This window comes from Rattus norvegicus, chromosome 12 (genome assembly GCF_021556685.1).
Source record: "Rattus norvegicus strain SHRSP/BbbUtx chromosome 12, alternate assembly SHRSP_T2T, whole genome shotgun sequence".
NCBI classification, from domain to species: Eukaryota; Metazoa; Chordata; class Mammalia; order Rodentia; family Muridae; genus Rattus; species Rattus norvegicus.
In genome coordinates this window covers 23,772,959-24,043,127 of record NC_141545.1, presented here as the reverse complement: position 1 = coordinate 24,043,127, position 270,169 = coordinate 23,772,959, and the positions used below count along the sequence as shown (strand labels likewise).

The window sequence follows — 270,169 nt, the reverse complement described above, 5'->3', positions numbered from 1 at the left end:
GTACTTCTGAGTATCCTGGTACCTAGCAGGAGAATCTTCTTGAGTTCAAAATTCAAATGTTGTGAATTTAAAAATCCAGATCTTACAGCCTTAGGTTTAAATCTTTAACACTTAATGACCTATGTTAACTAAGTGGACTTTGTTGTTTCTCTAGTTTAGTGCTTGCCTTTGGTCTGACAAATGATCAGACTCTGGCAAGGGAGTTAGAAGAGGCTCACGAGATCCTGTCCTCTGTGACAGGCTTTATCTTACACACTATTTGGAAAATCTACTTTATCATTAGGAGTCAATGGTTCTCAAATCAGCTCAACATCTGAAACTACAGCCTGTCCGGGGCCTCCCCTGCTGCAGGTATGTAGAGGTCTGTGCTAGAGCACACTGCAGGCAAGCACACTGCCTCTCCCTAACTAGAAGACTGCAGGGCACAATTCCAGGCAGGCTCCAGGAAAACACTACTGTGTCATGCCTGGAATTTGGCTTTGTCAAGAGCTCTTTATGCATTTTCTTTCTAGGATTCCCATTGAAAGGACTGTGTCAGCACAGGATGCACCAAGACCACATTCTCCCACAAAAGAGATTTATTCACCCTGGAGGGACAAAGGACAGGGAATAAGAGACAAAGACAGGACAGAGAGGACAAGGGAAAAGAGGAAGGGAACAAAGGATAGGGGTCAGGGTTATTTATCCCCAGGATAAAGAACTGCCTCTGGTTGGAGAGGAGACAGTTGTGGCCCATAGGCAAAGGTGGACTGTAAAGAAAAACGGGGAAGCTGTGTGAGGGTGATCTGGTTTGTTTTGATTGGGCGTGTCAATTAGGACAGCCAAAGGGGGATTTTGATTGTTGGAGGTCCATATTTAGATTGCTGGATCTTGGTAATAAGCCCCAAGGGCAGAAAGTGACCAAATAAGAGAATAGACTCTGGTTGCTATCTTTAGGGATGAAATCTAATGGCTTTTAGCAAGGCGGAAAAGGGTAAGAGGCAAAACCACTCGGTGCCATCTTTGCCCTGCTTGGTTCTGTAAGAGCTCTTCCCCCATTACCACTAAAATCTGATGATGGCCCTGCTCATAGTAAGTGCTTTAACGAAGATTTTGCAGTTTGCGGATATTAGTCATGTTACCAAAATCCCTTGTTATCCACAGGATCACACTACTGTGAGACAACACTTTTAAACACTGAGTGGGCTGATTTTAAAAAAGGAAGGCAGTACCCATACCCATGAGGAAGAGTAAATGGAAAACTTAGGGAGACATCAAAACTTTAAGACATCAGGCAGAAACTTTGGAGAAACAGGTCACTATACTACTGTGCACCAAATGATGCTTTTGGGGTCACAGACTGGACTGCCTCTTAATTCTCAGGTTATCAATGCTGAACACAAAAGGCTTTTGTCTTGGAGTATAAAAGGAAGCCATCTACCAGGAGACAGCATCATGTTATCTTGCCATGCTAAGGACTTATTTTATCCTTTAGGACATGATTGCTGGATGAAAGATGGTATGCAGATATTTAGCCACATGGATGTGAGATAATTTGGTTGGAGTAATATAAAGAAGCAGTACAAGAGCAATAATACAGATATAAGTATATTGTAGTGCATTTCAGGAAGCCCTGATAGTATGATAATGTGTTGTCTCCGTCTCCATCCCACAGAAAGGAGTGACACCACGACGTTCTTCTCAAAGCAGTTTATTCAGGAACCATTCTTTCTGCATGCAAGCAGCAATCTCCTACCCCCAAGCACACTCCCTACTAAAAAACCCGTAACCACACCCCATCAGTCCAGTCTAAGTAGTCTCAGTTCATAGGTCCACGCCAAATGGCCTGATATTGTGTCACGGTGCGCCTGTGCAGCTCTCACGATGGGAGTGGCTTACTTTTGGGTGTATGAGGAAGTCAGGTGTTAGTCATAAGACTTGGCAGCAGTCCCGGGCGCCATCTTGGGATTGCCGCCACACCCGCTCCCCACATCTCCCCATTCTTTATATTTGGCAGAGAGAATGCCTGTCTTAGGTTGCCTCCTGCAGCAATGCCCCTTACCCGTCATTGGGAGACAAACAGCTTAGGTTTGATCCCTGTCTTAGGTTGGTGACACACCCAGGGAGTCTTATCCATCCTTGACTACTTCTCTAGCACGCCAAGCCACACTTGAGGAGACTGCCCTTCTCCACTGCTGCAATCATTAAGGTTTGAGTTCTGCGTTGATGAAACCGCATATGGCAAATGCACCAAAAGGCCAGGACGCTCGTAAGAATCAGGCACAGGGCGAGTCCAGCGAGTCCTGCCCATTCTTTCAGCTGAGAGGCAACTGTGGTGATCCAATTGGCCAGTCCTCCAGCTAAAGACACATCCACATGGGTGGAGTTGATATGGACGATGGATTGTCTAAGCTCCCGAACTAGTCCATCAAAATGTTAAGACCAATTTCCTGTAATATACTGAGATAAGTTGTGGGATAAATCCAAAGCTTCTGCAACACCTGCGGATAAACTATTCACAGCGGCAGCAGTCTGTACTACCGAGGTAAGGGATACGGCCGCAGCTGTGGCTGCAGCGGCAGAGATTGCTATAGCAGAAACAATGGCTGCGGTGATGCCAAAATCCCTTTTCTGCCTAAACAAAGTCATAGCAGAAGGAGCCTGAACAGGCCCGGGTACAAAATGAGGCATCCTAGTCACAACAGCTAAAGAATATGCAGATACATTCCAACACATACTATAGAAACAACTACCACTACTACAATTAACAACATTATCATCATAACTCCCATTATAGACAATAAACACATAAGGAGGCCACATGCAGACAGGCGTAGCCTTAAAGGAAACATTAAGCCCATAAGCAAATTGAGAAACAGAGGTTTCAAACCCTATAGATCCATTCCAATGAAAGCTTACATTACCCCAACCCCCTCCCACTAACATGCTCAGAGGAGAGATATCTGTGCAACTACCATTCACTCCACACAACAACCACACATTGAAAGGATTACTAGCTACTGCCTGAGCAGGATTCTGATAGGTCCAATTATATCCTGAAAATGAGCCATTATGGACTGTGCTAATATAAGGAGAAAAGGTAAAATACTTCGTTACAGCCCATGCTGCCTTTCTAGCCTGACACCCAGTCCATGGTGGAAGTGACTCATGGGTACCCTTGCAAAAGGGAGCCCATATAGGTTGGGAAGGTATGGTATCATTGCCTTTGGAAATACTGGCAGGCCACACCCCTCAAATACATGTGGCATTAGCTTTAGTAGAACTATTGATAGGCATGTCAAACCATGCAGCTGGTTGATTATACATTTGAATGCAATCACTATTCTGAGAAATATTTTGAATCATCTGAAAGCATAGCAATCCCTTCAGCTGAAGCTGCAATAGCATTGAGAGGCGCTATTTCTCCATCGCATGGCAAAGAGGGGTAACTGTAACGAAGCATTAGAGAGAAAAACCGGGGAAACACTTGTGCTGAATGCGTCAATGGCAGGGGTTTAGGAAATACAGATAAAAGTCCTCAGCGTAGGTCTTCAGCCATCACCCCAGGAAGCATCGGCAACAACAGGAACATCCATAGTATCCTCCTTCCGTTCATCTTGGACCACTCTGGTCAGCCTCTCCGGGACCCACAGCGGCTGCCGATGATCCTGGGGAAACACACAAACAGACCCTCTCGCCCAAACCAACACTGGGTCAGGGTCCTGCCAAGTACCAGTTAGGACGTCCTTCCACATCAACATGCCTTTTGAAGAAGCATCAGGGTTGACGTGACGCTCGGCTGCAACCTGACCCTGCTTATCTTCATTTAAAAAATTCAAGGTAAAGAGAGCAATGGCTAATCTTTCCCTAGGGGTGGAGCCAGCAGATGCAATTCCCCCCTTTTGTTTAATTAAGTGTTCCTTTAGGGTGCGGTGGGCTCGTTCAATAATGCCCTGCCCCTGAGGGTTGTAGGGCAATCCACGAGTCAATCGAACACCCATCATTTTACAAAAGGACACAAAAGAAGCAGAAGTATAGGTCGGCCCATTATCAGTTTTCAATTCTTTAGGCTGCCCCCAGGCACCCCAAGCTTCAAAGCAATGTGCAATCACATGACGTGCCTTCTCTCCTGCATATAGAGAGGCAAAAACAACTCCAGAAGCTGTATCGATGGAAACATGAAGATACTTTAACTTTCCAAGTTCTGGAAAGTGGGTAACATCCATTTGTCATAGGTGTAGAGGGCACAACCCACATGGATTGACCCCAACCCCAATCTGAGGCAATGATGGGGCACATTTTTGGCACATTTTTGGCACATTTTTACAATATCTTTCACTTCTGCATGAGAAATTTTAAATCGGGAGGACAAGGTCTTGGAGTTAACATGAAAACATGAATGAAAATCTCGAGCCAATGCAACAGGTGAAGTAATGAAAAAGGTCACACATGCCCTAGAGGCTTTATCTACAATATCATTCCCCTCAGCCAGGGGTCCAGGCAACCCGGTATGAGCACGGATATGTTGTGCAAAAAAAGGTGAAGACCTATGCAAAATTAAGTCTTGTAATGCTAGAACCAATTTTCCAATGGTAGATTTTAAATTAACTTTGCCCACCACCTCCAAACATTGTAACATATTAACAACATATTGGCTATCAGAGATCAAATTAAAAGGGCCTAGAAATAATTCAAACACCTTAATCACAATTTGTAACTCAATAACTTGGGGTGATGCAGGGGGGAATTGTATATAGTAAGTGGTGCTGCTCCTGCAACTACATGTACTCCACAACCCATCTTGGAACCATCTGTAAAGATAAGCAGAGCATCCGTTAAGGGATGTTTAGAAGTAATATGAGGAAAAATCACAGGATGAGCTATAATCAATTGTAATATTGGATCCTTGGGAAAGTGATTATCAATGTTACCTTGAAAACTGCACCTCACAATAGCCCAATCATCTATTGAGGCTGACAACACTTCCAACTACTTTACATTATAGGGAACTATCGAATCCTTTGGCGGGATGCCAAAGTACTGTATACATTGCTGAATGCCAAGCAAGGCTAACTGAGCCACTGAGGTGGGATAATGAACAAGTGTTTTGGGTGGGGATATCTTTGGATGTATCCAGAGCAAGGGAGCCCCTTGCCATAAGACCCCCGTTGGCTGTTTTGTTGGCAGGATACACAATGCAATAGGCTGTGACTCATCTCTGTGCTTCAAAGCAGCAACTTGAATGCCCTGCTCCACCAAACTCAAAGCTGCTCTGGCAGCATCGTTAAGGCATCTGGGAGAATTCAAATTGGTATCGCATGGTAAGAGGTCATATAGTGGCTGTAGTTGTTTATTGGTTAAAGACGAAGAAGGGCGGACCCACTGAATGTCTCCCAATAATTTTTGAAAATCATTTAATGTACATAATTTATCAGTACGAATGTGGATCTTTTGAGGGGACACCGAGTTTGTAGTTATTTTTGTCCCTAAATAATTTACTACCAGGTCCTTTTGAACCTTTTCTGGGGCCACAACCAAGTTCCTTTCCCTTAACTGTGCAGCCACGCAGCTATATGCCTCATCAAGCAACTCCTCTCTGGGAGCTGCAATAAGGATGTCATCCATGTAATGATAACATTTCACCTTAGGAAACCTCTGTCTAACCTCTTTTAAAGCTGTATCAACATATAGTTGACTCATAGTAGGACTATTTGCCATACCCTGTGGCAGAACCGTCCACTCAAACCTTTTATCAGGCTCTTCATTATTTTGAGAAGGAACAGTGAAGGCAAACCTAACCATATCATTCTGATGCAAAGGAATTGAGAAAAAACAATCTTTAATATCTAAAACTATTATAGGACAATTTTTGGGCAAAGCAGACAGCAATGGCAGCCCTCTCTGAAGCAAGCCCATCAAAACCATTTGTCTATTTATTTCTCTCAAGTCATGTAAAAGTCTCCATCTCCCTGATTTTTTCTTTATAACAAATATAGGAGTATTCCAGGGGGAAGTAGAAGGGTGCATATGGCCCAATTCTAGCTGTTCTTGTACCAATTCCTGGGCAGCATTCAACTTTTCTGAGGGAAGTGGCCACTGAGGAACCCACAGCAGATCCTCAGTTTTCCATGTAATGGGTAAAGCTCCCTCAGTGGCCCCTATGAAAAACCCAGCCCACCACGATCAGTCTTTTTGCGGACCATCACAGGGGAGGCTTTGCCCTATAAAGAGCGGCCTAGCCCCCTTCCAGGGACATAGCCCATTCCCATCATCATATCCCGGGCCTGCGTGTTGTAGCGCCCTTCATTAGTTAAAATAAAGCTCATTTCTTTCATCAGGTCACGACCCCAGAAGGACACTGGAACGGCCAATACATATGGTTGAAACTCACCAGAATGTCCCTCATCATCCGTCCAATGTAGGATACGAGAGCTCATTTCCGGCATTTGAGCATATCCTAGTCCTCTCAGTGTTTGCTCTGACTGTTGTCTTGGCCACGCAGTGGGCCAATCCTTGATGCTGATGATACTACAATCAGCACCAGTATTTAGGAGGCCGGATATGGATTTCCCTTCCATAGACATTTTTAACAGTGGCCAGGTGTGAAGGTCCAAGGAACAAAGGATGTTAGAGACCCCAGTTGAGCCAAAGCCCTTACTTCCTCATTCCAAATCTTTAGCAGGAAATTTAGAGTGATACCTAGGTAAAAGGAGCAGTTGAGCTATCCTATCCCCAGGAGATATTGCAACGATGCCTCTAGGGGAAGACACCATTATTTTAACCTGCCCGGCAAAATCCGGATCAATCACCCCGGGATGAACTATTAACCCTTGCATGGTAGCAGAGATTCTTCTTAAAATCAATCCCACTGTATCAGCAGGTAAAGGGCCCTTAGAATCTGTATCCACTAATTGAGTTCCCATTCGGGGGGTTAATATGAGTCTGGTGGTGGAACTGAGGTTAAGTTCTGCACTTCCTTTTGTTGCTCTCAGGGGCGGCCCCAGTGCATCGGAGGATTCAGGTTGGGCCATCCTTCCGACACCACCCCATATATTTGCAGGTCCTGGGGTTGGGGGCTCCTCTCAAGTTTTTTGGCCGGGCACCGGTATTAAGTGGCTGCCCGTGAATGTCCTTAACCGACTGGCACTCATTGGCCCAGTGATTACCTTTTCTGCATCTGGGGCATAGTCCAGACATCTTAGGCCCTTGATCCCCTGTTCCTTTTAGCTGTGGGCATTGGCGCCTCATATGGCCAGGCTGCCCATATTTAAAGCAGTTATTATTCTTTTGGCCATTCCGTCCTTGGGACATCTGCATGACGGCAGCAGCCAACCCTGAATTAGACAAAGCCCCTCCCCCCAAGTCCCTGCAGAGCTATATCCACACCTCTAAGCCTTTTCCCTTATACAGAGTAATAGCTTGTCTGCACTCTTTAGTACACTGCTCAAAGATAAGCTGTTTCAACAGTGGCATGGCGGTATCAGGATCCCCAAAGACCCGGCCTCCCGCCTCCACCATACAAGCAATGTAATCTGCAAAGGGCTCGGTGGGTCCTTGGATGATCTTAGTCAAGTTTCCGATCACCTCTTCTCTATTAGGAAGGGATTTCCATGCCCTGGTCCCTGTGGTGTTGAAGAGGATAATTGATCTGAGCTGCCCCAAATCTCCCTTGTCCTAGCAACATGTCCTGATCCCAAACTTGCTGCCCGTTACGAGCGTTGACCACAGCCTGCTCGGCAGCAAACTCAATAAAGTATGCCTTCCAGTCCAAATACTGGCCTGATGTCAGACAGGCACAAGCCAGATTCTGCCAATCGCTAGGAGTCATACAAAAGAGATGTAAGGATTCTAACTGCACCACTACATAAGCAGCGGTAACACCGTATGCGCGAACTCCTTCGGCCAGTCTTTGGACAATCTTCCAATCTAGCGGCTCATGTGTGCGATTGCCCTGCGCATCCTGAAATACAGGGAAGCATTGGGCTCGAAGTTCCCTCCAGGTTTCTGGGTGTAGACAACAACCCTCTGCCCCGCCCGGATCGTACGGCAGTGGATGAGGCAGCCCCAGAGCTGATGGCTCTACCTTCAGTTTCACTTTCTCTAAGCTGTCTGCAATGCTCTCCAGATCGTCTTGGGACATATCTCCCTGTCTAGAAGTTCCCTTGGTCTCCGATTTTTGGGAGCTTTCCTGTCTAACCTGACTTATCGCCTCATTGCCCTTTTTTAGCTCTGCACCACATCTTTCCTCATCTCCTATGCAATTTTTCACTAATTTCCATACTGGCATTACTCTTTTTGATAAAACCCCCTGCTCCTCGGCAAACCTCAAGTCTTTCCCTAATTTTTCCCAATTGGGCATAGTCAGGTGTCTGTCCTGTTACAGGAAACCATGGAGCACCTTGGTCCACTGCTTTTAAAAAATTCTCCACTGTGTCTTTCTTTAGCCCGATTCCTTTCGCTTTCAACAAATCCTTGAGGGCCTGGGGAACTGTCTGAGCGGAGGTCGAGTTCCCCATTGCGCTTGGTGCAACTTGTCCCAAAACTGGGAACCTTATAGTCTGAACCCGAGAGCTTAGCTCGTCCCACTTACCTGGGAACTTACCGTCTAGCCACCCTGACTGCGATGAGTTCTGAACAAACTTCCCCATCCAGGCCACCACTTGTCATCTCCGTCTCTGTCCCACAGAAAGGAGTGACACCATGAAGTTCTTCTCGAAGCAATTTATTCAGGAACCTTTCTTTCTGCATGCAAGCAGCAATCTCCTACCCCCAAGCACACTCCCTACTGAAAAACCCGTAACCACGCCCCATCAGTCCAGTCTAAGTAGTCTCAGTTCATAGGTCCACGCCAAATGGCCTGATCTTGTGTCACGGTGCGCATGGGAAGCTCTCACAATGGGTGTGGCTTACTTTTGTGTGTATGAGGAAGTCAGGAGCTAGTCATAAGACGTGGCAGCAGTCCCGGGTGCCATCTTGGGACTGCCGCCACACCCGCTCCCCACAATAATGGAATGGAGATTATCTGAAATATTGCTTACTGAAGTTGATATTGTATTTTCCATAATGCTATCTGTTGCTGATGGTTTAGATAAGAACTTGCAGCTTCATTTGGTACTGTAACAAGAACAGTCTTTTTGCAACAGAGGAGAGCCGTCTCCTCTTGGGCACTTTGGTTGCTCCTGTGCACTAAGAACCACACTTGTATCCACAGGGCTCCCCCTGATATTTCTGTCAATGCTGTTTTTCTATCACATAGATTATGCTTCCATGTACTTCCATCCCTCCTGCTAGAAATCCCATCTCTAATCATCCCCTTCCCTTTCTTCAACAACTGCCTTTGGGATGGACCTTTTTATGGATGTGCTATGCGTACTGCCTTCCTTTCCTGCATGGTAGAAAGGTTAAGGCAGGATAGGCCCCAGTATACCCATTTATCAGTAACTCTTTGCCCTTGGTCAATAGAAGGAAAAGAACGCTCCTGCAAAACTGTGATGAATCCTTGCTCGTATTGGACCCTGTAATGTTTGCAGCCACAATGGCTCTTTCTTTGTCTATCCCAGGAATACAAAGTGGAATACAGAGGAAGGTCTCTAAGATGTATTCTGCTTCCTTGTACACATGGGATGGTGTTACACTAGGAAACCCAAATTATACTGGACTTAAATGTGCCTAAAATTTACTGCCTAGTGCCAGACTCCATGAGATTGAAGCAACACCAGATACTAAGTCTTGTTAAACAGGATTTCCTAGATAGAGCAGGATAACCCAAGATGTCCTCTGGCCTTTGTGTGCACAGAGGGCAAGCAATCTGTACATATATGTGTACACACACCACGCACAACCCCTTACACTCAAAAAGAGAAAACAATGCAAATCATTTCTATTGAACTAGATTTATCCACGTGGCGCACAGAGAGAAGTATGAAATACGGACCCACAGTGTCATAGTGGGTGAGCCAGGGTAGCTTCAGCTTTCCATCACAGAAGTTCATTTGAGACGGCCGCACCCAGGCTCTCTCTCAATCCATTCAGCCTCAGATCCCTCAGGAGCACTCAGGTGGGACAGATGAAGGACAGAAATAATTCCACTTCATTGCGGACAATAAGCTTCCTTGGGTGGATGTCATCTGGCACAGCCAAGCTGGAGGTCATTTCCCACGCATCCACAAAGGCCACGCGGAGACCAACAAAGGCAGCGCGGAGGAAGCGGTTCATCTGGAGTGTGAGCCAGTCACTGCCATACACCGATTTGTAGCCAGTGTTGGCCAGTTTGATGACGACCAGAGTACTGGGTTCCCGGTCCAGCAGGGCCTTCACAGCTGCCCGAATCCCTGCCAGTCTTCGAGCAAAGATGGAGGGAGGGAACGTGGTAAAGTGGGCTCCCATACCCAGCACCACCACTGTGTAGGGTCCCCCGGCCAGGCCATGTAGTTCTCTGGCCACAGAGTGCAGGGAGGCCACTGGGGTGAGACGAGAGCGCAGGGGCCAGCTGTGTGCCCTCCAGTGCAACACGGTCCCCCGAGTTGTCTCCACGGCCATCAGGGGACCTACTTGATAAGTGGCGTGTAGATCAACTGGCTTCAGGGCTGTAAAGAGGGTGAGAAACAGGTTTTTAACATAGGGAACCAAGCAAGATGACTCAGCCAGGAAGGGCTCTCGCTGCCAGCACACATTACTAGGGATTAATTCCCTGAGATTCATATAGTAGTAGCAGAGACTCAGCTCTTGCACATGGTCCTCTGATATTCTCACACACTAGAGTATGTGAGTGTACACACACACACACACACAGAGAGAGAGAGAGAGAGAGAGACACACACACACAGACACACAGACACACATATTAATTAATTAATGTAATAAAATTTAATAATGAATTAACATAGAAACATGAACCATTCCCTTTTGCAAACATAGCTTTGTTTGTTTATTTGCTTGTTTTTGGACACAGGGTCTAACTATGTAGCCCTGGGTAGCTTGAAACTCATTATACAAAAAAGACTGTCTTCAAAATCACGAATCTGCTTGTGTCTGTTTCCCTACCGCTGAGATTAAAGCTATGGGTCACTGCACTGTCTCAAAAAATATTTTTGAAACAGGTTCTCAAAGCCTGAAACAGGTTCGATCAGGCCATAGCCTCAACTTCACAAAGAGATAACAACCCTCTTTACCTTCCAGATCCTGAGAGATGGGAGACACCACACTCAGATGGTTTTATTTCTCAATTATGTGTATGCTTATGTGTGTCTCTGTGTGAACACTTGCAAGTGAGGGCTAGTGTCTGCAGATGCTATAAAGGGGGTGGGGATGGAATTCCCTGGAGATGGAGTTATAGGTTGTGGGAGGTCCCTGCAAACATTACAGCCAGAAGGGAAACGATCCAGGTGAGGTAAGAAGGAAACTAGTTTCAGCTGGACTTAGTCAACCGGTACAGGGCCAAACTGCTGAAGTCTGACACCAGATAACTGCTTTAGCCATAATGAAACACAACACAATTTTGAAAAAGAGTGTTGGCCCCATGGTTCACAGGTACCCCTAAGTTCACAGGTGATACAAACACTTTTGCTTTGATAACTGGCCTAAGAGGGACCTGCCAGGATACCACAGGGCTCGGGAACCTCACAGCAACTGGGGACAGGATCCTTCCGGTCTCCATCTGCACCCTGGAGTTAACCCTGTGACACAGCTCTCCAGACACAAATCCTGCCCCAAAAAAGATGGTTTCCCAGGAGAAGGAGCACTGTCACTCTAAGTTCACAGACCCACAGGCCCAAAGGCTCACAGGCTCACTGGAGGGAGAGGCTCCAGCCAGAGAGAGCAATAACAACTAACACCAAAAATAACCAGATGACAAGAGGCAAGGACAAGAACATAAGCGACAGAAAACAAGGCTTCTTGGCATCATTAGAACCCAGTTCTCTCACCACAGCGAGCCCTGGAACCCCAACACACCAGAAAAGCATGATTTGGATTTAAAAATCACATCTTGTATATAAGTACACTGTAGCTGTCTTCAGATACACCAGAAGAGGGCATCGGATCTCTTTTACACATGGTTGTGAGCCACCATGTGGTTGCTGGGAATTGAACTCATGACCTCTGGAAGAACAGTCGGGTGTTCTTAACCACTGAGCCATCTCTTGGTTTTCTGGCCCCTGGATCTCACAGAACACAAATTCAGATGTTATTTAAATATGTATAATTCCAAAAGATGCCCCAACATATAAAAAAGACACGTGCTCCACTATGTTCATAGCAGCCTTATTTATAATAGCCAGAAGCTGGAAAGAACCCAGATGCCCTTCAACAGAGGAATGGATACAGAAAATGTGGTACATCTACACAATGGAATATTACTCAGCTATCAAAAACAACGGCTTTATGAAATTCATAGGCAAATGGTTGGAACTGGAAAATATCATCCTGAGTGAGCTAACCCAATCACAGAAAGACATACATGGTATGCACTCACTGATAAGTGGCTATTAGCCCAAATGCTTGAATTACCCTAGATGCCTAGAACAAATGAAACTCAAGACGGATGATCAAAATGCCAATGCTTCACTCCTTCTCTAAAAGGGGAACAAGAATACCCTTGGCAGGGAAGAGAGAGGCAAAGATTAAAACAGAGACTGAAGGAACACCCATTCAGAGCCTGCCCCACATGTGGCCCATACATATACAGCCAACCAATTAGACAAGATGGATGAAGCAAAGAAGTGCAGACCGACAGGAGCCGGATGTAGATTGCTCCTGAGAGACACAGCCAGAATACAGCAAATACAGAGGCGAATGCCAGCAGCAAACCACTGAACTGAGAATAGGACTCCCATTGAAGGAATCAGAGAAAGAACTGGAAGAGCTTGAAGGGGCTCGAGACCCCATATATACAAAAATGCCATGCAACCAGAGCTTCCAGGGACTAAGCCACTACCTAAAGACTATACATGGACTGACCCTGGACTCTGACCTCATAGGTAGCAATGAATATCCTAGTAAGATCACCAGTGGAAGGGGAAGCCCTGGGTCCTGCTAAGACTGAACCCCCAGTGAACTAGACTGTTGGGGAGAGGGCGGCAATGGGGGGAGGGTTGGGAGGGGAACACCCATAAGGAAGGGGAGGAGAGAGGGGGGTGTTTGCCCGGATACCGGGAAAGGGAATAACACTCAATACTCAAGTTAATAATAATAATAATAATAATAATAATAATAATAATAATAATAATAAAAGAATGCGCAGATGTGCACAGGCAAGCTAACTGGGCATGAATGGAAGGAGAGTGGAATGTCTGAAGCGCAGGGCTGGGACTCTGGAAGGTGAGTTCTAGAGATCTAATGGTCTAATTATACATTTTGACAAGATGACCTGTGTGGGGGAGAATGACCAACTATATTTGGATAGTCATAACTACTATTAGGAAGATGTAAACAAAATTTTCCTGTTTTCTGGGGCTCTAGTATAGGACCTTGTGTATTTTAGGCCAGCACTCTACTACTGAGCTGTATTCCCAGTATTTGTGTTTTGTTTGGTTTTGTTGCAGAATCTCAAACTTATGGTTTAAGCTGGCCTCAAACTTAACTGTAAACCTGCCTGGACCCCAACTCAGGACCTTCCTGCGGTGGGAATTTTAGAGTTTTGACACCATGCTCAGCTCACGATTTCTTATTTTTAACCTTGTAATGTTTGACTTGCAGTAGGATAAAAATGGTTTTATAATATAGAGCTCTTTCTCTTTATAACGTAATATGATTATAAGTAAATACTTAAAATGTAGGGTAAAAAGCCATATATTTAGTCAAAAGTGTTGGCTATATTTATATGTAAAATTGAAAAATAGTTTTGTTTTGTGCTTTGAAAGATTATGAAAGCCTGTATTATATGTCTTAAGTCTCACTGGTCCTGTGAGGTACAAAACAAGCTAAATGATGCAGGTTCTGTGAGTGGTACCATGTCCACTGTGGTAGGACAGCTGCAGGAGCTTCTGATGGTTGTAGGGGATGTGCACAATACTTGATATTTTAAAGAGTTGTCATGGCTGTCCTTGTGATAATATATTGGTACCTCTTCTTTAAGGTTCACTCAGATATATTGATTAAATTATTAAATTAATAAAAAAATCACATCTTGTGATTATATTAGAGGACTTTAAGAAGGATATAAGTAACATCCTTATATAAATACAGGACAACATAGAAAAACAGTAGAAGCCCTTAAGAGGAAACAGAAAAATCCCTAAAAGAGTTACAGGAAAACACAACCAAACGAGTGAAGGAATTGAGCAAAACCACCAAAATCTAAAATATGGATATAGAAAAAATAAATAAATCACAAAGGGAGACAACCCTGGAGATAGAAAACCTAGGGAAGAGATCAGGGGTCATAGGTGAAAGCATCACCAACAGAATAAAGAGATATAAGAGAGAATCTCAGGGGCAGAAGATACCATAGAAAATATTGACACAACAGTCAAAGAAAATGCAAAATGTAAAAAGATCCTTACCCAACACTTCCAGGAAATCCAGGACACAATGAGAAGACAAAACCTAAGGATGATAGGTATAGAAGAGAGCTAAGATTCCCAAGAGCCAGTAAATATCTTCAACAAAATTATAGGAGAAAAATTCCCGAAGCAAAAGTAAGAGATGCCCATGAATGATACAAAAAGCATATAGAACTCCAAGTAGACTAGACCAGAAAACAAATTCCTCTCATCACATAATAGTCAAAACACCAAATGCACAAAACTAAGAAAGAATATTAAAAGCAGCAAGGGGAAAAGGTCAAGTAACATATAAAGGCAGAACTATCAGAATTACACTAGTCTTCTCAACAGAGACTATAAAACCTGGAAGATCCTAGGAGGATGTCATATAAACCCTAAGAAAACACAAATGCCAGCCCAGGCTACTATATCCAACTAGATTCTCAATTACCATAGATGGAGAAACCAAGATATTCCATGACAAAACAATTTACACAGTATCTTTCCACAAATGCAGTACTGCAAAGGATAATAAAGAGAAAACTCCAACAAAAGGAGGAAAACTACACCCTGGAGAAAGCATGAAAGTAATCTTGCAACAAGCCCAAAAGAAGATACCCACACAAACATAATTCCACCTCTAACAATAAAAGTAACAGGAAACAACAATCACTACTCTTTAATATCTTAACATCAATGGATTAATTCACCAATAAAAAGACATAGACTAACAGACTGAATATATAAACAGGACCCAGCATTTTGCTGCATCCAGGAAACACACCTCAGTGACAAAGACAGACACTACTTAAGAGTGAAAGGCTGGGAAATATTTTTCAAGCAAATGGTCCCAAGAAACAAGCTGGAGTAGTCATTCTAATATCGAATAAAATCGACTTTCAAACAAAGTTTTTTAAAAAAGATAAAGACACTTCATACTCATCAAAGGAAAAATCCACCAAGATGAACTCTCAGTTCTGAACATCTATGCTCCAAATGCATGGGCATTCACATTCATAAAAGAAATGTTATTAAATTTCAAAGCACACATTGCACCTCACACAATGATAGTGGGAGACTTCAACACCCCACTCTCATCAATGGACAGATCATGGAAACAGAAGTTAAACAGAGGCACAATGAAACTAACAGAAGTTATGAATCAAATGGATTTAACAGATATCTATAGAACATTTCATCCTAAAACAAAAGAATATACCTTCTTCTCAACACCTCATGGTATCTTCTCCAAAACTGATCATATAATTGGTCACAAAACAGGACTCAAAATATACTAGAAGACTGATCCTATCAATATATCATGATAAAAAAAACCCACTTGGCATTGGTACAGAGACAGGCAGCTAGATCAATGGAGTAGAAGTGAAGACTCAGAAGTGAACCCACACAGCCATGGTCACTTATCTTTGACAAAGGAGCTACAACCATCCAGTGGAGAAAAGACAACATTTTCAACAAATGGTGATGGTTCAACTGGTGGTCAGCAGGTAGAAGAATATAAATCAATCCTTCAGTCTTATGTCCTTGTACAAAGCTCAAGTCCAAGTGGATCAAGGACCTTCACATAAAACAAGATACACAGAAACTAATAGAAAAGAATATACATGCAGTCACCAAATGCAGACAACATTGCTGATGCCAAGAAGTGCATGCTGACAGGAGCCTGACACAGCTGTCTCCTGAGAGGCTCTGCCAGAGCATGACAAATACAGAGGCTGATGCTCACAGCCAACCATTGAAGTGAGAATGGGGTCCCCAATGGAGGAATTAAAGAAAGGACTGAAGTAGCTGAAGGTTGCAATCCAATCTATAGGAAGAACAACAATATCAACCAACCAGACCCCCCAGACCTCTCAGGGACTAAACCACCACTCACAGGGAACTGTGTCGCGCAGATACTCCCACCACTGCCGGAGTGTGGAATCCCCCATCATGTAGACAATGCGTCCAGCCAGGCAGTTCAGGATGCTGTCCACAGTGAGGAAAGAGCGGCTAGAACAGAATGTCGAATACCATCTGTCTTGGTGGTAGAAGCCAGAGGGTTTTGGAGATAGGTGGCCAGGGTGACATGGGGGCCTTGAGGGCAGGGCTACGGGAGAGAGAAAAATAGAGCAGATTAAAAAGAAAAGCACAGAAACGCCATCTGGAACCCTGGTGCACGGAAGCTCCCGGAAAGGGCGGCGCAGGTCCTCCTGGTTGCTACCCTGAGGAGAGCTCATAAGCAACACCCCACGAGCAAACTTGAGCCTTGGGACCACAGATAAGACCAATCTTCCTGCTCCAAGCGACCTGCCTGGTGAATTCAGGACAAGGCCCACAGGAACAGCTGAAGACCTGTAGATAGGAAAAACTACACGCCCGAAAGCAGAACACTCTGTTCCCATAACTGGCTGAAAGAAAACAGGAAAACAGGTCTACAGCACTCCTGACACACAGGCTTATAGGACAGTCTAGCCACTGTCAGAAATAGCAGAACAAAGTAACACTAGAGATAATCTGATGGCGAGAGGCAAGCGCAGGAACCCATGCAACAGAAGCCAAGACTACATGGCAACATCGGAGCCCAATTCTCCCACCAAAGCAAACACCGAATATCCAAATACACCAGAAAAGCAAGATCTAGATTCAAAATCATATTTGATCATGATGCTGGAGGACTTCAAGAAAGACACGAAGAACTCCCTTAGAGAAACACAGGAAAACATAAATAAACAAGTAGAAGCCTACATAGAGGAATCACAAAAATCCCTGAAAGAATTCCAGGAAACACAATCAAACAGTTGAAGGAATTAAAAATGGAAATAGAAGCAATCAAGAAAGAACACATGGAAACAACCCTAGATATAGAAAACCAAAGGAAGAGACAAGGAACCGTAGATACAAGCATCACCAACAGAATACAAGAGATAGAAGAGAGAATCTCAGGAGCAGAAGATTTCATAGAAATCATCAACTCAACTGTCAAAGATAATGTAAAGTGGAAAAAGCTACTGGTCCAAAACATACAGGAAATCCAGGACTCAATGAGAAGATAAAACCTAAAGATAATAGGTATAGAAGAGAGTGAAGACTCCCAGCTCAAAGGACCAGTAAATATCTTCAAGGAAATCATAGAAGAAAACTTCCCTAACCTAAAGAAAGAGATACCCATAAGCATATAAGAAGCCTACAGAACTCCAAATAGATTGGACTAGAAAAGAAACTTCTCCCGTCACATAATAGTCAAAACACCAAACGCACAAAATAAAGAAAGAATATTAAAAGCAGTAAGGGAAAAAGGTCAAGTAACATATAAAGGCAGGCCTATCAGAATCACACCAGACTTTTCGCCAGAAACTATGAAAGCCAGAAGATCCTGGACAGATGGCATACAGACCCTAAGAGAACACAAATGCCAGCCCAGGTTACTGTATCCTGCAAAACTCTCAATTAACATAGATGGAGAAACCAAGATATCCCATGACAAAACCAAATTTACACAATGTCTATCTACAAATCCAGCGCTACAAAGGGTAATAAATGGTAAAGCCCAACATAAGGAGGCAAGCTACACCCTAGAAAAAGCAAGAAACTAATCGTCTTGGCAACAAAACAAAGAGAAGAAAAGCACACAAACTTACCTCACATCCAAATATGAATATAACAGGAAGCAATAATAACTATTCCTTAATAGCTCTCAACATCAATTGTCTCAACTACCCAATAAAAAGACATAGATTAACAAACTGGATACACAACGAGGACCCTGCATTCTGCTGCCTACAGGAAACACACCTCAGAGACAAAGACAGACACTACCTCAGAGTGAAAGGCTGGAAAACAACTTTCCAAGTAAATGGTCGGAAGAAGCAAGCTGGAGTAGCCATTCTAAAATCACATAAAATCAATTTTCAACTAAAAGTCATCAAAAAAGATAAGGAAGGACACTTCATATTCATCAAAGGAAAAATCCACCAAGATGAACTCTCAATCCTAAATATCTATGCCCCAAATACAAGGGCACCTACATACGTAAAAGAAACCTTACTAAAGCTCAAAACACACATTGCACCTCACACAATAATAGTAGGAGATTTCAACACCCGACTCTCATCAATGCACAGATCACGGAAACAGAAATTAAACAGAGAGGTAGACAGACTAAGAGAAGTCATGAACCAAATGGACTTAACAGATATTTATAGAACATTCTATCCTAAAGCAAAAGGATATACATTCTTCTCAGTTCCTCATGGTACTTTCTCCAAAATTGACCATATAATTGGTCAAAAAACGGGCCTCAACAGGTACAGAAAGATAGAAATAATCCCATGCGTACTATCAGAGCACCACGGCCTAAAACTGGTCTTCAATAACAGTAAGGGAAGAATGCCCACATATACGTGGAAGTTGAACAATGCTCTACTCAACGATAAACTGGTCAAGGAAGAAATAAAGAAAGAAATTAAAGACTTCTTAGAATTTAATGAAAATGAAAGTACAACATACCCAAACTTATGGGACACAATGAAAGCTGTGCTAAGAGGAAAATTCAAATCTCTGAATGCCTGCAGAAAGAAACAGGAAAGAGCATATATCAGCAGCTTGACAGCACACTTAAGCTCTAGAACAAAAAGAAGCAAATACACCCAGGAGGAGTAGAAGGCATGACATAATCAAACTCAGAGCTGAAATCAACCAAGTAGAAACAAAAAGGACCATAGAAAGAATCAACAGAACCAAAAGTTGGTTCTTTGAGAAAATCAACAAGATAGATAAACACTTAGCCAGACTAATGAGAGGACACAGAGAGTGTGTCCAAATTAAAAAAATCAGAAATGAAAAGGGAGACATAACTACAGACTCAGAGGAAATTCAACAAATCATCAAATCTTACTATAAAAGCCTATATTCAACAAAACTTGAAAATCTGCAGGAAATGGACAATTTCCTAGACAGATACCATGTACCGAAGTTAAATCAGGAACAGATAAACCACTTAAACAACCCCATAACTCCTAAGGAAATAGAAGCAGTCATTAAAGGTCTCCCAACCAAAAAGAGCCCAGGTCCAGAAGGGTTTAGTGCAGAATTCTATCAGACCTTCATAGAAGACCTCATATCAATACTATCTAAACTATTCCACAAAATTGAAACAGATGGAGCACTACCGAATTCCTTCTATGAAGCCACAATTACTCTTATACCTAAACCACACAAAGACCCAACAAAGAAAGAGAACTTCACACCAATTTCCCTTATGAACATCGACGCAAAAATACTCAATAAAATTCTGGCAAACCGAATCCAAGAGCACATCAAAACAATCATCCACCATGATCAAGTAGGCTTCATCCCAGGCATGCAGGGATAGTTTAATATACGGAAAACCATCAACATGATCCATTATATAAACAAACTGAAAGAACAAAACCACATGATCATTTCATTAGATGCTGAGAAAGCATTTGAAAAATTCAACACCCCTTCATGATAAAAGTCCTGGAAAGAATAGGAATTCAAGGCCCATACCTAAACATAGTAAAAGCCATATACAGCAAACCAGTTGCTAACATTAAACTAAATGGAGGGAAACTTGAAGCAATCCCACTAAAATCAGGGACTAGACAAGGCTGCCCACTCTCTCCCTACTTATTCAATATAGTTCTTGAAGTACTAGCCAGAGCAATCAGACAAAAGGAGATCAAGGGGATACAGATTGGAAAAGAAGAAGTCAAAATATCACTATTTGCAGATGATATGATAGTATATTTAAGTGATCCCAAAAGTTCCACCAGAGAACTACTAAAGCTGATAAACAACTTCAGCAAAGTGGCTGGGTATAAAATTAACTCAAATAAATCAGTAGCCTTCCTCTACCCAAAAGAGAAACGAGCCGAGAAAGAAATTAGGGAAACGACATCCTTCATAATAGACCCAAATAATATAAAGTACCTCGGTGTGACTTTAACCAAGCAAGTAAAAGATCTGTACAACAAGAAATTCAAGACTCTGAAGAAAAAAATTGAAGAAGACCCCAGAAGATGGAAAGATCTCCCATGCTCATGGATTGGCAGGATTAATGTAGTAAAAATGGCCATTTTACCAAAAGCGATCTACAGATTCAATGCAATCCCCATCAAAATACCATTCCAATTCTTCAAAGAGTTAGACAGAACAATTTGCAAATTCATCTGGAATAACAAAAAACCCAGGATAGCTAAAACTATCCTCAACAATGAAAGGACTTCAGGGGGAATCATTATCCCTGAACTCACGCAGTATTACAGAGCAATAGTGATACAAACTGTATGGTATTGGTACAGAGACAGACAGATAGACCAATGGAACAGAATTGAAGACCCAGAAATGAACCCACGCATCTATGTGCACATGATTTTTGACAAAGGAGCCAAAACCATCCAATGGAAAAAAGATAGCATTTTCAGCAAATAGTGCTGGTTCAACTGGAGGTCAACATGTAGAAGAATGCAGATCGATCCAAGCTTATCACCCTGTACAAAGCTTAAGTCCAAGTGGATCAAGGACCTCCACATCAAACCAGATACACTCAAAATAATAGAAGAAAAACTAGGGCAGCATCTCGAACACATGGGCACTGGAGAAAATTTCCTGAACAAAACACCAATGGCTTATGCTTTAAGATCAAGAATCGACAAATGGGATCTCATAAAACTGCAAAGCTTCTGTAAGGCAAAGGACACTGTGGTTAGGACAAAACGGCAACCAACAGATTGGGAAAAGATCTTAACCAATCCTACAACAGATAGAGGGCTTATAGCCAAACTATACAAAGAACTCAAGAAGTTAGACCACAGGGAAACAAATAACCCTATTAAAAAATGGGGTTCAGAGCTAAACAAAGAATTCACAGCTGAGGAATGCCGAATGGCTGAGAAAAACCTAAAGAAATGTTCAACATCTTTAGTCATAAGGGAAATGCAAATCAAACCAACCCTGAGATTTCACCTCATACCAGTGAGAATGGCTAAGATCAAAAACTCAGGTGACAGCAAATGCTGGCGAGGATGTGGAGAAAGAGGAACACTCCTCCATTGTTGGTGGGATTGCAGACTGGTACAACCATTCTGAAAATCAGTCTGAAGGTTCCTCAGAAAATTGGACATTGAACTACCTGAGGATCCAGCTATACCTCTCTTGGGCATATACCCAAAAGATGCCCCAACATATAAAAAAGACACATGCTCCACTATGTTCATAGCAGCCTTATTTATAATAGCCAGAAGCTGGAAAGAACCCAGATGCCCTTCACAGAGGAATGGATACAGAAAATGTGGTACATCTACACAATGGAATATTACTCAGCTATCAAAAACAATGCCTTTATGAAATTCATAGGCAAATGGGTGGAACTGGAAAATATCATCCTGAGTGAGGTAACCCAATCACAGAAAAACACACATGGTATGCACTCATTGATAAGTGGCTAGTAGCCCCAATGCTTGAATTACCGTAGATGCATAGAACACATGAAACTCAAGACGGATGATCAAAATGCCAATGCTTCACTCCTTCTTTAGAAGGGGAACAAGAATACCCTTGGCAGGGAAGAGAGAGGCAAAGATTAAAACAGAGACTGAAGGAACACCCATTCAGAGCCTGCCCCACCTGTGGCCCATACATATACAGCCACCCAATTAGACAAGATGGATGAAGCAAAGAAGTGCAGGCAGACAGGAGCCGGATGTAGATCTCTCCTGAGAGACACAGCCAGAATACAGCAAATACAGGGGCGAATGCCAGCATCAAACCACTGAACTGAGAATAGGACTCCCATTGAAGGAATCAGAGAAAGGACTGGAAGAGCTTGAAGGGGCTCGAGACCCCATATGTACAACAATGTCAAGCAACCAGAGCTTCCAGGGACTAAGCCACTACCTAAAGACTATACATGGACTGACCCTGGACTCTGACCTCATAGGTAGCAATGAATAGGCTAGTAAGAGCACCAGTGGAAGGGGAAGTCCTTGGTCCTGCTAAGACTGAACCCCCAGTGAACGTGATTGTTGGGGGGAGGGCGGCAATGGGGGGAGGATGGGGAGGGGAACACCCATAAAGAGGCGGAGGGAAGGGGTTAGCGGGATGTTGGCCAGGAAACCAGGAAAGGGAATAACACTCGAAATGTAAGTAAGAAATACTCAAGTTAATGAAAAAAATTAAAAAAAAAGAAAAGCACAACATGGAGTGCTATAAAATGACTGTGTTCTTTACATTTATTGTGAATGAATTTTTTAAATGAATAGTTTTTACATTTGCTTGTGTGTGTGTGTGTGTGTGTGTGTGTGTGTGTCCCAGCACACATGGTACCCTGAAGACAGCCTTTGGGAGTCAGTTCTTTTCCCAGGGTTTGAAGGCCTTGGCAGCAAGCACCTTTTCCTAATGAGCCATGTGGATAGCATTCTTCTACATTCTTTATATGTAGCACATCAATGTACTCTTACAGAGCCTGTGAAGTGTGTGTGTGTGTGTGTGTGTGTGTGTGTGTGTGTGTGTGTGTGTGTGTGTGGCCTGCATGTCTGTGAATGTTTGAAACCATCGCATGTACCTCATATACTTCCCATGTAGGTGAGAATGGCCCTGACTTCCTAATGCTGCTGCCTTCCCCTAGCGAGCGCTGGGACTCCAGGTTGGATCTCCACGCTCTGGAGGTAGCACTCTTCACATTTCCACTTGTAGATGGGGACACTGAGGACCTGGAATATTAAGTAATTTATTGTCACCAACAGCAGTGATAGGGATGGCATTCTGTGCCCGTCCAACTAGGCAAGTACTCTACTATTAAGTCCTATCGCCAGCCTATAAAGTGGGCTTTTCAAAAGAACGTCAAAGGTAGGGACAGCATTTGAACCCTGGAAGTGTGCTGTCACAACCCAGTACTAACCACTGTACTACACTACCCTGGCAGGACAGAGGCTAAAGATCTGGAATAAAACCCAGTGAGTGCTGGGAGATGCTCAGTGGGTTATACAATGGTGAGGGCCTAACTTTACCCCCTAGAATATGTATAAAAAGCTGGGTGTGGTATACTTGGAACCCCAGCAAAGGGGCAGGTAGTGATGGCTTCCCCAGTCGCTCACTAACCAGCCAGGCTGAACAGTAAGCTCCAGGCTCAGTGACAGACTTTGTATCCAAAACAAAATATGACCTTTATATGTTCCAAGGTTTACTGTCCCAGAACTGACATGGCACTTGGAGCCTTTCCTCTATCTTGAGGCTGATGGCTGGTGGCCATAGACACACCTTTCCTGGTAGAAGTGGTTGCCCACATGTAGGAAAAACTCTAGGACTTCCCTCAGTGCCCATGCATTTGGGGCTTAGAGGATCCTAGGGGTTGGAGTGGTTGAACTTCAGCCCAGAACTTTCAAGAGGCTGGACACAGGCAACCCAAGGCCACAGGGCTAAGCACTTGGATCCTTGTACCTGAGGTGCTAGACTTAACCTGCCCTCCCCTAGGGGCACTGTATCAGTATATTCAGGGAAAGTTTGAAGCAACTGGTACATTCAACCCTGTGCCCATGTCCTTTAGTTGTTGAGCAGTTTCTACAAAGTTTTCATGTGTGCATGTGTGCACTTTCATGTGGACTCTCACGGTCTAACCTGATTCCAGTTCTGTCAGTTGCTGGGAAGGTTCCTCTAGCTCTTTTCTGCCTCCCACTTCAGTCTCACCTTTGGGACTCAGGGGTTTATTACTTCTTGGAGGGAGGCACCAATGACATTAATTTCTTCTTTATTCAGGGAGCACTGAGAGAGAGAAAGAGAGAGAGAGAGAGAGAGAGAGAGAGAGAGAGAGAGAGAGAGAGAGAGAGAGAGAGAGAGCTGGAACCTTTGACTATGGATACTTGATTAGTCAAGGTCCCCCCAGTTGGTCACTTTGCAAACATTGCATTTGGAGGTCTATGGGCAGTAATATGTGCACTGGACCTGGGTCCTACCTCACTCCTTCTTTTCTGACTGTGGCCTGAAAAGAGCAGAATTAGCTCTTCTTCAAGTTTGAGTTCTGTACACCAACTACCCAGCCACCCTTGCTCTGGCAGGATCTCATCTGTTTTCGCTCTGATTACTACTGATTTTCAAACCACTGAAGCCCATTCCCTTGAGGGGGAATCAGAAAGCAACAACAACAACAAAACCAAACAAAAATAAAAATCTACCATAGGAGCCAGTGAGATGGCTTTGCAAGTAAAGGTGCCTGTTCCGAAGCCTGATGACCTGAGTTCAACTCCTGGAACTCACACTGTAAAGAGAGAGTACTAATTTCTGCATGTTGTCCTCTGACTTCCACATGTCTGACATGGCACATATGTTCTCATACAAATACATGCCAGAGTACACAAAATAGGATATTGAAATTGTAACACAACTTAAAGTAAAATAAAATAAGATACAGAAAAATTGGGGGAAACATTTTGATATTAGCCTGTTCTCCATATACTTCTTCTACACAGGAAAGTGAACCCCACCCACACAACACACGGAGTATACACACACAAACACACACACACACACACACACACACACACACACACACACACAGAGCCCATCTAAGCTGAGGCCCATCCCCAACCCCATGTCCCAGTCTTACTCACCCATGTTACTCATGTTTCCCCAGGCTGCTGGTAGGACAAGGATTGGAGGTATGCCTGAAGGGAGTTTCTGGTCAGTCACATTCCTGAAGAAACACTGAGTGTGAGCGGTGAGGGAGGCTGACCAGATGAAATTACATGAAAAAAGAGAAGACCATGACTGACTGGTTATTTATCCTCGGTGTAAATTGGGGTCACTACACTAAAGTGGGCACACTAACATGTGGTGAGTATAGTGGTTAGGAGGAATATACAAGGGAGGGTCTTATCAGTACACTAATAGTTAAGATAAAAGAAGGGTCACCTAGTTCTATTTTGTAATCAACAGATCTCCACAACATGTGAGAAATTGCAATTTTCCTGCGACTATAGTCTAGAAAGCACTATAAATTGTTACTATTGTTACACAAACATGCAGTCACTGGGGAACGTAGCACCCTGCCCCTGCGTTTTTGACACAGGGTCTCATGCTCTTGCTCCCAAGATCAATATGCATTGACTCTGTGTGGTGGTTTGAGTATGCCTAGCCAAGGGAGTGGCAACATTTGGAGGTGTGGCCTTGTCGGGTTAGTTGTGCCACTGTGGGCTTGGCCTTTAAAACCCTTATTCTAGCTGCCTGGAAGCTAGTCTACTCCTAGCTGCCTCCAGATGAAGATGTAGAACTCTCAGCTCCTCCTGCACCATGCCTGCCTGGATGCTGCCATGTTCCTGCCTTGATGACAATGGACTGAAACTCTGAACCTGGAAGCCGCCCCAATTAAATGTTGTCCTTATGAGAGTTGCATTGGTCACGGTGACTGCTTGCAGCAGTAGGACCCTAACTAAGACACTATGCAACCAAGGATAATCTTGAAATCTTGCTTTCTATGCCTCAATCACACAAGAAATTCAAGTTCACACTGAGCTGTAGGAATCTCTAGGTGATGGTGGTGGTGGTGGTGGTGGTGGTGGTGGTCATGGTGATGAAGATGATGACCACCATGTTCTTGTTGCCAAAACCAACAGGCTTCATTTGATACTTGGGCCCCTCATGGTGGAAGGAGAGAACTGACCTCCTCCAGTTGTGTTCTCACCTCCACATGCCTGTGGTTAAGACTGGGACTCATTTAAGATTCTAGATTTCTTACCCAGCCAGCAGGTCTTGATCATGTGGCGTGGTCACCTTCAGATAACTTCCACTCGAGTGACCCACTAAAGCATTGCAAGGCAAAGTACGGGGTTGAGCACAGAACCAGATCTCCCCAGAAACCACATCCTTGTAATGGCAGGTAGTCCCTTTGGCTCCAGTTGACTGGGGGTCCACATTACAGATGACAGTCTCTTGAATGCCATTTGTTCCTCGGAAATGCCCTCTAAAATCAACAGTGGCTCGTTTTCCTCTCCAGATTCTTTGCAGGACCCCAACTGCCTCACTGGAGTGGATCAGTCGCACTTGCACCTGGGCCCATCCAGCCCAGAGCAGGGGGAAGGACAAGAGGTAAGTGCCATTCTCCAGATCCTTCACATCCCCTTGGACTCCTGCTCTCAATTCTGGACCCAGCAGCTGTGCCCGAAACAGATCTCCACCATGAGCTTTGGGCCTACCCCAGTGATCCCGAGCCACAAGGATGGCCTCTAGGTTACTTCCCAGAGTATAGTTGGCCTGGGCAGGTCCTTTCAAGTGGTAGGTAGAGGTTCTGGGGCTGGTAGAGGCCAGAAAGTCATCCCTGTCTCTACCAGGTGGAGGCCAGTATAGAAGGTTGGTCAAGTTGAAGAGTTCTTGAGGGACAGAGTCACTGTCGATGGTCTCTGAGACATCTTCAGAGACAGGATGGGGTGGTGGGAGCAACCAGATTATGGGCTCATGCCAAGTGGTCATGAGCCAGAACGCCTGTGGGTACAGAAAGGGGATTGATTATACTAGTGTGCTGTGTGTGTCCCATTGTCTTCCTATTGGCTGAGTAGTACCTAGGTGTCCTACCTACCTGCCTGTGTCTTTCTGTCTGTCCTTCATTAGCCAGGATTTTGAGTCACCATGACATTTATGTGAAAGAAACATCGCAAGGCTGGGGCAATACTGTTAGTAGAACTTCTCAGGAGTCCCAATTGAGTTACCATATGTTACCAAAAAATCAGGGGGTACCTGATGAGGTTCTTCCTATTTTTTAAAACTTGTATATATATGATTGATTTGCATCCATCTATATGTGCACTACATGCCTGGTGCCCATGGAGATAAGAAGTGAACATTGGATCACCTGGACCTAGAGTTACAAATGGTTGTGATCTGACCTGCGGGTGCTGGGAACTAAACCCAGGTACTCTGAACAGCAGTGAATGCCTCTTGGTTTTTTATTAAAACTCTGTGTGTGTTTGTGTGTGTGTGTGTGTGTGTGTGTGTGTGTGTGTGTGTGTTGTCTGATACATTGGAGAACAGTAGCTCAATATTTGGTTTTAAACTTATATAACAAAAAGCTTATCATTAAAATCTATACATAAGTATACATGTGAATCAATTCTTGTTTAGAGCATAAGTTTTTATATATGGAACTCTGTGTATATGGAACTTAGATTTAGCTCTGTGTGTATATGTGCATATAATTTAGATGGAACTCTCCTTTAAACATATATACCTGGAGAAACAAAAATGTATTTAAATATAGCAGTCATATGAGCTCCATGGGAATTCACCATCATAATATGACCCCATGGCATAAAGAAACGATTATAAAACTTCTTAGTTCTAATGAACCTTCTGTGTATTACTGTGTCCCCTTTAAGACTAAGAAAAAGTAACAAGTCCCACGTTGTAAATTGGTATGATTTTTTATATGATGATAGAAATTCAGTTATATTTTTTGCAACATTCTGTATATATGTGATTCACCCCTGGTTTAAAATATTCTTTGCATGATGAAGAAATTTTAAGACTATAAAGGTCTGTTTAGATGAACTAAAGCTAATTTAAAACGTATGCTTAACTATTGATGTATTTGCTGGTATGAGGGCCCTCCATGCTTGTTTCTGACTGGTTCTGAATTGTGAATAGATGGTATTTTTTTCTCCTGCTATCACCACCTGGCTCAAATGTCCTCTTGGTTTTCTGGCCACTGGATCTCACAGAACACAAATTCAGATGTTATTTAAATATGTATAATTCCAAAAGATGCCCCAACATATAAAAAAGACACGTGCTCCACTATGTTCATCGCAGCCTTATTTATAATAGCCAGAAGCTGGAAAGAACCCAGATGCCCTTCAACAGAGGAATGGATACAGGAAATGTGGTACATCTACACAATGGAATATTACTCAGCTATCAAAAACAACGGCTTTATGAAATTTGTAGGCAAATGGTTGGAACTGGAAAATATCATCCTGAGTGAGCTAACCCAATCACAGAAAGACATACATGGTATGCACTCACTGATAAGTGGCTATTAGCCCAAATGCTTGAATTACCCTAGATGCCTAGAACAAATGAAACTCAAGACGGATGATCAAAATGTGAATGCTTCACTCCTTCTCTAAAAGGGGAACAAGAATACCCTTGGCAGGGAAGAGAGAGGCAAAGATTAAAACAGAGACTGAAGGAACACCCATTCAGAGCCTGCCCCACATGTGGCCCATACATATACAGCCAACCAATTAGACAAGATGGCTGAAGCAAAGAAGTGCAGACCGACAGGAGCCGGATGTAGATCGCTCCTGAGAGACACAGCCAGAATACAGCAAATACAGAGGCGAAGGCCAGCAGCAAACCACTGAACTGAGAATAGGACCCCCGTTGAAGGAATCAGAGAAAGAACTGGAAGAGCTTGAAGGGGCTCGAGACCCCATATGTACAACAATGCCAAGCAACCAGAGCTTCCAGGGACTAAGCCACTACCTAAAGACTATACATGGACTGACTCTGGACTCTGACCTCATAGGTAGCAATGAATATCCTAGTAAGAGCACCAGTGGAAGGGGAAGCCCTGGGTCCTGCTAAGACTGAACCCCCAGTGAACTAGACTGTTGGGGGGAGGGCGGCAATGGGGGCAGGGTTGGGAGGGGAATACTCATAAGGAAGGGGAGGGGGGAGGGGGATGTTTGCCCGGAAACCAAAGAATTATTATTAAGTATTAAATAAATTAAAAAAAATAAATATGTATAATTACGAACTTGTTTTATACAGTTCTCCTTTATTGCTGGTGGAAATTAGGTTATGCTTTTAAGACCCAGGCAAGTTTTTAAAGTCCAGGGTCAAAACCAGGAATATTGACCTATAAGTTATTGGTTATGCTTACATCTCATAACTTGGGGTTAGTAATAAAAAGTTTGCACCTAGTTAATTTTAAACTATGTGACATGATTCTATTCTGGTATATAAGCAACACGTGGCTGCTTGCCTTCTTAACTATGAGAAAAAGAAGGTGGAGCTGTGGCTTCCCTGCCATCTTGATTAATGGCAGACACATGACTGGCAGCCATCTCTGTTACTGGAAGTCATGACTTCACTGACGTCTAGATTAAGGGCAGCAACATGTGACATGAGCTGATCAGAGAAGCACGTTTCCAAAGCAGCTTTTAAATAAGGACAGACAGGTTGATCAATGGAATTGAATTGAAGACCCAGAAATAAACCCTGTGGACACTTGATTTTTGAGAAAGGAGCCACAAAACCATACAATTGAAAAGGGAGAACATCTTCAACAAATGGTGCTGGTCTAACTGGATGTCTGTGTGTAGAAGAATGCAAATAGATTCATCTTTATCACCATGCACAAAACTAAACTCCAAGTGGATAAAAGACCTTAACATAAAGCCATATATACTAAATAGGATAGTAAGTGGGAAATATCTTTGAATTCATTGATATAGGAGAGTGCTTTCTGAACAGAATACCAATAACTTAGGCACAAAGATCAACAATTAATAAATGAGACCTCATAAAACTGAAAAGCTTCTGTAAGTCACAGTACACCATCACTTTTTAGTTCTATCCATTTGCCTGCAAATTTCATGATATTTTTGTTTTTGAATGATTTCAGGAGTGGTTGTGGGAGTTTGCACAGCCATCAGCAATGGAGGAGTATTTCACCTTGCTTCACATCTTCTCTAGCATGTGCTGTCCCTTGATTCTTGATCTTAGCCATTAAGATATGTGAGGCAGAATATTAAGAGTTGTTTTGATATGCATTTCCCTGATGACTAATGGAGTTGAACATTTCTTTATGAGTTCTTAGACATTTGAGATTCCTCTCTTGAGAATTTGTAAGCAAATGGATGGAACCATCATCATCCCGGGTGAGGTACTCATGGTATGTACTCACTTATAAGTGGATATTGACTATAAAGTACAGGATAACCACTCTACAAGCCACAGACCCAAAGAACTCAAATAACAAGGAGAGACCAGGGGATGCTGGTTGAAGGCTGGCCCTTTCTCAGAAGGGGAAATAAAATAGATGTCATAGGTGGATGGAGGGAGGAAACTGGGTAGGAGAATGGATTGGGAGTGGAGTAGGTCGGGGAGGGGATCGCATGTATGGAAATCAGGGGAGAAAGAACAGAAATCAGAGGTGATTGGGGAAGGGCATCTCTAGGACGTGCCAGAGACCTGGAATAAGCAGAGGGTTAGGGTGTCTAAGGGGGTGACTCTACCTGAAACTCCTAGCAGTAGGGGATAAGGAAACTGGCTGCTTTCTTTAGTCAGGCAGGACACCCAGTGGAGGGATAAGGCCAACACCCAAAACACAAAACTCTTGACCTAAAAATGTGTCCTGCTTACATTATGTGCAGGGACAAAGATAGAGCAGAGACAGAGGTAATGGCCAACCATTGACTGGCCCAAATTGAGACTCATCCTATGGGCAAGCACCAATCTCAGACACTATGAAGGATACTCTGTTATACTTGCAGACAGGATCCTAGCACAACTGTCCTTTGAGAGCCTCCACCCAACAGTTGACCAAAGCAAATGCGGAAACCAACAGCTAAACATTAGATGGAGCTCAGGGAATCTTGTGGAAGCATCGGGGGAAGGACTAAGGGACCTGAAGAGGACAGGGACTCCACAGGAAGACCCTCAGAGTTAACTAATCTGGACCATTGGGGTCTCTATGAGACTGAACCACCAACCAAAGAATGAGCATGGCTGGACCTAGGATCCCCACATGCATTTACCAGATGTGCTGTTTGGTCTTCATGTGGGTCCCCAACAACAAGAGCAGGATCTGTCTCTGACTCTGTTGCTTGTCTGGGGAACCCATTTCCCTAAACGGCCCTTCTTGTCTGGTCTCAGTGAGGGAGGATATGCCTAATCCTGCAGTGACTGCGTACATGCATGTGTGTGCCTGTGTGTATGTGTAACACCTGGAGGCACCACCGTCTCAGAAGAGAAGAGGAGGTAAACCGTGTTGGGGTCAATAAATAGTCTGTTTCCCAACTATCAAGGCCTATTCCAGAGGGTGGGATTCCTCCCTCATTACCTGGTTTGGGGACTCCCCTCCCTGCAACTAACAGGACCATGGGTCTAAAAGTTTCAATATACACCTAAGAAAAAAATTTCCCCCTAACATACTCATCTCCTCTCCCTAAGGTATACGTGTGTGCTCCAGTATCCTGTCAAGTCCAGGTACTCATTCCAGATGTGCATCCAGGAAGGATCCAGAGCAGCTACCCACAGTGCTCCAGGCTAGCCCTACAGACTGCTTCAGCTGGGCCTGTAGTTTCCGAACTACAGATATGTGCCAGTCGTGAAACAGCCAGGTCTGCCAGGACTTGGCCAGCATCCCAGTGTTCTTAGGGTCCCAAGTCAGCTGAAAAATTTCTAAAGAACACAATACTTACTTCTGCCCTACCATCACCCCTTCCTAGTTCCTCATGTTTAAGTAAACAAAAATGGAGAAATGTTAGCTTACAGGTCAGTACATTAGGCTCCTCCCAGGGACCTAACAATGGCTTATGTCATTGGCTTATGTCATAGCTGCTGCTGTCCCCTCTAGATGCACCAGGTGTAGGCTGCATATACAGATATGCTCCCCTGCATTCTCTCTCCCCCGCCTGTTCTGTCCTTCTCTTCAGCTCTCTTCCCAATCCTCATTGAAGTCCCTAAGCAGTTTGCAGCAAAATCCAGCAAAGGAGTGCAGCTGCGAGCCAGTCCTTCCTTCCTCACCTGTGCCCCCAAGGAGCTGTCAAAATGGAGGCATCAGGTTGCTCCCTAGCCTGCAGCCATCACAGAAGCTATCCACAGTGGCTCATCCCATCCTGCAGGAGCTACCTACAGTGGCAGCCCCTCTTTTCTAACCTCCCTGAACAGTTCCATAGACCTGATGCCTCAGCTGAGGCAACCTGGAACGACTCTGATTTCCCACTCTGAGCCCTGGGACTGATGCAGGGAAAGGGGAGTAGAGGTGGAACAAAAGCCACCAATCCCTGATGGGAAAACCCATCAATCCCTAAACAAGAAAACCCACCAATCTTTGAGCACCCCAAGATCAGGACTTGAAATCCCCAAATCTTCAATCTGGAAATCTCTTTCCTAAAAAGCTCTTCTCACTAAGAAATCCTATATAACCACTACCATTTGTCCAATTCCCACTGCTGGGAGCAGAGGGCAGCCGGCCACCCCTGAGTTTGTACTTTCTCTCCATGGACGCTCCAACAAATCTCTTTTATGAGATTTGCTGCCTGGTGTGAGTCTCATCAGAAGAAGCCAAGAAGCAATGAAGAGAAGAAAGGAAGAAGGGAAGAGAAAGAGGGGGCTGAGGCTCCTGAGTCCTCAGTGTAGATGGGGATACCCTTCCTGGGAGCTACCACGCATCTGCTGAGCAGGGTTCCTCTCAGGGGTGTGCGGTTCCTGAGCTTCCGAGTCTCAGGATGCCTTTTCACTCAGATAGCTTCTCTACTCAGAGCTGTCCTGGGTTTCCAAGTCCCAGTTCCAAGAGCCAGGAACACTCCTGGCAATTTTACCGTCTGTCTGCCTGCCTGTGTACATGTCTACCTGTCTGCCTCTGCCCCTTCCTCGGACCCTTATTCCTCTCCCCTCCCCAAGTAAACCCCCTGACACCGGACCTGATGCATGGTGTATACTGAGGAGCACACCATGGTCTGGACACACTAGGTACCCTCCACCCCAACCTGCTCCGTTGTATTTCATGAGAGCCTCCCCCAGTTCACTCTCCAAGATTACAGAAGTTAACCAATCTACCCATGGGAGAAGTGGTAAGGAAGCCATCGAGAGGCAGGGAAAGTACTTACCAAAAGCAGAAAGACCAAGCCCACGGTCAGAATCTTGTAGCCCTTGAACTGCCCCATGAACAGATCCACACAGACTCTTGTTGAATTATAAATATGAATCCAAGTAGCTCACACAGCGTTATAAATTTAAGAAGCCCTCCCTCCATAAAGGAGAGGAATCAGTGTGTTGGCGTCCAATTTCCGTTAACACTGTCACGTGATATACATACATATTGTCAAACAGAGGAATATGGTAATAGATGTAGCTTGGACCACTGGTGCGGAGGTCCAGCTGCCCCTATTATAAAGGGGTTGAGAGAGGGAGGGTTCAGGTTAGCAAAACAGGACCTTTATTCACAGTTCTATGTGGGAATACCTCTGGGGGTGCGGGAATGTTTACTGGGAACACAGAAGTCCTTGGGCTCAAGCCACCCTGAGACCCTTTCCGCTCGCAAGTGAGTGGCGCACACAAAGGCACTGGAGCAAGGCTGGAGTTCCAAGGAAGAGCTGCAGTTGGTGAGAGTAGAGGGGGGTGGGCCGTGGGATGGAGTGTGGGTAAGGGAGGGTCTCCTCTGCTGCTTGCCCACGGATCGGCTGCTCCAGAGCTTAGTTATTGTTTCTTTGTTGTTTGTCTCCCCTCACAGATAGAATAACACAGTACAGATTGATCAAATGTCACTTAAAGGAAAAAAATGAGTGGACCGACTTCTTATAGGGGAATAACTGCAACTCGGACATAAAGAGCTTAAACCCGAGCCGATGCAATCTCTCCTCTCCTACTTGTCTAATCAATACTGAGATGAGTGTTTAACATTCACTTTAAATAAACTGAAAGAGCAAAACGTCCACGTAGCTCCAGATGTAATACAAATCAACCTATTACTCAACAACAAATTGCCCACCATCCTCTCAGCCTCAACCTTCCCACACAGTGCCCCCTCAATGACTTACAACAAGTTTAGAGCCAAGTCAGTAGGGCATGTCCCTATCTGCCGACAGCTACTGAGGGTTTGGCTCTGCTCAGTGGCCTTCTGGAGACTCTCAGATAAATTCTTTAAGCAAAATAACACCCAATGCAGAGCGGTTTATTAGCTTACTAAATGATGCTTCTCCTGAAGTGGTAGCTCGTAGAATTAATTTCATATTTCCTTATCAATTATTTATCCTTCTTCTACCTCTTCACCTACTGGAATTATATACAAATAAGGTACAGAAAAATACACATCATAACTCTGCAATAATTTATAACTTATTGTTTTATAAAAATTATAGATGTAGTAACAATGAGAGATACAGGTGTTAAACAACTTACCAGTAAGAGCCTACAGACATCATCATCATCATCATCATCATCATCATTATTATTATTATTAGATTATTCGTTCAATATCGATGATAATGGCCAGGCACATTAGTAAGTTCCTCAAGATTTACAGATATTCATCACAACAAGGATTCCCCTTTCAGATGGACATTGCATAAAATTACATCTAAATATCATATACAGAATTTTTTATGATTTTACAGATGGCTCATCAAAAGGTCAAGGAGCATATATTTTATATACAAATCCCACATGCTCCACAAAAGGTCGTACAAATCAACAGTCTAAACTCGACCCAGTCCATCAGCCTTGATCAGGTGTTTCTCAGTCATTGGATATTTGAAGTGATGTCATGTAGGAACTGCCACATGAAGGGTAGAGGTGCATGGAGAATGGAAACTGGCCAAACTTGAGAGAGCAGGAATGTTGCAAAAGAGCTGTGAGCGCAGAGAGGGTAACAGACGCTGCAAACCTTTGGAAGGAGGTCTTTGAGGACGGAGTCCAGTGAACAGAAGTTGGAATAGATGGGTCATGAGTAGCTTGAGACAGAAACGGAAGAGAGGTGCAGTGCACTCCCTCCTACAACTGAGTCTCCTTGCCTTGAAAAGCAAATGTAAGTAAATTAAAAACCCACAAATCCAGCTGTATTGACACAGGACCGTGAGACAAAACTGCTGCCACCTCTGTCTGTAGAACAAAAGCAGGAAGGGTGTGCCAACAGGAAAGCCAAGAGGGGCCGTGCCTAACAATAAAGCCAGGAGCAGCCGTGCTGGCTGTTACAGGGAGTTGTGTGTTACTGAGAGTACACACAGAAGCTTTCCCTGCTGATGCCTGCTCAAATTATGGGTCCATCCAATGGTGTGCTCGCAGCTTTAGGAACAGAAGGAGCTGCTCCCTGTCCTTTACATCCAACAGTGTGGGAGACATTCTCATTTCTGACTTTTGAGGCACGGAGGACCCAAACCACCCATATTACTTTGATTTGATGACGACTGGACTTCAACTTTTAAAAGGTGCACTTTTGTATTTTTTTTGTAAATAGATACATGGTAAATATTTGTACAGAGCAAATATTTAAAAATAAATATGTGAAGCGGCCTTATAGATTTATAGAGGAAATTACCAGGAAATCAGAATCAGAAAAGTTTTTTCCTGGAATATCTAAACAGGGGTAAAGAAATGCAAACACAATTACATGTTTCTCAAGTCCACTTGGAGACCAAAGGGGGTTAAAAGAAAACTGTAGCCAATAGGAGTTCGATTCCTTTGAAGTTTTCACCTAACAGGACTTTGGATATGACCTGAAAAGGTAATGCATCAGGATGCCTACAAAATGTAGGAAAAACTAGAGCTCCTGGTAAGTCTTTCTGTGGAAATGTTCTGCTGTAATGTCTGCCACGTTTGTATTTCATTTACAGCATCAGTAGGATATATACAGTTACGTTTACATGGACCTCCACTGCTTCCTTTTTCTGTAAAGTTTCATTTATTTCTTATGTATACAGTATTCTACCTACATGTATACCTGCATGCCAGAAGAGGGCATTAGATCTCATTACAGATGGTTGTGACCCACCATGTGGTTGCTGGGAATTGAACTCCAGACCTCAGGAAGAGCAACCTCTGGAACTCTTAACCTCTGAGACATTTCTCCAGAGCCCCTCCATTGCTTTCTCCTTCTGTCTTTTCTGTGATTACTGCTCAGGTACTTCTGAGTATCCTGGTACCTAGCAGGAGAATCTTCTTGAGTTCAAAATTCAAATGCTGTGAATTTAAAAATCCAGATCTTACAGCCTTAGGTTTAAATCTTTAACACTTAATGACCTATGTTAACTAAGTGGACTTTGTTGTTTCTCTAGTTTAGTGCTTGCCTTTGGTCTGACAAATGATCAGACTCTGGCAAGGGAGTTAGAAGAGGCTCACGAGATCCTGTCCTCTGTGACAGGCTTTATCTTACACACTATTTGGAAAATCTACTTTATCATTAGGAGTCAATGGTTCTCAAATCAGCTCAACATCTGAAACTACAGCCTGTCCGGGGCCTCCCCTGCTGCAGGTATGTAGAGGTCTGTGCTAGAGCACACTGCAGGCAAGCACACTGCCTCTCCCTAACTAGAAGACTGCAGGGCACAATTCCAGGCAGGCTCCAGGAAAACACTACTGTGTCATGCCTGGAATTTGGCTTGGTCAAGAGCTCTTTATGCATTTTCTTTCTAGGATTCCCATTGAAAGGACCTGTATCAGCACAGGATGCACCAAGACCACATTCTCCCACAAAAGAGATTTATTCACCCTGGAGGGACAAAGAACAGGGAATAAGAGACAAAGACAGGACAGAGAGGACAAGGGAAAAGAGGAAGGGAACAAAGGATAGGGGTCAGGGTTATTTATCCCCAGGATAAAGAACTGCCTCTGGTTGGAGAGGAGACAGTTGTGGCCCATAGGCAAAGGTGGACTGTAAAGAAAAAGGGGGAAGCTGTGTGAGGGTGATCTGGTTTGTTTTGATTGGGCATGTCAATTAGGACAGCCAAAGGGGGAATTGATTGTTGGAGGTCCATATTTAGATTGCTGGATCTTGGTAATCAGCCCCAAGGGCAGAAAGTGACCAAATAAGAGAATAGACCCTGGTTGCTATCTTTAGGGATGAAATCTAATGGCTTTTAGCAAGGGGGAAAAGGGTAAGAGGCAAAACAACTGGGTGCCATGTTTGCCCTGCTTGGTTCTGTAAGAGCTCTTCCCCCATTACCACTAAAATCTGATGATGGCCCTGCTCATAGTAAGTGCTTTAACGAAGATTTTGCAGTTTGCGGATATTAGTCATGTTACCAAAATCCCTTGTTATCCACAGGATCACACTACTGTGAGACAACACTTTTAAACACTGAGTGGGCTGATTTTAAAAAAGGAAGGCAGTACCCATACCCATGAGGAAGAGTAAATGGAAAACTTAGGGAGACATCAAAACATTAAGACATCAGGCAGAAACTTTGGAGAAACAGGTCACTATACTACTGTGCACCAAATGATGCTTTTGGGGTCACAGACTGGACTGCCTCTTAATTCTCAGGTTATCAATGCTGAACACAAAAGGCTTTTGTCTTGGAGTATAAAAGGAAGCCGTCTACCAGGAGACAGCATCATGTTATCTTGCCATGCTAAGGACTTATTTTATCCTTTAGGACACGATTGCTGGATGAAAGATGGTATGCAAATATTTAGCCACATGGATGTGAGATAATTTGGTTGGAGTAATATAAAGAAGCAGTACAAGAGCAATAATACAGATATAAGTATATTGTAGTGCATTTCAGGAAGCCCTGATAGTATGATAATGTGTTGTCTCCGTCTCCATCCCACAGAAAGGAGTGACACCAGGACGTTCTTCTCAAAGCAGTTTATTCAGGAATGTTTCTTTCTGCATGCAAGCAGCAATCTCTCTCCCCCAAGCACACTCCCTACTGAAAAACCCATAACCACGCCCCATCAGTCCAGTCTACCTAGTCTCAGTTCATAGGTCCACGCCAAATGGCCTGATATTGTGTCACGGTGCGCCTGTGCAGCTCTCACGATGGGAGTGGCTTACTTTTGGGTGTATGAGGAAGTCAGGTGTTAGTCATAAGACTTGGCAGCAGTCCCGGGCGCCATCTTGGGATTGCCGCCACACCCGCTCCCCACATCTCCCCATTCTTTATATTTGGCAGAGAGAATGCCTGTCTTAGGTTGCCTCCTGCAGCAATGCCCCTTACCCGTCATTGGGAGACAAACAGCTTAGGTTTGATCCCTGTCTTAGGTTGGTGACACACCCAGGGAGTCTTATCCATCCTTGACTACTTCTCTAGCACGCCAAGCCACACTTGAGGAGACTGCCCTTCTCCACTGCTGCAATCATTAAGGTTTGAGTTCTGCGTTGATGAAACCGCATATGGCAAATGCACCAAAAGGCCAGGACGCTCGTAAGAATCAGGCACAGGGCGAGTCCAGCGAGTCCTGCCCATTCTTTCAGCTGAGAGGCAACTGTGGTGATCCAATTGGCCAGTCCTCCAGCTAAAGACACATCCACATGGGTGGAGTTGATATGGACGATGGATTGTCTAAGCTCCCGAACTAGTCCATCAAAATGTTAAGACCAATTTCCTGTAATATACTGAGATAAGTTGTGGGATAAATCCAAAGCTTCTGCAACACCTGCGGATAAACTATTCACAGCGGCAGCAGTCTGTACTACCGAGGTAAGGGATACGGCCGCAGCTGTGGCTGCAGCGGCAGAGATTGCTATAGCAGAAACAATGGCTGCGGTGATGCCAAAATCCCTTTTCTGCCTAAACAAAGTCATAGCAGAAGGAGCCTGAACAGGCCCGGGTACAAAATGAGGCATCCTAGTCACAACAGCTAAAGAATATGCAGATACATTCCAACACATACTATAGAAACAACTACCACTACTACAATTAACAACATTATCATCATAACTCCCATTATAGACAATAAACACATAAGGAGGCCACATGCAGACAGGCGTAGCCTTAAAGGAAACATTAAGCCCATAAGCAAATTGAGAAACAGAGGTTTCAAACCCTATAGATCCATTCCAATGAAAGCTTACATTACCCCAACCCCCTCCCACTAACATGCTCAGAGGAGAGATATCTGTGCAACTACCATTCACTCCACACAACAACCACACATTGAAAGGATTACTAGCTACTGCCTGAGCAGGATTCTGATAGGTCCAATTATATCCTGAAAATGAGCCATTATGGACTGTGCTAATATAAGGAGAAAAGGTAAAATACTTCGTTACAGCCCGTGCTGCCTTTCTAGCCTGACACCCAGTCCATGGTGGAAGTGACTCATGGGTACCCTTGCAAAAGGGAGCCCATCTAGGTTGGGAAGGTATGGTATCATTGCCTTTGGAAATACTGGCAGGCCACACCCCTCAAATACATGTGGCATTAGCTTTAGTAGAACTATTGATAGGCATGTCAAACCATGCAGCTGGTTGATTATACATTTGAATGCAATCACTATTCTGAGAAATATTTTGAATCATCTGAAAGCATAGCAATCCCTTCAGCTGAAGCTGCAATATCATTGAGAGGCGCTATTTCTCCATCGCATGGCAAAGAGGGGTAACTGTAACGAAGCATTAGAGAGAAAAACCGGGGAAACACTTGTGCTGAATGCGTCAATGGCAGGGGTTTAGGAAATACAGATAAAAGTCCTCAGCGTAGGTCTTCAGCCATCACCCCAGGAAGCATCGGCAACAACAGGAACATCCATACTATCCTCCTTCCGTTCATCTTGGACCACTCTGGTCAGCCTCTCCGGGACCCACAGTGGCTGCCGATGATCCTGGGGAAACACACAAACAGACCCTCTCGCCCAAACCAACACTGGGTCAGGGTCCTGCCAAGTACCAGTTAGGACGTCCTTCCACATCAACATGCCTTTTGAAGAAGCATCAGGGTTGACGTGATGCTCGGCTGCAACCTGACCCTGCTTATCTTCATTTAAAAAATTCAAGGTAAAGAGAGCAATGGCTAATCTTTCCCTAGGGGTGGAGCCAGCAGATGCAATTCCCCCCTTTTGTTTAATTAAGTGTTCCTTTAGGGTGCGGTGGGCTCGTTCAATAATGCCCTGCCCCTGAGGGTTGTAGGGCAATCCACGAGTCAATCGAACACCCATCATTTTACAAAAGGACACAAAAGAAGCAGAAGTATAGGCCGGCCCATTATCAGTTTTCAATTCTTTAGGCTGCCCCCAGGCACCCCAAGCTTCAAAGCAATGTGCAATCACATGACGTGCCTTCTCTCCTGCATATAGAGAGGCAAAAACAACTCCAGAAGCTGTATCGATGGAAACATGAAGATACTTTAACTTTCCAAGTTCTGGAAAGTGGGTAACATCCATTTGTCATAGGTGTAGAGGGCACAACCCACATGGATTGACCCCAACCCCAATCTGAGGCAATGATGGGGCACATTTTTGGCACATTTTTACAATATCTTTCGCTTCTGCATGAGAAATTTTAAATCGGGAGGACAAGGTCTTGGAGTTAACATGAAAACATGAATGAAAATCTCGAGCCAATGCAACAGGTGAAGTAATGAAAAAGGTCACACATGCCCTAGAGGCTTTATCTACAATATCATTCCCCTCAGCCAGGGGTCCAGGCAACCCGGTATGAGCACGGATATGTTGTGCAAAAAAAGGTGAAGACCTATGCAAAATTAAGTCTTGTAATGCTAGAACCAATTTTCCAATGGTAGATTTTAAATTAACTTTGCCCACCACCTCCAAACATTGTAACATATTAACAACATATTGGCTATCAGAGATCAAATTAAAAGGGCCTAGAAATAATTCAAACACCTTAATCACAATTTGTAACTCAATAACTTGGGGTGATGCAGGGGGGAATTGTATATAGTAAGTGGTGCTGCTCCTGCAACTACATGTACTCCACAACCCATCTTGGAACCATCTGTAAAGATAAGCAGAGCATCCGTTAAGGGATGTTTAGAAGTAATATGAGGAAAAATCACAGGATGAGCTGTAATCAATTGCAATATTGGATCCTTGGGAAAGTGATTATCAATGTTACCTTGAAAACTGCACCTCACAATAGCCCAATCATCTATTGAGGCTGACAACACTTCCAGCTACTTTACATTATAGGGAACTATCGAATCCTTTGGCAGGATGCCAAAGTACTGTATACATTGCTGAATGCCAAGCAAGGCTAACTGAGCCACTGAGGTGGGATAATGAACAAGTGTTTTGGGTGGGGATATCTTTGGATGTATCCAGAGCAAGGGAGCCCCTTGCCATAAGACCCCCGTTGGCTGTTTTGTTGGCAGGATACACAATGCAATAGGCTGTGACTCATCTCTGTGCTTCAAAGCAGCAACTTGAATGCCCTGCTCCACCAAACTCAAAGCTGCTCTGGCAGCATCGTTAAGGCATCTGGGAGAATTCAAATTGGTATCGCATGGTAAGAGGTCATATAGTGGCTGTAGTTGTTTATTGGTTAAAGACGAAGAAGGGCGGACCCACTGAATGTCTCCCAATAATTTTTGAAAATCATTTAATGTACATAATTTATCAGTACGAATGTGGATCTTTTGAGGGGACACCGAGTTTGTAGTTATTTTTGTCCCTAAATAATTTACTACCAGGTCCTTTTGAACCTTTTCTGGGGCCACAACCAAGTTCCTTTCCCTTAACTGTGCAGCCACGCAGCTATATGCCTCATCAAGCAACTCCTCTCTGGGAGCTGCAATAAGGATGTCATCCATGTAATGATAACATTTCACCTTAGGAAACCTCTGTCTAACCTCTTTTAAAGCTGTATCAACATATAGTTGACTCATAGTAGGACTATTTGCCATACCCTGTGGCAGAACCGTCCACTCAAACCTTTTATCAGGCTCTTCATTATTTTGAGAAGGAACAGTGAAGGCAAACCTAACCATATCATTCTGATGCAAAGGAATTGAGAAAAAACAATCTTTAATATCTAAAACTATTATAGGACAATTTTTGGGCAAACCACACAGCAATGGCAGCCCTCTCTGAAGCAAGCCCATCAAAACCATTTGTCTATTTATTTCTCTCAAGTCATGTAAAAGTCTCCATCTCCCTGATTTTTTCTTTATAACAAATATAGGAGTATTCCAGGGGGAAGTAGAAGGGTGCATATGGCCCAATTCTAGCTGTTCTTGTACCAATTCCTGGGCAGCATTCAACTTTTCTGAGGGAAGTGGCCACTGAGTAACCCACACCAGATCCTCAGTTTTCCATGTAATGGGTAAAGCTCCCTCAGTGGCCCCTATGAAAAACCCAGCCCACCACGATCAGTCTTTTTGCGGACCATCACAGGGGAGGCTTTGCCCTGTAAAGAGCGGCCTAGCCCCCTTCCAGGGACATAGCCCATTCCCATCATCATATCCCGGGCCTGCGTGTTGTAGCGCCCTTCATTAGTTAAAATAAAGCCCATTTCTTTCATCAGGTCACGACCCCAGAAGGACACTGGAACGGCCAATACATATGGTTGAAACTCACCAGAATGTCCCTCATCATCCGTCCAATGTAGGATACGAGAGCTCATTTCCGGCATTTGAGCATATCCTAGTCCTCTCAGTGTTTGCTCTGACTGTTGTCTTGGCCACGCAGTGGGCCAATCCTTGATGCTGATGATACTACGATCAGCACCAGTATTTAGGAGGCCGGATATGGATTTCCCTTCCATAGACAGTTTTAACAGTGGCCAGGTGTCAAGGTCCAAGGAACAAAGGATGTTAGAGACCCCAGTTGAGCCAAAGCCCTTACTTCCTCATTCCAAATCTTTAGCAGGAAATTTAGAGTGATACCTAGTTAAAAGGAGCAGTTGAGCTATCCTATCCCCAGGAGATATTGCAACGATGCCTCTAGGGGAAGACACCATTATTTTAACCTGCCCGGCAAAATCCGGATCAATCACCCCGGGATGAACTATTAACCCTTGCATGGTAGCAGAGCTTCTTCTTAAAATCAATCCCACTGTATCAGCAGGTAAAGGGCCCTTAGAATCTGTATCCACTAATTGAGTTCCCATTCGGGGGGTTAATATGAGTCTGGTGGTGGAACTGAGGTTAAGTTCTGCACTTCCTTTTGTTGCTCTCAGGGGCGGCCCCAGTGCATCGGAGGATTCAGGTTGGGCCATCCTTCCGACACCACCCCATATATTTGCAGGTCCTGTGGTTGGGGGCTCCTCTCAAGTTTTTTTGGCCGGGCACCGGTATTAAGTGGCTGCCCGTGAATGTCCTTAACCGACTGGCACTCATTGGCCCAGTGATTACCTTTTCTGCATCTGGGGCATAGTCCAGACATCTTAGGCCCTTGATCCCCTGTTCCTTTTAGCTGTGGGCATTGGCGCCTCATATGGCCAGACTGCCCATATTTAAAGCAGTTATTATTCTTTTGGCCATTCCGTCCTTGGGACATCTGCATGACGGCAGCAGCCAACCCTGAATTAGACAAAGCCCCTCCCCCCAAGTCCCTGCAGAGCTATATCCACACCTCTAAGCCTTTTCCCTTATACGGAGTAACAGCTTGTCTGCACTCTTTAGTACACTGCTCAAAGATAAGCTGTTTCAACAGTGGCATGGCGGTATCAGGATCCCCAAAGACCCGGCCTCCCGCCTCCACCATACAAGCAATGTAATCTGCAAAGGGCTCGGTGGGTCCTTGGATGATCTTAGTCAAGTTTCCGATCACCTCTTCTCTATTAGGAAGGGATTTCCATGCCCTGGTCCCTGTGGTGTTGAAGAGGATAATTGACCTGAGCTGCCCCAAATCTCCCTTGTCCTAGCAACATGTCCTGATCCCAAACTTGCTGCCCGTTACGAGCGTTGACCACAGCCTGCTCGGCAGCAAACTCAATAAAGTATGCCTTCCAGTCCAAATACTGGCCTGATGTCAGACAGGCACAAGCCAGATTCTGCCAATCGCTAGGAGTCATACAAAAGAGATGTAAGGATTCTAACTGCACCACTACATAAGCAGCGGTAACACCGTATGCGCGAACTCCTTCGGCCAGTCTTTGGACAATCTTCCAATCTAGCGGCTCATGTGTGCGATTGCCCTGCGCATCCTGAAATACAGGGAAGCATTGGGCTCGAAGTTCCCTCCAGGTTTCTGGGTGTAGACAACAACCCTCTGCCCTGCCCGGATCGTACGGCAGTGGATGAGGCAGCCCCAGAGCTGATGGCTCTACCTTCAGTTTCACTTTCTCTAAGCTGTCTGCAATGCTCTCCAGATCGTCTTGGGACATATCTCCCTGTCTAGAAGTTCCCTTGGTCTCCGATTTTTGGGAGCTTTCCTGTCTAACCTGACTTATTGCCTCATTGCCCTTTTTTAGCTCTGCACCACATCTTTCCTCATCTCCTATGCAATTTTTCACTAATTTCCATACTGGCATTACTCTTTTTGATAAAACCCCCTGCTCCTTGGCAAACCTCAAGTCTTTCCCTAATTTTTCCCAATTGGGCATAGTCAGGTGTCTGTCCTGTTACAGGAAACCATGGAGCACCTTGGTCCACTGCTTTTAAAAAATTCTCCACTGTGTCTTTCTTTAGCCCGATTCCTTTCGCTTTCAACAAATCCTTGAGGGCCTGGGGAACTGTCTGAGCGGAGGTCGAGTTCCCCATTGCGCTTGGTGCAACTTGTCCCAAAACTGGGAACCTTATAGTCTGAACCCGAGAGCTTAGCTCGTCCCACTTACCTGGGAACTTACCGTCTAGCCACCCTGACTGCGATGAGTTCTGAACAAACTTCCCCATCCAGGCCACCACTTGTCATCTCCGTCTCTGTCCCACAGAAAGGAGTGACACCATGAAGTTCTTCTCGAAGCAATTTATTCAGGAACCTTTCTTTCTGCATGCAAGCAGCAATCTCCTACCCCCAAGCACACTCCCTACTGAAAAACCCGTAACCACGCCCCATCAGTCCAGTCTAAGTAGTCTCAGTTAATAGGTCCACGCCAAATGGCCTGATCTTGTGTCACGGTGCACCTGCGCAGTTCGCACAATGGGTGTGGCTTACTTTTGTGTGTATGAGGAAGTCAGGAGCCAGTCATAAGACGTGGCAGCAGTCCCGGGTGCCATCTTGGGACTGCCACCACAACCACTCCCCACAAAAATGGAATGGAGATTATCTGAAATATTGCTTACTGAAGTTGATATTGTATTTTCCATAATGCTATCTGTTGCTGATGGTTTAGATAATAACTTGCAGCTTCATTTGGTACTGTAACAAGAGCAGTCTTTTTGCAACAGAGGAGAGCCGTCTCCTCTTGGGCACTTTGGTTGCTCCTGTGCACTAAGAACCACACTTGTATCCACAGGGCTCCCCCTGATATTTCTGTCAATGCTGTTTTTCTATCACATAGATTATGCTTCCATATACCTCCATCCCTCCCGCTAGAAATCCCATCTCTAATCATCCCCTTCCCTTTCTTCAACAACTGCCTTTGGGATGGACCTTTTTATGGATGTGCTATGCATACTGCCTTCCTTTCCTGCATGGTAGAAAGGTTAAGGCAGGAGAGGCCCCAGTATACCCATTTATCAGTAACTCTTTGCCCTTGGTCAATAGAAGGAAAAGAACGCTCCTGCAAAACTGTGATGAATCCTTGCTCGTATTGGACCCTGTAATGTTTGCAGCCACAATGGCTCTTTCTTTGTCTATCCCAGGAATACAAAGTGGAATACAGAGGAAGGTCTCTAAGATGTATTCTGCTTCCTTGTACACATGGGATGGTGTTACACTAGGAAACCCAAATTATACTGGACTTAAATGTGCCTAAAATTTACTGCCTAGTGCCAGACTCCATGAGATTGAAGCAACACCAGATACTAAGTCTTGTTAAACAGGATTTCCTAGATAGAGCAGGATAACCCAAGATGTCCTCTGGCCTTTGTGTGCACAGAGGGCAAGCAATCTGTACATATATGTGTACACACACCACCCACAACCCCTTACATTCAAAAAGAGAAAACGATGCAAATCATTTGTATTGAACTAGATTTCTCCACGTGACTCACAGAGAGAAGTATGAAATACGGACCCACAGTGTCATAGTGGGTGAGCCAGGGTAGCTTCAGGTTTCCATCACAGAAGTTCATTTGAGACGGCCACACCCAGGCTCTCTCTAGATCCATTCAGCCTCAGATCCCTCAGGAGCACTCAGGTGGGACAGATGAAGGACAGAAATAATTCCACTTCATTGCGGACAATAAGCTTCCTTGGGTGGATGTCGTCTGGCACAGCCAAGCTGGAGGTCATTTCCCACGCATCCACAAAGGCCACGCGGAGACCAACAAAGGCAGCGCGGAGGAAGCGGTTCATCTGGAGTGTGAGCCAGTCACTGCCATACACCGATTTGTAGCCAGTGTTGGCCAGTTTGATGACGACCAGAGTACTGGGTTCCCGGTCCAGCAGGGCCTTCACAGCTGCCCGAATCCCTGCCAGTCTTCGAGCAAAGATGGAGGGAGGGAACGTGGTAAAGTGGGCTCCCATACCCAGCACCACCACTGTGTAGGGTCCCCCGGCCAGGCCATGTAGTTCTCTGGCCACAGAGTGCAGGGAGGCCACTGGGGTGAGACGAGAGCGCAGGGGCCAGCTGTGTGCCCTCCAGTGCAACACGGTCCCCCGAGTTGTCTCCACGGCCATCAGGGGACCTACTTGATAAGTGGCGTGTAGATCAACTGGCTTCAGGGCTGTAAAGAGGAGGAGAAACAGGTTTTTAACATAGGGAACCAAGCAAGATGACTCAGCCAGGAAGGGCTCTCGCTGCCAGCACACATTACTAGGGATTAATTCCCTGAGATTCATATAGTAGTAGCAGAGACTCAGCTCTTGCACATGGTCCTCTGATATTCTCACACACTAGAGTATGTGAGTGTACACACACACACACACAGAGAGAGAGAGAGAGACACACACACACAGACACACAGACACACATATTAATTAATTAATGTAATAAAATTTAATAATGAATTAACATAGAAACATGAACCATTCCCTTTTGCAAACATAGCTTTGTTTGTTTATTTGCTTGTTTTTTGACACAGGGTCTAACTATGTAGCCCTGGGTAGCTTGAAACTCATTATACAAAAAAGACTGTCTTCAAAATCACGAATCTGCTTGTGTCTGTTTCCCTACCGCTGAGATTAAAGCTATGGGTCACTGCACTGTCTCAAAAAATATTTTTGAAACAGGTTCTCAAAGCCTGAAACAGGTTCGATCAGGCCCTAGCCTCAACTTCACAAAGAGATAACAACCCTCTTTACCTTCCAGATCCTGAGAGATGGGAGACACCACACTCAGATGGTTTTATTTCTCAATTATGTGTATGCTTATGTGTGTCTCTGTGTGAATACTTGCAAGTGAGGGCTAGTGTCTGCAGATGCTATAAAGTGGGTGGGGATGGAATTCCCTGGAGATGGAGTTATAGGTTGTGGGAGGTCCCTGCAAACATTACAGCCAGAAGGGAAACAATCCAGGTGAGGTAAGAAGGAAACTAGTTTCAGCTGGACTTAGTCAACCGGTACAGGGCCAAACTGCTGAAGTCTGACACCAGATAACTGCTTTAGCCATAATGAAACACAACACAATTTTGAAAAAGAGTGTTGGCCCCATGGTTCACAGGTACCCCTAAGTTCACAGGTGATACAAACACTTTTGCTTTGATAACTGGCCTAAGAGGGACCTGCCAGGAGACCACAGGGCTCGGGAACCTCACAGCAACTGGGGACAGGATCCTTCCGGTCTCCATCTGCACCCTGGAGTTAACCCTGTGACACAGCTCTCCAGACACAAATCCTGCCCCAAAAAAGATGGTTTCCCAGGAGAAGGAGCACTGTCACTCTAAGTTCACAGACCCACAGGCCCAAAGGCTCACAGGCTCACTGGAGGGAGAGGCTCCAGCCAGAGAGAGCAATAACAACTAACACCAAAAATAACCAGATGACAAGAGGCAAGGACAAGAACATAAGCGACAGAAAACAAGGCTTCTTGGCATCATTAGAACCCAGTTCTCTCACCACAGCGAGCCCTGGAACCCCAACACACCAGAAAAGCATGATTTGGATTTAAAAATCACATCTTGTATATAAGTACACTGTAGCTGTCTTCAGATACACCAGAAGAGGGCATCGGATCTCTTTTACAGATGGTTGTGAGCCACCATGTGGTTGCTGGGAATTGAACTCATGACCTCTGGAAGAACAGTCGGGTGTTCTTAACCACTGAGCCATCTCTTGGTTTTCTGGCCCCTGGATCTCACAGAACACAAATTCAGATGTTATTTAAATATGTATAATTCCAAAAGATGCCCCAACATATAAAAAAGACACGTGCTCCACTATGTTCATAGCAGCCTTATTTATAATAGCCAGAAGCTGGAAAGAACCCAGATGCCCTTCAACAGAGGAATGGATACAGAAAATGTGGTACATCTACACAATGGAATATTACTCAGCTATCAAAAACAACGGCTTTATGAAATTCGTAGGCAAATGGTTGGAACTGGAAAATATCATCCTGAGTGAGCTAACCATATCACAGAAAGACATACATGGTATGCACTCACTGATAAGTGGCTATTAGCCCAAATGCTTGAATTACCCTAGATGCCTAGAACAAATGAAACTCAAGACGGATGATCAAAATGCCAATGCTTCACTCCTTCTCTAAAAGGGGAACAAGAATACCCTTGGCAGGGAAGAGAGAGGCAAAGATTAAAACAGAGACTGAAGGAACACCCATTCAGAGCCTGCCCCACATGTGGCCCATACATATACAGCCAACCAATTAGACAAGATGGATGAAGCAAAGAAGTGCAGACCGACAGGAGCCGGATGTAGATTGCTCCTGAGAGACACAGCCAGAATACAGCAAATACAGAGGCGAATGCCAGCAGCAAACCACTGAACTGAGAATAGGACTCCCATTGAAGGAATCAGAGAAAGAACTGGAAGAGCTTGAAGGGGCTCGAGACCCCATATATACAAAAATGCCATGCAACCAGAGCTTCCAGGGACTAAGCCACTACCTAAAGACTATACATGGACTGACCCTGGACTCTGACCTCATAGGTAGCAATGAATATCCTAGTAAGATCACCAGTGGAAGGGGAAGCCCTGGGTCCTGCTAAGACTGAACCCCCAGTGAACTAGACTGTTGGGGAGAGGGCGGCAATGGGGGGAGGGTTGGGAGGGGAACACCCATAAGGAAGGGGAGGAGAGAGGGGGATGTTTGCCCGGATACCGGGAAAGGGAATAACACTCAATACTCAAGTTAATAATAATAATAATTATAATAATTATAATAATAATAATAATAATAAAAGAATGCGCAGATGTGCACAGGCAAGCTAACTGGGCATGAATGGAAGGAGAGTGGAATGTCTGAAGCACAGGGCTGGGACTCTGGAAGGTGAGTTCTAGAGATCTAATGGTCTAATTATACATTTTGACAAGATGACCTGTGTGGGGGAGAATGACCAACTATATTTGGATAGTCATAACTACTATTAGGAAGATGTAAACAAAATTTTCCTGTTTTCTGGGGCTCTAGTATAGGACCTTGTGTATTTTAGGCCAGCACTCTACTACTGAGCTGTATTCCCAGTATTTGTGTTTTGTTTGGTTTTGTTGCAGAATCTCAAACTTATGGTTTAAGCTGGCCTCAAACTTAACTGTAAACCTGCCTGGACCCCAACTCAGGACCTTCCTGCGGTGGGAATTTTAGAGTTTTGACACCATGCTCAGCTCACGATTTCTTATTTTTAACCTTGTAATGTTTGACTTGCAGTAGGATAAAAATGGTTTTATAATATAGAGCTCTTTCTCTTTATAACGTAATATGATTATAAGTAAATACTTAAAATGTAGGGTAAAAAGCCATATATTTAGTCAAAAGTGTTGGCTATATTTATATGTAAAATTGAAAAATAGTTTTGTTTTGTGCTTTGAAAGATTATGAAAGCCTGTATTATATGTCTTAAGTCTCACTGGTCCTGTGAGGTACAAAACAAGCTGAATGATGCAGGTTCTGTGAGTGGTACCATGTCCACTGTGGTAGGACAGCTGCAGGAGCTTCTGATGGTTGTAGGGGATGTGCACAATACTTGATATTTTAAAGAGCTGTCATGGCTGTCCTTGTGATAATATATTGGTACCTCTTCTTTAAGGTTCACTCAGATATATTGATTAAATTATTAAATTAATAAAAAAATCACATCTTGTGATTATATTAGAGGACTTTAAGAAGGATATAAGTAACATCCTTATATAAATACAGGACAACATAGAAAAACAGTAGAAGCCCTTAAGAGGAAACAGAAAAATCCCTAAAAGAGTTACAGGAAAACACAACCAAACGAGTGAAGGAATTGAGCAAAACCACCAAAATCTAAAATATGGATATAGAAAAAATAAATAAATCACAAAGGGAGACAACCCTGGAGATAGAAAACCTAGGGAAGAGATCAGGGGTCATAGGTGAAAGCATCACCAACAGAATAAAGAGATAGAAGAGAGAATCTCAGGGGCAGAAGATACCATAGAAAATATTGACACAACAGTCAAAGAAAATGCAAAATGTAAAAAGATCCTTACCCAACACTTCCAGGAAATCCAGGACACAATGAGAAGACAAAACCTAAGGATGATAGGTATAGAAGAGAGCTAAGATTCCCAAGAGCCAGTAAATATCTTCAACAAAATTATAGGAGAAAAATTCCCGAAGCAAAAGTAAGAGATGCCCATGAATGATACAAAAAGCATATAGAACTCCAAGTAGACTAGACCAGAAAACAAATTCCTCTCATCACATAATAGTCAAAACACCAAATGCACAAAACTAAGAAAGAATATTAAAAGCAGCAAGGGGAAAAGGTCAAGTAACATATAAAGGCAGAACTATCAGAATTACACTAGTCTTCTCAACAGAGACTATAAAACCTGGAAGATCCTAGGAGGATGTCATATAAACCCTAAGAAAACACAAATGCCAGCCCAGGCTACTATATCCAACTAGATTCTCAATTACCATAGATGGAGAAACCAAGATATTCCATGACAAAACAATTTACACAGTATCTTTCCACAAATGCAGTACTGCAAAGGATAATAAAGAGAAAACTCCAACAAAAGGAGGAAAACTACACCCTGGAGAAAGCATGAAAGTAATCTTGCAACAAGCCCAAAAGAAGATACCCACACAAACATAATTCCACCTCTAACAATAAAAGTAACAGGAAACAACAATCACTACTCTTTAATATCTTAACATCAATGGACTTAATTCACCAATAAAAAGACATAGACTAACAGACTGAATATATAAACAGGACCCAGCATTTTGCTGCATCCAGGAAACACACCTCAGTGACAAAGACAGACACTACTTAAGAGTGAAAGGCTGGGAAAATTTTTTCAAGCAAATGGTCCCAAGAAACAAGCTGGAGTAGTCATTCTAATATCGAATAAAATCGACTTTCAAACAAAGTTTTTTAAAAAAGATAAAGACACTTCATACTCATCAAAGGAAAAATCCACCAAGATGAACTCTCAGTTCTGAACATCTATGCTCCAAATGCATGGGCATTCACATTCATAAAAGAAATTTTATTAAATTTCAAAGCACACATTGCACCTCACACAATGATAGTGGGAGACTTCAACACCCCACTCTCATCAATGGACAGATCATGGAAACAGAAGTTAAACAGAGGCACAATGAAACTAACAGAAGTTATGAATCAAATGGATTTAACAGATATCTATAGAACATTTCATCCTAAAACAAAAGAATATACCTTCTTCTCAACACCTCATGGTATCTTCTCCAAAACTGATCATATAATTGGTCACAAAACAGGACTCAAAATATACTAGAAGACTGATCCTATCAATATATCATGATAAAAAAACCCACTTGGCATTGGTACAGAGACAGGCAGCTAGATCAATGGAGTAGAAGTGAAGACTCAGAAGTGAACCCACACAGCCATGGTCACTTATCTTTGACAAAGGAGCTACAACCATCCAGTGGAGAAAAGACAACATTTTCAACAAATGGTGATGGTTCAACTGGTGGTCAGCAGGTAGAAGAATATAAATCAATCCTTCAGTCTTATGTCCTTGTACAAAGCTCAAGTCCAAGTGGATCAAGGACCTTCACATAAAACAAGATACACAGAAACTAATAGAAAAGAATATACATGCAGTCACCAAATGCAGACAACATTGCTGATGCCAAGAAGTGCATGCTGACAGGAGCCTGACACAGCTGTCTCCTGAGAGGCTCTGCCAGAGCATGACAAATACAGAGGCTGATGCTCACAGCCAACCATTGAAGTGAGAATGGTGTCCCCAATGGAGGAATTAAAGAAAGGACTGAAGTAGCTGAAGGTTGCAATCCAATCTATAGGAAGAACAACAATATCAACCAACCAGACCCCCCAGACCTCTCAGGGACTAAACCACCACTCACAGGGAACTGTGTCGCGCAGATACTCCCACCACTGCCGGAGTGTGGAATCCCCCATCATGTAGACAATGCGTCCAGCCAGGCAGTTCAGGATGCTGTCCACAGTGAGGAAAGAGCGGCTAGAACAGAATGTCGAATACCATCTGTCTTGGTGGTAGAAGCCAGAGGGTTTTGGAGATAGGTGGCCAGGGTGACATGGGGGCCTTGAGGGCAGGGCTACGGGAGAGAGAAAAATAGAGCAGATTAAAAAGAAAAGCACAGACACCATCTGGAACCCTGGTGCACGGAAGCTCCCGGAAAGGGCGGCGCAGGTCCTCCTGGTTGCTACCCCCGAGGAGAGCTCATAAGCAACACCCCACGAGCAAACTTGAGCCTTGGGACCACAGGTAAGACCAATCTTCCTGCTCCAAGCGACCTGCCTGGTGAATTCAGGACAAGGCCCACAGGAACAGCTGAAGACCTGTAGATAGGAAAAACTACACGCCCGAAAGCAGAACACTCTGTTCCCATAACTGGCTGAAAGAAAACAGGAAAACAGGTCTACAGCACTCCTGACACACAGGCTTATAGGACAGTCTAGCCACTGTCAGAAATAGCAGAACAAAGTAACACTAGAGATAATCTGATGGCGAGAGGCAAGCGCAGGAACCCAAGCAACAGAAGCCAAGACTACATGGCAACATCGGAGCCCAATTCTCCCACCAAAGCAAACACCGAATATCCAAATACACCAGAAAAGCAAGATCTAGATTCAAAATCATATTTGATCATGATGCTGGAGGACTTCAAGAAAGACACGAAGAACTCCCTTAGAGAAACACAGGAAAACATAAATAAACAAGTAGAAGCCTACAGAGAGGAATCACAAAAATCCCTGAAAGAATTCCAGGAAAACACAATCAAACAGTTGAAGGAATTAAAAATGGAAATAGAAGCAATCAAGAAAGAACACATGGAAACAACCCTAGATATAGAAAACCAAAGGAAGAGACAAGGAACCGTAGATACAAGCATCACCAACAGAATACAAGAGATAGAAGAGAGAATCTCAGGAGCAGAAGATTTCATAGAAATCATCAACTCAACTGTCAAAGATAATGTAAAGTGGAAAAAGCTACTGGTCCAAAACATACAGGAAATCCAGGACCCAATGAGAAGATAAAACCTAAAGATAATAGGTATAGAAGAGAGTGAAGACTCCCAGCTCAAAGGACCAGTAAATATCTTCAAGGAAATCATAGAAGAAAACTTCCCTAACCTAAAGAAAGAGATACCCATAAGCATATAAGAAGCCTACAGACCTCCAAATAGATTGGACTAGAAAAGAAACTTCTCCCGTCACATAATAATCAAAACACCAAACGCACAAAATAAAGAAAGAATATTAAAAGCAGTAAGGGAAAAAGGTCAAGTAACATATAAAGGCAGGCCTATCAGAATCACACCAGACTTTTCGCCAGAAACTATGAAAGCCAGAAGATCCTGGACAGATGGCATACAGTCCCTAAGAGAACACAAATGCCAGCCCAGGTTACTGTATCCTGCAAAACTCTCAATTAACATAGATGGAGAAACCAAGATATCCCATGACAAAACCAAATTTACACAATGTCTATCTACAAATCCAGCGCTACAAAGGGTAATAAATGGTAAAGCCCAACATAAGGAGGCAAACTACACCCTAGAAAAAGCAAGAAACTAATCGTCTTGGCAACAAAACAAAGAGAAGAAAAGCACACAAACTTACCTCACATCCAAATATGAATATAATGGGAAGCAATAATCACTATTCCTTAATATCTCTCAACATCAATGGTCTCAACTACCCAATAAAAAGACATAGATTAACAAACTGGATACACAACGAGGACCCTGCATTCTGCTGCCTACAGGAAACACACCTCAGAGACAAAGACAGACACTACCTCAGAGTGAAAGGCTGGAAAACAACTTTCCAAGTAAATGGTCGGAAGAAGCAAGCTGGAGTAGCCATTCTAAAATCACATAAAATCAATTTTCAACTAAAAGTCATCAAAAAAGATAAGGAAGGACACTTCATATTCATCAAAGGAAAAATCCACCAAGATGAACTCTCAATCCTAAATATCTATGCCCCAAATACAAGGGCACCTACATACATAAAAGAAACCTTACTAAAGCGCAAAACACATATTGCACCTCACACAATAATAGTAGGAGATTTCAACACCCGACTCTCATCAATGCACAGATCACGGAAACAGAAATTAAACAGAGAGGTAGACAGACTAAGAGAAGTCATGAACCAAATGGACTTAACAGATACTTATAGAACGTTCTATCCTAAAGCAAAAGGATATACATTCTTCTCAGCTCCTCATGGAACTTTCTCCAAAATTGACCATATAATTGGTCAAAAAACGGGCCTCAACAGGTACAGAAAGATAGAAATAATCCCATGCGTACTATCAGAGCACCACGGCCTAAAACTGGTCTTCAATAACAGTAAGGGAAGAATGCCCACATATACGTGGAAGTTGAACAATGCTCTACTCAACGATAAACTGGTCAAGGAAGAAATAAAGAAAGAAATTAAAGACTTCTTAGAATTTAATGAAAATGAAAGTACAGCATACCCAAACTTATGGGACACAATGAAAGCTGTACTAAGAGGAAAATTCAAATCTCTGAATGCCTGCAGAAAGAAACAGGAGAGAGCATATATCAGCAGCTTGACAGCACACTTAAGCTCTAGAACAAAAAGAAGCAAATACACCCAGGAGGAGTAGAAGGCAGGAAATAATCAAACTCAGAGCTGAAATCAACCAAGTAGAAACAAAAAGGACCATAGAAAGAATCAACAGAACCAAAAGTTGGTTCTTTGAGAAAATCAACAAGATAGATAAACCCTTAGCCAGACTAACGAGAGGACACAGAGAGTGTGTCCAAATTAAAAAAATCAGAAATGAAAAGGGAGACATAACTACAGACTCAGAGGAAATTCAACAAATCATCAAATCTTACTATAAAAGCCTATATTCAACAAAACTTGAAAATCTGCAGGAAATGGACAATTTCCTAGACAGATACCAGGTACCGAAGTTAAATCAGGAACAGATAAACCACTTAAACAACCCCATAACTCCTAAGGAAATAGAAGCAGTCATTAAAGATCTCCCAACCAAAAAGAGCCCAGGTCCAGAAGGGTTTAGTGCAGAATTCTATCAGACCTTCATAGAAGACCTCATATCAATACTATCTAAACTATTCCACAAAATTGAGAGGGATGGAGCACTACCGAATTCCTTCTATGAAGCCACAATTACTCTTATACCTAAACCACACAAAGACCCAACAAAGAAAGAGAACTTCAGACCAATTTCCCTTATGAACATCGACGCAAAAATACTCAATACAATTCTGGCAAACCGAATCCAAGAGCACATCAAAACAATCATCCACCATGATCAAGTAGGCTTCATCCCAGGCATGCAGGGATAGTTTAATATACGGAAAACCATCAACATGATCCATTATATAAACAAACTGAAAGAACAAAACCACATGATCATTTCATTAGATGCTGAGAAAGCATTTGAAAAATTCAACACCCCATCATGATAAAAGTCCTGGAAAGAATAGGAATTCAAGGCCCATACCTAAACATAGTAAAAGCCATATACAGCAAACCAGTTGCTAACATTAAACTAAATGGAGGGAAACTTGAAGCAATCCCACTAAAATCAGGGACTAGACAAGGCTGCCCACTCTCTCCCTACTTATTCAATATAGTTCTTGAAGTACTAGCCAGAGCAATCAGACAAAAGGAGATCAAGGGGATACAGATTGGAAAAGAAGAAGTCAAAATATCACTATTTGCAGATGATATGATAGTATATTTAAGTGATCCCAAAAGTTCCACCAGAGAACTACTAAAGCTGATAAACAACTTCAGCAAAGTGGCTGGGTATAAAATTAACTCAAATAAATCAGTAGCCTTCCTCTACCCAAAAGAGAAACAAGCCGAGAAAGAAATTAGGGAAACGACATCCTTCATAATAGACCCAAATAATATAAAGTACCTCGGTGTGACTTTAACCAAGCAAGTAAAAGATCTGTACAACAAGAAATTCAAGACTCTGAAGAAAAAAATTGAAGAAGACCCCAGAAGATGGAAAGATCTCCCATGCTCATGGATTGGCAGGATTAATGTAGTAAAAATGGCCATTTTACCAAAAGCGATCTACAGATTCAATGCAATCCCCATCAAAATACCATTCCAATTCTTCAAAGAGTTAGACAGAACAATTTGCAAATTCATCTGGAATAACAAAAAACCCAGGATAGCTAAAACTATCCTCAACAATGAAAGGACTTCAGGGGGAATCATTATCCCTGAACTCACGCAGTATTACAGAGCAATAGTGATACCAACTGTATGGTATTGGTACAGAGACAGACAGATAGACCAATGGAACAGAATTGAAGACCCAGAAATGAACCCACGCATCTATGTGCACATGATTTTTGACAAAGGAGCCAAAACCATCCAATGGAAAAAAGATAGCATTTTCAGCAAATAGTGCTGGTTCAACTGGAGGTCAACATGTAGAAGAATGCAGATCGATCCAAGCTTATCACCCTGTACAAAGCTTAAGTCCAAGTGGATCAAGGACCTCCACATCAAACCAGATACACTCAAAATAATAGAAGAAAAACTAGGGCAGCATCTCGAACACATGGGCACTGGAGAAAATTTCCTGAACAAAACACCAATGGCTTATGCTTTAAGATCAAGAATCGACAAATGGGATCTTATAAAACTGCAAAGCTTCTGTAAGGCAAAGGACACTGTGGTTAGGACAAAACGGCAACCAACAGATTGGGAAAAGATCTTTACCAATCCTACAACAGATAGAGGGCTTATAGCCAAACTATACAAAGAACTCAAGAAGTTAAACCGCAGGGAGACAAACAACCCTATTAAAAAATGGGGTTCAGAGCTAAACAAAGAATTCACAGCTGAGGAATGCCGAATGGCTGAGAAACACCTAAAGAAATGTTCAACATCTTTAGTCATAAGGGAAATGCAAATCAAAACAACCCTGAGATTTCACCTCATACCAGTGAGAATGGCTAAGATCAAAAACTCAGGTGACAGCAAATGCTGGCGAGGATGTGGAGAAAGAGGAACACTCCTCCATTGTTGGTGGGATTGCAGACTGGTACAACCATTCTGAAAATCAGTCTGGAGGTTCCTCAGAAAATTGGACATTGAACTACCTGAGGATCCAGCTATAACTCTTTTGGGCATATACCCAAAAGATGCCCCAACATATAAAAAAGACACATGCTCCACTATGTTCATAGCAGCCTTATTTATAATAGCCAGAAGCTGGAAAGAACCCAGATGCCCTTCACAGAGGAATGGATACAGAAAATGTGGTACATCTACACAATGGAATATTACTCAGCTATCAAAAACAATGCCTTTATGAAATTCATAGGCAAATGGGTGGAACTGGAAAATATCATCCTGAGTGAGGTAACCCAATCACAGAAAAACACACATGGTATGCACTCATTGATAAGTGGCTAGTAGCCCGAATGCTTGAATTACCGTAGATGCATAGAACACATGAAACTCAAGACGGATGATCAAAATGCCAATGCTTCACTCCTTCTTTAGAAGGGGAACAAGAATACCCTTGGCAGGGAAGAGAGAGGCAAAGATTAAAACAGAGACTGAAGGAACACCCATTCAGAGCCTGCCCCACATGTGGCCCATACATATACAGCCACCCAATTAGACAAGATGGATGAAGCAAAGAAGTGCAGGCAGACAGGAGCCGGATGTAGATCTCTCCTGAGAGACACAGCCAGAATACAGCAAATACAGGGGCGAATGCCAGCATCAAACCACTGAACTGAGAACAGGACTCCCATTGAAGGAATCAGAGAAAGAACTGGAAGAGCTTGAAGGGGCTCGAGACCCCATATGTACAACAATGTCAAGCAACCAGAGCTTCCAGGGACTAAGCCACTACCCAAAGACTATACATGGACTGACCCTGGACTCTGACCTCATAGGTAGCAATGAATATCCTAGTAAGAGCACCAGTGGAAGGGGAAGCCCTGGGTCCTGCTAAGACTGAACCCCCAGTGAACGTGATTGTTGGGGGGAGGGCGGCAATGGCGGGAGGATGGGGAGGGGAACACCGATAAAGAGGGGGAGGGAAGGGGTTAGCAGGATGTTGGCCAGGAAACCAGGAAAGGGAATAACACTCGAAATGTAAGTAAGAAATACTCAAGTTAATGAAAAAAATTAAAAAAAAAGAAAAGCACAACATGGAGTGCTATAAAATGACTGTGTTCTTTACATTTATTGTGAATGAATTTTTTAAATGAATAGTTTTTACATTTGCTTGTGTGTGTGTGTGTGTGTGTGAGTGTGTGTGTGTGTGTGAGTGTATGTGTGTGTGTGTGAGTGTGTGTGTGTGTGTGAGTGTGTGTGTGTGTGTGTGAGTGTATGTGTGTGTGTGTGTGTGAGTGTGTGTGTGTGAGTGTGTGTGTGAGTGTATGTGTGTGTGTGTGTGTGTGTGTCTGTGTGTGTGTGTGTGTGTATGTGTGTGTGTGAGTGTATGTGTGTGTGTGTGTGTGAGTGTGTGTGTGTGTGTGTGTCTGTGTGTGTGTGTGTGTGTGTCTGTGTGTGTGTGTGAGTGTATGTGTGTGTGTGTTTGTGTGTGTGTGTGTGTGTGAGTGTGTGTGTGTGTGTGTGTGTGTGTGTGTGGCCTGCGTGTCTGTGAATGTTTGAAACCATCGCATGTACCTCATATACTTCCCATGTAGGTGAGAATGGCCCTGACTTCCTAATGCTGCTGCCCTCCCCTAGCGAGCGCTGGGACTCCAGGTTGGATCTCCACGCTCTGGAGGTAGCACTCTTCACATTTCCACTTGTAGATGGGGATACTGAGGACCTGGAATATTAAGTAATTTATTGTCACCAACAGCAGTGATAGGGATGGCATTCTGTGCCCGTCCAACTAGGCAAGTACTCTACTATTAAGTCCTATCGCCAGCCTATAAAGTGGGCTTTTCAAAAGAATGTCAAAGGTAGGAATAGCATTTGAACCCTGGAAGTGTGCTGTCACAACCCAGTACTAACCACTGTACTACACTACCCTGGCAGGACAGAGGCTAAAGATCTGGGTTATACAATGGTGAAGACCTCGGTTTGACCCGTAGAATATGTGCAAAAAAATGGATGTGATATGCTTGAAACCCCAGCAAGGGGGGAGGTTGAGATGGCCTCCCCAGTGGCTCACTGACCAGCCAGCCAGGCTGAACAGTAAGCTCCAGGCTCAGTGACAGACTTTGTATCCAAAACAAAATATGACCTTTATGTGTTCAAGGTTTACTTTCCCAGAACTGACATGGCACTTGGAGCATTTCCTCTATCTTGAGGCTGATGGCTGGTGGCCATAGACGCACCTTTCCTGGTAGAAGTGGTTGCCCACATGTAGGAAAAACTCTAGGACTTCCCTCAGTGCACATGCATTTGGGGCTTAGAGGATGCTAGGGGTTGGGAGTGGTTGAACTTCAGCCCAGAACTTTCAAGAGGCTGGACACAGGCAACCCAAGGCCACAGGGCTAAGCACTTGGATCCTTGTACCTGAGGTGCTAGACTTAACCTGCCCTCCCCTAGGGGCACTGTATCAGTATATTCAGGGAAAGTTTGAAGCAACTGGTACATTCAACCCTGTGCCCATGTCCTTTAGTTGTTGAGCAGTTTCTACAAAGTTTTCATGTGTGCATGTGTGCACTTTCATGTGGACTCTCACGGTCTAACCTGATTCCAGTTCTGTCAGTTGCTGGGAAGGTTCCTCTAGCTCTTTTCTGCCTCCAACTTCAGTCTCACCTTTGGGACTCAGGGGTTTATTACTTCTTGGAGGGAGGCACCAATGACATTAATTTCTTCTTTATTCAGGGAGCACTGAGAGAGAGAAAGAGAGAGAGAGAGAGAGAGAGAGAGAGAGAGAGAGAGAGAGAGAGAGAGAGAGAGAGAGAGGCTGGAACCTTTGACTATGGATACTTGATTAGTCAAGGTCCCCCCAGTTGGTCACTTTGCAAACATTGCATTTGGAGATCATGGGCAGTAATATGTGCACTGGACCTGGGTCCTACCTCACTCCTTCTTTTCTGACTGTGGCCTGAAAAGAGCAGAATTAGCTCTTCTTCAAGTTTGAGTTCTGTACACCAACTACCCAGCCACCCTTGCTCTGGCAGGATCTCATCTGTTTTCGCTCTGATTACTACTGATTTTCAAACCACTGAAGCCCATTCCCTTGAGGGGGAATCAGAAAGCAACAACAACAACAAAACCAAACAAAAATAAAAATCTACCATAGGAGCCAGTGAGATGGCTTTGCAAGTAAAGGTGCCTGTTCCGAAGCCTGATGACCTGAGTTCAACTCCTGGAACTCACACTGTAAAGAGAGAGTACTAATTTCTGCATGTTGTCCTCTGACTTCCACATGTCTGACATGGCACATATGTTCTCATACAAATACATGCCAGAGTACACAAAATAGGATATTGAAATTGTAACACAACTTAAAGTAAAATAAAATAAGATACAAAAAATTGGGGGAAACATTTTGATATTAGCCTGTTCTCCATATACTTCTTCTACACAGGAAAGTGAACCCCACCCACACAACAAACGGAGTATACACACACAAACACACACACACACACACACACACACACACACAGAGCCCATCTAAGCTGAGGCCCATCCCCAACCCCATGTCCCAGTCTTACTCACCCATGTTACTCATGTTTCCCCAGGCTGCTGGTAGGACAAGGATTGGAGGTATGCCTGAAGGGAGTTTCTGGTCAGTCACATTCCTGAAGAAACACTGAGTGTGAGCGATGAGGGAGGCTGACCAGATGAAATTACATGAAAAAAGAGAAGACCATGACTGACTGGTTATTTATCCTCGGTGTAAATTGGGGTCACTACACTAAAGTGGGCACACTAACATGTGGTGAGTATAGTGGTTAGGAGGAATATACAAGGGAGGGTCTTATCAGTACACTAATAGTTAAGATAAAAGAAGGGTCACCTAGTTCTATTTTATAATCAACAGATCTCCACAACATGTGAGAAATTGCAATTTTCCTGCCACTATAGTCTAGAAAGCACTATAAATTGTTACTATTGTTACACAAACATGCAGCCACTGGGGAACGTAGCACCCTGCCCCTGCGTTTTTGACACAGGGTCTCATGCTCTTGCTCCCAAGATCAATATGCATTCACTCTGTGTGAGGTTTGAGTATGCCTAGCCAAGGGAGTGGCACCATTTGGAGGTGTGGCCTTGTCGGGTTAGTTGTGCCACTGTGGGCTTGGCCTTTAAAACCCTTATTCTAGCTGCCTGGAAGCTAGTCTACTCCTAGCTGCCTCCAGATGAAGATGTAGAACTCTCAGCTCCTCCTGCACCATGCCTGCCTGGATGCTGCCATGTTCCTGCCTTGATGACAATGGACTGAAGCTCTGAACCTGGAAGCCAGCCCCAATTAAATGTTGTCCTTATGAGAGTTGCATTGGTCACGGTGACTGCTTGCAGCAGTAGGACCCTAACTAAGACACTATGCAACCAAGGATAATCTTGAAATCTTGATTTCTATGCCTCAATCACACAAGAAATTCAAGTTCACACTGAGCTGTAGGAATCTCTAGGTGATGGTGGTGGTGGTGGTGGTGGTGGTGGTGGTGGTGGTGGTGGTCATGGTGATGAAGATGATGACCACCATGTTCTTGTTGCCAAAACCAACAGGCTTCATTTGATACCTGGGCCCCTCATGGTGGAAGGAGAGAACTGACCTCCTCCAGTTGTCTTCTCACCTCCACATGCCTGTGGTTAAGACTGGGACTCATTTAAGATTCTAGATTTCTTACCCAGCCAGCAGGTCTTGATCATGTGGCGTGGTCACCTTCAGATAACTTCCACTCGAGTGACCCACTAAAGCATTGCAAGGCAAAGTACGGGGTTGAGCACAGAACCAGATCTCCCCAGAAACCACATCCTTGTAATGGCAGGTAGACCCTTTGGCTCCAGTTGACTGGGGGTCCACATTACAGATGACAGTCTCTTGAATGCCATTTGTTCCTCGGAAATGCCCTCTAAAATCAACAGTGGCTCGTTTTCCTCTCCAGACTCTTTGCAGGACCCCAACTGCCTCACTGGAGTGGATCAGTCGCACTTGCACCTGGGCCCATCCAGCCCAGAGCAGGGGGAAGGACAAGAGGTAAGTGCCATTCTCCAGATCCTTCACATCCCCTGGGACTCCTGCTCTCAATTCTGGACCCAGCAGCTGTGCCCGAAACAGATCTCCACCATGAGCTTTGGGCCTACCCCAGTGATCCCGAGCCACAAGGATGGCCTCTAGGTTACTTCCCAGAGTATAGTTGGCCTGGGCAGGTCCTTTCAAGTGGTAGGTAGAGGTTCTGGGGCTGGTAGAGGCCAGAAAGTCATCCCTGTCTCTACCAGTTGGAGGCCAGTATAGAAGGTTGGTCAAGTTGAAGAGTTCTTGAGGGACAGAGTCCCTGTCGATGGTCTCTGAGACATCTTCAGAGACAGGATGGGGTGGTGGGAGCAACCGGATTATGGGCTCATGCCAAGTGGTCATGAGCCAGAACGCCTGTGGGTACAGAAAGGGGATTGATTATACTAGTGTGCTGTGTGTGTCCCATTGTCTTCCTATTGGCTGAGTAGTACCTAGGTGTCCTACCTACCTGCCTGTGTCTTTCTGTCTGTCCTTCATTAGCCAGGATTTTGAGTCACCATGACATTTATGTGAAAGAAACATCGCAAGGCTGGGGCAATACTGTTAGTAGAACTTCTCAGGAGTCCCAATTGAGTTACCATATGTTACCAAAAAATCAGGGGGTACCTGATGAGGTTCTTCCTATTTTTTAAAACGTGTATATATATGATTGATTTGCATCCATCTATATGTGCACTACATGCCTGGTGCCCATGGAGATAAGAAGTGAACATTGGATCACCTGGACCTAGAGTTACAAATGGTTGTGATCTGACCTACGGGTGCTGGGAACTAAACCCAGGTACTCTGAACAGCAGTGAATGCCTCTTGGTTTTTTATTAAAACTCTGTGTGTGTTTGTGTGTGTGTGTGTGTGTGTGTGTGTGTGTGTGTGTGTGTGTTGTCTGATACATTGGAGAACAGTAGCTCAATATTTGGTTTTAAACTTATATTACAAAAAGCTTATCATTAAAATCTATACATAAGTATACATGTGAATCAATTCTTGTTTAGAGCATAAGTTTTTATATATGGAACTCTGTGTATATGGAACTTAGATTTAGCTCTGTGTGTATATGTGCATATAATTTAGATGGAACTCTCCTTTAAACATATATACCTGGAGAAACAAAAATTTATTTAAATAGCAGTCATATGAGCTCCATGGGAATTCACCATCATAATATGACCCCATGGCATAAAGCAACGATTATAAAACTTCTTAGTTCTAATGAACCTTCTGTGTATTACTGTGTCCCCTTTAAGACTAAGAAAAAGTAACAAGTCCCACGTTGTAAATTGGTATGATTTTTTATATGATGATAGAAATTCAGTTATATTTTTGCAACATTCTGTATATATGTGATTCACCCCTGGTTTAAAATATTCTTTGCATGATGAAGAAATTTTAAGACTATAAAGGTCTGTTTAGATGAACTAAAGCTAATTTAAAACGTATGCTTAACTATTGATGTATTTGCTGGTATGAGGGCCCTCCATGCTTGTTTCTGACTGGTTCTGAATTGTGAATAGATGGTATTTTTTTCTCCTGCCATCACCACCTGGCTCAAATGTCCTCTTGGTTTTCTGGCCACTGGATCTCACAGAACACAAATTCAGATGTTATTTAAATATGTATAATTCCAAAAGATGCCCCAACATATAAAAAAGACACGTGCTCCACTATGTTCATCGCAGCCTTATTTATAATAGCCAGAAGCTGGAAAGAACCCAGATGCCCTTCAACAGAGGAGTGGATACAGGAAATGTGGTACATCTACACAATGGAATATTACTCAGCTATCAAAAACAACGGCTTTATGAAATTTGTAGGCAAATGGTTGGAACTGGAAAATATCATCCAGAGTGAGCTAACCAAATCACAGAAAGACATACATGGTATGCACTCACTGATAAGTGGCTATTAGCCCAAATGCTTGAATTACCCTAGATGCCTAGAACAAATGAAACTCAAGACGGATGATCAAAATGTGAATGCTTCACTCCTTCTCTAAAAGGGGAACAAGAATACCCTTGGCAGGGAAGAGAGAGGCAAAGATTAAAACAGAGACTGAAGGAACACCCATTCAGAGCCTGCCCCACATGTGGCCCATACATATACAGCCAACCAATTAGACAAGATGGCTGAAGCAAAGAAGTGCAGACCGACAGGAGCCGGATGTAGATCGCTCCTGAGAGACACAGCCAGAATACAGCAAATACAGAGGCGAATGCCAGCAGCAAACCACTGAACTGAGAATAGGACCCCCGTTGAAGGAATCAGAGAAAGAACTGGAAGAGCTTGAAGGGGCTCGAGACCCCATATGTACAACAATGCCAAGCAACCAGAGCTTCCAGGGACTAAGCCACTACCTAAAGACTATACATGGACTGACTCTGGACTCTGACCTCATAGGTAGCAATGAATATCCTAGTAAGAGCACCAGTGGAAGAGGAAGCCCTGGGTCCTGCTAAGACTGAACCCCCAGTGAACTAGACTGTTGGGGGGAGGGCGGCAATGGGGGCAGGGTTAGGAGGGGAATACTCATAAGGAAGGGGAGGGGGGAGGGGGATGTTTGCCCGGAAACCAAAGAATTATTATTAAGTATTAAATAAATTAAAAAAAATAAATATGTATAATTACGAACTTGTTTTATACAGTTCTCCTTTATTGCTGGTGGAAATTAGGTTATGCTTTTAAGACCCAGGCAAGTTTTTAAGTCCAGGGTCAAAACCAGGAATATTGACCTATAAGTTATTGGTTATGCTTACATCTCATAACTTGGGGTTAGTAATAAAAAGTTTGCACCTAGTTAATTTTAAACTATGTGACATGATTCTATTCTGGTATATAAGCAACACGTGGCTGCTTGCCTTCTTAACTATGAGAAAAAGAAGGTGGAGCTGTGGCTTCCCTGCCATCTTGATTAATGGCAGACACATGACTGGCAGCCATCTCTGTTACTGGAAGTCATGACTTCACTGATGTCTAGATTAAGGGCAGCAACATGTGACATGAGCTGATCAGAGAAGCACGTTTCCAAAGCAGCTTTTAAATAAGGACAGACAGGTTGATCAATGGAATTGAATTGAAGACCCAGAAATAAACCCTGTGGACACTTGATTTTTGAGAAAGGAGCCACAAAACCATACAATTGAAAAGGGAGAACATCTTCAACAAATGGTGCTGGTCTAACTGGATGTCTGTGTGTAGAAGAATGCAAATAGATTCATCTTTATCACCATGCACAAAACTAAACTCCAAGTGGATAAAAGACCTTAACATAAAGCCATATATACTAAATAGGATAGTAAGTGGGAAATATCTTTGAATTCATTGATATAGGAGAGTGCTTTCTGAACAGAATACCAATAACTTAGGCACAAAGATCAACAATTAATAAATGAGACCTCATAAAACTGAAAAGTTTCTGTAAGTCACAGTACACCATCACTTTTTAGTTCTATCCATTTGCCTGCAAATTTCATGATATTTTTGTTTTTGAATGATTTCAGGAGTGGTTGTGGGAGTTTGCACAGCCATCAGCAATGGAGGAGTATTTCACCTTGCTTCACATCTTCTCTAGCATGTGCTGTCCCTTGATTCTTGATCTTAGCCATTAAGATATGTGAGGCAGAATATTAAGAGTTGTTTTGATATGCATTTCCCTGATGACTAATGGAGTTGAACATTTCTTTATGAGTTCTTAGACATTTGAGATTCCTCTCTTGAGAATTTGTAAGCAAATGGATGGAACCATCATCATCCCGGGTGAGGTACTCATGGTATGTACTCACTTAAGTGGATAACCACTCTACAAGCCACAGACCCAAAGAACTCAAATAACAAGGAGAGACCAGGGGATGCTGGTTGAAGGCTGGCCCTTTCTCAGAAGGGGAAATAAAATAGATGTCATAGGTGGATGGAGGGAGGAAACTGGGTAGGAGAATGGATTGGGAGTGGAGCAGGTCGGGGAGGGGATCGCATGTATGGAAATCAGGGGAGAAAGAACAGAAATCAGAGGTGATTGGGGAAGGGCATCTCTAGGACGTGCCAGAGACCTGGAATAAGCAGAGGGTTAGGGTGTCTAAGGGGGTGACTCTACCTGAAACTCCTAGCAGTAGGGGATAAGGAAACTGGCTGCTTTCTTTAGTCAGGCAGGACACCCAGTGGAGGGATAAGGCCAACATCCAACACACAAAACTTTTGACCTAAAATGTGTCCTGCTTACATTATGTGCAGGGACAAAGATAGAGCAGAGACAGAGGGAATGGCCACCCATTGACTGGCCCAAATTGAGACTCATCCTATGGGCAAGCACCAATCTCAGACACTATGAAGGATACTCTGTTATACTTGCAGACAGGATCCTAGCACAACTGTCCTTTGAGAGCCTCCACCCAACAGTTGACCAAAACAAATGCAGAAACCAACAGCTCAACATTAGATGGAGCTCAGGGAATCTTGTGGAAGCATCGGGGGAAGGACTAAGGGACCTGAAGAGGACAGGGACTCCACAGGAAGACCCTCAGAGTTAACTAATCTGGACCCTTGGGGTCTCTATGAGACTGAACCACCAACCAAAGAATGAGCATGGCTGGACCTAGGATCCCCACATGCATTTACCATATGTGCTGTTTGGTCTTCATGTGGGTCCCCAACAACAAGAGCAGGGTCTGTCTCTGACTCTGTTGCTTGTCTGGGGAACCCATTTCCCTAAACGGGCCTTCTTGTCTGGTCTCAGTGAGGGAGGATATGCCTAATCCTGCAGTGACTGCGTACATGCATGTGTGTGCCTGTGTGTATGTGTAACACCTGGAGGCCACCACCGTCTCAGAAGAGAAGAGGAGGTAAACCGTGTGGGGGTCAATCAATAGTCTGTTTCCCAACTATCAAGGCCTATTCCAGAGGGTGGGATTCCTCCCTCATTACCTGGTTTGGGGACTCCCCTCCCTGCAACTAACAGGACCATGGGTCTAAAAGTTTCAATATACACCTAAGAAAAAAATTTCCCCCCAACATACTCATCTCCTCTCCCTAAGGTATACGTGTGTGCTCCAGTATCCTGTCAAGTCCAGGTGCTCATTCCAGATGTGCATCCAGGAAGGATCCAGAGCAGCTACCCACAGTGCTCCAGGCTAGCCCTACAGACTGCTTCAGCTGGGCCTGTAGTTTCCGAACTACAGATATGTGCCAGTCGTGAAACAGCCAGGTCTGCCAGGACTTGGCCAGCATCCCAGTGTTCTTAGGGTCCCAAGTCAGCTGAAAAATTTCTAAAGAACACAATACTTACTTCTGCCCTACCATCACCCCTTCCTAGTTCCTCATGTTTAAGTAAACAAAAATGGAGAAATGTTAGCTTACAGGTCAGTACATTAGGCTCCTCCCAGGGACCTAACAATGGCTTATGTCATAGCTGCTGCTGTCCCCTCTAGATGCACCAGGTGTAGGCTGCATATACAGATATGCTCCCCTGCATTCTCTCTCCCCCGCCTGTTCTGTCCTTCTCTTCAGCTCTCTTCCCAATCCTCATTGAAGTCCCTAAGCAGTTTGCAGCAAAATCCAGCAAAGGAGTGCAGCTGCGGGCCAGTCCTTCCTGCCTCACCTGTGCCCCCACAAGAGCTATCAAAATGGAGGCATCAGGTTGCTCCCTAGCCTGCAGCCATCACAGAAGCTATCCACAGTGGCTCATCCCATCCTGCAGGAGCTACCTACAGTGGCAGCCCCTCTTTTCTAACCTCCCTGAACAGTTCCATAGACCTGATGCCTCAGCTGAGGCAACCTGGAACGACTCTGATTTCCACTCTGAGCCCTGGGACTGATGCAGGGAAAGGGGAGTAGAGGTGGAACAAAAGCCACCAATCCCTGATGGGAAAACCCATCAATCCCTAAACAAGAAAACCCACCAATCTTTGAGCACCCCAAGATCAGGACTTGAAATCCCCAAATCTTCAATCTGGAAATCTCTTTCCTAAAAAGCTCTTCTCACTAAGAAATCCTATATAACCGCTACCATTTGTCCAATTCCCACTGCTGGGAGCAGAGGGCAGCCGGCCACCCCTGAGTTTGTACTTTCTCTCCATTGACGCTCCAACAAATCTCTTTTATGAGATTTGCTGCCTGGTGTGAGTCTCATCGGAAGAAGCCAAGAAGCAATGAAGAGAAGAAAGGAAGAAGGGAAGAGAAAGAGGGGGCTGAGGCTCCTGAGTCCTCAGTGTAGATGGGGATACCCTTCCTGGGAGCTACCACGCATCTGCTGAGCAGGCTTCCTCTCAGGGGTGTGCGGTTCCTGAGCTTCCGCGTCTCAGGATGCCTTTTCACTCAGATAGCTTCTCTACTCAGAGCTGTCCTGGGTTTCCAAGTCCCAGTTCCAAGAGCCAGGAACACTCCTGGCAATTTTACCGTCTGTCTGCATGCCTGTGTACATGTCTACCTGTCTGCCTCTGCCCCTTCCTCGGACCCTTATTCCTCTCCCCTCCCCAAGTAAACCCCCTGACACCGGACCTGATGCATGGTGTATACTGAGGAGCACACCATGGTCTGGACACACTAGGTACCCTCCACCCCAACCTGCTCCGTTGTATTTTATGAGAGCCTCCCCCAGTTCACTCTCCAAGATTACAGAAGTTAACCAATCTACCCATGGGAGAAGTGGTAAGGAAGCCATCGAGAGGCAGGGAAAGTACTTACCAAAAGCAGAAAGACCAAGCCCATGGTCAGAATCTTGTAGCCCTTGAACTGCCCCATGAACAGATCCACACAGACTCTTGTTGAATTATAAATATGAATCCAAGTAGCTCACACAGCGTTATAAATTTAAGAAGCCCTCCCTCCATAAAGGAGAGGAATCAGTGTGTTGGCGTCCAATTTCCGTTAACACTGTCACGTGATATACATACATATTGTCAAACAGAGGAATATGGTAATAGATGTAGCTTGGACCACTGGTGCGGAGGTCCAGCTGCCCCTATTATAAAGGGGTTGAGAGAGGGAGGGTTCAGGTTAGCAAAACAGGACCTTTATTCACAGTTCTATGTGGGAATACCTCTGGGGGTGCGGGAATGTTTACTGGGAACACAGAAGTCCTTGGGCTCAAGCCACCCTGAGACCCTTTCCGCTCGCAAGTGAGTGGCGCACACAAAGGCACTGGAGCAAGGCTGGAGTTCCAAGGAAGAGCTGCAGTTGGTGAGAGTAGAGGGGGGTGGGCCGTGGGATGGAGTGTGGGTAAGGGAGGGTCTCCTCTGCTGCTTGCCCACGGATCGGCTGCTCCAGAGCTTAGTTATTGTTTCTTTGTTGTTTGTCTCCCCTCACAGATAGAATAACACAGTACAGATTGATCAAATGTCACTTAAAGGAAAAAAATGAGTGGGCCGACTTCTTATAGGGGAATAACTGCAACTCGGACATAAAGGGCTTAAACCCGAGCCGATGCAATCTCTCCTCTCCTACTTGTCTAATCAATACTGAGATGAGTGTTTAACATTCACTTTAAATAAACTGAAAGAGCAAAACGTCCACGTAGCTCCAGATGTAATACAAATCAACCTATTACTCAACAACAAATTGCCCACCATCCTCTCAGCCTCAACCTTCCCACACAGTGCCCCCTCAATGACTTACAACAAGTTTAGGGCCAAGTCAGTAGGGCATGTCCCTATCTGCCGACAGCTACTGAGGGTTTGGCTCTGCTCAGTGGCCTTCTGGAGACTCTCAGATAAATTCTTTAAGCAAAATAACACCCAATGCAGAGCGGTTTATTAGCTTACTAAATGATGCTTCTCCTGAAGTGGTAGCTCGTAGAATTATTTCATATTTCCTTATCAATTATTTATCCTTCTTCTACCTCTTCACCTACTGGAATTATATACAAATAAGGTACAGAAAAATACACATCATAATTCTGCAATAATTTATAACTTATTGTTTTATAAAAATTATAGATGTAGTAACAATGAGAGATACAGGTGTTAAACAACTTACCAGTAAGAGCCTACAGACATCATCATCATCATCATCATCATCATTATTATTATTAGATTATTCGTTCCATATCGATGATAATGGCCAGGCACATTAGTAAGTTCCTCAAGATTTACAGATATTCATCACAACAAGGATTCCCCTTTCAGATGGACATTGCATAAAATTACATCTAAATATCATATACAGAATTTTTTATGATTTTACAGATGGCTCATCAAAAGGTCAAGGAGCATATATTTTATATACAAATCCCACATGCTCCACAAAAGGTCGTACAAATCAACAGTCTAAACTCGACCCAGTCCATCAGCCTTGATCAGGTGTTTCTCAGTCATTGGATATTTGAAGTGATGTCATGTAGGAACTGCCACATGAAGGGTAGAGGTGCATGGAGAATGGAAACTGGCCAAACTTGAGAGAGCAGGAATGTTGCAAAAGAGCTGTGAGCGCAGAGAGGGTAACAGACGCTGCAAACCTTTGGAAGGAGGTCTTTGAGGACGGAGTCCAGTGAACAGAAGTTGGAATAGATGGGTCATGAGTAGCTTGAGACAGAAACGGAAGAGAGGTGCAGTGCACTCCCTCCTACAACTGAGTCTCCTTGCCTTGAAAAGCAAATGTAAGTAAATTAAAAACCCACAAATCCAGCTGTATTGACACAGGACCGTGAGACAAAACTGCTGCCACCTCTGTCTGTAGAACAAAAGCAGGAAGGGTGTGCCAACAGGAAAGCCAAGAGGGGCCGTGCCTAACAATAAAGCCAGGAGCAGCCGTGCTGGCTGTTACAGGGAGTTGTGTGTTACTGAGAGTACACACAGAAGCTTTCCCTGCTGATGCCTGCTCAAATTATGGGTCCATCCAATGGTGTGCTCGCAGCTTTAGGAACAGAAGGAGCTGCTCCCTGTCCTTTACATCCAACAGTGTGGGAGACATTCTCATTTCTGACTTTTGAGGCACGGAGGACCCAAACCACCCATATTACTTTGATTTGATGACGACTGGACTTCAACTTTTAAAAGGTGCACTTTTGTATTTTTTTTGTAAATAGATACATGGTAAATATTTGTACAGAGCAAATATTTAAAAATAAATATGTGAAGTGGCCTTATAGATTTATAGAGGAAATTACCAGGAAATCAGAATCAGAAAAGTTTTTTCCTGGAATATCTAAACAGGGGTAAAGAAATGCAAACACAATTACATGTTTCTCAAGTCCACTTGGAGACCAAAGGGGGTTAAAAGAAAACTAGCCAATAGGAGTTCGATTCCTTTGAAGTTTTCACCTAACAGGACTTTGGATATGACCTGAAAAGGTAATGCATCAGGATGCCTACAAAATGTAGGAAAAACTAGAGCTCCTGGTAAGTCTTTCTGTGGAAATGTTCTGCTGTAATGTCTGCCACGTTTGTATTTCATTTACAGCATCAGTAGGATATATACAGTTACGTTTACATGGACCTCCGCTGCTTCCTTTTTCTGTAAAGTTTCATTTATTTCTTATGTATACAGTATTCTACCTACATGTATACCTGCATGCCAGAAGAGGGCATTAGATCTCATTACAGATGGTTGTGACCCACCATGTGGTTGCTGGGAATTGAACTCCAGACCTCAGGAAGAGCAACCTCTGGAACTCTTAACCTCTGAGACATTTCTCCAGAGCCCCTCCATTGCTTTCTCCTTCTGTCTTTTCTGTGATTACTGCTCAGGTACTTCTGAGTATCCTGGTACCTAGCAGGAGAATCTTCTTGAGTTCAAAATTCAAATGCTGTGAATTTAAAAATCCAGATCTTACAGCCTTAGGTTTAAATCTTTAACACTTAATGACCTATGTTAACTAAGTGGAATTTGTTGTTTCTCTAGTTTAGTGCTTGCCTTTGGTCTGACAAATGATCAGACTCTGGCAAGGGAGTTAGAAGAGGCTCACGAGATCCTGTCCTCTGTGACAGGCTTTATCTTACACACTATTTGGAAAATCTACTTTATCATTAGGAGTCAATGGTTCTCAAATCAGCTCAACATCTGAAACTACAGCCTGTCCGGGGCCTCCCCTGCTGCAGGTATGTAGAGGTCTGTGCTAGAGCACACTGCAGGCAAGCACACTGCCTCTCCCTAACTAGAAGACTGCAGGGCACAATTCCAGGCAGGCTCCAGGAAAACACTACTGTGTCATGCCTGGAATTTGGCTTTGTCAAGAGCTCTTTATGCATTTTCTTTCTAGGATTCCCATTGAAAGGACCTGTGTCAGCACAGGATGCACCAAGACCACATTCTCCCACAAAAGAGATTTATTCACCCTGGAGGGACAAAGGACAGGGAATAAGAGACAAAGACAGGACAGAGAGGACAAGGGAAAAGAGGAAGGGAACAAAGGATAGGGGTCAGGGTTATTTATCCCCAGGATAAAGAACTGCCTCTGGTTGGAGAGGAGACAGTTGTGGCCCATAGGCAAAGGTGGACTGTAAAGAAAAAGGGGGAAGCTGTGTGAGGGTGATCTGGTTTGTTTTGATTGGGCGTGTCAATTAGGACAGCCAAAGGGGGAATTGATTGTTGGAGGTCCATATTTAGATTGCTGGATCTTGGTAATCAGCCCCAAGGGCAGAAAGTGACCAAATAAGAGAATAGACCCTGGTTGCTATCTTTAGGGATGAAATCTAATGGCTTTTAGCAAGGGGGAAAAGGGTAAGAGGCAAAACCACTGGGTGCCATGTTTGCCCTGCTTGGTTCTGTAAGAGCTCTTCCCCCATTACCACTAAAATCTGATGATGGCCCTGCTCATAGTAAGTGCTTTAACGAAGATTTTGCAGTTTGCGGATATTAGTCATGTTACCAAAATCCCTTGTTATCCACAGGATCACACTACTGTGAGACAACACTTTTAAACACTGAGTGGGCTGATTTTAAAAAAGGAAGGCAGTACCCATACCCATGAGGAAGAGTAAATGGAAAACTTAGGGAGACATCAAAACATTAAGACATCAGGCAGAAACTTTGGAGAAACAGGTCACTATACTACTGTGCACCAAATGATGCTTTTGGGGTTACAGACTGGACTGCCTCTTAATTCTCAGGTTATCAATGCTGAACACAAAAGGCTTTTGTCTTGGAGTATAAAAGGAAGCCGTCTACCAGGAGACAGCATCATGTTATCTTGCCATGCTAAGGACTTATTTTATCCTTTAGGACACGATTGCTGGATGAAAGATGGTATGCAAATATTTAGCCACATGGATGTGAGATAATTTGGTTGGAGTAATATAAAGAAGCAGTACAAGAGCAATAATACAGATATAAGTATATTGTAGTGCATTTCAGGAAGCCCTGATAGTATGATAATGTGTTGTCTCCGTCTCCATCCCACAGAAAGGAGTGACACCACGACGTTCTTCTCAAAGCAGTTTATTCAGGAATGTTTCTTTCTGCATGCAAGCAGCAATCTCTCTCCCCCAAGCACACTCCCTACTGAAAAACCCATAACCACGCCCCATCAGTCCAGTCTACCTAGTCTCAGTTCATAGGTCCACGCCAAATGGCCTGATATTGTGTCACGGTGCGCCTGTGCAGCTCTCACGATGGGAGTGGCTTACTTTTGGGTGTATGAGGAAGTCAGGTGTTAGTCATAAGACTTGGCAGCAGTCCCGGGCGCCATCTTGGGATTGCCGCCACACCCGCTCCCCACATCTCCCCATTCTTTATATTTGGCAGAGAGAATGCCTGTCTTAGGTTGCCTCCTGCAGCAATGCCCCTTACCCGTCATTGGGAGACAAACAGCTTAGGTTTGATCCCTGTCTTAGGTTGGTGACACACCCAGGGAGTCTTATCCATCCTTGACTACTTCTCTAGCACGCCAAGCCACACTTGAGGAGACTGCCCTTCTCCACTGCTGCAATCATTAAGGTTTGAGTTCTGCGTTGATGAAACCGCATATGGCAAATGCACCAAAAGGCCAGGACGCTCGTAAGAATCAGGCACAGGGCGAGTCCAGCGAGTCCTGCCCATTCTTTCAGCTGAGAGGCAACTGTGGTGATCCAATTGGCCAGTCCTCCAGCTAAAGACACATCCACATGGGTGGAGTTGATATGGACGATGGATTGTCTAAGCTCCCGAACTAGTCCATCAAAATGTTAAGACCAATTTCCTGTAATATACTGAGATAAGTTGTGGGATAAATCCAAAGCTTCTGCAACACCTGCGGATAAACTATTCACAGCGGCAGCAGTCTGTACTACCGAGGTAAGGGATACGGCCGCAGCTGTGGCTGCAGCGGCAGAGATTGCTATAGCAGAAACAATGGCTGCGGTGATGCCAAAATCCCTTTTCTGCCTAAACAAAGTCATAGCAGAAGGAGCCTGAACAGGCCCGGGTACAAAATGAGGCATCCTAGTCACAACAGCTAAAGAATATGCAGATACATTCCAACACATACTATAGAAACAACTACCACTACTACAATTAACAACATTATCATCATAACTCCCATTATAGACAATAAACACATAAGGAGGCCACATGCAGACAGGCGTAGCCTTAAAGGAAACATTAAGCCCATAAGCAAATTGAGAAACAGAGGTTTCAAACCCTATAGATCCATTCCAATGAAAGCTTACATTACCCCAACCCCCTCCCACTAACATGCTCAGAGGAGAGATATCTGTGCAACTACCATTCACTCCACACAACAACCACACATTGAAAGGATTACTAGCTACTGCCTGAGCAGGATTCTGATAGGTCCAATTATATCCTGAAAATGAGCCATTATGGACTGTGCTAATATAAGGAGAAAAGGTAAAATACTTCTTTACAGCCCATGCTGCCTTTCTAGCCTGACACCCAGTCCATGGTGGAAGTGACTCACGGGTACCCTTGCAAAAGGGAGCCCATCTAGGTTGGGAAGGTATGGTATCATTGCCTTTGGAAATACTGGCAGGCCACACCCCTCAAATACATGTGGCATTAGCTTTAGTAGAACTATTGATAGGCATGTCAAACCATGCAGCTGGTTGATTATACATTTGAATGCAATCACTATTCTGAGAAATATTTTGAATCATCTGAAAGCATAGCAATCCCTTCAGCTGAAGCTGCAATATCATTGAGAGGCGCTATTTCTCCATCGCATGGCAAAGAGGGGTAACTGTAACGAAGCATTAGAGAGAAAAACCGGGGAAACACTTGTGCTGAATGCGTCAATGGCAGGGGTTTAGGAAATACAGATAAAAGTCCTCAGCGTAGGTCTTCAGCCATCACCCCAGGAAGCATCGGCAACAACAGGAACATCCATAGTATCCTCCTTCCGTTCATCTTGGACCACTCTGGTCAGCCTCTCCGGGACCCACAGCGGCTGCCGATGATCCTGGGGAAACACACAAACAGACCCTCTCGCCCAAACCAACACTGGGTCAGGGTCCTGCCAAGTACCAGTTAGGACGTCCTTCCACATCAACATGCCTTTTGAAGAAGCATCAGGGTTGACATGACGCTCGCTCGGCTGCAACCTGACCCTGCTTATCTTCATTTAAAAAATTCAAGGTAAAGAGAGCAATGGCTAATCTTTCCCTAGGGGTGGAGCCAGCAGATGCAATTCCCCCCTTTTGTTTAATTAAGTGTTCCTTTAGGGTGCGGTGGGCTCGTTCAATAATGCCCTGCCCCTGAGGGTTGTAGGGCAATCCACGAGTCAATCGAACACCCATCATTTTACAAAAGGACACAAAAGAAGCAGAAGTATAGGCCGGCCCATTATCAGTTTTCAATTCTTTAGGCTGCCCCCAGGCACCCCAAGCTTCAAAGCAATGTGCAATCACATGACGTGCCTTCTCTCCTGCATATAGAGAGGCAAAAACAACTCCAGAAGCTGTATCGATGGAAACATGAAGATACTTTAACTTTCCAAGTTCTGGAAAGTGGGTAACATCCATTTGTCATAGGTGTAGAGGGCACAACCCACATGGATTGACCCCAACCCCAATCTGAGGCAATGATGGGGCACATTTTTGGCACATTTTTACAATATCTTTCACTTCTGCATGAGAAATTTTAAATCGGGAGGACAAGGTCTTGGAGTTAACATGAAAACATGAATGAAAATCTCGAGCCAATGCAACAGGTGAAGTAATGAAAAAGGTCACACATGCCCTAGAGGCTTTATCTACAATATCATTCCCCTCAGCCAGGGGTCCAGGCAACCCGGTATGAGCACGGATATGTTGTGCAAAAAAAGGTGAAGACCTATGCAAAATTAAGTCTTGTAATGCTAGAACCAATTTTCCAATGGTAGATTTTAAATTAACTTTGCCCACCACCTCCAAACATTGTAACATATTAACAACATATTGGCTATCAGAGATCAAATTAAAAGGGCCTAGAAATAATTCAAACACCTTAATCACAATTTGTAACTCAATAACTTGGGGTGATGCATGGGGGAATTGTATATAGTAAGTGGTGCTGCTCCTGCAACTACATGTACTCCACAACCCATCTTGGAACCATCTGTAAAGATAAGCAGAGCATCCGTTAAGGGATGTTTAGAAGTAATATGAGGAAAAATCACAGGATGAGCTGTAATCAATTGCAATATTGGATCCTTGGGAAAGTGATTATCAATGTTACCTTGAAAACTGCACCTCACAATAGCCCAATCATCTATTGAGGCTGACAACACTTCCAGCTACTTTACATTATAGGGAACTATCGAATCCTTTGGCAGGATGCCAAAGTACTGTATACATTGCTGAATGCCAAGCAAGGCTAACTGAGCCACTGAGGTGGGATAATGAACAAGTGTTTTGGGTGGGGATATCTTTGGATGTATCCAGAGCAAGGGAGCCCCTTGCCATAAGACCCCCGTTGGCTGTTTTGTTGGCAGGATACACAATGCAATAGGCTGTGACTCATCTCTGTGCTTCAAAGCAGCAACTTGAATGCCCTGCTCCACCAAACTCAAAGCTGCTCTGGCAGCATCGTTAAGGCATCTGGGAGAATTCAAATTGGTATCGCATGGTAAGAGGTCATATAGTGGCTGTAGTTGTTTATTGGTTAAAGACGAAGAAGGGCGGACCCACTGAATGTCTCCCAATAATTTTTGAAAATCATTTAATGTACATAATTTATCAGTACGAATGTGGATCTTTTGAGGGGACACCGAGTTTGTAGTTATTTTTGTCCCTAAATAATTTACTACCAGGTCCTTTTGAACCTTTTCTGGGGCCACAACCAAGTTCCTTTCCCTTAATTGTGCAGCCACGCAGCTATATGCCTCATCAAGCAACTCCTCTCTGGGAGCTGCAATAAGGATGTCATCCATGTAATGATAACATTTCACCTTAGGAAACCTCTGTCTAACCTCTTTTAAAGCTGTATCAACATATAGTTGACTCATAGTAGGACTATTTGCCATACCCTGTGGCAGAACCGTCCACTCAAACCTTTTATCAGGCTCTTCATTATTTTGAGAAGGAACAGTGAAGGCAAACCTAACCATATCATTCTGATGCAAAGGAATTGAGAAAAAACAATCTTTAATATCTAAAACTATTATAGGACAATTTTTGGGCAAAGCAGACAGCAATGGCAGCCCTCTCTGAAGCAAGCCCATCAAAACCATTTGTCTATTTATTTCTCTCAAGTCATGTAAAAGTCTCCATCTCCCTGATTTTTTCTTTATAACAAATATAGGAGTATTCCAGGGGGAAGTAGAAGGGTGCATATGGCCCAATTCTAGCTGTTCTTGTACCAATTCCTGGGCAGCATTCAACTTTTCTGAGGGAAGTGGCCACTGAGGAACCCACACCAGATCCTCAGTTTTCCATGTAATGGGTAAAGCTCCCTCAGTGGCCCCTATGAAAAACCCAGCCCACCACGATCAGTCTTTTTGCGGACCATCACAGGGGAGGCTTTGCCCTGTAAAGAGCAGCCTAGCCCCCTTCCAGGGACATAGCCCATTCCCATCATCATATCCCGGGCCTGCGTGTTGTAGCGCCCTTCATTAGTTAAAATAAAGCCCATTTCTTTCATCAGGTCACGACCCCAGAAGGACACTGGAACGGCCAATACATATGGTTGAAACTCACCAGAATGTCCCTCATCATCCGTCCAATGTAGGATACGAGAGCTCATTTCCGGCATTTGAGCATATCCTAGTCCTCTCAGTGTTTGCTCTGACTGTTGTCTTGGCCACGCAGTGGGCCAATCCTTGATGCTGATGATACTACGATCAGCACCAGTATTTAGGAGGCCGGATATGGATTTCCCTTCCATAGACAGTTTTAACAGTGGCCAGGTGTCAAGGTCCAAGGAACAAAGGATGTTAGAGACCCCAGTTGAGCCAAAGCCCTTACTTCCTCATTCCAAATCTTTAGCAGGAAATTTAGAGTGATACCTAGGTAAAAGGAGCAGTTGAGCTATCCTATCCCCAGGAGATATCGCAACGATGCCTCTAGGGGAAGACACCATTATTTTAACCTGCCCGGCAAAATCCGGATCAATCACCCCGGGATGAACTATTAACCCTTGCATGGTAGCAGAGCTTCTTCTTAAAACCAATCCCACTGTATCAGCAGGTAAAGGGCCCTTAGAATCTGTATCCACTAATTGAGTTCCCATTCGGGGGGTTAATATGAGTCTGGTGGTGGAACTGAGGTTAAGTTCTGCACTTCCTTTTGTTGCTCTCAGGGGCGGCCCCAGTGCATCGGAGGATTCAGGTTGAGCCATCCTTCCGACACCACCCCATATATTTGCAGGTCCTGTGGTTGGGGGCTCCTCTCAAGTTTTTTGGCCGGGCACCGGTATTAAGTGGCTGCCCGTGAATGTCCTTAACCGACTGGCACTCATTGGCCCAGTGATTACCTTTTCTGCATCTGGGGCATAGTCCAGACATCTTAGGCCCTTGATCCCCTGTTCCTTTTAGCTGTGGGCATTGGCGCCTCATATGGCCAGGCTGCCCATATTTAAAGCAGTTATTATTCTTTTGGCCATTCCGTCCTTGGGACATCTGCATGACGGCAGCAGCCAACCCTGAATTAGACAAAGCCCCTCCCCCCAAGTCCCTGCAGAGCTATATCCACACCTCTAAGCCTTTTCCCTTATACGGAGTAATAGCTTGTCTGCACTCTTTAGTACACTGCTCAAAGATAAGCTGTTTCAACAGTGGCATGGCGGTATCAGGATCCCCAAAGACCCGGCCTCCCGCCTCCACCATACAAGCAGTGTAATCTGCAAAGGGCTCGGTGGGTCCCTGGATGATCTTAGTCAAGTTTCCGATCACCTCTTCTCTATTAGGAAGGGATTTCCATGCCCTGGTCCCTGTGGTGTTGAAGAGGATAATTGATCTGAGCTGCCGCAAATCTCCCTTGTCCTAGCAACATGTCCTGATCCCAAACTTGCTGCCCGTTACGAGCGTTGACCACAGCCTGCTCGGCAGCAAACTCAATAAAGTATGCCTTCCAGTCCAAATACTGGCCTGATGTCAGACAGGCACAAGCCAGATTCTGCCAATCGCTAGGAGTCATACAAAAGAGATGTAAGGATTCTAACTGCGCCACTACAGAAGCAGCGGTAACACCGTATGCGCGAACTCCTTCGGCCAGTCTTTGGACAATCTTCCAATCTAGCGGCTCATGTGTGCGATTGCCCTGCGCATCCTGAAATACAGGGAAGCATTGGGCTCGAAGTTCCCTCCAGGTTTCTGGGTGTAGACAACGACCCTCTGCCCCGCCCGGATCGTACAGCAGTGGATGAGGCAGCCCCGGAGCTGATGGCTCTACCTTCAGTTTCACTTTCTCTAAGCTGTCTGCAATGCTCTCCAGATCGTCTTGGGACATATCTCCCTGTCTAGAAGTTCCCTTGGTCTCCGATTTTTGGGAGCTTTCCTGTCTAACCTGACTTATCGCCTCATTGCCCTTTTTTAGCTCTGCACCACATCTTTCCTCATCTCCTATGCAATTTTTCACTAATTTCCATACTTGCATTACTCTTTTTGATAAAACCCCCTGCTCCTCGGCAAACCTCAAGTCTTTCCCTTATTTTTCCCAATTGGGCATAGTCAGGTGTCTGTCCTGTTACAGGAAACCATGGAGCACCTTGGTCCACTGCTTTTAAAAAATTCTCCACTGTGTCTTTCTTTAGCCCGATTCCTTTCGCTTTCAACAAATCCTTGAGGGCCTGGGGAACTGTCTGAGCGGAGGTCGAGTTCCCCATTGCGCTTGGTGCAACTTGTCCCAAAACTGGGAACCTTATAGTCTCAACCCGAGAGCTTAGCTCGTCCCACTTACTGGGAACTTACCGTCTAGCCACCCTGACTGCGATGAGTTCTGAACAAACTTCCCCATCCAGGCCACCACTTGTCATCTCCGTCTCCGTCCCACAGAAAGGAGCGACACCACGACGTTCTTCTCGAAGCAGTTTATTCAGGAACCTTTCTTTCTGCATGCAAGCAGCAATCTCTTACCCCCAAGCACACTCCCTACTAAAAAACCCGTAACCACGCCCCATCAGTCCAGTCTAAGTAGTCTCAGTTCATAGATCCACGCCAAATGGCCTGATCTTGTGTCACGGTGCGCCTGCGCAGTTCGCACAATGGGTGTGGCTTACTTTTGTGTGTATGAGGAAGTCAGGAGCTAGTCATAAGACGTGGCAGCAGTCCCGGGTGCCATCCTGGGATTGCCACCACACCCGCTCCCCACAATAATGGAATGGAGATTATCTGAAATATTGCTTACTGAAGTTGATATTGTATTTTCCATAATGCTATCTGTTGCTGATGGTTTAGATAATAACTTGCAGCTTCATTTGGTACTGTAACAAGAGCAGTCTTTTTGCAACAGAGGAGAGCCGTCTCCTCTTGGGCACTTTGCTTGCTCCTGTGCACTAAGAACCACACTTGTATCCACAGGGCTCCCCCTGATATTTCTGTCAATGCTGTTTTTCTATCACATAGATTATGCTTCCATGTACTTCCATCCCTCCTGCTAGAAATCCCATCTCTAATCATCCCCTTCCCTTTCTTCAACAACTGCCTTTGGGATGGACCTTTTTATGGATGTGCTATGCGTACTGCCTTCCTTTCCTGCATGGTAGAAAGGTTAAGGCAGGATAGGCCCTAGTATACCCATTTTTATCAGTAACTCTTTGCCCTTGGTCAATAGAATGAAAAGAACGCTCCTGCAAAATTGTGATGAATCCTTGCTCGTATTAGACCCTGTAATGTTTGCAGCCACAATGGCTCTTTCTTCTTCTATCCCAGGAATACAAAGTGGAATACAGAGGAAGGTCTCTAAGATGTATTCTGCTTCCTTGTACACATGGGATGGTGTTACACTAGGAAACCCAAATTATACTGGACTTAAATGTGCCTAAAATTTACTGCCTAGTGCCAGACTCCACGAGATTGAAGCAACACCAGATACTGAATCATGCTAAACAGGGTTTCCTAGATAGAACAGGATAACCCAAGATGTCCTCTGGCCTTTGTGTGCACAGAGGGGCAAGCAATCTGTACATATATGTGTACACACACCACCCACAACCCCTTACACTCAAAAAGGGAAAATGATGCAAATCATTTCTATTGAACTAGATTTATCCACGCGGCACACAGAGAGAAGTATGAAATACGGACCCACAGTGTCATAGTGGGTGAGCCAGGGTAGCTTCAGCTTTCCATCACAGAAGTTCATTTTGAGACGGCCACACCCACGCTCTCTCTCCATCCACTCAGCCTCAAATCCCTCAGGAGCACTCAGGTGGGACAGATGAAGGACAGAAATAATTCCACTTCATTGCGGACAATAAGCTTCCTTGGGTGGATGTTGTCTGGCACAGCCAAGCTGGAGGTCATTTCCCAGGCATCCACAAAGGCCACGCGGAGACCAACAAAGGCAGCGCGGAGGAAGCGGTTCATCTGGAGTGTGAGCCAGTCACTGCCATACACCGATTTGTAGCCAGTGTTGGCCAGTTTGATGATGACCAGAGTACTGGGTTCCCGGTCCAGCAGGGCCTTCACAGCTGCCCGAATCCCTGTCAGTCTTCGGGCAAAGATGGAGGGAGGGAACGTGGTGAAGTGGGCTCCCATACCCAGCACCACCACTGTGTAGGGTCCCCCGGCCAGGCCATGTAGTTCTCTGGCCACAGAGTGCAGGGAGGCCACTGGGGTGCGGAGAGAACGCAGGGGCCAGCTGTGTGCCCTCCAGTGCAACACCGTCCCCCGAGTTGTCTCCACGGCCATCAGGGGACCTACTTGATAAGTGGCGTGTAAATCAACTGGCTTCAGGGCTGTAAAGAGGAGGAGAAACAAAGTTTTAACATAGGGAACCAAGCAAGATGACTCAGCCAGGAAGGGCTCTCGCTGCCAGCACACATTACTAGGGATTAATTCCCTGAGATTCATATAGTAGTAGCAGAGACTCAGCTCTTGCACATGGTCCTCTGATATTCTCACACACTAGAGTATGTGAGTGTACACACACACACACACACACACACACACACACACACATATCAATTAATTAATGTAATAAAATTTCATAATGAATTAACATAGAAACATGAACCATTCCCTTTTGCAAACATAGCTTTGTTTGTTTATTTGCTTGTTTTTTGACACATGGGTCTAACTATGTAGCCCTGGGTAGCTTGAAACTCATTATACAAAAAAGACTGTCTTCAAAATCACGAATCTGCTTGTGTCTGTTTCCCTACCGTTGAGATTAAAGCTATGGGTCACTGCATTGTCTCAAAAAATATTTTTGAAACAGGTTCTCAAAGCCTGAAACAGGTTAGATCAGGCCCTAGCCTCAACTTCACAAAGAGATAAGAACCCTCTTTACCTTCCAGATCCTGAGAGATGGGAGACACCACACTCAGATGGTTTTATTTCTCAATTATGTGTATGCTTATGTGTGTCACTGTGTGAATACTTGCAAGTGAGGGCTAGTGTCTGCAGATGCTATAAAGGGGGTGGGGATGGAATTCCCTGGAGATGGAGTTATAGGTTGTGGGAGGTCCCTGCAAACATTACAGCCAGAAGGGAAACAATCCAGGTGAGGTAAGAAGGAAACTAGTTTCAGCTGGACTTAGTCAACCGGTGCGGGGCCAAACTGCTGAAGTCTGACACCAGATAACTGCTTTAGCCATAATTAAACACAACACAATTTTGAAAAAGAGTGTTGGCCCCATGGTTCACAGGTACTCCTAAGTTCACAGGTGATACAAACACTTTTGCTTTGATAACTGGCCTAAGAGGGACCTGCCAGGAGACCACAGGGCTCGGGAACCTCACAGCAACTGGGGACAGGATCCTTCCGGTCTCCATCTGCACCCTGGAGTTAACCCTGTGACACAGCTCTCCAGACACAAATCCTGCCCCAAAAAAGCTGGTCTCCCAGGAGAAGGAGCACTGTCACTCTAAGTTCACAGACCCACAGGCCCAAAGGCTCACAGGCTCACTGGAGGGAGAGGCTCCAGCCAGAGAGAGCAAGAACAACTAACACCAAAAATAACCAGATGACAAGAGGCAAGGACAAGAACATAAGCGACAGAAAACAAGGCTTCTTGGCATCATTAGAACCCAGTTCTCTCACCACAGCGAGCCCTGGAACCCCAACACACCAGAAAAGCATGATTTGGATTTAAAAATCACATCTTGTGATTATATTAGAGGACTTTAAGAAGGATATAAGTAACATCCTTATATAAATACAGGACAACATAGAAAAACAGTAGAAGCCCTTAAGAGGAAACAGAAAAATCCCTAAAAGAGTTACAGGAAAACACAACCAAACGAGTGAAGGAATTGAGCAAAACCACCAGAATCTAAAATATGGATATAGAAAAAATAAAGAAATCACAAAGGGAGACAACCCTGGAGATAGAAAACCTAGGGAAGAGATCAGGAGTCATAGGTGAAAGCATCACCAACAGAATAAAGAGATAGAAGAGAGAATCTCAGGGGCAGAAGATACCATAGAAAATATTGACACAACAGTCAAAGAAAATGCAAAATGTAAAAAGATCCTTACCCAACACTTCCAGGAAATCCAGGACACAATGAGAAGACAAAACCTAAGGATGATAGGTATAGAAGAGAGCTAAGATTCCCAAGAGCCAGTAAATATCTTCAACAAAATTATAGGAGAAAAATTCCTGAGGCAAAAGAAATAGATGCCCATGAATGATACAAAAAGCATATAGAACCCCAAGTAGACTAGACCAGAAAAGAAATTCCTCCCATCACATAATAGTCAAAACACCAAATGCACAAAACTAAGAAAGAATATTAAAAGCAGCAAGGGGAAAAGGTCAGGTAACATATAAAGGCAGAACTATCAGAATTACACTAGACTTCTCAACAGAGACTATAAAACCTGGAAGATCCTAGGAGGATGTCATATAAACCCTAAGAGAACACAAATGCCAGCCCAGGCTACTATATCCAACTAAATTCTCAATTACCATAGATGGAGAAACCAAGATATTCCATGACAAAACAATTTACACAATATCTTTCCACAAATTCAGCCCTGCAAAGTATAATAAAGAGAAAACTCCAGCAAAAGGAGGAAAATTACACCCTGGAAAAAGCATGAAAGTAATCTTGCAACAAACCCAAAAGAAGATATCCACACAAACATAATTCCACCTCTAACAATAAAAGTAACAGGAAACAACAATCACTACTCTTTAATATCTTAAAATCAATGGACTTAATTCACCAATAAAAAGACATAGACTAACAGACTGAATATATAAAAAGGACCCAGCATTTTGCTGCATCTAGGAAACACACCTCAGTGACAAAGACAGACACTACTTAAGAGTGAAAGGCTGGGAAAATTTTTTCAAGCAAATGGTCCCAAGAAACAAGCTGGAGTAGTCATTCTAATATCCAATAAAATCGACTTTCAAACAAAGTTTTTAAAAAAAGATAAAGACACTTCATACTCGTCAAAGGAAAAATGCACCAAGATGAACTCTCAGTTCTGAACATCTATGCTCCAAATGCATGGGCATTCACATTCATAAAAGAAATTTTATTAAATTTCAAAGCACACATTGCACCTCACACAATGATAGTGGGAGACTTCAACACCCCACTCTCATCAATGGACAGATCATGGAAACAGAAATTAAACAGAGGCACAATGAAACTAACAGAAGTTATGAATCAAATGGATTTAACAGATATCTATAGAACATTTCATCCTAAAACAAAAGAATATACCTTCTTCTCAACACCTCGTGGTACCTTCTCCAAAACTGATCATATAATTGGTCACAAAACAGGACTCAAAATATACTAGAAGACTGATCCTATCAATATATCATGATAAAAAAAACCCACTTGGCATTGGTACAGAGACCGGCAGCTAGATCAATGGAGTAGAAGTGAAGACTCAGAAGTGAACCCACACAGCCATGGTCACTTATCTTTGACAAAGGAGCTACAACCATCCAGTGGAGAAAAGACAACGTTTTCAACAAATGGTGATGGTTCAACTGCTGGTCAGCAGGTAGAAGAATATAAATCAATCCTTCAGTCTTATGTCCTTGTACAAAGCTCAAGTCCAAGTGGATCAAGGACCTTCACATAAAACAAGATACACAGAAACTAATAGAAAAGAATATACATGCAGTCACCAAATGCAGACAACATTGCTGATGCCAAGAAGTGCATGCTGACAGGAGCCTGACACAGCTGTCTCCTGAGAGGCTCTGCCAGAGCATGACAAATACAGAGGCTGATGCTCACAGCCAACCATTGAAGTGAGAATGGGGTCCCCAATGGAGGAATTAAAGAAAGGACTGAAGTAGCTGAAGGTTGCAATACAATCTATAGGAAGAACAACAATATCAACCAACCAGACCCCCCAGACCTCTCAGGGACTAAACCACCACTCACAGGGAACTGTGTCGCGCAGATACTCCCACCACTGCCGGAGTGTGGAATCCCCCATCATGTAGACAATGCGTCCAGCCAGGCAGTTCAGGATGCTGTCCACAGTGAGGAAAGAGCGGCTAGAACAGAATGTCGAATACCATCTGTCTTGGTGGTAGAAGCCAGAGGGTTTTGGAGATAGGTGGCCAGGGTGACATGGGGGCCTTGAGGGCAGGGCTACGGGAGAGAGAAAAATAGAGCAGATTAAAAAGAAAAGCACAGAAACGCCATCTGGAACCCTGGTGCACGGAAGCTCCCGGAAAGGGCGGCGCAGGTCCTCCTGGTTGCTACCCCCGAGGAGAGCTCATAAGCAACACCCCACGAGCAAACTTGAGCCTTGGGACCACAGGTAAGACCAATCTTCCTGCTCCAAGCGACCTGCCTGGTGAATTCAGGACAAGGCCCACAGGAACAGCTGAAGACCTGTAGATAGGAAAAACTACACGCCCGAAAGCAGAACACTCTGTTCCCATAACTGGCTGAAAGAAAACAGGAAAACAGGTCTACAGCACTCCTGACACACAGGCTTATAGGACAGTCTAGCCACTGTCAGAAATAGCAGAACAAAGTAACACTAGAGATAATCTGATGGCGAGAGGCAAGCGCAGGAACCCAAGCAACAGAAGCCAAGACTACATGGCAACATCGGAGCCCAATTCTCCCACCAAAGCAAACACCGAATATCCAAACACACCAGAAAAGCAAGATCTAGATTCAAAATCATATTTGATCATGATGCTGGAGGACTTCAAGAAAGACACAAAGAACTCCCTTAGAGAAACACAGGAAAACATAAATAAACAAGTAGAAGCCTACAGAGAGGAATCACAAAAATCCCTGAAAGAATTCCAGGAAACACAATCAAACAGTTGAAGGAATTAAAAATGGAAATAGAAGCAATCAAGAAAGAACACATGGAAACAACCCTAGATATAGAAAACCAAAGGAAGAGACAAGGAACCGTAGATACAAGCATCACCAACAGAATACAAGAGATAGAAGAGAGAATCTCAGGAGCAGAAGATTTCATAGAAATCATCAACTCAACTGTCAAAGATAATGTAAAGTGGAAAAAGCTACTGGTCCAAAACATACAGGAAATCCAGGACTCAATGAGAAGATAAAACCTAAAGATAATAGGTATAGAAGAGAGTGAAGACTCCCAGCTCAAAGGACCAGTAAATATCTTCAAGGAAATCATAGAAGAAAACTTCCCTAACCTAAAGAAAGAGATACCCATAAGCATATAAGAAGCCTACAGAACTCCAAATAGATTGGACTAGAAAAGAAACTTCTCCCGTCACATAATAGTCAAAACACCAAACGCACAAAATAAAGAAAGAATATTAAAAGCAGTAAGGGAAAAAGGTCAAGTAACATATAAAGGCAGGCCTATCAGAATCACACCAGACTTTTCGCCAGAAACTATGAAAGCCAGAAGATCCTGGACAGATGGCATACAGACCCTAAGAGAACACAAATGCCAGCCCAGGTTACTGTATCCTGCAAAACTCTCAATTAACATAGATGGAGAAACCAAGATATCCCATGACAAAACCAAATTTACACAATGTCTATCTACAAATCCAGCACTACAAAGGGTAATAAATGGTAAAGCCCAACATAAGGAGGCAAGCTACACCCTAGAAAAAGCAAGAAACTAATCGTCTTGGCAACAAAACAAAGAGAAGAAAAGCACACAAACTTACCTCACATCCAAATATGAATATAATGGGAAGCAATAATCACTATTCCTTAATATCTCTCAACATCAATGGTCTCAACTACCCAATAAAAAGATATAGATTAACAAACTGGATACACAACGAGGACCCTGCATTCTGCTGCCTACAGGAAACACACCTCAGAGACAAAGACAGACACTACCTCAGAGTGAAAGGCTGGAAAACAACTTTCCAAGTAAATGGTCGGAAGAAGCAAGCTGGAGTAGCCATTCTAAAATCACATAAAATCAATTTTCAACTAAAAGTCATCAAAAAAGATAAGGAAAGACACTTCATATTCATCAAAGGAAAAATCCACCAAGATGAACTCTCAATCCTAAATATCTATGCCCCAAATACAAGGGCACCTACATACATAAAAGAAACCTTACTAAAGCGCAAAACACATATTGCACCTCACACAATAATAGTAGGAGATTTCAACACCCAACTCTCATCAATGCACAGATCACGGAAACAGAAATTAAACAGAGAGGTAGACAGACTAAGAGAAGTCATGAACCAAATGGACTTAACAGATATTTATAGAACATTCTATCCTAAAGCAAAAGGATATACATTCTTCTCAGCTCCTCATGGTACTTTCTCCAAAATTGACCATATAATTGGTCAAAAAACGGGCCTCAACAGGTACAGAAAGATAGAAATAATCCCATGCGTGCTATCGGACCACCACGGCCTAAAACTGGTCTTCAATAACAATAAGGGAAGAACGACCACATATACGTGGAAGTTGAACAATGCTCTACTCAACGATAAACTGGTAAAGGAAGAAATAAAGAAAGAAATTAAAGACTTCTTAGAATTTAATGAAAATGAAAGTACAACATACCCAAACTTATGGGACACAATGAAAGCTGTGCTAAGAGGAAAATTCAAATCTCTGAATGCCTGCAGAAAGAAACAGGAAAGAGCATATATCAGCAGCTTGACAGCACACTTAAGCTCTAGAACAAAAAGAAGCAAATACACCCAGGAGGAGTAGAAGGCATGAAATAATCAAACTCAGAGCTGAAATCAACCAAGTAGAAACAAAAAGGACCATAGAAAGAATCAACAGAACCAAAAGTTGGTTCTTTGAGAAAATCAACAAGATAGATAAACACTTAGCCAGACTAACGAGAGGACACAGAGAGTGTGTCCAAATTAACAAAATCAGAAATGAAAAGGGAGACATAACTACAGACTCAGAGGAAATTCAACAAATCATCAAATCTTACTATAAAAGCCTATATTCAACAAAACTTGAAAATCTGCAGGAAATGGACAATTTCCTAGACAGATACCAGGTACCGAAGTTAAATCAGGAACAGATAAACCACTTAAACAACCCCATAACTCCTAAGGAAATAGAAGCAGTCATTAAAGGTCTCCCAACCAAAAAGAGCCCAGGTCCAGAAGGGTTTAGTGCAGAATTCTATCAGACCTTCATAGAAGACCTCATATCAATACTATCTAAACTATTCCACAAAATTGAAACAGATGGAGCACTACCGAATTCCTTCTATGAAGCCACAATTACTCTTATACCTAAACCACACAAAGACCCAACAAAGAAAGAGAACTTCAGACCAATTTCCCTTATGAACATCGACGCAAAAATACTCAATAAAATTCTGGCAAACCGAATCCAAGAGCACATCAAAACAATCATCCACCATGATCAAGTAGGCTTCATCCCAGGCATGCAGGGATAGTTTAATATACGGAAAACCATCAACATGATCCATTATATAAACAAACTGAAAGAACAAAACCACATGATCATTTCATTAGATGCTGAGAAAGCATTTGAAAAATTCAACACCCCTTCATGATAAAAGTCCTGGAAAGAATAGGAATTCAAGGCCCATACCTAAACATAGTAAAAGCCATATACAGCAAACCAGTTGCTAACATTAAACTAAATGGAGGGAAACTTGAAGCAATCCCACTAAAATCAGGGACTAGACAAGGCTGCCCACTCTCTCCCTACTTATTCAATATAGTTCTTGAAGTACTAGCCAGAGCAATCAGACAACAAAAGGAGATCAAGGGGATACAGATTGGAAAAGAAGAAGTCAAAATATCACTATTTGCAGATGATATGATAGTATATTTAAGTGATCCCAAAAGTTCCACCAGAGAACTACTAAAGCTGATAAACAACTTCAGCAAAGTGGCTGGGTATAAAATTAACTCAAATAAATCAGTAGCCTTCCTCTACCCAAAAGAGAAACAAGCCGAGAAAGAAATTAGGGAAACGACATCCTTCATAATAGACCCAAATAATATAAAGTACCTCGGTGTGACTTTAACCAAGCAAGTAAAAGATCTGTACAACAAGAAATTCAAGACTCTGAAGAAAAAAACTGAAGAAGACCCCAGAAGATGGAAAGATCTCCCATGCTCATGGATTGGCAGGATTAATGTAGTAAAAATGGCCATTTTACCAAAAGCGATCTACAGATTCAATGCAATCCCCATCAAAATACCATTCCAATTCTTCAAAGAGTTAGACAGAACAATTTGCAAATTCATCTGGAATAACAAAAAACCCAGGATAGCTAAAACTATCCTCAACAATGAAAGGACTTCAGGGGGAATCATTATCCCTGAACTCACGCAGTATTACAGAGCAATAGTGATACAAACTGTATGGTATTGGTACAGAGACAGACAGATAGACCAATGGAACAGAATTGAAGACCCAGAAATGAACCCACGCATCTATGTGCACATGATTTTTGACAAAGGAGCCAAAACCATCCAATGGAAAAAAGATAGCATTTTCAGCAAATAGTGCTGGTTCAACTGGAGGTCAACATGTAGAAGAATGCAGATCGATCCAAGCTTATCACCCTGTACAAAGCTTAAGTCCAAGTGGATCAAGGACGTCCACATCAAACCAGATACACTCAAACTAATAGAAGAAAAACTAGGGCAGCATCTCGAACACATGGGCACTGGAGAAAATTTCCTGAACAAAACACCAATGGCTTATGCTTTAAGATCAAGAATCGACAAATGGGATCTCATAAAACTGCAAAGCTTCTGTAAGGCAAAGGACACTGTGGTTAGGACAAAACGGCAACCAACAGATTGGGAAAAGATCTTAACCAATCCTACAACAGATAGAGGGCTTATAGCCAAACTATACAAAGAACTCAAGAAGTTAGACCGCAGGGAAACAAATAACCCTATTAAAAAATGGGGTTCAGAGCTAAACAAAGAATTCACAGCTGAGGAATGCCGAATGGCTGAGAAACACCTAAAGAAATGTTCAACATCTTTAGTCATAAGGGAAATGCAAATCAAAACAACCCTGAGATTTCACCTCATACCAGTGAGAATGGCTAAGATCAAAAACTCAGGTGACAGCAAATGCTGGCGAGGATGTGGAGAAAGAGGAACACTCCTCCATTGTTGGTGGGATTGCAGACTGGTACAACCATTCTGGAAATCAGTCTGGAGGTTCCTCAGAAAATTGGACATTGAACTACCTGAGGATCCAGCTATAACTCTTTTGGGCATATACCCAAAAGATGCCCCAACATATAAAAAAGACACATGCTCCACTATGTTCATAGCAGCCTTATTTATAATAGCCAGAAGCTGGAAAGAACCCAGATGCCCTTCACAGAGGAATGGATACAGAAAATGTGGTACATCTACACAATGGAATATTACTCAGCTATCAAAAACAATGCCTTTATGAAATTCATAGGCAAATGGGTGGAACTGGAAAATATCATCCTGAGTGAGGTAACCCAATCACAGAAAAACACACATGGTATGCACTCATTGATAAGTGGCTAGTAGCCCGAATGTTTGAATTACCGTAGATGCATAGAACACATGAAACTCAAGACGGATGATCAAAATGCCAATGCTTCACTCCTTCTTTAAAAGGGGAACAAGAATACCCTTGGCAGGGAATAGAGAGGCAAAGATTAAAACAGAGACAGAAGGAACACCCATTCAGAGCCTGCCCCACCTGTGGCCCATACATATACAGCCACCCAATTAGACAAGATGGATGAAGCAAAGAAGTGCAGGCCGACAGGAGCCGGATGTAGATCTCTCCTGAGAGACACAGCCAGAATACAGCAAATACAGGGGCGAATGCCAGCATCAAACCACTGAACTGAGAACAGGACTCCCGTTGAAGGAATCAGAGAAAGGACTGGAAGAGCTTGAAGGGGCTCGAGACCCCATGTGTACAACAATGTCAAGCAACCAGAGCTTCCAGGGACTAAGCCACTACCTAAAGACTATACATGGACTGACCCTGGACTCTGACCTCATAGGTAGCAATGAATAGCCTAGTAAGAGCACCAGTGGAAGGGGAAGTCCTTGGTCCTGCTAAGACTGAACCCCCAGTGAACGTGATTGTTGGGGGGAGGGCGGCAATGGGGGGAGGATGGGGAGGGGAACACCCATAAAGAGGGGGAGGGAAGGGGTTAGCGGGATGTTGGCCAGGAAACCAGGAAAGGGAATAACACTCGAAATGTAAATAAGAAATACTCAAGTTAATGAAAAAAATTAAGAAAAAAAGAAAAGCACAACATGGAGTGCTATAAAATGACTGTGTTCTTTACATTTATTGTGAATGAATTTTTTAAATGAATAGTTTTTACATTTGCTTGTGTGTGTGTGTGTGTGTGTGTGTGTGTGTGTGTGTGTGTGTGTGTGTGTGTCCCAGCACACATGGTACCCAGAAGACAGCCTTTGGGAGTCAGTTCTTTTCCCAGTGTTTGAAGGCCTTGGCAGCAAGCACCTTTTCCTAATGAGCCATGTGGATAGCATTCTTCTACATTCTTTATATGTAGCATATCAATGTACTCTTACAGAGCCTGTGAAGTTTGTGTGTGTGTGTGTGTGTGTGTGTGTGTGTGTGTGTGTGTGGCCTGCATGTCTGTGAATGTTTGAAACCATCATATGTACCTCATATACTTCCCATGTAGGCGAGAATGGCCCTGACTTCCTAATTCTGCTGCCTTCCCCTAGCGAGCGCTGGGACTCCAGGTGTGGATCTCCACACTCTGGAGGTAGCACTGTTCATATTTCCACTTGTAGATGGGGATACTGAGGACCTAGAATATTAAGTAATTTATTGTGACCAACAGCAGTGATAGGGATGTCATTCTGTGCCCATCCAACTAGGCAAGTACTCTACTATTAAGTCCTATCACCAGCCTATAAAGTGGGCTTTTCAAAAGAATGTCAAAGATAGGAATAGCATTTGAACCCTGGAAGTGTGCTATCACAACCCAGTACTAACCACTGTACTACACTACCCTGGCAGGACAGAGGCTAAAGATCTGGAATAAAACCCAGTGAGTGCTGGGGAGATACTCAGTGGGTTATACAATGGTGAGGGCCTAACTTTGCCCCCCTAGAATATGTATAAAAAGCTGGGTGTGATATACTTGAAACCCCAGCAAAGGGGAAGGTAGTGATGGCTTCCCCAGTGACTCACTGACCAGCCAGGCTGAACTGTAAACTCCAGGCTCAGTGACAGACTTTGTATCCAAAACAAAATATGACCTTTATGTGTTCCAAGGTTTACTGTCCCAGAACTGACATGGCACTTGGAGCCTTTCCTCTATCTTGAGGCTGATGGCTGGTGGCCATAGACACACCTTTCCTGGTAGAAGTGGTTGCCCACATGTGGGAAAAACTCAAGGACTTCCCTCAATGACCATGCATTTGGGGCTTAGAAGATCCTAGGGGTTGGGAGTGGTTGAACTTCAGCCCAGAACTTTCAAGAGGCTGGACACAGGCAACCCAAGGCCACAGAGCTAAGCACTTGGATCCTTGTACCTGAGGTGCTAGACTTAACCTGCCCTCCCCTAGGGGCACTGTATCAGTATATTCAGGGAAAGTTTGAAGCAACTGGTACATTCAACCCTGTGCCCATGTCCTTTAGTTGTTGAGCAGTTTCTACAAAGTTTTCATGTGTGCATGTGTGCACTTTCATGTGGACTCTCACGGTCTAACCTGATTCCAGTTCTGTCAGTTGCTGGGAAGGTTCCTCTAGCTCTTTTCTGCCTCCAACTTCAGTCTCACCTTTGGGACTCAGGGGTTTATTACTTCTTGGAGGGAGGCACCAATGACATTAATTTCTTCTTTATTCAGGGAGCACTGAGAGAGAGAAAGAGAGAGAGAGAGAGAGAGAGAGAGAGAGAGAGAGAGAGAGAGAGAGAGAGAGAGCTGGAACCTTTGACTATGGATACTTGATTAGTCAAGGTCCCCCCAGTTTGTCACTTTGCAAACATTGCATTTGGAGGTCTATGGGCACTAATATGTGCACTGGACCTGGGTCCTACCTCACTGCTTCTTTTCTGACTGTGGCCTGAAAAGAGCAGAATTAGCTCTTCTTCAAGTTTGAGCTCTGTACACCAACTACCCAGCCACCCTTGCTCTGGCAGGATCTCATCTGTTTTCGCTCTGATTACTACTGATTTTCAAACCACTGAAGCCCATTCCCTTGAGAGGGAATCAGAAAGCAACAACAACAACAAAACCAAACAAAAATAAAAATCTACCATAGGAGCCAGTGAGATGGCTTGGCAAGTAAAGGTGCCTGTTCCGAAGCCTGATGACCTGACTTCAACTCCTGGAACTCACACTGTAAAGAGAGAGTACTAATTTCTGCAAGTTGTCATCTGACTTCCACATGTCTGACATGGCACATATGTTCTCATACATATACACGCAAGAGTGCACAAAATAGGAAATGGAAATTGTAACACAACTTAAAGCAAAATAAAATAAGATACAGAAAAATTGGGGGAAACATTTTGATAGTAGCCTGTTCTCCACACACACACACACAGAGCCCATCTAAGTTGAGGCCCATCCCCAATCCCATGTCCCAGTCTTACTCACCCATGTTACTCATGTTTCCCCAGGCTGCTGGTAGGACAAGGATTGGAGGTATGCCTGAAGGGAGTTTCTGGTCAGTCACATTCCTGAAGAAACACTGAGTGTGAGTGGTGAGGGAGGTTGACCAGATGAAATTAGATGAAAAAAGAGCAGACCATGACTGACTGGTTATTTATCCTCGGTGTAAATCGGGGTCACTACACTAAAGTGGGCACACTAACATGTGGTGAGTATAGTGATTAGGAGGAATATACAAGGGAGGGTCTTATCAGTACACTGATAGTTAAGATAAAAGAAGGGTCACCTACTTCTATTTTATAACAAACAGATCTCCACAACATGTGAGAAATTGCGATTTTCCTGCCACTATAGTCTAGAAAGCACTATAAATTGTTACTGTTGTTACACAAACATGCAGTTACTGGGGAACATAGTACCCTCCCCCTGTGTCTTTGACACAGGGTCTCATGCTCGTGCTCCCAAGATCAATTTGTATTCACTATGTGTGGTGGTTTGAATATGCCTAGCCAAGGGAATAGCACCATTTGGAGGTGTGGCCTTGTCGAAGTAATTGTGCCACTGTGGGCTTGGCCTTTAAAACCCTTATTCTAGCTGCCTGGAAGCTAATCTACCCCTAGCTGCCTCCAGATGAAGATGTAGAACTCTCAGCCCCTCCTGCACCGTGCCTGCCTGGATGCTGCCATGTTCCTGCCTTGATGACAATGGACTGAAGCTCTGAACCTGGAAGCCAGCCCCAATTAAATGTTGTCCGTATGAGAGTTGCATTGGTCATGGTATCTGCTTGCAGCAGTAGGACCTTAACTAAGACACTATGCAACCAAGGATAATCTTGAAATCTTGCTTTCTATGCCTCAATCACACAAGAAATTCAAGTTCACACTGAGCTGTAGGAATCTCTAGGTGGTGGTGGTGGTGGTGGTGGTGGTGGTGGTGGTGACCATGATGACCACCATGTTCTTGCTGCCAAAACCAAAGACTGAGTTTGATACCTGGGCCCCACATGGTAGAAGGAGAGAACTGACCTCCTCCAGTTGTCTTCTCACCTCCACATGCCTGTGGTTAAGACTGGGACTCATTTAAGATTCTAGATTTCTTACCCAGCCAGCAGGTCTTGATCATGTGGCGTGGTCACCTTCAGATAACTTCCACTCGAGTGACCCACTAAAGCATTGCAAGGCAAAGTACGGGGTTGAGCACAGAACCAGATCTCCCCAGAAACCACATCCTTGTAATGGCAGGTAGACCCTTTGGCTCCAGTTGACTGGGGGTCCACATTACAGATGACAGTCTCTTGAATGCCATTTGTTCCTCGGAAATGCCCTCTAAAATCAACAGTGGCTCGTTTTCCTCTCCAGACTCTTTGCAGGACCCCAACTGCCTCACTGGAGTGGATCAGTCGCACTTGCACCTGGGCCCATCCAGCCCAGAGCAGGGGGAAGGACAAGAGGTAAGTGCCATTCTCCAGATCCTTCACCTCCCCTGGGACTCCTGCTCTCAATTCTGGACCCAGCAGCTGTGCCCGAAACAGATCTCCACCATGAGCTTTGGGCCTACCCCAGTGATCCCGAGCCACAAGGATGGCCTCTAGGTTACTTCCCAGAGTATAGTTGGCCTGGGCAGGACCCTTCAAGTGGTAGGTAGAGGTTCTGGGGCTGGTAGAGGCCAGAAAGTCATCCCTATCTCCCCCAGTTGGAGGCCAGTATACAAGGCTAGTCAAGTTGAAGAGTTCTTGAGGGACAGAGTCCCTGTCGATGGTCTCTGAGACATCTTCAGAGACAGGACGGGGTGGTGGGAGCAACCGGATTATGGGCTCATGCCAAGTGGTCGTGAGCCAGAACGCCTGTGGGTAAAGAAAGGGGATTGATTATACCAGTGTGCTGTGTGTGTCCCATTGTCTTCCTATTGGCTGAGTAGTATCTAGGTGTCCTACCTACCTGCCTGTGTCTTTCTGTCTGTCCTTCATTAGCCAGCAATTTGAGTCACCATGACATCTATGTGAAAGAAACATCGCAAGGCTGGGGCAATACTGTCAGTAGAACTTCTCAGGAGTCCCAATTGAGTTACCATATGTTACCAAAAAATCGGGGTACCTGCGGGGGTTCTTCCTCTTTTTTAAAACTTGTATGTATATGATTGATTTGCATCCATATATATGTGCACTACATGCCTGGTGCCCATGGAGATAAGAAGTGAACATTGGATCACCTGGACCTAGAGTTACAAATGGTTGTGATCTGCCCTACGGGTGCTGGGAACTATACCCAGGTACTCTGAACAGCAGTGAATGCCTCTTGGTTTTTTTTTTTAAAAACTCTATGTGTGTGTGTGTGTGTGTGTGTGTGTGTGTTTGTGTGTGTGTGTGTGTGTGTGTGTGTGTGTGTGTGTGTGTGCGTGTGCTGTCTGATACATTGGAGAACAGTAGCACAATATTTGGTTTTAAACTTACATAACAAAAAGCTTATCATTAAAATCTATACATAAGTATATATGTGAATCAATTTTTGTTTAGGGCATAAGTTTGTATATATGTAACTCTGTGTATATGTAACTTAGATTTAGCTCTGTGTGTATATGTGCATGTAACTTAGATGGAACTCTCATTTAAACATATATGCCTAGAGAAACAAAAATGTACTTAACTAGGAGTCATATGAGCTACGTAGGACTTGGCCATCATAATATAATCACATGGTACAAAGCAACAATTATAAAACTTCTTAGTTCTAATGAACCTTCAGTTTATTACTCTGTCCCCTTTGAGACTAAGAAAAAGTAACAAGTCCCACATTTTAAATTGGTATGATTTTTTTATATGATGATACAAATTCAGTTATATTTTTGCAACATTCTGTATATGTAACTCACCCCTGGTTTAAAATATTCTTTGCATGATGATGAAATTTCAAGACTATAAAAGCCTGTTTAGATTAACTAAAGCTAATTTAAAATGTATGCTTAACTATAGATGTATTTGCTGGTATGAGGCCCCTCCATGCTTGTTTCTGACTGGTTCTGAATTGTGAATAGATGGTACTTCTTTCTCCTGCCATCACCACCTGGCTCAATTCTCTTCTTGGTTTTCTGGCCGCTGGATCTCACAGAACACAAATTCAGATGTTATTTAAATATGTATAATTGCGACGTTGTTTTCTACAGTTCTCCTTTATGGCTGGTGGAAATTAGGTTATGCTTTTAAGACCCAGGCAAGTTTTTTAACTCCAGGGTCAAAACCAGGATTATTGACCTGTAAGTTATTAGATATGGTTAAATCTCATAACCTGGGTTAGTGATAAAAAGTTTGCACTTAGTTAATTTTAAACTATGTGACATGATTCTATTCTGGTATATAAGCAACACGTGGCTGCTTGCCTTCTTAACTATGAGAAAAAGAAGGTGGAACTGTGGCTTCCCTGCCATCTTGATTAATGGCAGACACATGGCTGGCAGCCATCTCTGTTACTGGAAGTCATGGCTTCACTGACATCTAGATTAAGAGCAGCAACATGTGACATGAGCTGATCAGAGAAGCACGTTTCCAAAGCAGCTTTTAAATTAGGACAGACAGGTTGATCAATGGAATTGAATTGAAGACCCAGAAATAAACCCTGTGGACACTTGATTTTTGAGAAAGGAGCCACAAAACCATACAATGGAAAAGGGAGAGCATCTTCAACAAATGGTGCTGGTCTAAGTGAATGGCTGTGTGTAGAAGAAAGCAAATAGATTCATCTTTATCACCATGCACAAAACTAAACTCCAAGTGGATAAAAGACCTTAACATGAAGCCACATATACTAAATAGGATATAAGTGAGGAATATCTTTGAATTCATTGATGTAGGAGAGTGCTTTCTGAACAGAATACCAATAACTTAGGCACTAAGATCAACAATTAATAAATGAGACTTCATAAAACTGAAAAGCTTCTGTAAGTCACAGTACACCATCACTTTTTAGTTCTATCCATTTGCCTGCAAATTTCATGATATCTTTGTTTTTTAATGATTTCAGGAGTGGTTGTGGGCGTTTGCACAGCCATCAGCAATGGAGGAGTGTTTCTCCTTGCTCCACATCTTCTCTAGCATGTGCTGTCCCTTGACTTCTTGATCTTAGCCATTAAGATATGTGAGTAAGAATATTAAGAGTTGTTTTGATATGCATTTCCCTGATGACTAAGGGAGTTGAACATTTCTTTAGGAGTTCTTAGACATTTGAGGTTCCTCTGTTGAGAATTTGCAGGCAAATGGATGGAGCCATCATCCCAGCTGAGGTACTCATGGTATGTACTCACTTAAGTGGATATTGACCATGAAGTACAGGATAACCACTCTACAAGCCACAGACCCAAAGAACTCAAATAACAAGGAGAAGCCAGGGGATGCTGGTTGAATGCTGGCCCTTTCTCAGAAGGGGAAATAAAATAGGTGTCATAGGTGGATGGAGGGAGGAAACTGGGTAGGAGAATGGATTGGGAGTGGAGTAGGTTGGGGGAGGGGATTATATGTATGGAAATCATGGTAGAAAGAACAGAAATCAGAGGTGATTGGGGAGGGGCATCTCTAGGACGTGCCAGAGACCTGGAATGTGCCGAGGGTCAGGGTGTCTAAGGGGGTGACTCTCCCTGAAATTCCTAGCAGTAGGGGATAAGGAAACTGACTGCTTTCTTTAGTCAGGCAGGACACCCAGTGGAGGGATAAGGCCAACACCCAACACACAAAACTCTTGACCTAAAATGTGTCCTGCTTACATTATGTGCAGGGACAAAGATAGAGCAGAGACAGAGGGAATGGCCACCCATTGACTGGCCCAAATTGAGACTCATCTTATGAGCAAGCACCAATCTCAGACACTATGAAGGATACTCTGTTATACTTGCAGACAGGGTCCTAGCACAACTGTCCTTTGAGAGGCTCTACCCAACAGTTGACCAAAACAAATGCAGAAACCAACAGCTAAACATTAGATGGAGCTCAGGGAATCTTGTGGAAGCATCGGGGGAAGGACTAAGGGACCTGAAGAGGACAGGGACTCCACAGGAAGACCAACAGAGTTAACTAATCTGGACCCTTGGGGTCTCTATGAGACTGAACCACCAACCAAAGAATGAGCATGGCTGGACCTAGGATCCCCACATGCATTTACCAGATGTGCTGTTTGGTCTTCATGTGGGTCCCCAACAACAAGAGCAGGGTCTGTCTCTGACTCTGTTGCTTGTCTGGGGAACCCATTTCCCTAAACGGGCCTTCTTGTCTGGTCTCTGTGAGGGAGGATATGCCTAATCCTGCAGTGACTGCATACATGCATGTGTGTGCCTGTGTGTATGTGTAATACCTGGAGGCCACCACCGTCTCAGAAGAGAAGAGGAGGTAAACTGTGTGGGGGAGCCGTGAGGGGGAGACTGACAGGAGATGGGGAGAGCTGATATTGGAATGTAAAGGGAATTAATTAATTAAAATATGGATATAGTAGTTTTAGAGACATTACATTGTGTACACCACTGCTCTATGTTTTCACTCTTTAAAGGGTGCTTTATTTTAAAATTACAAAAACGTAACTGAGAGATTTTCAACTACTTTTTAAAACTGGAAGACACCAAACCCAGACACTATTACTGATGCCAAGAAATGCTTGCTGACAGGAGCCTGGTATGGCTGTCCCCTAAGAGACTCTGCCAGTGCCTGACAAATACAGATGTGGATGCTCACTGCCACCCATTGGATTGAGTAACAAGACCCCAATGGAGGAGTTAGGGAAAGGACTGAAGGGGTTTGTAAACCCGTAGAAAGAACAACAATATCATCCAACCACACCCCCCCAGAGCTCCCAGGGACTAAACCACCAACCAAAGAGCACACAAGGAGACCCAGGGCTCCAGCTGCACATGGAGCAGAGGATGAACTTCTCTTTCGTCAATGAGAGGGGAGGCCCTTGGTCCTGTGAAAGCTCGATGCCCCAGCATAGAGGAATGCTAGGGAGCTAGGCCTCAGTATGTGGGTGGGAGGAGGAGCTCCCTCATAGAAGCAGAGGGGAGGGGAGATGGGACAGGGGTTTGTGGAGAGGGGAAACTGGAAGGAGGGATAACAGTTGAAATGTAAATAAATAAAATAACCATTAAAATAATAAAATATGGGGAGAATAATACAAAAAAGTTGAGGTTTTAAAAACGTTAAAAAGGTTAGAATCAGTGGCCTAAACTATGCTTGGCGTTGTTCTTGCTTTTATTAACCTATAGTGTAGCTTTAGATTTTCATAAGCTATGCGTTATTTTATAAATTAAATCGTACAGGAAACATGTTCCGAAATGATACACTATATAAAGATCAGAAGAGTTCCCAGTCTCTTATGGGCTGTGTTTCTACAGTAAAAGGGTTTATTTGGATACTAGAAGAGCTTCAACACAAAATCACGATTTTTCGTGCTCAACCCTAACAGGGATGGAATCTACTCCTACGTTCACGAATGCGCCTGTAACAACGAAATGCAAGTTGGGAGTCAGTAGCCTTGTCAATGATCAAACCTTGAAATGTGTTCAGAAATATATCCAGTTGTGCAAGAACTGATGAGGTTAATTATGACTAAGCTTTATTTAGCCTCCTAGGTAAGGTTTACAGGATACAGTTTAGAGCAGATACCAAAAGCAGACAGAGATTATTCATCTCAGATGTGCTTGGCAACTACCAGGCCTCAAACCCGTCAGAGAATCTGTTGACTATGGCATTTAATATATTTAAACTTATGACAGAGACTCCAAAATTCTAGTAGTGACCCCTTAAGGTCTCCAGGAAGACATGGGCATGGAGACAACCATTGGGAAAGACTGCCCTCAATGCCTCACCCAATGCTAGGGCTCAGCCTGTACTGTGGACAAACAGGACACCTGGAGAATTAATTGTCCCATATTGCCTATGATAAGGTGAGGTCAGTCGCTCCCATGTTTCTCCTCCACATTAAAAGCTTCTCATCTTCTGGGCCTGATGGCCAAAGACTGCCTCTGCCCTCAGTGCCATGGAGACCTCAGAAGGCAGGGACAACTAAGTAGTGGGCTATGGACTAGTCTGACATTTTAATAGATACCTAGGCTATTGGCATAAAAATATATCCTTCTCAGGTCTTTGATAACATTGACAGCTAAGCTAGATGTAACTCTAAGCCAGAGCACAACAGCTCCTTCCCCAAGGTAATCCACCACCATGTTAGTTCATTAGTCAATTCATTCACTAGTTAAGACTACTAGGTCTCTGATTAAAAGAGACAAACAGGTTTGCCTTGCTTACAGGGTTCATGTTATAGCCAAACAGGTTTCAGAATTAACTTTTTACTATTCCTTTATCTAAAGGAACTCACTTTACAGTGGCTGCTCCCAGGAAGCAACCACCTGTGACTCATAGTGAAGCACCAGACAGGGGATAGATGTAGAGTTTCTGTGAGGCTGAGGATACAGAGGCTAAAGTTATGAGGACCTCAGAGAGTGTTCTAGAGCCTGACAAGGTATTTTAGGGTTGGTTAATGCAAGTGAAAGCTTAAATGGTGATAAAGTGTTCTAAGGTACATAAAAGGAATTAAAATTTCTTCACCTTTCGTCCCCTCACTGCACTGTTGTGTTAAGGCTTTGAAAGCTCAGAGTTGTAACATTGATCAAGGGAGTTATGATAAGTTATTAGTCTTCACTCTGATAAAGCCTTCTACTGTGTGATCCACTATCACAGTCACAAGCTCAAGATTTTAAGTCTCCTTTGGTGTCTCAAACATAGACTTAAATGTGTTTTTTTACTGCGCTAAAGTTACATACACACGAGCTTCTGGAGAGAGTGAAGATGCCCCTCTTTCACGCCCTGTGGTCATACTGAAAATCAAGAGTAAGTGAGCTTTTGCCCCTTTTCCCTGAGCTCAGATTAAGGAGTGTTCATGCTTTTAACAAAAAGCTGTGTTCCAAGCCTCTACCCTGACGCAAAGATGTGTGTCTACTGCATTAATCTCCTGTGTGGATTCCAGTACAGATTACAAACGATGGTAATGCCAACCTATCTAAAGTTAATCTCTTTTTGTAAACTCAAAATGATTCTTGTAAGCCTCCGAGAATACGCTTGGATCCACCTCTCATGGGTCAAATGGACTCCATATGAGTAACCTGTCAATCAACAGCCTGTTTCCCACCTATCAAGGCCTATTCCAGAGGGTGGGATTCCTCCCTCATTACCTGGTTTGGGACTCCCCTCCCTGCAATTAACAGGACCATGGGTCTAAAAGTTTCAATATACACCTAAGAAAAAAAATTTCTCTCTAACATACTCATCTCCTCTCCCTAAGGTATACGTGTGTGCTCCAGTATCCTGTCAAGTCCAGGTGTTTGTTCCAGATGTGCATCCAGGAAGGATCCAGAGCAGCTACCCACAGTGCTCCAGGCTAGCCCTACAGAGTGCTTCAGCTGGGCCTGTAGTTTCCGAACTACAGATATGTGCCAGCCGTGAAACAGCCAGGTCTCCCAGGACTTGGCCAGCATCCCAGTGTTATTAGGGTCCCAAGTCAGCTGAAAAATTTCTAAAGAACACAATACTTACTTCGGCCCTACCATCACCCCTTCCTAGTTCCTCATGTTTAAGTAAACAAAAATGAAGAAATGTTAGCTTACAGGTAGTACATTAGGCTCCTCCCAGGGACCTAACAATGGCTTATGTCATTGGCTTACGTCATAGCTGCTGCTGTCCCCTCTAGATGCACCAGGTGTAGGCTGCATATACAGATATGCTCCCCTGCATTCTCTCTCCCCCGCTCGTTCTGTCCTTCTGTTCAGCTCTCTTCCCAATCCTCATTGAAGTCCCTAAGCAGTTTGCAGCAAAATCCAGCAAAGGAGTGCAGCTGCGGGCCAGTCCTTCCTGCCTCACCTGTGCCCCCACAGGAGCTGTCAAAATGGAGACACCAGGTTGCTCCCTAGCCTGCAGCCATCACAGAAGCTATCCACAGTGGCTCATCCCATCCTGCAGGAGCTACCTACAGTGGCATCCCCTCTTTTCTAGCCTGCCTGAACAGTTCCATAGACTTGATGCCTCAGCTGAGGCAACCTGGAACGACTCTGACTTCCCACTCTGAGCCCTGGGACTGATGCAGGGAAAGGGGAGTAGAGGTGGAACAGAAGCCACCAATCCCTGATGGGAAAACCCATCAATCCCTAAACAAGAAAACCCACCAATCCTTGAGCACCCCAAGATCAGGACTTGAAATCCCCAAATCTTCAATCTGGAAATCTCTTTCCTAAAAAGCTCTTCTCACTAAGAAATCCTATATAACCGCTACCATTTGTCCAATTCCCACTGCTGGGAGCAGAGGGCAGCCATCCCTGAGTTTGTACTTTCTCTCCATGGACGCTCCAACAAATCTCTTTTATGAGATTTGCTGCCTGGTGTGAGTCTCATCGGAAGAAGCCAAGAAGCAATGAAGAGAAGAAAGGAAGAAGGGAAGAGAAAGAGGGGGCTGAGGCTCCTGAGTCCTCAGTGTAGATCGGGATACCCTTCCCTGGGAGCTACCACGCCTCTGCTGAGCAGGCTTCCTCTCAGGTCTGTGCGATTCCTGAGCTTCGGTGTCTCAGGATCCCTTTTCACTCAGATACCTTCTCTACTCAGAGCTGTCCTGGGTTTCCAAGTCCCAGGACACCCTTCCGTCGGAGCAGGAACACTCCTGGCAATTTTACCGTCTGTCTGCCTGCCTGCGTACATGTCTACCTGTCTGCCACTACCCCTTGCTCAGACCCTTATTCCTCTCCCCTCCCCAAGTAAACCCCCTTGACACTGGACCTGATGCATGGTATATACTGAGGAGCACACCATGGTCTGGACGCACTAGGTACCCCCACCCCCACCTTGCTCCACTGTATTTTATGAGAGCCTCCCCCAGTTCACTCTCCAAGATTACAGAAGTTAACCAATCTACCCATGGGAGAGTTGTAAGGAAGCCATCGAGAGGCATGGAAAGTACTTACCAAAAGCAGAAAGACCAAGCCCACGGTCAGAATCTTGTAGTCCTTGAATTGCCCCATGAACAGATCCACACACCCTGGACTCTAGTTGAATTATAAATACGAACCCAGGTAGATAAGACATTTTAAATTCCCATGATAAAAGAGCTGATTTGCTGTGATAACCTCCAATTTCCATAAACCCTGTGACCTAACAGATGTACTTAACAAATATGACTAACAGCTATAGCCTTGTTCGTTGAGGCTAAGGTCCAGCTGTCCCTATTATAAAGGGGTTAAGAGAGGGAGGGTTCAGGTTAGCAAAACAGGACCTTTATTCACAGTTCTATGTGGGAAGACCTCTGGGTGTGCGGGAATGTTTACTGGGAACACAGAAGTCCTTGGGCTCAAGCCACCCTGAGACCCTTTCCGCTCCCAAGTGAGTGGCGCACACAAAGGCGCTGGAGCAAGATTGGAGTTCCAAGGAAGAGCCGCAGTTGGTTGGGGTAGAGGGGGGTGGGACGTGGGATGGAGTAGGGTGGGTGAGGGAGGGTCTCCTCTGCTCCTTGCCCATGTATCCGCTGCTCCAGAGCTTAGTTATTGTTTCTTTGTTGTTTGTTTCCCCTCACAGATAGAATAACACAGTACAGATTGATCAATTGTTCTTTAAAGGGAAAAAATTAGTGGACCCGACTTCTAATAGGGGAATAACTGCAACTCGGACATAAAGGGCTTCAATCCGAGCCGATGCAGTCTCTCCTCTCCTACTTGTCTAATCAATACTGAGATGAGTGTTTAACATTCACTTTAAATAAACTGAAAGAGCAAAACATCACAGAGCTCCATATGTAATACAAATCAACCTATTACTCAACAACAAATTGTCCATCATCCTCTCAGCCTCAACCTTCCCACACAGTGCCCCCTCAATGACTTACAACAAGTTTAGGGCCAAGTCAGTAGGGCATGTCCCTGTCTGCCGACAGCTACTGAGGGTTTGGCTCTGCTCAGTGGCATTCTGGAGACTCTCAGATAAATTCTTTAAGCAAAATAACACCTAATGCAGAGCGGTTTATTAGCTTACTAAATGATGCTTGTCCTGAAGAGGTAGCTCGTAGAATTAATTTCATATTTCCTAATCAATTATTTATCCTTCTTCTACCTCTTCACCTACTGGAATTATATACAAAAAAGGTACAGAAACATACACATCATAACTCTGCAATAATTTATACCTTATTGTTTTATGAAAATTATAAATGTAGTAACAATGAGAGATACAGGTGTTAAACAACTTACCAGTAAAAGCCTACAGACATCATCATCATCATCATCATCATCATAATCATCATCATTATTATTATTATTATTAGATTATTCGTTCCATATCGATGATAATGGGCAGACACATTAGTAAGTTCCTCAAGATTTACAGATATTCATCACAACAAGGATTCCCCTTTCAGATATTTTATTATGATACCACATGCACATTGCCTAAAATCTAAATATCATAAACAGAATTATTTATGATTTTACAGATGGCTCATCAAAAGGTCAAGGAGCATATATTTTATATACAAATCCCACATGCTCCACAAAAGGTTGTACAAATCAACAGTCTAAACTCGACCCAGTCCATCAGCCTTGATCAGGTGTTTCTCAGTCATTGGATATTTGAAGTGATGTCATGTAGGAACTGGCACATGAAGGCTAGAGGTGCATGGAGAATGGAAACTGGCCAAACTTGAGAGAGCAGGAATGTTGCAAAAGAACTGTGAGTGCAGAGAGGGTATCAGACGCTGCAAACCTTTGGAAGGAGGTCTTTGAGGATGGAGTCCAGTAAACAGAAGTTGGAATAGATGGGTCATGAGTAGCTTGAGACAGAAACGGAAGAGAGGTTCAGTGCACTCCCTCCTACAACTGAGTCTCCTTGCCTTGAAAAGCAAAGGTAAGTAAATTAAAAACCCACAAATCCAGCTGTATTGACACAGGACCGTGAGACAAAACTGCTGCCACCTCTGTGTGTAGAACAAAAGCAGGAAGGGTGTGCCTAACAGGAAACCCAAGAGGGGCCGTGCCTAACAGGAAAGCCAGGAGCAGCCGTGCCTGCTGGAGTTGTGTGTTACTGAGAGTACAGACAGAAACTTTCCCTGCTGATGCCTCCTCAAATTATGGGTCCATCCAATTGTGTGTTCACAGCTTTAGGAAAAGAAGGAGCTGGATCCTGTCCTTTACATCCAACAGTGTGGGAGATGTTCTCATTTCAGACTTTTGAGGCACGGAGGACCCAAACCACCCATATTACTTTGATTTGATGATGACTGGACTTCACCTTTTAAAAGGTGCAATTTTGTATTTTTTTTTGTAAATAGATACTTGGTAAATATTTGTACAGAGCGAATATTTAAAAATAAATATGTGAAGCGGCCTTATAGATTTATAGAGGAAATTACCAAGAAATCGGAATCAGAAAAGTTTTTTCCTGGAATATCTAAACAGGGGTAAAGAAATGCAAACACAATTACATGTTTCTCAAGTCCACTTGGAGGCCAAAGGGGGTTAAAACCAAACTGTAGCCAATAGGAGTTCGATTCCTTTGAAGTTTCCACCTAACAGGACTTTGGATATGACCTGAAAAGGTACTGCATCAGAATGTCTACAAAATGTAGGAAAAACTAGAGCTCCTGGTAAGTCTTTCTGTGGAAATGTTCTGCTGTAATGTCTGCCACGTTTTATTTCATTTATAGGATCAGTAGGATATATACAGTTACGTTTACATGGACCTCCGCTGCTTCCTTTTTCTTTAAAGTTTCATTTATTTCTTATGTATACAGTACTCTACCTACATGTACACCTGCATGCCAGAAGAGGGCATTAGATCTCATTACAGATGGTTGTGACCCACCATGTGGTTGCTGGGAATTGAACTCCAGACCTCAGGAAGAGCAACCTCTGAAACTCTTAACCTCTGAGACATTTCTCCAGAGCCCCTCCATTGTTCTCTCCTTCTGTCTTTTCTGTGATTACTGCTCAGGTACTTCTGAGTAGTCTGGTACCTAGCAGGAGAGTCTTCTTAAGTTCAAAATTCAAATGCTGTGAATTTAAAAATCCAGATCTTACAGCCTTAGGTTTAAATCTTTAACACTTAATGACCTATGTTAACTAAGTGGACTTTGTTGTTTCTCTAGTTTAGTGCTTGCCTTTGGTCTGACAAATGATCAGACTCTGGCAAGGGAGTTAGAAGAGGCTCACGAGATCCTGTCCTCTGTGACAGGCTTTATCTTACACACTATTTGGAAAATCTACTTTATCATTAGGAGTCAAGGGTTCTCAAATCAGCTCAACATCTGAAACTACAGCCTGTCCGGGGCCTCCCCTGCTGCAGGTATGTAGAGGTCTGTGCTAGAGCACACTGCAGGCAAGCACACTGCCTCTCCCTAACTAGAAGACTGCAGGGCACAATTCCAGGCAGGCTCCAGGAAAACACTACTGTGTCATGCCTGGAATGTGGCTTTCTCAAGAGCTCTTTATGCATTTTCTTTCTAGGATTCCCATTGAAAGGACCTGTATCAGCACAGGATGCACCAAGACCACATTCTCCCACAAAAGAGATTTATTCAGCCTGGAGGGACAAAGGACAGGGAATAAGAGACAAAGACAGGACAGAGAGGATATGGGAAAGAAGGAAGGGAACAAAGGATAGGGGGTCAAGGTTATTTATCCCCAGGATAAAGAGCTGCCTCCAGGTGGAGAGGAGACAGGTGTGGCCCATAGGCAACGGGTGGTTTATAAAGAAAAAGGGGGAAGCTGTGTGAGGGTGAGTTGGTTTGTTTTGATTGGGCATGTCAATTAGGACAGCCAAAGGGGGATTTTGATTGTTGGAGGTCCAATATTTAGATTGCTGGATCTTGGTAATCAGCCCCAAGGGCAGAAAGTGACTAAATAAAAGAATAGACCCTGGTTGCTATCTTTAGGGATGAAATCTAATGGCTTTTAGCAAGGGGGAAAAGGGTAAGAGGCAAAACCACTCGGTGCCATCTTTGCCCTGCTTGGTTCTGTAAGAGATTTTCCCCCCATTACCACTAAAATCTGATGATGGCCCTGCTCATAGTAAGTGCTTTAACGAAGATTTTGCAGTTTGCGGATATTAGTCATGTTACCAAAATCCCTTGTTATCCACAGGATCACACTACTGTGAGACAACACTTTTAAACACTGAGTGGGCTGATTTTAAAAAAGGAAGGCAGTACCCATACCCATGAGGAAGAGTAAATGGAAAACTTAGGGAGACATCAAAACTTTAAGACATCAGGCAGAAACTTTGGAGAAACAGGTCACTATACTACTGTGCACCAAATGATGCTTTTGGGGTTACAGACTGGACTGCCTCTTAATTCTTAGGTTATCAATGCTGAACACAAAAGGCTTTTGTCTTGGAGTATAAAAGGAAGTCGTCTACCAGGAGACAGCATCATGTTATCTTGCCATGCTAAGGACTTATTTTATCCTTTAGGACACGATTGCTGGATGAAAGATGGTATGCAAATATTTAGCCACATGGATGTGAGATAATTTGGTTGGAGTAATATAAAGAAGCAGTACAAGAGCAATAATACAGATATAAGTATATTGTAGTGCATTTCAGGAAGCCCTGATAGTATGATAATGTGTTGTCTCCGTCTCCATCCCACAGAAAGGAGTGACACCACGACGTTCTTCTCAAAGCAGTTTATTCAGGAACCTTTCTTTCTGCATGCAAGCAGCAATCTCTTACCCCCAAGCATACTCCCTACTGAAAAACCCATAACCACGCCCCATCAGTCCAGTCTACCTAGTCTCAGTTCATAGGTCCATGCCAAATGGCCTGATATTGTGTCACGGTGCGCCTGTGCAGCTCTCACGATGGGAGTGGCTTACTTTTGGGTGTATGAGGAAGTCAGGTGTTAGTCATAAGACTTGGCAGCAGTCCCGGGCGCCATCTTGGGATTGCCGCCACACCCGCTCCCCACATCTCCCCATTCTTTATATTTGGCAGAGAGAATGCCTGTCTTAGGTTGCCTCCTGCAGCAATGCCCCTTACCCGTCATTGGGAGACAAACAGCTTAGGTTTGATCCCTGTCTTAGGTTGGTGACACACCCAGGGAGTCTTATCCATCCTTGACTACTTCTCTAGCATGCCAAGCCACACTTGAGGAGACTGCCCTTCTCCACTGCTGCAATCATTAAGGTTTGAGTTCTGCGTTGATGAAACTGCATATGGCAAATGCACCAAAAGGCCAGGACGCTCGTAAGAATCAGGCACAGGGCGAGTCCAGCGAGTCCTGCCCATTCTTTCAGCTGAGAGGCAACTGTGGTGATCCAATTGGCCAGTCCTCCAGCTAAAGACACATCCACATGGGTGGAGTTGATATGGACGATGGATTGTCTAAGCTCCCGAACTAGTCCATCAAAATGTTAAGACCAATTTCCTGTAATATACTGAGATAAGTTGTGGGATAAATCCAAAGCTTCTGCAACACCTGCGGATAAACTATTCACAGCGGCAGCAGTCTGTACTACCGAGGTAAGGGATACTGCCGCAGCTGTGGCTGCAGCGGCAGAGATTGCTATAGCAGAAACAATGGCTGTGGTGATGCCAAAATCCCTTTTCTGCCTAAACAAAGTCATAGCAGAAGGAGCCTGAACAGGCCCGGGTACAAAATGAGGCATCCTAGTCACAACAGCTAAAGAATATGCAGATACATTCCAACACATACTATAGAAACAACTACCACTACTACAATTAACAACATTATCATCATAACTCCCATTATAGACAATAAACACAAAAGGAGGCCACATGCAGACAGGCGTAGCCTTAAAGGAAATATTAAGCCCATAAGCAAATTGAGAAACAGAGGTTTCAAACCCTATAGATCCATTCCAATGAAAGCTTACATTACCCCAACCCCCTCCCACTAACATGCTCAGAGGAGAGATATCTGTGCAACTACCATTCACTCCACACAACAACCACACATTGAAAGGATTACTAGCTACTGCCTGAGCAGGATTCTGATAGGTCCAATTATATCCTGAAAATGAGCCATTATGGACTGTGCTAATATAAGGAGAAAAGGTAAAATACTTCTTTACAGCCCATGCTGCCTTTCTAGCCTGACACCCAGTCCATGGTGGAAGTGACTCATGGGTACCCTTGCAAAAGGGAGCCCATCTAGGTTGGGAAGGTATGGTATCATTGCCTTTGGAAATACTGGCAGGCCACACCCCTCAAATACATGTGGCATTAGCTTTAGTAGAACTATTGATAGGCATGTCAAACCATGCAGCTGGTTGATTATACGTTTGAATGCAATCACTATTCTGAGAAATATTTTGAATCATCTGAAAGCATAGCAATCCCTTCAGCTGAAGCTGCAATGAATCATTGAGAGGCGCTATTTCTCCATCGCATGGCAAAGAGGGGTAACTGTAACGAAGCATTAGAGAGAAAAACCGGGGAAACACTTGTGCTGAATGCGTCAATGGCAGGGGTTTGGGAAATACAGATAAAAGTCCTCAGCGTAGGTCTTCAGCCATCACCGCAGGAAGCATCGGCAACAACAGGAACATCCATAGTATCCTCCTTCCGTTCATCTTGGACCACTCTGGTCAGCCTCTCTGGGACCCACAGCGGCTGCCGATGATCCTGGGGAAACACACAAACAGACCCTCTCGCCCAAACCAACACTGGGTCAGGGTCCTGCCAAGTACCAGTTAGGACGTCCTTCCACATCAACATGCCTTTTGAAGAAGCATCAGGGTTGACTTGACGCTCGGCTGCAACCTGACCCTGCTTATCTTCATTTAAAAAATTCAAGGTAAAGAGAGCAATGGCTAATCTTTCCCTAGGGGTGGAGCCAGCAGATGCAATTCCCCCCTTTTGTTTAATTAAGTGTTCCTTTAGGGTGCGGTGGGCTCGTTCAATAATGCCCTGCCCCTGAGGGTTGTAGGGCAATCCACGAGTCAATCGAACACCCATCATTTTACAAAAGGACACAAAAGAAGCAGAAGTATAGGCCGGCCCATTATCAGTTTTCAATTCTTTAGGCTGCCCCCAGGCACCCCAAGCTTCAAAGCAATGTGCAATCACATGACGTGCCTTCTCTCCTGCATATAGAGAGGCAAAAACAACTCCAGAAGCTGTATCGATGGAAACATGAAGATACTTTAACTTTCCAAGTTCTGGAAAGTGGGTAACATCCATTTGTCATAGGTGTAGAGGGCACAACCCACATGGATTGACCCCAACCCCAATCTGAGGCAATGATGGGGCACATTTTTGGCACATTTTTGGCACATTTTTACAATATCTTTCGCTTCTGCATGAGAAATTTTAAATCGGGAGGACAAGGTCTTGGAGTTAACATGAAAACATGAATGAAAATCTCGAGCCAATGCAACAGGTGAAGTAATGAAAAAGGTCACACATGCCCTAGAGGCTTTATCTACAATATCATTCCCCTCAGCCAGGGGTCCAGGCAACCCGGTATTAGCACGGATATGTTGTGCAAAAAAAGGTGAAGACCTATGCAAAATTAAGTCTTGTAATGCTAGAACCAATTTTCCAATGGTAGATTTTAAATTAACTTTGCCCACCACCTCCAAACATTGTAACATATTAACAACATATTGGCTATCAGAGATCAAATTAAAAGGGCCTAGAAATAATTCAAACACCTTAATCACAATTTGTAACTCAATAGCTTGGGGTGATGCAGGGGGGAATTGTATATAGTAAGTGGTGCTGCTCCTGCAACTACATGTACTCCACAACCCATCTTGGAACCATCTGTAAAGATAAGCAGAGCATCCGTTAAGGGATGTTTAGAAGTAATATGAGGAAAAATCACAGGATGAGCTGTAATCAATTGCAATATTGGATCCTTGGGAAAGTGATTATCAATGTTACCTTGAAAACTGCACCTCACAATAGCCCAACCATCTATTGAGGCTGACAACACTTCCAGCTACTTTACATTATAGGGAACTATCGAATCCTTTGGCGGGATGCCAAAGTACTGTATACATTGCTGAATGCCAAGCAAGGCTAACTGAGCCACTGAGGTGGGATAATGAACAAGTGTTTTGGGTGGGGATATCTTTGGATGTATCCAGAGCAAGGGAGCCCCTTGCCATAAGACCCCTGTTGGCTGTTTTGTTGGCAGGATACACAATGCAATAGGCTGTGACTCATCTCTGTGCTTCAAAGCAGCAACTTGAATGCCCTGCTCCACCAAACTCAAAGCCGCTCTGGCAGCATCGTGAAGGCATCTGGGAGAATTCAAATTGGTATCGCCTGGTAAGAGGTCATATAGTGGCTGTAGTTGTTTATTGGTTAAAGACGAAGAAGGGCGGACCCACTGAATGTCTCCCAATAATTTTTGAAAATCATTTAATGTACATAATTTATCAGTACGAATGTGGATCTTTTGAGGGGACACCGAGTTTGTAGTTATTTTTGTCCCTAAATAATTTACTACCAGGTCCTTTTGAACCTTTTCCGGGGCCACAACCAAATTCCTTTCCCTTAACTGTGCAACCACGCAGCTATATGCCTCATCAAGCAACTCCTCTCTGGGAGCTGCAATAAGGATGTCATCCATGTAATGATAACATTTCACCTTAGGAAACCCCTGTCTAACCTCTTTTAAAGCTGTATCAACATATAGTTGACTCATAGTAGGACTATTTGCCATACCCTGTGGCAGAACCGTCCACTCAAACCTTTTATCAGGCTCTTCATTATTTTGAGAAGGAACAGTGAAGGCAAACCTAACCATATCATTCTGATGCAAAGGAATTGAGAAAAAACAATCTTTAATAACTAAAACTATTATAGGACAATTTTTGGGCAAAGCAGACAGCAATGGCAGCCCTCTCTGAAGCAAGCCCATCAAAACCATTTGTCTATTTATTTCTCTCAAGTCATGTAAAAGTCTCCATCTCCCTGATTTTTTCTTTATAACAAATATAGGAGTATTCCAGGGGGAAGTAGAAGGGCGTATATGGCCCAATTCTAGCTGTTCTTGTACCAATTCCTGGGCAGCATTCAACTTTTCTGAGGGAAGTGGCCACTGAGGAACCCACACCAGATCCTCGGTTTTCCATGTAATGGGTAAAGCTCCCTCAGTGGCCCCTATGAAAAACCCAGCCCGCCACGATCAGTCTTTTTGCGGACCATCACAGGGGAGGCTTTGCCCTGTAAAGAGCAGCCTAGCCCCCTTCCAGGGACATAGCCCATTCCCATCATCATATCCCGGGCCTGCGTGTTGTAGCGCCCTTCATTAGTTAAAATAAAGCCCATTTCTTTCATCAGGTCACGACCCCAGAAGGACACTGGAACGGCCAATACATATGGTTGAAACTCACCAGAATGTCCCTCATCATCCTTCCAGTGTAGGATACGAGAGCTCATTTCCGGCATTTGAGCATATCCTAGTCCTCTCAGTGTTTGCTCTGACTGTTGTCTTGGCCACCCAGTGGGCCAATCCTTGATGCTGATGATACTACGATCAGCACCAGTATTTAGGAGGCCAGGTATGGATTTCCCTTCAATAGACAGTTTTAACAGTGGCCAGGTGTCAAGGTCCAAGGAACAAAGGATGTTAGAGACCCCAGTTGAGCCAAAGCCCTTACTTCCTCATTCCAAATCTTTAGCAGGAAATTTAGAGTGATACCTAGGTAAAAGGAGCAATTGAGCTATCCTATCCCCAGGAGATATCGCAACGATGCCTCTAGGGGAAGACACCATTATTTTAACCTGCCCGGCAAAATCTGGATCAATCACCCCGGGATGAACTATTAACCCTTGCATGGTAGCAGAGCTTCTTCTTAAAATCAATCCCACTGTATCAGCAGGTAAAGGGCCCTTAAAATCTGTATCCACTAATTGAGTTCCCATTCGGGGGGTTAATATGAGTCTGGTGGTGGAACTGAGGTTAAGTCCTGCACTTCCTTTTGTTGCTCTCAGGGGCGGCCCCAGTGCATCAGAGGATTCAGGTTGGGCCATCCTTCCGACACCACCCCATATATTTGCAGGTCCTGGGGTTGGGGGCCCCTCCTCAAGTTTTTTGGCCGGGCACCGGTATTAAGTGGCTGCCCCTGAATGTCCTTAACCGACCAGCACTCATTGGCCCAGTGATTACCTTTTCTGCATTTGGGGCATAGTCCAGACATCTTAGGCTGTTGATCCCCTGTTCCTTTTAGCTGTGGGCATTGGCGCCTCATATGGCCAGGCTGCCCATATTTAAAGCAGTTATTATTCTTTTGGCCATTCCGTCCTTGGGACATCTGCATGACGGCAGCAGCCAACCCTGAATTAGACAAAGCCCCTCCCCCCAAGTCCCTGCAGAGCTATATCCACACCTCTAAGCCTTTTCCCTTATACGGAGTAATAGCTTGTCTGCACTCTTTAGTACACTGCTCAAAGATAAGCTGTTTCAACAGTAGCATGGCGGTATCAGGATCCCCAAAGACCCGGCCTCCTGCCTCCACCATACAAGCAGTGTAATCTGCAAAGGGCTCGGTGGGTCCCTGGATGATCTTAGTCAAGTTTCCGATCACCTCTTCTCTATTAGGAAGGGATTTCCATGCCCTGGTCCCTGTGGTGTTGAAGAGGATAATTGATCTGAGCTGCCGCAAATCTCCCTTGTCCTAGCAACATGTCCTGATCCCAAACTTGCTGCCCGTTACAAGCGTTGACCACAGCCTGCTCGGCAGCAAACTCAATAAAGTATGCCTTCCAGTCCAAATACTGGCCTGATGTCAGACAGGCACAAGCCAGATTCTGCCAATCGCTAGGAGTCATACAAAAGAGATGTAAGGATTCTAACTGCGCCACTACATAAGCAGCGGTAACACCGTATGCATGAACTCCTTCGGCCAGTCTTTGGACAATCTTCCAATCTAGCGGCTCATGTGTGCGATTGCCCTGCGCATCCTGAAATACAGGGAAGCATTGGGCTCGAAGTTCCCTCCAGGTTTCTGGGTGTAGACAACGACCCTCTGCCCCGCCCGGATTGTACGGCAGTGGATGAGGCAGCCCCAGAGCTGATGGCTCTACCTTCAGTTTCACTTTCTCTAAGCTGTCTGCAATGCTCTCCTGATCGTCTTCGGACATATCTCCCTCTCTAGAAGTTCCCTTGGTCTCCGATTTTTGGGAGCTTTCCTGTCTAACCTGACTTATCGCCTCATTGCTCTTTTTTAGCTCTGCACCACATCTTTCCTCATCTCCTATGCAATTTTTCACTAATTTCCATACTGGCATTACTCTTTTTGATAAAACCCCCTGCTCCTCGGCAAACCTCAAGTCTTTCCCTAATTTTTCCCAATTGGGCATAGTCAGGTGTCCTGTTACAGGAAACCATGGAGCACCTTGGTCCACTGCTTTTAAAAAATTCTCCACTGTGTCTTTCTTTAGCCCGATTCCTTTCGCTTTCAACAAATCCTTGAGGGCCTGGAGAACTGTCTGAGCGGAGGTCGAGTTCCCCATTGCGCTTTGTGCAACTTGTCCCAAAACTGGGAACCTTATAGTCTGAACCCAAGAGCTTAGCTCGTCCCACTTACCTGGGAACTTACCGTCTAGCCACCCTGACTGCGATGAGTTCTGAACAAACTTCCCCATCCAGGCCACCACTTGTCATCTCCGTCTCTGTCCCACAGAAAGGAGTGACACCATGAAGTTCTTCTCGAAGCAGTTTATTCAGGAACCATACTTTCTGCATGCAAGCAGCAATCTCTTACCCCCAGCACACTCCCTACTAAAAAACCCATAACCACGCCCCATCAGTCCAGTCTAAGTAGTCTCAGTTCATAGGTCCACGCCAAATGGCCTGATCTTGTGTCACGGTGCGCCTGCGAAGCTCTCACAATGGGTGTGGCTTACTTTTGTGTGTATGAGGAAGTCAGGAGCTAGTCATAAGACGTGGCAGCAGTCCCGGGTGCCATCTTGGGATTGCCACCACAACCACTCCCCACAAAAATGGAATGGAGATTATCTGAAATATTGCTTACTGAAGTTGATATTGTATTTTCAATAATGCTATCTGTTGCTGATGGTTTAGATAATAACTTGCAGCTTCATTTGGTACTGTAACAAGAACAGTCTTTTTGCAACAGAGGAGCGCCATCTCCTCTTAGGCACTTTGGTTGCTCCTGTGCACTAAGAACCACACTTGTATCCACAGGGCTCCCCCTGATATTTCTGTCAATGCTGTTTTTCTATCACATAGATTATGCTCCATGTACCTCCATCCCTCCCGCTAGAAATCCCATCTCTAATCATCCCCTTCCCTTTCTTCAACAACTGCATTTGGGATGGACCTTTTTATGGATGTGCTATGCGTACTGCCTTCCTTTCCTGCATGGTAGAAAGGTTAAGGCAGGATAGGCCCCAGTATACCCATTTTTATCAGTAACTCTTTGCCCTTGGTCAATAGAATGAAAAGAACGCTCCTGCAAAATTGTGATGAATCCTCGCTCGTATTGGACCCTGTAATGTTTGCAGCCACAATGGCTCTTTCTTTGTCTATCCCAGGAATACAAAGTGGAATACAGAGGAAGGTCTCTAAGATGTATTCTGCTTCCTTGTACACATGGGATGGTGTTACACTAGGAAACCCAAATTATACTGGACTTAAATGTGCCTAAAATTTACTGCCTAGTGCCAGATTCCATGAGATTGAAGCAACACCAGATACTAAGTCTTGTTAAACAGGATTTCCTAGATAGAGCAGGATAACCCAAGATGTCCTCTGGCCTTTGTGTGCACAGAGGGCAAGCAATCTGTACATATATGTGTACACACACCACCCACAACCCCTTACATTCAAAAAGAGAAAACGATGCAAATCATTTGTATTGAACTAGATTTCTCCACGTGACTCACAGAGAGAAGTATGAAATATGGACCCACAGTGTCATAGTGGGTGAGCCAGGGTAGCTTCAGGTTTCCATCACAGAAGTTCATTTGAGACGGCCACACCCAGGCTCTCTCTCAATCCATTCAGCCTCAGATCCCTCAGGAGCACTCAGGTGGGACAGATGAAGGACAGAAATAATTCCACTTCATTGCGGACAATAAGCTTCCTTGGGTGGATGTCGTCTGGCACAGCCAAGCTGGAAGTCATTTCCCACGCATCCACAAAGGCCACGCGGAGACCAACAAAGGCAGCGCGGAGGAAGCGGTTCATCTGGAGTGTGAGCCAGTCACTGCCATACACCGATTTGTAGCCAGTGTTGGCCAGTTTGATGACGACCAGAGTACTGGGTTCCCGGTCCAGCAGGGCCTTCACAGCTGCCCGAATCCCTGCCAGTCTTCGAGCAAAGATGGATGGAGGGAACGTGGTAAAGTGGGCTCCCATACCCAGCACCACCACTGTGTAGGGTCCCCCGGCCAGGCCATATAGTTCTCTGGCCACAGAGTGCAGGGAGGCCACTGGGGTGAGACGAGAGCGCAGGGGCCAGCTGTGTGCCCTCCAGTGCAACACGGTCCCCCGAGTTGTCTCCACGGCCATCAGGGGACCTACTTGATAAGTGGCGTGTAGATCAACTGGTTTCAGGGCTGTAAAGAGGAGGAGAAACAAAGTTTTAACATAGGGAACCAAGCAAGATGACTCAGCCAGGAAGGGCTCTCGCTGCCAGCACACATTACTAGGGATTAATTCCCTGAGATTCATATAGTAGTAGCAGAGACTCAGCTCTTGCACATGGTCCTCTGATATTCTCACACACTAGAGTATGTGAGTGTACACACACACACACACACACACACACACAGAGAGAGAGAGAGAGAGAGAGAGAGAGAGAGACACACAGACACACAGACACACATATTAATTAATTAATGTAATAAAATTTAATAATGAATTAACATAGAAACATGAACCATTCCCTTTTGCAAACATAGCTTTGTTTGTTTATTTGCTTGTTTTTTGACACATGGGTCTAACTATGTAGCCCTGGGTAGCTTGAAACTCATTATACAAAAAAGACTGTCTTCAAAATCACGAATCTGCTTGTGTCTGTTTCCCTACCGCTGAGATTAAAGCTATGGGTCACTGCACTGTCTCAAAAAATATTTTTGAAACAGGTTCTCAAAGCCTGAAACAGGTTAGATCAGGCCCTAGCCTCAACTTCACAAAGAGATAAGAACCCTCTTTACCTTCCAGATCCTGAGAGATGGGAGACACCACACTCAGATGGTTTTATTTCTCAATTATGTGTATGCTTATGTGTGTCTCTGTGTGAATACTTGCAAGTGAGGGCTAGTGTCTGCAGATGCTATAAAGGGGGTGGGGATGGAATTCCCTGGAGATGGAGTTATAGGTTGTGGGAGGTCCCTGCAAACATTACAGCCAGAAGGGAAACAATCCAGGTGAGGTAAGAAGGAAACTAGTTTCAGCTGGACTTAGTCAACCGGTGCAGGGCCAAACTGCTGATGTCTGACACCAGATAACTGCTTTAGCCATAATTAAACACAACACAATTTTGAAAAAGAGTGTTGGCCCCATGGTTCACAGGTACCCCTAAGTTCACAGGTGATACAAACACTTTTGCTTTGATAACTGGCCTAAGAGGGACCTGCCAGGAGACCACAGGGCTCGGGAACCTCACAGCAACTGGGGACAGGATCCTTCCGGTCTCCATCTGCACCCTGGAGTTAACCCTGTGACACAGCTCTCCAGACACAAATCCTGCCCCCAAAAAGCTGGTCTCCCAGGAGAAGGAGCACTGTCACTCTAAGTTCACAGACCCACAGGCCCAAAGGCTCACAGGCTCACTGGAGGGAGAGGCTCCAGCCAGAGAGAGCAATAACAACTAACACCAAAAATAACCAGATGACAAGAGGCAAGGACAAGAACATAAGCGACAGAAAACAAGGCTTCTTGGCATCATTAGAACCCAGTTCTCTCACCACAGCGAGCCCTGGAACCCCAACACACCAGAAAAGCATGATTTGGATTTAAAAATCACATCTTGTATATAAGTACACTGTAGCTGTCTTCAGATACACCAGAAGAGGGCATCGGATCTCTTTTACAGATGGTTGTGAGCCACCATGTGGTTGCTGGGAATTGAACTCATGACCTCTGGAAGAACAGTCGGGTGTTCTTAACCACTGAGCCATCTCTTGGTTTTCTGGCCCCTGGATCTCACAGAACACAAATTCAGATGTTATTTAAATATGTATAATTCCAAAAGATGCCCCAACATATAAAAAAGACACGTGCTCCACTATGTTCATAGCAGCCTTATTTATAATAGCCAGAAGCTGGAAAGAACCCAGATGCCCTTCAACAGAGGAATGGATACAGAAAATGTGGTACATCTACACAATGGAATATTACTCAGCTATCAAAAACAACGGCTTTATGAAATTCGTAGGCAAATGGTTGGAACTGGAAAATATCATCCTGAGTGAGCTAACCCAATCACAGAAAGACATACATGGTATGCACTCACTGATAAGTGGCTATTAGCCCAAATGCTTGAATTACCCTAGATGCCTAGAACAAATGAAACTCAAGACGGATGATCAAAATGTGAATGCTTCACTCCTTCTCTAAAAGGGGAACAAGAATACCCTTGGCAGGGAAGAGAGAGGCAAAGATTAAAACAGAGACTGAAGGAACACCCATTCAGAGCCTGCCCCACATGTGGCCCATACATATACAGCCAACCAATTAGACAAGATGGATGAAGCAAAGAAGTGCAGACCGACAGGAGCCGGATGTAGATCGCTCCTGAGAGACACAGCCAGAATACAGCAAATACAGAGGCGAATGCCAGCAGCAAACCACTGAACTGAGAATAGGACTCCCGTTGAAGGAATCAGAGAAAGAACTGGAAGAGCTTGAAGGGGCTCGAGACCCCATATGTACAAAAATGCCAAGCAACCAGAGCTTCCAGGGACTAAGCCACTACCTAAAGACTATACATGGACTGACCCTGGACTCTGACCTCATAGGTAGCAATGAATAGGCTAGTAAGAGCACCAGTGGAAGGGGAAGCCCTGGGTCCTGCTAAGACTGAACCCCCAGTGAACTAGACTGTTGGGGAGAGGGCGGCAATGGGGGGAGGGTTGGGAGGGGAACACCCATAAGGAAGGGGAGGGGGGAGGGGGATGTTTGCCCGGATACCGGGAAAGGGAATAACACTCAATACTCAAGTTAATAATAATAATAAAAAAAAAAGAAAGCGCAGATGTGCACAGGCAAGCTAACTGGGCATGAATGGAAGGAGAGTGGAATGTCTGAAGCGCAGGGCTGGGACTCTGGAAGGTGAGTTCTAGAGATCTAATGGTCTAATTATACATTTTGACAAGATGACCTGTGTGGGGGAGAATGACCAACTATATTTGGATAGTCATAACTACTATTAGGAAGATGTAAACAAAATTTTCCTGTTTTCTGGGGCTCTAGTATAGGACCTTGTGTATTTTAGGCCAGCACTCTACTACTGAGCTGTATTCCCAGTATTTGTGTTTTGTTTGGTTTTGTTGCAGAATCTCAAACTTATGGTTTAAGCTGGCCTCAAACTTAACTGTAAACCTGCCTGGACCCCAACTCAGGACCTTCCTGCGGTGGGAATTTTAGAGTTTTGATACCATGCTCAGCTCACGATTTCTTATTTTTAACCTTGTAATGTTTGACTTGCAGTAGGATAAAAATGGTTTTATAATATAGAGCTCTTTCTCTTTATAACGTAATATGATTATAAGTAAATACTTAAAATGTAGGGTAAAGAGCCATATATTTAGTCAAAAGTGTTGGCTATATTTATATGTAAAATTGAAAAATAGTTTTGTTTTGTGCTTTGAAAGATTATGAAAGCCTGTATTATATGTCTTAAGTCTCACTGGTCCTGTGAGGTACAAAACAAGCTGAATGATGCAGGTTCTGTGAGTGGTACCATGTCCACTGTGGTAGGACAGCTGCAGGAGCTTCTGATGGTTGTAGGGGATGTGCACAATACTTGATATTTTAAAGAGCTGTCATGGCTGTCCTTGTGATAATATATTGGTAACTCTTCTTTAAGGTTCACTCAGATATATTGATTAAATTATTAAATTAATAAAAAAATCACATCTTGTGATTATATTAGAGGACTTTAAGAAGGATATAAGTAACATCCTTATATAAATACAGGACAACATAGAAAAACAGTAGAAGCCCTTAAGAGGAAACAGAAAAATCCCTAAAAGAGTTACAGGAAAACACAACCAAACGAGTGAAGGAATTGAGCAAAACCACCAAAATCTAAAATATGGATATAGAAAAAATAAATAAATCACAAAGGGAGACAACCCTGGAGATAGAAAACCTAGGGAAGAGATCAGGAGTCATAGGTGAAAGCATCACCAACAGAATAAAGAGATAGAAGAGAGAATCTCAGGGGCAGAAGATACCATAGAAAATATTGACACAACAGTCAAAGAAAATGCAAAATGTAAAAAGATCCTTACCCAACACTTCCAGGAAATCCAGGACACAATGAGAAGACAAAACCTAAGGATGATAGGTATAGAAGAGAGCTAAGATTCCCAAGAGCCAGTAAATATCTTCAACAAAATTATAGGAGAAAAATTCCCGAAGCAAAAGTAAGAGATGCCCATGAATGATACAAAAAGCATATAGAACTCCAAGTAGACTAGACCAGAAAACAAATTCCTCTCATCACATAATAGTCAAAACACCAAATGCACAAAACTAAGAAAGAATATTAAAAGCAGCAAGGGGAAAAGGTCAAGTAACATATAAAGGCAGAACTATCAGAATTACACTAGTCTTCTCAACAGAGACTATAAAACCTGGAAGATCCTAGGAGGATGTCATATAAACCCTAAGAGAACACAAATGCCAGCCCAGGCTACTATATCCAACTAGATTCTCAATTACCATAGATGGAGAAACCAAGATATTCCATGACAAAACAATTTACACAGTATCTTTCCACAAATGCAGTCCTGCAAAGTATAATAAAGAGAAAACTCCAACAAAAGGAGGAAAACTACACCCTGGAAAAAGCATGAAAGTAATCTTGCAACAAGCCCAAAAGAAGATACCCACACAAACATAATTCCACCTCTAACAATAAAAGTAACAGGAAACAACAATCACTACTCTTTAATATCTTAACATCAATGGACTTAATTCACCAATAAAAAGACATAGACTAACAGACTGAATATATAAACAGGACCCAGCATTTTGCTGCATCCAGGAAACACACCTCAGTGACAAAGACAGACACTACTTAAGAGTGAAAGGCTGGGAAAATTTTTTCAAGCAAATGGTCCCAAGAAACAAGCTGGAGTAGTCATTCTAATATCGAATAAAATCGACTTTCAAACAAAGTTTTTTAAAAAAGATAAAGACACTTCATACTCATCAAAGGAAAAATCCACCAAGATGAACTCTCAGTTCTGAACATCTATGCTCCAAATGCATGGGCATTCACATTCATAAAAGAAATTTTATTAAATTTCAAAGCACACATTGCACCTCACACAATGATAGTGGGAGACTTCAACACCCCACTCTCATCAATGGACAGATCATGGAAACAGAAATTAAACAGAGGCACAATGAAACTAACAGAAGTTATGAATCAAATGGATTTAACAGATATCTATAGAACATTTCATCCTAAAACAAAAGAATATACCTTCTTCTCAACATCTCATGGTATCTTCTCCAAAACTGATCATATAATTGGTCACAAAACAGGACTCAAAATATACTAGAAGACTGATCCTATCAATATATCATGATAAAAAAAACCCACTTGGCATTGGTACAGAGACCGGCAGCTAGATCAATGGAGTAGAAGTGAAGACTCAGAAGTGAACCCACACAGCCATGGTCACTTATCTTTGACAAAGGAGCTACAACCATCCAGTGGAGAAAAGACAACATTTTCAACAAATGGTGATGGTTCAACTGGTGGTCAGCAGGTAGAAGAATATAAATCAATCCTTCAGTCTTATGTCCTTGTACAAAGCTCAAGTCCAAGTGGATCAAGGACCTTCACATAAAACAAGATACACAGAAACTAATAGAAAAGAATATACATGCAGTCACCAAATGCAGACAACATTGCTGATGCCAAGAAGTGCATGCTGACAGGAGCCTGACACAGCTGTCTCCTGAGAGGCTCTGCCAGAGCATGACAAATACAGAGGCTGATGCTCACAGCCAACCATTGAAGTGAGAATGGGGTCCCCAATGGAGGAATTAAAGAAAGGACTGAAGTAGCTGAAGGTTGCAATACAATCTATAGGAAGAACAACAATATCAACCAACCAGACCCCCCAGACCTCTCAGGGACTAAACCACCACTCACAGGGAACTGTGTCGCACAGATACTCCCACCACTGCCGGAGTGTGGAATCCCCCATCATGTAGACAATGCGTCCAGCCAGGCAGTTCAGGATGCTGTCCACAGTGAGGAAAGAGCGGCTAGAACAGAATGTCGAATACCATCTGTCTTGGTGGTAGAAGCCAGAGGGTTTTGGAGATAGGTGGCCAGGGTGACATGGGGGCCTTGAGGGCAGGGCTACGGGAGAGAGAAAAATAGAGCAGATTAAAAAGAAAAGCACAGAAACGCCATCTGGAACCCTGGTGCACGGAAGCTCCCGGAAAGGGCGGCGCAGGTCCTCCTGGTTGCTACCCCCGAGGAGAGCTCATAAGCAACACCCCACGAGCAAACTTGAGCCTTGGGACCACAGGTAAGACCAATCTTCCTGCTCCAAGCGACCTGCCTGGTGAATTCAGGACAAGGCCCACAGGAACAGCTGAAGACCTGTAGATAGGAAAAACTACACGCCCGAAAGCAGAACACTCTGTTCCCATAACTGGCTGAAAGAAAACAGGAAAACAGGTCTACAGCACTCCTGACACACAGGCTTATAGGACAGTCTAGCCACTGTCAGAAATAGCAGAACAAAGTAACACTAGAGATAATCTGATGGCGAGAGGCAAGCGCAGGAACCCAAGCAACAGAAGCCAAGACTACATGGCAACATCGGAGCCCAATTCTCCCACCAAAGCAAACACCGAATATCCAAACACACCAGAAAAGCAAGATCTAGATTCAAAATCATATTTGATCATGATGCTGGAGGACTTCAAGAAAGACACAAAGAACTCCCTTAGAGAAACACAGGAAAACATAAATAAACAAGTAGAAGCCTACAGAGAGGAATCACAAAAATCCCTGAAAGAATTCCAGGAAACACAATCAAACAGTTGAAGGAATTAAAAATGGAAATAGAAGCAATCAAGAAAGAACACATGGAAACAACCCTAGATATAGAAAACCAAAGGAAGAGACAAGGAACCGTAGATACAAGCATCACCAACAGAATACAAGAGATAGAAGAGAGAATCTCAGGAGCAGAAGATTTCATAGAAATCATCAACTCAACTGTCAAAGATAATGTAAAGTGGAAAAAGCTACTGGTCCAAAACATACAGGAAATCCAGGACTCAATGAGAAGATAAAACCTAAAGATAATAGGTATAGAAGAGAGTGAAGACTCCCAGCTCAAAGGACCAGTAAATATCTTCAAGGAAATCATAGAAGAAAACTTCCCTAACCTAAAGAAAGAGATACCCATAAGCATATAAGAAGCCTACAGAACTCCAAATAGATTGGACTAGAAAAGAAACTTCTCCCGTCACATAATAGTCAAAACACCAAACGCACAAAATAAAGAAAGAATATTAAAAGCAGTAAGGGAAAAAGGTCAAGTAACATATAAAGGCAGGCCTATCAGAATCACACCAGACTTTTCGCCAGAAACTATGAAAGCCAGAAGATCCTGGACAGATGGCATACAGACCCTAAGAGAACACAAATGCCAGCCCAGGTTACTGTATCCTGCAAAACTCTCAATTAACATAGATGGAGAAACCAAGATATCCCATGACAAAACCAAATTTACACAATGTCTATCTACAAATCCAGCGCTACAAAGGGTAATAAATGGTAAAGCCCAACATAAGGAGGCAAACTACACCCTAGAAAAAGCAAGAAACTAATCGTCTTGGCAACAAAACAAAGAGAAGAAAAGCACACAAACTTACCTCACATCCAAATATGAATATAATGGGAAGCAATAATCACTATTCCTTAATATCTCTCAACATCAATGGTCTCAACTACCCAATAGAAAGACATAGATTAACAAACTGGATACACAACGAGGACCCTGCATTCTGCTGCCTACAGGAAACACACCTCAGAGACAAAGACAGACACTACCTCAGAGTGAAAGGCTGGAAAACAACTTTCCAAGTAAATGGTCGGAAGAAGCAAGCTGGAGTAGCCATTCTAAAATCACATAAAATCAATTTTCAACTAAAAGTCATCAAAAAAGATAAGGAAGGACACTTCATATTCATCAAAGGAAAAATCCACCAAGATGAACTCTCAATCCTAAATATCTATGCCCCAAATACAAGGGCACCTACATACATAAAAGAAACCTTACTAAAGCGCAAAACATATATTGCACCTCACACAATAATAGTAGGAGATTTCAACACCCAACTCTCATCAATGTACAGATCACGGAAACAGAAATTAAACAGAGAGGTAGACAGACTAAGAGAAGTCATGAACCAAATGGACTTAACAGATACTTATAGAACGTTCTATCCTAAAGCAAAAGGATATACATTCTTCTCAGCTCCTCATGGAACTTTCTCCAAAATTGACCATATAATTGGTCAAAAAACGGGCCTCAACAGGTACAGAAAGATAGAAATAATCCCATGCGTACTATCAGAGCACCACGGCCTAAAACTGGTCTTCAATAACAGTAAGGGAAGAATGCCCACATATACGTGGAAGTTGAACAATGCTCTACTCAACGATAAACTGGTCAAGGAAGAAATAAAGAAAGAAATTAAAGACTTCTTAGAATTTAATGAAAATGAAAGTACAACATACCCAAACTTATGGGACACAATGAAAGCTGTACTAAGAGGAAAATTCAAATCTCTGAATGCCTGCAGAAAGAAACAGGAGAGAGCATATATCAGCAGCTTGACAGCACACTTAAGCTCTAGAACAAAAAGAAGCAAATACACCCAGGAGGAGTAGAAGGCATGAAATAATCAAACTCAGAGCTGAAATCAACCAAGTAGAAACAAAAAGGACCATAGAAAGAATCAACAGAACCAAAAGTTGGTTCTTTGAGAAAATCAACAAGATAGATAAACACTTAGCCAGACTAACGAGAGGACACAGAGAGTGTGTCCAAATTAAAAAAATCAGAAATGAAAAGGGAGACATAACTACAGACTCAGAGAAAATTCAACAAATCATCAAATCTTACTATAAAAGCCTATATTCAACAAAACTTGAAAATCTGCAGGAAATGGACAATTTCCTAGACAGATACCAGGTACCGAAGTTAAATCAGGAACAGATAAACCACTTAAACAACCCCATAACTCCTAAGGAAATAGAAGCAGTCATTAAAGGTCTCCCAACCAAAAAGAGCCCAGGTCCAGAAGGGTTTAGTGCAGAATTCTATCAGACCTTCATAGAAGACCTCATATCAATACTATCTAAACTATTCCACAAAATTGAGAGGGATGGAGCACTACCGAATTCCTTCTATGAAGCCACAATTACTCTTATACCTAAACCACACAAAGACCCAACAAAGAAAGAGAACTTCAGACCAATTTCCCTTATGAACATCGACGCAAAAATACTCAATACAATTCTGGCAAACCGAATCCAAGAGCACATCAAAACAATCATCCACCATGATCAAGTAGGCTTCATCCCAGGCATGCAGGGATAGTTTAATATACGGAAAACCATCAACATGATCCATTATATAAACAAACTGAAAGAACAAAACCACATGATCATTTCATTAGATGCTGAGAAAGCATTTGAAAAATTCAACACCCCATCATGATAAAAGTCCTGGAAAGAATAGGAATTCAAGGCCCATACCTAAACATAGTAAAAGCCATATACAGCAAATCAGTTGCTAACATTAAACTAAATGGAGGGAAACTTGAAGCAATCCCACTAAAATCAGGGACTAGACAAGGCTGCCCACTCTCTCCCTACTTATTCAATATAGTTCTTGAAGTACTAGCCAGAGCAATCAGACAAAAGGAGATCAAGGGGATACAGATTGGAAAAGAAGAAGTCAAAATATCACTATTTGCAGATGATATGATAGTATATTTAAGTGATCCCAAAAGTTCCACCAGAGAACTACTAAAGCTGATAAACAACTTCAGCAAAGTGGCTGGGTATAAAATTAACTCAAATAAATCAGTAGCCTTCCTCTACCCAAAAGAGAAACAAGCCGAGAAAGAAATTAGGGAAACGACATCCTTCATAATAGACTCAAATAATATAAAGTACCTCGGTGTGACTTTAACCAAGCAAGTAAAAGATCTGTACAACAAGAAATTCAAGACTCTGAAGAAAAACACTGAAGAAGACCCCAGAAGATGGAAAGATCTCCCATGCTCATGGATTGGCAGGATTAATGTAGTAAAAATGGCCATTTTACCAAAAGCGATCTACAGATTCAATGCAATCCCCATCAAAATACCATTCCAATTCTTCAAAGAGTTAGACAGAACAATTTGCAAATTCATCTGGAATAACAAAAAACCCAGGATAGCTAAAACTATCCTCAACAATGAAAGGACTTCAGGGGGAATCATTATCCCTGAACTCACGCAGTATTACAGAGCAATATTGATACAAACTGTATGGTATTGGTACAGAGACAGACAGATAGACCAATGGAACAGAATTGAAGACCCAGAAATGAACCCACGCATCTATGTGCACATGATTTTTGACAAAGGAGCCAAAACCATCCAATGGAAAAAAGATAGCATTTTCAGCAAATAGTGCTGGTTCAACTGGAGGTCAACATGTAGAAGAATGCAGATCGATCCTTGCTTATCACCCTGTACAAAGCTTAAGTCCAAGTGGATCAAGGACCTCCACATCAAACCAGATACACTCAAACTAATAGAAGAAAAACTAGGGCAGCATCTCGAACACATGGGCACTGGAGAAAATTTCCTGAACAAAACACCAATGGCTTATGCTTTAAGATCAAGAATCGACAAATGGGATCTTATAAAACTGCAAAGCTTCTGTAAGGCAAAGGACACTGTGGTTAGGACAAAATGGCAACCAACAGATTGGAAAAGATCTTTACCAATCCTACAACAGATAGAGGGCTTATAGCCAAACTATACAAAGAACTCAAGAAGTTAGACCGCAGGGAGACAAATAACCCTATTAAAAAATGGGGTTCAGAGCTAAACAAAGAATTAACAGCTGAGGAATGCCGAATGGCTGAGAAACACCTAAAGAAATGTTCAACATCTTTAGTCATAAGGGAAATGCAAATCAAAACAACCCTGAGATTTCACCTCATACCAGTGAGAATGGCTAAGATCAAAAACTCAGGTGACAGCAAATGCTGGCGAGGATGTGGAGAAAGAGGAACACTCCTCCATTGTTGGTGGGATTGCAGACTGGTACAACCATTCTGAAAATCAGTCTGGAGGTTCCTCAGAAAATTGGACATTGAACTACCTGAGGATCCAGCTATAACTCTTTTGGGCATATACCCAAAAGATGCCCCAACATATAAAAAAGACACATGCTCCACTATGTTCATAGCAGCCTTATTTATAATAGCCAGAAGCTGGAAAGAACCCAGATGCCCTTCACAGAGGAATGGATACAGAAAATGTGGTACATCTACACAATGGAATATTACTCAGCTATCAAAAACAATGCCTTTATGAAATTCATAGGCAAATGGGTGGAACTGGAAAATATCATCCTGAGTGAGGTAACCCAATCACAGAAAAACACACATGGTATGCACTCATTGATAAGTGGCTAGTAGCCCGAATGCTTGAATTACCGTAGATGCATAGAACACATGAAACTCAAGACGGATGATCAAAATGCCAATGCTTCACTCCTTCTTTAAAAGGGGAACAAGAATACCCTTGGCAGGGAAGAGAGAGGCAAAGATTAAAACAGAGACTGAAGGAACACCCATTCAGAGCCTGCCCCACATGTGGCCCATACATATACAGCCACCCAATTAGACAAGATGGATGAAGCAAAGAAGTGCAGGCAGACAGGAGCCGGATGTAGATCTCTCCTGAGAGACACAGCCAGAATACAGCAAATACAGGGGCGAATGCCAGCATCAAACCACTGAACTGAGAACAGGACTCCCGTTGAAGGAATCAGAGAAAGGACTGGAAGAGCTTGAAGGGGCTCGAGACCCCATATGTACAAAAATGTCAAGCAACCAGAGCTTCCAGGGACTCAGCCACTACCTAAAGACTATACATGGACTGACCCTGGACTCTGACCTCATAGGTAGCAATGAATAGCCTAGTAAGAGCACCAGTGGAAGGGGAAGTCCTTGGTCCTGCTAAGACTGAACCCCCAGTGAACGTGATTGTTGGGGGGAGGGCGGCAATGGGGGAAGGATGGGGAGGGGAACACCCATAAAGAGGGGGAGGGAAGGGGTTAGCAGGATGTTGGCCAGGAAACCAGGAAAGGGAATAACACTCGAAATGTAAATAAGAAATACTCGAGTTAATGAAAAAAATTTAAAAAAAAGAAAAGCACAACATGGAGTGCTATAAAATGACTGTGTTCTTTACATTTATTGTGAATGAATTTTTTAAATGAATAGTTTTTACATTTGCTTGTGTGTGTGTGTGTGTGTGTGTGTGTGTGTGTGTGTGTGTGTGTGTGTCCCAGCACACATGGTACCCAGAAGACAGCCTTTGGGAGTCAGTTCTTTTCCCAGTGTTTGAAGGCCTTGGCAGCAAGCACCTTTTCCTAATGAGCCATGTGGATAGCATTCTTCTACATTCTTTATATGTAGCATATCAATGTACTCTTACAGAGCCTGTGAAGTTTGTGTGTGTGTGTGTGTGTGTGTGTGTGTGTGTGTGGCCTGCATGTCTGTGAATGTTTGAAACCATCATATGTACCTCATATACTTCCCATGTAGGTGAGAATGGCCCTGACTTCCTAATTCTGCTGCCTTCCCCTAGCGAGCGCTGGGACTCCAGGTTGGATCTCCACGCTCTGGAGGTAGCACTGTTCATATTTCCACTTGTAGATGGGGATACTGAGGACCTGGAATATTAAGTAATTTATTGTCACCAACAGCAGTGATAGGGATGGCATTCTGTGCCCGTCCAACTAGGCAAGTACTCTACTATTAAGTCCTATCACCAGCCTATAAAGTGGGCTTTTCAAAAGAATGTCAAAGATAGGAATAGCATTTGAACCCTGGAAGTGTGCTGTCACAACCCAGTACTAACCACTGTACTACACTACCCTGGCAGGACAGAGGCTAAAGATCTGGAATAAAACCCAGTGAGTGCTGGGGAGATACTCAGTGGGTTATACAATGGTGAGGGCCTAACTTTACCCCCTAGAATATGTATAAAAAGCTGGGTGTGATATACTTGGAACCCCAGCAAAGGGGCAGGTAGTGATGGCTTCCCCAGTGACTCACTGACCAGCCAGGCTGAACTGTAAACTCCAGGCTCAGTGACAGACTTTGTATCCAAAACAAAATATGACCTTTATGTGTTCAAGGTTTACTTTCCCAGAACTGACATGGCACTTGGAGCCTTTCCTCTATCTTGAGGCTGATGGCTGGTGGCCATAGACACACCTTTCCTGGTAGAAGTGGTTGCCCACATGTGGGAAAAACTCTAGGACTTCCCTCAATGACCATGCATTTGGGGCTTAGAGGATCCTAGGGGTTGGGAGTGGTTGAACTTCAGCCCAGAACTTTCAAGAGACTGGACACAGGCAACCCAAGGCCACAGGGCTAAGCACTTGGATCCTTGTACCTGAGGTGCTAGACTTAACCTGCCCTCCCCTAGGGGCACTGTATCAGTATATTCAGGGAAAGTTTGAAGCAACTGGTACATTCAACCCTGTGCCCATGTCCTTTAGTTGTTGAGCAGTTTCTACAAAGTTTTCATGTGTGCATGTGTGCACTTTCATGTGGACTCTCACGGTCTAACCTGATTCCAGTTCTGTCAGTTGCTGGGAAGGTTCCTCTAGCTCTTTTCTGCCTCCAACTTCAGTCTCACCTTTGGGACTCAGGGGTTTATTACTTCTTGGAGGGAGGCACCAATGACATTAATTTCTTCTTTATTCAGGGAGCACTGAGAGAGAGAAAGAGAGAGAGAGAGAGAGAGAGAGAGAGAGAGAGAGAGAGAGAGAGAGAGAGAGAGAGAGAGAGGCTGGAACCTTTGACTATGGATACTTGATTAGTCAAGGTCCCCCCAGTTGGTCACTTTGCAAACATTGCATTTGGAGGTCTATGGGCAGTAATATGTGCACTGGACCTGGGTCCTACCTCACTCCTTCTTTTCTGACTGTGGCCTGAAAAGAGGAGAATTAGCTCTTCTTCAAGTTTGAGCTCTGTACACCAACTACCCAGCCACCCTTGCTCTGGCAGGATCTCATCTGTTTTCGCTCTGATTACTACTGATTTTCAAACCACTGAAGCCCATTCCCTTGAGGGGGAATCAGAAAGCAACAACAACAACAAAACCAAACAAAAATAAAAATCTACCATAGGAGCCAGTGAGATGGCTTTGCAAGTAAAGGTGCCTGTTCCGAAGCCTGATGACCTGACTTCAACTCCTGGAACTCACACTGTAAAGAGAGAGTACTAATTTCTGCAAGTTGTCCTCTGTCTTCCACATGTCTGACATGGCACATATGTTCTCATACATATACATGCCAGAGTACACAAAATAGGATATTGAAATTGTAACACAACTTAAAGTAAAATAAAATAAGATACAGAAAAATTGGGGGAAACATTTTGATATTAGCCTGTTCTCCATATACTTCTTCTACACGGGAAAGTGAACCCCACCCACACAACACACGGAGTATACACACACAAACACACACACACACACACACACACACACACACACACACACACACACACAGAGCCCATCTAAGCTGAGGCCCATCCCCAACCCCATGTCCCAGTCTTACTCACCCATGTTACTCATGTTTCCCCAGGCTGCTGGTAGGACAAGGATTGGAGGTACGCCTGAAGGGAGTTTCTGGTCAGTCACATTCCTGAAGAAACACTGAGTGTGAGCGGTGAGGGAGGCTGACCAGATGAAATTACATGAAAAAAGAGAAGACCATGACTGACTGGTTATTTATCCTCGGTGTAAATTGGGGTCACTACACTAAAGTGGGCACACTAACATGTGGTGAGTATAGTGGTTAGGAGGAATATACAAGGGAGGGTCTTATCAGTACACTAATAGTTAAGATAAAAGAAGGGTCACCTAGTTCTATTTTATAATCAACAGATCTCCACAACATGTGAGAAATTGCAATTTTCCTGCCACTATAGTCTAGAAAGCACTATAAATTGTTACTATTGTTACACAAACATGCAGTCACTGGGGAACGTAGCACCCTCCCCCTGCGTTTTTGACACAGGGTCTCATGCTCTTGCTCCCAAGATCAATATGCATTCACTCTGTGTGGTGGTTTGAGTATGCCTAGCCAAGGGAGTGGCACCATTTGGAGGTGTGGCCTTGTCGGGTTAGTTGTGCCACTGTGGGCTTGGCCTTTAAAACCCTTATTCTAGCTGCCTGGAAGCTAGTCTACTCCTAGCTGCCTCCAGATGAAGATGTAGAACTCTCAGCTCCTCCTGTACCATGCCTGCCTGGATGCTGCCATGTTCCTGCCTTGATGACAATGGACTGAAGCTCTGAACCTGGAAGCCAGCCCCAATTAAATGTTGTCCTTATGAGAGTTGCATTGGTCACGGTGACTGCTTGCAGCAGTAGGACCCTAACTAAGATACTATGCAACCAAGGATAATCTTGAAATCTTGATTTCTATGCCTCAATCACACAAGAAATTCAAGTTCACACTGAGCTGTAGGAATCTCTAGGTGATGGTGGTGGTGGTGGTGGTGGTGGTGGTGGTGGTGGTGGTGGTGGTGGTCATGGTGATGAAGATGATGACCACCATGTTCTTGTTGCCAAAACCAACAGGCTTCATTTGATACCTGGGCCCCTCATGGTGGAAGGAGAGAACTGACCTCCTCCAGTTGTCTTCTCACCTCCACATGCCTGTGGTTAAGACTGGGACTCATTTAAGATTCTAGATTTCTTACCCAGCCAGCAGGTCTTGATCATGTGGCGTGGTCACCTTCAGATAACTTCCACTCGAGTGACCCACTAAAGCATTGCAAGGCAAAGTACGGGGTTGAGCACAGAACCAGATCTCCCCAGAAACCACATCCTTGTAATGGCAGGTAGACCCTTTGGCTCCAGTTGACTGGGGGTCCACATTACAGATGACAGTCTCTTGAATGCCATTTGTTCCTCGGAAATACCCTCTAAAATCAACAGTGGCTCGTTTTCCTCTCCAGACTCTTTGCAGGACCCCAACTGCCTCACTGGAGTGGATCAGTCTCACTTGCACCTGGGCCCATCCAGCCCAGAGCAGGGGGAAGGACAAGAGGTAAGTGCCATTCTCCAGATCCTTCACCTCCCCTGGGACTCCTGCTCTCAATTCTGGACCCAGCAGCTGTGCCCGAAACAGATCTCCACCATGAGCTTTGGGCCTACCCCAGTGATCCCGAGCCACAAGAATGGCCTCTAGGTTACTTCCCAGAGTATAGTTGGCCTGGGCAGGTCCTTTCAAGTGGTAGGTAGAGGTTCTGGGGCTGGTAGAGGCCAGAAAGTCATCCCTGTCTCCACCAGTTGGAGGCCAGTATAGAAGGTTGGTCAAGTTGAAGAGTTCTTGAGAGACAGAGTCCCTGTCGATGGTCTCTGAGACATCTTCAGAGACAGGATGGGGTGGTGGGAGCAACCGGATTATGGGCTCATGCCAAGTGGTCATGAGCCAGAACGCCTGTGGGTACAGAAAGGGGATTGATTATACTAGTGTGCTGTGTGTGTCCCATTGTCTTCCTATTGGCTGAGTAGTACCTAGGTGTCCTACCTACCTGCCTGTGTCTTTCTGTCTGTCCTTCATTAGCCAGGATTTTGAGTCACCATGACATTTATGTGAAAGAAACATCGCAAGGCTGGGGCAATACTGTTAGTAGAACTTCTCAGGAGTCCCAATTGAGTTACCATATGTTACCAAAAAATCAGGGGGTACCTGATGAGGTTCTTCCTATTTTTTAAAACTTGTATATATATGATTGATTTGCATCCATCTATATGTGCACTACATGCCTGGTGCCCATGGAGATAAGAAGTGAACATTGGATCACCTAGACCTAGAGTTACAAATGGTTGTGATCTGCCCTACGGGTGCTGGGAACTAAACCCAGGTACTCTGAACAGCAGTGAATGCCTCTTGGTTTTTTATTAAAACTCTGTGTGTGTGTGTGTGTGTGTGTGTGTGTGTGTGTGTGTGTGTGTGTGTTGTCTGATACATTGGAGAACAGTAGCTCAATATTTGGTTTTAAACTTATATAACAAAAAGCTTATCATTAAAATCTATACATAAGTATACATGTGAATCAATTCTTGTTTAGAGCATAAGTTTTTATATATGGAACTCTGTGTATATGGAACTTAGATTTAGCTCTGTGTGTATATGTGCATATAATTTAGATGGAACTCTCATTTAAACATATATACCTGGAGAAACAAAAATGTATTTAAATAGCAGTCATATGGGCTCCATGGGAATTCACCATCATAATATGACCCCATGGCATAAAGCAACGATTATAAAACTTCTTAGTTCTAATGAACCTTCTGTGTATTACTGTGTCCCCTTTAAGACTAAGAAAAAGTAACAAGTCCCACGTTGTAAATTGGTATGATTTTTTATATGATGATAGAAATTCAGTTATATTTTTTGCAACATTCTGTATATATGTGATTCACCCCTGGTTTAAAATATTCTTTGCATGATGAAGAAATTTTAAGACTATAAAGGTCTGTTTAGATGAACTAAAGCTAATTTAAAACGTATGCTTAACTATTGATGTATTTGCTGGTATGAGGGCCCTCCATGCTTGTTTCTGACTGGTTCTGAATTGTGAATAGATGGTATTTTTTTCTCCTGCCATCACCACCTGGCTCAAATGTCCTCTTGGTTTTCTGGCCACTGGATCTCACAGAACACAAATTCAGATGTTATTTAAATATGTATAATTCCAAAAGATGCCCCAACATATAAAAAAGACACGTGCTCCACTATGTTCATGGCAGCCTTATTTATAATAGCCAGAAGCTGGAAAGAACCCAGATGCCCTTCAACAGCGGAATGGATACAGGAAATGTGGTACATCTACACAATGGAATATTACTCAGCTATCAAAAACAACGGCTTTATGAAATTTGTAGGCAAATGGTTGGAACTGGAAAATATCATCCAGAGTGAGCTAACCCAATCACAGAAAGACATACATGGTATGCACTCACTGATAAGTGGCTATTAGCCCAAATGCTTGAATTACCCTAGATGCCTAGAACAAATGAAACTCAAGACGGATGATCAAAATGTGAATGCTTCACTCCTTCTCTAAAAGGGGAACAAGAATACCCTTGGCAGGGAAGAGAGAGGCAAAGATTAAAACAGAGACTGAAGGAACACCCATTCAGAGCCTGCCCCACATGTGGCCCATACATATACAGCCAACCAATTAGACAAGATGGCTGAAGCAAAGAAGTGCAGACCGACAGGAGCCGGATGTAGATCGCTCCTGAGAGACACAGCCAGAATACAGCAAATACAGAGGCGAATGCCAGCAGCAAACCACTGAACTGAGAATAGGACCCCCGTTGAAGGAATCAGAGAAAGAACTGGAAGAGCTTGAAGGGGCTCGAGACCCCATATGTACAACAATGCCAAGCAACCAGAGCTTCCAGGGACTAAGCCACTACCTAAAGACTATACATGGACTGACTCTGGACTCTGACCTCATAGGTAGCAATGAATATCCTAGTAAGAGCACCAATGGAAGGGGAAGCCCTGGGTCCTGCTAAGACTGAACCCCCAGTGAACTAGACTGTTGGGGGGAGGGCGGCAATGGGGGCAGGGTTGGGAGGGGAATACTCATAAGGAAGGGGAGGGGGGAGGGGGATGTTTGCCCGGAAACCAAAGAATTATTATTAAGTATTAAATAAATTAAAAAAAATAAATATGTATAATTACGAACTTGTTTTATACAGTTCTCCTTTATTGCTGGTGGAAATTAGGTTATGCTTTTAAGACCCAGGCAAGTTTTTAAAGTCCAGGGTCAAAACCAGGAATATTGACCTATAAGTTATTGGTTATGCTTACATCTCATAACTTGGGGTTAGTAATAAAAAGTTTGCACCTAGTTAATTTTAAATTATGTGACATGATTCTATTCTGGTATATAAGCAACACGTGGCTGCTTGCCTTCTTAACTATGAGAAAAAGAAGGTGGAGCTGTGGCTTCCCTGCCATCTTGATTAATGGCAGACACATGACTGGCAGCCATCTCTGTTACTGGAAGTCATGACTTCACTGACGTCTAGATTAAGGGCAGCAACATGTGACATGAGCTGATCAGAGAAGCACGTTTCCAAAGCAGCTTTTAAATAAGGACAGACAGGTTGATCAATGGAATTGAATTGAAGACCCAGAAATAAACCCTGTGGACACTTGATTTTTGAGAAAGGAGCCACAAAACCATACAATGGAAAAGGGAGAACATCTTCAACAAATGGTGCTGGTCTAACTGGATGTCTGTGTGTAGAAGAATGCAAATAGATTCATCTTTATCACCATGCACAAAACTAAACTCCAAGTGGATAAAAGACCTTAACATAAAGCCATATATACTAAATAGGATAGTAAGTGGGAAATATCTTTGAATTCATTGATATAGGAGAGTGCTTTCTGAACAGAATACCAATAACTTAGGCACAAAGATCAACAATTAATAAATGAGACCTCATAAAACTGAAAAGCTTCTGTAAGTCACAGTACACCATCACTTTTTAGTTCTATCCATTTGCCTGCAAATTTCATGATATTTTTGTTTTTGAATGATTTCAGGAGTGGTTGTGGGAGTTTGCACAGCCATCAACAATGGAGGAGTATTTCTCCTTGCTTCACATCTTCTCTAGCATGTGCCGTCCCTTGATTTCTTGATCTTAGCCATTAAGATATGTGAGGCAGAATATTAAGAGTTGTTTTGATATGCATTTCCCTGATGACTAATGGAGTTGAACATTTCTTTATGAGTTCTTAGACATTTGAGATTCCTCTCTTGAGAATTTGTAAGCAAATGGATGGAACCATCATCATCCCGGGTGAGGTACTCATGGTATGTACTCACTTATAAGTGGATATTGACTATAAAGTACAGGATAACCACTCTACAAGCCACAGACCCAAAGAACTCAAATAACAAGGAGAGACCAGGGGATGCTGGTTGAAGGCTGGCCCTTTCTCAGAAGGGGAAATAAAATAGATGTCATAGGTGGATGGAGGGAGGAAACTGGGTAGGAGAATGGATTGGGAGTGGAGTAGGTCGGGGAGGGGATCGCATGCATGGAAATCAGGGGAGAAAGAACAGAAATCAGAGGTGATTGGGGAAGGGCATCTCTAGGACCTGCCAGAGACCTGGAATATGCAGAGGGTTAGGGTGTCTAAGGGGGTGACTCTACCTGAAACTCCTAGCAGTAGGGGATAAGGAAACTGGCTGCTTTCTTTAGTCAGGCAGGACACCCAGTGGAGGGATAAGGCCAACATCCAACACACAAAACTTTTGACCTAAAATGTGTCCTGCTTACATTATGTGCAGGGACAAAGATAGAGCAGAGACAGAGGGAATGGCCACCCATTGACTGGCCCAAATTGAGACTCATCCTATGGGCAAGCACCAATCTCAGACACTATGAAGGATACTCTGTTATACTTGCAGACAGGATCCTAGCACAACTGTCCTTTGAGAGCCTCCACCCAACAGTTGACCAAAACAAATGCAGAAACCAACAGCTAAACATTAGATGGAGCTCAGGGAATCTTGTGGAAGCATCGGGGGAAGGACTAAGGGACCTGAAGAGGACAGGGACTCCACAGGAAGACCAACAGAGTTAACTAATCTGGACCCTTGGGGTCTCTATGAGACTGAACCACCAACCAAAGAATGAGCATGGCTGGACCTAGGATCCCCACATGCATTTACCAGATGTGCTGTTTGGTCTTCATGTGGGTCCCCAACAACAAGAGCAGGGTCTGTCTCTGACTCTGTTGCTTGTCTGGGGAACCCATTTCCCTAAACGGGCCTTCTTGTCTGGTCTCTGTGAGGGAGGATATGCCTAATCCTGCAGTGACTGCATACATGCATGTGTGTGCCTGTGTGTATGTGTAATACCTGGAGGCCACCACCGTCTCAGAAGAGAAGAGGAGGTAAACCGTGTGGGGGTCAATCAATAGTCTGTTTCCCAACTATCAAGGCCTATTCCAGAGGGTGGGATTCCTCCCTCATTACCTGGTTTGGGGACTCCCCTCCCTGCAACTAACAGGACCATGGGTCTAAAAGTTTCAATATACACCTAAGAAAAAAATTTCCCCCTAACATACTCATCTCCTCTCCCTAAGGTATATGTGTGTGCTCCAGTATCCTGTCAAGTCCAGGTGTTTGTTCCAGATGTGCATCCAGGAAGAATCCAGAGCAGCTACCCACAGTGCTCCAGGCTAGCCCTACAGACTGCTTCAGCTGGGCCTGTAGTTTCCGAACTACAGATATGTGCCAGTCGTGAAACAGCCAGGTCTGCCAGGACTTGGCCAGCATCCCAGTGTTCTTAGGGTCCCAAGTCAGCTGAAAAATTTCTAAAGAACAGAATACTTATTTCTGCCCTACCATCACCCCTTCCTAGTTCCTCATGTTTAAGTAAACAAAAAGGGAGAAATGATAGCTTACAGGTCAGTACATTAGGCTCCTCCCAGGGACCTAACAATGGCTTATGTCATAGCTGCTGCTGTCCCCTCTAGATGCACCAGGTGTAGGCTGCATATACAGATATGCTCCCCTGCATTCTCTCTCCCCCGCCTGTTCTGTCCTTCTCTTCAGCTCTCTTCCCAATCCTCATTGAAGTCCCTAAGCAGTTTGCAGCAAAATCCAGCAAAGGAGTGCAGCTGCGGGCCAGTCCTTCCTGCCTCACCTGTGCCCCCACAGGAGCTGTCAAAATGGAGGCATCAGGTTGCTCCCTAGCCTGCAGCCATCACAGAAGCTATCCACAGTGGCTCATCCCATCCTGCAGGAGCTACCTACAGTGGCAGCTCCTCTTTTCTAACCTCCCTGAACAGTTCCATAGACCTGATGCCTCAGCTGAGGCAACCTGGAACGACTCTGATTTCCCACTCTGAGCCCTGGGACTGATGCAGGGAAAGGGGAGTAGAGGTGGAACAAAAGCCACCAATCCCTGATGGGAAAACCCATCAATCCCTAAACAAGAAAACCCACCAATCTTTGAGCACCCCAAGATCAGGACTTGAAATCCCCAAATCTTCAATCTGGAAATCTCTTTCCTAAAAAGCTCTTCTCACTAAGAAATCCTATATAACCGCTACCATTTGTCCAATTCCCACTGCTGGGAGCAGAGGGCAGCCGGCCACCCCTGAGTTTGTACTTTCTCTCCATGGACGCTCCAACAAATCTCTTTTATGAGATTTGCTGCCTGGTGTGAGTCTCATCGGAAGAAGCCAAGAAGCAATGAAGAGAAGAAAGGAAGAAGGGAAGAGAAAGAGGGGACTGAGGCTCCTGAGTCCTCAGTGTAGATGGGGATACCCTTCCTGGGAGCTACCACGCATCTGCTGAGCAGGCTTCCTCTCAGGGGTGTGCGGTTCCTGAGCTTCCGCGTCTCAGGATGCCTTTTCACTCAGATAGCTTCTCTACTCAGAGCTGTCCTGGGTTTCCAAGTCCCAGTTCCAAGAGCCAGGAACACTCCTGGCAATTTTACCGTCTGTCTGCCTGCCTGTGTACATGTCTACCTGTCTGCCTCTGCCCCTTCCTCGGACCCTTATTCCTCTCCCCTCCCCAAGTAAACCCCCTGACACCGGACCTGATGCATGGTGTATACTGAGGAGCACACCATGGTCTGGACGCACTAGGTACCCTCCACCCCCACCTGCTCCGTTGTATTTTATGAGAGCCTCCCCCAGTTCACTCTCCAAGATTACAGAAGTTAACCAATCTACCCATGGGAGAAGTGGTAAGGAAGCCATCGAGAGGCAGGGAAAGTACTTACCAAAAGCAGAAAGACCAAGCCCACGGTCAGAATCTTGTAGCCCTTGAACTGCCCCATGAACAGATCCACACAGACTCTTGTTGAATTATAAATATGAATCCAAGTAGCTCACACAGCGTTATAAATTTAAGAAGCCCTCCCTCCATAAAGGAGAGGAATCAGTGTGTTGGCGTCCAATTTCCGTTAACACTGTCACGTGATATACATACATATTGTCAAACAGAGGAATATGGTAATAGATGTAGCTTGGACCACTGGTGCGGAGGTCCAGCTGCCCCTATTATAAAGGGGTTGAGAGAGGGAGGGTTCAGGTTAGCAAAACAGGACCTTTATTCACAGTTCTATGTGGGAATACCTCTGGGGGTGAGGGAATGTTTACTGGGAACACAGAAGTCCTTGGGCTCAAGCCACCCTGAGACCCTTTCCGCTCGCAAGTGAGTGGCGCACACAAAGGCACTGGAGCAAGGCTGGAGTTCCAAGGAAGAGCTGCAGTTGGTGAGAGTAGAGGGGGGTGGGCCGTGGGATGGAGTGTGGGTAAGGGAGGGTCTCCTCTGCTGCTTGCCCACGGATCGGCTGCTCCAGAGCTTAGTTATTGTTTCTTTGTTGTTTGTCTCCCCTCACAGATAGAATAACACAGTACAGATTGATCAAATGTCACTTAAAGGAAAAAAATGAGTGGACCGACTTCTTATAGGGGAATAACTGCAACTCGGACATAAAGGGCTTAAACCCGAGCCGATGCAGTCTCTCCTCTCCTACTTGTCTAATCAATACTGAGATGAGTGTTTAACATTCACTTTAAATAAACTGAAAGAGCAAAACGTCCACGTAGCTCCAGATGTAATACAAATCAACCTATTACTCAACAACAAATTGCCCACCATCCTCTCAGCCTCAACCTTCCCACACAGTGCCCCCTCAATGACTTACAACAAGTTTAGGGCCAAGTCAGTAGGGCATGTCCCTATCTGCCGACAGCTACTGAGGGTTTGGCTCTGCTCAGTGGCCTTCTGGAGACTCTCAGATAAATTCTTTAAGCAAAATAACACCCAATGCAGAGCGGTTTATTAGCTTACTAAATGATGCTTCTCCTGAAGTGGTAGCTCGTAGAATTAATTTCATATTTCCTTATCAATTATTTATCCTTCTTCTACCTCTTCACCTACTGGAATTATATACAAATAAGGTACAGAAAAATACACATCATAACTCTGCAATAATTTATAACTTATTGTTTTATAAAAATTATAGATGTAGTAACAATGAGAGATACAGGTGTTAAACAACTTACCAGTAAGAGCCTACAGACATCATCATCATCATCATCATCATCATCATTATTATTATTATTAGATTATTCGTTCCATATCGATGATAATGGCCAGGCACATTAGTAAGTTCCTCAAGATTTACAGATATTCATCACAACAAGGATTCCCCTTTCAGATGGACATTGCATAAAATTACATCTAAATATCATATACAGAATTTTTTATGATTTTACAGATGGCTCATCAAAAGGTCAAGGAGCATATATTTTATATACAAATCCCACATGCTCCACAAAAGGTCATACAAATCAACAGTCTAAACTCGACCCAGTCCATCAGCCTTGATCAGGTGTTTCTCAGTCATTGGATATTTGAAGTGATGTCATGTAGGAACTGCCACATGAAGGGTAGAGGTGCATGGAGAATGGAAACTGGCCAAACTTGAGAGAGCAGGAATGTTGCAAAAGAGCTGTGAGCGCAGAGAGGGTAACAGATGCTGCAAACCTTTGGAAGGAGGTCTTTGAGGACGGAGTCCAGTGAACAGAAGTTGGAATAGATGGGTCATGAGTAGCTTGAGACAGAAACGGAAGAGAGGTGCAGTGCACTCCCTCCTACAACTGAGTCTCCTTGCCTTGAAAAGCAAATGTAAGTAAATTAAAAACCCACAAATCCAGCTGTATTGACACAGGACCGTGAGACAAAACTGCTGCCACCTCTGTCTGTAGAACAAAAGCAGGAAGGGTGTGCCAACAGGAAAGCCAAGAGGGGCCGTGCCTAACAATAAAGCCAGGAGCAGCCGTGCTGGCTGTTACAGGGAGTTGTGTGTTACTGAGAGTACACACAGAAGCTTTCCCTGCTGATGCCTGCTCAAATTATGGGTCCATCCAATGGTGTGCTCGCAGCTTTAGGAACAGAAGGAGCTGCTCCCTGTCCTTTACATCCAACAGTGTGGGAGACATTCTCATTTCAGACTTTTGAGGCACGGAGGACCCAAACCACCCATATTACTTTGATTTGATGACGACTGGACTTCAACTTTTAAAAGGTGCACTTTTGTATTTTTTTTGTAAATAGATACATGGTAAATATTTGTACAGAGCAAATATTTAAAAATAAATATGTGAAGCGGCCTTATAGATTTATAGAGGAAATTACCAGGAAATCAGAATCAGAAAAGTTTTTTCCTGGAATATCTAAACAGGGGTAAAGAAATGCAAACACAATTACATGTTTCTCAAGTCCACTTGGAGACCAAAGGGGGTTAAAACCAAACTGTAGCCAATAGGAGTTCGATTCCTTTGAAGTTTTCACCTAACAGGACTTTGGATATGACCTGAAAAGGTAATGCATCAGAATGTCTACAAAATGTAGGAAAAACTAGAGCTTCTGGTAAGTCTTTCTGTGGAAATGTTATGCTGTAATGTCTGCCACGTTTGTATTTCATTTACAGCATCAGTAGGATATATACAGTTACGTTTACATGGACCTCCACTGCTTCCTTTTTCTGTAAAGTTTCATTTATTTCTTATGTATACAGTATTCTACCTACATTTATACCTGCATGCCAGAAGAGGGCATTAGATCTCATTACAGATTGTTGTGACCCACCATGTGGTTGCTGGGAATTGAACTCCAGACCTCAGGAAGAGCAACCTCTGAAACTCTTAACCTCTGAGACATTTCTCCAGAGCCCTTCCATTACTTTCTCCTTCTGTCTTTTCTGTGATTACTGCTCAGGTACTTCTGAGTACTCTGGTACTAGCAGGAGAGTCTTCTTGAGTTCAAAATTCAAATTGCTGTGAATGTTAAAGATCCAGATCTTACAGCCTTAGGTTTAAATCTTTAACACTTAATGACCTTTGTTAACTAAGTGGACTTCGTTGTTTCTCTAGTTTAGTGCTTGCCTTTGGTCTGACAAATGATCAGACTCTGGCAAGGGAGTTAGAAGAGGCTCACGAGACCCTGTCCTCTGTGACAGGCTTTATCTTACACACTATTTGGAAAATCTACTTTATCATTAGGAGTCAATGGTTCTCAAATCAGCTCAACATCTGAAACTACAGCCTATCCAGGGCCTCCCCTGCTGCAGGTATGTAGAGGTCTGTGCTAGAGCACACTGCAGGCAAGCACACTGCCTCTCCCTAACTAGAAGGCTGCAGGGCATAATTCCAGGCAGGCTCCAGGAAAACACCACTGTGTCATGCCTGGAATGTGGCTTTCTCAAGAGCTCTTTATGCATTTTCTTTCTAGGATTCCCATTGAAAGGACCTGTGTCAGCACAGGATGCACCAAGACCACGTTCTCCCACAAAGGAGATTTATTCACCCTGGAGGGACAAAGGACAGGGAATAAGAGACAAAGACAGGACAGAGAGGATATGGGAAAGAAGGAAGGGAACAAAGGATAAGGGTCAAGGTTATTTATCCCCAGGATAAAGAGCTGCCTCCAGGTGGAGAGGAGACAGGTGTGGCTTATAGGCAACGGGTGGTTTATAAAGAAAAAGGGGGAAGCTGTGTGAGGGTGATCTGGTTTGTTTTGATTTGGCATGTCAATTAGGACAGCCAAAGGGGGAATTGATTGTTGGAGGTCCATATTTAGATTGCTGGATCTTGGTAATCAGCCCCAAAGGCAGAAAGTGACTAAATAAAAGAATAGACCCTGGTTGCTATCTTTAGGGATGAAATCTAATGGCTTTTAGCAAGGGGGAAAAGGGTAAGAGGCAAAACCACTCGGTGCCATGTTTGCCCTGCTTGGTTCTGTAAGAGCTCTTCCCCCATTACCACTAAAATCTGATGATGGCCCTGCTCATAGTAGCAAGTGCTTTAACGAAGATTTTGCCGTTAATGGATTGTAGCCATGTGACCAAAATCCCCTGTTATCCACAGGATCAAGCTACTATGAGACAACACTTTTAAATAATGACTTGGCTAATTTTAAAAATAGAAAGATGATACTCGTACCCACAAGGAAAAGTAAATGGAAAACTTAGGGAGACATTAAGACATCAGGCAGAAACTTTGGAGAAACAGGTCACTATACTACTGTGCACCAAATGATGCTTTTGGGGTTACAGACTGGACTGCCTCTTAATTCTCATGTTGTCAATGCAGAACACCAAAGGCTTTTGTCTTGGAGTATAAAAGGAAGCCGTCTACCAGGAGACAGCATCATGTTATCTTGCCATGCTAAGGACTTATTTTATCCTTTAGGATACGATTGCTGGATAAAAGATGGTATGCAAATATTTAGCCACATGGATGAGAGATAACTTGGTTGGAGTAATATAGTGAACCAGTGCAAGTACAATAATACAGATTTAAGTATATTGAAGTACACTTTAGGAAGCCCTGACAGTGGGAACATTACTTGTATGATAATGGAAGGGAGATTATCTGAAATATTGCTTACTGAAGTTGATTTTGTATTTTCCATAATGCTATCTGTTGCTGATGGTTTAGATAATAACTTGCAGCTTCATTTGGTACTGTAACAAGAGCAGTCTTTTTGCAACAGAGGAGAGCCGTCTCCTCTTGGGCACTTTGGTTGCTCCTGTGCACTAAGAACCACACTTGTATCCACAGGGCTCCCCCTGATATTTCTGTCAATGCTGTTTTTCTATCACATAGATTATGCTCCATGTACTTCCATCTCTCCTGCTAGAAATCCCATCTCTAACCATCCCCTTCCCTTTCATCAACAAAGGCCTTTGGGATGGACCTTTTTTATGGATGTGCTATTGGTACTGCCTTCCTTTCCTGCATGGTAGGAAGGTTAAGGCAGGAGAGGCCCTAGTATACCCATTTTTATCAGTAGCTTTTTGCCCTTGGTCAATAGAAGGAAAAGAACGCTCCTGCAAAACTGTGATGAATCCTTGCTCGTATTAGACCCTGTAATGTTTGCAGCCACAATGGCTCTTTCTTCTTCTATCCCAGGAATACAAAGTGGAATACAGAGGAAGGTCTCTAAGATGTATTCTGCTTCCTTGTACACATGGGATGGTGTTACACTAGGAAACCCAAATTATACTGGACTTAAATGTGCCTAAAATATACTGCCTAGTGCCAGACTCCATGAGATTGAAACAACACCAGATACTGAGTCATGCTAAACAGCATTTCCTAGATAGAGCAGGATAACCAAGATGTCCTCTGGCCTTTGTGTGCACAGAGGGGCAAGCAATCTGTACATATATGTGTACACACACCACGCACAACCCCTTACACTCAAAAAGAGAAAACAATGCAAATCATTTCTATTGAACTAGATTTATCCACGTGGCGCACAGAGAGAAGTATAAAATACGGACCCACAGTGTCATAGTGGGTGAGCCAGGGTAGCTTCAGCTTTCCATCACAGAAGTTCATTTTGAGACGGCCACACCCAGGCTCTCTCTCCATCCACTCAGCCTCAGATCCCTCAGGAGCACTCAGGTGGGACAGATGAAGGACAGAAATAATTCCACTTCATTGCGGACAATAAGCTTCCTTGGGTGGATGTCGTCTGGCACAGCCAAGCTGGAGGTCATTTCCCACGCATCCACAAAGGCCACGCGGAGACCAACAAAGGCAGCGCGGAGGAAGCGGTTCATCTGGAGTGTGAGCCAGTCACTGCCATACACTGATTTGTAGCCAGTGTTGGCCAGTTTGATGACGACCAGAGTACTGGGTTCCCGGTCCAGCAGGGCCTTCACAGCTGCCCGAATCCCTGCCAGTCTTCGAGCAAAGATGGAGGGAGGGAACGTGGTGAAGTGGGCTCCCATACCCAGCACCACCACTGTGTAGGGTCCCCCGGCCAGGCCATGTAGTTCTCTGGCCACAGAGTGCAGGGAGGCCACTGGGGTGAGACGAGAGCGCAGGGGCCAGCTGTGTGCCCTCCAGTGCAACACGGTCCCCCGAGTTGTCTCCACGGCCATCAGGGGACCTACTTGATAAGTGGCGTGTAGATCAACTGGCTTCAGGGCTGTAAAGAGGAGGAGAAACAAGGTTTTAACATAGGGAACAGAGCAAGATGGCTCAGACAGGAAGGGCTCTTGCTGCCAGCAAGCATTACTAGGGTTTAATTCCCTGAGATTCAAATGGTAGGAGAGACTCAACTCTTGCACATGGTCCTCTGATCTTCTCACACACTAGAGTATGTGAGTGTACACACACGTGCACACACACACACACACACACACACACACACACGCAAACAAACACAGAGTACATTTACATGGGATTGTTAATTATCTTCTTGTATACATCTCATTTGTTTGTTTGTTTGTTTGTTTGTTTGTTTGTTTGTTTTCTAGCAACAAGGTTCACTACGCTATCACGGCTGGCCTGAGATTGACTTAGTAGACAAGACTGGCCGTGAAGTCACAGATTTGTTTGCCTCTGTTTTACAGGTCTTTGGAACAAAGGTAAGCAGCACTATACCCAGCACACACACACACACACACACACACACACACACACACACACACACACACACACACACATTTCTCTGTGTAGTCCTAGCTGACCTGGAATAGACTACACCAAGTTAGTCTCAAGTTCATAGGGAGCTACCTGCTTCTGCCTTCCAGATCCTGAGAGATATGGGCCACCACACTCAGATGATTTTGTCTTTTAATTATGTGTATGCTAACATGTGTCTCTGTCTGATATGTGCAAGTGGGTGCAGGCGCCTCAAGAGGCCAGAAGAGGGTGTCAGACTCCCTGGAGTTTGAGCTTGTGCACTTGTGAGCCACTGAGTAGGACCATTTTAATCATTGCTGTTCTCATCTCATGACACTTCTTCCTTCTATTATTCTGCAGGGCTGGGGATGAACCCAGGGCCTCTCAGATGCTAGACACGTGCTCCACTCCTGAGATGCACTCCCTACCCCCTCAATGGAGCATCAGAGGTAGTGCTCCATATCTGTGGTTGTGGCTGGCTGTGGCTCAGTGGTAAGCTCCTGCTAGAATCTCTCACTGAGGAACTGGGGGAGGTATGGCTCAGTGGTAGTCTACTTGCCTATAATCCCCCTGTGATGCTGGGGTTTTGCTCAGTGATAGAGATTTGCTATGCAAATACAATGACCTGAGTATGATCCACAGAGCCCACATTAAAAACAGTCAGACTTGGTGCCTTTTGGTTGTAAGGCTATAGCTGGCAACATATAGATAAGATATGTGGGGTTTGATGGCCACCCAGCCTAGCCTATTTGGAAAGTTCTAGGTCAATAAGAGGCAATTGTCTCAAAAATTGTTATGAAGCGTGTGTGTGTGTGTGTGTGTGTGTGTGTGTGTGTGTGTGTTCAACAGAGGGGACTCTTGTGTGCACACAACCATTTGAGGGAGTCTTATGTGGGCCATGCTAGATTTTACCTTCTTTGTAGCTGGAAATGGCTGACTTGGAATTCCCAACCTAACTGCCAGTATCTTGAGGTAGTTCGAATATGCTTGGCTCAGGAAGTGGCAATATTCAGAGGTGTGGCCATGTTGGAGTAGATGTGGCCTTGATGGAGAAAGTGCATCAATGTGTGCATGGACTTTGAGACTCTCATCCTAGCTGCCGGGAAGCCAGTCTTCTTCTAGCAGCCTTCAGATGAAGATGTAGAACTCTCAGCTCCCTCTGTACCTTGCCTGCCTGAATGCTGCCATGTTACCAACCTTCATGATGTCAGACTGAACCTCTGAACCTGTAAGCCAGCCACAATTAAATGTTGTCCTTATGAGTTGCCTTGGTCATGGTGTCTGCTCACAGCAGTAAACCCTACCTGAGACATATCTCCAGAGTGCTGTAACCATAGGAGTACACTACTATACTCAGGCTGTTGTTGTATTTCTCTCTGCACTCTAGGCAGGGATGCTGAGATCCAAGGATATTTTACCATGACCATAAACAATGGTGGCAGGGATGTAGCTCAGCATATGAGATGTTTGCCTGGGGTGGCAGGGCTAGCGGATGACTCAATAGGTAAAAGACCCTGAAGACCTGAGCTCCATCCATGGAAGCAGAAAACTGACTTCTGAAAGGTGTCCTCTGAACTCCACATGTGTGCCAGGACATGTGCACAACCTTGGACATACCACACACATGAACACACAATGAGCATGCCCATGCACACTGATAATAATAAAATAAAACATAGTAGACTGTATCTAAGAGTGACGTCAGAAATTGTTTTCTGTCCTCCACCACAGACAAACACACACATACACACAGGCACACACACATACACACACACGCACACACAAACACACACACACAAACACAAACACATGATGGTGGCTGCAGATTTTATTTAGAAACACAGCAATGGCTCTTTTGCTCTCACCCCACATTGCATTGTTTGAAGGATTGTAGCCCTGTCCTTTACCTATTCTCCTGAATGACTTCCTTCTGGCAGGCTGGGAATGTGCATAGGTTAGTAGACATCTTGCCTACCATACAACCCTGCATTATATCCCAAATACCTCAAGCATCACACCAACAGGGTGTGGTAACATATGCCTGTCATTTAATCACATGGGAGGAAGAGATAGGAAGATCAGAGCTTCAAGATCAACCCTGGTTACACATGGAGCTCCAGGCCAGCCTGAGTTCTGTGAATATTTCCTTGATTCATACACACACACACACATACACACACACACACACACACACACACACACACACACCAGCATGTATGCACATGCATGACACACTGTTCTTAAAACTCACACTCAGCTGGGATTTGCTTTTAAGTGTAGAACTCAGAATGCACAGGGTGGTGGATATTGTGACTTTGCAGCCAGCTTGATCACCATAATGGGTTCTAGGCCAACCAGGGCTACATAGTGAGACCTCATCTCATAAAACAAAGCACACACCCCACTCGTTCACTCATTGCCCTTCAGAAAATCACAGCAGCCTGCACCACCTTTCTACTAAGCGAGGGAGTCTCTCCTTCAATGAATTCGCTGTCAGGCTTCTCCATCATGAGTCCTAACAGACCCTCCTCTCCCCTCACGGTCACTCACAGGGCACTGTGTCTCGAAGATACTCCCACCACTGCCGGAGTGTGGAATCCCCCATCATGTAGACAATGCGTCCAGCCAGGCAGTTCAGGACGCTGTCCACAGTGGGGAAAGAGCGGCTAGAACAGAATGTCGAATGCCATCTGTCTTGGTGGTAGAATCCAGAGGGTTTTGGAGATAGGTGGCCAGGGTGACATGGGGGCCTTGAGGGCAGGGCTACAGGGGAGAGAAGAAAAGAGCAGATGCAAAACAAAACAAAACAAAACACAAACAAAAAACCTTATACCATTTCACCTTCTTCCCTTTTATGTAAATAAATATTTCACATTTGTGTGTGTGTGTGTGTGTGTGTGTGTGTGTGTGTGTGTGTGTGTGTGTGTGTGTGTGTGTATGTGTTACTCTGAAGACACCATTTGAGAGTCAGTACTTTCCCCTCACCATGTATATCCTAGGGTTTGAACTCAGGTCATCATTGCCCACTAGCCACTTAAGTGGTCTAGTCAGGCAACCTTCGACAAACTTTATATGTAGTATATCAACTCATTCTTACAGAGCATTGTAAATTCCAAAGAGAGAGAGAGAGAGAGGGAGAGAGAGAGAGAGAGAGAGAGAGAGAGAGAGAGAGAGAGCGCACATGAGTAATTGAAACAGTCTTAAGTAAGCATGGTAGCCATAAATTCCTGTGTAGTTGATATTGGCCTTGACGTCTTTGGTGGTTTGAGTAGGTTTGGCCCCCATAGACTCCTGTGTTTGAATGCTTAGCTCACAGGGATGGCACTACTAGGAGGTGTGGCAATGTTGGAGTAGATGTGTCCTTGTTGGAGGGAGTGTGTCAATGTGGGGGTGTGTTTGATGTCTCCGAGGTTTAAGTTCTACCTAACTTAGAATTCCAGTCTCCTCCTGGTAGCCTACAGAAGAAAGCCTCCTTCTGGCTGCCTTCAGACCAAGATATAAACCCCTCAGCTCGTTCTCCAGCACCAAACTACCTAGATTTGCCATGCCTCCCACCTTGATGATAATGGATGGGGTCTCTGAAACTGTAAGCCAGTCCCAAGTAACTGTCTTTTATATAAGGTCATGGTGTCTCTTCACAACAATGAAATCCTAACTAAACAACATTTTAATCCTCCTGCCTTCACCTCTAGAGTGATGAGACTCCATGTGTGCACTTCCAAACTCAGGGGCAACACTGTTCATGTCTCCACTTATGGATGGGGACCCTGACAATTCACCGTGATCAAGAACAATGATGATGGGCCAGAAATGGTAGCCCATGCCTTTGGGAGACAGAGGCAGCCAGAAGTTTGTGAATTCAAGGCCACCCTGGTCTACATACCACATTCCAGAGCAGTCAGGGCTACACAGTCAGACCTTGCCTCAAAACAAAGAAGTGAAGAACAAGAACGTGAATTTCTGGAGATGCTCTAAGTTTTAGAATGCTTACCTATTGTACTTGATGTTCTGGGTTCAAGTCTTAGCACTGAATAAACCAGTTGTATCAACTTCTGGCCTGTAACTCAGGAGATGGAAACAAAGGGATCACAATTTGAGGTTGTGCCCCCTAGATGGATCACTGAGGAAAGGCTTTTGCTGTGCAAACCTGGTGGCGACTTGAGTTCAATTCTCCACGACCCACTTACAAGTAGAAGGTGAGAACTGACTCCACAGGGCTTTCCTCTGACCTCACATACATATGGCATGCGTAACCCGCACCCACACATATGCACACACAATCATAAACAGGTAAGTAACTTTCAAAGGCCACTAAGATGCCCCCATCGTCAGGCCTGAGGCCTGAGGTTGATCCTGAGACCCACGGGGTGGAAGGAGAGAACCTATTTCTGCCATTGCCCTCTTAGTGCCACACTTCTACTGTGCTATGTATGAGTACACACACACACACACACACACACACACACACACACAGAAAGAGAGAGAGAGAGGGAGAGAGAGAGAGATACAAAGGACACACAGATGCACACACACCCACAAACACACACACACACACACACACACACAAAACCTTAAAATATTTTTCTATTTAAAAAATGTCCAAGCTCATCCTTGGCTATATAGCAAGTTCAGGGCCACCTTGTATTAGCCAAGACACTGTTTCAAAAGAAAAACAAGCACCAGCTGGGGTAGCTCACACCTTTTATACCAACACTCATAAGGCAGAAACCAGCAGATCTCTGTGAGGTCGAGACAAGCCTGCTACACACAGAATGTTCCAGGCCAGCTAGCACTGCACAGTAAGGCCCTATCTAAAACGAGAAAACAACAAAAACCTCACTCAAACAACAACAGTTCTCTCTCTCTCTCTCTCTCTCTCTCTCTCTCTCTCTCTCTCTCTCAACCAACAGTTGGAAGCAGTCTGCAGAAGAGTTGCTGAAGACCACCACACAGAGCAAGGCCATGGAGTGCTACATCCCCACACATAGTGCTTAGGCCCTGCTGTCTCCACCACACACCAAGAAAAGCTGCTGCGGGGAGCCAAAAGGACATAGAGCTAGGATACAGGATGAGCCACAGAGATAATCCACAGGAATGTTAGTTCAGCCTCGGGGTCCAAAGGCAAAGCTGGAACCCTGAAAAGGCCTCTTCAAAGCAGAGAGAAGGTGACCAAAGTCTGATGAAAAATGCTATTGGTGTCAAAGATGAGAGAAGACGGAGCTGCCATGGCTTGGCCACGCACCTAAGCTGCAAGAGAAGCCCTGGCTGTGATCCTTAGCTTGAACTCAATATCAGGTGGTGCTAGACTTGAATTTGTGATCCTCCTTTTCCAGAGTGCCAAGAAAGCAGGTGTGCACCACGCTGCCCAGTAGAAGCTGGACTTACCCTGCCGTTCGTTTTTCTTTCTTTCTTTCTTTCTTTCTTTCTTTCTTTCTTTCTTTCTTTCTTTCTCTTTCTCTCTCTTTATTCCTTCCTTCTTTCCTTCCTTCCCTTCTTCTTTTCTTTCTTTCTCTTAATATATGAGCATGTGTGTGTGCCATCTGAGTGTGACTAGTATCCCCAAGTCAATATTGTGGTGGTTTGAAAGAGAACAATGAAAGGCAGGGAAAGCATTTGAACCCAAGAAATGTGCTGTCATAGCCCCAGTACTAACCAATGATGGCTCAGTGGGTTGTGCAATTATGGAGACCTAGGTTTGACCCCTAGAATATGTGCAAAACCTGGATGGAGTATGCTTCAAACCCCAGCAAGGGTGGAGGTAGAGATGGCCTCCCCAGTGGCTCACTAACCAGCCAGCCTCATTGAACAGAAAGCTCCAGGCTCAGTGAGAGACTTTGTCACCAAAACCAAAAATGACCTTTATGTGTACCAAGGTTCACTGTCTGAGAACTCATGTGGCACCTGGAGCTTCCTCCAGCCTGGGGCTGATTGCTTGTGGCCGTAGGAGCACCTTTCCTGATAGAAGTGGTTGCCCACATGTGGAAAGAACTCAAGTACTTCCCTCAGTGACCATGCATTTGGGGCTTAGAGGATGCTAATGGTCAGGGCAGTTGATCTCCAACCTGGGCCGTCCAAGTGGTTGGACACAGGCAGCCATGGCCACAGGGCTGAACACTTGGATCCTTGTGACTGAGGCTCTGGACCCGACCTGGCCTCCCCTGAGGCACTGTATCAGGTATATTCAGGCGCAGAGCATAAAGCCACTGGTACATTCCATCCTGTGCCTAGTGTCCTTTAGTTGTTGAGCAGTTTCTACTAAAACTTCTTTCTGATTCTGTGTGTGTGGAGGAGGTTCATGTGGAGTCTCAATGACTACCCTCCCTCATACAGCTCTGTCTGTTCTTGGGGAGTCCCCTATAGATCTCTCTTGACCCTACTTCAGGCTCACCATTGGGTTGGGAATATGATGAATCCAGGGTTCCCTTACTTCTCTGAGGGAGACGTCAATGCCTTCAGTTCCTTCCTTTCTGAGGAAGTATCAAGAGAGAGGCTGGGTCCCTCTGAATACTGTGAGTGCTTGGCTAGGCAAGGCCACTCAGCACTTGCCAGTCACTGTGCAAACATTGTGTTTGGAAACTCTGTGGTCAGTACTGTGGTCCACCCTTGCTTGCTGACTGTGGCTGGAAAGAGCAGAATTAGCTCTTCCTGCTTGAGTACTGCACACCCTCTAATCAGTTAACCTCGGGCAGGTCCCCAGTTTTTTCCAGCTTTGAGCACTCTTAGATAACAAATCACTGTCAGTTGAAACTGCTTTTTCTGCAAAAAAAAAAAAAAGTAACACAACTTAAAGTAAAATAAAATAAGATAAAGAGCGAGAACATTCTGTCATCAGACTTATGTCTGTATCCTTTTGTACAAGAAAGTGAACACCACCCATACACCACAAAAATACAGAGATACAGACCCACACACACAGACGAACACAACACACAGAAAGAGAAACAGAGAGACAGAGAGAGACACAGAGGTAGGCACAGAGAAAGACATAGATACACAGGCACACACACTTACATTACCCACACATACATACAACACACACACACACACACACACACACACACGCCTAAAAACATAGGCACAGAGAGACAGACACATGCACACCACTACACCCTATCACATGTATACAGAGAATAGAGACACACAGATACAAACAGAAACACTTACACACACGTGTGCGCACACACACACACAGCCCATCTAAGCTGATGCCTAGCCCCAACCCCAACATGTCCCAGCCTCACTCACCCATGTTTCTCATGTTCTCCTGGGCTTCTGGTAGGACAAGGATTGGAGGTATGCCTGAAGGGAGTTTCCGGTCAGTCACATTCCTGAAGAAACATTGAATGTGAGCGGTGAGGGAGGTTGAATAGATGAAATTAGATTTGCAAAGAGCAGACCATTGCTGACTGGTTATTTATCCTCTGTGTAAATCCGGGTCCCTACACTAAAGTGGGCACACTACATGGGGCAAGTAGAGTGGTTAAGAAGAATACACAAGGAAGGGTCTTATGAGTACATGAATAGTTAAAATAAAAGAGGAGTCTCATAGTTCCCTTTTATAATAAACAGAGTAAGAGAGAAATTGCAATTTCCCTGCCACTATAGTCTAGAAAGAATAATAAATTGTTATTGCTCTTACACAAACAGTCACTAGGAAATATAACACCCTCCCACAACCACCATTCCCCGCCCCTGCTTTTGTAACACAAGTTCTCATGCTTATTGACCCCAGGCCAAGGACATTCTTGAATTCTTGACTTTTCAGCCTTCCTTAAAAGGAGGTTACTCTCAACCACACCAGAAACTCAAGTTCACTCCAGGTGTAGGAATCTCTAAATAACAATTGATGATGGTGGTGATGATGATGGTGGTGATGATGGTGATGGAGATGATGAGAGTGAAGATGATGACCACCATGCTCTTGCTGCCAAACCCAACAGACTGAGTTTGATACCTGAGCCCCTCCTGGTGGAAGAAGAGGACTGACTTCCTCCAGTTGTCTTCTCACCTCCACATGCCTGTGGTTAAGACTGGGACTCATTCAAGTTTCTAGATTTCTTACCCAGCCAGCAGGTCTTCATCATGTGGCGTGGTCACCTTCAGATAACTTCCACTCGAGTGACCCACTAAAGCATTGCAGGGCAAAGTACGGGGTTGAGCACAGAACCAGATCTCCCCAGAAACTACATCCTTGTATTGGCAGGTAGACCCTTTGGCTCCAGTTGACTGGGGGTCCACGTTACAGATGACAGTCTCTTGAATGCTATTTGTTCCTCGGAAATGCCCTCTAAAATCAACAGTGGCTCGTTTTCCTCTCCAGACTCTTTGTAGGACCCCAACTGCCTCACTGGAGTGGATCAGTCGCACTTGCACCTGGGCCCATCCAGCCCAGAGCAGGGGGAAGGACAAGAGGTAAGTGCCATTCTCCAGATCCTTCACATCCCCTGGGACTCCTGCTCTCAATTCTGGACCCAGCAGCTGTGCCCGAAACAGATCTCCACCATGAGCTTTGGGCCTACCCCAGTGATCCCGAGCCACAAGGATGGCCTCTAGGTTACTTCCCAGAGTATAGTTGGCCTGGGCAGGTCCTTTCAAGTGGTAGGTAGAGGTTCTGGGGCTGGTAGAGGCCAGGAAGTCTTCCCTGTCTCCACCAGTTGGAGGCCAGTATAGAAGGTTGGTCAAGTTGGGGAGTTCTTGAGAAAGAGAGTCCCAGTCGATGGAGTCTGAGACATCTTCAGAGACAGGATGGGGTTGTTCGAGCCAAGGTATCATGGACTCAGGCCAAGGCATCATGAGGCAGAACACCTGTGGGTAAAGCAATAGGAAAATTCCAGTGTGTTGTGTGTGTCCCATTTTCTTCCTGGAAGGAGGGTTCCTATTGTTGAGTAGCATCTAGGTGTCTGACCTGCCTGTGTCTTTCTGTCTGTCCTTCATTAGCCAGGCATTTGAGTCACCATGACATTTATGTGCAAGAAACATTGCAAGGCTGGGGTGATTGTGTTACTAGAATTTCTGGAAATTCCCACAGGAGTCACCCTATATTAACATGGAAACTGGAATGCCCATGGTGTTCCTCTTTGTCCTTTTTTTATTAGTAGTATTCTTTGATGTGTGTATGAGTGTTTTGCTTTCATCTCTCTGTGTCCCCAAGGAATCCAGGAGAGAACATTGAATCCTGTGAAACTCAAAACTCAAGATACAAATGGTTGTGGCCTGCCATATGGTTGCTAGGAACTGAACCCAGGTACTTGGTAAGAGCAACCAATGGTAACTGAGCCTTTTCTCCAGCTTCAAATGCCTGTTGGGTTTGAACTTTCTTTTTAAACAGTGTGTGTGTGTGTGTGTGTGTGTGTGTGTGTGTGTGTGTGTGTGTGTGTGTGTGTCTTTGGCTGACATGTGAAGTCAGAGGACAATTTGTAGAGTCATTTCTCTCCTCCCTCCATGTCCAGGGGATCAATTTAGGTCATCAGGTTTGGTAAATAGCTCCCTCACCTGCTGAGCCATCTTGCTGATCCCACTGCTGACATCATCTGGTATGCTGGAGAAGAGTAGTAGCTTAGAAGCTTACACGCTCTGCAGAACCAAGAACTTAAATATCTAAACTGGCAGTGGAGACAGAGAACCGAGAGGAATCTCACTGTGTACATTGGTAAATCAACAAGATTTGAGGGTAAGTAGAACTAAAAAATGTGGCAAAGGAGGCCAGGAAATGGATTCTGTGAAGGATTACCTAAAAACTATGTTCATGAACGTGGGTAGTATATAATATATGCATACAAATGCTACTTAAGTAACCTTGTATGTTGAATACAGTGAGGACCAACATACAAATTACTTCTCTGTGTATTCATCACTCACAGCCAGATTATAACATGGATGAGCATGGGCCAAGGTCAGGGATGGCTTACAGTGCCAGCCTTCGGTGGGCAGCGGCAGGAAGTTTAGCAGTTTCTGCTCACTCTTGGGTAATTTGAGGGCAGAGTTTCTGGGGGAGTGGATAAAGGCCTAAATGGATATATTCCTAAGGGAGTGTATGCTCTTGACATGGATAGTATGTCAAGGAGTCAAATACTCAGACCCATGGGTTTGGAAATACCTTCCCCAAGCTAGTCTCAAGGAAATGGCAAGGCCTTAACTGCTGGTCTGAGAGTGAATGTTTATTGTGATGACCACCAAGCATATCATCGGCAGTGAAGTGGAGTTAGCCAGAACCCTGAGGGCTACAGAAGGCAGAGCTGGAGAAGTGGCCCAAGTCCTTTGGAAAAGGCCAGAAGATCATGTGTGGACCCTGGCCATCAGAACAAGAAGTTGATGTTGCTTTGGAGACCCCAAGATGTAGAGATGCCAAAGCCAGGGGATACATGCCAAGGAAAGCTGCTAAGAGAAAGTGGATCCAGACAAAGAGAAGGATTCTGTTGCAGTCCAGAATGCTGAAGGAAGTTGGAGATCTGAAGAGCACTTTGACATCAGACATGGAGATAGAGACTTAGAAGTTTGCTCCCCAGGGTTTTAGTCTTGCTTTGGGACAGTATTTCCTCATGTGACATTTTGGAGTGGTAATGTGTATCCTGTGGTGTGAAGTCTGTGGACTGCTTTTTTATTTTGACTTTATAGGAGATCACAGTTAAGTGATTGCATGATTCTCAGATGAGACTTTGAACTTTGCACTTTTTACATTGTTAGACTGCTATAGACTATGGGGACTCTGCAAGTTGCACTAAATGCATTTTGTAAAGTGCTGTGGGTAGTTATGGCCCCATAGTTTCATGTGTTTCAAGAAGCCTATGGGGGGAGGAAGTGGGATGTGTTGGTTTGAATGTGTTGGCCCATGGGAAGTGACACTATTAGGAGGTGTGTCCTTGTTGGAGGAAGTGTCTTCCTATGTGGGTGGGCTTTGAGTGTTCTATACTTAAGCTCTGCCCAGGGCAGAAGAGACACTGCTCCTCTCTGCCTTTAGATCAAGATGTAGACCTCAGCTCCAGCACCAAGTCAGCCTTCATGATGCTAGGCTTCCCACTGTGATGATAATGAACTGAACCTCTGAAAGAGTAAACCAGCACCAATTAAATGTTTGCCTTTAAAATGGCTGCCTTGCTCATGGTGTCTGTTCACAGCAATGAACACACACAAACACACACACACACATATACACACATGCACACACACACACAAACACACACATCTTGAATCCTCCAACCACACCCCATCCCACATTAAATAATAATAAGTAAAAAAACGAAGTAGGACACTGAGGACTCACGTCCTCTGTTTCAAGCATGAAGCTGGAGGTCGTTTGAAATGTGCTGTGACAACAGAGCACTGATTGGGACAAGACCTTTAACATAAGCTGAACACCACAATCACCTTCTTTGTTCGTGACATGAAGTTGGACTTACAGATAACCAGGGCCATGGAAATGCCCTGGGACATACTATCTGAACAATTAGAATCTGTCACCACACAATGGCCCATCGGTTTAAGAGCTGTGGTGGCTACTGCTAGGGTAATGAAAAAAGCCAAACAAATTAACTCTGGTCAAAATCTTATACCCACAGCACCCATGGCATAGTTGTGGCCCCCCTCTACAGAGCACTGAAACACTGGCTATCTGATAACCTGTGAACCAGCACCATGCCCTATGCCTGGCCCACTTCAAGTCCTATTTGAGGAAGCCACTGCTATCGATCAAATCAGCTACCTTCTTTCTGAGGACACAGAGCTCAGTCATGAGTGGAAACTAGGAACAGTGAGCTGCAGGAGTTACTTCAACCAAGAGGACTTGGGCCCAAGCCAGGTACCTCAGCCTAGAAAGTAGAACTGATACTGGCTCTCAGATGGGGAAAGGAGTTTCCCACCACACACCCAGACTGTCAGTTGACATGCTTTTACTACTCAGCTTATGATCTGTAGAGAAAGAGGGCTTCCCATTGATGGGGGAAAGGCTCTTAGAAAGTCATGGCACTCCTAGAGTGTATTTGGCCTTCTCTACAATTTGCTGTCTTTCGTCTTTCTCTTTCTTTTCTCTCCCCACTTCTGTCTCCAATGTCCTCAATTAACCTCTTCCATGTGGGAGGGTAAAAAAAAAATACTGTCCTCCCCATTATGAATAGAGGGTCCTGGTCTACCTGCCACCACCCTCTGTCTCTACTGTAAGGTGAGGAACAGGGACACAGGCAAAATATTACCTAGAGTGACTACACACAGCAACCCATATCCATCTTGACCTTTGTCTGCTGATGTCTACGGGTCTAGTTTACAGAGAAAAGGGAAAGTATAGCAATTTGTCTTTGAGATAGAAAGAAAGAGTTTACAATTCTATGAGTGCCATTTGGCTGGATTCCCAGGTTGCCAGAAACAAGGGAGTTTCCATTGCAAAAATAGGGATTATAAAACTGAGGTTTCAAGTGAAAAATCCTTTAAAAAATTCTGGCCTTGGGAGACAGGACCAACCTGTGCTGCAGGAAGGGACCCTGGGGATAGAGTTAATCATTTCCAAAATCAAGGACAAGCAGCCAAGATTGCTGGTAACGCTCAGACACCCCTTCCCTGCACAGCCTAGGGATAGGAACTAACCAGGCTGTCAGTCCATGGACAGCGACTGACGAAACTCACTGTGACTGGGACAGTCCAAATTAACACTAGAGGACTTGGAAGGGGCTGAAACTTATCTAACCTCACAGACTCTTTTTTTTTTTTTTTTTTTTTTTTTTTTTTTAGGCATTTCCCCTCATTCTGATGTCTGCTGTTCGGCCTTAAGGGCTAATTCAGGGGATTCACAGACTGTCTCAGTCACTGATTTGTCTAAACTATGCAGGCAATCAACTTCTAAAGGGCTAGCCCTAATCATCACTCACACAGAGACTGAACAATACAGAGGCTGGACAGGCATCTGGAGACTGGAGAAATACAGAGCCTGAGCAACTACCCATTTCCCTCCTTAGGGCCCTAACAGGAATTCTCCACCCCAGTTCAGCAGGAAGCAATTTTACATAGACCGTTGCCCTGGTCCCTTAAGTTGGGGTGGATAGGTTTGGTCATTTGTTGTGTACCAGTTGTTATGATCTAGGATGTAATGTTCTTATTAGTTATGATCAGGTATTGATACAAATTCAGTCATTTTGTTTGAATAATTTAAGGTTTCTTCGTTAATTATGTATTGATATAAATTTAAACTTTTTATTGAATTATTGTATATTGATCAGGTGCCTATGGAGGTCAGAGTTGGGTGTCAGATCTCTCAGAACTGGAGTTGCAGGCATCGGGAGCCACTGGGCATAAGTGCTGGTAACTGACCTCAGGTTGTCTGGAAGAGCAGCAAGCATTTTTAACCGCTGAGCCCTCTCCTGCCCTCTATTTCCCTCCTTCGTATTCCTCCCTCTTCCAGGTCTGCTTTCCTCTGGGTGTGTCCTCATTAGTTTAACTAAGGTGGCTCTCAAGTACACGGCAAGTTACCAGTAACCACAGCACTGAGGGAAACGTCTTCCTCTTTCTACAGGAACCACTAACAGTCGGTAGATTTAGTAGGGAAAAGGCCTTCTGAGATGCTCCATAGTAATCCCTGTTTTGTTGGGTTCCCCTTTTTAGGTCACTTTTGAGACGGATCTAACTGCACTATTGGCCTGGAGCTTGTTTTGTACGCCATCCTAGGAATGGAGTAGGTAACAAACCTTGCCTTTCATACAACACACAGTTGCTGTGGAAATGAGATCACCATCTCTGGAAAGAAGGCATTCATTTTTTAGTCTCTTACACTCTGATTGCTCTCAGAAGAATGTCCAATTTGTCTTCTTGTATTTCAAATCATTCATCTTCTAAGTCAAGTAAGAAATCTATATTTTCATGCAAAAAAAACCTGTACTGCTTAAATATCTATAACAATACCCTGTGAGTTAAAATTCCTGTTTTCATAGACAGACAAATAGGAAAAGCTTCCTCCTGACACTTCTTGACTTTTTCTTGAATGTAACTTCATAGAAGAGACAGAGGCTTATCCTAACCTCTTACCTTGCTTTTGCAGGAGGCAGGGATTTAAATTTGTTTCCTTTTGCATTTTTTTTGGAACATGCTTCTTTCCCTGTAACCCTGGCTGTTCTGGAACTTGCTCTGCAGACCAGACTGACCTTGAATTCATAGATCTGCCTGCCTCTGCCTCCTCCTGAGTTCTGGGATTAAAGTAGGAGCCACACTGTCCAGTCTTACTTTGTTTTCTTACTTACTGTGTCAGTCTCATCCATGTATACAATGCATTTTGATCACACTCACCCCATTATGGTCTATCTCCGTCTCACTCTCACTGATCACCTTCACCCCTGCCTCTCCCTGTGTGTGTGTGTGTGTGTGTGTGTGTGTGTGTGTGTGTGTATGTGTGTGTATGTACACACAAGAGTTTTCCTATTCCCTGGCTTTTCCCCCTCAATGCTAAAATGGGACCAGACATAGAAAGACTTCTTCCTCTTTACCCTGGACACAGAGGACAACATCCTTTAAAGTCAAGAGAACTGAGGAGTTGCTGGTGTGGAACACAGCCATTAATTACCATTTTCCCAGAGCAGCGGTGAGAACAGGCCAGGGAACCTCAGCAAGGCCAAGTCTGCCGACTCCCGTGTTGGCAGAGGTTTCTGGAGGGTCCTTAGATCCTTCTCTGAAATTCCAGCAGCCCCACTCCCATCCTTTCCCTCTGTCTGCAGTCCTCCTCCAGCTCCAGCGGTGTCTGGAGGGGCTGCAGCATGTACAGGTGAGTGCTAATAACAGGGCGAACTCCATGTATGCAGCTGTACAGAGGTTGTATGTGGAGTACATTTGCTTATGTGGTTGTTAGGGGCAACTTCTTACTCGCGCTACTGTAAGTAACCCCAATCAACCCATTTATTCACCAAGCTCTCTTGTCTGCTGTTCATGCCCAATGTTGGGCAAGCAGACATTTGCTCAGGCCTTCCCAACAATAGTCCACATACTCGCCTATACTTTTCTCCTTGGGTCTTCCCAGGACAACTTCTTCTGAGCTTAAATTCCCTGATGGAGTCCAACACACGGTACCTGCTCACACTCCTTCTAGAGTGATGTTCTCCCCAGCAGCTGATGCCCCAAATATCTTTCAGCTGTAGAAGTAGGAGGAATGAAAGCCCCCGGTTCACTCTCCAAGATTAAAGAAGTTAACCGATCTACCCATGGGAGAAGTGGTAAGGAAGCCATCGGGAGGCAGGGAAAGTACTTACTAAAACCAGAAAGACCAAGACCACGGTCAGAATCTTGTAGTCCTTGAATTGCCCCATGAACAGATCCACACAGCCTGGACTTTCCTTCAGTTGTAAGTATGAATCCTGACAGCTCGTAAAGCATCATAAGGTTAGCAGGTCCTCCCATGACAGAGGAGCTGATTCACTGTGTTGGCTTCTCATTTACGTTCGCACTGTCATCTGACGTGCGTACATGCAGCCAGACAGAAGTTTCAGCAGTTGGTGCTGAGGTCCTGCTGGCTCTGTTACATAGATGTTGGGGCAGAATTCAAGTTCTATGTTCAAAGACTCCTGATTCCCAGTGAGCCAGCAGGAAAGTGTGCCCAACAGAGTGTCCCCATTGACACCCACAGGGAGTAAATGGGATCTTAACTTTTTTATTTTCCCCTGAGGGTTCTAGTGTAATACCTGTTCTTGCTGTAAGAAGGGGGCGGGGGGGAGTGTCTTCAACCAATAGGCTAGGAAAACTCTGTGTGTTAAGAGCAGCATCCATGTTTGCTGTTTATTATCCTGGCATGCCAATTGCACAGCAGTTACTGGGAAGTCAGAGGTAGGCTGAAGAGCCACAGAGGAGGAAGACATTCTGCTCCAAAGAAAAAGAAAGACAGAAAGACAGAAAGACAGAAAGACAGAAAGACAGAAAGACAGAAAGACAGAAAGACAGAAAGACAGAAAGACAGAAAGACAGAAAGACAGAAAGAAAGAAAGAAAGAAAGAAAGAAAGAAAGAAAGAAAGAAAGAAAGAAAGAAAGAAGGAAGGAAGGAAGGAAGGAAGGAAGGAAGGAAGGAAGGAAGGAAAGAAAGAAGAGAGTGAGCCAGCTAAGGCAGCTCTGATTAGAGCTTGGAATGTCACATTTGGATTAGCATTTGATGTAATTTTGAGGTTTTTTTCTGTATGTGTCAAAATAATTTTATTGGAAAGAGCAGGAACCTTGTGACAGGTTTCCTTCATGTATGTGTATGAAAAGCTCTGTCCATGTCCTTGCTACATGAGTGCAATGCCTGCAGAGGCCAGAAGAGCGCCTCAGATCTCTTGGGCGATCTCTCCAGCTCCAAAGGCCATTTTAATGAGGTCTTTTTGAAGAATTTGGAGGACCAATTTGCAATTTTTGGAGCCTCCACTTAATATTTGAGGAAGATTAGGTTATAAAATATGTATGTACATACAATTTTCCAGTCTTGGCAGTTGGTTCTAAGCTCATGTATTTATGAAGTGTCGCTGCCTCGGCCCTTTAAGAGATTGCTTGAATTTTGTTTATTTACTCAATTAATTAATTTATTAATTTATTTTTGGAGAGGAAAGGGTTTATTTTGCTTATACTTCAAGGTAAAAGTCCATCACTGAGAGAATCTAGTGGCAGAAACTGATGCAGAGGCCACAGAGGAGTGCTGCTTACTGGCTTGTATCTTGTGTCTTGCCCAGTCTTCTTTGTACCATCGAGGACCACCAGCTGAAGAGTGGCACTGATTCCACTGAATTCTGTTCTTCCACATCATTCATCAATCAGAAAAGTGGCCCAGAAGCTTGCCCTCAAACTAATTGGTGGAGAAATTTTCTCAATTGTGGTTTCTTCTGTTAAGTTGACATAAAGCTAGCCAGTACAATTGAACCCTTGTCAGTTCAACACACAAACATATAACTGTTATGCCATAACTATTTCTTTCTTGTTCATCTCCAAGAATATTACAATATAAAACATACATAAAATTAAAGGATCTACAGTCTTTATAAGTTTAGTCTCTATAAATCATCCGAAGTCCCTTTCAATTTCTAAAGCCTCTCAAAATATCCAGAGTCTCTCTAAAATTTCAAAGTACTTTTTATAAGAACAACATTTAATGGGAGCTCTTTACAGGTTCAGAGGTTTAGTCCGTTATCATCAAGGCAGGAACATAGCAGCATCCAGGCATGCATGGTGCAGGAGGAGCTGCGAGTTCTACATCTTCATCTGAAGGCTGCTAGCAGAATACTGACTTTCAGTTAGCTATGTTGATGGTATTTAAGCCCACACCCAGTGACACACCTACTCCAACAGGGCCATGTCTTCTAGGAGTGCCACTCCCTGGGCCGAGCATATTCGAACCATAATAGAGGGTATTCCTGTGGATCTTTTTTTTTTCTCCATCTTTATTAAATTGGGTATTTCTTATTTATATTTCTTTTTTCTCCATCTTTATTGAATTGGGTATTTCTTATTTACATTTCAATTGTTATTGCCATTCCCGGTGTCCAGGCCAACATCCCCCAAACCCTTCCCCTTCCCCTTCTCTATGGGTGTTCCCCTCCCCATCCTTCCCCCATTATTGCACTCCCCCCCCCAAAATCCCATTCACTGGGGGTTCAGTCTTGCCAGGACCAAGGGCTTCCCCTTCCACTGGTGCTCTTACTAGGCTATTCATTGCTACCTATGCAGTTGGAGCCCAGGGTCAGTCCATGTATAGTCTTTGGGTAGTGGCTTAGTCCCTGGAAGCTCTGGTTGGTTAACATTGTTGTTCATATGGGGTCTCGAGCCCCTTCAAGCTCTTCCAGTCCTTTCTCTGATTCCCTCAACAGGGGTCCCGTTCTCAGTTCAGTGGTTTGCTGCTGGCATTCGCCTATGTATTTGTTGTATTCTGGGTGTGTCTCTCAGGAGAGATCTATATCTGGTTCCTGTCGGCCTGCACTTCTTTGCTTCATCCATCTTGTCTAATTGGATGGCTGTATATGCATGGGCCACATGTGGGGCAGGCTCTGAAGGGGCGTTCCTTCAGTCTCTGTTCTAATCTTTGCCTCCCTATTCCCTCCCAAGGGTATTCTTGTTCCCCTTTTAAAGAAGGAGTGAAGCATCCGCATTTTGGTCATTCTTCTTGAGTTTCTGTGTTCTCTGCATCTAGGGTAATTCGAGCATTGGGCTAATATCTACTTATCAGTGAATGCATACCGTGTGGGGGTTTTTTGGTGATTGGGTTACCTCACTCAGGAAGATATTTTCCAGTCCCATCCATTTGCCTATGAATTTCATAAAGTCATTGTTTTTGATAGAGGAGTAATATTCCATTGTGTAGATGTACCACATTTTCTGGATCCATTCCTCTATTGAAGGGCATCTGCGTTCTTTCCACCTTCTGGCTATTATAAATAAGGCTGCTATGAAAATAGTGAAGCATGTGTCTTTGTTATGTGATAGGGCATCTTTTGGGTATATGCCCAAGAGAGGTATAGCTGGGTCCTCAGGCAGTTCAATGTCCAATTTTCTGAGGAACCTCCAGACTGATTTCCAGAATGGTTGTACCAGTCTGCAATCCCACCAACAATGGAGGAGTGTGCCTCTTTCTCCACACCCTCACCAGCATTTGCTGTCACCTGAGTTTTTGATCTTAGCCATTCTCTCTGGTGTGAGGTGAAATCTCAGGGTTGTCGTGATTTGCATTTCCCTTATGACTAAAGATGTTGAACATTTCTTTAGGTGTTTTTCAGCCATTCGGAATTCCTCAGCTGTGAATTCTTTGTTTAGCTCTGAACCCCATTTTTTAATAGGGTTATTTGTCTCCCTGCAGTCTAACTTCGTGAGTTCTTTGTATATTTTGGATATAAGCCCTCTATTAGTTGTAGGATTGTTAATGATCTTTTCCCAATTTGTTGGTTGCCGTTTTGTCCTAACCACAGTGTCCTTTGCCTTACAGAAGCTTGTAGTTTTATGAGATTCCATTTGTCAATTCTTGATCTTAGAGCATAAGCCATTGGTGCTTTGTTCAGGAAATTTTCTCCAGTGCCCATGTGTTTGAGATGCTTCCCCACTTTTTCTTCTATTAGTTTGAGTGCATCTGGTTTGATGTGGGTGTCCTTGATCCACTTGGATTTAAGCTTTGTACAGGGTGATAAGAATGGATTGATCTGCATTCTTCTACATGCTGACCTCCAGTTGAACCAGCACCATTTGCTGAAAATGCTATCTTTTTTCCATTGGATGGTTTTGGCTCCTTTGTCAAAAATCAACTGTGTGTGGGTTCATTTCTGGGTCTTCAATTCTATTCCACTGGTCTATCTGTGTGTATCTGTACCAATACCATACAGTTTGTATCACTATTGCTGTGTAATACTGCTTGAGTTCAGGGATAGTGATTCCCCCGGAAGTCCTTTTATTGTTGAGGATAGTTTTAGCTACCTGGGTTTTTTTGTTATTCCAGATGAATTTGCAAATTTTTCTGTCTAACTCTATGAAGAGTTGGATTGGAATTTTGATGGTGATTGCATTGAATCTGTAGATTGCTTTTGGTAAAATGGCCATTTTTACTACATTAATCCTGCCAAACCATGAGCATGGGAGATCTTTCCATCTTCTGAGATCTTCTTCAATTTCTTGCTTCAGAGGCTTGAAGTTCTTTTCATACAGATCTTTCACTTGCTTGGTTAAAGTCACACCGAGGTATTTAATATTATTTGGGACTACTATGAAGGGTGTCATTTCCCTAACTTCTTTCTTGGCTTGTTTCTCTTTTGTGTAGAAGAAGGCTACTGATTTATTTGAGTTAATTTTATACCCAGCCACTTTGCTAAAGTTGTTTATCAGGTTTAGTAGTTCTCTGGAGGAACTTTTGGGATCACTTAAATATACGATCATATCATCTGCAAATAGTGATATTTTTTACTTCTTCCTTTCCAATCTGTATCTCTTTGATCTCCTTTTGTTGTCTGATTGCTCTGGCTAGAACTTCAAGAACTATATTGAATAAGTAGGGAGAGAGTGGGCAGCCTTGTCTAGTCCCTGATTTTAGTGGGATTGCTTCAAGTTTCCCTCCATTTAGTTTAATGTTAGCAACTGGTTTGCTGTATATGGCTTTTACTATGTTTAGGTATGGGCCTTGAATTCCTGTACTTTCCAGGACTTTTATCATGAAGGGGTGTTGAATTTTGTCAAATGCTTTCTCAGCATCTAATGAAATGTTCATGTGCTTTTTATCTTTAAGTTTGTTTATATAGTGGATTACGTTGATGGTTTTCCATATATTAAACCATCCCTGTATCCCTGGGATGAAGCCTACTCGATCATGATGGATGATTGTTTCGATGTGCTCTTGGATTTGGTTTGCAAGAATTCTATTGAGTATTTTTGCGTCAATATTCATAAGGAAAATTGGTCTGAAGTTCTCTTTCTTTGTTGGGTCTTTGTGTGGTTTAGGTATAAGAGTAATTGTGGCTTCATAGAAGGAATTCGGTAGTGCTCCATCTGTTTTGATTTTGTGGAATAGTTTGGATTTTATTGGTATGAGGTCTTCTATGAAGGTCTGATAGAATTCTGCACTGAACCCATCTCGACCTGGGCTCTTTTTGGTTGGGAGACTTTAATGACTGTTTCTATGTCTTTAAGAGTTATGGTGTTGTCTGTTCAACACCATGGTTTATCTGTTCTTGATTTTACTTCGATACCTGGTATCTGTCTAGGAAATTGTCCATTTCCTGCAGATTATCAAGTTTTGTTGAATAGAGGCTTTTGTAGTAGGATCTGATGTATTTTTGAATTTCCTCTGATTCTGTTGTTATGTCTCCCTTTTCATTTCTGATTTTGTTGATTTGGACACACTCCCTGTGTCCTCTGGTTAGTCTGACTAAGGATTTATCTATCTTGTTGATTTTCTCAAAGAACCAGCTTTTGGTTCTGTTGATTCTTTGTATGGTCCTTTTTGTTTCTACTTGGTTTATTTTTAGCTCTGAGTTTGATTATTTCATGCCTTCTACTCCTCCTGGGTGTGTTTGCTTCTTTTTGTCCTAGAGCGTTTAGGTGTGCTGTCAAGCTGCTGATATATGTTCTCTCCTGTTTCTTTCTGCAGGCACTCAGAGCTATGAGTTTTCCTCTTAGCACTGCTTTCATTTTATCCCATAAGTTTGGGAATGTTGTACCTTCATTTTCATTAAATTCTAAGAAGTCTTTAATTTCTTTCTTTATTTCTTCCTTGACCAGGTTATCATTGAGTAGAGCATTGTTCAACTTCCATGAATATGTGGGTGTTCTTTCCTTATTGTTATTGAAGACCAGTTTTAGTCCGTGGTGGTCTGATAGGATGCATGGGATTATTTCTATCTTTCTGTATCTGTTGAAGCCTGTTTTATGACCGATTATATGGTCAATTTTGGAGAAAGTAAGGTGGTGAGAAGAAGGTATATCCTTTTGCTTTAGGATAGATTGTTCTATAAATATTTGTTAAGCCCATCTGGTTCATGACTTCTCTTAGTCTGTCTATGTCTCTGTTAAATTTCTGTTTCCATGATCTGTCCATTGATGAGAGTAGGGTGTTGAAATCTCCTTCTATTATTGTGTGAGGTGCAATGTATGCATTGAGCTTTATAATAAGGTTTCTTTTATGTATGTAGGTGCCCTTGTATTTGGAGCATAGATATTTAGGATTGAAGGTTCATCTTGGTAGATTTTCCCTCTGATGAATATGAACTGTCCTTCCTTATCTTTTTTGATGACTTTCGGTTGAAAATCAATTTTATTCAATATTAGAATGGCTACTCCAGCTTGCTTCTTCAGACCATTTGCTTGGAAAGTTGTTATCCAGCCTTTTACTCTGAGGTAGTGTCTGTCTTAGTCTCTGAGGTGTGTTTCCTGTAGGCAGCAGAATGCTGGGTCCTCATTGTGTATCCAGTTTGTTAATCTGTGTCTTTTTATTAGGAAATTGAGTCCATTGATGTTGAGAGATATCAAGGAATAGTGATTGTTGCTTCCTGTTATATTCGTATTTGGATGCAAGATTATGTTTGTGTGCTTTTCTTCTCTTTGTTTTGTTGCAAAACAATTAGTTTCTTGCTTTTTCTAGAGTGTAGCTTGCCTCCTTGTGTTGGGCTTTACCATTTATTATCCTTTGTAGGGCTGGATTTGTAGAAAGATATTGTGTAAGTTTGATTTTGTCATAGAATATCTTGATTTCTCCATCTATTTTAATTGAGAGTTTTGCTGGATACAGTAGCCTGGGCTGGCATCTGTGTTCTCTTAGGGTCTGTATGTCATCTGTCCAGGATCTTCTGGCTTTCATAGTCCCTGGTGAGAAGTCTAGTGTAATTCTGATAGGCCTGCCTTTATATGTTACGACCTTTTTCCCTTACTGCTTTTAATATTTTTTCTTTGTTTTGTGCATTTGGTGTTTTGACTATTATGTGACAGGAGGAGTTTCTTTTCTGGTTCAATCTATTTGGAGTTCTGTAGGCTTCTTATATGTTTATGGGCATCTCTTTCTTTAGGTTAGGGAAGTTTTCTTCTATGATTTCCTTGAAGATATTTACTGGTCCTTTGAGTTGGGAGTCTTCACTCTCTTCTATACCTATTATCCTTAGGTTTGATCTTCTCATTGAGTCCTGGATTTCCTGTATGTTTTGGGCCAGTATCTTTTTCCATTTTACATTATCTTTGACAGTTGAGTCGATGATTTCTATGGAATCTTCTGCTCCTGAGATTCTCTCTTCTATCTCTTGCATTCTCTTGGTGATGCTTGTATCTACGGCTCCTTGTCTCTTCCTTTGGTTTTCTGTATCCAGGGTTGTCTCCCTTTGTGCTTTCTTTATTGCTTCGATTTCCATTTTTAATTCCTTCACCCTTTGATTATGTTTTCCTGTAATTCTTTCAGGGATTTTTGTGATTCCCTCTATAGGCTTCTACTTGTTTATTTGTGTTTTCCTGCATTTCTCTAAGGGAGTTCTTTATGTCTTTCTTGTAGTCCTCCAGCATCATGAACAAATGTGATTTAAAATCTAGATCTTGCTTTTCTGGTGTGTTTGGATATTCAGTGTTTGCTTTGCTGGGAGAATTGGGCTCTGGTGATGCCATGTGGTCTTGGTTTCTGTTGCTTGGTTCCTGCGCTTGCCTCTTGCCATCAGGTTGTTTCTGGTGTTACTTTGTTCTGCTATTTCTGACAGTGGCTAGACCGTCCTATATGCCTGTGTGTCAGGAGTGCTGTAGACCTGTTTTCCTGTTTTCTTTCAGCCAGTTATGGGAACAGAGTGTTCTGCTTTCGGGCGTGTAGTCGCTCTTGTCTACTGGTCTTCAGCTGTTCCTGTAGGCATGTGTCCTGAGTCCACTAGGCAGGTCGCTTGGAGCAGAAAAGTTGGTCTTACCTTTGGTCTCAGGCCGGAAGTCACTCCTCAGGGCTGGGTTTCAGCTCTCTGTGAGGGCAGCAACCAGAAGGGCCTGCCCTGCCTTCTCCCGGGTCCCTGTTCACAGGGGACCCAGATGGCACCAGGCATTTTTCTCTAGAGTCATAAATGTGGGCAGAGAATAGTTTCCTCTGACTTGCTAGGCATGTCTGCCCCTCTGAAGGTCTAGCTCTTCCTCCCACGGGATTTGTGTGCAGGGAACTGTTTGACTGGGTCCCTTCAGATCCGGGCACAGTCTGGACCACAGGGCACCTGCAGGTTGAGTGCCCCTGTCTTCCTGTTCCCAGAGGCCCTATACAGTTTCCTCTTGGGCCAGGGATGCGGACAAGGGTGGGCAGTACTGGAGGTCTCTCCTTCCCAGCAGTCTCAGTAGTGCCCACCTGTCTGGGCCATGAGCTCTCTCTCTCCCATGGGGTTTGGGAGCAGGGAGCTGTGAACTGGGATCAGTGAGGTTCGGTCTCCAGCTAGAAACCAGAAGTGTCTGGTCCCAGAGGAATCTTGCCTTTGTGTGTCCTGAGTCCACCAGGCAGTTCACTTGGAGCAGAAAAGTTGGTTGTACCTCTGGCCTCAGGCCTGAAGTCATTCCTCAGGACTAACTTATTTATTTTAAAGGAACGGGCCATCACCTAAGACACGCTACATCTGACACAGAGAATCAATTCCAGCATTCATGTCTCAGATCAATTTTATCAGTTGCCTTTTCCTCACCAAGGCTTGATCTTGATCCATAGGCAAGGAGCGGGGGAGAGAGAAAGAGAGAGAGAGAGAGAGAGAGAGAGAGAGAGAGAGAGAATGGCATGGTCTTTTGTAACCCCAAAACCCACTCCTACAATACACTTCCTCCACCAAAGTCATACCTACTCCAACAGGGCCACGTGTCCTAGTTGATCTAATCTCATGGTTTTCAACCTTCCTATCATTGACATCCTTTAATATAGTTCCTCATGTTGTGGTTACCTTCCCTATCCCCACCCCACACCCTACCCCCACCTCCATAAAATTATTTCTGTGGTTACTTCATAACTGCAATTTTGCTGCTGTTATGAATCATAATGTAAATTACTGTGTTTTCTGATGGTCTTAGATGGCCCCTGTGAAAGGGTCCTTCATCCTCAAAGGGGCTTCAACCCACAGGTCGAGAACCAGTGTTGTAGCCCTCCTCAGTGTCACCCCCTGTTGACCAAACTTTCAACTAGATGAACCGATGGGAGCCACTATTCAAAGCAACAGCCTGGTTGCTCATTCCCGCACTGCCTGATGTTGGCAAGCAGATCAGAAACTCAGGCTATCCACAACTACATAGTAGCTTTGAGGCCAGGCAGGGCAACAAGTAACCTTGCCTACTGTAGTCCTGAGATTGTAAAAGTCAGCTTTTGGGGAGGATTGGATAGAAACAGTGCCTTCTGTGTGTGACTGAACTGCTACACTCATGATGGCTGCAGCTGTGGTTGTCTGCACAGTCTTAGGAAAGATCAAGCTGGCCAACACTGCAACATGGGAATGGCTTAGAGAACTAATGGGTACAGAAGGAGGAAGAGTCTGGTTTTTGGTTTTTAATTTTGCTTTTTGTTTTTGTTTTTTTGAAGGGTGTAGCTCACACGCCCTAGAACATATTAGCAATGAAAACTGAACTCAGTGGGCTATTTATAAAAACAGGACATAAAGTTAAAAAGAGCTGAGAAGGTGAAGATGGACATGGGAGGAGTAAGGGGAAGGAGTAGGGGGGCAAACTCATTATAGGCATGTGTGAAATTATCAGTAATTAATAAAATTACTCCCCATGTATACACGTGTGAAAATAAATGAATATATTTCAAAAAATTAAAAGAACTGCCTGAGAAAACAAAGCCAAACAATAGCAGATCAGAAAAGAGCAATCAAATTTTAGGGCCCCCACCACCAAACTGTATTCAGACGGCAGCAATTTTCTACACATGCCCCTATGAGCAAAACTAAACTACACCCTTTGTCCTCAGACAAAGAGACACCTGGGTAGTGGCGGCGGCGGCGGCGGCGGCGGCGGCCTTATATCTGTCAGGGTCAGAGCAGATGACTGTTCTCTGTTCATTCTAGCTTGGTAGCCAAAACTGTTTGATGCCTAGGACACATAAAAACCAAATCAAATCCAGGAAGCACAGCCCAGGAGGAGGAAGACAAACGGAGACCTGGGGCAGCCATGACCCTCACAGACCTGCCCTCTGGTGCATGGCACAGACCACACTAAACAACACAGATGTAGACTGTCACCAAGGGGGCCAGCCCAGCCATATGGCCAGCCTGCGGTGGCAGTTATCACCACGGATGAGTATGTGGTGGTCAGATGATAAAGGTGGAGTAGCTTGAGCATTGTGAAGAGAGATGGAACTGGAGACCCAAGAATGGAGAGGAGCAGCCTGCTGTGAGTGGCCAGCCCTGCCACCTGGGGCCATGGTAAGATCCCAGCCTGAGCTCCCACTGAGGGCCATCTCTGAGTCCAGGGCTACACCGAGGCTGAGATTGCTGTCAATGTCTGTGGCTCATATTCCCACTAGAGAACATGGGGATGTCCATGGTCGGGGCAGCTCCCAGACACCACAGGGATGGCCAGAGGCTGTTCAGAAGACCTTGCCCTTCATTGGCTGGGGTGCTCTGGAAAGCTGGTCATCTCTCACCAGTCACAGCACTCAAGAGAGCCAGGCTCTGCTCCTCTTCCCAGGCAGCACAGTAGAGCAGGCCCTGGTGGCCGGTGTGTGGGTAAGTCAGCCCCTAGGGCTTAACTTAAGTGTGGGAGAGCTGACCCCAACACACACCTGTCTGCCATGAGGTGGCACAGGCACAGAGGTGATGTCCCCCTCGCCACCTCCAGCAGTCAGGAAAGCTGCCCGCAGGGTCATGAGAGTGAGAGAGATGGCCCTATTCCTTAAGGCGGTAGCACTCAGGACGGTGGGCCTTGTACCTCGCTCGCCTGAGCAGCACAGTAGAATTGGCCCTAATGGGAGGGGGTGAGTGAGGGAGAGCTGTCCCTGACCTGCACAGGCTGCACAGCACTTGGAAGAGTGGACTCTAAGCCTTTACTGGGAGCCAGCCCTCAGCTGCCACCCAGGCCCAGATTCAGGGCTCTGAATTGGCCCTCCCCCAATTCTGCATCATCTGTGAGTGATTGGGACACCCGACAGGGATAGACCTCCTAATCCAAAACTGCAGCATCTCCATGACACAGGGCAGCAACAGGATAACCTGTAGGAGTCCGGGTGAGGATCCAATATTGATGGTGTCCCAGAAGCCACAGGTCTCAAACAGACCAATGACTCATTGGAATGAACGTTTGCAAGTGAAGTGTGGACAGAGGGGCATACTGTGGGCCACTGTGACGCGCCACAGCTTCCAGGATGAGATGTTTTCTATGCTTCGGTTCTTTGTTGTGTGTTTGCGTGGTTTTGATTTCAGGGGAGGTTGCAAAGTTGAAGGACAGGTATGAGGGGACAGGGAGATGACTGGAACTGGGTGCATGTTGTGCAACTCACAAAGAATCAATAAAAGTGAAAAAGCAAAATAAAACTGAGTGACTTTTTATTGTTCTCCCCTGATTATTTTGTTTGTGACCTTCCTCTAAGTTTTATATCACCCATAAAGTACAACTACAGTAGACACACACACTCTGTCTTTCCTTGGTCTCAACAAATAGGTGATGTCACACCATGTAGCTCTCCTTCTGTAACTAGCTTTAAATATAATAATAATTATTATTACTATTACTTTTTTGTGTGTATGTGAATATCTATCACAGCATGTATGTGAGTGCCAGAGGACAACTTCTGGGAGACAGTTCATCCTTGGACCTTGTCAAAGCCGGGTCTCTCCGTTTCTCTGTAGTGTGCTACAGGTTAGGTATCCTTTGAACTTCTGGCTGATTCTCTGTGATAATTTATTTCTTGCCGACGGTGAAGTGAGCCAATTCAAGTCAGATTAAAATATATATAGGCAGGTTTATTGGGAAGCTGCTCTTGGGTGGAAGAATTTACTGGAACCAAGGAAGGAGGCCAGAGAAGTTGCCATGGGGAGGGAGAGAAAGGAGAGAGGGAAGAGTGTGCACGCAGAGAGGAGGGGAGAGGGGTTGAGGAGACCGAAATGTCTGGGTTATACAGGGAAGAGCCTGTGGTGGGGGGAGGGAAGCCCAGCCCAGGTGGGGACTGAGGGATGCTGGGAGAACTTGGAGGCCAGGTCTGCTGTGTGTAAAATATGTACCCAGTCCCTTGTCCCTGAGTCTGAAACCATACACTCTCTACCCTCTCTACCTCCCCATTTTCTGTAGGAGTACAGCATTACAGATGTGGGCTGCTGCAGCCAGCTTCTTTTTTTCCCTCCCTGCATCCAGCTATTGTACACAGTTCTGGTTAGTCAATTCAGGTTGTCAGGCTTGCTTAGGGTAAGCATTTCCTAATGTTTAGGTTCCGCCCCACAATTACCTGGCAACAGCCAGGTATGCCTGACTCACTATAAAAGGGGCTGCTTGCCCCCTCCTCACTCTATTCTCCTCTGCCTTGCTTCCTTACCCTCTTCCCCTGATTGTCTCATCCCCCCCACCACGTGCTCATGGCCAGCCTCTATTCCTCTTCTCTCCTCTCCTCTTCTCTCCTCTTCTCTCTCTCTGTCTCTCTCTCTGTCTCTCTGTCTCTCTCTGTCTCTCTCTCTGTCTCTCTCTCTCTGTCTCTCTGTCTCTCTCTGTCTCTCTCTCTGTCTCTCTCTCTCTGTCTCTCTGTCTCTCTCTGTCTCTCTCTCTCTGTCTCTCTCTCTCTCTGTCTCTCTCTCTCTCTCTCTCTCTCTCTCTCTCTCTCTCTCTCTCTCTCCCCCCTACCTCTCAACTCTTCTCCCCATGCCCTAAATAAACTCTATTCTATACTGTACCATCATGTAGCTGGTACCACAGGGGAAAGGGATGCCTCAGCATGGGCCCACAGGGGCACCCCCTTCCCCAGCACCCCTACACTAAACCTGACCTCCACCAAATGTATCCCTGGTTTCTTTTTCTTTTTATAAAACACAATACCTAGCAAGTACTTTTTACCTGCCACAAAACTTGCTTTTATTCAACTTGTTCTGAAACTTATTTTCATTGGCATGTGTAGTTCTGGAAACAGTCATTTAACATAACTGTTTTCCATTATATTAATGTGTCAAAATGGATTTCTCTTTTGTCCATAGTATTTCAGTTGTTTCTGAATTTTTACTGTAGAAATGTCTAATATTATATCTTTTTAAAAAAGATTTATTTACTCTATGTTATATGTATGAGTGTTTTGCTTGAATTGATATATATGTGCCACATACTTGCTTGGTATCTGCAATGACCAGAGGGGGGCATTGGATGAATCTTCTGGAACCGGAATTACAGATGGTTATAAGCCACCATGGGGATGCTGGGAATTGCATCCAGGTCCTCTGCAAAAGCAACAAGTAGTCTTACCTGCTGAACCATCTCTTCAGCCCCAAGACTTTATCTAATACTCATCTATCCGAATCTGATGATCTGGGCCTGTCGAAATGGATCAGTTGGTAAAAGTACTTGTCACCAAACCAGAGGACCTCAATTCAGTCTCTAGGACCTACATGACGGAAGCAGAGAACTGGCTGTCATGCGTTGTTCTCTGACCTCCACATGAGTGCCCCACCCCCAAGCATGCACAAGTAAATCCACAAGTGTAATTTAAAAAAAAAAATGAATGCAATGGTTTCTGTGGAAACGTGCTGAATATCTGTTGCTGAGTGGCAAGGTTGGATCTCCCCTCCCTCCCATCTGTCAACTGAGGCGGGGGCTGCAGAGCTGGCTCAGCAGGTAGACTATCTCTTTTGCAGAGGACCTGAGTGCAGTTCCTAGCACCCACAGCAGGTTGTGCAACTTGTCTGTAACTCAAGCTATAGGAGCCTCCAAAACTGAGCCTCTGGCTTCCATAGGTACCTGTGCTCCCATGGACATATGGAATGTGGACACAAAGACATCATTAAAACAACAACAAATGAAAAGAAAAGTAAAGCTCTTTTTGTTGTTCTTTGTCGTTTTGTTTGGTTTGAGACAGGGTTTCTCTGTGTAGCCCTGGCTGTCCTGGAACTCACTCTGTAGATCAAGCTGGTCTCAAACTCAGAGATCCACCTGCCTCTGCTGCCTAAGTGGTGGGATTAAAGGTGTGTGCACTATTGCCCAGCAGAAAACCAATGCTTTTATAAAATGTGACCAAAGTAGCTTTTCAGGACTTAAAAAAAAAAGTGGGGGGTTGGGGATTTAACTCAGTGGTAGAGCACTTGCCTAGCAAGCGCAAGGCCCTGGGTTCGGTCCCCAGCTCCGAAAAAAAAGAAAAGAAAAGAAAAGAAAAGAAAAAGAAAACAAGCAGGAAATTTAAAAAAAAATGCCTACCTTGGAACTGAGCATCAGGGACAGAGCACGGTGTAATTAAATAAGCTGGGAATGTGGCCCACTGGGCAAACTGCTTTCTCAACTTGCACAGAGCTTGATTGGACCCAAGTTCTTGCCGACGGTGAGGTGAGCCAATTCAAGTCGGATTAAAATATATATAGGCAGGTTTATTGGGAAGCTGCTCTTGGGTGGAAGAATTTACCGGAACCAAGGAAGGAGGCCAGAGATGTTGCCATGGGGAAGGAGAGAAAGGAGAGAGGACTGCCTAGGTAGGTGTGTAATGTAGTAACACATGCCTGTAATCACAGCACTCGGGAGGTGCAGGCAGGAAAATTTGAAGAGGTTTGAGGCTCATTCTTAGCTACAAAGAGAGTTTGAGGCTGGCCTGAACTGTGCTAAAAACATAAGAACTAGGCCAGCTTTAGCTTGATGAGGAAATTAGCCTATTTAGGGCTATACTGACGAGCAGCTCCATTCACCACCCACGTTTACCCTCGCCTTCTGCACACCTATTTTGTTTCATTATTTTATTGTTTTATTATTTTATTTCTGAGACAAGGTTTCATTGTGTAGCCCTGGTTAGCCTGGAACTCGATATATACATCAGGCTAGCCTGGAACTCACTAAGATCTACTTGCCTCTGTTTCCTGAGTGCTAAGATCAAAGGTAGGCATAAGTATGCCCAGCAGACACTTTTTAAAAAATTATTTATTTGAGTCCCCTCCTTCTCTGTGTATGTGCAGGGTGTATATATGCATGTATATTTGTATATATGTATGAATGGGGTATGAGTGGTGTGTGTGTGTATGTGTGGTGTATGTGTGTATATGGGGGGTATATGTGGTGTGTATGTATGTGTGAGGTGTGTATGTTGTACACATGTGTATATATGGGAGTGTGTGTATATGGTGTGTGTGTATGTGTGGAGTATGTGTATATGGGGGATATATGTGGTATGGGCTTAATGGGCTGTATGTGAGGTATGTGTGTTGTATGGATTGTATATATGGTAGTGTGTGCATATGGTGCGTATGCATATATGTGGGATGTGTGTGGTGTGTCTGTATGTATATGGTGCATGTGTATATGTGGGGGGTGTTGTGTGTATATGTGTGTATATGTTAGTGTATGTATAGTGTTATGTATGTGTCGTAAGTATGTGTGCATGTGGTATATATGTGTATGCGTGTGTGATGTGGTATGTGTGTTGCATGTACCTGTTAACATAAGTGTGTGCACATGCAAGCATGTGAAGCCGACAGACAGACTTTCGGGTATCTTCCCACTTTTATGTTTTGAGGTGGGGCCTCTCACTGGACTAAGCAGTCTGGCTAATGAACTTGAGCTATCTGTTTGTTTCAGCTTCTCTCCTTACCTACTGTCACAAGGAGATGGAGCCCCAGAATTTTATACCAAACCCCAGTTCTTCAATACGGAGCACTTGGTGAACCAAATAATTCCTATCAGTAAACCCATCGATCAGAACCTCTGTAAACAGCAAACAGCATGTCCTTTGCAAAATGTCATTATAGCCTTAATGGGCTGTACAGGACGAGTCTGACTGCTTCAGTGCTCAGCCTATGACATACCCGAGGTCCACGGCACAGACGCTTCTCCTGTGTAGCCCTGCTGAGCATACCACCTGGAAATACACAGAACCATAGCCCATAGGACTCTGAGATAGGATGGTCTGGAGTTCATGGTGGTTCTCAAGCTATATGAGGTGTTTAAGACAAGCCTGGGATCTTTACAACTCTGTCTCGAAAGGCTAAACAACAACAACAACAAATAAAAAAGGTAGGAAATGAAGACGCACACCAAGAATATACCAAGACATGTACCAAGAAAACAATGACTTGTCAGGAAGACATCGTCGTCTTTGTCAAGCTTAAAGCCTGTGGCTCCAAATGGTAGAGTAACCTCCCACATTTTTAAGGTGAGGGAGGTAGTTCCATTTGTAGAATGTCTGCCTAGCCTACAAAAAAATGCCTTAGGTCAGCACCACACAAAGCTGTTTTATGGCCCTGAACATTCCAGCCTTCAGGAGCAGAGACAGGAGAAGAAGGATCAAGACTTCAAGGCTGTGCTGGATGTGGTGGCCCAGAATGCTTTTGCATGGCCCCACTCAAATCAACCTATTTCCACTGTGTCTTAGGGTTTCTACTCCACAGTAATGAAATGTCATGATCAAAAGCAACTTGAGGAGGAAGGGGAGATAGCATTACTGGAATTTCTGGAAATTTACACTGGAATTGCTCCTTTGTCACTGAGGGAGGGCAAGACAGGAAGTCAAGGAACCTAGAGACAAAATCTGAAGCAGCAGCTGCATAGAAACACCGCTGACTGGTTTTCTCGTCCTGGCTTGCTCATTCTGCCTCTTACGCCTGCCTAGGCTGGCATTGACCCCAGGGGGCTGGGTCCATCCACATCAATCGATAATCAGGAAAACGCACTACAGACTTGCCTACAGACAAATCTTATGGAGGCATTTTCTCAATGGAGAGTCCCTTTTTGAAAACGACTCTAGCTTGCATCAAGTTGATATAAAAGTACCCAAAACGCACATCATACCAATATCTGGGACTTATTTTTTTTAATTCACTAGACCTGTATATTTGACTTCAAAAGACTGTATGCAAAGAGAGCATGCAGTACTATTCTTCATGGGTCTGGCTCACTTCCATACTTCAGGTCACCTATGCTGTGCCAGATGGTGGGGTCTCTTACATACTTAGGTCTGAATAATAATAATCTGTTGTATCTCGTTGTTGTGGTGGAAGTTGTTGTTGTTATTGTTTAGACAAGGTTTCTCTGTATCCCTGGCTGTCTTGGAACTCACTCTGTAGACCAGGTTGCCCATGGTAGATCTACCTGCCTCTCCCTCCTGAGTGCTGAAATTAAAGGGGAATGCTACTTATTCTTATTATTATTATTATTATATTTAATATTATTATTATTATTTTATTACTATAATAATAAGAAGAAGTAGCATTCCCCTTTAATCTCAGCACTCAGATAATAATATAATATATATATAATAAGTATAATTATATAATAAGTATATAATTATACTTATTATCTGCCTTATTTCTTTATCGGTTGTGGACATTTAGGATGATTCTATTTCAGCAAACATGCCAATGCAGATATCTATTCAACATACTGATTTTTGTTTCCTTTTGTTATGTATCTAATACTGGAATGGCTGGATCACATGCTATCTTTTTTTAATTATAATACTTAACTTTTATTATTTTTACTTATGTGCATATCCATTTCTGTATGTAAGTGTAATGCCCATAGAGGCCAGAAGAGGGCATCAAATTCCCCCCAACACCCCCCACACAGACACAGCTGAAGTTACAGGCAGTTGGCAGCTACCTGATGTGGGAGCCAGAAACAGAACTTCAGTCCTCTGAAAAGGCAGCAAGCACTCTTAACTGTTGAGCCATCTCTTCAGACCCCATATGGTAGTTCTGTGCTCAATATTTTGAGGAAACCTCACACTGCTTTCCATAATAACTCTACTAAATTTACATGGTCATCAGCAACTGCAAGGATTCCGTCCCCTCCAGTCTCACAGCACCCATCACTTGTCTTTTAGGATAACTGTCCTAGGAGCTGGCCAGATGGCTAAGACAGCAGCACTGGCTGCTCTGCCAGAGGAACTGGCATAGATTCCTAGCACCTGCAGGGATCTGCCGCCCTCTTCTGGCCTCACGTTGCTACAAACACTTTGCTACAGAGCATTTTGCTACAAACTTGCAGGCAAAGCACTCCTACATATAAAGTAATAAACCTAAAGAGACGCACATCCTAACAACTGCGGGGTAGTTTTGGTACCAATTCCTTAGTGATTGATGATGAGGAACACCTTTCCCTAGCTATTGTGATTTACATTATATCGGTAAGTTGGCAGAAGCTGCTTGAGCTCACTGAGAAGCTGGCTCTGAACTCAAAGTTGCACCCTCATCCCCACCTCGACCCCCATTTCAGACAGGAGCATGTTTGTCTCAGAGTGTTTTCCAAGATTTAAGGATGGGCTGGCCTTCCAACCCCGATAGAGAAGGAACAGTATTGGGCTCCAGCAGACTGGAACATGCCAACCGGGCAGGCCTTGCCCCTCTCCCTTGCTAACCCATAGATAATATTCCTAAAGCTTACCACCAAGGTCTGTTCCCTTATTTAACCCCACGCCAGCTCACAAGCCACCTTTCTCCCTGTCCCATTTAACTCAAACAGCCTTGGCAATTTGAAGTAAACCTTTTTCCCTTTTCACCCACAGAGAGGCTATCTTGCATTCTTTTTTTTTTTTTTTTTTTTGGTTCTTTTTTTTCGGAGCTGGGGACCGAACCCAGGGCCTTGCGCTTCCTAGGTAAGCGCTCTGCCACTGAGCTAAATCCCCAGCCCCCTATCTTGCATTCTTTACCAGACCCATTTTCTCAGGATCAGTAACATTGCCAGTCTCCCTATAGACCTTAACTATGATTGAGAGATTTAATTTCATTATTTGGAACAACTCAGCAAAATAAAATTCTGGTTTATTGTTGGACATTTTTTCACACGTAAGTCAAACAGGCCAAAAACAAACAAATAAATAAACAAAACCAACAACTTCATAGAAAAAAAAAAAAAAACAAAAAGGAAAAAAATCCTTTTTATCTTTGGTCTTTTTAACCATCTCATACAATCCAACGACTTATAGTACAGGTAGGTACGGACACAAAAACATTACTGGAATGCTCAGAATAAGATTTTTGTTGCTGTCGTTGTTGTTTTTGTTGTTGTTGTTGTTAGTTTTTTTTTTTTTTTTATTAACTTGAGTATTTCTTATATACATTTCGAGTGTTATTCCCTTTCCCGGTTTCCGGGAAACATCCCCCTCCCCCCTCCCCTTCCTTATGGGTGTTCCCCTCCCAACCCTCCCCCCATTGCCGCCCTCCCCCCATAGACTAGTTCACTGGGGGTTCAGTCTTAGCAGGACCCAGGGCTTCCCCTTCCACTGGTGCTCTTACTAGGATATTCATTGCTACCTATGGGGTCAGAGTCCAGGGTCAGTCCATGTATAGTCTTTAGGTAGTGGCTTAGTCCCTGGAAGCTCTGGTTGCTTGGCATTGTTGTACTTTTGGGGTCTCGAGCCCCTTCAAGCTCTTCCAGTTCTTTCTCTGATTCCTTCAATAGGGGACCTATTCTCAGTTCAGTGGTTTGCTGCTGGCATTCGCCTCTGTATTTGCTGTATTCTGGCTGTGTCTCTCAGGAGCGATCTACATCCGGCTCCTGTCGGTCTGCACTTCTTTGCTTCATCCATCTAGTCCAATTGGGTGGCTGTATATGTATGGGCCAAATGTGGGACAGGCTCTGAATGGGTGTTCCTTCAGTCTCTGTTTTAATCTTTGCCTCTCCCTTCCCTGCCAAGGGTATTCTTTTTCCTCATTTAAAGAAGGAGTGAAGCATTCACATTTTGATCATCCGTCTTGAGTTTCGTTTGTTCTAGGGATCTAGGGTAATTCAAGCATTTGGGCTAATAGCCACTTATCAATGAGTGCATACCATGTATGTCTTTCTGTGATTGGGTTAGTTCACTCAGGATGATATTTTCCAGTTCCAACCATTTGCCTACGAATTTCATAAACTCGTTGTTTTTTATAGCTGAGTAGTATTCCATTGTGTAGATGTACCACATTTTCTGCATCCATTCCTCTGTTGAAGGGCATCTGGGTTCTTTCCATTTTCTGGCTATTATAAATAAGGCTGCGATGAACATAGTGGAGCACGTGTCTCTTTTATATGTTGAGGCATCTTTTGGGTATATGCCCAAGAGAGGTATAGCTGGATCCTCAGGCAGTTCAATGTCCAATTTTCTGAGGAACCTCCAGACTGATTTCCAGAATGGTTTTACCAGTCTGCAATCCCACCAACAATGGAGGAGTGTTCCTCTTTCTCCACAACCTCGCCAGCATCTGCTGTCACCTGAGTTTTTGATCTTAGCCAATCGCACTGGTGTGAGGTGAAATCTCAGGGTTGTTTTGATTTGCATTTCCCTTATGACTAAAGATGTTGAACATTTCTTTAGGTGTTTCTCAGCCATTCGGCATTCCTCAGCTGTGAATTCTTTGTTTAGCTCTGAACCCCATTTTTTAATAGGGTTATTTGTTTCCCTGCGGTCTAACTTCTTGAGTTCTTTGTATATTTTGGATATAAGGCCTCTATCTGTTGTAGGGTTGGTAAAGATCTTTTCCCAATCTGTTGGTTGCCGTTTTGTCCTAACCACAGTGTCCTTTGCCTTACAGAAGCTTTGCAGTTTTATGAGATCCCATTTGTCAATTCTTGATCTTAGAGCATAAGCCATTGGTGTTTTGTTCAGGAAATTTTTTCCAGTGCCCATGTGTTCCAGATGCTTCCCTAGTTTTTCTTCTATTAGTTTGAGTGTGTCTGGTTTGATGTGGAGGTCCTTGATCCACTTGGACTTAAGCTTTGTACAGGGTGATAAGCATGGATCGATCTGCATTCTTCTACATGTTGCCCTCCAGTTGAACCAGCACCATTTGCTGAAAATGCTATCTTTTTTCCATTGGATGGTTTTGGCTCCTTTGTCAAAAATCAAGTGACCATAGGTGTGTGGGTTCATTTCTGGGTCTTCAGTTCTATTCCATTGGTCTATCTGTCTGTCTCTGTACCAATACCATGCAGTTTTTATCACTATTGCTCTGTAATACTGCTTGAGTTCAGGGATAGTGATTCCCCCTGAAGTCCTTTTATTGCTGAGGATAGCTTTAGCTATCCTGGGTTTTTTGTTATTCCAGATGAATTTGCAAATTGTTCTGTCTAACTCTTTGAAGAATTGGATTGGTATTTTGATGGGGATTGCATTGAATCTGTAGATTGCTTTTGGTAAAATGGCCATTTTTACTATATTAATCCTGCCAATCCATGAGCATGGGAGATCTTTCCATCTTCTGAGGTCTTCTTCAATTTCTTTCTTCAGTGTCTTGAAGTTCTTATTGTACAGATCTTTTACTTGCTTGGTTAAAGTCACACCGAGGTACTTTATATTATTTGGGTCTATTATGAAGGGTGTCGTTTCCCTAATTTCTTTCTCGGCTTGTTTCTCTTTTGTATAGAGGAAGGCAACTGATTTATTTGAGTTAATTTTATACCCAGCCACTTGGCTGAAGTTGTTTATCAGCTTTAGTAGTTCTCTGGTGGAACTTTTGGGATCACTTAAATATACTATCATATCATCTGCAAATAGTGATATTTTGGCCTCTTCTTTTCCGATCTGTATCCCTTTGATCTCCTTTTGTTGTCTGATTGCTCTGGCTAGAACTTCAAGAACTATATTGAATAAGTAGGGAGAGAGTGGGCAGCCTTGTCTAGTCCCTGATTTTAGTGGGATTGCTTCAAGTTTCTCTCCATTTAGTTTAATGTTAGCAACTGGTTTGCTGTATATGGCTTTTACTATGTTTAGGTATGGGCCTTGAATTCCTATTCTTTCCAGGACTTTTATCATGAAGGGGTGTTGAATTTTGTCAAATGCTTTCTCAGCATCTAATGAAATGATCATGTGGTTCTGTTCTTTCAGTTTGTTTATATAATGGATCACGTTGATGGTTTTCCATATATTAAACCATCCCTGCATGCCTGGGATGAAGCCTACTTGATCATGGTGGATGATTGTTTTGATGTGCTCTTGAATTCGGTTTGCCAGAATTTTATTGAGTATTTTTGCGTCGATATTCATAAGGGAAATTGGTCTGAAGTTCTCTTTCTTTGTTGTGTCTTTGTGTGGTTTAGGTATAAGAGTAATTGTAGCTTCGTAGAAGGAATTCGGTAGGGCTCCATCTGTTTCAATTTTGTGGAATAGTTTGGATAATATTGGTATGAGGTCTTCTATGAAGGTTTGATAGAATTCTGCACTAAACCCATCTGGACCTGGGCTCTTTTTGGTTGGGAGACCTTTAATGACTGCTTCTATTTCCTTAGGAGTTATGGGGTTGTTTAACTGGTTTATCTGTTCCTGATTTAACTTTGATACCTGGTATCTGTCTAGGAAATTGTCCATTTCCTGAAGATTTTCAAATTTTGTTGAATATAGGTTTTTATAGTAAGATCTGATGATTTTTTGAATTTCCTCTGAATCTGTAGTTATGTCTCCCTTTTCATTTCTGATTTTGTTAATTTGGACGCACTCTCTGTGTCCTCTCGTTAGTCTGGCTAAGGGTTTATCTATCTTGTTGATTTTCTCAAAGAACCAACTTTTGGTCCTGTTGATTCTTTCTATGGTCCTTTTTGTTTCTACTTGGTTGATTTCAGCTCTGAGTTTGATTATTTCCTGCCTTCTACTCCTCCTGGGTGTATTTGCTTCTTTTTGTTCTAGAGCTTTTAGGTGTGCTGTCAAGCTGCTGACATATGCTCTTTCCTGTTTCTTTCTGCAGGCACTCAGCGCTATGAGTTTTCCTCTTAGCACAGCTTTCATTGTGTCCCATAAGTTTGAGTATGTTGTATCTTCATTTTCATTAAATTCTAAAAAGTTTTTAATTTCTTTCTTTATTTCTTCCTTGACCAGGTTATCATTGAGTAGAGCATTGTTCAATTTCCACGTATATGTGGGCATTCTTCCCTTATTGTTATTGAAGACCAGTTTTAGGCCGTGGTGGTCCGATAGCACGCATGGGATTATTTCTATCTTTTTGTACCTGTTGAGGCCCGTTTTTTGACCAATTATATGGTCAATTTTGGAGAAAGTACCATGAGGAGCTGAGAAGAAGGTATATCCTTTTGCTTTAGGATAGAATGTTCTATAAATATCCGTTAAGTCCATTTGGCTCATGACTTCTCTTAGTCTGTCGACATCACTGTTTAATTTCTGTTTCCATGATCTGTCCATTGATGAGAGTGGGGTGTTAAAATCTCCCACTATTATTGTGTGAGGTGCAATGTGTGTTTTGAGCTTTAGTAAGGTTTCTTTTACGTATGTAGGTGCCCTTGTATTTGGGGCATAGATATTTAGGATTGAGAGTTCATCTTGGTGGATTTTTCCTTTGATGAATATGAAGTGTCCTTCCTTATCTTTTTTGATGACTTTTAGTTGGAAATTGATTTTATTTGATATTAGAATGGCTACTCCAGCTTGCTTCTTCTGACCATTTGCTTGGAAAGTTGTTTTCCAGCCTTTCACTCTGAGGTAGTGTCTGTCTTTGTCTCTGAGGTGTGTTTCCTGTAGGCAGCAGAATGCAGGGTCCTCGTTGCGTATCCAGTTTGTTAATCTATGTCTTTTTATTGGGGAGTTGAGGCCATTGATATTAAGAGATATTAAGGAATAGTGATTATTGCTTCCCGTTATATTCATGTTTGGATGTGAGGTTATGTTTGTGTGCTTTCATTCTCTTTGTTTTGTTGCCAAGACGATTAGTTTCTTGCTTCTTCTAGGGTATAGCTTGCCTCCTTATGTTGGGCTTTACCATTTATTATCCTTTGTAGTGCTGGATTTGTGGAAAGATATTGTGTAAATTTGGTTTTGTCATGGAATATCTTGGTTTCTCCATCAATGTTAATTGAGAGTTTTGCTGGATACAGTAACCTGGGCTGGCATTTGTGTTCTCTTAGGGTCTGTATGACATCAGTCCAGGATCTTCTGGCCTTCATAGTTTCTGGCGAGAAGTCTGGTGTGATTCTGATAGGTCTCCCTTTATATGTTACTTGACCTTTTTCCCTTACTGCTTTTAATATTCTTTCTTTATTTTGTGCGTTTGGTGTTTTGACAATTATGTGACGGGAGGTGTTTCTTTTCTGGTCCAATCTATTTGGAGTTCTGTAGGCTTCTTGTATGCCTATGGGTATCTCTTTTTTTAGGTTAGGGAAGTTTTCTTCTATGATTTTGTTGAAGATATTTACTGGTCCTTTGAGCTGGGAGTCTTCACTCTCTTCTATACCTATTATCCTTAGGTTTGATCTTCTCATTGAGTCCTGGATTTCCTGTATGTTTTGGACCAGTAGCTTTTTCCGCTTTACATTATCTTTGACAGTTGAGTCAATGATTTCTATGGAATCTTCTGCTCCTGAGATTCTCTCTTCCATCTCTTGTATTCTGTTGGTGAAGCTTGTATCTACAGCTCCTTGTCTCTTCTTTTGGTTTTCTATATCCAGGGTTGTTTCCATGTGTTCTTTCTTGATTGCTTCTATTTCCATTTTTAATTCCTTCATCTGTTTGATTGTGTTTTCCTGGAATTCTTTCAGGGATTTTTGCCATTCCTCTCTGTAGGCTTCTACTTGTTTATTAATGATTTCCTGTGTTTCCCTAAGTGTGTTCATGTCTTTCTTGAAGTCCTCCAGCATCATGATCAAATATGATTTTGAAACTAGATCTTGCTTTTCTGGTGTGTTTGGATATTCCATGTTTGTTTTGGTGGGAGAATTGGGCTCCGATGATGGCATGCAGTCTTGGTTTCTGTTGCTTGGGTTCCTGCGCTTGCCTCTCGCCATCAGATTATCTCTAGTGTTAATTTGTTCTGCTATTTCTGACAGTGGCTAGACTGACCTATAAGCCTGTGTGTCAGGAGTGCTGTAGACCTGTTTTCCTTTCTTTCAGTCAGTTATGGGGACAGTGTGTTCTGCTTTCGGGCGTGTAGTTTTTCCTCTCTACAGGTCTTCAGCTGTTCCTGTGGGCCTGTGTCTTGAGTTCACCAGGCAGCTTTCTTGCAGCAGAAAATTTGGTCTTACCTGTGGTCCCGAGGCTCAGGTTCGCTCGTGGGGTGCTGCCCAGGGGCTCTCTGCAGCAGCAGCAACCAGGAAGACCTGTGCCGCCCCTTCCGGGAGCTTCAGTGCACCAGGGTTCCAGATGGTCTTTGGCTTTTTCCTCTGGCGTCCGAGATGTGTGTGCAGGGAGCAGTCTCTTCTGGTTTCCCAGGCTTGTCTGCCTCTCTGAAGGTTTAGCTCTCCCTCCCACGGGATTTGGATGCAGAGAACTGTTTATCCGGTCTGTTTCTTTCAGGTTCCGGCGGTGTCTCAGGCGCAGAAGTCCTGCCGCTCCTGGGCCCTCCCCCACGGGAGCCCAGAGGCCTTATACAGTTTCCTCTTGGGCCAGGGATGTGGGCAGGGGTGAGCAGTGTTGGTGGTCTCTTCCGCTCTGCAGCCTCAGGAGTGCCCACCTGACCAGGCGGTTGGGTCTCTCTCTCACCGGGTCTGGGAGCAGAGAGCTGCTGCGAGCCGGGATCCGCGGGTGTGGGACTTCCGGTAAACACAGACCGTGCCTCCTAGAGAAATTCTGCTTCCGTGTGTCCCAAGCTCACCAGGCAGCTTTCTTGCAGCAGAAAATTTGGTCTTACCTGTGGTCCCGAGGCTCAGGTTCGCTCGTGGGGTGCTGCCCAGGGGCTCTCTGCAGCGGCAGCAACCAGGAAGCGTTGTTAGTTTTTTTAACAAGGTTTTTTTTCTCTCCTTTGAGATTATAGTGAGCACCACAAGTAAAGTCCGACGTAGGACAGAAAACTCTCTGAACGCTGGTTCGGCTACCCATTATCATTAAAAATGGCTGACCCCTGACAATAGGTACAAAAATAGAAAATGTAAATAAACAGTACAAACAAAATTTCCTTTTAAAGTATTTTTAAGAAAATAAGCAGAACCTGGGAAGTTCTGGTTCTTTTTTCTCCGCGTTGCCAATTCAGGTTGTGGTTTTGATGTGGTGCTGGAGAACGCTCGTCATCTGTGGTTACCCGCTGTGGGTGGGCGGGGCCTGCTTCTCTAATCGAAGATGACCACCACATTTAAATTCTGAGATGGAAAATGGAGGGTGACTAGGTCACGGTGTGTAAGGTTAGCTTTTCCTTTTGCTGTCTAGTCGTCCTCATCAGTCTTCTGCTTCTTGGTGTCAACATCATCATCTCATCCTCAGCTACCCGCTTGCCCATAGTAGCTTGCCCGTAGCTTGCCCGTAGGAGCCTCGGCTTCCTCATCTTCATCTCCACCCTGTTGTGGTAGCAATAAAAAAGGCACGCATTTAGGTTCCCGCGCGTACCATTCTGCACTTTCTCTCCCCCGGCTCCCTCTGACCTGGGCTCCCCCTGATTCCAGCGCTGCACCTGGCCCTTACAGCTCCCTTGGCCGGTTGTTACCACGCCAGGCATCCACATTCCAATTCCATGGTGGGCCCATGGCATCCCCCCACTCCACACTCTCTTGAACTCAATCAAGTAGCCAGGTGGAAGAACACAGCACCCAATATCTTCTGATACAATGGATAAGGTATAATTTGCCCATCTAAACAACACAAAATCCTGTACACACCCATCTCTTAAAAATAGTGATAATAACCTATAACTATGTGCAGAGAAGAATCTTAACGTCTGCCGCCACGTTCTCTCAGCTTCCTCTTCTCCCTCTTGCCAGCTCTCTCGTCTTCTCCCTGCCTTCTAATACCTCTGTTCCCGCCTCCCCTCCTTCTTGTCCAATGACAGGCCTCGTTTTATCCCGTCTGCCTTCACCTGCATAATGACATCAACCTACACCACCCTCTGCCTCACCATCACATTCTTCCTCCTCCTCTTCCTCCCCACCTGCTTCCTCTTCTTCATCTACCTCATTGTCAGCCTCCTGCTCCCCATTTCCCTCATTTCGAGCGTTCCCATGGGCAGGCGCATCTCCTCCATTCTCTGCCTCCTCCCCGGCTTCCTTCTTCTCCTTCAAGTCCTTGGTGGTGATCTCGGAGCTGGTGTCCACTGCCACGTCTGACATCGGACACGCGGTGTCCGATACTGAGAGTAAGGAATTATTGGAGTTCGAGGACTCTGGCAAGAAAGCTGCTGGTGGCTGTGTTGGAGGAGGTGGTGGGTGAGCCGCAAAGGTGGGTGCAGTGAGCGCAGAGCACGACCCGGGAACAATGCAAAGATGACTTTTCAGAGCGGCCAAAATGGAACATAGAAATTAATGAGCAGTACTGGGGTTATGGATAAAAAGTAGGTTCTTACAGCATGAAGGTTAAGCATTTGCCCAGCTATTGTGCTGCTTAAGGCGTATTAAAATATAAAGACTGTGTGTGTGTGTGTGTGTGTGTGTGTGTGTGTGTGTGTGTGTGTGTGTGCGCGCGTGCGCGCGCTATCTGGGAACATAAATGGTCTAAGACAGGAAGGAGCCCCATGCCAGGATATGTTAAAAATATTCATGCATCAAGGTCTGATAATATTTTATCTTAGTCACAAGCTCAAGATTTTAAATTCCCTTTGGCTGTCTTCTGAGTATAGACTTAAGAGTGTTTCTCGTTGTGCTAAATCTATATACACTGGGTAGTCTCCTGGGTAGAGGGAAGAAGCCCCTCCATCATGGTCTGTAGTTACACTGGAAAGTGAAGACTTTTGCCTCTTCTCCTTCACAGGATGGTTTATCGTCCCTGAGCTTGCCTTAAAGAGTATTCGTGCTTTTAACCGGAAATCATTCCCTAAGCTTCTACTATGACCTAGAGGCGTGAGTCTACTGTCTTTTCTACAATGTAGATCTCAGTATAGGTCACAAACAATGGTAATGCTAATATGCCTTTTTTTTTTTTAATGTGAGTCCACTGTCACTATCTTCAGACACACCAGAAGAGGGTATCAGATCCTATTTCAGGTGATTGTGAGCCACCATGTGGTTGCTGGGAATTGAACTCAGGAGCTCTGGAAGAGCAATCGTTTCCTTTACCAGTGAGCCTTCTCTCCTGTCCCACTCATTTCTTTTGTAAAGTGAAAGAAATACAGCAATGGAACACTGATTAAGAGCCTCCAAGTCCTGGAACCCGGACTCTTCCTCCTGGCTGCTTTGGGGATGCGGAATGGGAAGACCCTCCACCGGATGAGGACCTCCAGCGTTTAGGAACCAGAGGATCTGACCTGCCATCCGGACACTGAGGAGGGCAGCGGTTGTCTGCGTTGAGACCCATACCGCGAGGAGCTCAGAGGAGCTCTGCGCAGTCGTCGCCATTGCAGAGGACCCAGGCGCGTATCCGCAGGGTAGTGAGTATCCCGCATGGGACCTGTGCGCTGCAGACACCTAAGAGCATGTCTGGGAGCTGCCCCCTCTGCAGAGGACACGAGTTTGCAAGACCTGCACGAAGTTGCACCTGGTCTCTGCATCCATGAGGGACTGGAACTCAAGAGGAAGCACCACTGTTGTCGCACTCCTGAAAGGCTGGCGGACTGGAGGTGACCAACCTGTGTCTGCAGAGCACCATCCTGCCCGCAGACCTGCTATCTTGTTTATTTGGGGGTATAACAAGTATAGATTGAGCTGGCAATTAGTTTTGCAAGGATCAAGTCAGGAAAACGTCTTGGACAGCATTCAATTTACCTGTTAACTTTGCTGCTTTAGACTTCTCCCCAGGTTTCGAGACTGCATGTAGCCTAGGCTGGCCTTGAACCTTTTTTTTCTTTTTGTTTTGTTTTGTTTTGTTTTTTCTTATTTACCTGGGATGGCGGTATATTCAAGGATCTCTGTGGGTCCAGTCTAGTCTACATAGTGAGCTCCAGGATAGACAGCCAGGTGTAGAGAGACCCTGTCTCTAAATCAATAAATTTATTTGATATTTTTAAAAAAGAACACTGACTAAAACAAAAATAGAACAAAGCAAGTAAGCAACAAGGAAGGAAGGAAGGAAGGAAGGAAGGAAGGAAGGAAGGAAGGAAGGAAGGAAGGAAGATGGATTCTTGTAAGCTTCAGGGAATTGACTTGACTCCACTTCTCATGGGTCAAATGGACTCCGGATAAGTACCCCTGTCAATGAACAGGCTAATGTTCCCCATCTATTGCCTATTGCCTACTCCGTTCCCTGGTTTTGGGACTTGTCTACCCCAACTACCAAAATCATGGGCCTAAAATTTTCAAATGTACACCTAAGAAAATTTTTTCTCTCTAAACTTAACTTCATTTTTTGTCCCTAATATATATTAAGTCCAGTTATTCCCTCAAAATCTGCATCCAGGACAGCTTCAAACCAGCTAGCCCAAGGTGGGCTAGCCTCATAGACTGCTTCATCTAACACTGCACATTCCTAGCCCCAGATGGCCCTACAGAGCCCGGACAGCAGTGAAGCAGCCGGCTTTCCCAGGACTTGACCAGCATTCCAATTTTCCTAGGTTCACCAAAGATGTGGTTGTCCCAGACAGCAGGAAGAAGACTAAAGAACACAACACCCTCGCTCCTGCCTCAACATCACCCCTTCCTAGTTACTCATTTCTTTAATTTAAAAATAAAAAAAAAGGAGGAGGAATGTTAGTATCAGGCAGTCACACTGGTCTGCTCTCAGGGACCTACCACCTGATTACATCATCACCTGCCACAGCCAAGGTCCCCAGATTAAAGTGTTCCTGCCATCCCAGCATCCCAGAGCTCTTCATATTCACTCTCTCTCTCTCTCTCTCTCTCTCTCTCTCTCTCTCTCTCTCTCTCTCTCTCTGCCTGCATAGTCTCCAGCTTTGTTTCTGAGGCTGGTGAACAGCCCAAGCACTGCCCCCCAATAAACCTTCTTGTAACTCTTTAAATCTCATTGGGGAACCCTTGGCTCCAGCTGCTTATGTAGCAGAGGATGGCCTTGTCTGGCATCAGTAGGAGGGGAGGCCCTTGGTCCTGTGGAGACTCATTGCCCCAATGTAGGTGAATGCTAGGACAGTGAGGCAGTGGGTGGGGGGAGCACCCTCATAGAAGCAGGGGGTTTGCCAAAGGGAAGCTAGGAAGGGAGATAACGTTTGAAATGTAAATAAAGAAAATTACCAATAAAAAAAAATCTCACTTGATTTGGTTTATTACATTGGCAAAGATACCTACCTGGGACAGAAACCTGCTAAGTTCCCCATGTAAGTGTGATACTATGTATCCAATTGATGCCATAAATGAAATAAAAATGTGAGTAGAACCAAAGCATGCTAGTTCCACAAGGAAGGACTTAGGCAGTCTGATGTAATAAATTATCAATCTGTACCAAAAATAATTTTTGATTAAAACTTTAAAAGAATCTAACTCCTGTTGATAGTACTTACAGTTTAACCCCTTTTGGCCTCCAAGAGAATTAGAGAAACATATATTCGTGTATCCATTCCTTTGACACTGTACTCTGTAGACTAAATATTGCAGGGAGGGAAGAATGTTTCTGGTAAGAATTTCCTCCTATTTTCCTCTTTAAATACAACTTAAGCCTTTTCACATATTTATTTTTAAATATTTGCTTTGTACAAGTATTTACAACGTATAGATTTAAAAATAAATACAAAAGTACATTTTTTTAAATAAGCTGAAGTTCAGTAGTCATAAATCTAAAGTAATATGGGCGACTTGGGTCTTCTGTGCCTCAAAAGTCTGAAATTAGAAAGTCTCCTCCCTGCTGGATGTAAAGGACAGGATGCAGCTTCTTCTTTTCCTAAAGCTGTGAGCACACCACTGGATGGACCCATAATTTGAGCAGGCATCAGCAGGGAACGCTTCTGTCTGTACTCTCAGTAACACACAACTCCCTGTAACAGCCCGCACGGCTGCTCCTGGCTTTCCTGTTAGGCATGCCCTTCCTGCTTTAATTCTAGAGACAGAGGTGGCAGCAGTTTTGTCTCATGGTCCTGTGTCAATACAGCTGGATTTGTGGGTTTTCAATTTACTTACATTTGCTTTTCAAGGCAAGGAGACTCAGCTGAAGGAGGGAGTGCACTGAACCTCTCTTCCGTTTCTGTCTCAAGCTACTCATGACCCATCTATTCCAACTTCTGTTCACTAGACTCCGTCCTCAAAGACCTCCTTCCAAAGGTTTGCAGCGTCTGTTACCCTCTCTGCGCTCACAGCTCTTTTGCAACATTCCTGCTCTCTCAAGTTTGGCCAGTTTCCATTCTCCATGCACCTCTATCCTTCATGTTCCAGTTCCTACATGACATCACTTCAAATATCCAATGACTGAGAAACACCTGATCAAGGCTGATGGACTGGGTCGAGTTTAGACTGTTGATTTGTACGACCTTTTGGGGAGCATGTGGGATTTGTATATAAAATATATGCTCCTTGACCTTTTGACGAGTCATCTGTAAAATCATAAAAACAATCCCTATATGATATTTAGATGTAATTTTGGGTAATTACATCTAAATACCCATGCTACCATAAAAATTTTTAAAGGAAATCTTTGGGATAGTGATTATCTATAGATCTTGAGGAATTTGCTGATGCATCTGGAAATTATTATCAATGTGGAACAAATAATGAACACGCACAATTATGTCTGTAGGCTCTTACTGGTGAGTGAGTTGTTTAACACCTGTATTCTCGTCGTATTGTATCTATAATTTTTTGTAAATAAGAAGTTGCAGATCATTACAAAGAATAGACATGTATAAACTTCTATACCTTAATGGTATAGAATAGACATGTATAAATTTCTATACCTTATTGGTATGTAATTCCAGTGGGTAAAGAGGCAGAGGAAGGATAAATAATTAATAAGGAAGTAAGGAATTAATTCTGTGAGCTACTACTTTATCAGGACAGTTTTTAGTTTCATGAGGTTCTATTTATCAATTGTTGATCTTAGAGCCTGAACCATTGGGGTTCTGTCCAGGACATTTTCCCCTGTGCTGATGAGTTCAGGGCCCTCTCCCACTTTCTCTTCTATTAGATTTAGCATAGCTGGTTTTATGGTGAGGTCCTTGATTCACTTGGGCTTGAGCTTTGTGCAAGGTAATAAATATGGATCTATTTTCACTCTTCTACATGCTGACCTCCAGTTAGACCAACACCATTTGTTGAAGATGCTTCCTCTTTACCACTGTGTGTTTGGGGCTTCTTCGTCAAAGATCAAGTGTCCATAAGTGTCCGGGTTTATTTCTGGGTCTTCAATTCTGTTCCATTCTATTTGATTCCTGTCTTTCTCTGTACCAATACCATACATTTTTATCACTCCTGCTTTGTTGCACAGCTTGAGGTCAGAGATGGTGATTCCTCCCAGAAGATCTTTTACTGTTAAGAATTGTTTCAGCTATCCCAGGTTGCGGTTTTGGGTTTTTTGGGGTTTTTTTGTTTTTTTTTTTGTTTTGTTTTGTTTTTTGTATGAAATTGAAAATTGCCCTTTCCACATTTATAAAAAAAAAAATGTGTTGGAATTTTAATTGGGATTGCATTAAATCTGTAGATTGCTTTTGATAAAATGGCCATTTTCACTATGTTAATCCTACTAGTCTATGATCAGGGGAGATCTTGCCACCTTCAGAGGTCTTCTTCAATTTCTTTCTTCAGGTATTTATAGTTCTTACCATACAAATCTTGCACTTGCTTGGTAAGCATTACAAATAACTTTAATTTTTTCAAGCCTTATTGTCAAGGATTGTTCTTTTTTTTTTTTTTCTTTTTTTCGGAGCTGGGGACCGAACCCAGGACCTTGTGCTCGCTAGGCAAGTGCTCTACCACTGAGCCAAATCCCCAACCCCGATCTGATGATTTTTTAATTTCCTGAGTTTCTGTTGCTATGTCTCCCTTTTCCTTTCTGACTTTGTTCATTTGGATACTGTCTCTGTGCCCTTTAGTTTGGCTAAGGGTTTATCTATCTTGTTGATTTTCTCAAAGAGCCTGCTTTTGGTTTTGTTGACTCTTTGTATCATTCAATTTGTTTCTAATTGGCTGAGTTCAGCCCTGAGTTTGACTACTTACTGCCATCTACTCCTCTTGGGTGTGTTTGCTTCTTTCTCTTCTAGAGCTAGTATGGGATCTCTCCAATTTCTTTTTTTGTTATTAGACATTTTCTTAATTTACATTTCAAATGTAATCCCCTTTCATGATTTCCCATCTGGAATCCCTCTATCCCTTCCCCCATGCCCCTGCCTCTTTGAGAATGTTCCCCCAACCACCCACACACTCCCTCCCATCTCCCCACCCTGACATTCCCCTACATGGAGGCATTGAGCCTTCAACAAGGCCAAGGACCACTCCTCTCATTGACGCCCAATAAGGCCATCCTCTGCTACATAAATGGTGGGAGCCATGGGTCCCTCCATATGTACTCTTTGATTGGTGGTTTAGTCTCTGGGAGCTCTGGGGTGGGGGGTCTGGTTGGTTGATATTGTTGCTCTTCCTATGGGGTTAAAAACCCCTTCAGCTCTTGTCCTTTCTCTAACTCCTCCATTGGGGGTCCTATCTTCAGTCCAATGGTTGGTGGAGAGTGTTGGTGCCTGCGCTGCCAGTGTCAGGCGTAGGTCTGCGGGATTGAAAGAAAACACTACACTGGTCACCCGTTTTCAGCGAGTGCCACCAAGGCTTTACTGAGATCTCCTTATATACCCGAGGCAAAAGCCATGGAAAACAACAAGGCAGGTGAAAATCCCCAACCAGGAAAACAGGAAAAGTCTGTGTGGTGCAAAGTCCCAGGCCCAATCAGGGGCATAAACAACTTCTTTTTTTTTTTTTTTTCTTTTTTTTTTTTTTTTTGGAGCTGGGGACAACTTCTTAAACAACAACAAGCTGGAAGGCTGGGTGGGGAGGAAGGGTGCCATGGAAAGTCCCAGCCCCAAATCAGGGGCTAAGAGCAGCTGCCAAGGAGGTAAACAATTTCTTGCTATAGCAGGCTAAAAGGCTCAGCCAGGGGGAAGGGAAACACCAAGGTAGGGCCCAACAGGAGAGCACCTGACTCTGTATTTGTCAGGCTCTGGCAGAGCCTCTCAGGAGACAGCTACATCAGACTCCTGTCAGCATGCACTTCTTGGCATCTGCCATGTTGTCTGAGTTTGGTGACATTAAATGGAATGGATCCCCAGGAGGGGCCATATCTGGATGACCTTTCCTTGAGTCTCTGCTCCCCACTTTTCTCTGTATTTCCTCCTGTGAGTATTTTTGTTCTCCCTTCTAAGAAGGACTGAAGCATCTACTCTTTGGTCTTCCAACTTCTTGAGCTTCATGTGGTCTGTGGATTGAATCTTGGGTATTCCGAGCTTTTGGGCAAATATCCACTTATCACTGAGTGCATCTTATGTGTGTTCTTTTGTGACTGGGTTACCTCACTCAGGATATTTTTTAGTTCCATCCATTTGCCTAAGGATTTCATAAAGTCATTGTTTTTGATAGCTGAATAGTACTCCATTGTGTAAAATCACCACATTTTCTATATCCATTCCTCTGTTGAAGGACATCTGGGTACTTTCCAGCTTCTGGCTATTATAAATAAGGCTGCTATGAACATGGTGGAGCATGTGTCCTTGTTTTATGTTGGAGCATCTTTTGGGGATATATCCAGAAGTGGTATAGCTGGGTCCTGAGGTAGTACTATGTCCAATTTTCTGAGGATCTCCAGACTGATTTCCAGAGTGGTTGTATCTGTTTGCAATCCCACCAACAATGGAGGAGTGTTCCTCATTCTCCACATGCTCTCCATCATCTGTTGTCAACTGAGTTTTTTATCTTTGCCATTCTGACTGGTGTGAGGTGGAATCACAGGGGTGTTTTTCTTTATGAAGGCACTAAGTTCTATGAATTTTCCTCTTAACACTGCTTTCACTGGTTCCCATAAGTTTAGGTATGCTGAGGCTTCATTTTCATTGAATTCTGTAAAGTCTTTAATTTCTTTCTTTAAAGTCTTTTAATTTCTTCCCAGCTCAAGTTATTATTGAATAGAGAGTTGTCCAGTTTCCATGAATATGTGGGCTCTCTGTTGTTTTTGTTGTTATTAAAGTTCAGCCTTAGTCAGTGGTGATCTGATAGAATGCATGGGACTATTTCAATCTTCTTGTACCTGTTGAGTCTTCTTTTGTGTCTGATTTCTTATGGTCAGTTTTGGAAAAGGTTCCCTGAGGTAGGGAGCAGAAGCCATATTCTCTTGTTTTAGGGTGAAATGGTCTTTAGATGTCTGTTAAGTCTGTTTGGTTCATAACTTCTGTTACTTTCACTGTGTCTCTGTTTAGTTTCTGTTCCAATGACTTGTCTATTGGTGAGAGCGGGGTGTTGAAGTCTCCCACTATTAAAGTGTGAGGTTCAGTGTGTGTTTTGAGCTTTGGTAAAGTTACTTTTAAAATGTGGGTGCCCTTACATTTGGGGGCATTGAGAGTTCAATCTGGTAGGTTTTCCCTGTGAAGTGTACTTCTCCATCTCTTTTGATACCTTTTAGTTGAAAGTCTATTTTACCGGATATTAGAATGGCTACTCCAACTTGTTTCTTGGGACCATTTGGTTGGAAAAGTTTTGTAGTATCTGTCTTTGTCAATGAGGCATTTTTCTTGTACTCAGCAAAATGCTGGATCCTATTTACATATCCAGTCTGTTAGCCCATGTCTTTTTATTGGGGAATTGAGTCCATTGGTGTTGAAAGGTATTAAAGACAGTGATTGTTAGTTCCGGTTATGTTTGTTGTTGTAGATGATGTTATGTGTATATGATTCTCTACTTCTGGTTTTGTTGTGAGATGATTGATATCTTGTTTCTCCTTGGGTGTAGTTACCCTCCTTGTGTTGGATTTTCCTTCTAGAATCCTCTGTAGTGTTAGATTAGTAGAAAGATATTGTTTGTATTGGGTTTTGTCATGGGATATCTTGGTATCTGCATCTACGGCAATTAGGAGTTTTAGTGGGTATAGTAGCCTGAGCTAGCATTTGTATTCTCTTGGGGTCTGGATGGCAGTTGTCCAGGATCATCCGGCTTTTAGAGTTTCTATTAAGAAGTCTAGTGTAATTCTGATAGGTCTGCCTTTATATGTTACTTGACCTTTATCCCTTATAGCTTTTGTCAATCTTTCAATGTTCTGTGAATTTAATGTTTTGATTATTATGTGATGGGATGATTTTCTTTTCTAGTCCAATCTATTTGATGTTCTCTAGGCTTCTCATACATTTATGACTATCTCTTTCTTGTTCCCTTTTCTTTTTTTTTTTTTTTTCCAGAGCTGGGGACCGAACCCAGGGCCTTGCGCTTGCTAGGCAAGAGCTCTACCACTGAGCTAAATCCCCAACCCCGACTATCTCTTTCTTTAGGTTAGGGCAGTTTTCTTCTATGATTTTTTTGAAGATGTTTTCTGATCCTTTGAACTGGGAATCTTTATACCCTTCATTTCCTATTAATCTTAGGATTGAACTTTCATTGTGTCCTGAATTTCCTGAATGTTTTTGGTTAGGAACTTTTTACACATTGTATTTTCTTTGACCAATGTATCTTCTATGGTATCTTTTACATCTGAGAGTCTCTCTTCTGTCTCTCATATTCTGTAGCTCCTGCTCTCTTTCCTAGGTTGTCTATCTGCAGGGTTCCCTCCATTTGTAATTTCTTTATTGTTTCTTTTTCTGTTTTCAGGTCTTGAACCTTTTTGTTCAATTCCTTCACCTGTTTGACTGTGTTTCCTGTATATCTTTAAAGGATTTATTTGGTTCCTCTTTAAGGGCTTCTAACTGTTTGCGTGTGTTTTCCTGTGTTTCCTTAAGGGAGTTATTTATATCTTCCTTAAAGGAATCTATCATCTTCGTGAGATGGAATTTTAGGCAGAATCTTGCTTTCCAGGTATATTAGGGTATCCAGGAATTGCTGTGATAGGAGAACTGGGTTCTGATGGTGCCAAATTACCTTGGGTTCTGTTGCTTATGTTCTTGTGCTTGCATTTCAACATCTGGTTATCTCTGGTGTTAACTGGCCTGGGTGTCTCTGAATGGAGCTGGTCTTCTTGGAGGAAGGCAGTGCTGTCGCTGGTTGGGGGGTGCAGGGTGGGGAATCCTGTGTCCCTGATTAGGGCAAACCTCATGGGAGATAGTCAGACTTTGGGTTCCAGGGGCAGGATCTGCTCCAGTTGCAGGTGGAGGTGCAGATCAGGACTGTGTCCCTGGTTGCAACAGACTTCCCGGGAGACAGGCAGGCTGTGGGCTGGAGGAGGGTATTGGGCCTTCTGCTCTAGTCCTGTGTGGAGGAGTAGACTGAAAGGAAAATGGATCTGAGGGTTGAGGGTGCTGTGGGTTCACCGTCAGCTGAGCTCTGTGGGTGTCCCAGATGGTGTGGGTATTTGGGGAGAAGTCTCACCTACGTCCCTGGTTACTGCAGATCTGCTGGAAGACAGACAGGATGTGGGATGTGGGAGGATGTTGAGCCTGCCCATCTGCCCTGGTGGTGGAGCTAACCAGAAGCCATGATGCAGCTATTACCATGTTCCTATATTAGACAACATGGACATATATCAGATGACAGCGATAACTGAAACTGGAGCGAACATAGTGAATCAGCTCCTCTGTTTTGGGAAGGCCTGTTAAACTTATGGCCCTGTGTGGATTACCTAGATTTGCATGAAAATTCAAGGGGAAGCTTCGTTGTGTGGATCTCCTCATGAGGCAATTCAAGGGCTACAAGATTCTGATTGTGGGCTTGATCTTTCTGGTTTTGGTAAGTAATTTCCCCCTTTCTTGTTGGCTTGCTTACCTTACTGACTCTCCCATGTGTGGATGCTTTAATCTCGGAGAGTGAATTGGGGGAGGCTCTCATTCTTCCTACATCTACTACCGAAACATATTTGGGGCATCAACTGCAGCGGAGAACATCACTCTAGGAGTGTGAGCAGTTACCGTGTGTTGGACTCCATCAGAGAATTTAAGCTCAGAAGAAGTTGTCCCGGGAAGACCCAAGTAGAAAAGTATAGGCGAGTATGTGGACTATTGTTGGGAAGGCCTGAGCAAATGTCTGCTTGCCCAACATAGGGCATGAACAGCAGACAAGAGAGCTTGGTGAATAAATGGATTGATTGGGGTTACTTACAGTAGCGCGAGTAAGAAGTTGCCCCTAACAACCACATAAGCAAATGGACTCCACATACAACCTCTGTACAGCTGCATACATGGAGCTCTCCCTGTTATTAGCGCTCACCTGTACATGCTGCAGCCCCTCCAGACACCGCTGGAGCTGGGGGAGGACTGCAGACAGAGGGAAAGGATGGGAGTGGGGCTGCTGGAATTTCAGAGAAGGATCTAAGGAACCTCCCGAAACCTCCACCAACACGGGAGTCGGCAGACTTGGCCTTGCTGAGGTTCCCTGGCCTGTTCTCACGGCTGCTCTGGGAAAATGGTAATTAATGGCTGTGTTCCACACCAGCAACTCCTCAGTTCTCTTGACTTTAAGGATGTTGTGCTCTGTGTCCAGGGTAAAGAGGAAGAAGTCTTTCTATGTCTGGTCCCATTTTAGCATTGAGGGGGAAAGGCCAGGGAATAGGAAAACTCTTGTGCGCGCGCGCGCACACACACACACACACACACACACACACACACACACATACACACAGTGGAGTAGTGGTGAAGGGGATCAGTGAGAGTGAGACGGAGATAGACCATAATGGGGTGAGTGTGATCGAAATGCATTGTATACATGGATGAGACTGACACAGTAAATAAGAAAACAAAGTAAGACTGGACAGTGTGGCTCCTACTTTAATCCCAGAACTCAGGAGGAGGCAGAGGCAGGCAGATCTATGAATTCAAGGCCAGTCTGGTCTGCAGAGCAAGTTCCAGAACAGCCAGGGTTACACGGAAAAAAACATGTCTCAAAAAAACAAAAACAAAAACAAAAACAAAAAAAAAAACCCAAAACCGCAAAAGGAAACAAATTTAAATCCTTCCCGCCACAAAAGCAAGCTAAGAGGTTAGGATAAGCCTCTGTCTCTTCTATGAAGTTATATTCAAGAAAAAGCCAAGTGTCAGGAGGAAGCTTTTCCTATTTGTCTGTCTATAAAAATAGGAATTTTAACTCACAGGGTATTGTTATAGATATTTAAGTAGTACAGGGTTTTTTTTGCATGAAAATATAGATTTCTTACTTGTCTTAGAAGATGAATGATTTGAAATACAAGAAGACAAATTGGACATTCTTCTGAGAGCAATCAGAGTGTAAGAGACTAAAAAATGAATGCCTTCTTTCCAGAGATGGTGATCTCTTTTCCACAGCAACTGTGTGTCGTATGAAAGGCAAGGTTTGTTACCTACTCCATTCCTAGGATGGCGTACAAAACAAGCTCCAGGCCAATAGTGCAGTTAGATCCGTCTCAAAAGTGACCTAAAAAGGGGAACCCAACAAAACAGGGATTACTATGGAGCATCTCAGAAGGCCTTTTCCCTACTAAATCTACCGACTGTTAGTGGTTCCTGTAGAAAGAGGAAGACGTTTCCCTCAGGGCTGTGGTTACTGGTAACTTGCCATGTACTTGAGAGCCACCTTAGTTAAACTAATGAGGACACACCCAGAGGAAAGCAGACCTGGAAGAGGGAGGAATACAAAGGAGGGAAATAGAGGGCAGGAGAGGGCTCAACGGTTAAAAATGCTTGCTGCTCTTCCAGACAACCTGAGGTCAGTTACCAGCACTTATGCCCAGTGGCTCCCAATGCCTGCAACTCCAGTTCTGAGAGATCTGACACCCAACTCTGACTGCCATAGGCCTCTGATCAATATACAATAATTCAACAAAAACTTTAAATTTATATTAATATATAATTAAAGAAAAAAACTTAAATTATTCAAACAAAATGACTTTTGAATTTGTATCAATACCTGATCATAACTAATAAGAACATTACATCCTAGATCATAACAACTGGTACACAACAAATGACCAAACCTATCCACCCCAACTTAAGGGACCGGGGCAATGGTCTATGTAAAATTGCTTCCTGCTGAACTGAGGTGGAGAATTCCTGTTAGGGCTCTAAGGAGGGAAATGGGTAGTTGCTCAGGCTCTGTGTTTCTCCAGTGCCGGATGCCTGTCCAGCCTCTGTACTGTTCAGTCTCTGTGTGAGTGATGATTAGGGCTAGCCCTTTAGAAGTTGATTGCCTTCATAGTTTAGACAAATCAATGACCGAGACAGTCTGTGAATCCCCTGGGCCGTTTGCTTTGTGAAGCTTGTCTCAGCTGATAAAAGAAGACTGCTTCAACATGGTTTATTAGCCGGCCAACAACTACATAAGGTGTTCAGAATCCTAGTGTAGCACTGAGTCTTTCTCAGGGTGAGCTTGTAGGATGAAATCCAGTATACTATGTTGACATACTTAACAAAAACAACCAGAAGCAGAACTACGAGAGCTAAGCCAGGTTAGTGCACATTACAGCTTTCGCAGAGCTATATGAACATGAGGTGTTAAGGCCTTGGTTGTAGTTTGACACGTAGTGCTGTCTATATGCTGAGTTTTGCAGCCCGAATGGCACTTCTATCCCAGAGTCAGTTGTGCTAAGGTCTGGGGCCCTGGGGACTTGTCCTAGTGAATGAGTCAAATCATGAACTCATTCTGTTTTAGTTACAGTTGCAGGGCCTCAGTGGCTTAACAGGGTCTCACTACTAATCCAGTCAGAATGAAAATTAAGGACCCAGCCTGTGCTCATAGCAGAGTCAGGGAGACTAGATAACTGAGACTGGTACCAATATTGCCCAAACAGTGGCAAGAATTTTTCTAATTACTCATAAATTAGCTTAGAAACAACTTGTTTCTTTCCAGGTCAGACATAGTTTTCTTTATCTCATGAGAACTTAGAGCCTCTCCCTTTGTGGAGGACCCTGTCTGCAAGACATCTAACTGTTGTTTACTTCAGAAATGGAAACGTTTAGTACCTCTGGGTCCTAATCAACCTATGTCTGTCCTTAGTTTGGAAAGCATCAGGAGAGGCACATTCATTCAAACCAGAACATGTCCACCCAGCAGTCTCAGAGCCCAGTAATATTGTTGTTATCCATATGAATTAGCCCTTAAGGCCGAACAGCAGACATCAGAATGAGGGGAAATGCCTAGGTTAAGAGTCTGTGAAGTTAGATAAGTTTCAGCCCCTTCCAAATCCTCTAGTGTTAATTTGGACTGTCCCAGCCACAGTGAGTTTCGTCAGTTGCTGTCCATGGACTGACAGCCTGGTTAGTTCCTATCCCTAGGCTGTGCAGAGAAGGGGGTCTGAGTGTCACCAGCAATCTTGGCTGCTTGTCCTTGATTTCAGAAATGATTAATTCTATCCCCAGGGTCCCTTCCTGCAGCACAGGTTGGTCCTGTCTCCCGAGGCCAGAATTTTTTAAAGGATTTTTCACTTGAAACCTCAGTTTTATAAACCCTATTTTTGCAATGGAAACTCCCTTGTTTCTTGCAACCTGGGAATCCAGCCAAATGGCACACATAGAATTGTAAACTCTTTCTTTCTATCTCAAAGACAAATCACTATACTTTCCCTTTTCTCTGAAAACTAGACCCGTAGACATCAGCAGACAAAGGTCAAGATGGATATGGGCTGCTGTGTGTAGTCACTCTAGGTAATATTTTGCCTGTGTCCCTGTTCCTCAGCTTACAGTGGAGGCAGAGGGTGGTGGCAGGTAGACCAGGACCCTCTATTCATACTGGGGAGGACAGAATGTTTTTTTACCCTCCCACATGGAAGAGGTTAATTGAGGACAATGGAGACAGAAGTGGGGAGAGAAAAGAAAAGAGAAAGACGAAAGACAGCAAATTGTAGAGAAGGCCAAATACACTCTAGGAGGGCCACGACTTTCTAATATCCTTTCCCCATCAATGGGAAACCCTCTTTCTCTATAGATCATAAGCTGAGTAGTAAAAACATGTCAACTGACAGTCTGGGTGTGTGGTGGGAAACTGTCCTTTTCCCCATCTGAGAGCCAGTAACAGTTCTACTCTCTAGGCTGAGGTACCTGGCTTGGGCCCAAATCTTCATGGTTAAAGTAACACCTGCAGATTCCTGTTCCTGGTTTCATATTTCATGCCCAGAAACTCACGGCTGAGCTTGGTGTCCTCAGAAAGAAGGTAGCTGATTTGATCAATAGCAGTGGCTTCCTCAAATAGGACTGTAAGTGGGCCAGGCATAGGGCATGATACTGGGTCACAAGTCATCAGATAGCCCGTGTTTCAGTGCTCTGCAGAGGGGGTCCCCAACAGTGCCAGGGGTGCTGTGGGTATAAGATTTTTACCAGAGTTAACTTCTTTACCTCTTTTTCATTACCCTAGCAGTAGCCACCACAGCTCTTAAACAGATGGGCCATCCTGTGGCGACAGGTTCCAAAGGTTTAGATAGTATGTCTCAGGGCATTTCATGGCCTTGGTTATCTGTAAGTCTCACTGTGTAACATCAACAAAGAAAGTGATTGTGGCATTTGCTTTATGTTAGAGGTCTTATCGCAATCAGTGCTCTGTTGTCACAGCACGTTTAAATGACCTCCAGCTTCAAAGGAGGACGTGAGCCCTCAGTGTCCCACTTAATTTTTTTACTTATGATAATTTTGTGTGGTGGTGTGTAATTGTGGGATGCAGGATGTGTGTATGTTTGTGGTGTGTGTGTGTGTGTGTGTGTGTGTGTGTGTGTGTGTGTCTGTATGTGTGTGTGTGTATGTGTGTGTGTGTGTTTGTGTGTTTTCATTGCTGTGAACAGACACCATGAGCAAGGCAGCCGTTTTAAAGGCAAGCATTTAATTGGTGCTGGTTAACTCTTTCAGAGGTTCAGTCCATTATCATCACAGTGGGAAGCATAGCATCATGCAAGCTGACTTGGTGCTGGAGCTAAGAGGTCTACATCTTGATCTAAAGGCAGAGAGGAGCAGTGTCTCTTCTGCCCTGGGCAGAGCTTAAGCATAGAACACTCAAAGCCCACACATATAGGAAGACTCTTCCTCCAACAAGGACACACCTCCTAATAGTGCCATTTTCCATGGGCCAAGCATATTCAAACCAGCACATTCTACTTCCTGTTCCCATAACCTTCTTAAAACACATGAAACTATGGTGGCCATAACTACCCACAGCACCTTACAAAATGCATTTAGTGCAACTTGCAAAGTCCCCATAGTCTATAGCAGTCTCAACAATGTAAAAAGTGCAAAGTTCAAAGTCTCATCTGAGATTCATGCAATCACTTACCTGTGACCTCCTATAAAGTCAAAATAAAAAAGCAGTCCACAGACTTCCAACATCACAGGATACAAATTACCATTCCAAAATGTCGCATGAGGAAATGCTGTACCAAAGCAAGACTAAAACCCTGGGGAGCAAACTCCTAAGTCTGCATCTCCATGTCTGATGTCAAAGTGCTCTTCAGATCTCCAACTCCTTCAGCATTCTGGACTGCAACAGAATCCTCCTCTTTGGCTGGATCCACTTTTTCTGGTTCCTTTTTTTTTTTTTTTTTTTTTTTTTCGGAGCTGGGGACCGAACCCAGGGCCTTGCGCTTCCTAGGTAAGCGCTCTACCACTGAGCTAAATCCCCAGCCCCTGGATCCACTTTTTCTTAGCGGCTTTCCTTGGCCTGTATCCCCTGGCTCTGGCATCTCTACATCTTGGGGTCTCCAAGGCAACATCAACTTCTTGTTCTGATGGCCAGGGTCCACACATGATCTTCTGGCCTTTTCCAAAGGACTTGGTCACTTCTCCAGCTCTGCCTTCTGTAGCCCTCAGGGTTCTGGCTAACTCCACTTCACTGCCAATGATATGCTTGGTGGTCATCACTATCAACATTCACTCTCAGACCAGCAGGGAAAGCGTTGCCATTTCCTTGAGACTACCTTGGGGAAGGCCTTTCTAACTTCCCATGAGACTGAGTATTTGGGTCCTTGACATAGCTGTTTTTATGTCAAGAGCATACACTCACTTAGGAGTTCATCCATTCAGGCTTTGCTCCACTCCCCCCAAAAACTCTGCCCTCCAATTACCCAAGAGCGATCAGAAACTGCTGAACTTCCTGCCTCTGCCCACTGAAGGCTGGCAATGTAAGCATGCCATCCGTGACCTTAGCCCATGCTCATACGTGTTCTAATCTAGCTGTGAGTGACAAACACACAGAGAAGTAATTTGTATGTTGGTCCTCACTGTTTTCAATATACACGTTACTTAAGTAGCATTTGTATGCATATATTATATACTACCCACATTCAAGAATATAGTTTTTAGATAAACCTTCACAGAATCCATTTCCTGGCCTCAGCCACATTTCTTAATTCTACTTACCCTCAAATCTTCTTGATTTACCAATGTACACAGTGAGATTTGTCTAGGTTCTCTCTTTCCACTGCCAGTTTAGATATTTAAGTTCTTGGTTCTGCAGAGCGTGTAAGCTTCTAAGCTACTACTCTTCTCCAGCATACCAGATGATGTCAGCAGTGGGATCAGCAAGATGGCTCAGCAGGTGAGGGAGCTATTTACCAAACCTGATGACCTAAATTGATCCCCTGGATGTACTCAGAGGAGAGAAATGACCCTACAAATTATCCTCTGATTTTACATGTGGGCCATATGGACACACACCACACACACACACACACACACACACACACACACACACACACTGTTTAAAAAGAAAATAAAAAACAAACACACATTCAAACCTGGAGTTATTGTTCAGTGGCTAAGAGTATTGGCTGCTCTTACCGAGTACCTAGGTTCAGTTCCCAGTACCTATAGAGTAGGTCACGACCATTTGTACCTTGAGTTTGGTGTGATTCAATGTTCTTTTCTGGTGTCCTTGACTGTTATATGGTACACAGATAGATAAAAGCAAAACACTCATACACATACTTCAAAGAATATTAATAATAAAAAAAGATAAAGAGGAACACCACTGGACACCCCAATTTCCTAATATGGGGTGACTCCAGTGGGAATTTCCAGAAATTCTAGTAATACAATCACCCCAGCCTTGAGATGTTTCTTTCACATAAATGTCATGGTGACTCAGATTCCTGATTAACAAAGGACAGACAGAAAGACACAGGCAGGTAGGACACCTAGGTACTACTCAGCCAATAGGAACACCTCCTTCCAGGAAGAAAATGGGACACACACAACGCACTAGCATAATCCCCTTTCTTTACCCACAGGTGTTCTGCCTCATGATGCCTTGGCCTGAGCCCATGATACTTTGGCTCGAACAACCCCGTCCTGTCTCTGAAGATGCCTCAGAGACCATCGACTGGGACTCTCTTTCTCAAGAACTCCCCAACTTGACCAACCTTCTATACTGGCCTCCAAGCGGGGGAGATAGGGATGACTTTCTGGCCTCTACCAGCCCCAGAACCTCTACCTACCACTTGAAAGGACCTGCCCAGGCCAACTATACTCTGGGAAGTAACCTAGAGGCCATCCTTGTGGCTAGGGATCACTGGGGTAGGCCCAAAGCTCATGGTGGAGATCTGTTTCGGGCACAGCTGCTGGGTCCAGAATTGAGAGCAGGAGTCCCAGGGGAGGTGAAGGATCTGGAGAATGGCACTTACCTCTTGTCCTTCCCCCTGCTCTGGGCTGGATGGGCCCAGGTGCAAGTGCGACTGATCCACTCCAGTGAGGCAGTTGGGGTCCTGCAAAGAGTCTGGAGAGAAAAACGAGCCACTGTTGATTTTAGAGGGCATTTCCGAGGAACAAACGGCACTCAAGAGACTGTCATCTGTAACGTGGACCCCCAGTCAACTGGAGCCAAAGGGTCTACCTGCCAATACAAGGATGTGGTTTCTGGGGAGATCTGGTTCTGTGCTCAACCCTGTACTTTGCCTTGCAATGCTTTAGTGGGTCACTCGAGTGGAAGTTATCTGAAGGTGACCACGCCACATGATGAAGACCTGCTGGCTGGGTAAGAAGTCTAGGATCTTGAGTGAGTCCCAGTCTTAACCACAGGCATGTGGAGGTGAGAAGACAACTGGAGGAAGTCAGTCCTCTTCTTCCACCGTGAGGGGCCCAGGTATCAAACTCAGTCTTTTGGGTTTGGCAGCAAGAACATTGGCGGTCATCATCTTCATCACCACCACCACCATCATCACCATCCATCATCATCATCACCATCATCAATTATTATTTAGATATTCCTAAGCCTGGAGTGAACTTGATGTTCTGGTGTGGTTGAGAGTAACCTCCTTTTAAGGAAGGCAGAAAAGTGAAGAGTTCAATGTCCTTGGCCTGGGGTCAATAAGCATGAGAACTTGTGTTACAAAAGCAAGGGTGGGGAACGGTGGTTCGAGGAGGGTGTTATATTTCCTAGTGACTGTTTGTGTAAGAACAATAACAATTTATTATTCTTTCTAGATTATAGTGGCAGGGAAATTGCAATTTCTCACTCACTGTGGAGCTCTGTTATTATAAAAGGGAACTATGAGACTCTTCTGTTATCTTAACTATTAGTGAACTGATAAGACCCTTCCTTGTGTATTCCTCTTAACCACTCTACTTGCCCCATGTAGTGTGCCCACTTAAGTGTAGGGACCCAGAATTAGGCAAGTATAAATCTAATTTTCACTTGGTCAAGTTTCCCCAAAGCTCACATTCAGTGTTTCTTCAGGTATGTAACTGACCAGAAACTCCCTTCAGGCATACCTCCAATCCTAGTCCTACAAGCAGCCCAGGAGAACATGGAAAACACGGGTGAGTGAGGCTGGGACATGTTTGGGATGGGTATCAGCTTAGATGGGCTGTAGGCTTTTGTATACATGTGCATGTTGTCCAGCTGTGTTTGCTCATGTGTGTGTGCGTGCATGTGTGTGTGTGTGTGTGTGGGTGGGTGGGTGGGTGTGTGGGGGTGTGTGTGGGTGTGTGTGTGTGTGTGTTTGCCTGCGTGTGTATCTGGGTGTGTATCTGTATCTTGTGCATGTCTATGTACATGTGTGTCTGTGTGTCTCTCACTGTGGTTATCTGTGTGAGTCTCTGTTCTCTGTGTGTATACATGTGTAGGAGAGTAGGGGTATCTGTCTTTGTGTATTTGGGCTGTATGTGTAATGTGTGTGACTTTGTATTTGTATATGTATACATGTGTCTCTGTGTTTCTGTGATATATGGATGTATGTGTTTGTATCTGTGAATCTATGCCTGTCTCTGAGTCTCTCCATCCCTCTCTCTCTCTCTCTCTCTCTCTCTCTCTCTCTCTCTCTCTCTCTCTGTGTGTGTGTGTGTGTGTGTGTGTGTGTGTGTGTGTGTGTGTGTGTGTACCTGTGGTATTCGAGGTGTTCATTCTCCTGTGTAGAAGAATATGGAGACAAGATGGATGTTGGAATGTTCTCCCCAATTGTTCTCTATCTTATTTTACTTTAAGTTGTGTTACTTTTTTTTTTGTTGGGGAAGCAGTTTCAACTGGCAGTGATTTTTTTCATCTGAGAGCGGAAAAATAAGGACCTGACAGCCCAAGGGTAGTTGATTAGAGGGTGTGCAGTACTCAAGCAGGAAGAGCTAATTCTGCTCTTTCCAGCCACAGTCAGCAAGCAAGGGAGGACCAGAGTCCACATTACTGACCATAGAGTTTCCAAACACAGTGTTTGCACAGAGACTGGCAAATGCTGAGTGGCCTTGACTAGCCAAGCACTCACAGTATTCAGAGGGACCCAGCCTCTCTCTTGATACTTCCTCAGAAAGTAAGGAACTGAAGGCATTGACGTCTCCCTCAGAGAAGTAAGGAAACCCTGGATTCATCATATTCCCAACCCAATGGTGAACCTGAATAAGGGGACTATAGAAATCTACAGGTGACTCCCCAAGAGCAGACAGAGCTGAGGGAGGGTAGTCATTGAGACTCTACATGAACCTCCTCCACACACATAGAATCAGAAAGAAGTCTTCATAGAAACTCTAGTCAACAACTAAAGGACACTAGGCACAGGGTGGAATGTACCAGTTGCTTTATGCTCTGCCCCTGAATATACCTGATACAGTGCCTCAGGGGAGGCCAGGTCGGGTCTAGAGCTTCAGTCACAAGGATCCAAGTGGTCAACCCTGTGGCCATGGCTGCCTGTGTCCAACCACTTGGATGGCCCAGGTTGGAGATCAACTGCCCTGACCATTAGCATCCTCTAAGTCCCAAATGCATGGTCACTGAGGTAGTATGTCCTAGTCAGGGTTCCTATTCCTGCACAAACACCATGACCAAGAAGCAAGTTGGGGAGGAAAGGGTTTATTCAGCTTACTCTTCCACATTGCTGTTCATCACCAAAGGAAGTCAGGACTTGAACTCACACAGTTCAGGAAGCCGGAGCTGATGCAGAGCCCATGGATGGATGTTTCTTACTGGCTTGTTTCCCTGGCTTGCTCAGCTTGCTCTCTTATAGAACCCAAGACCACCAACCCAGAGATGGCACCACCCACAGTAAGCTGGGTCCTTCCCCCTTGATCACTAATTGAGAAAATGCCTTACAGCTGGGTCTCATGGAGGCATTTCCTCAAGGGAGACTCCTTTCTCTGTGATAACCCCAGCTCGTGTCAAGTTGACACACAGACCCAGCCACTACAGAGTCCTTGAGTTGTTCCCCATGTGGGCAGCTACTCCTACAAGGAAAAGTGCTTCTATGGCCACCAGCCATCAGCCTCAGGCTGGAGGAAGGGCTTATGTAGGTAGGGTTTGGGGAAGAAGTCATGAGGTCAATGATCCGGGATAGTATACATAAGGACACATAAAGATCCTCTTTATAGTTTGAGACAGTCTCTCACGAAGACTGAACCTTGCTATTCAGCTCAGCTGGCTGGTCAGTGAGGCCCTGGAATCTGACATCTCTATCTCCCCATGTGCTGGGGTTCCAAGTGTATCTCACCCAGCTTCTACACATATTCTAGGGGACAAGGTTAGGTCCAAACCCTTGCCCAACTCACTGAGCCATCTCCACAGCCTTCAGATAGGTTTTATTCTAGGACTTTAACCTCTTTCCTGTCAGGGAAGTGTAGTATAGTAATTAGTACTCGGGGTTTAACAGCACACTTCCTGAGTTCAAATACTATCCATGTATTTCATGGTTCTTTTTAAAAACCTACTTTATACGCTGGTATTATGGCATAATGGTAGAGTGTTTCCCAGCTGGACAGGGAACAGGATGCCATCCGCAGAACTGCTAAAAAAGAAAACAGTATTTGGTGCAGGTACAAGTAATGCATAACTTTACATGTGTGACGTATTCAACGTCTTGAGTTTACCAGAAATATAAACCCCGAAGCCATCTTTACAATCCACGTTAGACCCATATGCATCACCTCCCCGAAGCCAAATATTTAAGCTTGACGATGTCAGGTCTGATGAGTCCATTAGCAAAGGGCTAGAGGGAGAGCTCGGAGGTTAAGGACCCATGCTGCCCTTCTAGTAGATCAGAATTGTTCCCTGCATTCATGTTAGGTGACTCACAAAGCCTGTGATTCCAGCCTAACGGCAGTCAGCCAACACTCTTTTCCGGCTCCACATGCTATTCCCACACAGAGGGCATAAACACGTGTACATATATTAAAAAAGAAAGAAAGAACAAGAGGGGTAAATCTAGCTTCTACTGGGCAGCGTGGTGCATACCTGCTTTCTTGGCACTCTGGAAAAGGAGGATCACAAATTCAAGTCTAGTGTCACCTGATATTGAGTTCAAGCTAAGGATCACAGCCAGGGCTTCTCTTGCAGCTTAGGTGCGTGGCCAAGCCATGGCAGCTCCGTCTTCTCTCATCTTTGACACCAATAGCATTTTTCATCAGACTTCGGTCACCTTCTCTCTGCTTTGAAGAGGCCGTTTCAGGGTTTCAGCTTTGCCTTTGGACCCCGAGGCTGAACTAACATTCCTGTGGATTATCTCTGTGGCTCATCCTCTATCCTAGCTCTATGTCCTTTTGGCTCCCTGCAGCTTTTCTTGATGTGTGGTGGAGACAGCAGGGCCTAAGCACTATGTGTGGGAATGTAGCACTCCATGGCCTTGCTCTGTGTGGTGGTCTTCAGCAACTCTTCTGCACACTGCTTCCAACTGTTGGTTGAGAGAGAAAGCAAGCTGTTGTTGTTGCTTGAGTGAGGTTTTTTTTTTCCATTTTAGATAGAACCTCACTGTGCACTGTGGTTTCTGCCTTGTGAGTGCTGGTATTAAAGGTGTGAGCTGATGCTTATCTTTTCTTTTGAAACAGTGTCTTGGCTAACACAGGGTGGCCTTGAACCTGCTATGTAGCCAAGAATGAGCTTGGACATATTTTAAATAGAAAAATATTTTAAAGTGGTGTGTTTGTGTGTCTGTTTGTGTCTCAGTGTATGTCTGTGTGTGTTTGTGTGTGTGTCTTGTGTGTCTGGGTGTATCTTAGTGTGTGTCTATGTGTGTATCTCAGTGTGTGTCTGTGTGTGTCTCAGTATGTGTATCTCTGTGTGTGTATATGTGTGTGTGCATCTGTGTGTCTGTGTGTGTCAGTGTGTGCGTTGCTCTCTCTCTCTCTCTCTCTCTCTCTGTGTATACACATACATAGCACAGTAGAAATGTGGCACTTAGAGAGAAACTTACAGAAATAGGTTCTCTCCTTCCACCCCGTGGGTCTCAGGATCAACCTCAGGCCTCAGGCCTGACGATGGGGGCATCTTAGTGGCCTTTGAAAGTTACTTACCTGTGTATGATTGTGTGTGCGTATGTGTGGTTGTGGGTTACACATGCCATATGTGTGTATGTGAGGTCAGAGGAAAGCTCTGTGGAGTCAGTTCTCACCTTCCACCTGTAAGTGGGTCCTGAAGAATTGAACTCTAGTCAACACCAGGCTTGCACAGCAAAAGCCTTTCCTCAGTGATCCATCTAGGGGGCACAACCTCAAATTGTGATCCCTTTGTTTCCATCTCCTGAGTTACAGGCCAGAAGTTGATACAACTGGTTTATTCAGTGCTAAGACTTGAACCCAGAACATCAAGTACAATAGGTAAGCATTCTAAAACTTAGAGCATCTCCAGAAATTCACGTTCTTGTTTTTCACTTCTTTGTTTTGAGGCAAGGTCTGACTGTGTAGCCTTGACTGCTCTGGAATGTGGTATGTAGACCAGGGTGACCTTGAATTCACAAACTTCTGGCTGCCTCTGTCTCCCAAAGGCATGGGCTACCATTTCTGGCCCATCATCATTGTTCTTGATCACGGTGAATTGTCAGGGTCCCCATCCATAAGTGGAGACATGAACAGTGTTGCCCCTGAGTTTGGAAGTGCACACATGGAGTCTCATCACTCTAGAGGTGAAGGCAGGAGGATTAAAATGTTGTTTAGTTAGGATTTCATTGTTGTGAAGAGACACCATGACCTTATATAAAAGACATTTACTTGGGACTGGCTTACAGTTTCAGAGACCCAATCCATTATCATCAAGGTGGGAGGCATGGCAAAATCTAGGTAGTTTGGTGCTGGAGAACGAGCTGAGGGGTTTATATCTTGGTCTGAAGTCAGCCAGAAGGAGGCTTTCTTCTGTAGGCTACCAGGAGGAGACTGGAATTCTAAGTTAGGTAGAACTTAAACCTCGGAGACATCAAACACACCCCCACATTGACACACTCCCTCCAACAAGGACACATCTACTCCAACATTGCCACACCTCCTAGTAGTGCCATTCCCTGTGAGCTAAGCATTCAAACACAGGAGTCTATGGGGGCCAAACCTACTCAAACCACCAAAGACGTCAAGGCCAATATCAACTACACAGGAATTTATGGCTACCATGCTTACTTAAGACTGTTTCAATTACTCATGTGCGCTCTCTCTCTCTCTCTCTCTCTCTCTCTCTCTCTCTCTCTCTCTCTCTCTCTCTCTCTCTCCCTCTCTCTCTCTCTCATTGGAATTTACAATGCTCTGTAAGAATGAGTTGATATACTACATATAAAGTTTGTCGAAGGTTGCCTGACTAGACCACTTAAGTGGCTAGTGGGCAATGATGACCTGAGTTCAAACCCTAGGATATACATGGTGAAGGGAAAGTACTGACTCCCAAATGGTGTCTTCAGAGTAACACACACACACACACACACACACACACACACACACACACACACAAATGTGAAATACTTATTTACATAAAAGAGAAGAAGGTGAAATGGTATAAGGTTTTTTGTTTGTTTTTGTGTTTTGTTTTGTTTTGTTTTGCATCTGCTCTTTTCTTCTCTACCCTGTAGCCCTGCCCTCAAGGCCCCCATGTCACCCTGGCCACCTGTCTCCAAAACCCTCTGGCTTCTACCACCAAGACAGATGGCATTCGACATTCTGTTCTAGCCGCTCTTTCCCCACTGTGGAGAGCATCCTGAACTGCCTGTCAGGACGCATTGTCTACATGATGGGGGATTCCACACTCCGGCAGTGGTGGGAGTATCTTCGAGACACAGTGCCCTGTGAGTGACCGTGAGGGGAGAGGAGGGCCTGTGAGGACTCATGATGGAGAAGCCTGACAGCGAATTCATTGAAGGAGAGACTCCCTCGCTTAGTAGAAAGGTGGTGCAGCCTGCTGGGTCTTCCTCAAGGACAAGGAGTGAAGGAGTGGGGTGTGTGCTTTGTTTTATGAGATGAGGTCCCACTATGTAGCCCTGGTTGGACTAGAACCCATTATGGTGATCAAGCTGGCTGCAAAGTCACAATATCCACCACCCGGTACATCCTGAGTTCTACACTTAAAAGCAAATCCCAGCTGAGAGTGAGTTTTAAGAAACTCATACATGTGCATACATGCTTGTGTGTGTGTGTGTGTGTGTGTGTGTGTGCGTGTGTGTGTGTGTGTGTGTGTGCGTGTGTGTGTGTGTGTGTGTGTGTGTGTGTGTATGAATCAAGGAAATATTCACAGAACTCAGGCTGGCCTGGAGCTCCATGTGTAACCAGGGTTGATCTTGAAGCTCTGATCTTCCTATCTCTTCCTCCCAAGTGATTAAATGACAGGCATATGTTACCACACCCTGTTGGTGTGATGCTTGAGGTATTTGGGATATAATGCAGGGTTGCATGGTAGGCAAGATGTCTACTAACCTATGCACATCCCCAGCCTGCCAGAAGGAAGTCATTCAGGAGAATAGGTAAAGGACAGGGCTACAATCCTTCACACAATGCAATGTGGGGTGATAGCAAAAGAGCCATTGCTGTGTTTCTAAATAAAATCTGCAGCCACCATCTAGTGTATGTGTGTGCATGTATGCACATGCACATGTGTTTGTGTGTGGGTGTGTGTGTGTGTATGTGTGTGCCTGTGTGTATGTGTGTGTTTGTCTGTGGTGGAGGACAGAAAACAATTTCTGCTGTCACTCTTAGATACAGTCTATATTTTATTTTATTATTATCAGTGTGCATAATAATGGGCAGGCTCATTGTGTGTGCATGTGTGTGGTATGCCTAGGTTGTGCACATGCTTGGCACACGTATGGAGTTCAGAGGACACCTTTCAGAAGTCAGTTTTCTGCTTCCAGGGATGGAGCTCAGGTCTTCAGGGTCTTTTACCTATTGAGTCATCCGCTAGTCCTGCCACCCCAGGCAAACATCTCACATGCTGAGCTACATCCCTGCCACCATTGTTTATGGTCATGGTAAAACACTACACATCCTTGGATCTCAGCGTCCCTGCCTAGAGTGCAGAGAGAAATACAACAGCAGCCTGAGTATAGTAGTGTACTCCTATGGTTACAGCACTCTGGAGATATGTCTCAGGTAGGGTTTACTGCTGTGAGCAGATACCATGACCAAGCCAACTCTTATAAGGACAACATTTAATTGTGGCTGGCTTACAGGTTCAGAGGTTCAGTCTGACATCATGAAGGTAGGAACATGGCAGCATTCAGGTAGGCAAGGTACAGAGGAGCTGAGAGTTCTACATCTTCATCTGAAGGCTGCTACAAGAAGACTGGCTTCGAGGCAGCTAGGATGAGAGTCTCAAAGTCCATGCACACATTGACGCACTTTCTCCATCAAGGCCACATCTACTCCAACATGGCCACATCTCTGAATGGTGCCACTTCCTGAGCCAAGCATATTCAAACTACCTCGAGATACTGGCAGTTAGGTTGGGAATAGAGGGCCAGCCATTTTCAGCTACAAAGAAGGTGAAATCTAGCATGGCCCACATAAGACTCCTTCAAATGGTTATGTGCACACAAGAGTCCCCTCTGTTGAACACACACACACACACACACACACACACACACACACACACACACACACGCTTCATAACAATATTTTGAGACAATTGCCTCTTATTGACCTCATAGGCTAGGCTGGGTGGCCATCAAACCCCACGTATCTTATCTATATGTTGCCAGCTATAGCCTTACAACCAAAAGGCACCAAGTCTGACTGTTTTTAATGTGGGCTCTGTGGATCATACTCAGGTCTTTGCATTTACATAGCAAATCTCTATCACTGAGCAAAACCCCAGCATCACAGGGGGATTATAGGCAAGTAGACTACCACTGAGCCATACTTCCCCCAGTTCCTCAGTGAGAGATTCTAGCAGGAGCTTACCACTGAGCCACAGCCAGCTACAACCACAGATATGGAGCACTACCTCTGATGCTCCATTGAGGGGGTAGGGAGTGCATCTCAGGAGTGGAGCACGTGTCCAGCACCTGAGAGGCCCTGGGTTCATCCCCAGCCCTGCAGAATAATAGAAGGAAGAAGTGTCATGAGATGAGAACGGCAATGATTAAAATGGTCCTACTCAGTGGCTCACAAGTGCACAAGCTCAAACTCCAGGGAGTCTGACACCCTCTTCTGGCCTCTTGAGGCGCCTGCACCCACTTGCACATATCAGACAGAGACACGTGTTAGCATACACATAATTAAAAGACAAAATCATCTGAGTGTGGTGGCCCATATCTCTCAGGATCTGGAAGGCAGAAGCAGGTAGCTCCCTATAAATTTGAGACTAACTTGGTCTAGTCTATTCCAGGTCAGCTAGGACTACACAGAGAAATGTGTGTGTGTGTGTGTGTGTGTGTGTGTGTGTGTGTGTGTGTGTGTGTGTGTGTGTACTGGGTGTAGTGCTGCTTACCTTTAATCTGAACACCTGGGAAACAGAGGCAAACAGATCTGTGACTTCAGGGCCAGCCTTGTCTACTTAGTGGCATATACATATATGGGATGTATGCAAAAAGGTAATTAATAATCCCATGTTAATTCACTCTGTGTGTCTGTGTCTCTGTGTGTGGGTATGTCTGTGTGTGTGTGTGTGTGTGTGTGTGTGTGTGTGTGTGTGTGTACAGTGGCATACTACAGTGTATGAGAAGATCAGAGGACCATGTGCAAGAGCTGACTCTCTCTTTCTACCATACGAATGAATCTCAGGGGATTAAACTCAAATAATGAGTGTTGACAGCAAGAGCCCTTCCTGGCTGAGTCATCTTGCTCGGTTCCCTATGTTAAAAACCTGTTTCTCCTCCTCCATACAGCCCTGAAGCCAGTTGACCTACATGCCACTTATCAAGTAGGTCCCCTGATGGCCGTGGAGACAACTCGGGGGACGGTGTTGCACTGGAGGGCACACAGCTGGCCCCTGCGTTCTCTCCGCACCCCAGTGGCCTCCCTGCACTCTGTGGCCAGAGAACTACATGGCCTGGCCGGGGGACCCTACACAGTGGTGGTGCTGGGTATGGGAGCCCACTTTACCACGTTCCCTCCCTCCATCTTTGCTCGAAGACTGGCAGGGATTCGGGCAGCTGTGAAGGCCCTGCTGGACCGGGAACCCAGTACTCTGGTCGTCATCAAACTGGCCAACACTGGCTACAAATCGGTGTATGGCAGTGACTGGCTCACACTCCAGATGAACCGCTTCCTCCGCGCTGCCTTTGTTGGTCTCCGCGTGGCCTTTGTGGATGCGTGGGAAATGACCTCCAGCTTGGCTGTGCCAGACGACATCCACCCAAGGAAGCTTATTGTCCGCAATGAAGTGGAATTATTTCTGTCCTTCATCTGTCCCACCTGAGTGCTCCTGAGGGATCTGAGTCTGAGTGGATGGAGAGAGAGCCTGGGTATGGTCATCACAAAATGAACTTCTGTGATGGAAACCTGAAGCTACCCTGGCTCACCCACTATGACACTGTGGGTCCGTATTTTATACTTCTCTCTGTGCGCCACGTGGACAAATCTAGTTCAATACAAATGATTTGCATCGTTTTCTCTTTTTGAGTGTAAGGGGTTGTGGGTGGTGTTTGTACACATATATGTACAGATTGCTTGCCCCTCTGTGCACACAAAGGCCAGAGGACATCTTGGGTTATCCTGCTCTATCTAGGAAATGCTGTTTAGCATGACTCAGTATCTGGTGTTGCTTCAATCTCATGGAGTCTGGCACTAGGCAGTATATTTTAGGCACATTTAAGTCCAGTATAATTTGGGTTTCCTAGTGTAACACCATCCCATGTGTACAAGGAAGCAGAATACATCTTAGAGACCTTCCTCTGTATTCCACTTTGTATTCCTGGGATAGAAGAAGAAAGAGCCATTGTGGCTGCAAACATTACAGGGCCCAATACGAGCAAGGATTCATCACAGTTTTGTAGGAGCGTTCTTTTCCTTCTATTGACCAAGGGCAAAGAGCTACTGATAAAAATGGGTATACTAGGGCCTCTCCTGCCTTAACCTTCCTACCATGCAGGAAAGGAAGGCAGTACCAATAGCACATCCATAAAAAAGGTCCATCCCAAAGGCCTTTGTTGATGAAAGGGAAGGGGATGGTTAGAGATGGGATTTCTAGCAGGAGGGATGGAAGTACATGGAGCATAATCTATGTGATAGAAAAACAGCATTGACAGAAATATCAGGGGGAGCCCTGTGGATACAAGTGTGGTTCTTAGTGCACAGGAGCAACCAAAGTGCCCAAGAGGAGACGGCTCTCCTCTGTTGCAAAAAGACTGCTCTTGTTACAGTACCAAATGAAGCTGCAAGTTATTATCTAAACCATCAGCAACAGATAGCATTATGGAAAATACAAAATCAACTTCAGTAAGCAATATTTCAGATAATCTCCATTCCATTATCATACAAGTAATGTTCCCACTGTCAGGGCTTCCTAAAGTGTACTTCAATATGCTTAAAGCTGTATTATTGCACTTGTACTGGTTCACTATATTACTCCAACCAAGTTATCTCTCATCCATGTGGCTAAATATCTGCATACCATCTTTTATCCAGCAATCGTATCCTAAAGGATAAAATAAGTCCTTAGCATGGCAAGATAACATGATGCTGTCTCCTGGTAGACGGCTTCCTTTTATACTCCAAGACAAAAGCCTTTTGTGTTCTGCATTGACAACCTGAGAATTAAGAGGCAGTCCAGTCTGTAACCCCAAAAGCATCCTTTTGGTGCACAGTAGTATAGTGACCTGTTTCTCCAAAGTTTCTGCCTGATGTCTTATAGTTTTGATGTCTCCCTAAGTTTTCCATTTACTTTTCCTTGTGGGTACGAGTATCATCTTTCTATTTTTAAAAATAGCCAAGTCATTATTTAAAAGTGTTGTCTCATAGTAGCTTGATCCTGTGGATAACAAGGGATTTAGGTCACATGACTACTATCCATTAACGGCAAAATCTTCGTTAAAGCACTTGCTACTATGAGCAGAGCCATCATCAGATTTTAGTGGTAATGGGGGAAGAGCTCTTACAGAACCAAGCAAGGCAAACATGGCACCGAGTGGTTTTGCCTCTTACCCTTTTCCCCCTTGCTAAAAGCCATTAGATTTCATCCCTAAAGATAGCAACCTGGGTCTATTCTCTTATTTGGTCACTTTCTGCCCTTGAGGCTGATTACCAAGATCCAGCAATCTAAATATGGACCTCCAACAATCAAAATCCCCCTTTGGCTGTCCTAATTGACACGCCCAATCAAAACACCAGATCACCCTCACACAGCTTCCCCCTTTTACTTTATAAACCACCTGTTGCCTATGGGCCACACCTGTCTCCTCTCCATCTGGAGGCAGCTCTTTATCCTGGGGATAAATAACCCTGACCCTGTCCCTTGTTCCCTTCCTTCTTTCCCATGTCCTCTCTGTCCTGTCTTTGTCTCTTATTCCCTGTCATTTCTCCCTCCAGGGTGAATAAATCTCTTTTGTGGGAGAATGTGGTCTTGGTGCATCCTGTGCTGACACAGGTCCTTTCAATGGGAATCCTAGAAAGAAAATGCATAAAGAGCTCTTGAGAAAGCCAAATTCCAGGCATGACACAGTAGTGTTTTCCTGGAGCCTGCCTGGAATTGTGCCTTGCAGTCTTCTAGTTAGGGAGAGGCAGTGTGCTTGCCTGTAGTGTGCTCTAGCACAGACCTCTACATACCTGCAGCAGGGGAGGCCCCGGACAGGCTGTAGTTTCAGATGTTGAGCTGATTTGAGAACTATTGACTCCTAATGATAAAGTAGATTTTCAAAATAGTGTGTAAGATAATGCCTGTCACAGAGGACAGGGTCTCGTGAGCCTCTTCTAACTCCCTTGCCAGAGTCTGATCATTTGTCAGACCAAAGGCAAGCACTAAACTAGAGAAACAACAAAGTCCACTTAGTTAACAAAGGCCATTAAGTGTTAAAGATTTAAACCTAAGGCTATAAGATCTGGATCTTTAACATTCACAGCAATTTGAATTTTGAACTCAAGAAGACTGTCCTGCTAAGTACCAAGATACTCAGAAGTACCTGAGCAGTAATCACAGAAAAGACAGGAGAAAGCAATGGAGGGGCTCTGGAGAAATGTCTCAGAGGTTAAGAGTTTCAGAGGTTGCTCTTCCTGAGGTCTGGAGTTCAATTCCCAGCAACCACATGGTGAGTCACAACCATCTGTAATGAAATCTAATGCCCTCTTCTGGCATGCAGGTATACATGTAGGTAGAATACTGTATACCTAAGAAATAAATGAAACTTTAAAGAAAAAGGAAGCAATGGAGGTCCATGTAAACGTAACTGTATATATCCTACTGATGCTGTAAATGAAATAAAACGTGGCAGACATTACAGCAGAACATTTCCACTGAAAGACTTACCAGGAGCTCTAGTTTTTCCTACATTTTGTAGGCATTCTGATGCAGTACCTTTTCAGGTCATATCCAAAGTCTTGTTAGGTGAAAATGTCAAAGGAATCAAACGCCTATTGGCTACAGTTTTGGTTTAACCCCTTTTGGCCTCCAAGTGAATTTGAGAAACATGTAATTCTGTTTACATTTCTGGACCCCTGTATTACCTAGTTTAAATATTCCAGGAAAAATTTTTCTGATTGCAATTTCCTGCTAATTTCCTCTTTAAACCCATCCCAAGCCTTTTCACATGTTTATTTTTAAATATTTCTCTATACAAATATTTACCGAGTATCTATTTACACACAAATACAAAAGTGCATCTTTTAAAACCTGAAGTTCAGTAGTCATAAATTCAAAATAATATGTGTGTAATTTGGGTCCTCCATGCCTCAAAGGTGTGAAATGAGAAAGTCTCCTCCCTGCTGGATGTAAAGGACAGGATGCAGCTCCTTCTTTTCCATAATTTGAGCAGGCATCAGCAGGGAAAGTTTCTGTCTGTACTCTCAGTAACACACAACTCCCTGTACCAGCAGGCACGGTTGCTCCTGGCTTTCCTGTCAGGCACGCCCTTCCTGTTTTTGTTCTGGAGACAGAGGTGGCAGCAGTTCTCTGTCACTATCATGTTTCAGTACAACTGGATTTGTGGGTTTTTAATTTACTTACCTTTGCTTTTCAAGGCAAGGAGACTCAGCTGAAGGAGGGAGTGCACTGCACCTCTCTTCCATTTCTGTCTCATGCTACTCATGACCCATCTATTCCAACTTCTGTTCAGTAGACTCCGTCCTCAAAGACCTCCTTCCAACTGTTTGAAGCGTCTGATACCCTCTCCGCGCTCACAGTTCTTTTGCAACATTCCTGCTCTCTCAAGTCTAGCCAGCTTCCATTCTCCATGCACCTCTATCCTTCATGTGCCAGTTTGTCCCAACCCACGAGAACGTCAACAGAGACCCTAGAGTGGGGAGTGGGATGGATAGGACAAGAGGCATGAGAAATGGAGACAAGACAGTATTCTGATCAAGTCTCATTTAATAAAGCAAAAAGCACTTGCTTGTAAGCAGAAAAGTCCCACAACACAAACCTGTAGTCAGGATAACAATAAACATATGTCACATCAGAAACCAATGGCATACATTCCAATCTCCCGAAAACTTCCAACCTACAATAAGTTTCAATTTTCTGAAGCTTCTAACAATAGAGTGAAACCCATTCTAGGGTAGAAGAAAGCTACCAGGAAGTCTCTAGTATTCTTGGCTGAAGTTACAGGAAACAATGGCCCATGATGTGTACAACTCAGCAAAAAGGCATAAGCCGGCTGGGCGGTCCCAGGCCGTACATGACATCACTTCAAATATCCAACTGAGAAACTCCTAACGAAAACTGATTGCTTGGGTTGAGTTTAGACTGTTGAGTTGTACAACCAGGGGTGAGTACTACCTTTTTGTGTAGCATATGGGACTTGTATATAAAACGTATGTTTCTTGACCTTTTGATGAGCCATCTGTAGAATCATAAAAAAATTCTTTATATGATATTTAGATGTAATTTTAGGCAATACCCATGTGGTATCATAAAAAATTTTTAAAGAAATCTTTGGGATAGTGATTATCTATAGATTTTGAGGAATTTGGCAATGCGCCTGGAAGTTATTATCAATGTAGAACAAATAATCCACATGCACAAGTATGTCTTTAGGCTCTTACTGGTAAGTAAGTTGTTTAACACCTGTATCACTCATTGGTGTTACATCTATAATATTTTTAAAATTAGAAGTTATAAATTATTGCAGAGTTTTGATGTGTATGTTTCTGTACCTTATTGGTATATAATTACAGTAGGTGAAGAGGCCGAAGAAGAATAAATAATTGATAAGGAAATATGAAATTAATTCTGTGAGCTACCACTTCAGGAGAAGTATCATTTAGTAAGCTAATAAACCGCTCTGCATTGGGTGTTATTTTGCTTAAAGAATTTATCTGAGAGTGTCCAGAAGGCCACTGAGCAGAGCCAAACCCTCAGAGGCTGTCAGCAGATAGGGACATGCCCTACTGACTTGGCCCTAAACTTGTTGTAAGTCATTGAGGGGGCACTGTGTGGGAAGGTTGAGGCTGAGAGGATGATGGACAATTTGTTGTTGAGTAATAGAGTTGATTTGTATTACATCTGGAGCTACGTGGATGTTTGCTCTTTCAGTTTATTTAAAGTGAATGTTAAACGCTCATCTCAGTATTGAATAGACAAGTAGGAGAGAAGAGATTGCATTGGCTCGGGTTCAAGCCCTTTATGTCCGAGTTGCAGTTATTCCCCTATTAGAAGTCGGGTCCACTCATTTTTTCCCTTTAAAGGATGATTGATCAATCTGTACTGTGTTATTCTATCTGTGAGGGGAAACAAACAACAAAGAAACAATAACTAAGCCCTGGAGCAGCGGATCCATGGGCAAGCAGCAGAGGAGACCCTCCCTTACCCACCCTACTCCATCCCACGTCCCACCCCCCTCTACCCCTACCAACTGCAACTCTTCCTTGGAACTCCAGCCTTGCTCCAGCGCCTTTGTGTGCGCCACTCAGTTGGGAGCAGAAAGGGTCTCAGGGTGGCTTGAGCCCAAGGACTTCTGTGTTCCCAGTAAACATTCCCGCACACCCAGAGGTCATCCCACATAGAACTGTGAATAAAGGTCCTGTTTTGCTAACCCGAACCCTGCCTCTCTTACCACTTGTGTAATAGAGGCAGCTGGACCTCGGCACCAATGGCCAAAGCTGCAGCAATTTTTTTTAGGAAATCTGATATTTAAATAGCTTCTGAAGTATATTGTGCTTATGAATGTTTACTCTAAGAATGGATATTACTGAAATCATGGTGTTTTAGTAGTCTCTTCTATTTATTTTAATTTATTTATTTACATTCCAACCATTGCCCCCTGTTGCTGTAAAATTATTTTAAAAAAAAAAAAAGGCTGTCTTTTATCCCGCATTAGATCCGGCACCACAGTGCCCCAAGGTATCTGTTAGCTATCTTCATCTCAGTCAGCAAAGCCTCTCACCCACTTTGCTCTATCCCATATCACACTGTCAATGGCTACTCTCTGAGCCTGGCAGCAATCTCTCTACCTGTCCAGTTCCCAAGGCAGGTTGTCACTGGGCCGGACATACACATCCCAATTTCGTGGCAGGCTAGCATGTCTTGCCACCACACACTCTCTTGAACTTCAATTAAATCGCCACATGAAAGAACACACAACAGAATAACCTCTGATCCAATTGACTGTGTAATTTGCTCAACTAGACATAAAAAGCCCTTTATCCATCCCTTAAGAACATTCATAACAACCTGTAAATGTGCAGAGAGGAATCTTAACATCAGCCTCCATGGTCTCTCTGCTGCTTCCCCCTCTCTTCTTTCAGTCTCCTCCCCTCCCAAACGTTTCTCCCACCCATCCTTCCTTCTCGTCCAATGACAGACCTCGTTCTATCTTGTACCTGCCTTCACCTGTATAAAGACAACATCCTACATCCCCCTTCTTCTCCCCCGCCAAAAGTTCATCATCCCATTCCTCTGCCCTCTTGCCTCTGAGAGTGCACTGTCCTCCCATGCTGGGCATCCCCCTTCCCTGGGCCCTCTTCTCCCTTAGGCACATCTCCTGCCACTGAGGCCAGACCAGGCAGTCCTCTCTATATATGTGCCAGGGGCCTCAGACCAGTAGGCTGCTTAGTTGGTGGTTCAGTCTCTGGGATCTCCAAGGGGTGGGGTGGGGGAACAGGTTAGTTGAGACTGCTGGTTCCTATGAAGTTGCCACCACTTCAGCTCCTTCAGTCCTTCCCTTAGTTCCTTCATAGGGGTCCCTGACTTCAGTCCAATGGTTGGCTGTAAGTATCTGCATCTGTCTCAGTCATCTGCTGATAGGGCCTTCTCATAGGAGAACTTAACGCTAGGCTCCTGTCTGTAAACATATCATAGCATCAGTAACAGTGCCTCTCCTTGAGATGGATCCTAAGTTGGGCCAGTCACTAGGCAGCCTTTCCTTCAGTCTCTTCTCCATTTTTTTCCCTGCAGTTCTTTTATTTATTTTTTTATTAATTTTTATTTACAGGTGTACACTGTGGCTATCTTCAGACACAACCAGAAAGGGGTATCGGTTCCCATTACAGATGGTTGTGAGCCACCATGCGGTTGCTGAGACTTGAACTCAGGACCTCTGGAAGAGCAGTCAGTGCTCTAACAGCTGAGCCATCTCTCCAGCCCCCTGCAATTCTTTGACAGAACAATTCTGGGTCAGAAATTTTGACTGTTAATTGGTAACCCTTTCAATTAGGGCCCTGACTATCTACTGGAGGTGGACTCTTTGAGATTCCTCTCTTTACATTTGGCTAAGTTCACCCCGATTGAGTCCTGAGAGTGTTTCCTCCCAGTCTCGTACTTTCTAGAAGTTCCCCACACTTCCCACCCCCGCAGAAACTGAATATTTCCACTCATTCTCATGGTCCTCTGGGATTCTCTCCTGGCTCCCACCTGTCCCCCCCCCACCTCTCCCACCCAGATCCCTTCCTCCTGTGATTATTTTGCTTCCCCCTCTAAGTGGGATTGAAGCATCTTCACTTGGGCTTTCCTGCTTCTTAAACTTCTTAAGGTTTATAAGTTGTATCCTGGGTATTCTGCACTTTTTTGGTTAATATCCACTTATCAGTGAGTACATATCCTTTAGATCTGGGTTACCTCACTCAGGATATTTTCTAGTGCCATCCGTTTGCCTGCAAAATTCATGATGTTCTCATTCTTAATAGCTAAATAGTAATCAATTGTGTAAATGAGCCACATTTTCTGTATCCTTTCTTCAGTTGAGGGACATCTGGGTACTTTCCAGCTTCTGGCTATTACAAATAAGGCTGCTAGGAACATAGTGGAGCATGTTTGTGGTATGATGAAGCATCTTTTGGATGTATGCTGAGGAATTGTATAGCTGGGTCTTCAGGTAAAACTATTCATTTTCAGGCCAGACTGAATTCCAGAAGAGTTGTACCAGTTTGCAATCCCACCAGTAATGGAAGAGTGTTCCTTTTTCTCTACATCCTCGACAGCATATGCTGTCCCTTGAGCTTTTGATCTTAGCCATTCTAACTGGTGTAAGGTGGAATCTCAGGGTTGTTTTGATTTTCATTTCCCTGATGACTAAGGATGTTGTACATTTCTTTAAGTGCTTCTCACCCATTCAAGATTCCCGTGCTGAGAATTTTCTATTTAGCTCTGTACCCCAATTTTTAAATGGGTTATTTGGTTTTTGAGAGTTAACTTCTTCAATTCTTTATATATCTTGGATAAAAGCCCTCTGTCAAATGTAGTGTTACTGAAGATTTTCTCCTATTCTGTAGGTTGCTGGTTTGTCCTATTGACAGTGTCCTTTGCCTTATAGAAGCTTTTCAGTCTCATGAGGTTCTATTTATCAATTGTTGATCTTAGAGCCTGAACCATTGGGGTTCTGTTCAGGACATTTTCCCCTGTGCTGATGAGTTCAGGGCCCTCTCCCACTTTCTCTTCTATTAGATTTAGCATAGCTGGTTTTATGGTGAGGTCCTTGATCCACTTGGGCTTGAGCTTTGTGCAAGGTAATAAATATGGATCTATTTTCATTCTTCTACATGCTGACCTCCAGTTAGACCAACACCATTTGTTGAAGATGCTTCCTCTTTACCACTGTGTGTTTGGGGCTTCTTCGTCAAAGATCAAGTGTCCATGGGTGTTTGGGTTTATTTCTAGGTCTTCAATTCTGTTCCATTCCATTTGATTCCTGTCTTTCTCTGTACCAATACCATACAGTTTTTATCACTCCTGCTTTGTTGCACAGCTTGAGATCAGAGATGGTGATTCCTCCCAGAAGATCTTTTACTGTTAAGAATTGTTTCAGCTATCCCAGGTTGCGGTTTTGGGTTTTTTTGGTTTTTTTGTTTTGTTTTGTTTTGTTTTTTGTATAAAATTGAAAATTGCCCTTTCCACGTTTATAAAAAAAATGTGTTGGAATTTTAATTGGGATTGCATTAAATCTGTAGATTGCTTTTGATAAAATGGCCATTTTCACTATGTTAATCCTACTAGTCTATGATCAGGGGAGATCTTGCCACCTTCTGAGGTCTTCTTCAATTTCTTTCTTCAGGTATTTAAAGGTCTTATCATACAAATCTTTCACTTGCTTGGTAAGCATTACAAATAACTTTAATTTTTTCAAACCTTACTTTAAATGATTTTTCTTAAAGACTTTAACATTCTTTATAACCCATTACCCACCAGAGGTAGTGGGAAGGAAAGGATACAGGAGAAGTGGACCTGTTTAGAAAGGTTCTTTGGAGCAACACCCATCTGCGTTATCTGGAAGTAGGCAGTTCAGTTCACAGGTTAGCAGGCAGCTGCAGCTCAATCCACTCACAAACACTTAATGGATACACCAGCAATACAGTTTGGTAGAGTCAGGTTAGCAACAGCAGTGGCATAGCATAGCAGAGACAGCCAGGCCTCGGCTCAAATCAGCAAATCAGCAGGAGGGACCAACAGGAACACTGGGAGAAATTCTTAGCTCTGTCAGGGAATCAAAGATGAGCGAAGACTTGAGATCCATAAGCATTGCGCAACGAGCTGTACCAGCAAGCCAAGTTCTGTCTCCTTCACTTCATCCAGTCCCAGTTACACCCTCCAAACATCAGGTGTCCTCCACATATGTGTCTTGCCTCAGCATGGGTCTTGCCGCAGCACTTGAATCCAATCAGCCCAAGCAAGTCCTCAGAAGTGCGAAGAAATCGCAGTATACCACCAGACCTTTTATGGTCCATTTCTCTCTATGGAGTCCCAACAAATACAGCTCAAGTATGCAATGTGAGGCAGACCAACACACTCGTGTTGTTAGCAAAGATTTCTTCATCACATTTCCTTTCACATGCTTGCTTTAGCAGAACATCCAAGACTTTTAACATGAAGGGGTGTTGCATTTTGTCAAAGGTCTTTTCAACCTCTAATGAGATGATCGTGAGACTTTTTCCCTTGAATTTATTTATACATCGGATTACAGTGATAGATTTTTTTTATATTGAACCATCCCTGCCTCCCTGGAATGAAGCCTACTTTATCATGGTGAATGATGTTTGTGATATGTTCTTGGATTTAGTTTGTGAGAATTTTACTGAATATTTTTGGATCGTTTTCATAAGTGAAATTGGTGTGAGGTTCTCTTTCTTGGTTGGGTCTTTGTGTGGTTTAGATATGAGAGTGACTATGGCTTCATAGAATAATTAGGTAGTGTTTCTATTCTGTGGAATAGTTTGAGGAGTTTTGGTATTACTCTTCTTTGAAGGTCTGGTAGAATTCTGCACTAAACCCATCAGGTCCTGGGCTTTTATTGGTTTGGAGGTTTTTAATGACTACTTCTCTTTCTAAGAGATTATGGGACTGTTTAGATAGTCTACCTGATCTTGATTTAACTTTGGTATGTGGTATCTGTCTAGGAAAGTCATCCATTTTATCTAGATTTTCCAGTTTTGTATAGTATAGGCTTTTGTAGTAAGATCTGATGATTTTTTAATTTCCTGAGTTTCTGTTGCTATGTCTCCCTTTTCTTTTCTGACTTTGTTCATTTGGATACTGTCTCTGTGTCCTTTAGTTAGTTTGCCTAAGGGTTTACCTATCTTATTGATTTTCTCAAAGAATCAGCTCTTGGTTTTGTTGATTCTTTGTATTGTTCTCTTTGTTTCTAATTGGTTGAGTTCAGCCCTGAGTTTGACTATTTCTTGCCATCTATTTCTCTTGGGTGTGTTTGCTTCTTTCTCTTCTATAACTTTCAGGTGTGCTGTTACATTGCTAGTATGGGAACCCTCCAATTTCTTTCTTTTTCTTTTTCTTTTCCTATTTTTTTGTTGTTATTGGATATTTTCTTAACTTACATTTTAAATGTTATCCCTTTTCACGTCTGGAATCCCTCTATCCCTTCCCCCCACCCCCCTGCGTCTTTGAGAGTATTCACCCACCCACTCCCTCCCACCTCCCCACACTGGCATTCTCCTACATGGGGGCATTGATCCTTCACAGGACCAAGGGCCTCTCCTCTCATTGATCCCCAATAAGGCCACCCTCTGCTACATGTGTGGCTGGAGCCATGGGTCCCTCCATGTGTACTCTTTGGTTGGTGTTTTAGTCTCTGGGAGCTCGGGGGAGTGGTGTCTGGTTGGTTGATATTGTTGTTCTTCCTATGGGGTTGAAAACTCCTTTAGCTCCTTCAGTCCTTTCTGTAACTCCTCCACTGGGGGCCCCGTTTTCAGTCCAATAGTTGATTGAGAGCATCTGACTCTGTATTTATCAGGCTCTGCCAGAGCCTCTCAGGAGACAGCTATGTCAGGCTCCTATCAGCATGCATCTCTTAGCAGCCACAATATTGTCTAGGTTTGGTGACAGTATATTGGATGGATCCCCAGGTGGGGCTGTATCTGGATGACCTTTCCCTCAGTCTCTGCTCCACACTTTGTCTCTGTATTTCCTCCTGTGAATATTTTGTTCTCCCTTCTAAGAAGAACTGAAGCATCCACTCTTTGGTCTTCCAACTTCTTGAGCTTCATGTGGTCTGTGGATTGTATCTTGGGTATTCCAAGCTTTTGTGGTAATATCCACTTATCACTGAGTGCATGCCATGTGTGCTCTTTTGTGATTGGGTTACCTCACTCAGGATATTTTCTAGTTCCATCCATTTGCCTAAGGATTTCATAAAGTCATTGTTTTTGATAGCTGAATAGTACTCCATTGTGTAAAATCACCACATTTTCTATATCCATTCCTCTGTTGAAGGACATCTGGGTACTTTCCAGCTTCTGGCTATTATAAATAAGGCTGCTATGAACATGGTGGAGCATGTGTCCTTGTTTTATGTTGGAGCATCTTTTGGGGATATTCCCAGAAGTGGTATAGCTGGGTCCTGAGGTAGTACTATGTCCAATTTTCTGAGGAACTCCAGACTGATTTCCAGAGTGGTTGTATCTGTTTGCAATCCCACCAACAATGGAGGAGTGTTCCTCTTTCTCCACATGCTCTCCAGCATCTGTTGTCAACTGAGTTTTTTATCTTTACCATTCTGACTGGTGTGAGGTGGAATCACAGGGGTGTTTTTCTTTATGAAGGCACTAAGTTCTATGAATTTTCCCCTAAGCACTGCTTTCACTGTGTCCCATAAGTTTGGGTATGCTGTGGCTTCATTTTCATTGAATTCTGTAAAGTCTTTAATTTCTTTCTTTATTTCTTCCCTGTTCAAGTTATCAGTGAGTAGAGAGTTGTCCAATTTCCATGAATATGTGGGCTCTCTCTCTCTTGTTTTTGTTGTTATTGAAGTTTAGCCTTAGTCGGTGGTGATCTGATAGAATACATGGGGCTATTTCAATCTTCTTGTACCTCTTTAGGCTAATTTTGTGTCTGATTACATGGTCAGTTTTGGAAAAGGTTCTGTGAGGTAGGGAAAAGAAATTATACTCTTTTGTTCAGGGTGAAATGTTCTTTAGATGTCTGTCAAGTCCATTTGGTTCATAACTTCTGTTACTTTCACTGTGTCTTTGTTTAGTTTCTGTTCCAATGACCTATCCATTGGTGAGAGCGGGGTGTTGAAGTCTCTCACTATTAATGTGTGATATTCAATGTGTGTTTTGAGCTTTAGTAAAGTTCCTTTTACGAATGTGGGTGCCCTTGCATTTGGGGCATAGATGTTCCGCATTGAGAGTTCAATCTGCTAGATTTTTCCTTTGATGAGTATGAAGTGTACTTAGCCATCTCTTTTGATAGCTTCCAGTTGAAAGTCTGTTTTATTGGATATTAGAATGGCTACTCCAGCTTGTTTCTTGGGACCATTTGTTAGGAAAATCTTGTCCAGCCCTTTACTCTGTGGTAATATCTGTCTTTGTCAATGAGGTGTGTTTCTTGTATTCAGCAAAATTCTGGATTCTGTTTACATATCCAGTCTGTTAGTCCATGTCTTTTTACTGGGAAATCAATTCCTTTGATGTTGAGAAGTATTAAAGAAGGTGATTGTTAGTTACTGTTACGTTTGTTGTTGTAGGTGACGTTATGTGTATCTGATTCTCTACTTCTGGTTTGGCTGTGAGATGATTATTATCTTGTTTTTTCTTTGGTGTAGTTAACCTACTTGTGTTGGATTTTCCTTCTAGAATCCCGTGTAGTATTAGATTAGTAGAAAGATATTGTTTGAATTGGGTTTTGTCATGGGATATCTTTGTATCTGCATCTATGGTGATTAGGAGTTTCGGTGGGTATAGTAACCTGAGTTAGCATTTGTGTTCTCTTGGAGTCTGGATGACAGTTGTCCAGAATCATCTGGCTTTTAAAAATCTCTATTGAGAAGTCTGATGTAATTGTTATAGATCTGCATTTATATGTTACATTGCCTTTTCCCCTTATAGCTTTTAACATTCTTTCATTGTTCTGTGAATTTAGTGCTTTGCTTATTATGCGATGGGATAATTTTTTTTCTATTCCAATCTATTTGATGTTCTCCAGGCTTCTTGTATATTTATGGCTATCTCTTTCTTTAGGTTAGGGCAGTTTTCTTCTATGATTTTTGAAGATGTTTTCTGACCCTTTGAACTGGGAATCTTTATACTCTTCTATTCTTATTGATCTTAAGATTGATATTTTCATTGTGTCCTGAATTTCCTGGATGTTTTTGCTTAGGAAATTTTTACACTTTGTATTTACTTTGACCAATATATCTTTTATGGTATCCTTTACACCTAAGGTTCTCTTTTCTATCTCTTGTATTTTGTAGCTCCTGATCTCTTTCCTAAGTTGTCTATCTGCAGGGTTTCCTCGATTTGTACTTTCTTTATTGTTTCTTTTTCTGATTTTGGTCTTAAACTATTTTGTTCAATTTCTTCACCTGTTTGTGTTTCCTGTATTTCTCTAAAGGATTTATTTGGTTCCTCTTTAGGGGCTTCACCTGTGTTTTCCTGTATGTCTTTAAGAGAGTTATTTATATCCTCCTTAAAGGCCTCTATCATCTTTGTGAGATGGAACTTTAGGCAGAACCTTGCTTTTCAAGTGTGTTAGGGTATCCAGGAATTGCTGTGATAGGAGAACTGGGTTCTGATGGTGCCAAATTACATTGGCTTCTGTTGCTTCTGTTCTTCTGCTTGCCTCTTAACATATGGTTATATCTGGTGTTGACTGGCCTGGGTGTCTGAATGGAGCTGGCCTCCTTGGAGGAAGGCAGTGCTGTCGCTGGTTGTGGAGGCGGGGTGGGGGATCCTGTGTCCCTGATTAGGGCAAACCTCCTGGAAGACACTTAGACTTTGGGTTCCAGGGCCAGGATCTGCTCCAGTTGCAGATGGAGGTGCAGATCAGGACTGTGTCCCTGGTTGCAACAGACTTCCCGGGAGACAGGCAGGCTGTGGGGTGGAGGAGGGTATTGGACTTTCTGCTCTGGTCCTAGTAGAGGATTAGACTGGAAGGAAAATGGATCTGGGGGTTGAGGGTGCTGTGGGTTCACCATCAGCTGAGCTCTGTGGGTGTCCCAGATGGTGTGGGTATTTGGGCAGGAGTCTCACCTGTGTCCCTGGTTACTGCAGACCTGTTAGGAGACAGGCAGGATGTGGGGTGTGGGAAGATGTTGCCCAGGTGGTGGAGCTAACCGGAAGCCAGGATACAGCTATTACCATGTTCCTATACTAACATAGGAATATGTACATATGTCAGACGACAGTGCTAATTGAAATTAGAGGCCAACACAGTGGATCAGCTCCTCTGTATTGGGAAGGCCTGTTAAACTTATGACACTGTGTGAATTTTCTAGATTTGTATGTATAATTCAAGAAGCTAATTCGTATGGGTCTCCTTATGAAGCAATTCAAGAAATACAAGATCCTGACTGTGGGCTTGGTCTTTCTGGTTTTGGTAAGTACTTTCCCCCCTTCTTGTTGGCTTGCTTACCTTACCGACTCTCCCATGTGTGGATGTGGATTAGTTACATGTCTTAACCATGGACAGTGGACTGGGGGAAGCTCTCATTCTTCCTTCCTTCGACTACAGTAATATGTTTGGGGCATCAGCTGCTGGGGAGAACATCACTCTAGAAAGAGTCTGAGCAGGTACCATGTGTTGGACTCAATCAGGGTATTTAAGCACAGAAGAAGTTGTCCAGGGAAGACCCAAGGAGAAAAGTATAGGCGAGTATGTGGACTATTGTTGGGAAGGCCTGAGCAAATGTCTGCTTGCCCAACATAGGGCATGAACAGCAGACAAGAGAGCTTGGTGAATAAATGGGTTGATTGGGGTTACTTACAGTAGCACGAGTAAGAAGTTGCCCCTAACAACCACATAAGCAAATGTACTCCACATACAACCTCTGTACCGCTGCATACATGGAGCTCGCCCTGTTATTAGCGCTCACCTGTACATGCTGCAGCCCCTCCAGACACCACGGAGCTGGAGGAGGACTGCAGACAGCAGGAAAAGATGGGAGTGGGGCTGCTGGAATTTCAGAGAAGGATCTAAGGACCCTCCAGAAACCTCTGCCAACACGGGAGTCGGCAGACTTGGCCTTGCTGAGATTCCCTGGCCTGTTCTCACCGCTGCTCTGGGAAAATGGTAATTAATGGCTGTGTTCCACACCAGCAACTCCTCAGTTCTCTTGCCTTTAAAGGATGTTGTTCTCTCTGTCCAAGGTAAAGAGGAAGAAGTCTTTTTGTGTCTGGTCCCATTTTTACCATTGAGGGGGAAAGGTCAGGGAATAGGAAAACTCTTGTGTACACACACACACACACACACACACACACACACACACACACACACACAGTGGGACAGTGGGGTGGTAGTGAAGGGGATCAATGAGAGTGAGATGGAGATAGACCATAATGGGGTGAGTGTGATCCACATGCATTGTTTACATACTGACACAGTAAATAAGAAAACAAATTAAGACTGGACAGTGGTGGCTCCTGCCTTTAATCCCAGAACTCAGGAGGAGGCAGAGGCAGGCAGATCTATGAATTCAAGGCCAATCTGGTCTGCAGAGCAAATTCCAGAACAGCCAGGATTACACGGAAAATAGCGTGTTCCAAAAAAAAAAAAAAAACGCAAAGGAAACAAATTTAAATCCCTGCCTCCTGCAAAAGCAAGCTAAGAGGTTAGGATAAGCCTCTGTCTCTTCTATGAAGTTACATTCAAGAAAAAGCCAAGAAGTGTCAGGAGGAAGCTTTCCCTATTTGTCTGTCTATAAAAACAGGAATTTTAACTCACAGGGTATTGTTATAGATATTTAAGTAGTACTTTTTTTTGCATGAAAACATAGATTTCATACTTGCCTTAGAAGATGAATGATTTGAAATACAAGAAGACAAATTGGACATTCTTCTGAGATCAATCAGAGTGCAAGAGACTTTAAAAAATGAATGCCTTCTTTCCAGGATGGTGACCTCATTTCCACAGCAACTGTGTGTTATAGGAAAGCAAGGTATCTTACCTATTCTATTCTTAGAATGGCATACAATACAAGCTCCAGGCCAATTGTGCCTCAAAAGTCACCCCCAAAAAAGGAGAATCTAACACAGCAGGAATTACTACAGATCATCTCAGAAGGCCTTTTCCGTACTAAATCTACCGACTGTTAGTGGTTCCTGTAGAAAGAGGAAGATGTTTCCCTCAGTGCTGTGGTTACTGGTAACTTGCCGTGTACTTGAGAGCCACCTTAGTTAAACTAATGAGGACACACCCAGAGGAAAGCAGACCTGGAAGAGGGAGGAATACGAAGGAGGGAAATAGAGGGCAGGAGAGGGCTCAGCGGTTAAAAATGCTTGCTGCTCTTCCAGACAACCTGAGGTCAGTTACCAGCACTTATGCCCAGTGGCTCCCAATGCCTGCAACTCCAGTTCTGAGAGATCTGATACCCAACTCTGACTGCCATAGGCCTCTGATCAATATACAATAATTCAATAAAAAGTTTACATTTGTATTAATATATAGTTAAAGAACAAAACTTAAATTATTCAAACAAAATGACTTTGAATTTGTATCAATACCTGATCATAACTAATAAGAACATTACATCCTAGATCATAACAATTATTACACATCAAATGACCAAACCTATCCACCGCAACTTAAGGGACCAGGGCAACGGTCTATGTAAAATTGCTTCCTGCTGAACTGGGGTGGAGAATTCCTGTTAGGGCCCTAAGGAGGGAAATGGGTAGTTGCTCAGGCTCTGTGTTTCTCCTGTCTCCGGATGACTGTCCAGCCTCTGTATTGTTCAGTCTCTGTGTGAGTGATGATTAGGGCTAGCCCTTTAGAAGTTGATTGCCTGCATAGTTTAGACAAATCAATGACCGAGACAGTCTGTGAATCCCCTGGGCCGTTTGCTTTGTGAAGCTTGTCTCAGCTGATAAGAGAAGACTGCCGGGACATGGTTTAAGCCAATAGAAAGTCTTTATTAGCCAGCCAGCAACGACACAAGGTGTTCAGGATCCTAGTGTAGCACTGAGTCTTTCTCAGGGTGAGCTTGTAGGATGAAATCCAGTATACTGTGTTGACACACTTCAGTCAACAAAAATAACCAGAAACAGAACTACGAGAGCTAAGCCAGGTTAGTGTACATTACAGCTTTCGCAGAGCTATATGAACATGAGGTGTTAAGGCCTTGGTTGTAGTTTGACACGTAGTGCTGTCTATATGCTGAGTTTTGCAGCCTGAATGGTACTTCTATCCCAGAGTCAGTTGTGCTAAGGTCTGGGGCCCTGGGGACTTGTCCTAGTGAATGAGTCAAATCATGAACTCATTCTGTTTTAGTTTCAGTTGCAGGGCCTCAGTGGCTTAACAGGGTCTCACTACTAATCCAGTCAGAATGAAAATTAAGGACCCAGCCTGTGCTCATAGCAGAGTAGTTAGCCAGGGAGACTAGATAACTGAGACTGGTACCAATATTGCCCAAACAGTAGAATTTTTCTTTTTTTTTTTTTTTTTTTTTTTTTTTTTTCTTTTTTTCGGAGCTGGGGACCGAACCCAGGGCCTTGCGCTTCCTAGGTAAGGGCTCTACCACTGAGCTAAATCCCCAGCCCCAAGAATTTTTCTAATAACTCATAAATCAGCATAGAAACAATTGGTTTCTTCCAAGGTCAGACATAGTTTTCTTTATCTCATGAGAACTTGAAGCCTCTCCCTTTGTGGAGGACCCTGTCTGCAAGACATCTAACTGTTCTTTAACTCAGAAATGGAAACGTTTAGTACCTCTGGGTCCTAATCAACCTATGTCTGTCCTTAGTTTGGAAAGCATCAGGAGAGGCACATTCATTCAAACCAGAACATGTCCACCCAGCAGTCTCAGAGCCCAGTAATATTGTTGTTATCCATATGAATTAGCCCACGAGGCCAAACAGCAGACATCAGAATGAGGGGAAATGCCTAGGTTAAGAGTCTGTGAGGTTAGATAAGTTTCAGCCCCTTCCAAGTCCTCTAGTGTTAATTTGGACTGTCCCAGCCACAGTGAGTTTCGTCAGTCGCTGTCCATGGACTGACAGCCTGGTTAGTTCCTATCCCTAGGCTGTGCAGAGAAGGGGGTCTGAGTGTCACCAGCAATCTTGACTGCTTGTCCTTGATTTCAGAAATGATTAACTCTATCCCCAGGGTCCCTTCCTGCAACACAGGTTGGTCCTGTCTCCCAAGGCCAGAACTTTTTAAAGGATTTTTCACTTGAAACCTCATTTTATAAACCCTATTTTTGCATTTAAACTCCTTTGTTTCTTTCAACCTGGGAATCTAGTCAAATGGCACTCATAGAATTGTAAACTCTTTCTTTCTATCTCAAAGACAAATCGCTATACTTTCCCTTTTCTTTGTAAACTAGACATCAGCAGACAAAGGTCAAGATGGATATGGGCTGCTGTGTGTAGTCACTCTAGGTAATATTTTGCCTGTGTCCCTGTTCCTAAGTTTACAGCGGAGGCAGAGGGTGGTGGCAGGTAGACAAGGACCCTCTATTCATACTGGGGAGGACAGAATGTTTTTTTACCCTCCCACATGGAAGAGGTTAATTGAGGACAATGGAGACAGAAGTCGGGAGAGAAAAGAAAAGAGAAAGACGAAAGACAGCAATTTGTAGAGAAGGCCAAATACACTCTAGGAGGGCCACGACTTTCTAATATCCTTTCCCCCATCAATGAGAAACCCTCTTTCTCTACAGATCATAAGCTGAGTAGTAAAAACATGTCAACTGACAGTCTGGGTGTGTGGTGGGAAACTGTCCTTTTCCCCATCTGAGAGCCAGTAACAGTTCTACTCTCTAGGCTGAGGTACCTGGCTTGGGCCCAAGTCTTCTTGGTTAAAGTAATTCCTGCAGCTTTCTGTTCCTGGTTTCATCTTTCATGCCCAGAAACTCACGGCTCAGCCTGGTATCCTCAGAAAGAAGGTAGCTGATTTGATCAATAGCAGTGGCTTCCTCAAATAGGACTGTAAGTGGGCCAGGCATAGGGCATGATACTGGGTCACAAGTCATCAGATAGCCAGTGTTTCAGTGCTCTGTAGAGGGGGTCCCCAACCGTGCCAGGGGTGCTGTGGGTATAAGATTTTTACCAGAGTTAACTTCTTTATCTCTTTTTCATTACCCTAGCAGTATCTACCACAGCTCTTAAACAGATGGGCCATCCTGTGGCAACAGGTTCCAAAGGTTTAGATAGTATGTCTCAGGGCATTTCATGGCCTTGGTTATCTGTAAGTCTCATTGTGTAACGTCAACAAAGAAAGTGATTGTGGCGTTTGGTTTATGTTAGAGGTCATACACATACGTCAAGGAATATTAAAAATACAAAAGGCAAAAAGGAACACCACTGGGCACCACAATTTCTCTGTTAATATGGGGTCATTCCAGTGGGAATTTACAGAAATTCTAGTAATACAATCACCCTAGCCTTGAGATGTTTCTTTCACATAGATGTCATGGTGACTCAAATGCCTTGCTAATGAAGGACAGACAGAAAGACACAGGCAGGTAGGACACCTAGGTGCTAATCAGCCAATAGGAAGAAAATGGGACACACACAACACACTAGCATAATCCCCTTTCTTTACCCACAGGTGTTCTGCCTCATGACCACTTGGCATGAGCCCATGATACATTGGCTCGAACAACCCCGTCCTGTCTCTGAAGATGTCTCAGAGTCCATCGACTGGGACTCTCTTTCTCAAGAACTCCCCAACTTGACCAACCTTCTATACTGGCCTCCAACTGGGGGAGATAGGGATGACTTTCTGGCCTCTACCAGCCCCAGAACCTCTACCTACCACTTGAAAGGACCTGCCCAGGCCAACTATACTCTGGGAAGTAACCTAGAGGCCATCCTTGTGGCTAGGGATCACTGGGGTAGGCCCAAAGCTCATGGTGGAGATCTGTTTCGGGCACAGCTGCTGGGCCCAGAATTGAGAGCAGGAGTCCCAGGGGATGTGAAGGATCTGGAGAATGGCACTTACCTCTTGTCCTTCCCCCTGCTTTGGGCTGGATGGGCCCAGGTGCAAGTGAGACTGATCCACTCCAGTGAGGCAGTTGGGGTCCTGCAAAGAGTCTGGAGAGAAAAACGAGCCACTGTTGATTTTAGAGGGTATTTCCGAGGAGCAAATGGCACTCAAGAGACTGTCATCTGTAACGTGGACCCCCAGTCAACTGGAGCCAAAGGGTCTACCTGCCAATACAAGGATGTGGTTTCTGGGGAGATCTGGTTCTGTGCTCAACCCCGTACTTTGCCCTGCAATGCTTTAGTGGGTCACTCGAGTGGAAGTTATCTGAAGGTGACCACGCCACATGATGAAGACCTGCTGGCTGGGTAAGAAGTCTAGGATCTTGAGTGAGTCCCAGTCTTAACCACAGGCATGTGGAGGTGAGAAGACAACTGGAGGAAGTCAGTCCTCTTCTTCTACCATGAGGGGCTCAGGTATCAAACTCAGTCTGTTGGGTTTGGCAGCAAGAACATGACGGTCATCATCTTCATCACCACCACCACCACCATCATCATCACCATCCATCATCATCATCACCATCATCAATTATTATTTAGAGATTCCTAAGCCTGGAGGGAACTTGAGTTTCTGGTGGTTGAGAGTAACCTTTTAAGGAAGGCAGAAAAGTGAAGAGTTCAATGTCCTTGGCCTGGGGTTAATAAGCATGAGAACTTGTGTTACAAAAGCAGGGTTGGGGAACGGTGGTTGGAGGAGGGTGTTGTATTTCCTCGTGACTGTTTGTGTAAGAACAATAACAATTTATTATTCTTTCTAGATTATAGTGGCAGGGAAATTGCAATTTCTCACTCACTGTGGAGCTCTGTTATTATAAAAGGGAACTATGAGACTCTTCTGTTATCTTAACTATTAGTGAACTGATAAGACCCTTCCTTGTGTATTCCTCTTAACCACTCTACTTGCCCCATGTAGTGTGCCCACTTAAGTGTAGGGACCCAGAATTAGGCAAGTATAAATCTAATTTTCACTTGGTCAAGTTTCCCCAAAGCTCACATTCAGTGTTTCTTCAGGAATGTGACTGACCAGAAACTCCCTTCAGGCATACCTCCAATCCTAGTCCTACAAGCAGCCCAGGAGAACATGGAAAACACGGGTGAGTGAGGCTGGGGCATGTTTGGGATGGGCATCAGCTTAGATGGGCTGTGGGCTTTTGTATGCATGTGCATGTTGTCCAGCTGTGTTTGCTCATGTGTGTGTGCGTGCGTGTGTGTGGGTGTGTGTGCGTGCGTGCGTGCGTGCGTGTGTGTGTGTGTGGGTGTGTGTGTGGGTGTGTGTGTGTGTGTTTGCCTGTGTGTGTATCTGTGTATGTAAGTTATCTGTGTTGGTCTCTGTTCTCTGTGTGTATACGTGTGTAGGGGTGTTAGGGGTATCCGTCTTTATATAGTTGGGCTTTGTGTGTAATGTGTGTGACTTTGTATGTGTGTATGTGTGAACGTGTTCTCTGTGTTACTGTGGTGTATGGGTGTATGTGTTTGTATCTGTGAATCTATGCCTGTCTCTGAGTCTCTCTGCCTCTGTCTCTGTCTGTCTCTGTCCCTGTCTCTCTGCCCATCCCCCCCCCTGTGTGTGTGTGTGTGTGTGTGTGTGTGTGTGTGTGTGTGTGTATCTGTGGTATTTGAGGTGTTCATTCTCCTGTGTAGAAGTATACGGGGACAAGACTGATGTCAGAATGTTCTCCCCAATTGTTCTCTATCTTATTTTACGTTAAGTTGTGTAACATTTTTTTTTTTTTGGCAGGGAAAGCAGTTTCAACTGGAAATGATTTATTATCTGAGAGTTAAAAATTAGGGACCTGCCAGCCCAAGTATGTCTGGTTAGATGGTGTGCAAGACTCAAGCAAGAAGGAAGAGCTAATTCTGCTCTTTCCAGCCACATCCAGGAAGCAAGGGAGGACCAAAGTATATATTACTGACCATAGAGTTTCTAAACATAGTGTTTGCACAGCAACTTGCAAGTTTTTAGTTTTTTCGGGTTTTTTTTTTTTTGCATCTGCTCTTTTCTTCTCTCCCCTGTAGCCCTGCCCTCAAGGCCCCCATGTCACCCTGGCCACCTGTCTCCAAAACCCTCTGGATTCTACCACCAAGACAGATGGCATTCGACATTCTGTTCTAGCCGCCCTTTCCCCACTGTGGACAGCATCCTGAACTGCCTGGCTGGACGCATTGTCTACATGATGGGGGATTCCACACTCCGGCAGTGGTGGGAGTATCTTCGAGACACAGTGCCCTGTGAGTGACCGTGAGGGGAGAGGAGGGCCTGTGAGGACTCATGATGGAGAAGCCTGACAGCGAATTCATTGAAGGAGAGACTCCCTCGCTTAGTAGAAAGGTGGTGCAGGCTGCTGTGATTTTCTGAAGGGCAATGAGTGAACGAGTGCGGTGTGTGCTTTGTTTTATGAGATGAGGTCCCACTATGTAGCCCTGGTTGGACTAGAACCCATTATGGTGATCAAGATGACTGCAAAGTCACAATATCCACCACCCTGTGCATCCTGAGTTCTACACTTAAAAGCAAATTCCAGCTAAGAGTGAGTTTTAAGAAACTCATGCATGTGCATGCCTGCATGCATATGTGTAACCAGGGTTGATCTTGAAGCTCTGATCTTCCTATCTCTACCTCCCATGTGATTAAATTACAGGCATATGTTACCACACCCTGTTGGTGTGATGCTTGAGGTATTTGGGATATAATGCAGGGTTGTATGGTAGGCAAGATGTCTACTAACCTATGCACATCCCCAGCCTGCCAGAAGGAAGTCATTCAGGAGAATAGGTTAAAGACAGGGCTACAATCCTTCAAACAATGAAATGTGGGGTGATAGCAAAAGAGCCATTGCTGTGTTTCTAAATAAAATCTGCAGCCACCATCTAGTGTATGTGTGTGCATGTATGCACATGCACATGTGTTTGTGTGTGTGTGTATGTGTATGTGTGTGCCTGTGTGTATGTGTGTGTTTGTCTGTGGTGGAGGACAGAAAACAATTTCTGACGTCACTCTTAGATACAGTCTACTATGTTTCATTTTATTATTATCAGTGTGCATGGGCATGCTCATTGTGTGTTCATGTGTGTGGTATGTCCAAGGTTGTGCACATGTCCTGGCACACGTGTGGAGTTCAGAGGACACCTTTCAGAAGTCAGTTTTCTGCTTCCAGGGATGGAGCTCAGGTCTTCAGGGTCTTTTACCTATTGAGTCATCCGCAAGTCCTGCCACCCCAGGCAAACATTCCACATGCTGAGCTACATCCCTGCCACCATTGTTTATGGTCATGGTAAAACACTACACATCCTTGGATCTCAGCGTCCCTGCCTAGAGTGCAGAGAGAAATACAACAACAGCCTGAGTATAGTAGTGTACTCCTATGGTTACAGCACTCTGGAGATATGTCTCAGGTAGGGTTTACTGCTGTGAGCAGACACCATGACCAAGGCAACTCATAAGGACAACATTTAATTGTGGCTGGCTTACAGGTTCAGAGGTTCAGTCTGACATCATGAAGGTTGGTAACATGGCAGCATTCAGGCAGGCAAGGTACAGAGGGAGCTGAGAGTTCTACATCTTCATCTGAAGGCTGCTAGAAGAAGACTGGCTTCCCGGCAGCTAGGATGATAGTCTTAAAGTCCATGCCCACAAAGACACACTTTCTCCAACAAGACCACATCTACTCCAACAAAGCCACATCTCTGAATGGTGCCACTTCCTGAGCCAAGCATATTCAAACTACCTCAAGATACTGGCAGTTAGGTTGGGAATAGAGGGCCAGCCATTTTCAGCTACAAAGAAGGTGAAATCTAGCATGACCCACGTAAGATTCCCTCAAATGGTTGTGTGCACACAAGAGTCCCCTCTGTTGAACACACACACACAAACACACACACAAACACACACACACACACACACACACGCTTCATAACAATTTTTGAGACAATTGCCTCTTATTGACCTAATAGGCTAGGCTGGGTGGCCATCAAGCCCCAAGCATCTTATCTATATGTTGCCAGCTATAGCCTTACAACCAAAAGGCACCAAATCTGACTGTTTTTAATGTGGGCTCTGTGGATCATACTCAGGTCATTGTATTTGCATAGCAAATCTCTATCACTGAGCAAAACCCCAGCATCACAGGGGGATTATAGGCAAGTAGACTACCACTGAGCCATACTTCCCCAGTTCCTCAGTGAGAGATTCTAGCAGGAGCTTACCACTGAGCCACAGCCAGCCACAACCACAGATATGGAGCACTACCTCTGATGCTCCATTGAGGGGGTAGGGAGTGCATCTCAGGAGTGGAGCACATGTCTAGCATCTGAGAGGCCCTGGGTTCATCCCCAGCCCTGCAGAATAATAGAAGGAAGAAGTGTCATGAGATGAGAACAGCAATGATTAAAATGGTCCTACTCAGTGGCTCACAAGTGCACAAGCTCAAACTCCAGGGAGTCTGACACCCTCTTCTGGCCTCTTGAGGCACCTGCACCCACTTGCACATATCTAACAGAGACACATGTTAGCATACACATAATTAAAAGACAAAATCATCTGAGTGTGGTAGCCCATATCTCTCAGGATCTGGAAGGCAGAAGCAGGTAGCTCCCTATAAATTTGAGACTAACTTGGTCTAGTCTATTCCAGGTCAGCTAGGACTACACAGAGAAATGTGTGTGTGTGTGTGTGTGTGTGTGTGTGTGTGTGTGTGTGTGTGTGTGTGTGTACTGGGTGTAGTGCTGCATACCTTTAATCTGAACACCTGGGATACAGAGGCAAACAGATCTGTGACTTCAGGGCCAGCCTTGTCTACTTAGTGGCATATACATATATGAGATGTATGCAAAAAGGTAATTAATAATCCCATGTTAATTCACTCTGTGTGTCTGTGTCTCTGTGTGTGGATATGTCTGTGTGTGTGTCTGTGTGTGTGTGTGTGTGTGTGTGTGTGTGTGTGTGTGTGTGTGTGTGTGTACAGTGGCATACTACAGTGTATGAGAAGATCAGAGGACCATGTGCAAGAGCTGACTCTCTCTTTCTACCATACGAATGAATCTCAGGGGATTAAACTCAAATAATGAGTGTTGACAGCAAGAGCCCTTCCTGGCTGAGTCATCTTGCTTGGTTCCCTATGTTAAAAACCTGTTTCTCCTCCTCCATACAGCCCTGAAGCCAGTTGACCTACATGCCACTTATCAAGTAGGTCCCCTGATGGCCGTGGAGACAACTCGGGGGACAGTGTTGCACTGGAGGGCACACAGCTGGCCCCTGCGTTCTCTCCGCACCCCAGTGGCCTCCCTGCACTCTGTGGCCAGAGAACTACATGGCCTGGCCGGGGGACCCTACACAGTGGTGGTGCTGGGTATGGGAGCCCACTTTACCACGTTCCCTCCCTCCATCTTTGCCCGAAGACTGGCAGGGATTCGGGCAGCTGTGAAGGCCCTGCTGGACCGGGAACCCAGTACTCTGGTCGTCATCAAACTGGCCAACACTGGCTACAAATCGGTGTATGGCAGTGACTGGCTCACACTCCAGATGAACCGCTTCCTCCGCGCTGCCTTTGTTGGTCTCCGCGTGGCCTTTGTGGATGCGTGGGAAATGACCTCCAGCTTGGCTGTGCCAGACGACATCCACCCAAGGAAGCTTATTGTCCGCAATGAAGTGGAATTATTTCTGTCCTTCATCTGTCCCACCTGAGTGCTCCTGAGGGATCTGAGGCTGAATGGATTGAGAGAGAGCCTGGGTGTGGCCGTCTCAAAATGAACTTCTGTGATGGAAAGCTGAAGCTACCCTGGCTCACCCACTATGACACTGTGGGTCCGTATTTCATACTTCGCTCTGTGCGCCACGTGGATAAATCTAGTTCAATACAAATGATTTGCATCGTTTTCTCTTTTTGAGTGTAAGGGGTTGTGGGTGGTGTGTGTACACATATATGTACAGATTGCTTGCCCCTCTGTGCACACAAAGACCAGAGGACATCTTGGGTTATCCTGCTCTATCTAGGAAATGCTGTTTAGCATGACTCAGTATCTGGTGTTGCTTCAATCTCATGGAGTCTGGCACTAGGCAGTATATTTTAGGCACATTTAAGTCCAGTATAATTTGGGTTTCCTAGTGTAACACCATCCCATGTGTACAAGGAAGCAGAATACATCTTAGAGACCTTCCTCTGTATTCCACTTTGTATTCCTGGGATAGACAATGAAAGAGCCATTGTGGCTGCAAACATTACAGGGTCCAATACGAGCAAGGATTCATCACAGTTTTGCAGGAGCGTTCTTTTCATTCTATTGACCAAGGGCAAAGAGTTACTGATAAAAATGGGTATACTAGGGCCTCTCCTGCCTTAACCTTCCTACCATGCAGGAAAGGAAGGCAGTACGCATAGCACATCCATAAAAAGGTCCATCCCAAAGGCAGATGTTGACAAAAGGGAAGGGGATGATTAGAGATGGGATTTCTATCAGGAGGGATGGAAGTATATGGAAGCATAATCTATGTGATAGAAAAACCTCGCTGATCCTGGCCCACAGCTCCCTGCTCCCAAAATCTGTGGGAGAAAGAGCTCAAGGCCCAGACATGTGGGCACTCCTGAGACTGCAGGGCAGGAAAGACCACCAGTACTGCCCACCACTGCCCACATCCCAGGCCGAAGAAGAACCGGTATAGTGCCTCTGGGAATAGGAAGATAGGGTCACCGCCCGGATCTGAAGGGACCCAGTAAAACAGCTCCCTGCACCCAAATCCTGTGGGAGGGAGAGCTAGACATTCAGAGGGGCAGACACACCTGGGAAGCCAGAGGAGACTACTCTCTGCCCACAATTCTGACTCTAGAGGAAAACGCCTAGCGCCATCTGGGCCGCCTGTGCACAAGGTCCCGAGCGAAGGCGGGGCAAACCCTTCTGGTTGCTATCCTCACAGAGAGCTGAAACCTGGCTCTGAGAAGAGACTCCAGGCCTGAGACCAGAGGTAAGACCAACTTTTCTGCTCCAGGTGACCTGCCTGGTGGACTCAGGACAAACACCCACAGGAACACCTGAAGACCAGTAGACAGGAACGACTACACGCCTGAAAACAGAACACTCTGCTCCCATAACTGGCTGAAAGAGAACAGGAAAACAGGTCTATAGCACTCCTGACACACAGGCTTATAGGACAGTCTAGCGACTGTCAGAAATAGCAGAACAAGGTAACACCAGAAACAACCTGATGGCAAGAGGCAAGCGTAGGAACCCAAGCAACAGAAACCAAGACAACATGGCATCATCAGAGCCCAATTCTCCCACTGAAGCAAACACTGAATATCCAAACATACCAGAAAAGCAAGATCTAGATTTAAAATCACATTTGATCATGATAATGGAGGACTTCAAGAAAGATATAAAGAACTCCCTTAGACACTTCTGGTTTTTAGCTGGAGCCCCAACCTCACTGATCCCGACCCACGGCTCACTGCTCCCAAACCCCGTGGGAGAGAGAGCTCACCTCCCGGACCGGTGGGCACTCCTGAGACTGCAGAGCGGGAGAGACCACCAATACTGCCCACCCCTGCCCACATCCCTGGCCCAAGAGGAAACTGTATAGGGCCTCTGGGAACTGGAAGATAGGGGCACTCGAGCAGCAGGTCCCCTGCGATCCAGACACCGCTCAAACCTGAAGGGACCCGGTCAACAGTTCTCTGCACCCAAATCCTGTGGGAGTGAGAGAGAACCTGAAGGGACCCGGTCAACAGTTCTCTGCACCCAAATACCATGGGAGTGAGAGATAAACCTTCAGAGAGGCAGACACGCCTGGGAAGCCAGAAGAGACTACACTCTGCCCACATTTCTGACTCCAGAGGAAAACGCCTAACGCCATCTGGGACCCCGGTGCACAGGGACTCCGGGAAAAGGCGGCGCAGGCCCTCCTGGTTGCTGCCCTCATGGAAAGCTCAAAAGCAGCCCCCCACGAGCAACTTGAGCCACAGGACCACAGGTAAGACCATCTTTTCTGCTCCAAGCGACGTGCCTGGTGGACTCAGGACAGGCCCACAGGAATAGCTGAAGACCAGTAGACAAGAGCGACTACACAGCTATAAACAGAACACTCTGTTCCCATAACTGGCTGAAAGAGAACAGGAAAACAGGTCTACAGCACTCCTGACACACAGGCCTATTGGATGGTCTAATCACTGTCAGAAATAGCAGAACAAGGTAACACCAGAGACAAGCTGATGGCAAGAGGCAAGCGCAGGAACCCAAGCAACAGAAACCAAGACTATATGGCATCATCAGAGCCCAATTCTCCCACCAAAGCAAACACTGAATATCCAAACACTCCAGAAAAGCAAGATCTAAGTTTAAAATCACATTTGATCATGATGCTGGAGGACTTCAAGAAAGACACGAAGAACTCCCTTAGAGAAATGCAGGAAAGCATAAATAAACAAGTAGAAGCCTATAGAGAGGAATCACAAAAATCCCTGAAAGAATTACAGGAAAACACAATCAAACAAGGGATAGAATTAAAAATGGAAATAGAAGCAATAAAGAAAGCACAAAGGGCTTTCTATATCCAACCCTGGATATAGAAAACCTAAGGAAGAAACAAGGAACTGGAGATACAAGCCTCACTAACAGAATACAAGAGATAGAAGAGAGAATCTCAGGAGCAGAAGATTCCACAGAAATCATCTACAGAAGGGTCATAGATAATGTAAAACAGAAAACGCTTCTGGTCCAAAACATACAGAAAATCCAGGAGTCAATGAGAAGGTCAAACCTAAGGATAATAGGTATAGAAGAGAGTGAAGACTCCCAGCTCAAAGGACCAGTAAATATCTTCAACAAAATCATAGAAGAAAACTTCCCTAACCTAAATAAAGAGATGCCCATAAACATACAAGAAGCCTACAGAACTCCAAATAGATTGGACCAAAGAGAAATTCCACCCGTCACATAATAGTCAAAACACCAAATGCACAAATAAAGAATATTAAAAGCAGTAAGGGAAAAAGGTCAAGTAACATATAAAGGCAGACCTATCAAAATCACACAAGACTTCTCACCAGAAACTATGAAGGCCAGAAGATCCTGGACAGATGTCATACAGACCCTAAGAGAACACAAATGCCAGCCCAGGTTACTGTATCCAGCAAAACTCTCAATTAACATAGATGGAGAAACCAAGATATTCCATGACAAAACCAAATTTACACAATATCTTTCTACAAATCCAGCACTACAAAGGATAATAAATGGTAAAGCCAGACACAGGGAGGCAAGCTTCACCCTAGAAAAAGCAAGAAACAAATCCTCTTGGCAACAAAACAAAGAGAAGAAAAGCACATAAACATAATCCCACATCCAAATATGAATATAATGGGAAGCAATAATCACTATTCTTTAAAATCTCTCAACATCAATGGTCTCAACTCCCCAATAAAAAGACATAGATTAACAAACTGGATACACAATGAGGACCCTGCATTCTGCTGCCTACGGGAAACACACCTCAGAGACAAAGACAGACACTACCTCAGAGTGAAATGCTGGAAAACAACTTTCCAAGCAAATGGTCTGAAGAAGCAAACTGGAGTAGCTATTCTAATATTGAATAAAATCGATTTTCAACCAAAAGTCATCAAAAAAGATAAGGAAGGAAACTTCATATTCATCAAAGGAAAAATCCACCAAGATGAACTCTCAATCCTAAATATCTATGCTCCAAATACAAGGGCACCTACATACATAAAAGAAACCTTACTAAAGCTCAAAGCACACATTGCACCTCATACAATAATAGTAGGAAATTTCAACACCCTACTCTCATCAATGAACAGATCATGGAAACAGAAATTAAACAGAGACATAGACAGACTAAGAGAAGTCATGAACCAAATGGACTTAACAGATATTTATAGAACATTCTATCCAAAAAAAAAAAAAGGATATACCTTCTTCTCACCACCTCAAGGTACGTTCTCCAAAATTGACCATATAATCGGTCATAAAACAGGCCTCAAGAGATACAGAAAGATAGAAATAATCCCATGCGTCCTATCAGACCACCTCAGGCTGAAGCTGGTCTTCAATAACAATAAGGGAAGAACGCCCACATATACATGGAAGTTGAACAATGCTCTACTCAATGATAACCTGGTCAAGTAAGAAATAAAGAAAGAAATTAAAGACTTCTTAGAATTTAATGAAAATGAAGGTACAGCATACCCAAACTTATGGGACACAATGAAAGCTGTGCTAAGAGGAAAACTCGTAGCTCTGAGTGCCTGCAGAAAGAAACAGGAGAGAGCTTATGTCAGCAGCTTGACAGTACACCTAAAAGCTCTAGAACAAAAAGAAGCAAATACACCCAGGAGGAGTAGAAGGCAGGAAATAATCAAACTCAGAGCTGAAATCAACCAAGTAGAAACAAAAAGGACCATAGAAAGAATCAACAGAACCAAAAGCTGGTTCTTTGGAAAAACCAACAAGATATATAAACCCTTAGACTAACCAGAGGGCACACAGAATGTGTCCAAATCAACAAAATCAGAAATAAAAAGGGAGAGATAACAACAGAATCAGAGGAAATTCAACAAATCATCAGATCCTACTACAAAACCCCATATTCAACAAAACTTGAAAATCTGCAGGAAATGGACAATTTCCTAGACAAATACCAGGAACCAAAGTTAAATCAATAACAGATGAACCATTTAAACTTTTAAAGAAATAGAAGCAGTCATTAAAGGTCTCCCAACCAAAAAGAGCCCAGGTCCAGATGGGTTCTGTGCAGAATTCTGTCAGACCTTCGTAGAAGACCTCATACCAATACTATCCAAACTATTCCACAAAATTGAAACAGATGGAGCACTACTGAATTCCTGCTCTGAAGCCACAATTACTCTTATACCTAAACCACACAAAGATCCAACAAGGAAAGAGAACTTCAGACCAATTTCCCTTATGAATATTGACGCAAAAATACTCAATAAAATTCTTGCAAACCGAATCCAAGAACACATCAAAATAATCATCCATCATGATCAAGTAGGCTTCATCCCAGGTATGCAGGGATGGTTTAATATATGAAAAACCATCAACATAATCCACTATATAAACAAACTAAAAGATAAAAACCACATGATCATTTCATTAGATGCTGAGAAAGCATTTGACAAAATTCAACACCCCTTCATGATAAAAGTCCTGGAAAGAATAGGAATTCAAGGCCCATACTTAAACATAGTAAAAGCCATATACAGAAAACCAGTCACTAACATTAAACTAAATGGAGAGAAACTTGAAGCAATCCCACTAAACTAAGGGACTAGACAAGGCTGCCCGCTTTCTCACTATTTATTCAATATAGTTCTTGAAGTTCTAGCCAGAGCAATCAGAAAACAAAAGGAGATCAAAGGGATACAGATTGGAAAGGAAGAAGTCAAAAATATCACTATTTACAAATGATATGATAGTATATTTAAGTGATCCCAAAAGTTCCACCAGAGAACTACTAAAGCTGATAAACACCTTTAGCAAAGTGGCTGGGTATAAAATTAACTCAAATAAATCAGTAGCCTTCTTCTACTCAAAGGATAAACAATCTGAGAAAGAAATTAGGGAACGACACCCTTCCTAATAGTCCCAAATAGTATAAAATACCTCAGTGTGACTTTAACCAAACAAGTAAAAGATCTGTATGATAAGTACTTCAAGTCTCTGAAGAAAGAAATTGAAGAAGATCTCAGAAGATGGAAAGATCTCCCATACTCATGGATTGGCAGGATTAATATAGTAAAAATGGCCATTTTACCAAAAGCAATCTATAGATTCAATGCAATACCCACCAAATTTCAATCCAATTCTTCATAGAGTTAGACAGAACAATTTGCAAATTCACCTGGAATAACAAAAATCCAGGATAGTTAAAACTATCCTCAACAATAAAAGGACTTCCAGGGGAATCACTATCCCTGAACTCAAGCAGTATTACAGAAAAATAGTGATAAAAACTACATGGTATTGGTACAGAGACAGACAGATAAAATAACAGATTTGAAGACCCAGAAATGAACCCACACACCTATGGTCACTTGATTTTTGACAAAGGAGTCAAAACCATCCAATAGAAAACAGATAGCATTTTCAGCAAATGGTGCTGGTTCAACTGGAGGTCAGCATGTAGAAGAATGCACATCGATTTATGCTTATCACCCTGTACAAAGCTTAAGTCCAAATGGATCCACGACCTCCACATCAAACCAGATACACTCAAACTAAGAGAAGAAAAAGTGGGGAAGCATCTCAAACACATGGGCACTGGAGAAAATCTCCTAAACAAAACACCAATGGCTTATGCTCCTGGTTCAAGAATCGACAAATGGGATCTCATAAAGCTACAAAGCTTCTTTAAGGCAAAGGACACTGTTGTTAGGACAAAACGGCAACCCACAGATTGGGAAAAGATCTTTACCAATCCTACAACTGATAGAGGACTTATATCTAAAATATATAAAAAACTTACAAAGTTAGACTGCATGGAGACAAGTAACCCTATTAAATAATGGGGTTCAAGGGGTTGGGGATTTATCTCAGTGGTAGAGTGCTTCCCTAGTAAGTGCAAGGCCCTGGGTTCGGTCCCCAGCTCTGAAAAAAAGAAAAAAAATGGGGTTCAGAGCTAAACAAAGAATTCACAGCTGAGGAATGCCGAATGGCTGAGAAAAACCTAAAGAAATGTTCAACATCTTTAACCATAAGGGAAATACAAATCAAAACAACCCTGAGATTTCACCTCACGCCAGTGAGAATGACTAAGATCAAAAATTCCAGTGACAGCAGATGCTGGTGAGGATGTGGAGAAAGAGGAACACTCCTCCATTGTTGGTTGGATTGCAGACTGGTACAACCACTCTGGAAATCAGTCTGGAGGTTCCTCAGAAAATTGGACATTGCACTACCTAGCTATACCTCTAGAGGACCTAGCTATACCTCTCTTGGGCATATACCCAAAAGATACTCCAACATACAACAAAGACACATAATCCACTATGTTCATAGCAGCCTTTTTATAATAGCCAAAAGCTGGAAAGAACCCAGATGCCCTTCAACAGAGGAATGAATACAGAAAATGTGGTACATCTACACAATGGAGTACTACTCAGCTATCAAAAACAATGACTTCATGAAATTCATAGGCAAATGGATTGAACTATCATCCTGAGTGAGGTAACCCAATCACAGAAAAACACACATGGTATGCATTCATTGATAAGTGGATATTAGCCCAAATGCTTGAATTACCTAAGATGCACAGACCACATGAAACTCAAGAAGGATGACCAAAATGTTGATGCTTCACTCCTTCTTTAAAAGGGGAACAAGAATACCCTTAGGAGGGGATAGGGAGGCAAAGTTTAGAACAGAGGCTAAAGGAACACCCATTCAGAGCCTGCCCCACATGTGGCCCATACATATACAGCCACCAAACTAGATAAGATGGATGAAGCAAAGAAGTGCAGGCTGACAGGAATCGAATGTAGATCTCTCCTGACACAGCCAGAATACAGCAAATACATGCGCGAATGCCAGCAGCAAACCACTGAACTGAGAACGGGACCCCCTTTGAAGGAATTAGAGAAAAGGAGCTGAAGGGGCTTGAGACCCCATATGAACAACAATGCCAAGCAACCAGAGCTTCCAGGGACTAAGCCACTACCCAAAGACTATACATGGACTGACCCTGGGCTCCAACCTCATAGATAGCAATGAATAGCCTAGTAGGGGCACCAGTGGAAGGGGAAGCCCTTGGTCCTGCCAAGGCTGGACCCGCAATGACAGGGATGATGGGGGATGGCCGTAATGGGAGGAGGATGGGGAGGGGAACACCCATATAGAAGAGGAGGGGTAGGGGTTAGGGGGATGTTAGACTGGAAACCAGGAAAGGGAAAAACATTTTAAATGTAAATAAGAAATACGTAACTTAATAAAGATGGGGGGAAAAAGAAATAAATGTAAGTAAATATATCTAATAAAAAATTAAAAATAAATAAGGTGAGTTTAAACACTCATCTCAGTATTGATTAGACAAGTAGAAGAGGAGAGACTGCATCGGCTCAGGTTTAAGCCCTTTATGTCCGAGTTGCAGTTATTCCCCTATTAGAAGTCAGATCCACTCATTCTTTCCCTTTAAAGGACGATTGATCAATCTGTATTCTATCTGTGAGGGGAAACAAACAACAAAGAAACAATAACTAAGCTCTGGAGCAGCGGATCCATGGGCAAGCAGCAGAGGAGACCCTCCCTCACCCACCCCACTCCATCCCACGGCCCACCCCCCTCTACCCCCACCAACTGCAGCTCTTCCTTGGAACTCCAGCCTTGCTCCAGCGCCTTTGTGTGCGCCACTCACTTGCGAGCCGAAAGGGTCTCAGGGTGGCTTGAGCCCAAGGACTTCTGTGTTCCCAGTAAACATTCCCGCACCCCCAGAGGTATTCCCACATAGAACTGTGAATAAAGGTCCTGTTTTGCTAACCTGAACCCTCCCTCTCTCAACCCCTTTATAATAGGGGCAGCTGGACCTCGGCACCAATGGCCCAAGCTACATCTATTACCATATTCCTCTGTTTGACAATATGTATGTATATCACGTGACAGTGTTAACGGAAATTGGACGCCAACACACTGATTCCTCTCCTTTATGGAGGGAGGGCTTCTTAAATTTATAACGCTGTGTGAGCTACTTGGATTCATATTTATAATTCAACAAGAGTCTGTGTGGATCTGTTCATGGGGCAGTTCAAGGGCTACAAGATTCTGACCGTGGGCTTGGTCTTTCTGCTTTTGGTAAGTACTTTCCCTGCCTCTCGATGGCTTCCTTACCACTTCTCCCATGGGTAGATTGGTTAACTTCTGTAATCTTGGAGAGTGAACTGGGGGAGGCTCTCATAAAATACAACGGAGCAGGTGGGGGTGGAGGGTACCTAGTGCGTCCAGACCATGGTGTGCTCCTCAGTATATACCATGCATCAGGTCCGGTGTCAAGGGGGTTTACTTGGGGAGGGGAGAGGAATAAGGGTCCGAGGAAGGGGCAGAGGCAGACAGGTAGACATGTACACAGGCAGGCAGACAGACGGTAAAATTGCCAGGAGTGTTCCTGGCTCTTGGAACTGGGACTTGGAAACCCAGGACAGCTCTGAGTAGAGAAGCTATCTGAGTGAAAAGGCATCCTGAGACGCGGAAGCTCAGGAACCGCACACCCCTGAGAGGAAGCCTGCTCAGCAGAGGCGTGGTAGCTCCCAGGAAGGGTATCCCCATCTACACTGAGGACTCAGGAGCCTCAGCCCCCTCTTTCTCTTCCCTTCTTCCTTTCTTCTCTTCATTGCTTCTTGGCTTCTTCTGATGAGACTCACACCAGGCAGCAAATCTCATAAAAGAGATTTATTGGAGCGTCCATGGAGAGAAACAACAAACTCGGGGATGGATGGCTGCCCTCTGCTCCCAGCAGTGGGAATTGGACAAATGGTAGCGGTTATATAGGATTTCTTAGTGAGAAGAGCTTTTTAGGAAAGAGATTTCCAGATTGAAGATTTGGGGATTTCAAGTCCTGATCTTGGGGTGCTCAAGGATTAGTGGGCTTTCTTTTTTAGGGATTGATGGGTTTTCCTGCTCAGGGATTGGTGGCTTTTGTTCCACCACTACTCCCCTTTCCCTGCATCAGTCCCATGGCTTAGAGTGGAAAGTCCTGCCTGGTTCCAAGTGACCTTGGCTGCCACTGTAGATAGCTCCTGCAGGTCAGCTCCTGCAGAGATGGAAAACGGATGTGCTACTGTGATTGCTGCCGGCTGAGGAGAAGTCCTGGTGCCTCCATTTTATCTTATGGCAGGCATAGGTGGGGCAGGAAGGACTGGCCAGAAGCTACACAGCTTTGGTGGATTTTGGTGGGAGCTGCTTACAGACTACTATGAGAACTGATGAGGGGAGGCCCACAAGGACAGAAAGGGGGGGACAGAGAGAGAGAGAGAGAGAGAGAGAGAGAGAGAGAGAGAGAGAGAGAGAGAGAATGAATGAGAATATGCAGGGAGAGCCCATATCTTTTATATGCAGCCCATGCATGGTGCACCTGGAGGGGACAGCAGCAGCTGATGACATAAGCCAATGACATAAACCATTGCTAGGTCCCTAGGAGGAGGCTAGTGGAATGGCTGTTATCTATCATTTCTCCCTTTTTGTTTAATTAAAAATGAGGAACTAGGGGGTTGGGGATTTGGCTCAGTGGCAGAGCGCTTGCCTAGGAAGCGCAAGGCCCTGGGTTCGGTCCCCAGCTCCGAAAAAAAGAACCAAAAAAAAAAAAAAATGAGGAACTAGGAAGGGGTTGTGGTAGGGCAGGAGTGAGTATGTTGTGTTCTTTAGACAATTTTCTGCTGACAAAGTCATTTTGGGGGACCCGAAGAACACTGGGATGCTGGCCAAGTCCTGGGAGACCTGGCTGTTTCACGGCTGGCACATATCTGTAGTTCGGAAACTACAGGCCCAGCTGAAGCAGTCTGTAGGGCTAGCCTGGAGCACAGTGGGTAGCTGCTCTGGATCCTTCCTGGATGCACATCTGGAACAAACACCTGGACTTGACAGGATACTGGAGCACACACGTATACCTTAGGGAGAGGAGATGAGTATGTTAGAGAGAAATTTTTTTTCTTAGGTGTATATTGAAACTTTTAGACCCATGGTCCTGTTAGTTGCAGGTAGGGAAGTCCCCAAACCAGGTAATGAGGGAGGAATCCCACCCTCTGAAATAGGCCATGATAGTTGGGAAACAGGCTGTTGATTGACAGGTTACTTATGTGGAGTCCATTTGACCCATGAGAGGTGGATCCAAGTGTATTCTCGGAGGCTTACAAGAATCATTTTGAGTTTACAAAAAGAGATTAACTTTAGATAGGTTAGCATTACCATCGTTTGTAATCTGTACTGGAATCCACACTGGAGATTAATGCAGTAGACACACATCTTTGCATTAGAGTAGAGGCTTGGAACACAGTTTTTTGTTAAAAGCATGAACACTCCTTAATCTGAGCTCAGGGAAAAGGGGCAAAAGCTCACTTACTCTTGATTTTCAGTATGACCACAGGGCGTGAAAGAGGGGCATCTTCACTCTCTCCAGAAGTCCGTGTGTATGTAACTTTAGCGCAGTAAAAAAACACATTTAAGTCTATGTTTAAGACACCAAAGGAAACTTAAAATCTTGAGCTTGTGACTGTGATAGTGGATCACACAGTAGAAGGCTTTACCAGAGTTAAGACTAATAACTTATCAGAACTCCATTGATCAATATTACAACTCTGAACTTTCAAAGTCCTAACACAACAGTAGCAGTGAGGGGAGGAAAGGTGAAGAAATTTTAATTCCTTTTATGTACCTTAGAACACTTTATCACCATTTAAGCTTTCACTTGCATTAACCAACCCTAAAATACCTTGTCAGGCTCTAGAGCACTCTCTTAGGTCCTCATAACTTTAGCCTCTGTATCCTCAGCCTCACAGAAACTCTACATCTTTCCCTGTCTGGTGCTTCACTATGAGTCACAGGTGGTTGCTTCCTGGGAGCAGCCACTGTAAAGTGAGTTCCTTTAGATAAAGGAATAGTAAAAAGTTAATTCTGAAACCTGTTTGGCTATAACATAAACCCTGTAAGCAAGGCAAACCAGTTTGCCTCTTTTAATCAGGGACCTAGTAGTCTTAACTAGAGAATGAATTGACTAATGAACTAACATGGTGGTGGATTACCTTGGGGAAGGAGTTAGCTGTCTGTTGTGCGCTGGCTTAGAGTTACATCTAGCTTAGCGGTCAATGTTATCAAAGACCTGAGAAGGATATATTATAATGCCAATAGCCTAGATATCTATTAAAATGACAGACTAGTGTAAGTTGATGTGAAAAGGATACATGATTGGACAATAGAGAGTGGAGTGGGAATAAGTTTTTGTAAGGTGGGAAAGAGGAGGAAGGAGGAAGATCAAATGGAGTCTATGAAGGAGGGTGGTTCAGATTTAGGTGAACTAGATGGATTTTATCTTGTCTAGGTAGGCCAATTTATCAATTGACAGTGAATTTATTGTGTGGATGAATTGTGGATTGAGAATTTAACATGTAAATCTAATTTCTTTTTTTTTAAACATTTATTTATTTATTATGTATACATCATACAGCTTTCTGCCTGCATGTATGCAACTACAAGCCAGAAGAGGGCACCAGACCTGATTATAGGTGGTTGTGAGCCACCATGTGGTTGCTGGGAATTGAACTCAGGACCTCTGGAAGAGCAGACAGTGCTCTTAACCTCTGAGCCATCTCTCCAGCCCGTAAATCTAATTTCTAAATTACAGTTTTCTGGTATTTTGATTTTACCAGGCTAAAGAAAAAGCTGTGTGTGAAAGAAATGGCAGAGAGGCAGTTGGAGCATGCAGATCTGGTTCTGTTGCCTGCACGGAATGAGAACACGCAGGGCCCACAGAATGAGGTGTGTGTGTGTGGCATGGTAACTACCGCCTAGGGGACCACGTTGAGAGGGTGGCTAAAAGGGAGACAGCCAGGAGAGTAGCCACCAGAGTGAGTGGATTCCCGCTCTTGGGAATAGAAAATGTTCCTTTTTAATTTTTACTGCAGCAGACTAGTCCATAGTTCATTACCTAGACAGTTGTCCCAGCCTCCTGAGGTCTCCATGGCACTGAGGGCAGAGGCAGTCTTTGGCCATCAGGCCCAGAAGATGAGAAGCTTTTAATTTGGGGGAGAAACATGGGAGTGACTGACCTTACCTTATCATAGAAAATATGGGACAATTAGTTCTCCAGGTGTCCTGTTTGTCCACTGTTCAGGCTGAGCCCTAGCATTGGGCAAGGCATTGAGGGCAGTCTTTCCCAATGGTTTTCTCCATGCCCATGTCTTCCTGGAGACCTTAAGGGGTCACTACTAGACCTTTGGAGTCTCTGTCATAAGTTTAAATATATTAAATGCCATAGTCAACAGATTCTCTGACGGGTTTGAGGCCTGGTAATTGCCAAGCACATCTGAGATGAATAATCTCTGTCTGCTTTTGGTATCTGCTCCAAACTGTATCCTGTAAACCTTACCTAGGAGGCTAAATAAAGCTTAGTCATAATTACCCTCATCAGTTCTTGCACGACTGAATATATTTCTGAACACATTTAAAGGTTTGATCATTGACAAGGCTACTGACTCCCAACTTGCATTTCGTTGTTACAGGCACATTCGTGAATGTAGGAGTAGATTCCATCCCTGCTAGGGTTGAGCATGAACAATCGTGATTTTGAGTTGAAGCTCTTCTAGTATCAAAATAAAATCTTTTTTTTTTTTTTTTTTGGTTCTTTTTTTCGGAGCTGGGGACCGAACCCAGGGCCTTGCGCTTCCTAGGCAAGCGCTCTACCACTGAGCTAAATCCCCAACCCCAAAATAAAATCTTTGACTCTAGAAGCACAGCCCATAAAGACTGGGAACTCTTCTGATCTTTATATAGTGTATCATTACGGAACATAAGTTTCCTGTATGATTTAATTTATAAAATAATCCATAGCTTATAAAAATCTAAAGCTACACTATAGCTTAATAACAGCAAAAACAAGGCCAAGCACAGTTCAGTCCAGTGATTTTAACCTTTTTAACATTGTAAACCTCTAAATTTTAAGAAGGGTAAAAATCTCTCAATTGCATTTTTCTAATATTAAAATTAAGCTCCTTTTTTAAGAGAGAAAACATAGAACAATGGTGTAAACAATTTAATGTCTCCAGAATTAATATATCCATGTCAGTGAGAGACTTTGTCTCCAACCCCCAAAAATACCATTGTGTGTCTCCATGTTTACTAGCCCAGAACTGATTAATTGATTGATTGGTTCACTTTACATCCCATTATTAGCTCCTCCCTCTCTTCCCAGTACGGGGGCACAGCTCCTCCACACATTTTCACGCCCCTTCTCTTCTGAGAAGGGGGAAACCCCTGGGTATGTCACACACACACACACACACACACACACACACACACACACACACACACACGCTGCAGTCATTGCAGCACTGGGCACATCCTCTCTTAGTGAGGGCAGACAAGAGGCCCAGTTTGGGGACGGGATCCACAGGCAGGCAACAGAGTCAGAGACACACCCTTCTCCAGTTGTTGGCAGACCACAGGAAGACCAATCTGCACATCTCCTACATGTGTGTGGGGATCCTAGGTCCGGCCATGCTCGTTCTTTGGTTGGTGGTTCAGTCTCATAGAGACCCCAAGAGTCCAGATTAGTTAACTCTGTTGGTCTTCCTGTGGAGTCCCTGTCCTCTTCAGGTCCCTTAGTCCTTCCCCCGACGCTTCCACAAGATTCCCTGAGCCCCATCTATTGTTCAGCTGTGGGTTTCTGCATTTGTTTTGGTCAACTGTTGGGTGGAGCCTCTCAAAGGACAGTTGTGCTAGGATCCTGTCTGCAAGTATAACAGAGTATCCTTCATAGTGTCTGAGATTGGTGCTCTGTGGCCTTGGGCTGCCTGTGTCCAGCCTCTTGAAAGTTCTGAAGTTCAACCACCCTAACCCCTAGCATCCAAGCCCCAAATGCATGGTCACTGAGGGAAGTCCTAGAGTTTTTTCCACATGTGGGCAACCATTTCTACCAGGAAAGGTGCGTCTATGGCCACCAGCCATCAGCCTCAAGATAGAGGAAATGCTCCTAGTGCCATGTCAGTTCTGGGACAGTAAACCTTGGAACACATAAAGGTCATATTTTGTTTTGGATACAAAGTCTGTCACTGAGCCTGGAGCTTACTGTTCAGCCTGACTGGCTGGTCAGTGAGCCATTGGGGAAGCCATCTCTATCCTCCCCTTTGCTGGGGTTCCAAGTATATCACACCCAGCTTTTTACACATATTCTAGGGGGGCAAAGTTAGGTCCTCACCATTGTATAACCCACTGAGCATCTCCCCAGCACCCAGTGGGTTTTATTCCAGATCTTTAGCCTCTGTCCTGCCAGGGTAGTGTAGTACAGTGGTTAGTACTGGGTTGTGACAGCACACTTCCAGAGTTCAAATGCTGTCCCTATCTTTGACGTTTTTTTGAAAAGCCCACTTTATAGGCTGGTGATAGGACTTAATAGTAGAGTACTTGCCTAGTTGGACAGGCACAGAATGCCATCCTTATCATTATTCTTGGTCACAATAAATTACTTAATATTCTAGGTCCTCAGTATCCCCATCTACAAGTGGAAATATGAACAGTGCTACCTCCAGAGCGTGGAGATCCACACCTGGAGTCCCAGCGCTCGCTAGGGGAAGGCAGCAGAATTAGGAAGTCAGGGCCATTCTCACCTACATGGGAAGTATATGAGGTACATGCGATGGTTTCAAACATTCACAGACATGCAGGTCCACACACACTCACACACACACACACACACAAACACACTAAAACTTCACAGGCTCTGTAAGAGTACATTGATGTGCTACATAAAAAGAATGTAGAAGAATGCCTAGCAACATGGCTCATTAGGAAAAGGTGCTTGCTGCCAAGGCCTTCAAACCCTGGGAAAAGAACTGACTCCCAAAGGCTGTCTTCTGGGTACCATGTGTGCTGGGACACACACACACACACACACACACACACACACACACAGAGAGAGAGAGAGAGAGAGAGAGAGAGAGAAAGAGAGAGAAAGAGAGGAATATAAAAACAATTCATTTACAAAAAATATAAAGAACACAGCCATTTTATAGCACTCCAGGTTGTGCTTTTCTTTTTAATCTGCTCTATTTTTCTCTCCCCTGTAGCCCTGCCCTCAAGGCCCCCATGTCACCCTGGTCACCTGTCTCCAAAACCCTCTGGCTTCTACCACCAAGACAGATGGCATTGGACATTCTGTTCTAGCCGCTCTTTCCCCACTGTGGACAGCATCCTGAACTGCCTGGCTGGACGCATTGTCTACATGATGGGGGATTCCACACTCCGGCAGTGGTGGGAGTATCTTCGAGACACAGTGCCCTGTGAGTGACCGTGAGGGGAGAGGAGGGCCTGTGAGGACTCATGATGGAGAAGCCTGACAGCGAATTCATTGAAGGAGAGACTCCCTCGCTTAGTAGAAAGGTGGTGCAGCCTGCTGGGTCTTCCTGAAGGACAACGAGTGAAGGAGTGGGGTGTTTGCTTTGTTTTATGGTGGAGGCATTTTCTCAGTGAGGTTTCTCTTCCCAGACAACTCTAGTTTGTGACAAGTTGGCAAAGAACAAACCAGGTCTCCCAGGGATCCAGTCCCTTGTGCGAACTGAGATTACAAGTGTCCATCACCAACCCAGCTTTCTAACACAGGTTCTTGGGCTCCAACTCAGGTCTTTATGTTTGTGGTGCAAACACATTACCAAGTGAGTAACCCTTCAACTCAAGCCTTAAGTTATGTGAGAGCTAGTCTCCACATCGAGCTACAGGCCAGCCAGCTACAAAGTGAGCCCCTCCTAAAAACAACCAAAATGAAAAAAGACAGACAGACGGACAGACAGATGGAAGGAAGGAAGAAGTGAGAGAAATAAAGGAAAAGGAAAGGAAAAACTAGATTTGGAGGTACAGTCAGGTAGTGGAAGCTGAAGGATAAGAGGTTCAGTCTTCCTTGGCTACATAATGAGTTTGAGGCTAGCCCTGGCTACATAACGACTTGTCTCAAAGCAAAACAATGACACCCAAAACATCTGAAAGTCACTTTCTTTTCTTTTTCTCTTTTTAAGATTTACTTATTAATTATATATAAGTGCACTATCTGTCTTCAGACCCACCAGAAGAGGGCGTCAGATCCCATCACAGATGGTTGTGAGCCACCATGTGGTTGCTGGGAATTGAACTCAGGACCTCTGGAAGGGCAGTCAGTGCTCCCAACCACTGAGCCATCTCTCTAGCCCTGAAAAATCACTTTCAAAATGATCGCTGACTGGTAGGGGAGATTGTGGAAGTAGAGAACAATTTGTGTACAGAGAATGCTTGCCCACTCACATCAGGTGGACCGCAACTGCTTCCATAGGGAACTGCATTGACATTCTCATACCCACACACAGACACACAAATACATAAACACACATAATTTACAAATAAAAATAGGAGGATGGGCATGGTCGCCATACCTTTAATTCTAGAACCCAAGAGAGAGAGGCAAGTGAATCTGTGAGTTTTGTAGGCAATCTGGCCTACATGGAGAATTCCAGGCCAGTCAGAGCTACCAGATAGGACCTTGTCAGTAGTAGTAGTTAGTGTGACAGAACCTTCCCCTAATGAATAAAGATTTCAGGGGACCAATCACTGGGTGAGGGGTAGGCGGGCTTCTGGGTTGGAGAGGAAGAGGGGAGGCAAGAGAACGAGACTTTTTTTGGACAGGAGGGAACATGGAATCCAAAATGTAGTTAGGAGAGGCCCCCAGTTCAGGTGGCAGATCCATTGGGTCCACTACTGGAGGATTTATAATTTAGAATGGCTTACAGTGCCAGCCATTGTGTTACCTGTTGATTCTAAACTAAGTTTGTGTGGGTTTTTCCCTTCATACAGCAACTCAGCTGGGTTCCCAGAGAGAACCGTGGGTTTGCGAGAAGGGCACTCCAGCTAGTGGTGTGAATTTGGAAGAGTGGGTCTGGCCTGGCAGCAACCCACCATCGGAACTTAGCGAGCCAGGTGGAGAGATTTCAGAGCTCCAGGTTAGAGAGTTTGCCGTGCTGAGAACAGGCCAGGCCAGCCTATCCACAGATGCCTCGCCAGAGGTAGCATAGATTGCCTTTTTACTATTTCATCCAACAAGTTAGTAGTAGTAGTAACAATCGAAGAAATACTGACAGAGTTATAGCACCAGCACAGTGTTAAGAGCATGCCTGCTGCTCCTGCAGAGGACTCACATTCTATTCCCAGTATCCAGATCTTTCTGCTCACAAGCACCTGTAATTCCCAATCCAGCCATTCCAACAGCTTCTTCTGGTTTCCATGGGCACTGTTCAGCACACACATGCACACAAAGACACACACATATGCATACATACGCACATACATAGGCACAGGCGCCCAATAATAAATCCTTAGAAAATAAACAAATAAAACAAATCTTTAAAAAAAAAAAAAACTAGGGGTTGGGGATTTAGCTCAGTGGTAGAGCGTTTGCCTAGCAAGCGCAAGGCCCTGGGTTTGGTCCCCAGCTCTGGAAAAAAAAAAAAAAAAAAAAAAAAGAAAAGAAAAGAAACTGTTAAAAAAAAAAAAAAAACTAGCTGGGTGGTGGTAACGTATCCTTTAATCCTAGTGCTTGGGAGGCAGAAGTAGGTGGTTTCTGTGACTCTGAGGCCAGCCTAGACTACAGAGCGAGTTCCAGGACATCTAGGTCTACAGAGAGAGACCGTGTCTCAAAAAACAAGCAAACTCCAGAAAACTTCCTCCTGCCAATTCTGGGATACGGAGGTGGAAGATATATAGGAGGGGAATTTCTTCTGGGCTTTTCTACAGAGAGATTTTCTACAGGAGAGATTTACACGGATGGGAAAACAGGACCCACAGGGAGCAAATTTAAGAAAGTCTGCCCTCTAGTGGAGGTCTCGGTTCTGGCACGAGATAGGGCAAGCGCCACACAGCACATTTAGAGTTCCGGCTTGTGAGGCTTATCTGTTTGTACTTTTGCAGCACTGGAGATCGAATTTAGGATTGTGCACATACTAAGCAAGTGTTCTACAACTGAGCTTCATCCCAGAGCAATTCTTTTTCTTTTTCTTTTCCTTTTTAAGATTTATTTTATGTATATAAGTAGCTGTCTTCAGATACACCAGAAGAGGGCGTCAGATCCATTACAGATGGCCGTGAGCCACCGTGTGGTTGCTGGGAATTGAACTCAGGACCTCTGGAAGAGCAGTCAGTGCTTAACCGCTCAGCCATCTCTCCCGCCCCAGAGCAATTCTTACTTTCTGTTTTGAAAGAAAACTGGCAGGTTTTTAGGGCATTTGTTGATTGCTATTGCTGTTGTCTTTGACTTGCCTAGCATGTGTCAATCCCTGGGTTTGACCCCCAGAACCACATTATTAGCAAAGCTAGGCGGCATACAACTGTAATTCCAGCACTCAAGCATGGACGATGCCTTAGGGTTTCATAGTTAGGAAGAGACACTATGACCAAGGCAACTCTTATAAAAGAAAACACTCGGAGCTGGCTTACAGTTTCAGAGGTTTAGCTCATTGTCAACATGGCAGAAGGCATGTGTTCATGCAAGCAGACATGGTGCTGGAGGAGCTGAGAGCTCTACATCCTGATCCCCAGGCACCAGAGGAGGGTATATGCCGCACTGGGCATAATAGCTTGTGCATATGAGACCTCAAAGCCCACCCCATAGAGACTCACTTCCACCAACAAGGCCATACCTACTCCAACAAAGCCACGCGTCCTAATAGTGCCACTCACTATGGGTCAAGCATTCATACACATGAGTCTATTGGGGCGAAACCACCACAGAAGGCAAGAGGATCAGAGGTTTGCCACCATCCTCTGGAGACCAATCTGGTCTCAAAGGAGAGGGAAAAGGAGAAAGGAAAAAGGGGAGGAAGAGGGGAAAGAAACTTGCTGGTGTAGCCCAGGTTGGTCTAGAACTCAAGATCTTCTTGCTTCAGTACTGGAATTACAGGATGACAGATATATGACGTCTTGCGTGGTTTAGTCATGATTTTTTTTAATACTTATTTTAAGTCGTGTGTGTGTGTCTCTGTGTGTGTGTGTGTGTGTGTGTGTGTGTGTAAAACACTTGTGTGGGTAGCCAAAAAAGGCACAAGGTGTCAGATCCCCTGGAGATGCAGAGGCTGTTGTGAGATCCTGACAAGGGCGCTGGGCATCAAACTCCAGATTCCCTAGAAGAGCATTATAGGCTCTTAACCTCTGGGCCATCTCTCCAATCATTTTACAAATATGCAGCATTCTGTAAACTCATTACTCATAAGACTGAGGTGGGAGGATTGCCACAAATTTGAAGGCAGCCTGGGCTACACAGAGTGTACTAGGCCAGCCTGGGCTACAGTGTAACACACTCTCTCTAAAACAAACAAAAAACTGATAAATATCAAGTGTTGGGCAGTGGTCACCTTATGAGGTCAGCACTCACGAGGCAGGGGCAGGCAGACGTCTGAGTTCAAGGCTAACCTGTTGGAGAGAGAAAAAGACAGACAGACAGACAGACAGAGAGAGAGAGAGAGAGAGAGAGAGAGAGAGAGAGAGAGAGAGGGAGGGAGGGAGGGAGGGAGGGAGAGAGAGAGAGAGAGAGAGAGAGAGAGAGAGAGAGAGAGAGAGAGAGAGAGAAAATATGAGAGTTTTAGTTCCAGGACAGCCAAGTCTACACACGAAACCCTGTCAGGGGGTGGGGGAAACACCACCAACAACAACAACAACAACAACAAACTGTTGGGGTGATCTTTCTTCGTACCATGTCAAGGTTGTCTTTGTGTTATTCAAATGCTGGTTTCTGTGCTGGCAGAGTTGAGAGCAGCAGACTGGAATTTGGATATTGTTCTTCATTGGGCTACGTCATATTTTGTAAATGGTCCCTGTCTTCAGCTTCTGATTGGTTTTAATAAAGAGCTGAGAGCCAAGGAGAAGACAGGCATGACTTCCAGGAGAGAGAAGAACTCTGGGAAAGAATCCAGTGTGGCAGAATTTGCCAGTTTGGGGCTGAAAGAGGGGTAACTAATGAGCCACAAGGTAGAACGTAGATTAATATAAATGAGTTAATAAGGTATAACTGCAGGTCACGAACAGGAGTAAGCAAAGGCCTAAAGCTGTAATTAATATATGTCTATGCGTCTTTATTTAGAGCTGAGCAGCCACAGAATAATGGTTATAAAAATCAAAACCAAAATATAAAAAAATAAAAAAAAAATAAAAGCAGCAAGCATTGTGATCAGAACTTCGCCATTGTGTGCCCCAAGCAGCTTGAACACAGAGAGAGGGGCACTCTGTCTGCCTGTGATGGTCAGGATGTAACAGTTTAGCTGAACCTTGAGGAGAACCATGGCTCTAGGAGGTGAAGAGGATGGAGTGCCCAGTACACCCTGCCCATCTGAAAGCCCCTTGGAGGAGAGGTGTTTGCTCTTATGCTGGTCTGGAGGCACTAGCCTAAGGACAGGTGTGGTGGCACATACCTGGAGATTTTAGCACTTGAAGTGGGCAGGGAAGATGGAGTTACTGGCCTTCGAGGCTGGTGAAATGGCTCACCAGGTAAAGCTGCCTGTCACCAAACATGATGGCCTGAGTTCAGTTCCTGGAACTCACATGGTAGGTGGAGAATGTGGACTTCTACAGGTTGTCCCTTGATTTCTACCTGCTTGTCATGCAAACAATTAGTAAAAATGTAATTTAAAAAACGTAAAGAGTTCTAGGCCAGCCTGTGCTACATAGTGAGACCTACAAAGCAACAACAAAAATGTTCTAGGCTAGCCTGTGCTACATAACATAGTGAAACCTACAAAGCCAAAAAAGAAAAAAGAAAAAGAAAGGAAGGAAGGACGGGAGGAAAGGGAGGAGGAGGGAAAAAGGAAGGAAGAATGGAAAGAAAGAAGGAAGCATGCATTTCAGGGGGCTAGAGAGAGAGGTTGTGACCTTACCATGCAAAATGATGGCACTGTGGCATGGAGCCTAAGAAAAATAAAGGCTGACAAGTATCCACAGCCTCAGGACAGCCAGCGTCCTCTGGAGAACAGGACACATAGTTAAAAGTAACAGAATTCTTTTGCCCGTAAAGTCTGAGAAAGAAAATTATTCCAAGGTCTCAAACTCAAAAATTAGCCAAAGATAACCTGAACGTCTTCTGACGTGTCCGCCTGCCGCCGTGCTATTTATTCAGTGCTGGATACCAAATCAGGGGTTTGGGCATTCCAGGCGGGGGCTGCACCAGCTAAGCCACATCCTTAGCATCCTGCTGCCTTTGAGAGAGACAATAGCTCACTGGAGTTCAGGCTGGATCTGAACACATGGTCCTCATTCAGCCTCCTGAGAGCTGGGATTGTAAACATGAGTCACCAGGTACTCCTTGTTCTGAAAAAGAGAAGTTCTTTTTCCATTGGCTGATAGGAAATAAATGTGTGGTCTAATCCAGAAGCCACCCCAGCAGGTCGAGGACTGGGAAACCCTCGGGAGCCAGGCCTTGGGTTTGACTGACTCTCAGTGATTTCTGTTTCTCAATTACTGTTTAGTTCATTTCTGGGTTACTTACCCCATTAGGTTTTTGTTTTGTTTCGTCACCATAAAAAAAAAAAAAAAAAGAGGTAACATTAGTGTTCTCATCATAGAGCTGACAGAAGCTGTGATGGTTTGTATATGCTTGGCACAGGGAGTGGCACTGTTAGGAAGTGTAGCCTTGTTGGAGTAGATGTGGCCTTGTTGGGGTAGGTGTGTCACTGGGTGTGGGCTTTAAGACCCATGTCCTAGCTGTGGCTGAAGTCAGTATTCTGCTAGCAGCCTTCAGATGAAGATGTAGAACTCTCAGCTCCTCCTGCACCATGCCTGCCTGGATGCTGCCATGTTCCTGCCTTGATGATGATGGACTGAACCTCTGAACCTACAAACCAGCCCCAGTTAAATGTTGTCTTTATAAGACTTGCCTTGGTCATGGTGTCTGTTCACAGCAGTAAAACACTAATACAGTAGAGGAAAACAAGATGGGCTTCTTCCTCTCCATCTGTCCTACTGAGTGTTGACAAGGGGACTGGGGGAAGGTTGGGACACAGTTGTGAAGAGAATTGCAACAATGAAGACTTCTGGAATAAGAGCATATACCACAAACTTCTCTCAGGCCAAAGCAGCAGTTCACAACCTTCCCAATGCTGTGACACAGTTCCTCATGTTGACTCCCGATCATAAAATTATTTTCTTTGATATTTTATAACTGTAATTCTGCTACTGTTAGGAATCACAATGTAAATATCTGAAATTTCTGATGGTCTTAGACCCTGTTGAGAAACACAGCTCTAACACTTCCTTCTAATCTACCCAATCCTGTTCTTGCCCCATACTAAGGCCTTCTCCACTCAGATCAAGTGGTTATTTGTTTTACTTGTTTGAGACATGGTCACATATAGTCCAGGCTGGCCTTAAACTGCACAGTGCTAACACTGAACTCCTGACCCTCCTGCCTCTACTCCCTCAGCATTGGGATTACAGGAGGGCACCACAGATCCCTGAAAGGGTGATTACAAAAGAGATCAGGTTTGTTACAGCCTGTTTCTGAGCCAATGGCTTCCGTGTTACTTACAATGGTTTCCAGGTTTATCCGATATGAGGCCTCCTTTCTTGCCACTTTTCCCTGGCATTCCAGTCCCACGGATCATCCTTATTTATTTTTGAGACTGGGTCTCATGTAGCCCATGGCTTCAAACCTGCTGTGTAGCTGAAGATGACCTTAAACTTCTGATCCTCCTGCCTCCACTTTCTAAGTACCAGAGTTCTAGGTATATGCCACTACGCTGAGTTTTAGGCCATGCTGGAAATTGAAACCAATACTTTGTACATTCTGGGCAAGCACTGGATTGAGTTACTTCCCAAGGCCCCATGGGTCTTCTAGCTGCTCAAATAGGTCATGCCGTTGTGGCTCAGAGAATTACATCTACTGTTCTGCAGCCACGGACACCCTTCTCTCAGATTCTCTGGGAGGCACCTTCTCTTTGTCATTCACCTTCTCAAAAGCTGCACGTGGTAGCTTACCCTGTAATCAGAGCCGCCAGGAGGATGAGACCAGAAGA

The 270,169-nt window shown here is 44.1% G+C and overlaps 7 protein-coding genes and 4 long non-coding RNA genes across 67 annotated transcripts; 3 read left to right on the top strand and 8 right to left on the bottom strand.

The window, feature by feature from the left end:
• Nucleotides 1-1,674: 1,674 nt before the first annotated feature.
• LOC148002238 (uncharacterized) lies at nucleotides 1,675-8,743 on the bottom strand. The gene is made up of 2 exons (XR_015634291.1): nucleotides 8,582-8,743; nucleotides 1,675-3,647 (listed from the first exon to the last, which is right to left on the bottom strand). It is a non-coding gene; the product is annotated as an uncharacterized LOC148002238 (long non-coding RNA).
• Nucleotides 8,744-9,854: 1,111 nt separating this feature from the next.
• On the bottom strand, nucleotides 9,855-34,172 carry LOC148002237 (NXPE family member 3-like). The gene is made up of 5 exons (XM_087579539.1): nucleotides 33,311-34,172; nucleotides 26,215-26,957; nucleotides 25,091-25,173; nucleotides 16,360-16,572; nucleotides 9,855-10,565 (listed from the first exon to the last, which is right to left on the bottom strand). The coding sequence occupies exons 1-5, from the start codon at nucleotides 33,365-33,367 to the stop codon at nucleotides 10,033-10,035; spliced, it is 1,629 nt and encodes a 542-aa protein (XP_087435665.1). The 5' UTR covers nucleotides 33,368-34,172; the 3' UTR covers nucleotides 9,855-10,032.
• A 3,820-nt stretch (nucleotides 34,173-37,992) lies between these two features.
• LOC148002236 (uncharacterized) lies at nucleotides 37,993-45,051 on the bottom strand. The gene is made up of 2 exons (XR_015634292.1): nucleotides 44,890-45,051; nucleotides 37,993-39,965 (listed from the first exon to the last, which is right to left on the bottom strand). It is a non-coding gene; the product is annotated as an uncharacterized LOC148002236 (long non-coding RNA).
• A 1,099-nt stretch (nucleotides 45,052-46,150) lies between these two features.
• On the bottom strand, nucleotides 46,151-69,850 carry LOC148002235 (NXPE family member 3-like). The gene is made up of 5 exons (XM_087579538.1): nucleotides 69,657-69,850; nucleotides 62,599-63,341; nucleotides 61,463-61,545; nucleotides 52,660-52,872; nucleotides 46,151-46,873 (listed from the first exon to the last, which is right to left on the bottom strand). Exons 1-5 carry the CDS (start codon nucleotides 69,711-69,713, stop codon nucleotides 46,341-46,343), a joined length of 1,629 nt encoding a protein of 542 aa, XP_087435664.1. The 5' UTR covers nucleotides 69,714-69,850; the 3' UTR covers nucleotides 46,151-46,340.
• Nucleotides 69,851-81,332: 11,482 nt separating this feature from the next.
• On the bottom strand, nucleotides 81,333-105,829 carry Nxpe5l3 (neurexophilin and PC-esterase domain family, member 5 like 3). Of its 3 annotated transcripts, XM_087579537.1 has the most exons (6): nucleotides 105,486-105,722; nucleotides 96,611-97,353; nucleotides 95,496-95,578; nucleotides 86,842-87,054; nucleotides 84,962-85,004; nucleotides 81,333-83,216 (listed from the first exon to the last, which is right to left on the bottom strand). In XM_087579537.1, the coding sequence occupies exons 1-6, from the start codon at nucleotides 105,540-105,542 to the stop codon at nucleotides 83,201-83,203; spliced, it is 1,155 nt and encodes a 384-aa protein (XP_087435663.1). In that variant the 5' UTR covers nucleotides 105,543-105,722; the 3' UTR covers nucleotides 81,333-83,200. The 3 variants fall into 3 exon arrangements, with proteins under 3 accessions (XP_087435663.1, XP_087435661.1, XP_087435662.1); XM_087579535.1 differs by lacking the exon at nucleotides 84,962-85,004 and having other exon boundaries at nucleotides 105,486-105,829; XM_087579536.1 differs by lacking the exons at nucleotides 84,962-85,004; nucleotides 86,842-87,054 and having other exon boundaries at nucleotides 105,486-105,713.
• A 12,515-nt stretch (nucleotides 105,830-118,344) lies between these two features.
• LOC120095896 (NXPE family member 3-like) lies at nucleotides 118,345-142,070 on the bottom strand. The gene is made up of 5 exons (XM_087579534.1): nucleotides 141,818-142,070; nucleotides 134,737-135,479; nucleotides 133,594-133,676; nucleotides 124,851-125,063; nucleotides 118,345-119,067 (listed from the first exon to the last, which is right to left on the bottom strand). The coding sequence occupies exons 1-5, from the start codon at nucleotides 141,872-141,874 to the stop codon at nucleotides 118,535-118,537; spliced, it is 1,629 nt and encodes a 542-aa protein (XP_087435660.1). The 5' UTR covers nucleotides 141,875-142,070; the 3' UTR covers nucleotides 118,345-118,534.
• Nucleotides 142,071-143,895: 1,825 nt separating this feature from the next.
• On the top strand, nucleotides 143,896-175,422 carry LOC102551138 (uncharacterized). 50 transcript variants are annotated; one of them, XR_015634256.1, is made up of 12 exons: nucleotides 143,896-144,133; nucleotides 148,379-148,489; nucleotides 148,887-149,018; nucleotides 152,219-152,722; nucleotides 153,437-153,875; nucleotides 156,847-156,938; nucleotides 157,678-157,777; nucleotides 157,976-158,196; nucleotides 160,082-160,320; nucleotides 161,729-161,810; nucleotides 162,111-162,184; nucleotides 173,867-175,422. It is a non-coding gene; the product is annotated as an uncharacterized LOC102551138 (long non-coding RNA). The 50 variants fall into 50 exon arrangements; XR_015634273.1 differs by lacking the exons at nucleotides 152,219-152,722; nucleotides 173,867-175,422 and adding exons at nucleotides 163,625-163,705; nucleotides 165,186-165,504 and having other exon boundaries at nucleotides 157,678-157,770; nucleotides 162,111-162,180; XR_015634244.1 differs by lacking the exons at nucleotides 152,219-152,722; nucleotides 173,867-175,422 and adding exons at nucleotides 163,625-163,705; nucleotides 165,186-165,504 and having other exon boundaries at nucleotides 162,111-162,180.
• On the bottom strand, nucleotides 147,325-163,820 carry Nxpe5l1 (neurexophilin and PC-esterase domain family, member 5-like 1). Its single transcript, XM_087579533.1, has 6 exons — nucleotides 163,742-163,820; nucleotides 156,589-157,331; nucleotides 155,772-155,854; nucleotides 152,518-152,583; nucleotides 151,077-151,289; nucleotides 147,325-148,047 (listed from the first exon to the last, which is right to left on the bottom strand). The coding sequence occupies exons 1-6, from the start codon at nucleotides 163,796-163,798 to the stop codon at nucleotides 147,515-147,517; spliced, it is 1,695 nt and encodes a 564-aa protein (XP_087435659.1). The 5' UTR covers nucleotides 163,799-163,820; the 3' UTR covers nucleotides 147,325-147,514.
• A 3,042-nt stretch (nucleotides 175,423-178,464) lies between the features above and the next one.
• Nxpe5l2 (neurexophilin and PC-esterase domain family, member 5 like 2) lies at nucleotides 178,465-220,046 on the top strand. 2 transcript variants are annotated; one of them, XM_087579528.1, is made up of 6 exons: nucleotides 178,465-178,547; nucleotides 209,054-209,796; nucleotides 210,499-210,581; nucleotides 214,764-214,829; nucleotides 216,062-216,274; nucleotides 219,308-220,046. In XM_087579528.1, exons 2-6 carry the CDS (start codon nucleotides 209,066-209,068, stop codon nucleotides 219,838-219,840), a joined length of 1,626 nt encoding a protein of 541 aa, XP_087435654.1. In that variant the 5' UTR covers nucleotides 178,465-178,547; nucleotides 209,054-209,065; the 3' UTR covers nucleotides 219,841-220,046. The 2 variants fall into 2 exon arrangements, with proteins under 2 accessions (XP_087435654.1, XP_087435653.1); XM_087579527.1 differs by lacking the exon at nucleotides 178,465-178,547 and adding an exon at nucleotides 201,386-201,609 and having other exon boundaries at nucleotides 219,308-220,031.
• Nucleotides 202,619-224,183, bottom strand: LOC148002234 (uncharacterized). 2 transcript variants are annotated; one of them, XR_015634239.1, is made up of 7 exons: nucleotides 223,994-224,183; nucleotides 223,579-223,864; nucleotides 213,472-213,907; nucleotides 212,949-213,025; nucleotides 209,447-209,538; nucleotides 205,884-206,138; nucleotides 202,619-203,265 (listed from the first exon to the last, which is right to left on the bottom strand). It is a non-coding gene; the product is annotated as an uncharacterized LOC148002234 (long non-coding RNA). The 2 variants fall into 2 exon arrangements; XR_015634240.1 differs by having other exon boundaries at nucleotides 202,621-203,265; nucleotides 205,968-206,138; nucleotides 212,949-213,022; nucleotides 223,994-224,141.
• On the top strand, nucleotides 224,172-246,291 carry Nxpe5 (neurexophilin and PC-esterase domain family, member 5). Of its 4 annotated transcripts, XM_087579530.1 has the most exons (7): nucleotides 224,199-224,338; nucleotides 227,003-227,183; nucleotides 234,731-234,831; nucleotides 240,001-240,743; nucleotides 241,446-241,528; nucleotides 242,451-242,663; nucleotides 245,582-246,291. In XM_087579530.1, the coding sequence occupies exons 3-7, from the start codon at nucleotides 234,763-234,765 to the stop codon at nucleotides 246,112-246,114; spliced, it is 1,641 nt and encodes a 546-aa protein (XP_087435656.1). In that variant the 5' UTR covers nucleotides 224,199-224,338; nucleotides 227,003-227,183; nucleotides 234,731-234,762; the 3' UTR covers nucleotides 246,115-246,291. The 4 variants fall into 4 exon arrangements, with proteins under 4 accessions (XP_087435655.1, XP_087435657.1, XP_087435656.1 ...); XM_087579529.1 differs by lacking the exon at nucleotides 227,003-227,183 and having other exon boundaries at nucleotides 224,172-224,338; XM_087579532.1 differs by lacking the exon at nucleotides 245,582-246,291 and having other exon boundaries at nucleotides 224,247-224,338; nucleotides 242,173-242,663.
• The last annotated feature ends 23,878 nt before the right edge of the window (nucleotides 246,292-270,169 follow it).

What these genes read in the sequence shown, in the direction of transcription:
- Nxpe5l1 (XM_087579533.1), bottom strand. Translation starts at nt 163,798, where the DNA reads ATGGGGCAATTCAAGGACTACAAGATTCTGACCGTGGTCTTGGTCTTT. An exon ending in CAGAACATCAAGTACAATAG is followed by an intron (nt 151,290 to 152,517) that starts GTAAGCATTCTA and finishes TCTCCCCTGTAG; the next exon opens with CCCTGCCCTCAAGGCCCCCA. An exon ending in TCTTCGAGACACAGTGCCCT is followed by an intron (nt 148,048 to 151,076) that starts GTGAGTGACCGT and finishes TCCTCTTTACAG; the next exon opens with CCCTGAAGCCAGTTGATCTA.
- Nxpe5 (XM_087579529.1), top strand. Translation starts at nt 234,763, where the DNA reads ATGGGTCTCCTTATGAAGCAATTCAAGAAATACAAGATCCTGACTGTG. An exon ending in GCTTGGTCTTTCTGGTTTTG is followed by an intron (nt 234,832 to 240,000) that starts GTAAGTACTTTC and finishes CTTTACCCACAG; the next exon opens with GTGTTCTGCCTCATGACCAC. An exon ending in TCTTCGAGACACAGTGCCCT is followed by an intron (nt 242,664 to 245,581) that starts GTGAGTGACCGT and finishes TCCTCCATACAG; the next exon opens with CCCTGAAGCCAGTTGACCTA.
- LOC148002235 (XM_087579538.1), bottom strand. Translation starts at nt 69,713, where the DNA reads ATGGGGCAGTTCAAGGGCTACAAGATTCTGACCATGGGCTTGGTCTTT. An exon ending in GCTTGGTCTTTCTGCTTTTG is followed by an intron (nt 63,342 to 69,656) that starts GTAAGTACTTTC and finishes CTGTACCCACAG; the next exon opens with GCGTTCTGGCTCATGACCAC. An exon ending in GGGAAACATGAGTAACATGG is followed by an intron (nt 52,873 to 61,462) that starts GTGAGTAAGACT and finishes TCTCTCCCGTAG; the next exon opens with CCCTGCCCTCAAGGCCCCCA.
- Nxpe5l2 (XM_087579527.1), top strand. Translation starts at nt 201,553, where the DNA reads ATGAGGCAATTCAAGGGCTACAAGATTCTGATTGTGGGCTTGATCTTT. An exon ending in GGAGAACATGGAAAACACGG is followed by an intron (nt 210,582 to 214,763) that starts GTGAGTGAGGCT and finishes CCTGAGTTACAG; the next exon opens with GCCAGAAGTTGATACAACTG. An exon ending in CAGAACATCAAGTACAATAG is followed by an intron (nt 214,830 to 216,061) that starts GTAAGCATTCTA and finishes TCTACCCTGTAG; the next exon opens with CCCTGCCCTCAAGGCCCCCA.
- Nxpe5l3 (XM_087579535.1), bottom strand. Translation starts at nt 105,542, where the DNA reads ATGGGGCAATTCAAGGACTACAAGATTCTGACCGTGGGCTTGGTCTTT. An exon ending in GCTTGGTCTTTCTGCTTTTG is followed by an intron (nt 97,354 to 105,485) that starts GTAAGTACTTTC and finishes CTTTACCCACAG; the next exon opens with GCGTTCTGGCTCACGACCAC. An exon ending in GGGAAACATGAGTAACATGG is followed by an intron (nt 87,055 to 95,495) that starts GTGAGTAAGACT and finishes TCTCTCCCGTAG; the next exon opens with CCCTGCCCTCAAGGCCCCCA.
- LOC120095896 (XM_087579534.1), bottom strand. Translation starts at nt 141,874, where the DNA reads ATGGGGCAGTTCAAGGGCTACAAGATTCTGACCGTGGGCTTGGTCTTT. An exon ending in GCTTGGTCTTTCTGCTTTTG is followed by an intron (nt 135,480 to 141,817) that starts GTAAGTACTTTC and finishes CTGTACCCACAG; the next exon opens with GCGTTCTGGCTCATGACCAC. An exon ending in GGGAAACATGAGTAACATGG is followed by an intron (nt 125,064 to 133,593) that starts GTGAGTAAGACT and finishes TCTCTCCCGTAG; the next exon opens with CCCTGCCCTCAAGGCCCCCA.
- LOC148002237 (XM_087579539.1), bottom strand. Translation starts at nt 33,367, where the DNA reads ATGGGGCAGTTCAAGGGCTACAAGATTCTGACCGTGGGCTTGGTCTTT. An exon ending in GCTTGGTCTTTCTGCTTTTG is followed by an intron (nt 26,958 to 33,310) that starts GTAAGTACTTTC and finishes CTGTACCCACAG; the next exon opens with GCGTTCTGGCTCATGACCAC. An exon ending in TCTGCGCGACACAGTTCCCT is followed by an intron (nt 10,566 to 16,359) that starts GTGAGTGGTGGT and finishes CCCTCTTTACAG; the next exon opens with CCCTGAAGCCAGTTGATCTA.